Consider the following 288,358-nt stretch of genomic DNA (forward strand, 5'->3'; position numbering starts at 1 on the left):
AAATGGTGATTTTTTTTATGATGATAAATAATTTACAGACTGAGAATTTAAACTCAAATGATTCTCATGTTGAAGTGGCACAGTCTGAAAATTCACTATCACCAGAAAAAGGGGAAGAAAATGAGATTGTAACTAATCCCAGAAGACAGTGTATTTTTGAGTTAGATGACTCTGACAGCAGTAGTTCTGTTGATCCTTCCGATGTCACTTACATTCCAGGTGAATCGACACTTGAAGATGCGATGGATACATCGGAATATGACAGTGCGTGTACTGCAATGCTGACCTGCATTGGAGATGAACCAGAGACAGTTCAAGAAGCTCTAGGAGGGGCTGAAGCTGTTCACTGGAAGAAAGCAATGGCTGATGAGTATCAATCATTTATTAAAAATAAATGTTGGACATTAACTGATCCACCTAAAGATCAAAAACCGATTAAGTGCAAGTGGGTTTTTAAGAAAAAGAAAGATCTTGATGGAAATCTAAAGCAGTATAAAGCCAGATTGGTAGCTAAAGGTTTTACACAGCGCTATGGAATTGATTACGAGGAAACTTTTTCTCCAGTGGTTCGATATTCCACTATTCGCATATTATTGGCTTTAGCAGCTGAAAAGCAGATGGATATCGATCATTTGGATGTAAGAACTGCTTTTCTAAATGGAGATTTGCAAGAAAAAGTTTTCATGGAACAACCGGAAGGTTATAAAGTAAAAGGCTGTGAGCATAAAGTATATAAATTGCATAAAGCAATTTATGGCCTAAAGCAAGCTTCGAAGTCTTGGTATGAAAAGATAAACCATGTGTTGGTTACAAAACTTTGTTTCAGAAGACTGTCCTCAGAGCCCTGCGTGTATTTTAAATCAAATGGTGAAGAATTAGTCATCATTGGGTTGTATGTGGACGATATATTATTATTTTCAACCAGAAATTCACAAATGAAAGTTGAAATAAAGAAGAAACTCATGCAAGAATTCGAAATGAAGGATTTAGGGCCAGCCAGCCATATACTTGGTATGCGCATCACAAGAAACCAAGATAATATCTATCTTGATCAGTCTAGTTACATAAAGAATGTTTTAGACCGTTTTCATATGACTGACTGTAAGCCAGCTCAAACTCCAATGGAATCGGGATTGAAACTTGTAAAGGCTGATAAAAAGGAGGAGAATTTGGAATATAGAAATTTAATTGGTTGTTTAAATTATATTTCAGTTAGCTCCAGGCCAGACATCGCGCACGCGGTAAGCATGCTGAGCCAGTATAATGATTGTTATGATCAGCGTCATTGGAAGGCCGCGAAACGCGTACTACGGTATTTAAAGGGTACTGTAAACTACAAACTTGTTTTTAGTAGAAGTGGTCTAGACATCAATGGGTATATTGATGCTGACTGGGCTTCGTGTGAGGTCGATCGTAGGTCGTACACTGGGTTTGTGTTTCAAATTGGGAACTGTTCTGTATCGTGGGAAAGTAGAAAACAGCGAACAGTCGCTCTTTCTAGCACAGAAGCAGAATATATGGCTCTATCAGATTCTTGTAAAGAAGCGTTATTCATAAGAACTCTGTTGTATGAATTGTTAGGTAGGCATTGTTCTGTTACGATTTTTAATGATAACCAATCAGCACAAAAATTGTGTAAGAATCCTATGTATCATGCTCGTACGAAACATATAGATGTGCGGCATCATTTTATAAGAGAAGTTGTAAAAGATAATATTGTTAATCTAAATTATTTGTGTACTTCTGAAATGACTGCCGATATTTTAACAAAACCACTTACTAAAGAAAAGCATTATAAGTTTGTAACGTGTTTAGGTTTACAATAAATTTGTTAAATTCTTAAATTGTAAAAAACTAAACTTGTTTAATGTTGTACAATAGTTATGTATCTACACATTTGTTTAAGGGCCAGTGTTGGTGAAAAGAGTTTGTATAAACAAATGTGTATGTCAAATACCTATGTGTCATCTTATAATTTCTCTCTTCCGTCTTTACCCTTCGTACTACGCGCATCGTCTAATAAAGAATCTTAAGTTTATTTAACAATCTTTGCTTTTTCCTGCCCAAAACCCATCATACCTAATACCATTAATAGAATTAATAGTATTATTCCTAGATATTAACAATTCGCTTCAAAAATGTTATGAAATTCTTTTTCGAAGTCATGAAAATATAAGGTCGACAAATCATTAACTATAATTATTATTTTGTTATGCGGGTTATCCTTTGAAAACGGGGGCGAAGTCGCGGGCGGAAAGCTAGTCGAACATATAAATGAAGCTAATAATAGCGTTAAAGAGTGTCTGGATGTAAATGATAGAATGACGCAGTGAAGTTTTCAGCTTTGTATTATTTATACTAAACAAACTTTCCACCCGCAGCTTCGCCCGCGCAGTCAAAGAAAAACCCGCATAGTTCCCGTTCTTGTGGGATTTCCGGAATAAAACCTATCCTATGTCCCGGGGTAAAAAGTAGCCTATGTCCTTTCTCGGGTATCAAAATATCTCTATAACAAATTTCATGCAAATTGGTTCAGTAGTTAAGGCGTGATTGGGTAACAGACAGACAGACAGAGTTACTTTCGCATTTATAATATTAGTATGGATTGCATCGAGGCACGTGTCAATAAATATTTCGATATGAAAGGTGAAAGTGCGCCGTTTACGCGAAAACAGCGTACGAGCTATTTCATTTTCACAACGCAATAAATAAATAAAATAAAATTTCTTTAAATCCGACGCAAGCAATATACCTATAATTTCATTCAGATAAGATTTCTTATGAAAAAGTACTTAATTGTTTATCCTGGGAAATAAGAAATCAAGTTTTAAAGTTTATAGAACATAGTTGAGCTTATAAATACCAGCTTATCAACAGGTTGTCGGCCCGGGATCGACCGACGACGACCCGTGCGTTCCTGTGGGAGGTGTATTTTATAGTTCAAACTTCAAAAATGGATTTAAATCTTCAGACGTTCCGAGGGAGTTACTTATAAAATGTTGTATTGATTTTAAAGCCCCGTTCGCTATTTATCAGGATAATTCGAAAAATAGTGCCGCCCCCCTTCCTCTCCTCCTCCCTTCCAATACCTTACGTAACTAATGGACGCTCTCTTAGCAATGAAATTATAACCACGAGAAATATTTAAAAAAGGGAATATTATAGTTTCGAGTAAACAACATGTTGTGATCAATTAGTAGGTACCTAGTTACGGCCTCAAAGATAAGTTCGCGACTCGCACACACAACAAAATTGTTTAATGTACCTACTTAAATTGTTCTTTTCTTAACGAAATTACTCTTTATAATTTTTGTAAAAGGTAGTAATAATCCAACAAAAACTACGTACCTACCTACTTTATTTTCAAAGAATTTATTAAATCAGGAATACATAATACTTATACTATACAATTATTTAAAAAAAATGTGTGCGTGTACTAGAGTACACACGTAAGAAGTGAAACTTAGGGATAAGAAAAAGTTGGCGCGTAACGCAAAAATGTCACGCCTACGGCGTAACGCAAAAATGTCACGCCTACAGCGTAACGCAAAAATGTTACACTAAATTTTTGTCCAACCCCGATAAAGAAGTTTCACTTCAAAAATTTTATGCTATTGATGGTGAGTGACAGAGTGACATCGGCCATGTTCATCTACTAAACTCTAAAGTTTTAACAAAGTCAAAGTTAAAAAAAAAGAATGAAAGTTTATTTTGTAAAGGTATAAATATTATTATCAACGTACTACATATATTAATCGCCGCCGCTTAATACCTTTTGGCGGCTGCATTCTTCTAGTTCCTATATAAAATAGATAATAATATCAAGTATCAAGATTTTATAAAATTTAAGACTGAAATCAATGTGTGCGTGAGCCGCGTTGCGACTTGCGAAAATATCTCAATTTGAGTTAGGCAAAAATGTAACAGCGTCAAGTACATATATTTATATCAGCGGTCCGCCCCGGCTTCGCCCGTGGTACATGTTTACGTTTTCTCTCCATAAGAACCATTCTCGTACTTCAAGGAATATTATAAAAAAATAATTAACGAAATCTGTTCAGCCTTTTTATATTATAAAGACAGATAGACTAGCAACTAGTGACCGTGTATATCTAATATATAAAAATCAATGCCACTTTTCGTTGTAATTCCATAACTCGAGAACGGCTGAACCGATTTCGATAATTCTTTTTTTATTATATTCCTTGAAGTACGAGGATGGTTCTTATGTAGAGAAAACGTGAATATGTACCACGGGCGAAGCCGGGGCGGACCGCTAGTATTTCATATATTTGTTTACAAACTTAACATATCATTCTTATTGAACTCAATCTAAGAAAACAAAACTACAATAAAATATAACTAACAAAAAGAAGTCGCAACATTGTTACAACACGGGTCCAAATGATCACGCCGCACGCGTGCCGAAACCAAAGTAAATAAACATTTTTTTTGAGCCTATTAGTGTCGCAATTTTCTTCAGTGCTTCCTGAAATTGGCCAATGAAACCAAAAAATGATTGATACAAACAAACTCTTACCTGAGTTTATTTTCAAGGTTTTGAATTGTTTATGGCATCTTCCACGGGTTTGTACACTTATTTTTTCCTTTACATTTACGAAAGTATTGACTTTTAACGAAGTAAGTAATAATGTTTGTAAACAATTTTTAATTACGGATCTCAATTACAGGTGTATTTACTAAACCACCCCTGCTAATTAATTATTTAAAAATGCGATTTCAATAACTATTTCACCATTGAAAGAACTGTATTGTATGAATGTATGATCATTATTTGTTTGAACCTGATTGCAAATATATTTCATATTCAATAATTATTAGTGTGAAGATATATACTTGTCTCGTGGTTACTGGTGGTAAATCTTATTATAATAAAAAATATATATACCTATTATTTATAATTAAATATAAAAAATAAACATAAACAAAACCTATAAATTATACTTTTACTATTAAAATACATAATTTATATACTTAGTAAAAACAAAGTGCAAAAATAAAACTAATTTTATATCTCATGAAAATAGCATATCTTTACCAAGAACACAAGCCGTCGTTGGGGTAGTCTGAAATTATGTTTATAAAAATTACCGCCCATTTTTTTGTTTTCTTGTTGTATTCTATTTGTGTTAACAAACTACTTACTACGTACAACGTTAAGCGAGCAAACATGTTTTATTAAATTTTATTATTATTTCTCTGGTGATTCAAATGTAATCTTTTTGAGAAATAAATGTCTTAAACCGTAAATCTGTCCGTTTTAAATGGGTCAAAGTCGAGTCTAAACATGCAGGTGAAGCTTATAAGACACACATTATTTCTTACATAGTATTTATTGTTTATACTAGTATGATAAAATGTGAATTTGAAACGTGGAATAATTAGTGATTGTAACAATTAGAGTTCAGTCGTTGTTAGTGCTGAGAGTGATTCCGAGTAGGTACTTCGGTAATCCACAAATCTAGATATTAATTAATAATTGAATCACCCGGTTGACGTGCGTGAATAATTAATTTCACGGCATCGTGTGTATTAGCGGTCAAGCCAAGTTTAAAATCAAGTCAATATTATAGGCACAATAATATTGTAATACTGTGATTATAGGTAACTCAAAATACTAAAGGAAACTTACAATTTTATTTCGAAATACCACAGATAATGCTATAGGTAGAACTATACAAGTAACAAGGCAACATTAAGAGTAATTTCTCGTGTAAGATCTAATTTATCATGAAAATATGTTCCGCCATTTTGACGAAGAAATGGAACATGAAGGAATAGGTAGTGACCTTTCTCCATCTACTATTATTCTCTACGAGTAATTTGAAGACCGATTTACCTCTAAAATGATTTAAAACGGAATGCTTTTTTCTTATTTCTTGCAACGTTAAAGGGCGGATGATTAGTAAAGTCTTAAACGAAGGGGATATTTTTATCCACGGTTAATGATCAGATTACCTGCAGGATAAAGAATTAAAAAGCCAGCGCTACACGGAAGTACCTTCAACCTAGTTATTATTCTGTGCTGCAACTAAGTATGAAAATTTCACCTGCAATAAAAATAAGAGTTACAAGGGTTTATGGATTTATTTATCGATAACCGGTAATCCACCCCCGCTTCGGTCAGTTAATTGAAGAAAAATTAGTTTTGAAATAGAACCAGCTTTGATAGAACTCCCCCTGTGGGGAGCCGCTTCCGCCTCGCAGGCCAAAGCTATCGGTTGATCCAGATTTAGATTCTCATCTATGTACATGAATGCAAAAAAGATAGAATTAATTAATCCTGTTCGAGGCCGCTAGTTGGCGAAGGTAATAATATCTATATTTTTTAATTTATATTTTCAATTTCACTTTATACTTTTGTTATAAAGTTTATGGGGTGGTATTTGTGTGGTATCGTTAGATAGACCTTTTAAATTTGCATTGAGATTTCATATAAGATTTCTGTGTTATTTCCGAAAAATCGACAATTTAATTACGATACCTACCTGTGCTTATGCTGTGTACATATTTAAAGTACATTACAATTTCTTTTTAACCGACTTCAAAAAAGGAGGAGGTTATCAATTCGACCGGTATGTTTTTTTTATGTATGTACACCGATTACTCCGAGGTTTCTGAACCGATTTACGTGATTCTTTTTTGTTCGATGCGGGATGGTGTCAAATTGGTCCCATAAAAATTTTATTCGGATAGGCCCAGTAGTTTTTATTTTATGAGCATTTTTGTCTGTAATTGTAAATGTTGCAAGTGCAAGTTTGAAGTCGGTTGTTTTAAACGCAGTTATCACTTGTTATAAAATAATTAGTATAACCCCGATTCTACAATACTTATAGTGACGTCACATGTAGGATCCAGTATTCTTTTAACCTTGTAAGAAAATAAACGTGAATGATACCTATTTGTTGCAAGATTTTCATTACTATAGCATCCTTGTTAGCATCATACAAATTTAAACTACCTCCTTAACTTTTTTCTCATCTGTGCTCGAAGTTCTTCCTTTGCGACAAAAGATTGTGATGATACATACAATACGGTATTAATTTAATTATTTTATATTTGTTACCAAATAATTTATACTATGCATTAGGTAGATGCCTACGAAAAATCTCGTTGCTTTGAGGAAATCAAAACAGATAATTATTTTTGTGAAAACAAAAAAAAAGTATTACGTTCCGAAAGAGTAAACAAACTGTTGTTAGGTACCTTTGTACTCTTTGAGCTATTCTAGGGTCTAGGGTTGTTTAAATTTAAATGCAGCTAGATATGTAATATATATAGTAGCCCGGAAGTCCACAAAGCCTAGCATATTATATGTAATCTCCTTTCATGTCTTGTCGTACTAATATACGTCAATCCGATTACACTATGTGTACTATATACATGCACATGTTTGATGCTCTTTCACGTAGTGCATTGGTTTTATTGATAGTTGATATTCAGATTGGTAATATGCATGTAATATGTATATATTATATTAGAAGCGGGTAAACACGATTATCTATAACCCGCTTGAGACTCGGCTGAAGTGCGACATATTATGCGATAAGTATATTAGTTGACTGTAGCTCCTTAATAATATTACTATCTACCTAAACTCAAACTCAAACTCAAATATATAATAAATGTTTGAGTTGGAAAAAAAAAAAAAAAAAAACTATCTAAGTACCTAATTAAGTAAATCTGGTACTTACTAAGTTTGAATTACATTCCATCACCTATTTTATTTATTTTGGAAAGGGAGGTACCTATAGGTAATATTACATTGAAAATAACGTCATCGGCTCAGGTCTCAAGTTAATTCGTACGGGTTGTATGTTCGTATATAGTCGACTCCTTTAGACACGAATTTGACCCACTTTTAAAGGACAGATTTCATTCAAGAATCGGCGACAATACAATAATTTGATGAGATAAATGTTGTTTTTTTTTTCTTTAATTGATTCTATCGTCAAAACGTTTTTTTTTAATTATATTTATTATTTTAAGGTACAATAACACACGTAAAACCGCAAATTAAAACATGCATGATTAAATATCCTGAAGACGATTAGGTACGACAATTAGTATTAGGTATTTATTATCAACGAATACGCTGATCACTCAATTTTTTCGATATAATAATATCATTGTAAATAATTTCTGATTTTTAGATAATTTTTATGTTTCTTCAACACACAAAACACAATTATAAATATATATTATTATCTGCTACACTTACAGTTAACACCGTTTTTAGTCCGCGTGAAATTTGCAAAAAAACAAGTCCGTGGTAATTATATTTCCGAAATGAAGCTTTAAATGTTTCATAAAAGTTAAAATATCTGTAGTCCATTGAAATGTTACATTTTTTAGGCCTAATCTTGCGTTTTTTAGAGGACACAATTTTATTTTTTTGATATGTAGGGGGGGTCAGCGTGAAGCTAAAACCAAGATTGTGGGGTCGCCACTCGCCACCCTGGTCATATAAGAGATATGTTATATTTTCAAGATGGCAGCCGTGGGAAAAGGGTAGCGACCCTACAAATTAACTTGGTGATAGCATAACACTGACCCCCCCCCCCACTACACATCAAAAAAATAAAATTGCGTCCTCTAAAAAAAGCAACCCCAATTTCAATGGACTACTGGTAATGTAGGAACTTTTACTGCCTGAAATATCATGCACTTAAACTTTTTGTCAGCTTCACCTGTATGTTTGTATGTGACTAACGACTCGACTGTAGTAGACTCGATTTTGACCCACTTTAAACGGACCGATTTAATTCAAACTTTATATTATAAAAGATTGATAACGATACAGTAATTTGACAAGTTTATCTTTTCTAAGCATGTTTTTAGTTGTTTTTTAGGATTCCTAACCAGAAGATGAAAAAATAGAACACTTACTTTGTCGTCCGTCTGTCTGTCTGTCTGTCAAGAGTCAAGACCCTTTTTCTCAGGAATACGTGGAGGTATAAAGCTGAAATTTATATAGAAAACTCAAATCTACGGAGCTGTGAAAAAATCTAACTTATAAGGGTTAACTTATACCTAAGTTAGATTTTTTCAAAAAAAAATTGGAAACCCATTTCAAAAAATCAGCACTCAAAACATACAGCCGTTTTAGGTGCAAACTGTCGCAAATTTCCACATTCGTAACGGAATCAAAACCTACAGGGTAAGATTCTGTGCTAACCTACCGTTAACACAGAATCTTGAAAAAAACGAAACGTCTTGAAGTAGGTAAAGAAATATTCCTAAAATAAAAGCATAAATTTTAAGTTACAACATATATATAATAAAAATAGGTTTATTCGGAACCCTCGGTAATTTTTTTTAACTACCTACATATTATTTATAAAAGGCTATCACCGCGCTTGGCTCCTCCCAAGACCCACGTCTAAATGAGTCTAGGTCATTACCTACCTACTCATATTAAGATTCTTATTGATTTTTATTTTTTGAAATGAAATATTTTCATTTACGGCTCAGACGCTTCGAAGTAAACGTGTTACTTCGAACGTGTCGTCTATCGCGTAGATTTGTTTGAATTTTCGTATCCCATAGAATATCTAGTAGGTATTCTTAGTATGTATTTACATGTTGTGGTATTTAAACTATGTATTAATTCCTGGAATTCAATATGTTGCGTACTTATAAAGTTGTGTGACGTATTTGTATCTACTTGTATAAGTTGACGCGGTAGATTGTGTCGCGGTTTCGATACGGGAGCGTCTATTTATATTAATGACACTATAGAAAACGTTGAGAAAATAGTATTGTGAGTTTTATGCCTGACTCCTGAGGTAGGTAGGTAATTGATGCAGAACTAACATTTTCTTTCAAGTAAACACGTGGGTTTCGATTGCAGCATTTTATCGGAATAAATATTTTATGTTTAACCAGGATGGATCTGTAAATAATCTGTGATCGGTTTTATAGGTGGATTTATTTTAAATAGATATGTTTTCGATATTTTTAATTAAGTTTGTATGTGCGTATGTCTGTGTGTGTCAGCGTGTGTGTGTCCGCGTGTGTGTGTCCGCGTGTGTGTGTGTGCCCGTCTGAGCGTGTATGTTGCGTATGTGCATATATGTGTGTCATGCACAGAAGGATTGTTATACAGTGTAGAAGAAAAATTAGGTTTTGTTAATTAAAAGATTTTTCATTTTGTTGGTAGTCCGAGTAAAAAAGTGATATTCTTAAATAAAAGGACTGAATAGCGTGCCACCTTGAGTATTGTATGTATTGAGATCTATGCGGCATGCTGCCGGGAATATGATTGGAAACGACACCCAGGTTTGACCCGCTGACTGCCAATCAGCTCAACCGTAGTTCTAATCGTCATTACATAGGTAGTACCTATATCGTTTCCCACGTCTGTATAATATGTATGTGTGTATGATTAGATCTTCCAAACACAGAGATGCAAGATCAAGAGGAATGTTTTAGTAGGTAGTAGGTACCATAATTTATTAGTTTTTAGAAAAAGCGAACGAAGTCGCGGGCGGAAAACTAGTTTAATATATTCGTATCGTTTGCTTATTTTGACGTTCGTTGAAGTTATTTGCCTTCAAAGTTACTGTGCATTTTAAACTAGCGGTCCGCCCCGGCTTCGCCCGTGGTACATGTTTATGTTTTCTCTTCATAAAAACCAACCTCGTACCTACTAGGAATATTGTAAAAAAAATAAGTAATTAACGAAATCGATTCAGCGTTCTCAAGTTTTGCGCTAACCAACACATTTGAGATTCATTTTTATTATAAAACAACAGTATAATATCATAATTAAAAAAAATAAATGTACTAGGTAAAAAACATCTTCAATGGAATAAAACAATACTATTATATTCATCTCTAATACTACTTGCAACTTGCAAGTCTCGAGTCGCATAAATATTTGAACTCTATCACCCCGTGAGCCGTGACCAGGGGGGGCACACTCAAAACTGTCATGTAAGTGTAAACGCATAGACGACAGCGACGCGGGCGGTGAGTGGTATAACTAAAATTAAAAAAAAGCCGCCATCTTGTAATGATGTGCGACTGTCATTGTCAACCATAGTTTTCAACTTTCGGACGGACGTTGATGCGATTTCGAGGTTATCTCATTTGTTTTTGTTAAACTTAGTTGTTAAATATATCTGGTTATCTTTTAAGTTTTTGTTTTGTTTAAGTTTTGTTTTGTTATTTTGTTACTTGTTTTATTGTTGTTAACTGTTGTGAACGTTGTGATCATGAGTTTTCAACGGAGGAGAAAACACGCTAGAAGCTTAGAACTTTTTAAAAACTTGAGAATCCTGCCTCTTGCATGTATTTATATCAAAGAAATTTGTATTTTCATAAAAAAACATCCTCAATATTTTAAAACTAATAAAGAAATTGGAAAATTAACAAGATATCCAAACAATTTGTTTTTACCGAGGCCTAAATTAACTTTGTACAAAAAAAATGTTCCTTATATAGGTATTCAGATATTTAATAAAATCCCAAAAGACTTGCAAGGGGTTCCTCTTCCAGGATTTAAAAATAAATTAAATAAATACTTATTAGAGAATTGTTTTTACAACCTAAATGAATTTCTGTATGATATGAAAAATGTCTAAATAATATAAAATAATGATATTGATATTAATTGATTGACTGTATGACTAATAATTTATGTATAACCTAATTTTAAGTGACAATACTCCTGACTCGTATTTTTACTATAAATATCATTGAGATAATATTAATATGGAGCAGACACCACGAACAAAATCTGTGCGCCAAGCGCGGCGGCGCGGGGCGCGCGAATGACGGCTAGACAGTCATAGATTATGCGATGTCACCGACTCACCGCTATAGAGGCGACACTTTGTTTCATTCTGTCTATTTTATTGGGTGCCACTCCTTACATGCACGTTGACTTGAAATTTTCTTTGTACTTACTTAATATTTATTTTAGGTATAAACTGACTTTACTACGCGGGGCTAACAATATCTGGCATATAATAATATAGGATGATGTAAATAGTGACGTCATATGGAATAATTTAATTTTTTTCGTGTTTTAGGTTCAGTCAGGGCTATGGGAAGTTTTATTCCTTACAAATTGAGCCTTTTTTAGAAAAAAAAATAATTTTTCCCATTCTTCACGGCCCAGACATGGAAACCTTGAATAGAAAAAATATTAATTACTTATCTCTGAACTAGCGGTCCGCCCCGGCTTCGCCCGTGCACATATTTCGCAATAAAAAGTAGCCTATGTTCTTTCTCAGGGTCTTAAGATTGTCTGTGAAAAAGGAGAATGCCCATGAAAGTATGGACCACAGTACAGTGTTGCGTCAATGCCAGAGTGGTTTTGGAGGGTTCTTCGAAATTCAAAAGATTTTTACCAATTGATTTTTTTGTGATAAAAACAGGGGTTTTCAAGATATTGAGAAAAATGTGAAATAACCTCAAAACTTAAATAACCCCGATTTAGTTAGGTTTATGTGTGATTTAGGTAACATTTTATCGTCCAAAGGTTATTTTTCGATTAACATATTTAATCTATGCGTAGAGCTTATGCTTTCAGACAAAGTCTATCTGTTCATCGGCTAGTGTAGGTAGGCACCAGAAATCTTCCGGGACGGATTTCAAGAAAACCTAAATATATACTTAAAAAATTCCAATTGAGTTTTTATTCGGTTTACATGTTGTTGTTGTTGTTGTTTGAATCATTTTTTCACTACATATTCGAAGAAAGAAACAAATAAGAAATAACTGGTTACCTACCAAGCTATGTCATAATAATATTTTTTTTATATACATATACATATTTATATTATTTTACTTCACTATCTTTGTTAAAACAACCTACAGTGTATAAACAATACCTTAAAGAGTGATTTTATGTTAATTGATTTTTTTTGTAATTCAATGAAAACAATAATCGATATTAATACATTTAGCTATTTACCATAGTAAATGTAATAAGTTACCGCTTGGTTACCGTGGTAACCGGTAATGGACACTAAATCTATAATTACGGATCTAAACAATTACATGTCTTATTAGATTTTACAAAACATTCCCTGTTCAAAATATATTTTCCGATGGTAAGAAGGCCTCTAAATTGCCGAGATTTTTTTTAATAGTATTGTTGTCTTGATGCATGAGAAAAACCAGTACCAAAAATGGGCATTCTCCTTTCATCAAAATCGGTCCAGTAGTTTATGAGCCTATTAATTACAATCAAACAAACAAACAAAGTTTTCCTCTTTATTATATTAGTGCAGATAAATAAATAATAATTCAATTAAACGTTCAAGTCAGTAGCTTATACAATATCAATTAAAAACTTGATTAAAATCAATTAACAAAAAAAAATTGGTGATTGAGTAATTGATTTTCATATTTCATGATTTCACCTTTTTTCAATTAACAACCAGTCTATGCTTTTCTAAATATGTAAAATTATTATTTTATACTATAAAAATATACGCCAGCAAATATTACTAACAACACTTATTTCATGCCCAATGTCATATCTTAAATTTTTAATCTATGACAAAATGTCGCCCGCCAAAAATTTTGCTCTAACTAAGTTTTAAAAATTATTATCTAGTTACTTACTGATGAAAAGTTATTCCTTTGCACTTTTCGGTATTCTTTGTATTATTTGTGCAATATCGTAACACACACGTAGGCATATTTGATGCGTTTCACTTTAAAACAAATAAAAAATGAGCGTGACGTTCGCGCCAATGAGCGAGCAAGCGACTGAGTGCAGTTACGCCACATGACGTATGTTGAGTGGAACATAAGTGATGTAGGCGGTATCGTCTCCATATTAATATTATCTCAATGATAAATATCTAATCATTTTCATTCATTATGTCAATTAATAATAATTATTGTATGCTATGTAGTTATAGTAAAAACATGAATGTTCCTTAATTCTGATCTTAATATCTTTGTATGTACCATGTTTTTATGCAATAAATGATTTATTTATTTATTTATTTAGAACAAAAGCTTTAGTTATTTCAGTGACTGCACTGAAATAACTAAAGCTTTTGGTTTTAGCAGATTTTAGAAGTTTTAGCAATTGTATAGTATATAAATCTCAATTTCAATTTAATAAACGTGAATACTGCTAAAGAAATTGTTTTTTATTCTCACCCCTGGTTGCCCTCATTACTTATTTATTATTTACTCAACTTACAAGGCAACTTATGGAGTGAGAGTATGTTTACAAAAATATTACTAACGCCACAAAAAGAGTGTTGTCACGAAAACGACGCTTTTCTTGGTGTTAGTAATATTTTTGTAAATATACTTTCGCTCCATATCTGGTGCTAAATGTCGATATGCATACTGCATAGCTATATATATATATATACCCCTTTAAAGCATTAGTTATCCTACAAAGTTGCAGATGGCAGCACGTTCCATACATGCACTTATTACCACAGAGTAGCCACTCTATCTCAGTTAAACATCCTTCCTCTATGGCCGTGACCCGGCTTTTGGACTTTCGTTCAGTTTTGACGTTTGTTATGAGTTATGACATGACAAATACAAGTTGACAGATCTTACAAAAATCTAGTGATGTATAATCGAAAGTTTCGATTCGCGTCATAATCGATGTCCGCTTCAATACAAAGCAAATCGATTTTATAATTAAATTATCAGAGTCCAGTCAAAATAAAAATTTGATTCAGACAAAAATTCGTACAAAACAGATAGAATTGGCATAGACATTAAATATAATTATTGTTTAAAATAAAATATTAAGACTCCTCTTTAATCCCACATTTACAAAATAATATCCAAGTTCAAAAGTGCGTAACCACGCATAAGTTTGGTTTTTGATTTTTCACATATAAGTTGATAATCTGGAAAATAGGTACAACAAAAGTTATTATAGATACAATACAATTCTCTACAGATTTGGTAACATTTATTTTGTAAATTATTAATTTCTAAATATTTTTTTTGTTTTAAACAGATGTTATGTTTTAATTGAATCAGAAGAAACCTACTAAAGTCGAGCCAATTTAATAGGCAACATTTGACGTCTATCAATTTTATCTTCGAAGAGAGGTTACCTGCTTAAAAACATCGATTAAAGTGAATTAATCAATACGGATTTGAAACATTTGTCAATCGAATTTATTAATTTATGATGATTTTTATTCACAAGTAATCAATGCATTCGATTCTAGATGTCAGATTTCGATTTTTAGAGTAACGTCTCTGGTATTTAAAAAGAATAAAGGTTTATTGACACAAAATTGTAGCGACGTCAGTTCTTCAATTCAGAAATTGTTTATTATGTTTAGTATGGTTTATCAGTAAAATGAAATCTTAAAATTACTTGTATCGGTCATTATTATTATAAATATGTAATCATAATTGAAAAAAGTTAAGCAAATGTGCAGTTCTAACAAAACGAAATATCATGTTATTCTATGTCGTCGTTACTAGGTTACGTTGTTGAATTTTGTTGAACTGTCAAATGTTGCCTATTAAAATGGCTCTACTATAGTACTCAGTAATTTAGGTTAATAACTATATATTTTCATCTGTATCCCGGTTCAATCAGGGTGGAGTGACCAAGCCAAGGAGTCACTGATTCTATTAGAACTTGCAGAATATAATATTATGTACCTATTTGTAGATTTCTATAATATAGAAAGTGAATACACTTTTCGATATTTCTCACATTTTGTATACTGAAATGGAAGAATTTATTACTTTTAGAATAAGTCTTTAATGTGTAAGAAATACATACTTGCATTAACAAATTAATTACCCGACTACGGCAAAGCAAAAGGAGGGTTATGATTTTGACAGGCTATGTATGTATGTATGTATGTATGTATGTATGTTCATCTGTTCCCTCGTAACGTCTAAACTACTTATCAGAATTTGACAAATGACATATCATTAGAAGCGTCTTAATTGTCCGCTGGTTATAGGCTATATGGGGTTTCACAAAATCTAATGTGGCGTCCTCTATCGGACAAAACATACAGAGTAAAAAAATTAAGTTAAGATAAATATCCCGTGTTTGGTATCATTTGAAAGCGCTTTCCTTGTACATTTTGAATATATATATATATATTACTAGCATTTGCTCGTGACTTTACCTGTATTCATGGGCTGATTGCATATAATTCACATCTTTTCGTCCATAGCTTCTTTATTAGTTCATCAGTTTAACTTTTGTTAATATTATGCCCCCAAATACACTTATGCCCCCAAATACACTAAAGTACAAATAATATAAAGTGAAAAAACTAAAACCCAACTACGACAATAACCGGCGCTGAAAAAGTATAAAACAAGATTTCAGAATACTGAACTGAACAAAGTTGCTAATGTAGTTGCAAGTAAATGGACACAGTAGACTCTACCAAGATGCCTTCGTTGTAAATTGACAATAATGTCATACAATACTATTCTGAAGTATGCAATATTCCACTATGTAAAGATAAATTTTCATGTTTGGAAAGGCGTAGTCACACGTTACATAATATACCTATCTACCGTAGCACTTCAACAACGTGTGACTACGCCTTTCCAAACATGAAAATGTGTCCATTTACTTGCAACTACATTAGCAACTTTGTTCAGTTCAGTATTCTGAAATCTTGTTTTATACTTTTTCAGCGCTGGTTATTGTCGTAGTTGGGTTTTAGTTTTTTCACTTTATATTATTTTAATTATCCGTCTACTATTATTTAGATATTGAAATACATATAAACATCACACCATAGTAAAATTATTAATCAACGAACTTTACAAAGTTACGATACATTGATATATTTTTTTTATTTCTTGGTATGGCATATTATTAATCATCTGTAAAAACCACAAATTATAGACCAGTTACATAGCCATAGACGCTAAATAAAGTTGACATGCATTTAACATAAAGCATTGCATGCGTGACGTGATACGTGAACGATCGAATGACAGGTTCAAAGATTTTAAAAAATATATTCTGATATTTATTGTTGGAGATACATATTTTTACATTTTTTATTCTTATTTTATAGTAACAAACCACAGCAATAATTATACAGTTAAGTGAAAAAATAGTAACGCTAGTATAACCGCGACAAGACCGTTTGTTTATTGGTTAACATCCGCCATTTTGTACTTTCGTTTGTTTAGTGACTGGGTCGTTCAGTAGTGATGCTATATATTTAAACACCGAATATATATCGTGTTGCTGCATGTGGAGTACAATGTTTTTGCTGGAAACTTTGCTGACGAAGGGTCTCAATTGAAACGAGCAAGCTGTCACTCTGACATCAAGTTAAGGTCTGCGTATTGCCGGATGTGTCCTAGAATCAGTTAGGGCTGAATAGCGTGCCACCTCGAGTGGTGTACGTATTGCGAGACCTATGCTGCCGAGAATATGAGTGGAAACGGCAACCAGGTGCCGCTGACGGCCCCTCAGCGCGGGCCCGGCCCGTATCCTTTTTTCATAAACCGTCCCTTTTATATATTTACGTAATGTAGACACTTCAACATCTGTTAGTGCCGCATTTGCGAAAATAGTGATTGTGTGGCTTTGCTTATTTTCACGTTCGTGTAAGGTTATTTCTCTTTGAGTGATAGCTGTGCTCCCCTCTACTCATGTAAGTTGATATGTGACCCAGGATACTGGTGATCATACATTCCCATTTACTTTTAAGTTGTTGTAAGTTAATATAAGTACGTATATTGTTATTATTATTCAATGTATGCAAAAGTAAGAGATTTATCACAAAACTATATATTGATATTTACTCTTGCTTTTCTATGTAAAATTATGTATAATATATTTTGTATATCTTTCAGCCAAAACAGCATTGTTTTATTAATTTAAAAATAAAATTGTCACAAAGTTGAACAAAAAATTTAAAGAATGATTGAAATTGTAAATAATTAATGATTACATGAAAAATAAACATGTTTTCTCCAACTGCAATGAGTAAATATGAAGAATGATAAACATTTATTAATCAGCATGGCGACTTTTCTATATGCAAGCGAATATTATTTTCACTTAGGCATAAACTTGTTTCATATATATTATATGAATTATTTTAATTTAAAGTAATAAGTGAATGTTTTCATTTGAGCAAATAATTATAAATTAATATATTAACATTTAAATTTAAATAACCAATAAAACACAAAACTTTTTATTAATATTAAATGCATTATTTATATTTTATATGCTAATAACTCTAACTCTTTATTTAATTTTAACTCTACATCTGTTGATCCTGAAGGTATGTGTATAATAGTGTGTAGTGTGTAAAATAGTATATGTAAATGTATTTACTATTTAATATATTTTTTTTAATATACTTAAAAATACTTAATTTAATTTTATTTATTTTTAATATACTTAAAAATACTTAATTTAATATGAGTTTTGTCAGTTATACTCCATTTATATTATATGTAATACATAATAAGATTGTTTACCAAATACTAACACATTTGTGTAGTTTACTATAATAAATATTTTGTTTATTATTTTTAGCTTACATTTCATATTATTATTATACTTTTTTGTTATATAACCCAAATTCAAAGTTTAAGAAATAACCTGAAATGAGCATTGAGTGTATGAGAATTATTTTGTAACTTTCATGAGTTTAAATCTTTGACAAAAGTTCTTGCTAGCAAAGTAAAGCCAATAAATGGGCAAAGCTATTTCAATATAAATCGCTGTCATCTATATAATGCATTGATAAAATTTATGCCAATTTGAAACTTGATAAGATCCTTATCAATATATAATAATAAGTATTCACTCATCAAACATTTTGGGACCTTCATCGCTGAAGTGATATCAAATCAAGCTAGCCCACATTTAGAGACAAACTGTCAGGTGAGTTTTTGCAATTATCATGTCTTGTTGCTGTAGAGCATGTGTCTCCGTGCCCAAGGCAGAGGGTTCCGTAGAACTGTATCTTGGCTATTTTCAGGCTCTTTGAAACAAAAGCATTATTATATGTCTGTGTAAATAAGGACATGACAATTATAAAACAGCCCACGAAACAAAAATCTCTTTAAAACAATTGGACATTGGACATATTTCTAGTTTTATAATTAATTGTCTATACTTAATGTTCGCTTATTGTCGCTTGACTAACGAAGTTGTACAATTGTTGCATTTTATTGTTACCACTTGTATTTATTTTTTCTATCGTGTCTCGGAAACTTTGAATTTGGTTGTTATTATTAATGTTAGCTTATGTTGTAGAAATGAAGAAATACAATCAATATGTAAAGTATATACTTGTGTCGGATGAAATGTGTTTTGCGATTGATGTAAGGCAGTGTAACTATTCTATGTCTGTATATGTTTTAGATTCAAAAGGTATAGAGTTAATATTGCGCTTATGTCATTTATTTCATATGACGCTGAATGAAAAATAATGCTTGTAAGTAGATAGTTTGAATGTAATTTATTAATGTAAAGTAAACCAAATTAATATTTTATTATACAAAAGAAAAAATAAAACATTAGATATCCCTTATTTGGTTGGCATGCTATGTTTTAGCTGAAATTATACAAAGTATGTTGGATTATTATTTATCAAGTTCAGTTTTTAGTTTATTTTTTTATGATATAACTAATTTGTTTTCCTCGCAGGTGGTTAAGTTTTGATCAAGGCATGTCCAATTGCAGGATTTTTATGAAATGCAAGTGGCTGAAAATTGCATTATTGTTTTTGTACTGTTGTGTAAAATTCCTGTTATTGGTTCCATTTCAGAATAAAAACGTTTACATACAATCAAAATCCAATCATTTGCTAGGAAAACAAATTAGTTTTGAAAGTATCGTCTTGCCTTACCATAAAATATGAACAATATAACAAATTTTGCTTAAAATTTACAATTAAGAAATGCACAACCACAAATAAGAGTATTGTAATAGCGGGAAAAGAACTTGTAATTAAGACTATAAAGCCGCTCAAAGAAAATTACACATATATTTATGTTTTTAAAGATTGTTTTCCAAACATTGATCACTTGTTTTAACAACCTTTTAAGCCAGCAAAGAATAGTACTTATCAAAGAAATTGTTACACAATTATTGTATCAACAATAGATAAATCTTAAACATGGTCAGAAGTGAGAACAATGTAGATAGGTATATGCAAGTTTTATATTATTCATTACATATTCTTATCACAAATGTGAAATATAATCCCAGAAACAATATAAAATACATTGTAGAAAATAAGTAAAATAAAAAACTTGCAACTGTTTAATATTTCGCTGAACTGTGTCCATTGTTGTTAATAATTAATGACACATTAATATCATAGTTCTGTACGAGAATAAATATTTTTGTTTTCAAGATAACAATACAATGGTATGCAAATAATGCATTAACATGTTGTTAGACAGTTTTGTTGTTATGGAATGCAATATTTATATAATTTTTATATTGGTACAAAAATGGAAGTTGTGAGCTCGATAGAATTACCTATTTTCGAACTATGATCAGTTATATTATTTAAAGTGAGTGTGCATTTCTTAAAAAATTAAGGCACAATGAAGCAAAAAATAATAATAAAAAAACAATAGAGAGTAAAATGCTACGTAGTATATAAAATATGTACATAAGCTGTACGAAATAACAACAATAACTGTACGCAAATACAGTAGAATATGTTGTAATGATCGATTTTATGAAAGCGAAAGTAATTGTTGTTATTTGTTTCCTCCATTCATGAACTTGTAAAAACTTGTGTAAAAACATGTCTAGCTTTACGCAGCTTTAATCTGAAAAGCCTGTTTGTAAACAGTGTTATGAAAGTTGTTGATGTTATTTAAAGTTAAACGCCGACTACATGCCGGCGCAAATAGCTGATACGTTGCGAATTTGCGGATGCGTTGGAATATGACGAACAACATTTCACTATATTGTTACCTTTATTGATAAGGCACTCGGTTATCGGACGCAATTGCATTAGGCTAGCCACACTAAGACAATACGGGTGACCTGGTATGCCGGCCGTGCGAGAATGGCTCATATGAACGGAGATATTGAATACCGACCGCCTGGAATATAATGAGGAAATGGAAATGAACAATTTCTTTACTTTATTATGGTTTGTGTTTGGTAATTATTTATCTTACTTATAAGGACTGTGGTATTGTCGAATAATCGATGTTAAATGTTACTACATATCTTCATTCTTCGTCGTTATCTATAATATAAAAATGAATCGCAAAATGTGTTGGTAAGCGCATAACTCGAGAACGGCTGAACCGATTTCGATAATTCTTTTTTTATTATATTCGTTGAAGTATGGTTCTTATGTAGAGAAAACGTAAATATGTACCACGGGCGAAGCCGGGACGGACCGCTAGTAACAAATAAAACTCAAGTTCAATACCATCAATGTATTTTCGTCATAGACTAAATTTAATAAAACTATTTTCGAGCTCGTTTCAATATTGTGAAAGTTAATTTTGTCATTGTATTGTAAGCTATTTATAATTCCTCAATTTTATTAATAAATATCAAATATAATGAATAACCAATCACGATGAATGTGTTTAATCGTGTATAGTTGAAATATCAATTATAGGTAATTAGTGCATTGTTCGGACAATATGCTAGTTAAGTGAACAATGAACGTATGTAGTTAATTAAGTACCTTAATAGTTAATGCGTTCTCGTTTTCAGTACATACCTAGCCGACTATAATTACAAAATGACAATTGATCTGTAAATTCATTTGAATAAATCCGATTTATTCAGAGCGCATTCGAAAACGTTACGAGCATTTGTCGCACGTTAGAAAATTAAAGTGGACACGGTGTTAAAATATATAGAGAGGCTTTACTTTGCTTTTTTTTTAAATTCTGTATCCAATAAATGTGTGACAGACTGACAGTCGCTTAGTCGGAGTCGCAAATAATGAGATTAATAATGAGTCAATCGATATATTTTATATTTATTCCAAGGTTTTTATTTTTCATAACATGTCCACAAAGATGAATAGGATTAATTATTTTTTGATACACTTTCTTTGTACCTACTTATCGTATATGGGTGGTATTTAAAATAATCTGTTTTATATAACAGAACATAAAAAATACTTAAAATGCCTTTTAAGTTTCGATAGTGTTTTAACTTTATAATCTGTCTTTTCGGGGGGCCACATTGTAATTTCCAACAACGTATTGAATTTTTTTGCCTTGCCTCCATTTTCATACTCATATAAATTCAGTACTGCGTGCACATATATGGTTAAATAATAAAAACTTGATTAACTGACGTCACGGCTTGCAGTTAATGATGTTGCATAGTTTGGTACATTCAATGATAAAAACACTATTTTTTTATTAACGCATCGCATACGTTAATTAAAAAAAAAAATACCTCGTCCCTTATTTTTCAAAGACACCAATGTGGTTGACCCTCCAACCTCTCAGATGTATTGTAATGTGTAGTTACGTACATAGAAGATCGAGTACGAGTTATCATTTAGATTTTTGTACTTTAAAAATCATTATGAAAAGGATAAATGCCACGTAATATTAATGCCAGATAATATTATTTGTAAGTACATAATGTTATTTTGAAATCCGTTGTGTATTGCAATATGAAATATGTATATTCATTTAGAGTTCCTTCTTTCAACATAAAATACGTTAAATGAGTAGATTTTAAAAAGGTGTATTGATAGGAACGAAGCAGAACTGCAGCGGTAGATTTCATGATAATTATTTAAGTAAATAAATGATTATCGACGCGGACGGTACCTACGCTTATGAAATATGATAAAGTTTGTTACGCGTTCCTAGTGAGAGTTATTTGCGGACGAGAACATTCAAAGAATTCCATACAATGGGTATTATTTACCTTCGTGCGGGCTTAGCGTAACTTGTTAAAGAAGTCCGTTAAATGTATTGTTATATAGTGGAGGCACGTGGAAATGTACATATTCAGTTTGCATGGGGATTCTTCCATTATTTGAACCAGTGACCAAAAACCATCTTAATGGCCATTTTAAGAGTTTTTGTCGTCAATGCGAAGTTCTGTTTTTTTTTACTACATATTTTATTTTGCATGTGAGTTGTGACTAGTTGCTAGCCACCGACCCTTTCTTATTTTGTTTACGTCCATTATCAAACAAACAACCAATCAAATTATAACTTGTTTTTCTCATTACCGTTATTATTTGGCAATTATTGAAAGATAAAGTAACATGTGGCATCAACAAACATTTATAATATTCAATTGATAGTTAAATGTTTAAATTTATTAAGATGTAATTATTATTAGTAATTAATAAATTAGCATGTCAAAGTTTATTTTCCTCACTTGTCCAATACCATGCCATTATAAATATGATATGAAAGATTTTAATTATTTATCCATGGGGCAACATAATACGGAGTCTTGAGGATGATAAGGAAAGGAGGGAAATAAAATCACTATCCATGTCGTTCTCAATGGCACCACGGATTGCCATTCGGTGCAGCGTGGCGAAGGCTTCCGCGGCGTAGCTTGCGCTCGGCGGGCGGGCTGCGGGCGCGGCGCCGCAGGCAGCGCGCAATGTATCGCATGCAGGGCTTTCTCTCGGCACGTTTCCCCTCGCGCGACCTCTTTCAGGGGCGGCCGACGACACGCGAAACGCCCCCGCTGGCGTCGGCTCGTTGCCTCTCTCTCTAGCGCCTCTAACCCTCGCTCCCACAATGTAGCGTAATGGATCGTGGGGTGCACACCGATCGGCCGAATTTTATACATTTTCTAAGTATTATGCGTAAAATTTAGTTTTTATAAATCGATTCGCGGATTTTTCTACTGGAAAGTGACGTAGTTTAAGCTGTAGAATAACGGCGGACACGCGGGTGATAATATTTTGATCGCGCGCGAACGGAGACCGATGTAGCGCGCCGTTTCCGTATCGATTTTCTCGTATGCTGCATTATATTACTTTTTAAATCGTGAATGCGGACTGCAAATATATCGACACCATGCGTTTGACGCTCGCGAGTTTCGTAACCGAATCTAGATAATTAAGTGTTATTCCGTAGTCGCAACGCTAGAATTTATTATAAGTCAACGCCGTACAATGCAAAGATGAGCAATAATGTAGTTTTAAGAAGTTAGATAATAATTATTCGATAGAGCAGCGATCGCCTCGCCAATGGTCGTGTCTCCTCTGTTCTGGGAATGGTTCAACGTTTGGCTCATTCAATTTTTGAAAAATCTGTATCATGAAATTAAGATGGTAGCGTTAAGAGGTGGGAACAGTTCGTACAGTAGCGTGCCGCACGGCTGCGGCTACCATGGCGGACAGCATGCCACCATCGAGGTGTCGCCGAGCCTGCAGCCCGCGCTCGGCGTGCCGCACGCGCCCGTGGGCCACCTGCTGCCGGGGCCCAACCACGTGGCGCACCTGGGCCACGCTCCGCACGCCGCCCACGCGCCACTCGCTCACGCCAACCACCTGGGCCACGTCCCCCACGGCGCGCACCCCGACCACCTCGCACAGAAGCCCCTGGGCGCCGCCTCGCACACCACCCACGGCAATCACGCCAAGTCGATGGGCCTCGGGCACGCCAACCACGCCAGCCACGCCAATCACGCCAGCCACGCCAATCACGCCAGCCACGCCAACCACGCCAGCCACGTCAACCACGCTAACCACGCCAACCACCCCAACCACGCTAACCATGCCAACCACGCCACGCACGGCCAGGCGAGCGGACAGAGCCATAATGGGCACGCGAGCAACGGCACGAGCCACGGAGGGCACGCGGCGCACGGCGGGCACGCAGGCCACGCGCTGCACGGGCACGGGCCGCACGGCGCGCAGCTGAGCCACAAGGCCCCGCAGTTCATGCAGGCGGCGCCCGCCAAGCCCGAGCCCACGTCGCGCCACTCCACCGCCAGCCGCTGCTCGCAGTACAGGCCGTCTCAATCTAGTAAGTCGAGCCGCACACTCACTATATTATATTTACTTTTGAAAGCGTGCATATGTTTCACGTTAGTGATAAGGCATTCTGAGCCGCGACGTAATTTTTAATTTGTACACAGTGGCGATGCGACACAGCGTGAAGTGGCCTGCATAGTATCGGTGCGATTATATTAATTCTCTGTTTATTTCCTTAATACAGCTGTTCAGTTATCCACGGGCTTCAACACCACACAGTGAGTTGGACTTGTTGCTTCGCAGAAGAAACCTTTTTTATATTAACAAAATTATACGTTCTTACAGTATTGGTCTGCAACGTCGAAACAAAAGTATAAATGCAATAACAGCCGTGTTCATTGAATTATAATCGGAACCTTGTTCTGTTATCGACTTTCTTTCTCGATACGATTTTATGATGCATAAAAGACGTTTTAATATTTATCGCATTTCTACCTGTTTTGATTTATATTTAAAGTAATTTAGTCTTATTTTTAAGTATCACTGGAAATATTTGCCGGATAAGAATAATTTAATTTATCTAAGCAAGCATATTATGTTTGCTTCATTCGATTCGTATGACGTTGATCGCAAGAGATTCGTCTCGTGTTACTTGTTTATCCTTCGGCATTGAAGCTTATTCTACGAACTACGAAGTATTATCTTCTGTAAATATTTCAGTCGTATGTGCTTTCGCTATACTTAGACAAAAGATTTCGTTATGTAAGTGCCGAGATTCAGTATAAAAGCCGTCCTTGTCCTGCTTCTTTAAGCTTCAATCCCTTGGACGCCAACAGTTTAAGGGCAAATTTTTCATCAAAATTAGTTTAATCATTAAATCGTGACTATTTTTACGTCGTAATTTATGCCTGTGTGTATTTGGACATATTTTAACTAGTATTTCTCCTTAAACAAAAAATAAACGAGTAAATAAATTGCTTCCTATATGAAAGTACTTGAATGAAACGTTGATAATCTTAAAGTAGGTAGTTTTCGCTGAATGAGCAATCTCGCAAATTATATTGAACAGGTGAATAAATTATCATTATTAATTTACGTCATGTATATTTCACAAAGCTACGGCTACGGCAGGCTAGAATTAAATAATTATGAGTATATAGGTATGGTATAGGTATACAAGCGGTACAGTTCCAAAACAATAATATTTTTATGATTTAATTTGTATGTGATAAAGTAGTCTTAGACGCAGGAAGTGCTTATTCTAAGCAGTTGTTTATGAAAATTACAAGTTCAATGGAAAATTTGCGTACAAAGTCATATTGTTATATAAAAAAAAGATGGGGGTGGATAAGGAAAATTGCCCAATCCGCTCCAAAACGATCAATTAAATAAATCTCAATTTAACGGAGTTCTTTCGAGCGGAAAACTCCATATTATTTTCTTCACACAATTTATAATGTCTTTTTACTTCGAATCTTTTAGCTCGTTGGATCGTAATAGGTACATAATTTATTTAACAGCCATTAAAAAAGCTGTTCATGAAAAAACTAAAAACCCGTACTGAGACACCCGTATATCTGATATAGCATTGTAAGGAAAATCTAATTCTTGCTTTGATTTGAAATCTAGGATGCGTGATTAATCTAGCTCGATTTGCCTTGTGGTCTTAGTGCAGTAGTACGACTCTATCTTATTTTTATTCCACTTAATACTGTATAAATTATAATGCTTTTAACTTATTAACGATTCTTCTTTTATAAATACAAAACTTTTTATTGACATAGCGACTATCCGTTGAGTAAGTTTTATTAGGAAGGAAATCGTGAGCATATTTCGCCTAAACGAAACTATAAATTCGTGACCCCGGTTGTAGACGTTACATGCACGTGTTTCCATATTATGTATTATATATGTATGTGTTCGATTATTAATATACTAGTACTAGTACTCGATTTAAATTGTATACCGAGGCAAATACAGTGTAGTATATGTTCGGGGTTAGAATCATTCATGTCCTGTTTATAGTAGGTAGCCTGCATATACTAGATCAAGGTCATACGTCACGACAGGTACTAAAAGGTATGTTGGCGTAAGAGGATTAGGGCGAGACGATAGATATCAAAGCTTTATTGATTACTATCTCGTGCACACACGAGACGGCAGCGTATGTTGGCTAAAGACAAATTAATCGAATGTATTTATTGAAAGCGGTCTTTTATTTTGCCCAGTTCGAAAGTAAAATCGCTTTAAATTATTATGTTATGAAAACATTCGAACGATTCGACCTGTTATGTTGTTTAATATAATGAAATGGCGTTTCAAATCCGTTATAAAAAAGTCGAAATGCGTAAAAATAAGTACAAGAACATATAAATAATGTGAGGAAATCCATTCGCACCGTAACAATGGATTTATTTTCGTTCGATGCACAGTCGGGTGTGCGCTCGAGTTCGCCACAGCTTGCGCGCGCGTGTCAGACGTGACCGCGTGCTAGGCGGCTACGACCACGAGTGTGTGGTCATCGCGCCTCCCGTGCGGGCACAGGTTGCGTCTAGTTGACACCTTTAGTGGCGCGTGCAATGCACGTGGGCTTTCGGCGAATTGCACAGAGCCGGCCGCATCGTTCGTAGCGATCACCACTCGTGTCGTAGCCGCCTAGTTACCGTTCGCGAAGCCTCGGCGAGCTCGCGGTTGGCGTGTGACGAGTAATACAATCTGCAGTGCCGATCCCAGGAGCGGGGGCGGAGTGCTATCACCCCGCGGGCGCGGCCCCGTACATGGCGGGCTCCGGGCAGAACCAGGCGATGAGGACCCAGGCGGCGCCGCAGCCCTCCGCACCACCACCGCCCGAAATGTCCAAGAATAACATGGTGGGTATTATTTCTACTCGTAAATGTAATTAATAATTATCATCAAGGCTTCAACTTTATTTAATTTGAAACTAGTTTCAGTAATTTATTTGGATTTATTTTTATTCAATGTAAGACTTATACTATTGGTATTAAGTTATTAAGCGCATATATCAAAGAAGCCAATATATTAAAAGAGTTAATAAATAGCTTAAGCTTTAAACGTTAATTATCACAACAATAGGAAAAATACCAAGGTTTTATACAAAGAGTTCTAAAGAATGAAACCCGTCAATTTTCCATACTATGCACTTTGCAATTAAGAGAATGAGTTACCGGCGGTCAGATAGTCTTTACAGTATATAATATATTATACGTATCGGTATATACAGACTGCAGTCACACATGTGCGGCTCCCACGGTCCAATTAAACACGACTCAATTCATGTCCAAGTTTTCATTGCATTACTTCATTAAATTTTATTCGAGAAGAAAAAGAGAATGAACATTTCAATTTTCACGTGTCGGTACTAACGTGTGCGTATGTTTGTATACGATTATACCTATATGTGGGTGTTTTATTCGAATTATTGATAAACCATTTTAAAGGTTTCATTGCTATTAAATTTAACGAAAAACAATGGAGCTCAATTAATGTTAAAATTGTAATTTACATTATGTATAGCTTATTACCACAATATTGGCTTTAATACATTTTGTGTTAATGATAATTTAAATCCAATATAGTACAAACAGGTTTTAACCGCATGCCCACCTGTTTAAAATGGAGCTGTGGTCTATGTATATGTTTTATGCCTGAATTGTTCATTTCCATCTTGTTTTATATTATTTTATATTAAAACGATGAAATAATTAATCAATGGCTTATTTTAAACTGCGTAATTATAAAACGGCATCATATCACATATTTATTGTTAAATGTCCAGATTTTTAATGTATAAAAAATTTAATTCAATACATATTAAAAAACTAAATAGGTATAATATTACATCAATAGATCCATAAAGTACGCAATTTCCTGGGTAAAGCTAACTATATCTAAGTTGAACTGGGATATAACTGATAGAGGTACTTGAACAAGTTTGCACATAATCCTCGACTTCAATAGAATCGTTTACACAGTTTATAACTTTCAACTATGGTACAGCTTTAACGATTTCATTGAAAACAATACGTTTAAAAAGGATCCATAACGAGGAGTAAAATCACGCAATAATTATTATGAAAAAAATACTTGGTTCAAGTCATTAACATCAGTATACATGAGAAAATATAATCTTCATGACCTTATTTAACTTTATCGATTTCTGTTATTCAATATTGATATGCTTAATTGTAATATAATAGGATGATTTCAGAGCGGTTCCAATAGAAGTGTCGTTTATTTAATAGTTAATAATAGTTAAATGTCGATTGTTTAATATTGGATTCAGTGGAGCATATTCAGTAACACATGGTGGACTTGGACCTATTCCATAACAAAATACTCAATTTAATAAAAAAAAAATTATAACCATTAGATGCCTTTTTAAACAATAATTTTGTTGTGAGTAGGTAATTAAGCCTTTATTATTTTATATCTTTGCTATGTGAGTACAATGAAAAAATGGTTAAGAGTTAAACCTATGTCCAACAGTGGACAACAAAAGGCTTCAGATGATGAGTAAAATGAAGTTACATGAGGACATTTGGTTTGCAGGGCGGGCACAACTACGTGTCGCCACCGAACGCGACGCCGCCAACGAGGCCGCAGTACCCCAACTTCCAGTATAGGCCGACTGCCCAGCACTCCACCCGGCCTAGCACGCATGCAAGGTAACTATAATACTAGCGGTCCAACCCCACTTCGCTGGGGTTTTTTCCCTATAAGAACGATCCTCATACTTCAAGGAATATCATAAAAAAATGATTAACGAAATCGGTGCAGCTGTTCTTGAGTTTTGCGCTTAGCAACCTTTGGCGATTCATTTTATTATATAGAAGATTTACTATGTACAATTGTACACTACATGGCGATAATTTAACGGGTATTAAGTATGGGAAGGTAGTCAAGTCATGGATGAATTCTGACCATTAGCCGCGGTCCCATTTTTTAAGGCACGCTGGTAAACAGGAAAGGTCGGTAAAAAGACAGTAGTTACTAACTGCACTTTGAAGTTAGTACGTTATGTGGTATCAGAAACTGTCAATATTTAAAAAATCGTTTCACCGTTGGATATGTATGAGACTGGGCCGGCCGCTGGTGCCGACCGCTAGTATACAATGCACTGACTAACCGCATAGAAGGCGAGTGACATAACCTAACTATCTAAATTTGAAAATGATTGTCATATGGTCGACCTGCACAGAAGTTGGGTTGGTTCGAATTGATCATCTCATATCGCGTAAATTAGGCGCTAAAAAAGAAGAATAAATATACGCCTGTTATTTTTTTGAGGTATCAAGAACTCCGTAATGTCCAAGTGCAGGATAATTTTGCAATGTTCATGAACATACAGGTTCCCTAACATCGTTTTCCTTCACTGATGGTAAAATTCATGCATATTCAATTAGAGATTATTACCAGAAGAAACATACTGGGTCCTCTTGATGATTTATTTTATAGACAACCCATATAGGATTGCAATATTTTAGGGATTTCTATGGAAGTGTTTACCCAGCTGCAGCCTGATTATGACTGACTGTAAGAAGTCTGCAATATAACACTATTCGAGATATGAAGAATATCTTATGGCAGATGGTTACTCGGCCTACTATATGGGTCCTCAGAATGCACCGCAGAAAAGATGCTATTGTTATCACTACTACACTACATAGTATAAAACAGAGTCGCTTTTTCTGTCCCTATATCCCTTTGCATGCTTAAATCTTGAACACTACACTATGGATTTTGATGTGGTTTTGGTTCTCGAGGAACGGTTTTGTATATACTTTATTAGGATTTAGACAAAGCGGGAGATGCCGCGGACGGAAAGCTAGTGATATAATAATTTGGTTTGGTTTTACAGACAACAGCAGCCGTACATCCCTGGTGCGGGCGCCGGCGCCGGCGGGCCGGTCATGTACCACCCCACGCTGCTGTTCCAGCCGGCGCACATGGCCATCCCGCAGAGCTACCAGCCGCCGCGCTCCACCGCGCCTGGGTGAGTGCCCAGCGTGGGCCAGCGACGGCCAGCGTGGCCCAGCGTGGACCAGTGGCCCTACTGGTGGCCCCTAGTGGTTTGGTGAAATAGTGGATTTGTGACCGACTTGACTTGCCAGTCCTTGGGTACGAAAGTTACACGGCCGTTTAGCGATAGGGTGTTTCTTAGCTGTCTGCGATCGCAGAGACTAGGTGTGCAAAAAAAAAACGCGTGACCTGTCTCGACAAAAACGTTTGTTAAAAGAAAAGTATAGCTCAGATTAAGAAAAAAAAAATATGCAAGATAGGTAATCAAGTAAGTAATCAGTTAATGAAAAAATATATACTTCGAACTTACAATTTAATATAATTAAAAAAAATGATAATACATAATTGTACGTTTTTTGACCGATTTTCTTTTATTTCTATTACGACAAATTTATGCCCTCGACTTCACTGTTACTAACTCATTTTGAAACTAGACTATACGTCCTTTAAAATAATAGCTTAATATAAACAAATGATACTTGATAAATCTATAATATAAACAAATAAAAATGACTCGGCACAACGCGATCTTTGTTTACGTTGGCCACCTTGGTCCGATAAATGCTTAATCTGCTTAAATATAAGCCTCTAGATAGGTCTATTCTATTATTTTACTTAATGTACACAGTTTCTGTATTTAAATAACGTATTCTTTTCTAAAAATCTAATTACAATAATCCGTAATACAACAACAAAACCGGCCGTGTTTACTCACCCCCAGTAGTTGGCTATTAGTTAAAATTATGAATTTTGGCGATTGAAACACTATGATATTTATACATCACTGTAAAGAGCACATAATCTAGTAAACAATAACACATCACTGCACATCAAACATAAAGAATTACGTATCAAAAAGGAAAATAAGCAGCAACTGTTGCTCACGCGCGCGAAAGAATTACGTCACTTTTGTGATAGGTGTAACGGTAAACTTTGTCATTACATTGAAGAAAAGTTTATTTTAACACCATTACAATATTACGTGCTACAGCTGCGGTAATCTGTAGTATCTGTAGGTACGCAATCTATCTACACTAATATTATAAAGAGGAAAACTTTGTTTGTTTGTTTGTTTGATTGTAATGAATATGCTCATAAACTACTGGACCGATTTTAAAAATTCTTTCACCATTCGAAAGCTACATTATCCACGAGTAACATAGGCTAGGTTTTATCCTGGAAAACCCACAAGAACGGGAACTATGCGGGTTTTTCTTTGAAAACGCGGGCGAAGCCGCAGGTGGAAAGCTAGTTTTAAATAAACAGGTTTCTTGTCGCGTTTCAAAGGTTTTGACTATATAAATCTAAATAATAAGACACCAGAACTGCTATAATGTCATAATTAGTATGAAAACCACTGTTGCCAAAATCAACACATTTAAGCCGATAGCTAAACAGTACACACAAGTAAAATTATAGTAAAATTATAGTTCAAAATACCTTTTATTGTACAGCTTGAGTGAAAACTAACTTAAATATTAAATTCAGCTTTTAAATATTATGTATCCTAACGCACGATCTTACGGTTTATTTAAGAAAAGCATCCCTAGGTATATGAGAGGTATTGTTTCTTTTTGCCCCAATACGAAAACAATACGGCTTTTCTACAACAAAGGGCGTTAACTTCAATAGATATTATTTTGAACCTAAACACATACAAATAAGGTTGAAATTTGTGTTAAACGTGATAATAAGAACGGTCGACAGCGTCATTCATTGTTATGCCTTTATTAGTATAATTACAACTTGTGGAAGAATTTCCGCAATGGGAAATGCTGAAAGAGTGCAACTAAACATTGACGATCGCACTGGTGGCTTGGAAGTCACCTGAGTGGCGACAAGGTTACGCGCTTGCGACTTCTAGTGTCTTGTTATTTAGAAATCTATGGTTTTGACATTCTTAATGGCAATGTGGATAGAAGAAGTAGTTTTTATTATTATCACGGCTTGTTCAGTGAGGGGTCAATGAACCCGATAAAAAGGTTATGAGAAACGAGGGTTAGTTGGAGGTCTTTATAGAAGTAGTTCCTGATTGATGGCTTTATAGATAGACTAGCTTTAGATCAGTATTCTAATATTTTGATGGGCTGGGTTGCTTGTTGTTATTAAGAATACACAAGTGATAACTGCGTTAAAAACAACCGACTTCAAACTTGCACTTGCAAAATTTACAAATACCTACAGACAAAAATGCTCATAAAATAAAAACTACAGGTCCTATTCGAATAAAATTTTTATGGGACCAATTCGACACCATCCCGCATCGAACAAAAAAAGAATCACGTAAATCGGTTCAGAAACCTCGGAGTAATCGGTGTACATACATAAAAAAAAAAAAAAAAATATACCGGCCGAATTGATAACCTCCTCCTTTTTTTTGAAGTCGGTTAAAAATAGTGTTGTTATATAGTTTAAGTTTGGCATTGTTCGATAGGTGTAGGAATATAATGAATGAAAATGAATAACAGAATCCGTTTATCTTAATTTATTGTTCTGCAATTAAACTAATTAAAGAAACACTAGAAATTAAAAAAATATATTACTTATACTACTTTACTTATAAAAATACTTATCAAGACAGAATAATCATTTTTAGTAATGTATAAACTAGACCGCCACAATAACAATATTATGTTATATTCAAAATACTAACAATTTCTTTGCATATGCAAAATCTATTGATGATACAAAAAGCAAATGTTTTATTACATAAAAAGAAGCATATTCTCATGCCATACTATCAAGTTTTTCACTGCAATTCCGTTCTCTATATCATTCCACTCGATTTTCATATCACAAAAATATTTAACACCGATTGGCGCGAAAATTAGAAAGCGAAGATAAAAATGACAGATTCCAAATTCAAATTCATTATTTTTTTTATTATAACAATATTAATGGCCGGACTAAGTATTTATTGAATAAATGAGTGTTGCAACGGGCTGGTTCCTAAAATCGTAGTATGTTCAAGGGAACATAACAAAGATAGTTTATAATCGGATTATAGGTATATTCACAGACGCAGACAAAGTCAATTACGTCAAAATATGCGGAGTAATGCCTCAAACCATACAAAGATTAAATAAAATCCTATCTACAGAAGACATTCACCATACGCGGTGTTTTCCTATTTGAAAGTGTTTTTTTTTAAGATATTTCTCACCAGAGAAGTTATCTCAAAGCTAAAAACAGTGTAACATTTATGGCTATTAAAATATATAATAAAATACCGGACAATTTCAAGGAACTACCAGTAAATCTTTTCAAAAATAAACTGACGAACTGGTTAATGGTAAAACAATTTTATGACATTGAAGAATTTATGACTTTGAAGTAGTGTAAACTGAATTGTGTGTGATAAGTGAAGTGTGTAGTGATATAATCGTGTAAATCGTAGTGCGTTCGCGTAATTGTGAAAATTGAATTGTGTGTACATTTAAATAATTAAACTAATCAACTTTCTTTTTTAATATTTGCACACCCAATAAATGGGTAGAATGTATTAGCCACATAATATTGTAATGAAAACATCTATAATTTGTAACTACATTCTTGCAAATAAATATAATTTGAATTTGAATTTGAATTTGAATATGTGAATATATTATGTAGAAGGTAAACAATACAATATTTGATAGATTGTTGAATTTTTTAAATAGAGTGTAGAGTAATTGGGCAATTATAAAAAAGCTATTTCATCACAGTCTCGAATCATTCGTTAATTCATAGATTACCTCATATTTATATATCCGATTTTATGATTATAAAAGTAGCCTAATTTTTATAGATTTTTTTATTATAATGTATCCTATTCGTTACAATAGTAAATTAAAGGCCTACCGATTGCCCTGTAGTATTTAACATAAGTTTTGTATTATATAGTACGGAATTTGAAGTACATTTTATTATGTATTTAGATGAAATGTGCTTTAAATTCTTTAATAGATACTAGAAGAAACTATTTTGTAGTATTATATTTTTAACTCTCAAGCAGTGGTAATAATTGGTGTAAAATGTTCGAAAAGCGCTTGTTTTGTAAAAAAAGAAAAATAATTTAATATATTCTATCACTTTCGGCATTTACATCAACCACTTCATGTATGCACCCTCAACCTCAACCCCCAACACTTAAATATTTATAAATAGTAATCCATCCAAAGATATTCACCAAAATACCCTAAAATTATGTAAATCATTTCCTAGACCATTTCTATATATAGTTTAAAAGCACTATAACTTTACACCCCATCTGAATGCATTGGTCTCAAGTAGACAAATATACAGAAGTATTTTTGTGTGTTGATTGCTTATCTACATCAAATTTATAAATTATATCACTATTTTGACAATACACTCAAAAATACTACTGAATTTTTTTTCCAAACGGTATGTAATTATATTTTTATTATAATATACAAAGTAAATCATGAAGGGTTTTTTGAATATGTTGTTAAAGGTTTGTAAAAATTGAATTTAAGTTCTATGTCCCAAAAGAGGTTGTGTTTTATTACCCCACACTGCACATGCATGATTTTTAACTATATATTTATTGATATTGATTATAATCATGGTAGTAGAATGATTGATAGCTTCTTTAAACACCCACATCATAATTCACGTTGTATACAACACACAGAATACACAAAATATTAGCTATTTGTTATATTTTATGCATCACTACATAATATAAAACAAAGTCGCTTTCTCTGTCCCTATGTCCCTTTGTACGCTCTAATCTTTAAAACCACGCAACGGATTTTGAAGAGTTTTTTTTTTGAATAGATAGTGATTCAAGAGGAAGTTGAGTTTTAGACAAAGCGGGCGAAGCCGCGGGCGGTAAGCTAGTAAATTATATAAAGCAAGCGAACTCTTCAAATGCACTATTTTCACAATCCATAAAAGCACTGTATTTAATATCATGTTGTCATGTCGCATATGCGAATGCCATGCAATATACATTTATATCAAAAATAAAACGGCAAATGAAATCATGAAAATGACAGCGGAATTAAAATTTTGTTGGCAATTTCAGGTATCATCTACCTAATGTCCTTTTTTCTAAGTTACACATATCGGATCTGTTTTTTAATTATTATCACGTATTATATTACAATTAATGTAGATACACCAAGATTTTAAAAAACTAAATACATGTATAATACATACTTTAAAAAGAGCTTCCGTTGATACAAACGTAGTATGAATGCTTCCTACATGTATTGTTCACTATTCTATACGTAACTAACGGTTAAAAATGTTTTTTTTTTTATCTGATACACTACACCTTGTTACACGATTATAAAAAGAACAAGCTAATGAATATATGCTAATAATACGGGTCCGTTTCACTTCACAATGTTTCATCATGCTCACTGCTCACAGCACTGTATATAAAGTTATTAAAGTCCTGTTTACGAAATTCGACTCCACAATACTTAAGCAAGCACTCGATCACTTCCGCGGTAAAAGGCGATGGAGACAATGCCCTTATTTCGATACGAACTTTAAACGTATTTTCTTTACTTATGTTAGACCCTGAATACATTTTTTCATTGCAATATTATTTTGAGGCCCTAACAATACCATCTATCCACACAAAAATCGTGAAAATCTTCTTTTTTTCAAGATATTTCACATTTTGTTTTGACAACATCGAAGCACATGTTGCTGCATGTAACAAAACTAGTGCATCCTACATTAATCAATAATAGTATATGGAACTAGGTCACGTCACGGCCGTTATCCTGTCTTCGAGCAAAAACAGGACACGCGGGAATTTTAAATAGTCAGATTTGAAATTTTCACTGCAACATACTTAGTGCATGTATACTAGTCTAATCTATGATTGATACCTTAGTATATCTATATTTTGTAGTAAGTTTAATGAATATGACTTTTATTGTGGAAAATAGAAATTTTGCAGAAGTTTATTTTATATAATAAACTTAAATAAAATTTGGACGATATAATTATTGCTGGAAATGCCTCACTTATGATTTGAGTGATTCGAGTCATGTCTCTGCATTGATGCTGATGATGTAAATAATGAGATTGTTTTCTGAAATATTCGGAAATATTTACTTAAGAAATTAGAATTTAAGTAGTAAGATACTACTTAGTATTAAATTTTATCAATATTCACAGGTACTACCCCTATATGCCCTTCATCAGCTATTCAACACCAACGGGTCACACACCGCAATGTGAGTATTTGTTGATTATATTAGTATTTGTTGTATGATATATTAACAATAATTAAGTAAAATATCTAATTGGTTAGTGAAATGTTGTTTATTGTTCTTAAGTGAGTATAAATATGTTGTTGGGTATGCAGATAGCTTAATCTGTTTTTGTATGTGTATAATCATCAATTTTCTTATCATTATAAAGGGGTTTGGTTAAAGTTGGCGTCGTAATGAACTTTCTCGGACAGTGATGAAACTTAGATATTATAAAAGAGCAATAATATATTGTGTGAAAAAGTTATTATGGACATACATTTCGAAACGTATTAGAAACAGAGATATTTGATTTTGTATTATTCATTTACCTCTCCTTTATTTATTTGAGAATTCTAATCAAAACGTTGTATATGAACGCATATCCAAGTTTCATTACTGTCCGCTAAATGTCATTACGACGCCACTAGCCCACACAAAAGTACCCAAACCGTACGATGAGTTGTTATAATATTATGTAAAATGATGAATTTCCACCAGACTACTACCCGAACGGGCAGAGCGTGGCGGGGGCGGGCGCGGGGCGGGGGAGCGCGCCGCTCGTGCCGCCGGCCACCGCCGCGCCCGCGCTGCCGCACCAACCGGCGCCGCACATGCCGATACCTGGTAAACATTGTACTAACACACACACATTATCATAACATAGTACAAACACACAGATAATCATAACATAGTACAAACACACACATAATCATAATATAGTACAAACACACACAATCATAATATAGTACAAACACACAGATAATCATAACATAGTACAAACACACACAATCATAATATAGTACAAACACACAGATAATCATAACATAGTACAAACACACACAATCATAATATAGTACAAACACACAGATAATCATAACATAGTACAAACACATAACACACGGGCTCTCGTCAAACGTCAATCGCTTGCAGCTAGCCGTCAACGCAAACTGCAAGCGTCGCAACCTGTCGACGGCAGCCGTCGACGTATTGACTGCTGCCGCCGACGCGTCGACGACTGCCGTCGACAGGTAGCGACGGCTGAAGTAGCCACCACCGTTTATATCTTGCCGTTAGTCTGTAAGAACTAAAGCATACGCAATCATATAACACTCGCACAAGTACGGATGTGTGCATGTATAGTAGAGCCATTTTAATAGGCAACATTTGACAGTTCAACAAAATTCAACAACGTAACCAAGTAACGACGACATAGAATAACATGATATTTCGTTTTGTTAGAACTGCACATTTGCTTAACTTATTTCAATTACGATTACATATTTATAATAATAATGACCGATAGACAATAGATACAAGTAATTTTAAGATTTCATTTTACTGATAAACCATCCTAAACATAATAATCAATTTCTGAATTGAAGAACTGACGTCGCTACAATTTTGTGTCAATAAACCTTTTTTCTTTTTAAATACTAGAGACGTTACTCTAAAAATCGAAATCTGACATCTAGAATCGAATGCATTGATTACTTGTGAATAAAAATCATCATAAATTAATAAATTCGATTGACAAATGTTTCAAATCCGTATCGATTAATACACTTTAATCGATGTTTTTAAGCAGGTTACCTCTCTTCGAAGATAAAATTGATAGACGTCAAATGTTGCCTATTAAATTGGCTCGACTATAAAAATATACATGATCTTAAAGTACACGCACGTGTAACACACACAACCATGTAGTATACACACATAGCACACACAGATATACCACACATAATCATATAGTAAACGCAAATAAGCCACACACAGACATAATATAGTACTCGCACATAAACCACACACGACCATATTATACCATATGTATAGAATACGCGCATATACCACACACAATCGTGTAGTACACGCACATATACCTCACACAACCATATAACACGTACACGCACACTTCCCAAGAATTTGTACCTACGCAATACGCAAACGAATTACGCAAAAGACACCGACACAATTTCTACTGCATCACACAGAGATTCAATATTATTTATTGAACAAATAAACACAATATCGTGTTGTTGTTTATATGTGAGAGCATACATATACATTGTTGCAGGTATCCGACAAGGCCCAGCGAAACGTACGTCCCACAGGCTGCCTATTATTAACCCAGTCACTAGTGAGTAATATTATAGCAATAATTACTATACTAAATATAGCATTATTACTATTTTTATCAAAAATATCATGAACGGTGTCACTTATCATCAGGTGACCTACCAGCTAAGTCTTTAATAAAATAAATAAAACTAACCCATGATTCGTACCTCCGCCTCTCAATATAGAACTACACTAGAACAATATCTTAGCTCGATATGGCACTCACGACTTTAAACTTATAATTATGTAAAGGTAAAGGTATGATAAATCCAATATTTTCTCTTTGCATTCTCTATTAGGTATACATAATATATTTAATTTTTAACATTGTATGTACGGTTACAATTTACTATGTTTCTATGCATGTGGCATTTTTTTTAATGACTCTTTATTTAAAAATTTCGTAGTGGGCAAATTTATTAAAATTACTATTCTGTTATTTGTATATCCTTTTGGTCTTTTAATATATAGTTTTACTGTTATTTGGGATCAATTAAAAGTTATAATCGACATAATTTATTGATAGGATAAAATACACAGGTATTGTATGTAGTTTTTAATATCTTAAGTTTGTTCATAAATACGAGTATTAATTTTAATATTATTTATTTAAGTGTATGTCTGTTAAAAGCAACATAATATTTCATCATAAAACATTGTTCACAGGACAAGATATATTTACGGAGTTATATTCTAATGATAGTCAAAATGTGAGCGGAGAGTCCAGTGAGAGGCAAACGCCGCAACCGGTAAGATGTTCATCTCATTTTACTGTAAAGTGTTCACTTTAGTGTAAAGTGCACTTTAGTGTATACACTTTGAGTAACGGAAGACACTTTAAGCACTGTTGTTGGCAAACAAGTATTATACGTATTTTGATATTAGTTTGTTGTATTAGAATGTATTTAAGTATTGAATTTATTGTATTGTTGTTTAAGTACTTCATATGAACGAAAATTGTTGATGATATACTTTTTTTATAGCATATTGACCCTTTTTTAATCAGTCGCTGATATATTTAAGCAGAGCTTCGTCTCTTTCGCCTTCCAGTTATTTGATTCTTAAAAGGGAGAAGAAAATATGTGTTTTAACAATGAATAGTTGAGTTAATAGAAGTTATAGTATTTGTTGGTCTCAAATAGCAGATATTTGGTAGATTTTCTTCAGTGGAAGCCTGGATTCTTTTCTTTTAAGTGCTGAAACTTCTTAATTTTGTGAATACAAAATCTGTAAATATTTTTAAATAAAACATTAAAATAAACCGCTTAGACTGAATATACCGAATAACCTAATGACTACTTGTATCATCACCATATCAACAAATCACAAAAAACATAACCCTACATGGATCAGTCGTGTAAAAGGGAAATTCTTCTCTTTGCTTTACATAAAAGGGCAATTTACTACATTTCTCACTCATAGAAGTTTAGTCCCAGTTCTGTTTTTTTTTTATTTTCAATTCTTTTGCCTTTATTATCTATGCATATTATACCTTTTTAATATCAAAATTGTAGTTTTATACTGCTGCTACTCTATTTACTTATTTATAAAATATCCATCCCCAATATTACTTTCCAGGTGCAGATTTAGAATGTAATTTTATCATAAAAAATTATTTCATTAGAAAATACACAAACTAAATATTTATGGGAAAATGTATCGCAAATGTTTCTTGGATTGGTTGTCATTCCAATTGTAATTATTGAGAATATTATATTTATAATTAACATATTATTAATATTATATTGTATATTATATTATATGGTAATCTTTGTATTTAATATGAATAATTATTATTTAGAAAATACATTTTTATAAACCTCTATTTGACTTCGTAGTTTGTGAATAAAATAAGTTTAATTAAAAATTAACTTATTTAAGATTATTATAAGTACGACAGTATACTATTACGACAGATTAATGTGTCTTTCGCTCTGTTTTGTTTTGTATAATAACCAAAAATAATTGTGCTATATAATTATCACTGTCGTAGAAAACCATTTTGTATATAAAGTACCAATTCCTTGTACGCAAAAATAAATCAATGTGTGTGTGTAAAAATTAAAAAAAACATAACCTATCTTTCCATTTTCTAAATTCTATAGTAAAAAGTAAAGTGATGAGTAAGGTGAGTGACATAAATGTCTGAAGTAGCAGTGTTTGCACACAGCAGGAGAACTCGCAGAGCATCGTGGAGGAGTTCACCCGGATGGTGAGCGAAGCCGCCAACCAGCCAACGAACTGCGAGGCCGCTGCCAAATCGAACTTTGTACCTAAAAGTAACGAAGTGCCTGCTACAACCGCAAGCCCGACGCAACCTCAAGCGAATGCAATAAATTCTATTAATAATAATATAGTAAAGTCTGATATATTAAATGATAATAAGAATATAGGACCCGAAGCGGAAGTGGAGACGCCGGTCGTGTCGGCGATCTCCGACAGTCCTGTTATAGTGCCTAAAATGACAAACGTTAAACACCAAAAGAGTAGTGAAACTCAGTCTATAGCCGTAGATAGTAAAACGCAGAAACCGAAACAAAAGAAACCGAACGTGCCTCAGAATGAAACTCAAAAGCAATCAGAAGAAGCGACGCAAGCGGAAGCGCCGGAGCGTACCTCGCCCGCGGGCTCGCCCGCACCCCCCGCCCCGGCCGCCGACCCCGCGCCGGCCCCCGCGCCAGCCCCGGCCCCCGCGCCCTCCCTGGCCCCCGCGCCCTCCCCGGCCCCCGCGCCCGCCCCGGCCCCCGCGCCCGCGCCACAGCCGCAGCGCGTGCGGGAGCCGCGCGAGCGCGCGCGCCCCGAAGAGCCCGCGCGCGAGGCCCCCGGGCCCACGCCCAACGGGCCCACCGCTGTTGGTAAGTACCACCCCTCCAGATAAATAAGCGCCATTTGACGGTTTGTAGCCACCTCCAATGTACTTTCCGCAAAAAAATAAAATTGAATTATTACAATAATTATTATTATTATAATTACCTATCATATTTCCGACGAATGTTTTAAGGCTTATTTATACATAAGTGTATGTATTTTAATTTTATTAGTGAATCGAATTTTTTTAACAACCAAACATACCTTTTTGGAAATACTTTACTTTTGAAGTGAAACTAAGTGGCCCTTATTTTTACACGAGCACAATATAGCATGAAATTTTCATTTACGAAAGTATTCCCACGAAACTGCATTATTGTCAGTATATTGTGTACACAGATTATTTTCCATTTTTTTTCTTAATGGTAAGTACGATTTAATTATTGTGATGTCGTTGATGCACCATTTTGGTAATTTTGAGCATTGTGAGAATAAATTTTACAGTTTCTTTACTAATCACTTAATGAAAAATAAACTGCCTTTGACTATTCTTTGTACAAACAAACTCCGGCGTGACGTATCTAATTTGAAAAAAAAAAGAACTAAATACCTACAGTGACAAACATACATAAAAGCAAAATAATTTTGCACATTACATACCTATATACCTACTTTATTTTACGATATATCCTATCCGTCATCAAAAAAATCTATAAAATAGCTGTAGGTAAATCTATAAAAATTAATTGTTAAATAAAAATCAGTTGAGCATATAATATAATATTATTATATGCTAAACTGATTATATTACTATAGCTTTCCACCCGCAGCTTCGCACGCGCAGTTAAAGAAAAACCCGCATAGTACGCGTTCCCGTGGGATTTCCGGGATAAAACCTATCCTTTTTCCCGGCGTAAAAAGTAGCCTATGTCCTTTCTCAATATAACTCTATACCAAATTTCATGCAAATTGGTTCAGTGGTTAAGGCGTGATTGAATAACAGACAGACAGACAGAGTTACTTTCGCATTTATAATATTAATAGTACCTACCTAAAATAGTATATAGTATAATATAGTATATATAGTATGGATTAACAAAAAATAAATTTTGCTTAAAAGTTATCGTCAGAGAAATAATTTATAACTTTTAATCAAGCATAATATACTTATATATTAAACTGTAATTAAAATCATATTTTTATTAGCGTATAATAAAAAATATTCGAATTTTTTTTTTATCTTAATAAGTATATTCGAAAATAATTACTCAAGTAACTAAATTATTGTAAATTATTTCATTGCTTTCGGTAATACGTGTACGATAGATCCGGTTTTATTTTTATCTTGGTGACATTTCCAAAACGAGTCAAATGTCATCGTTACTAAGCCACATCATCGATTCCGAGTCAGAATCGATTTTCCGAGAACTTACATTTTTTTTAAATAATATCAAATATAGAGTCATTTTAAAAGTAAATTAAATAGCGAATAAATAAAATCTAATACTTGTACGAAGTATAATATATCTACGTTTGAATTATTTATTAATTCTAAGAAATGAGGGCGAGCATAACCGGATCAATTCCGTACCTGCGCACAACACTAGGTCATCTGTCCGCATGGAACAATTCAACATGGCGGATTTTACTTCAGTCACGGCGAGCATGGCTGCGTTTTAATTATTTAAATCATTGTTATATTTAAAATTTTAAAATAATAAAATATATTGTAACGTTTTTATTTTATACATTTTTTATTTAAGTTATGAAATAAGTGATCGCAGTGAAACGAGTGCTTAACAGTAAAAGCCATTCTAGATCCTTGAGTGACCTTTTGTTGGACTTTCTTTTACCATATTGCCGTTTTTCGTTGTACCGGGGATCGTTCGAAACTCAATAAAATTGGATATCGGAAACATTCTAGTGATCAGTGCCACGCAATTATTATAGTCTGACAATCAGGTTGGTACAGTGAGATAGAGCTGAAAACTCCCACGTGGAAATTATACCGCACGTCTCTATTTATAGACTTCAAACTTGGTTCACAAAAAGTGATTGGTACGATCGAAAAATCGTCACTTGGATGTGCAAGCGGTGCATTATGTTAATTTAGTTCGCTGTAGTTAATTACTGTCAAGTTGAAATCTCCTGCAATATTGCAACTTCGGTTGCGCTCTAGCCTGCCATTTTTGTCGATAGTCAGTATATTCCATCAAAAATTGCTTTCGTCCCAAGATATTTCTGACCGCCAGCCAATCTTCATTTACCTATTCAATATAACAATGGTGGTTTCGACAAGTTTCGAGACATGGCTTTTCGTGGTATGCATATAATATCCATAACTAAACGAGATTAGGTGAAGTTACGACAGTATATTCGAGACTTTATGCAATCATTTTAACAAATTCTATCGTAATTATGGCTTTGAGAATCTTTTTATAGTCTACAACGATTTTGTGTCGAATAGTCTGTCCACTGTGCTTACAAAGTTCCTCAGTGATCAATCATATGTATTCCATTGTGATTTGCCAATCAATATTAAGGCCAAATGGAATATAATTCATTTTAAAAGATTATTATATAGTTTATATATTATGTACTCACTCTTTACACCATGGTGTTTTAATCTATGTTATTTCTTTTTTTTTATTGCATTACAGAAAAACATTAATTATCATCTCAAATATGAAAAGTTTAACCTCTAGTGTTATCATAACTTGAAACATGTGCCTTCTTTGTTAACTTTGATTCACTATTGTGATTATGTATGCAACATCTATATGCACATCATAGTGGGAGCATGCATATTTTATCCTAGACAACAAAAGAACTGAATGTATTGTTAACCAAATATATAATTTTCAGTGATTAGTTCGGCTGATAGTACACCGGAATCTATCAACCCACCAACTAGTCAAAACAGTCAAGTTAACGTAACTGAGACTAAACAAAAGGGAGTTGTAGAAACTCCAACTTTAGAGACTGAGCCTGAAGCCGACGTGAAGGCGGAGGTTGTAGAAAATAGTGAGACATTCCCTGAATCCCAAACTCCTACTGCCACCCAACTGTTGTCGAGTATTGAGAAGGTTGCCAAAGAGCAATCACCCCTGCCAGAGCCGCCCACTGAAGAGGAGCAGAGTGCCAGCCAGGCTCAAGCTAAACTCACTCAGAGTATAGTTAGTGCTGCTCGAAACAATCCTGAATTTAAAATGAAAGATATTAATCTCAATAATACAACTCCAGGTACATTTCCTCTTTGATTTATATTTGATGTGATAAGTATTCTAACATATTTTAATATAATTTTTCTTGCATTTAATGCCTCAGCCTCCGGAATCACAGACACAATAGAAAATCTATTGTGTCTATTCCCGATCGGGCTGCTCGGTGGTCAATGGGTTAAAATATATAATAAAATAATTTATTGTTTCTATTTGTAACATAACAAGTAAATGTAACCACTCATCTCCAATCAAATTTTAAGATCCCGACACTGCCAATGGAAACACGACTGAAGTAGCCGAAACAGTGAAAGATGTGAACAAAAATGAGAAGTCAATAAAGAATACAAAGAATAATAGTAAGAAAAATAAAAACGCTAGCACCGAGTCTAGCACTAAGGAAGAAACATATGAAAATGGTAAAGATGAGACTGACAGAGTTAGTAATGTAGAGCCTGAGCAAGTGGAGAAGGATGAGGAGCTCTCGGACAAAGGGGAGGCTCCTGCTGCCGCTCCTTTTGTTCCTAAACACAAGTATAGTGATGGTGAGTACGCAGCTAATTATATCTCATTGCTCATAGTTCACTTTGAGTAGGTGTTTCAGGTGTGTGTGGAGCCGATTATAAATACATCTATAATAATACTCATGTCCCTTGTGATACTTAGGTTTACAATTTAAACTTTTATATTTTACTAGCTGTTGTCCGCAGCTTCGCCTGCGTGGAAAAGATAAATAAACATGATACATATTTTATCCCCTTGGGGGTAGAATTGATCAAAATCCTTTCTTAGGGGACGCCTTCGTCCTAACATCTACCTGCATGCCAAATTTCAGCCCGATCCACTGGACTGGTTTGGGCTGTGCGTTGATAGATCACTATATCAGTCACCTTTGAGTTTTATATATATTGATTTGTGAGTGAGTGATTTTATTCAACAAAATATACTTGCACTGACCTACAAAGAAATCTTATATTTGACTAATGATTTACAATATCAGTTAATTGTGACACAGCAAAAGTAGGATTAGATTGTGTTAGTCATAAGTGAAAGTATCACACTCATTCAAGCTTTTCTGTCTGCCAGACCACCAATATCTATCTACTGGGTATATTTATTAGTACATGCAATTTCGTATTATGTAATTGGGAAGCTGTATGTTGGAATATTTCATAAAACTGTTGTGTGCTTCTAAATACTAGTCTGTTATGGAAATTTTTTTGTTATTTTTTAAAAGTACTATTCACATCGTACTTAATGAGTTTTAGATTTCATTAGCATTCATAAAGAAATGATAATGTATGCAAATTTCAATAAGGGCTTCAAACATTAGATTGTATAATATAAACTTCTATTTTCTTTGATGATAATATGCTAGGAGTTTAATATTTACTATACAAGTATATTATTAATTACCACTTTAAATTAATATTTTATTTAACACATTTACTATAATACTAGATTATATCCTTACTAAACTTAGCAGATTTTTTAATTCACATACACAGTAGCTAACATATTCTCTTTGTTAATTGTTACAATTACTACCAATGTCAAATGCAATCAAAAGTGATATAGTTTAGTTATGCCTTTAACCAAAAAACCCATGACGCATTCTAGAGTGCTGTTGTCATTTCATTTTGTTGTGCAAGTTATTACTTTCCACCTTGGTACACCTCGTAAATGGCGTTCATATTTTAGATCAATGGTCCCCAATGAACCCCGCTGGCAAGAAGACTTACGACATCAGACTGCTGATGCAGATCAAAGATGATCCCCTCTGCCGAAATAAGCCCAACGCGCCCCTGCTTGAAGCTTGCAACATATTGAGGGTATGTATAAACATTGTTTACATTCTACTACACTCTTGTTTGTTTATTTTGCAATATAAGTATGACCTGATGAGGGTTCTTCAATATAATAAATTGAAAAACATTGCACATTTTAGTTGTATAATTCAATACAATATTTCTCTGCTTTTACGGGTCGGCAATTCCAACGGCGCAGATGCGAGTGGGCGATGTTTCGCTAGATACAATAATATTTCTATTTTGATATTTCTATCAACAAAGGCTTATTTCGAGTGTATCGATTTTTACTTGGGCGCCTCGGGTATGTTTTGACGATGCGATGGTTTACAGACTATGCAGCTTCAGGACTCCGTGATGTCGTTCAACCAGATCTCGAGACCTGTGAACGACTCCCTGTTCCCCAACTTCCTCAAAAACACCAGCTCCAACATGCGTAGCACGCTCCCGCGTGATACCAAGAAGGACGGTAGAAATGCTGTTCCTACTGGTGAGTAATGAGTTAAATGTCACTAATTTGCTGGGAAATTATAGAGTAGAGAACAACAGAGTCTCAACAGTGTTTTATAATTATTATTAGTAATTACTTTACATTGAATGTGTGCTGTCCACAGTTGGAAGTTCCCATACTGTTAGGGAAACACAGTGATTAATACATAATGTATGAAATATCCGTGACCCTGGAGTAAATTGATCAGACAATTGTTGTTTGTTGCTGTGATTTCGTAATTCTGTATTAATGATTGTTTGATTCAATTTTCGAAACGCAATCTGATAAAATAAAATTTGCGATAGTTTTGAATAACATTAATAATTTCATCATCATCATCATCATCAAGTAGTAAATTGCTTTTGTTAGATTTGTTTTTCCATCACAAAACCCACATAAGTCCAAAAGCAAATTTAGTTATATTGACATATTACGTATTTTCTTATCATCTACAAAATACCATCTTTATACAGGTAAAGGAAGCATGAAATTGAGTTCTTCGTCCAGCGCCAGCGGCGGGCGGAACATATTCATCTCGTTGCGCGAGGAGGTGAAGCTCAACGAGACCAAGGACGCCTGGAAGCCGGCCAGGCTCAAGAAGGAGAACCTCAGCAAGGACGAGCTGAAGACACAGGTTTGTTATATATCTATACCAATTATTTGTATGAAATCTTTCAAATAAATAATAGTAAACAGATTTGAACTTATGAAGTGAAACATTAGGCGCGTTGAGAGTAAAATTTCAAGGTCGCGTCATAGCAATAGCTTCACATCATGGAGTAAGGCGACGATTTCGGTATCATTGAATCTTGCCAAAGAAGTTACACTTCTGACACGTGTCTCACACGCTCTTTTCTTATCTATTCCCTTATTTGTATTATACAGGAACTGTACAAGAAGTTCCGCGGTATCCTGAACAAGCTGACGCCGCAGAAGTTCGACACGCTGCTGGATAAGGTGAAGTCGCTGGAGATCGACACGCAGACGCGGCTCGAGGGCGTCATCGATCTCGTGTTCGAGAAGGCGATCGACGAGCCCAACTTCTCGGAGGCCTACGCGGCCATGTGCAACAAGCTGTCCACGCTCAAGGTATGTAACCTAACTATATGGGGAAAATATTAGATATTTAATAGGCATGTTACAAATAGATACGAAAAGAATACTTATGCTAAATAAAGTGGGTTAAAATCAAGTTGAAAGGACTTACATACAAATATACAGGTTAAAAAAGACGCAGCACTGATGGTGTCCTTATCACCTATGAGTACATTGTGTATGTGAAAGTGTTGAAACTAAAAGAAAAATAGGGCAATTTCTATCAATTCAAAGAAAAGAAAAAAAGTGCAAAAATAGGTTTTTAAACACTTCAAAATATATATTAGTAATAGTGTCTGCCTTTTATTTCTTCTAAAACACGTAACAATAATTGTGAATATGTTGTTCAGGTGCCGGCCGCGAACTCACCGGACCAGTGCGTGAACTTCCGCGCCCTGATCATCAGTAGGTGTCAGAACCAGTTCATCACTGCGAAGGCTGACGAGAACGTGATGAAGCTGCAGAAGGAGATCGCCGAGTGCACTGACTCCGTAAGTACATATTTAATTTAAACTATACCATCTTAGACCACATCATCCTGCATCAGGCGAGATTGTGGTCAACCACTTCCCTATCTACAAAAAGAAAAAAAAACTAGAATATTCTTTATGAAGATAGGATTACTACATAGTATAAAACTAAGTCGCTATCCACGTCTGCCCTAATGTCTGTATGTGTAGATATTAGGGTCTGATGTGTAGGTATTAGATACACGTTGGGTTTGATGCAGTCTTTTTAATAGAGTGATTCAAGAGAAAGTTTTAGTATAAAATTTGTTAGGTTTTAGACAAACAGTCTAAGCCGCGGGCGGAAAGCTATTTAAGCTCTAACTATATGTTGGAATGGCATTAATGTTATATTTTAGAGAGACATGTGCAATTAATTAATTGTTTTGAATAATGCAGGCCAAGAAGAAGGAGCTATCCGCCCAGCTTGAGGAGATAAACCGGCGCGTGCGCATGCGTTCCGTCGGCAACGTTAGATTTATCGGTAAGCATATTGTTATTAATATTGAAGTGGAATCATACACATTTCCTATATTTTTAGAACATTGGCTGTGTAATTTTCATCTGATTTTGTTATAATATTTTCCATCTTTGAACATCAATAACTAATCCGATTCGTGTTTTATATTTATTTTATACAATGACTTGCTTGCTAGCGATTTTATAAACCCATGTTTTAAAGTAATGATGTGATCATGAGACTGACTGAATTTGGAGAGATATTAACAACTTCACTAAGGGCTGATTTTTCAATCCTCAGTTAAAACTTATTCGTCGAATAATGTATTAAACTACCATTTCAAAATGTATTCTTATTGCATGCAATTGACAGTTTACAAGTGACATTTTAATAATATTGTGTCCTACTTTATTGAACGGGTTAGTTTTAACCAGGGATTGAAAAATCGGCCCTAAGAATCTCAATTTAAATGAAATTAATAATCTAACTAATAAATGAATTAATTCATGTGGAGTCGTCAATGGAAAAAATATCTAAACTTGTACTAAATTAAGTCTCAGTCAGATGAAAGTGGCGATAATAATTGGCCCAGTAGCAAAACTTTCGAACTGCGCTTTGTTAATTCCTTACTCATTTAGTTGCAATTCTGTTTTAATTCCTCACTTTGCACCTTTAGTTTTGTGCCTTATGCCAATGGGTGACCAAAAATGTATTCAAATATACTGCGAAATTATATTGGATGATTGGTATTTTAATATGTGCAAAACAAAAACATGCTCTGCGGAAAATGTATATCTCTCAATTGTATTTGCTATTTTTTGTGTTTTGCTGCATTTGCGAACTTTTATTTGTTGCCTTTTCTAGCTAATTGTTTTTTTGCTATTTATTTGCATTAGAATGTGTCATTTTTTGTTTTAGTAATATTCACGTAAAAGTTTTCATATCTATTTCCACTTAACATAATTACAATAAATTAAAATCAAACTATACACCATTTTTAATGATAGATACTTGAAGTTATTAAGTCAATTGGCCTAGTATCAGTTCTATGAAAAATAAAGTTATTGATAGAAAGTAGGTTGTACTGAAGCTTGGGCGAGTGGTGGCAAGCCGTTGCAACAACCTTGAATCAAGTTACAACGACATTTTTACTTTCATACATTTCAAATGGACATTGAGAAACATCAATCTTTTTACCTTATCAACGATAAAGATAAAGAGATTATAGATATCCAATATTGTATTAATATAATACATTGATTAGAATTTGGTTATTTAAATATGAACGTAAATTCTATCCTCTTTGTCTTCCGAGTTAAAAATTGTAAAAATGCGTAGTAAAACACGAGCCATGAAGGTGAGACGGTGACAGCTCATAATTTATTAGCACTCCTGATAATGACGTCATAGCTTACATAACGCTATATTAATCTCCTCGGTTTATTATCACATGGGGCAACGAGATTATTGCTATGTATAGTTTCTTATATGCTTACGATTTCTTTTAAGTTGCACTGTATGAATAGAAAATTTGCATCAAAGAATTGAGTTGCACTCGTCACGATATTTGACACGTACATAATTTTAAATATATAAATATTGTAATGCGAATTTTCTTGCGAACGAATGGTTTATTGTTATGTTAACGTGCGTCTTTTGAATGTATTTTTGTTTCTTTTATTGATAAATGTATTGTCGAATCGGTCCCGGCGGAGCGAAATAAACAAGTATCGCGATGACCTTGAACTTGACGACCTCACGTTTTTTGCGTGCGAGCGGCCATCTGGGCCGGAGTAAACCGATTTCAGGATTCTACGAACGCCGTCCATAAGCATATGCGAAATAACCGAATTGTGAACATTGGTTAAAAACAGACGCATGTAAAATGCATCGGTTTTCAACTTTAACGAAATTGGAGTAATTACTTTCGATATCGTTAACACAATTTATTTCATTACACATCTTCATTTTACGCCATTAATTGTTGCGCTCGCGATTTGTAACTATATAATTGCCATTTAATGTGTTGGCGAAATGACGAAAACGATAACCCATAAACAACATACCTACAACAATCGTTGTTTGTTGCAGGCGAGCTGTACAAGCTGAAGATGTTGACCGCGAAGATCATGGTGTTCTGTATGAACCACCTGATCGAGAATCTCGAGGAGGAGAAGCTGGAGTGCCTCTGCAAGCTGCTGACCACCATCGGGCAGCAGGTGGAGAGCGAAGTGAAGGAGCAGCTGGAGCAGATCTTCAAGATGATGCAGGACATCATCGCGGACAGGAAGGCGAACAAGATCAGCAGCCGAGTGCGCTTCATGATACAGGACGTGATCGAGCTGCGCAGGAGGAAGTGGGTCGCCAAGAACGTGATCGACTCACAGCCCAAGATGATGGACCAGATCCAGAAGGAGGCTGAGCAGCAGCAACGCCATATTGAGGTTTGTGTTTGAAATAAACTTTACATTACGTTAATTTGATACATTTGTAATATGTGTACTTTACTGTAGTTGGGTTTGCCAGCTTTTAAATCTTTAAAACTACTAACGGACTTTGATGAGGTTTTTCTAATAGACAGAGTGGTTCTTGTGGAGGGTTACATTATATGATATTTGTTAAGTTTTCTAATGGTGCATCCACACACGGCCGGCGGCACGGCAATAACTTATAGGATATTAAAGTAATTTAGTCCTACTAATATGTGTGAGGATGGAGAAACTTTTTTTTTACTTTCATGTAAAAACTACTAAAATTTGGTATGCAGGTAGCTGAATACCCAGAATAAGACACTGCTACAGGAACAATGCGGGTTTTTCTTTAAAAACGTGGTCGGTAATCTAGTCTAGTGGTATATAAAGGAGTTTGTTTCGTGCAGCTGATGAACTCGTCGCCGATGGGCGGCGGCGGCGGCGGCGGGTTCCGGCGCGAGGAGGGCAGCGGCCGCAAGCGCGGCGAGGGCCGGCGCGGACAGGGCGGGAACAACTTCAACGAGACGCCGTGGAAGCCCACGCCGCGCGCCAACTTCACCGTCGACACCAACAAGCTCAAGATAACCTCGCAGAAGGTATGCCACACACACCAGGTGACTCGTCTCCTCGTTTGACTACAGTTAAACGTTGACATAAAAATTCCCTTCCATGTTCATTCCTTTATTGCTCATGTGGAAATATTAATTTATTTGTAGAATCGTAAGGTCTGAAAATGTTAATGATATGGTAGCGATTACAATCAGACGATCTACCAGCTCCTTTGAAGAATGACTCAAATAGACTGTTACTAATTTATTTTTAAATATTTGTAAACAGTTAAAAATGACTATGATCCTGAAATGCATCAACTATTATTAAATATGAATTTATTTAGGACAACTGAATGTAATTAGAAGGAGTTGTGTATAAACATAATATACACATTCACTTTTTTTTTATCTGTTATCTACCACTGGACACCAATGTTTCAATGGTGCAACTTCACTTATTCTATAATGGATCCTGTGACAAATTAGAAATAGAAATAGAAATCGTTTTATTTGCCACCATGTAACTCTTAGTAATTAATACACAAAACAGAAAAAAAAAAGATAGTAATGGAGGCAAAAAGGACTCCCCGTCAGCAAAGCAGCAACCATTATTTAAAATGTGTTGCTGCACTGATTTTCAGAGGAGACCACGTGACTGTACAGATGCAATGATTCAGTATTAAATGATACATATAATTATGAAAGTGTGTTTATGTAGCATAGGTAAAGTAAAAATATAATGTGCACCTTAATTTTATTTTGCGAACAGTGGGAGAGTGTTAGATATTATATAAATGCACAATAAAATACCTTAAAATGATCAATGGCTCAAATATGTGGCGACGGGCCGAACTCCTATCGGTAATTGCTTCTGATGCTGGAGCAACAAAAACCTCAGACGTTTTTTAAAACATGGCACTGAAGAAAGATTTCGTAAAGGGGGAGGTAAATTATTCCAGCACTTTGAAGCAGTATAACGGAAATTAGGAAACATTATCCTATTAGAGGGACACGCCGCCCATAATCATTCATTTGAGTTTTCGAATTAAACGAAATTGTCACACTATTCCATAGGATACAATGGATGTTAATAATGTTTTTCCATGGCAGAACCTGAACACCACGAGGCTGGGGCCACCGACCACCGCGTGGAACCAGGGCTCCGGCGCGAAGAACACGTCGTTGGCCAGCAACTCGAGCATCAGTCTGAACAAGAACAAGTACAGCATTCTGGAGGTCATGCAGGCCGATCCCACCTCCATCAGAGGTGAGCGCTTGCCCCCTTTCGTGGAGTGGTTTTCATTTATTCGTCAATTATGATCACTGCATGGTTTTATTTTTTTTACTTATTTGAAATCAATATAACACTATTTTTCAGCAATGTTTTGTTAATTTTACTATGCATTGAAAGACTGACGAGTACCGAATGTTTTTGTTTTAATTTATATCTGCAAACTCATTGACTTAAGCAAACAGTAGTGAGCTGAGATAAATATCTCGGATTTCATAGATCTTTTAAAGATATACACGCTCAACTATGTATGTGGTCGGGAGCTAGTTTCAATATATCAATGTGTTTGCAGCAAACAAAGATTTGTCGCCGGCTGGATATCAACACTCGAAATCGATCGAGATGGCCACGTTCAATTCGCGCGGTGACTTCAGTAAGTATTAGTTTTCGTTTTGCAACGCACTAAGATTAATTTCATCATTGGGCATCAAGCACGAAATAAATGCATAATTGTTCACTTATTAAACAAACCATTTCTGTCGCTCAGCCGGCCAGGAGAGTGAGTGATTTTATCTATTAACAAGTTTGTATTTATAGCTATTTTATGACTGTTTGATTCGCTTCCTCTTCCCTATCTCTTTTCGTTTTTGGTTCCCGGCTCTGCATGCGATGTTATGTTGACGCATTTCTGCCGACCGATATTATTGAGTATTGTGTGTGTGTGTCGTGCGTTGTGTACTGAGCGTGTTGTGTGCGCAGACGCGGGCGGGCGGTCCGGGTCGTCGGGCGGCGGGCGCTCGAGGTCGGGCTCGCGCGCGCCGGCCGCCGCGCCGCCGCCGGAGCCAGCGCCCGCGCCGGCGCCGGTCGCGCAGGAGCCGCTGCCGGACGGCGTGCGCAAGCGCGTCAAGCAGATGGTCGACCTGTGCCTCATGAACCCCGACGACGACGAGATGGTCGAGGAGATCAAGCTGCTGCCGCCGCAGCACCACGCCGCCATCATCACTGAGATGATCGAGGTGGCGCTCGAGAAGTGAGTGTTGTATATTGGACTATTGGCTTGTTGTACATTTTGTAAAGTAACTATAAAGATATTTAAATGCAATATGTACATGTACAGTTTTGTGTAGTCTACTAGTTTAACCCATTGAGCCCCAAGCGGCCCGAGCGGTCCACGACACGTCATTGTGTCTGTGATTCCGGAGCCTGACTCCTGAGTTATTAAATTGATTTATATGTTATATTTGATTGATAGTTCAAATATAAAATAGGGTTTTGAAATTTTTTGTTTATATAAAGGGTAATAATATTGTAAAAACTAATAATACACAATGACGTCCTGAGTATTGTATAAATATAGTTCTTGTATGAATAACATACAAGACAAGATAATTAGGTATTTCAATGAATATTTCTACAATCACTGAAAGTCAATAACACAATAGTTTGTTAGCAACATGCACACCTCGCTCACTATAACACAACTGAACCAGGAACGCGAAGGAGATCACGCAGCTGTCGAAGTCGATAGTGCACGTGGTGAGCACGGGCACGATCTCCGCGGAGCTGCTGCTGGCCGGGCTGGCGGACATATTCGACGCGGCGCCCGACCTGTACATCGACGTGCCGATGCTGTACGACTACCTCGCCAAGTTCCTCGCGCCGCTCATTGAGAAGAAGGTGAGGGGATCATCGATATTAATATTAGAAGAGAGGTTTCTAGAATTAGTATTAATCTTTCGTTTTTGAGCAGATCCCTAATCTGCAATCCTTCGATATTGATAAGGTCCTCTTATAAGATACTTAGGAAGATCAATCTATAGTTGTGATTCTTGGAAAGGATTGATTAACATCGGGAAGGAAGAGATGACGGAAAAATTGTGGGCGGTATTGGTGACGTGATGATGAAATGTAGAGGAAGATTATGTTTAACAATCAAAAGTATTTACTTTAATGTTTTGTTTTGTTAATAATTAAAATTTGATGATGTTAAATGCTTTTGGTAGTAAACAATGGTCGTATTTAATGAAAATAAAGCTTAAGTTGATACGGAACGAAAGAAGATTTATAAGTAAAATTGTTACACCAGTATTGAAATAAGTTAAAATTTACCATTCATCCCCATAGCACATTACCTTCGAGCAAGTGCATCGAGCGTGCGAGACGATCATCTCGTCGAAGCATGGCCACCTTCTTCTGCGGGCCATCTTCAAAGAGCTCAAGGAATCGATGGGCCCCACCTTCACTAAGACCAAGTGGCAGGAGTCGGGCTTGCAGTTCAAGCAATGGATGAATGAGGATCAGGTAAGATCCATTAAGCTAAGCCCTTGCTTATTTAGATTAATAATATTATATAATTGGGTGGAAATTTTAGTGTATATGTTTGCGATACTAATCGGAAAGCGAAACATATATTTACTTTGAAATAATGTTACAGGCTGCTCGCTCTCTTAACTGTTATTATTACTTAATACTTTGTTTCAAAGAAAATTGCCATGGGAATGAGATGTAACATTGTGGTAATATGAAGCTTGCTGTCTAGTTATCTATCTCCAGATAAAAATATAAAATTATAAAATCGCTCTGTTGTAACGTGGAAGAGAGACAAACTCACTTTCATACTCTTTATATTATTTGTGAGATTTATCCTATGTGAACAAGATTATGAAATATTAGTTTTCCCCATATTTATCGCGTGTTATTTGTCATATAGGTGTCGAAGTGGATTGAGGACAACCGGCTGCAGTACGTGGAGGGCGGCGAGCCGTGCGGCGGCGAGAGGATCGTGACGCCCGCCGAGACGCAGGACAAGCTGCTGCAGCTGATGAACGCGGACGAGAGCTGCGACTGTCTGCGCGGATGGGTGCAGGTACGTGCACACGGATAGATGGACAGACAGACTGACACACATACGGACTGATGGACAGACGGACAAACATGCACAGACACGGACTGATGGACAGCCTGACACACAGACTGATGGACAGACGGACACACATGAACACACACTGACAGACACACAGACTGACACTTGGATAGAAGTGTACACAGTGGACTGACAGACAGACGGACGGACAGAGAGACAGTGTACACACACAGACATATGTGTAAGTAGCATACCGCACATACATAATAATAGAGAGCAGTGTACACAAACATTGTAAAATATAACTGTATACAGCAGACAAACATAAATGTACTTTATATGCATATACACACACGTCTAGATATTTTTGTAAATGTACTTTGTCTGTGTGTAGATTTTTGACAAAACCCCACCAGAAAAGTGCCATTATTGATATAATAAGCAAAACAGGTAGTTTGTTGAAAAATATACTATTGGGAATATTTACGAATCTTGTTTTAAAAGACACGTAATCCAATATAAAAAACAGCAACGTAAACGTGTCAGAAGTGAAACCAAAATCGTCGCCTTACTCCATGACGTGACGGTATTGCCAAGACGCGTCACGCCTTGAAAATTTACTCTCAACGCGCCTAAAGAAGCTTCACTTCAAAAACGCTTTATCATTACCCATAATATTATGTAGGTAGCTTTTATAAATTAAAGATATAAAATAAAATTAAAGATAACAACCTAGACCTACAAAATAGCATATTTTCGTCAGCCGAATATATTTTCCATTTTTATATTTATACGGATTTCAAATTTATAACGTATCATCTATTCTCATGTCCGACATCTAACAAAGGAATATCTAGAAATAGAATTTAATCTAGAAACTGGAACATGTCAGATTTCAATTTCCATTTCAATTCCAATCGCTTCCGTCCGAGCGAACCTAGATTAATATCTCTACATGTCAATCGCACACATGATATGTACATTCATCCCTACAAGCAGAGCGTGGTCCAATTTGCCGGTTCATCGTATGACCTAGAATGTATGGAATCAATACGAGCGTCTGGCCACCTAGCTACCTATAACTCGCTCCCAGGACTATTGATTTTGCCTTACCGCTCCATTCAGACCGTCGTACTATCGTTTGTTTACTATGCGCATTATATTTGTATATTTTATTCCTTTTTGAACGAATCCTCGCTAATTGAAATAACATTTATCGTACGCGTAACGAGATTGTACACAAATAATGTATGTTTTGCTCGATTGTTTACCAATATTCGTTTTGATCTCGGCAATTAGTCTACGCGAGTGTTTACGAGGGATCTATATTTAATTAACTTTTTGTTTTGTTACATTCATATTAGTTTTCAATTTCAAGGATTAAAATGTTAGTTTATTTTAGAATGAACAAACAATGAATAGGATAAAGGGGTTGAAGTGTGTTTTATATTTTTATTGATATGAATGGAAAGTTGGATTTATTCTTCGTTTGTAGAAATTATAATCGCTGTTTTATTGCGACGTAACTTTATGACTTTTTAAGTTATAACCGCTTTGAGATATATTTCCTCGAGATGACTTTATGTACAAGTATGTAATTATGCTCACGTTTGCAGCACAATGTAGGTCACGTTGAGTGGGAATAATGGGAAACGATTTCCTTTGTGTTTAAAGTTATGTGAGACTTTGTTGCATTCGAAATTTTATGGTTGTATGGCAAAGGTCGTCGGTTTCAGTCACAGGTATATTGTTATCGGTTCAGACATTTAAAAAATTATCAATTAGAATCAAATGTCATGATGTTTTCAGAGATAATTCATGTAGAACAGTGCTATGCATATAGTTATGTATTTTGCTAAGGGCATTATAACAAATAGATGTTCCAGAAGTATTCTTACGTAGTACGTACGTGACCTTGGTACACAGCTTTTATAACAGTGTAATGATATAATTATGTGACACGTATATAAGGTGTACAATGTTGTGCAGGACAACATCGGCGCGTCGAGCGGGTCGGAGTGGTTCCTGCGCGCGCTGACGACGGCCGCGGTGACGCACGCGCTGGGCGGGCGCGCGGGCCCGCTGGCCGGCGAGCGGCTCGGCAAGTACGCGCCGCTCGTCGGCGAGTACGCGGCCGGCCAGCTGCCGCGCGAGGTGGCCTGCCTGCTCGCCGTGCAGCGCCTCGTGCACCGCCTCGAGCACCCGCAAGGTACATGCACGCACGCACACACGCACGCATACACGCGCACTTTGACTCACGTACGCACACACACATACACGTGCACACACGCACAAAAACGCACATACGGACACGCACATACATTATACACGAGCTGGTGAATGTGAAATAAATCGATTTTTCAGTTTATCTAAGCATGTTAATACATCACCGCTCTGCACTGATCGAATGGGTAAAGGAAAACACCGTAAGGAAACCGACATGTCGAAGAGTTATGTTGTACTTACACCAAGTCTTGTGTCCAACTCTAGTCACTAAAATTGATTAAAATCATCTGATCAACCATCATTTAATATATAACAAGAGTGACAGAATTACTATGTAATGGTGTATTTTATTTATTGTGTACGATTTATTTTCAGATGTTTCATTTAGTATATTTTTGTTTCAGGGTTAACATTAGATATATTCCAATATTTACACGAGCAGTACATAATTTCGGTGGAGGGATTCATAGCGTGGGAGCTCTCGGAAAATGAACCAGAAGGGAAAGGTATGTTTTATGCGATATTCTCTTAATTTCTTCCAAATATTTTAATATACATTTACTGATTTTTTATTCAAAGCCTCGATTGTTTTATTAAATTGTGAACTAGTATGCACATTCTGATTAATTACTATTTTTGCATTCAATTTATGAAATCAATTTATAGACTACATTTAAATTTATAAAATTTCAACTCCCCACTCATAATGTTGTTGTAAATATGTCAGTTGTTGCGAATACAAAGTGTGGTTGTGGTGTTTGCAGCGGTGATGCTGAAGGCGCTGACGTCGTTCTTCACGAACATCCGGGAGGCGGACATCGAGGACTCGTGCAGCGAGGCCTGACGCGGGCGCTTCGCCCTCGAGGCGCTGCCCTTCCTCCACGCGAGCCACCTATACCACATCTACATTCACTAGCTCCGCCCCGGGACGCTCTAGTTCCGCCACCAGACAGCCTACTGCCTTCAGTATCGACCGATGTACCCCAAATGTACCTTATTTACACTATATTATTACTTGCGTCGAACATATTATATTTAGTGTTTACTAGGAACGAATCGAAGAAATACAGAGCTTTGCGACTTATATATTTATCTTTATATACTAGCTCATTGTTTAGATATATTCGTGGTTTTATATAGTTTTTGTACACGTTATAGATTAGTGAGTAACTCGCGACGAGCGGCTTCCAGCGGGGAGCGTCGCGTGCGAGAGCGCTGCTTTACATGCCAAGTATCCGCCGGTACTAACACAAAGCGACGCTTCTCTTTGCGACTATCAAATTCGAACGATTTCTTCCAGTACCGCTTTGTTTATGTGATAATACTAAAAATAACTGTGTTATTTTTAAATGTTACATGCCTTTTATAAATTTTATATTTATAAGAAAGTATAATATCCAAAAATTTGCCGAGTAGCGTTAAAGAAATTTACAAAGGTAGAGTAGAGAAGGGCGGACTAGGGGTCCCGCGGCGATTGTTATACACTTTCATAGGTTTGGGGCGCTTTCCTACAGAACTAATGTTGTTGATCACTTTATCGCGGAACTGTTCGCGCCGTGGCTCGCCCGCCGACTGTTGTATCATATTCCCTAGCAATAATGGTGTTAGTTATTTATACAGACTTCTTTGAACACGTACTAGTTCGCATTAGTGGCGTTCTACTTTGTCGGATTCGCTAAACCATATATCAATCACGTATCTGTCTCATTTATACAGTAGCGAAAATCATGCGATATATCGAAAGTGATTTATTGATAAAATTTTGTGGTACTTTGATTATATTGATAAATTTTATAATTTTATCGAGCCGGATTCTAGTCGTGTTTGCGAATTGACTTTCGTTTATTCTGTACATTTGTTGGTATTTACACGGCCTTCGCCTTAACGCTGTTGACGCCTTGAAAGCATTCGTTTTACAACAGTAATTATTCTAATGAAATTTACAATATAATGAAAGTGAGAAATTTTTAATTTTATTTATATACACTTAAAATAGTTAGGCAGGATTATCTCTGAAATAAAGAGAATATTTATAAAATATATAAATTACAGAACGTTAGGAACAATATAAAACATCAGTCATTTTATATACTGAATGCCCGAAAGGGATAATAAGATTTTAAAAATATTATATTATATTATTGCTATATTTAATATATTATAATGGTATATTATCTGTTTCGATTTTAGTAATCGAAAATATGATAAAATTAAATAATGATAAAATGTAAAAAAAAAAATATAGATTCATTTACGTCTTGAATGTTCGTTAGTACCATAATATTAGTAGTAATTGAGAATATTTTATTACGAGAGGTTCATTGCTTTTATACATACGTGTAAAAAGAATGTTAACGGTTGTTTGTAAAGTTGTTTATCGAGCGTTGACTGCGGCCGCCCGGTGTTGTTGGTCGGTCGCGGCGTGGCACGCGGCCCGTGGCACGCGCCCGTGACACGCGCCCGTGACACGCGCCCGTGGCACGCGCCCGTGGCACGCGCCCGTGACACGCGCCCGTGGCACGCGGCTCGTGGCCCGACCCGGCGGCGCCGCAAATTGAAACCTTAATATAACATAAGCAATTAAATATCTGTTCATGATTTGAATTGTATATAAAGTATATCGTAGTGAAATTGTATTTTAATATTATGCGAACGTTGCGTTATTTTTGTAACATTTTAATGGTAAATTCGCGTTACACAGGATATTATACAGCGTGCACTGTTAGAGATGTAGTTTTATCTTATTTTATTTTTTATTTTAATATTTTATGAGTTTGATAATGTTGACAGCGCTAGTTTTTATGTCTCAAACCTGGCGAGCGCTCTCGCCTCCCTTCGCATGTTCATGCTGGCGCTGATTTTATTTTTATTATTTAGCTATTCGTAATAATTAAATGTACGTTATGTAAATAAAACTTTTTATGTCAACTAATTGTAGTTTTTATTTTAACGCCTTCTTATTTAACAAGTTGAATTTAATAAAAACACACACTATTATAGAAAATAAAATGTTTATTTTATCGACGACATGGCTCTGAGAATGCATTAGTTTTTATAAATTTGCAAGCAAAGTTTGATATCGAACAAGGCCATGATATCCTTGTACTTGTCGCGCAGAGAACGCAGAGCGTCCGCCCAGCCGGCGCGTGTGTTCTCTTCGTCTTGCACTTGTATGTGGAGCTGCTTCAGTTCTGAGTGATAGAAAAAACTTGATAAATAAGGTTATTTTTAAAACGTTTTGGTATAAAAATCATTAGTGGGTGCCAAGTATAAAGTTTAAACCAATAACAAATTACTTCAATAATAGTTTATACTGTCTTACTATCACAATTAAGATTAGAAGAATGAAATGCCTATCTTGTAATCTACTAGGTAACTCACAAAAATCCTTAGATTAGAATTTAGAAGCATTGTTGTGACACAAAAAAAATACAAATTGTAGGGCAAGTATCGATAACTGTATACTAATTTCTTGGATAAATGATATATTTACACAATCTACAGATAACATTTTACTAATTTTATCGACAACTTTCTATTGAACAGTAATAATTCCCAAACATGAACACCCTGCATAGGACAATAGGATCATCTTCAAACAATATGACACACTAATACCCTACCTCTTCATAGTGTACACTAAAGTAACTCACTCCTAGCCACTCCACAAGCCACCACAGCCAGGGTATCGTCTAGATCCCTCTCCTCCACCAGGCCGGTGTACAGCAGCCGCACCAACGCCGGCAGCAGCTCCACGATGCGGCGCAGCGGGAACAACGCGCCGCGCCATTCGTGGATGCTTAGCGTTACTGAATAATTATAAGTATGAGAATTTATTAACGTCCTAAATAGCTGTTAAATTTGAGCACTTTTAATAACAAAAAACGGGAACTTTTTGTCACTCATCAGACGACCAAAAAAAAACTGCTGGATATTATTGAATATTTGAATACAAATAAACGATAATTATGTTTTCATGGTCTTAAGTACTGAAAAACTGATTAACGATAAGATACATTTCTACACATACTTATTGAATTAATTAAAAGAAGTCTAGTCAGAGAGAGGTCTATAGTTCATAGGTTCTATAGGTCTATGATCAGTTCTCACCTAAAGTATCACCATATCTATACGCAACGTGCCGCACAAAGCAACTGAGGTCGCTAGCGGGCCCCGCGCGGCGCAGCTCGAGCCCGCGCTGCAGGTGCGCTTCGCGGAGCGGCGCGCTCGGCGACAAGAAACGACGCACGTTGTCGTACTCGCGGATACGGACTATTTTTAAGTGTGTGTGGTTGATTGATTGTTTGGTTGGGTACCTATTTTGTATTGCTTATAGTATTTTGATCCCATCTCAAGTTGTAACCTCAAACTCCAACATTTATTTATTCAGATGAAATGAAAATTTATTTGTTCAATTAGACTTCTTATAAAAGCCCTTTTAAATCGTCATAACATTTTTCAACATTTACCACCGATTCGGAAAGCCCACGGAAAGCCTCACTATTTAGATTTAACAGGAAATAGAGCTGTCTATAGGTTGTAATGATAATTATTAGCTGAATATATCTTTAGGCTCTTTATATTTCTCTCTTTTTTTTTATATTTCTTAAATAAGAACAATATAGATATAAGGTAGCTCTTGTGTTACCACACATTAAACAAATTAAAATATAAGCATATTCGCAACCTACTCTTCAACATGAACCTGATTATCCCATTGAGCCCCAAGCGGCCCGATCGGTCCCAAACACAATAGATTTTCACATTTAGATATTTTTGTGGTTCCGGGGCCTGAGTAAGCATGATAAGCGTGATATGAACAATAATATGAGTAATCGGCTAAAAATAAGGCATAAGGAGACTAACAAAAAGCCATAAGCAGATACAAGTCAGGGCAGGCGATGCTGACCCGGCGCCACACAGTGTCTGGCACGCCGAGCCCGCCCGCGCCGCGCGCCGTGTCCGCTCGACCCGGGATCTGGTCCTCGCGGCATATTAACTGAATAGCACAATTTACATCAGTGATTTGATTATACATCCACTGCAGCCTGTTCTTTTACTGATTTAGGAAGTAATTGAACATTTAATTTATATAAGTATAATTAAGTAATATAAATTATAAATTTATTTTATAAAAAAATGTCTGAAGTGTTACTTGTTCCCACAAGTAACACCCGATTGGGACGAAGTTGCCTTCGTTTTGAAATAAGTTTTATTGAAGGTACCATTAGATAATTTAACAAAATAAATGATAAATGAAATAAGTGAAGGAATGCTAATGAATTTCGTGAGGATTTTTCATTATGCTCGCCTAGCCCCATTAGCCAAATTAAATGAAACATTATTATCGCCATGTTAACAAGTTAGCAAATAATAATCAAGCTAAGCTTCTCTGGAGCCGTATTATGACAGCTTATTTCCAGACAGATTTCACCGTGAATTGAACTGACGGGCAAATTCATATTATGATTGAAATAACCATGCCTGGTTGTTGCGATCATAATATGAATTTGCCCGTCAGTTCAATTCACGCTGAAATCTGTCTGGAAATAAGCTGTCATAATACAGCCCCTGATCTCTTTCTAGATATATTATAGGACGTAGCCGTATTTCTAAAATTCAAGTAAAACGATCAACAAATACTGTCCGCTGCAATCTCTACTACCCATAACCTATCGCTTTATAATCTACCTGTAATCTAAAGTGCGGGCGCCGCAAGACGGGCAGCAGCGCCATCAGCGCGTAGCCCGTCCCGTCCGCGACGTGCGCGTACTCCAGCGCGAGCAGCCGCAGGTTGCGCAGCTCGGCCAGGCTGCGCAGGAAGCAGCGGCGTGTGTCCGGCCGCGGGATGTGCTTGCCGCTACCTGTGTATTGGTGGAGACCCATATGCCGAAGGAGCCGTTTAGATAAAGCTACAGCCAGTATTTCCGAATAGGTCATGAGAGGCTTGTCGTTAAAAACAAAAATGTTTAATTTATTTTATTAAAGAAGCGATTTATATTTTATAATATACTAGCTTACCGCCCGCGGCTTCGCCCGCTTTCTCTAAAACGATTTGAGATTTAAACTATCCTATCTCTCAAGTTGGATCGAACTGCACATGGTGTGCGAATTTTATTATAATCGGTTAAGTGGTTTAGGAGTCCATTGAGGACAAACATTGTGACACGAGATTTATATATATTAAGATTATGTGTAAAGATAATTTGTAAGTAACTAGTGTTTCCCTAATATTCTAGGAGGTAGCAACGTTGACAAGTGAGCATTTTAGTATAGTTGGTTCTTTGATATGCTGTTCCTCTTGCTATTTCGGTTAGAGTCCGGGCTGTCTGGCTGGCCGCAGTGGTTGCGTTTATTAGTGCGCATCTTATCTGCACAGGAAAATATCCTTAATTTAAAGTCATTTTTTAACGCGTAATTTTTAATCGTTTGCCTTTAGATAGATCCATTAGACATACATTTTTTATTGCAAGACGTTTTTTTCGTTGTTAAATAGGTGCCAGACGCAATTTTTATTTCAAAATAATTAAAATATCATCGAAATAAGTGAAATTCCATCAACATGAGTCCCAGTGAAGGATAAGTAATCACTGTGTTACTTATACTATATATAATATTCATTTTACTATTTACAGTTTTTTTGCAACAATCTACCATATCGCCTCCTTTTTCCCAACGAACCTCAAATAGGACGTTAATGTAAACTTGATAAAAACCAAATATCATCAAGAAATTAAAGACTTTTTAACGGATTTTAAACGCGATTTTTTTTTTTTTTTTTTTATGTTAATAGCAGGCAAACGAGCAGACGGGTCACCTGATGTTAAGTGAACATCGTCGCCCACTTGCACCCACAATACCAGGGGTATGGCGAGTGTGTTGCCGGCCACGCGATTTATTCATTGTATTATTTTCTCAAGTCTTTAATTTCAAAATGTATAATACTCGCGTAAAATCAAACACTAGAAAATACAAATATCATCAAATTCATATTTATACCCAAAAGTGTAATTAATATGAAACCATCTATTAAAAATATTAGTTTACTAATTATTCAATATAAGTATTAAAAAATGATAATATAATATAAATAATAAAGTTATTACTTACCTTTTAAGCGGACTCATGTTGATGTAATTTCACTTATTTCGATGACATTTTAGTTATTTTGAAATAAATATTGCGTATGGCACCTATTTTACAACGAAAAAAACGTCTTGCAATAAAAAAATTATGTCTGATGGATCTATCTAAAGGCAAAAGATTAAAAATTACGCGTTAAAAAATGACTTTAAATTAAGGATATTTTCCTGTGCAGATAAGATGCGCACTAATAAACGCAACCACTGCGGCCAGCCAGACAGCCCGGACTGTAACCGAAATAGCAAGAGAAACAGTATATCAAAAACCCAACTATACTAAAATGACTTTTTTTTAAACGTTGCTAGCTCCCGTACTATAATGTCTAACTGAAAGCGTAACGCGCTTGCAACATTTCAAGTAAGTTTGTTTTAAAATGACACATCCATTCTATCTCACGAAACCAATATTTCTTTACATATATTGTAAATACTATGAAATACCTTAGGAATTAAGAAAGAAAACGGCAACATACCGAAAAATCTTTTATTGTAAAACCACAAAATAAAATTTCATATCTCAACAACTTCTTCCAAAATCAACGGCACTTCATCTGAATTACTTTGTGTTTGAAGTTGCGACGATTTTCCATGAGCGGTCGGCATTATATCAGTTGCTGTGCTGTTTTGTATCTTTTTGTATTGAAAATTGGGTAGATTTCGCCTCGCTTCATCCACCGTTTCCCGGAGACGGTCAGCTCCGACCGGGGGACTGTTTATGGTCTCCTCCTGACATTCCCGTACAAGGTCCCTCATCTCGTTGTCTCCGATGGGAGCTATGGCTTGAGAAGCCTTCTCAAGGTGTCTCTTCAAATCATTGTCGATTCGCAGTAACTTTTCTTTGCTGCACTGGGTTCGCCAGGGTCGTTTCGGATCAGGGACGGTTATCACTAAACTTTCCGCTATTTCTTTTTTTGCTCTGAAACATTGATGTACAAAATATTTAGTACACAAAATTTATGGTTATTTAGGTTCTATGCTTGTTATAAGTCATAAAAATCACAATATTAATAATAAATCGATTGTGACAGTATATTTGCAATTGCTCATAACTAATTATTCATGGTCAATTGAACATAATAAAAAATGTTAGGTATACTCAAGTTAGTCATTACTAAATACAAGTATGCAAGTATCTAAGGCAAGTACCTATATTCATTTAGTATTTAAACAACTAAATAAATAATTCACCGTTTGCTCTCCGCCAACAGTTCCTTCAATTTCCTTTCGTTGTCCTCGAGAAGCTTTTTATCCACCGCATAAGGATTTTCATAGACTTGCTCCTCCAAAACTTCAGATTCCACTTCTGCACCATATTTCTGTTCAAACTCCTTGACCAGACCGGAACATCGCTCTGGTATTCTCATTTCAGGCACTTCTAAATCGTGGAGTAGTTTAGCTAGCTTGGTTTTGTCCTCGTCGGTCGCCATAACTGGCCATAACATAAATACTTGTTGTCATAGCAACTTACTACAAGAATAGCTTTTGCGATCGTCTGTAACAACGTTGTTCTGTTTTCCATGGTTCAAATCAAGTTCAAAATATATAAATAATACAATTTTTTGCTGTTAATTGTTATATCTTGTTATTGTTATAGAGAAACGGTTGAAATTCATACTGTAATAAATATTTTATTTAACACACGAGATGACCACCGCATATTATAAAAAAGTAATAAATACTAAGTAACTTTACTAAGTTACCAAGATTCTATTAAGCAGATAATGTAAAGCACCGACACAGGCACCGAAGTAAATAATCAGCATCTATACATACAGTGTGTCCCCGGACATGACATACCGATATTTGAAGGGGCTATTCTCCAGGTATTTTTATCGACAATTCAACCCCTCTACAGTCCCCTACCTCACCCCCCTCAAAATGGCCGCCATTTTAATCTTTACCTATCAATTCGGATAGTGAATTGAAAATTGTAATAACTTCGAAAGTGAGTGTCACAAAATACTAAATTTGGTTTTATTTGAACAATAACAAGTTATTCTAGGGACCACTAAACAAATTTAATTGATAAGAGTGATGAAACATACTTTAAAAAATACGAAAACCGCAAAAAAACATAAAAAATTCCGGTGAGGTAGGGGACTGTAGAGGGGTTGAATTGTTGATAAAAATACCTGGAGAATAGCCCCTTCAAATATCGGTATGTCATGTCCGGACACACTGTATAATAAATCTGTAGAAGGGTCAATTCTGTACATTGAAAATATTGAAAAAATAAATACCAGGGGGTGTTACTGGATCGATACCAAACCCAAATATGTGATTAAAAAAATTTTTGTCTGTCTGTCTGTCTGTCTGTCTGTCTGTCTGTCTGTCTGTCTGTATGTGAAGGCATCACGTGAAAACTAGCGGTTCGATTTCGATGAAACTTAGTATAATTATACCTTATTATCCTGGGCGTAAAATAGGATACTTTTTATCCTGGAAAAATACGTAGCAAAAAATTAATCTTAATTTTTCAGTTTTATCCATAGACGTTGTTCCGTAGAACCGCGAACACACGTTGCGTATTATTATAGGCCTAACCGTATTTGGGAATTGGGTCCAATCGATATTTATAAGATGTTATTGTCAGAGGTCTCAAAATGGAGAAATAAACCATCCACGCGAAGACCGACATCCGCGCGGACGGAGTCGCGGGCGGAAGCTAGTCGTAAATAAAATCAGTAGTTAATATAATAGTAAAAATCAGGTTTTTTTTTAATACAATAAAAAAAGAAAATAAATGAAACAATTTCTCCTTTAAACTAAAGTGTATTTAAATAAAGTAACTTTCATAATTCTTAAATTAGAAATTTCAACATAACACTAAGCAGTTCCTTCTTGAATATGTACATAAAAAAACATTGCTTCTTCATCATTTTAACTTTTTACCCAATTCACTTCTAATTTAGAGCGGCGTATTATTCAAAATGGTATTCACACTGAGGGTGGTCACATTTGTAAAGTGTGAGACCATCCCGCCAAAGTACACCCCCAGGGTACCCAGGAGCGCTGCGCAGGGCAACACAATGCAGAACAATTTGGCACAAGGCAGCATTAACAGTAACAGTGGTCCACACAGTATCATTGTATTTTTTTATTTCTTTATTTATTTTGCGTATTTTTATTTTACTTTCAAATTTTGAAGTGACGCTGTCATGAATTGAACATTTTGTGAGAAAATAAGGCGAAGTTTTTATATAAATAACCGTTGTTAGTATATTTATTTTTATTGAGGCGATTTTTTATTTTATAAGAAAAAATTCTACAATTATAGTGTGTACCTTTGTAGCTTTTAGTTTATGTATACCTTTTTATGCTAAATTTGAACTATGTGCTAAATTTCATTTACTTACCATATTATTTACGGGTTGCAAACAAGCGTAAAACATTGAAAACTAACAACACACCCGTGATATAGCTATAGTTGATCAACAGCGGGTTCTCATTGGGCAGCACGAACCGCCAGAGGAACAGGTACTTCAGGGAGTGGGAGGTGAAGCAGGCGAGCTGCTGGATCAAACGCACGCCCTCCAGCCTGCTGCAGCAGAGGTTCTCCAGGGAAACTAGCTCAAGATCGTCTTGGAAACTGGGTGGATTATATGCTAATATATATGTGAATTTTAGTGTCATATGGCATTACTTGTAGATAATTAATAAAAATTTTTACTTCTAAAATCGTTGTTTAATTTTTGTAATATTTCTTGGTTTGTACCGTAGACTACAGTAATCATGAGAAAATGTTATATAAGATTAAATAAACGTATTAACGAATAATTCTTTGAATTGATCTGATGATAACAAACCAAAGCTTATTTGAGTACCACAGACGAATTAGAGAATCACTGGAAAACTATTGTTATCTATTATACCTGATAATATTCCCAACAAGTCTGAAAAACGTTTGCCTCTTGAAGCAATCTAGGCGATCTATTTTGATCAGCTGATCGCACAAAATGAGTTTGTCTATTTGTACTTGTTCGGCTTCTAATTTCTAAAACATTGAAAAGAGAATTTACAAAATAATTTAGTTTCTTATTTAGAAAATTAAATACATATTTTCGAATCATGGTAGATAAATATATTCTCCTAACATTGCCCTAAAGTCAGACGTATAAACTTTACATTAGTTTCTGGTATGATTGTGGGTAAACGATTCTAGCAATAAAAGTATCATTTCATACTTTAAGCGTAGTTTCCAAAGACCTATGCAGTTCCCGCATATAGAGAGCTGGTGGCAGTTTCAGAGCAGTATTGGCTTTCCACAAATAACTTCCGAAGCGCGTGGGCATTCTTATGTTTGGGTACTGGTAGGTGAAGAGGACTTTCTCGCAGTGCAGCTCGCCAACGAAGTAGCGCTGGACATCATGGATTGACCAGTAACGGGTGTCTGTAGACCTACAGATGATTTGGTAAATTATCTTTTAAATATAGGCTGTGAACGATAATGTTCTATTCTTACATAAATAAAATTTGGAAGGCTGTTGTTGTGTACTGACGAAATGAATTTGTACGGCTAAAACATACATACCTACTTATTACATAACCTAAACTGTATTTATAGGATTTAGTTATGTAGTTAGATACTAGATAATATTTAATTACTCATTCTTGAATGTCTTCATCAATTCTCGTATATAACGACCATAACGATGTACACAATATGTTACTGTTATTTATGTTAAAGGACACTTGATCCATATCTTTATCTCTACATGCTGACCCCGAACGGAACTGGTTTTGTAAAATAATGTCGTAATTTTTATTTTGAAATTGTCGTAATTTTTATTAAATTTGCGATGCTGCGCAATTTTTCACACAACAGTTACCTATATTAACTATGTAGTTGGAATAAAAATATTATATACGTCGTATACTTTATAGTTTATACAATAGGTAACTTAAGTTACCGTCTGTCTTTTACTATGCTTCAATATGTTTATAGAAAACCAAGATAGCACCTTAATATATCATCATCAGGTAAGATACCGTCCGCGCTCTCCACATAATGCAGCCATATATGCTGGTTGTTGGTCCAATCGTCAATGGCCAATACCCCCGGGCTAGGCTGGTAGTCCCGGGGCCAAAGGTGCCAACGCACCGCCTCCAAGTGACCGATGATCTTTATACATTTACACTCCTCTAGAAGGAGTAATTTTGTATTATTATTTTTTAAAGTAAGTATATTATATTTTTAAAGTGATTGGATGGATACTAAATAAATATGTAGAACAGTTGTTCTTATTAAAGTAGTATTGAAGTAATGAAATTGTTAGTTTCTCGTGTAGTCCTGTCCTATGAGCGGCGTTTGTAGCTTACCTACCTTCCAAACAGTTGTTGATTTTTCTATCTTAACATTATATTAAATGCTGCTTTGTTTTATTTTGTTTGAGGTTGTGTTTTTACAAGCCAAATTGGTATATTTACACGTTACATAATGTAATTTAATAAATTACCTTCTGTCATTCTAGTTTATTTTATGAATTCTCATACAATCATTATATTATTTTTGGAATTATTATTGTAAAATACTTCTAAAACCAATACCGCTGATAAGCGCGGTATGATAATAATTTATTGTTGATCTAACTGACAGTAATTGTCATTAATGATTTTTTTTTCAAACCAATTGTCAATGCACTTTGTCTCGTAGAATTGTGGAATTTTTGGTGGTACCTATTATTTATTACCACAGTTTATTATGTGGTTTATTACTATCTATTACCACAACTATTACTAATTATTACACAAGAATAAACATACTTTACTGTATTGTGGTTGGGTGTTACTTTGTTTTAAAATGACAATAGTGTAGGCAGGATGGTAAATAAAAAGCAATATTTAATCGGAATTTCGTTATATTTGAAAAAATATACAAAGAATATTATAATTAATTTGTTCTGTACAATTTAACATAATTAAACATACTAATAAATGCGTTACGCGATTATTAAACAATATTTACGCGGTAAAAGGACACACGGAGTAAACTCGAGTACATTTTAGTTAAATTATTATAAAATGAAATAGAATATTTACATAATATTATATTACCACATTACAATTTGACTCCCGTTCATCTCCAAAACGTTTATACAATATCGATTTAATTACAATAATTAAATATTAAATTGTTTTACATTGTGCTCAGCACGATATACGACGTAGGTAATATATATTTTTGAAAATTGTGACTTACGTTGCGCGATCTTAAGTTAAAATAAAACAATAAAATATAGTTAGTTATTCGTGGTTTACTTCGTGTGTATAATAGATGCCAAAACTGGAAACAAATGTAACCCGTAAATTGGAGATATGAATTTATCGGTTTATATACATACAAGTAAACATTCATAGCTTACTTTAAAGTCCCCTGGGACTGGACACAGATACTAACAGCTGGACACTACGTACATTTAGTATTAATTGCCCTTTACATCAATACAAACCCGAGTAATGTATCGAACATGTGTAGAATGTATGTCGAATTTGTATTGACGGTATAGGTAAAGTGCATCACATTTAGTCGTAATTATGATTATAATATAGACACAGTTCGCAACCAAATTGCAAGCAACGTACGATAACACATCAAAGTACAATATCTACAGGCCGTCAACTAGGAGTGGTCATCAAGAGTGTATTTGCCGTCATGATTGTTTATTATTTCCTAAATATTATGGCACCCAGTTGACGAACCGTCAGATATTCGACCTAATCTATGTATATATGGGGACATAAACCTGAATCACAAAAATACAATCCTAAAACTATCGTATTATTGATACAGGCGTAAAGTCATGCACATACACTCAAGATGGAAACTCTCACACCTACACGGGTCGTATTTGAGCAATATGTATGAAAATCTTTGTAGTAGTCTAGACGAAAATGCCGCATGACAAGTAGGCATGTCATGCAGAATTACCGTCTACACTCATAAGAGTCTGTTTACTAATGGTTTTATTTAATCAATTCCTTATGGCTAAGTTAAGAGTAAACATAAATATACAGCGTGGTATTTATACAATAAATTAGGCTTTCTTTAAGTTTGTATATAGAAGTGGTTTGGTTGAAGTAAGTCCGTGTAGGAACCTCTTTGATACGATTCGTTGTTGCTATAATAAAAATACAAAAGTAAATACGAAAAATGCGTAATTCATCAGTGCCAGTACAAGTAGCATGCACTTGATTCAAAATGCAAAAATAATTTGACAGTAAGTCATAATAATTGCCCCTTATAAAAATAAATTTATAAAAAAATCAGTTTTCTGTCTCTTTCATAATCAAGCTGGATAAGAAGGAAAGAAACAAAATAGTGATTAATATAGATTAGAAGAGTTAATAAGTAAGGGGCTAAGTTGTATAAAAAGTCCTTAAAGTAAAAAATAAATTTCAAAAATTGGATGGCCTTCATCTTAAGTCAATATCGAAACCGCTACGTTTGAGGAATTTGGACGCAATTTTATTGTCAACAATCGGAACATTATTCATTCAGTCTTCCGTCCCAAATAATAAATGGATGGTTCACTTTAACACTACCGAAACACAACGGGGCCACTCGTGCTATGAATTCCATTATGTTACTAAATAAAAAAGTATATAAAATGATTCGTCCATGGAATGCTCGAAGGAAAAGCAGATTAAGTGAAACGTCAGGGCGCAGTCACTCGAGGTCGACCCACATTCAATATTTATCTAAAACGACTAAATTTCATCTAAAACGATTATAATATACTCCTACGACACTGATATATAAACTACGTGTACTATTTGCAAATGAACTCGTTAACAGTCACGAAATTCCGTTTTAAATTATAAACATTTCCCATAAAATTTCATCTACGAGTTGCAAAATTTGTATTTAAGTATGTATATTTTTATTAAACGATTATCGAATAATTTTCTACAAAGCCTCACTTCTACGAAATAAACGTGTCACAAACGAAATTCATACGGATATTCGAATAAAGTTAAAACCTGTTAAAACTAGTCAGGTCACTTACTCTAACTAAACAGCCTTACTATTTGTTTTGTAGTCTTCACGTCAGCTCTCGATCACTTTTGGCGGTAAAATGGGCTAACTATTTGTTATCTGTGCCGAGCTCTGTGCTTTTTGGTGAACTTACAATTCACCTCATTGTAAATTTTTACTATTCTTGTTGACTTCTCTAAAGTATAAAAGGTAAAAATCTATCATAACAAATATGCGTGATAAAAAATTAATTTATATTTGCCGCCAAAAAATTAAAAATGGATGCGTCACAGCCCAGAACAAAAATCGGAGTGAGATCAGCGCATTGGAGTTCCGCCCGAAATAATAATTTCATATTTTAAACAATACTCGTGGCCGGCACGGGTTTTTTTATCTGTAGCGCAACCTATGCCATGAAAAAAGTTAAAATTGGCGCGAAAACACGATCATGATTACGCTATATACAACGTCGAATATGTTTCCGCGTACACAGGTCAATAATTTAGAACTGCATGCGAACCTCTTTGGCGGAGAAATTTCTACTAGGAACATAACAGTTGAAATTTGAACTCCAATAAATATAACTCGAATTACTCGTAACCTCTACTGAGAAGCGTTAAAGCGATACGTGTATATTTGGTAAACGTGGGTTACAAGACAATTCACCTACATTAGTATACTTTTCACAATAGCACCGTCATTCAATTTATCCAATATCCTAACAATCCCTTACCATTGGTCGCTCCCTTCCTCTGTACAGTCAGCTGCAACTACTATACCCTGATCAATTTGCTAAGCCGTTTGTGATTATCACCAGTTTAAACAGCAGCTACCGTGTATCAAAGGCTTAATTATATATTTTTTATATTTTTATCCCAGTTCCATTGATTGATCAAAGTATAGTTTAAATAGTGTGAGCTATGTGCTCAAAACAATGTTAAATTTGCCACTTTCCGAACCGTCCACATTGTAGTCGACTGTACCCGTCCACTCAAATTGAATGATAATGCGTGTACCGGAGAGCACTACACTACACTACACAGTCACTTTTCCGCTCACTCCGCGCACTAAAAGTCAGTGATGTCGCGGTTGCGCTTCCAGCAGCAAGCGAGCGAAAAGTTGAGGTAATTTCAAGCGGCCGGCTGGATCTGGTGCGGGGGGGCCGGGGGGTGCACGGGGACCCCGGGGAGGGTGGGGGCCGGGGGGTGCGCGGGGGCCCCGGGGTGTGCGGGGACCACAGGGAGTGTGGGGACCACGGGGGGGTGCACGGGGACCGCGGGGTGCGGGGGGTGCGGGGTCAGCAGCGGCTGGGTCGTGAGGTGCGTGGAGTCACTGCGCTTGGGGGGCGCGGGCGGGGGGCGCTTCTTGATGGGCTTGGGCTCCTCCCGGCGCGGGGCTGTGTCTCTGCCGAACACGTTCTCGTAGAACGGGTCCTCCGCCCCCGAGCCCGCGCCGTAGTGCTCCTGCACCCACATGGACACGCTGGTCTCCTTGTAGTCCTCCGACAGCGGGTACTCGCGGAAGCCGAGCACTTCGTGCGGGGTCGTGGTCGGCTCCAGTTTGCACTTCTGCGCCACTTGCCACTTCTTGCGCATCACCCGCTGCAGGTCCTTCAGGAAGTCTTTGGGCGGGTTGCTGTTGGAATCTGCCAGCTTCTTGGGTGATGTGAGTCTGGTGCTCTCGTTTCGCTTTGGAGGTAGCGGTTTGCGCGGCGATGGCGGTGCGTCTGTGAGATTGAAGGTTATCTTTTTGTTCTTCTTGTCGGAACATGTCGGGAGATCGTCCGCGAAGTTCACTTTCTTCATGGAGCTCGTGCGTTCCTTGCCTGGCTCCATGGGCTTCTTCTGTATGGAGGGGCTGCCGTTGCTTAACTTCTTTGTCTGAAGCTCGACTAGACACGCTCCGTAGGCCACATTCTGACCGTAGATGCTCTTATCGGAGTGTAAGGATGAGGTTTTGGAGGCTTCAGAGTGGACGCTGTCCAAGGAGGGCTGTCGCGGGAAGGTCTTGCTCTGTTCCGTTCTGGTTGCTGACCTCTGTCCCGCTCTAGCGGTCTGTTCGATCTGCTGAGCTGTGAGATGGCTGACGATGTCTTGTACTCGTCCTGGGTTGGCTTCTATGGTGTGTTCTGGTGGTGGAGGAGGCAGACTGAGCTGGGTCCAGCTGATGTCTTCGATGGGCTCGATGGGGGGCGGTGGGGGTGGTAGAGAATCTAGACTGAGTCTGGAACTGAACATGGCATCTGTCGTGTCTGTTTCTGGGGGCGGTGGGAGGGGCAGGTCCTCCACTGGCTCTTGAGTTTTATCGTAAATGGTGTAGCCGTACAGGGAGGACGCGGTGTCGACGCTGCTGCGGTAGGTGTCCTGTGTGAGCGTGTCGTAGTGCCCGTAGGAAGGTGACTCGCGTACGGGGCTGGATGACTTGATGCTGCCCGTGCTGTATACTGGCGCTTCTTGGGGTTCTGGAAATATAAGTTAGTGGTTATTTTGTATGTTTGTAAAACAGCAGATTATGTTATGACTCTTTTACTATAAATTTTTGTTTGTAGGAATGTTAGCATCGTCATCACAATAACTCATACAAATACACACTCTTCATTCACCAGCCAAAACTTTTTAAGAAATTATATTCTGAAAGCCTACAGAGTTGTTATCGGCTCAATGGAAGCAGTCCTTAGTACTTAGTCAATGATTTTATACAATTATTATATTATAAGTAGAGAAGGTGATAACTGAAATAAAGTGTGGCTAATTAGCCACATTTTGACCGCTACTATCCTATCTACAGGCGCGGTCCCAGGGGGGTGGTCACGGGGGACATGACCCCCCCCAAAATCGTACTCGATAAAATAGAAAAAAATTCTTATACTGTACAATATAATATAAAAAAATGGTGCAAATCGGAGTCACTCGCACATCTAAAGTTCTGTTTAAACCTGTTTTTAATCCCTTGCAAATGTTGAAATTTGCGAAAATTTGCAGCTAACGGCTTCCGACTCGCACTTGGCCGGTTTTTTTATAATATATTGTACATACTGTATGTACAGTGTAAGAATTTTTTTTCTATTTTATCGAGTACGATTTTCTCAAGTTTTTGCTTATCACTTCTTCTTCACGTGAATACGATATTTGGCGAGTACGGTTGGGGGGAGGGGATTCCATACCTTTCCAGCTGCGTGCCCCCCCCAAAATGTCAGGCTGGGACCGCGCCTGCCTATCTACTTCTTTTTATTAAGCATCTTTAAAACATTATTGTAAGCAGTAATAAATCATGTCCATATGACCATTCTAAACCACTTCCCACAGCCAGTATGGTGTACCGTGTACCTCATTATATATAAAACAACCCCTAAAACTAGTTTAACTCATTTTACATTTATAAGTCCAACTATAGTCTGGTATATTAAAAATTAGTTAATGTAACCTTATTGTCTATTCATTAGCATGTAAGATATTGTGAAAAGAGAAATAAAGGCTTTATTGATTTATTTATTTATTATGGTGTACCCACCGACATGTCGTTTCGCGTCGTTTCGCGGTCGCCTCGTGAGCGTGCCGCAGTCGGTCGGTTCGGAGTCGTCCTTCTCCGCCATTTCCTTCAGCTGCCGCGTCATCCATGTTAGCGGGATGTTGGGCTTCATAGATGGCTTGCGTTTTATCGTGCCTGTAGATAATAATGGTTAGATATAATTCTCCATTTTGTCAGGGTCGTATGACACACCTTAATAAATACAATTAATTTATCATTCTATTTTTATTAACGTGTTTTTTATGTTATTAATTTAAGTGTTTGCCTCTTTTGTTGTGGCGTTTCTTACTTAACTTTTACGGTTTTATGTTTTATGCCTATGTATGTGTGTGTGTGTGTTGTGCTGTCCCTGATAAATAAATGTTTCTTTCTTTCTAATTCGGAGAAATTACTCTCGATTTTTTAGCATTTCGGTATCATGAGAGTAAGTTACACTACACTACACAGCAAATTATTTTATTAAAGACTTTTTATTTACTAGCTTTCCGTCCACGGCTTCGCCCGCGCATTAAAAAAACCCGCATAGTTCCCGTTCCCGTGGGATTTCCGTGATAAAACCTATCCTATGTCCCGGGGTAAAAAGTAGCCTATGTCCTTTCTCGGGTATCAAAATATCTCTATACCAAATTTCGTGCAAATTGGTTCAGTAGTTAAGGCGTGATTGAGTAACAGACAGACAGAGTTACTTTCACATTTATAATATTAGTATAGATGTGGTCTGATTATTCATATTAATTGCACAATAAAAATTAAACCGATTATAATGGAGGACCAATTTATTTCTCTCACTTCAAACAAGCCTTCACTTATTAATTTTTATGAATTACTCAAGATTTTTAAGCTATTGCATAGCTTCTATCGCGGGCCTTGAGCACGGGGACCGAATCGAGAAATTCCGTAACGAAAAAACCTCACGCTCCCCACTCCAACGGGCAAGGAGGTGTGGCCTGAAGGCATAACATGCAATAGCTTTACCGGGGCAGCCCCGAGTGCCATACGTCTTTTTTTTTGTTCATTAGTCTATTAATAAAATAATAAATAATAAAAATTCTTTATTTCAGAACAATTTAGATGCATACAATTTTAAGAAGAGGGAGATTAAGGAGAGGCGTTTGTTTGAACCCGCTAATCTTGGGAACTATTAGCCCTCAAAAATACATCATCGGATGTATGTAATCTTCATGTGCTATATTATTATGTACCACGAGCAAAGCCGGGATCGATCACTAGTGAACTTACCCATAGGAAACTCGCAGTCAAACGCGCTCTCTGACGCAGTGCCGCCATCTGACAGACAACCGCTTGAACTAGATGACGATGCGCGGGAGTGTCTGTGGACAAAATATGGATAATTTAACATAATTATATAAAAATATCAATAAGTAATAAAATAGGCTCTTCTCTGTTCGATCTCTCTTTAATTATGTACGTAGAGAGGAAAAGAGATAAGAAGAATTGAGAATAGAGAAGAATTTGTACTATAAGTAAGGGTATTTTCCATGTAAATATCCTTTTTTGCATAAAAAAGTGTGTATATGCATTAAATCTTGAATTACAACTAATTCACTAGTTTGGGACTTTGAATGTGATAATATTATGTCTAATTCATAATACATATTATGAATCATGTGACACAAAAAAATACTTAAAGGGTCATTATGATAACCCAGCTAAAGATGTTCAAGGATTTACAATTGATATTGTGTTAGAATTACTCAATGAGTGCTACTTTAAAGACCTGTAATAATTGTTAAATATATTTTCCATTGTAATATTATTACGAAAATTGCTTGAGAAAAAATTTGGTCTTTTTGTAGAAAATATCAAGATTAGTTTAAAGATATATTTAGATTAGTTCATTGGACGAGTGAGAGATATGCATTTGATTATTATAAACCGTGGAAATAAATTTTAAAATTTCGCTGAAGTACCACAGCCAAACATAAATAATTATGTTGGCATCGGATCAATAATACCTACTTAAACATATAAATAAACACTGTTTTCTCTTATTCTGGCTGAAGTATTCAATTTTGCACGTCGATTCCATAATTTACTAATTATAAGCCAAATAGGGCAAAGAATACATCTATATATTTTATTATTCTTAAAACACTTCTAAAGTCATATTATGACAAAAACACATATTTTAATAATCATCGCATAGCAATAAAACACATTTGTATATACAATCGCATCAAACACAATAAAAAACATTATTTTTATATAAACAAAAATTCGCAATTGTAATTTAAAACTTGGCAATACCAACCTTCCACTACTAGTGTCGGAGTTGGCAACACTAACATTGCTGGAGGGGGGTGGCACGGGGTTGCTCACCACGGGGGGGTTGTTCGTCTTTGTTGGGATTGATGTTATCTGTAAAAAAATATTTCATGAGAATAATGAGATATAATAAGAAATTAAATATACCGAAGAAAAGGTTGGGGAAACAATTAATGTTATTAATTATGTAGTTTATTTATAAATATTATTAAAATAATTGTGTCAGTTTTTGTTGTTCAAAAAACAAACTGATTCTGAATGTGGTTAAAGGAAGGAAAAACAGCATTAATAAATAAATAATGAACCGTTCAAACATGTAACTTACTGAAATTAGTTTATATCTAGTAACAACTACAACGGTAATAAATGGAAGTAATAACATTAAAACAATCTTATTAACATTATAACATAATAACATTTTGTCAATTTTATAGTTTTTTTATTTTTTTATTACAGCGACATCTATTGCCACGTGCGTACATTAGAATGAAACTGAAACTCACATTAGATACAAACCATAGAAAGATTAATTCATAGGCATATCATGTATGGAAATTAGTTAAAAATTCTGAACATAGATGTCGATAGGATTGCAGAATATTTTTGATAAGAATTCGCGGGAAATATTTAAAAGTAAGGTTAAAAGTTTTTCATTTAGTAAGTAAGTTACTGTTTAAGGTCTTTTTAACGGATTTTCAACACTACATATTTATACAAATTTTACAATGACTTTCTAAATCCTTGTCCCTAACTTTTATAACACCATTTTAAAAATTCACTTCCTTTATGCTTTTTAGTTCATAGTAAAAGGAATGCAATATCTTACGGAGCAAGATCGTGCGTGGGCCAAGTGGTCCAGATCTTCTTGTGTGAGCTCTTCCACAAGCGAACGGTAATTCTCGAGAAGTTGCCGGCCATGCTACAAAATAACAATTATTATAATTAATTATTAAAAAAAACCATAAGTAAACCAAATTGTCCGAACTAGAAAAAGAAAATAAGAGAACAAAGCGGAGGGCTTTCAAATAAAAAAATAATAAAAACTGGTTAATTGACAAATGCTATTATAATTTAAATGAATTTTTTGATGCAAATATGTAATAATTTATTATAATTTATTTTAATTTGATTTGAATCTCTGTCATCATCGCTAATAAAATGTTTATAATTTATATTAAAATTTAAAATTTAACAAGCACTGTAAAATTTAGTTAATGTAACTATTCGCATGCCAGCTGAGACTGGCGAATTGTGTAGAACATGTTCTCTCATAACACCAATGTATTACCACTTTTCTTGCGAATAAATTCATTTCATTTCATTTCAAAAAATAATTAGAATTGGATCACCCAGTCGAAAGTTGTAAGGTAACAACCAAAAAAATGAAAGGAAAAAAATATACAGTCGAATTGAAAACTTCCTCTTTTTTGACATAGTTGAAAATACATATGAAAAATACGTTTTTTGAGTTTTTGAATTATCCAAATAATAAATGTTCAATGTTATATGTTAGGTAAAGATAAATGATCCGATTTCCATAAAAAGTAGTCAGACCGAAACTTGGAGTACCCTGAAGTGCAATCTGGTAAAACTCACCTTGGCTATCCTCATAGCTGTGATCCACCTATCCAGGGTCTGCTGATCATCAGCACAGAGGAACTTGATGAACTTGACACTCTTTGGCTGCTGGAGCCTTGGATGCTTGATCGCGAAGCAGAAGTCAGTTGGGGACTTGTACTTCTTCCGCCAGTTGATGCCGGTGTAAACTTCGTTGTTGTCGAAGGTGGTCAGGCAGACCAGCTCCTTGAGGGTCTTCACCTTGTCCTTGGGCACGTAGTACAGACCTAAGGGAGATAGAACTTAGTTGGTACGAATGGGGTTGGCGATTTTTTATGATGAACAGTTGTCTGTTTGTTTAGGATAATGAACCAATTTTGTCGGGATTTTGGCGTATTATATCTTGGTGATTGTATAGAGGTTTGACAATGTATAAGGAAGTATTTGTATGTCTGTTTGTTCCGGACGAAGCAGCAGATTTTCGAAACTTTTATTGGTAAATATCTTAAGGCAATCAAAGTCATTAACTGATAGACTATCAACGTCACAAGTTGTTGTCTGTTAATGGTATGATAAAATTAACTCTTTTATATGTTTGTCCACATATATTTAATAATTGGAAGGACCAGATTTTTGACGTAAAAACTTCTATAGACAGCATATTTATAGGCAACTAGCGGTCCGCCCCGGCTTCGCCCGTGATACATATTTCGCAATAAAAGATAGCCTATGTTCTTTCTCAGGATCTAAAGATTGTCTGTGCCAAATTTCATCAAAATCGGTTGAGAGGTTTAAGCGAGAAAGCGTAACAGACAGACAGACAGAGTTACTTTCGCATTTATAATATTAGTAGGGATTAAATAAGCAAACCTTGATTAAAATAATACTAGTTTGCATTCAAATCGGTTAACGTTTGATGTTCATTAAAAATTAGCATCAATAATGAGATTCTGACCGCGGACATGGGTAGCGGCCGCGGTCGCATTAGCGCAAACTCCATTCGTGTTTCATTAGTATCACATATTTTAGTTATTTTTAAACAGAGATAAACAAATAAATATCAGTTAAGAAAAAATTCCAGGAAGATTGATAGAGCTGTTTTAAGTCCATAAGATGGCGTCTATAGAAAGTCCTCAGTAATTTCCTAAAAATCTCTAAAAACAACATTCGCATAGCACAGCAAAATTCGCAAGGGCACAGGCATTTTGTCATCATTTTTTATCTTAATTTACAATTCATGTAAAAACTCGAATGCGTCAATCCACCTACAAAAAAAAAAATCTTCCCCCAAAAAAAATCGTTTTAATTTTTTGTATTTTTCACTTACCAGAAGGTCGTAACACGAAGTAGTACTTCTTCCAGCCCTTCTTGGCGTCGCTCTTGAGGTAGAGGAAGCCCTCCATGGGAGGCACCAGGTGCCCGGAGACTGAGGGTGTGGAGGTGCTGGCGCCGAAGAACTCCTCTATGATAACTTGGCGGAGGTGCTCGTCGTCAGATGACCAGCCTGATATTGATATTATCCAGGAAGGTTAAAGGTTAGTTCCGAAACTTGGAAACTTGGCATATTTAAAAAAATTACACGACGAAATAAAAAAAAAATAATAAAGAATGTTCTATCTTTTTTCCTATTTTAAGTCGGTTGATTAGTTTTAACTTTAGTTATTAATGTTTCTATACGGTGCTATATCAAATGACTCATATGAATGAAAAATATTTCACGAAAAAAAAATCAGTCTTTTAAAAAGCTATAAATTAACTTTATAAAAGTAACAAATGTATATAAATTTTTGTGATGATGAATCATTTAAGTTTTTTCCTTTTTTCAAATACATATACGGTCTCAAAAAGAACACCCACGAACCTCTATCATCCTCGCTCAGCAGGAACTTCTCTGGAGTATGGAAGAGGGAGTTCTTCTCCGGCCTCTCAGTGAAGAGGATCTTGTTCTTGGACTCTCGGGTCCACAGCATCAGGTTGTCGACTAGCATCTCGTGGTCTTCGTACACGCGCTCTGGGATATCATATTAAATTGTAAAGTAATTATTTTGACCAAAAAAAAGGTCTGAAATAGACCAAATTTAAATAGACCAAAGACCAAATTATTATCAAAACAAATTAAAATAAGACAAGAAAGGCACCCTCAAAAATAATCAAAGCTTCACTCAGTCAAAACTTTTGAGGTAACAAACGCAAAATACAGTTAATTTGAGAACATCTTTTTCGTTAAGTCGATTAAAATATAACTTCTTACAAAAACGTAAGTTACCATGACAATTGACAACCATAAAAGATTAAAATATGTATGAGATTTCATATTTGGTATTTCGCAAGTCCCTTCTAAATAATAAATATCGAATATAAAGGGGTAGGTGCGTAGGAGGTAAAATTTTCCGTTCTCCTTGTTATTGCGAATATATAAAGGGCTGTAGGAGGTAAAATTTTCCATAGAAACTTGTTACTGGGCCGAATGATTTTTGAATTGATAAGGTTTCTGTTTTGTTCACTTTAACAAACAACTTGTAAATAGGTCAGATGATTTGTGAATTGATTCTGTTGTGTGATTTATTACGGAAGTACTTTGGAGAAAACTTTGTAAGGGTTTTAAAATATAAAAAACTAAACAATTGTTAAACCTTCAAAACTTGAAAATTCCACTTAATAGGCATGTTACATATTTAACGTTTAAATTTTGTTATTGTAACAAGCACATCATTTTAATTGATACTTATCTAATGCTTTGAAACAGAGATCCTAGACTAGATTTTTTTATCTTAAGGTCTTTTATAAACCCGTTTGACCAGTAATTTAATCACCATTAAGCGTAAAATCTGTTACAAATCGTAATATTTCCCAACCAATTTAGCCCTAAATCATTGTTATTTGCGATACTAGGTGCTAGTAATTGCACACTGATTGGTTCGTTTCAATCCACTTCCGTAACTTTTCCGGGGAAATGGGAATGGATGGTTTTGTCCTAATTTTGTGTAAATTGTCAGTTCATTTTGTAATAATAAGGATTTAATGGCTTTTGTTAAAATGTTTGGACTTATTGGAATTAGGACTTATTGGAGATAAGAAAATACAAAGATTAGCCAAAATCCATTCCAAGTTATCAAGATTATATGATTAAGATATATATTATAATTATTAGTTATTTTGTGAAGTTCTCACGCTTTATCTGTGAAGATTTATTTTTATTACTTTTATTCTTTCTATTTAGTACATAGGTAAAGATTTATTTACATGACTTATTTTTTCTATTTATTTAGTAGTTATGTATTCCGTTATTATGAGAGAGCAGTTAACACCTTATAAAATCGAAACTAGTCATTTTTACAAAATGGGTCTAAAATAAAAGAGTCCTAGCATTAACTTCTATATTAATTACGTAGATATTGTGGTAATGATAAAGACGAGTAAAGCCATATAACTCAAAATGGATGTAATTTACAAGATCGAGGATTATTATAAGCCGGCTGTGAGATAACTAATGTATTTCCCTGAATATTAATGTTTGATTGTCAAGAGTCGAGGTGCTCTAAGCTGTTGTAAGGTAAGGCATTTCAGGTAAATATTAATTAATATTAATGCTCTTGGTCATTTCATATATCTATCAGGCATATAAACTTGAACTATGGAAACTTGGGAAATTAATATTGATTTAGATACTTATATATATTTGATGATATATTATTTTGTAGTTAGTACCTGCATGTGGATAAGTAGTTTATTATAATTTAATTTTTTGCCAATTTTATTAACCATCCATTAAAGTTCCTAAAATTTATTTTTGTTTTATTTGATTTTAAGATATCTTATTTCTAGATTTGTCCAGCATCTGCCTACGAGATTTCCTAATGATCGGTCGAGTAGTTAAGGCGTGAAAGCGTGACATACAAACAAATTCATCTTCGCACTTACAGTTGTATGTAGGTCAGTTTTATTTACAACAAGCGGCAGTGTCTTAAATTATGTATTATTTATTATATTTATAATTGAGGTAATTATTTTAATAATTGTCTGTGTTACGCAATTCTATTATAAATAATGTTTATTTTTACGAATGAAATCTCTACTAATTTTCTACTCCTATCGTTATAGTTATAGGATATATATACCAATAATATTCTGTACCAACATTTCAATTTGTAAATTAGTGTCCCAAAGTGGAATATAGAATTGAAATTGATATCGAGAACTGTACCTTAACTCAATCTAAAACTGCGTTTGATACGACGATGCGAATTGGACGCGAGCGAAGCGAACGGGAAGCTATTGCATAATCAATATTATTGAATTAACGTATATAGTTCAGTTTCACATTTAAGCTATCCAATATTGGAGTCGACCTCACAGTTGATATGCCAATACGATAGCCGCACCCGATATACAATATGCCCGATATACTGGTACTGGTAAATAAAAAATAATATCTCAAGATACACATAATATGTCCGAAATAAGGTCCGAAATCATCAAATTGGCTATTAGCAAACGTTGAAACTTGAAACCTAAACACTACACAGGCACAAACTTTGTCTTCTTGAAAAGCATATTTTTTTCAAGTTTAACTGGCGTAGATTCTACCCTTCAACCCCTCTTATTTATTATAACAAATTTTCAAATCAACTCACCCATATGCAAGTCGGGTAAATGCTCCACAATGGCCCACTTCGGTTCCATAGTCACGTGGTTCTTATCCGCCAATAACCTGGTTACATAACCACAAGACATCTTCTCATCAACCAGCAGGCTTTTGGAAGAACCGTCAGTGGAAAACGCTTTGATGAAGAGCTTCTTGACGTTAGCTTCGCGCATCCGTTCTAGCGCGAGCTTTATTTTGTCGGCCTTCTGTTGGTAAAGTGAGTCCTGTAAGATTAAAGAGCTAGCTTGTCTACAGGCAAATAAAAATTATATGGGCAAATGATAAAAATGATGCGAAAAAAGCTTCCGAATTTTCGGAAACATTGGTTGGAAAAAAAAAAATAAAATAGAAAGGGCTTTTACCCTAGTTTCTTATAAAATATTTGAAATCTTTAAGGTAGAAAACATAATTTACGTCATACAAGACTTGTACTGCGGTCATGTAGCAGTTTTATTATTAAAAGCCAATACGAAGCGATTTACATGGAAATAAATTAAGAATGAAAAATTAAATTAAATTTTTAAGCTGACGAAATTAATTGCATGGAGTACAGTTAGCAACAAAAAGACGATATCATTGTAAAACAGCTTTGTGTTTCAAAATTATTGAACAGGAATACTGAAGATTCAACCACCAATAATTTTGCCTTTTTATAAATATTTTTCATGCCATTATCTTGGTGCTATTTTAATTAGAAATAACACATATTATCTAATTAAATTCAAATAATTGTTCAGATTTTGTTGCTGACGGTACTAACATAAAAACTTAAAAGTTACCTTTTGATTGGGATGAATAGTGAGTTTCATTTGTTTGCATTTGGAGCTGGCACTGCTAGAGGCTGACGATTCACTCGATAACATCGATACCTGTGGAAATAAATAATTATTATTTTTTTTTTTGCTGACTCTACATACGTTGTATTAATAAAACGAAATCTGTTTCCAAAAGATTATAAAGTGTGTTAAAATTAAAAAGTTTATGCATATAAATGAATAAATACATTACGTTTTTGCGCACCATTTTTTTTTTGTTGACTCTGTTTTGATATTCCTACGTAAATTAAAATTTATTGAATAGTGACGTATAATTAAATATTGTTTAAAATGGTAAGAAATTGTCGTTTATAGTTTTATAAATAACACTTATGTGATAACTAGTTATGCCCATAGGTTTAATATGATAGTAGCATACTTTATTCATAGGTTTAATTATAGTATGTAACATTATTCTTGGATTATAACCTTATACAGCAAATACTATGTTTTTAATTATTTCCTTTATTAATTCTAACGTACATAACGGTACATTCCTAGGTTATTACCTATCGTTGGATAATATGGTTAGTTTTTGTTTGAAGGGCTGTGACATTTAGTTTTAATCCATACTAATATTATAAATGCGCAAGTAACTCTGTTTGTCTGTCTGTCAATCACGCCTAAACTACTGAATCAATTTGCATGAAATTTGGTATGGAGATATTTTGATACCCGAGAAAGGACATAGGCTACCTTTTATTGCGAAATATGTACCACAGGCGAAGCCGGGGCGGACCACTACTTATAGATAATTATAGAAGTACTAGATTGTACTCACTAGTATATGTTTAATGCAGTAAAATTGATAAATAATCCCTTTAATTAACGTACTTGAAAATATTATTATGTAAGTTATTTACTTATTTGAGTAAAAAAAAAAATATGTGCTGATCCAATTAATTCGGAAAATCAAGGAACAGAAATATTAAATAATTGATTAATAATGCTTTATATCGGTGTATAATATTCAAATTTCATACGCCAGCTATCTACATTATTGCTTCAATGGAACCTTATTTTAGTTTCCATTTCGAGACAACATTATGGAAGAGTTAAAAAAATATCCAAATACAAAATAACTAGTTATACATAGGAAATCATCTATTTTTTCTGAAACTAGCTTACCGCCCGCGGCTTCGCCCGCTTTGTCTAAAACCTAATAAATTATATACTAAAATCTTCCTCTTGAATCACTCTATCTATTAAAAAAACGGCATCAAAATCCGTTGCGTAGTTTTAAAGATTTAAGCATACCTACATAGGGACAGAAAAAGCGACTTAGTTTTATACTATGTAGTGATATAGACATAAATAAAAACTTACAGTATCACTAAAAGCGGAATCGTTGTCTGGCGAGTCGGTGCGAGCGATGCTGGAAGCTCCATCCTCTTTGGTGTCCTGCCGCGGAGGGACTTCGCCCTCCGAACGCTCTTTTGATGTTGTTGAGAAATCTGTAGGAAATATATGATACATATCTAATAATAATTAAGTAATCAAAGATCAATTACTCTCTGGATTGAGAATACAAAGCTTTTTTAACAAAAAAATATGGTTAAAACCTAGGCAGTTCTGAAGCGTGTAATCTGTAGAATCTTAATCCTACTAATATTATAAATGCGAAAGTTTGTATGTATGTATGGATGTTTGTTACTCTTTCACGTAAAAACTACTGAACCGATTACAATGAAATTTAGCACACATATAGAGGGTAACTTGGATTAACACATAGGATAGTTTTTATCCCGGAAATCCCACGGGAACGGGAACTATGCTTGTTTTCCTTTGCAAACGCGGGCGAAGCCGCGGGCGGACTTCTAGTTTGTAATATTAATGTAAATACTATATTCTTAATTCAGTGTGTAACCGTATTGGGTTTGGACAAGTATAAAAATATCATAGTATTCTCAATAAAAATAAATATGTGTGTGTGTTTTTTAAGCATGTATAATGACACCAAGAGTCCCTATATTGTTTCCTATGTACTGGCATCCAATATTACAAATTAAAATTAAAGCTTTTTCTTTAAGAGTATTTTAAAGTCATTAACAAGTCTTGACTACCGTGCTTCAAAATTTTTGACGAAAACATTCAAAGTTCAAACGTTCTTTGTCTTAGCAGTAGCTATCGGTAACTCTTGTAGAATGTTGACTTCGCTGAATTTCAAAGGTTGTTTCAAAATTCTTTGAAGGTATTTTTTGGTGTCACTTATCATACCTGCAAAGTGTTGGCAAAAAACGCTTGAAACCTTAGAAATAACTTTTCAAAGCTAAAACGTTGGCTTAACAAAGTAAAGGTAACTGTTTCAAAGTAACGGTTTGTATGTGACTGTGTTGGACACTTAAAACACGAGTTTTTAACCTTTCCCAAAGCAGCTTTTGTTTAGTGTCGGTGTTTTCGTAATTCGTTTCTTTCGTCGCAGGTATAATTGATTTGTTATACCTATATTTGTTGAGTTAGCTATTGTTACTGCTATTCAATAGGAACCTTGGCATCACATTTAGTATTACAAAATAAAAATTGTAAATACAGATATGTAAATAATATAAAATGAATATTCGATATATAAAAAAAGGTTACAAATCCTTTTTAAATCTAATATTCACTATAACTAGTTGAGATTAAAATGTATTCATAAATGAAGTATTTCCTTAGTTTAACACCCATTTTATAATACGGCTAAATTTAAAGCTTTTCCATATTCTCATTTCATAAACATATTTTCGTCTGAATAAAAGTGAACTAGTTAACGCGTTGTATAGTTAAAAATTAAAATGTTCACTTTTGTGATGTTTATAAGCTTTTTTAATTCATTTGCGCTGCATTTCATGTTAAAAATAAATTCATTTTTAAGTTTACAGATTTTTTTTTATAATGAAGGTGATGATTTCTATTTATTTATAATGCTGTTCTCAAAAAATATATTTGTTTTCTGACCGAAAGTTATTTTATAAGAATCGAATTCTATGTAGATATTTTATTTCTTGCAGAAAGGTGCAGTTTAAAGATTCACCTATACTTAACTATTACAGTCAACCTTCTCATACAAATCACCAAATACATAGACTTTTTACAAGAAAATAAAAATTTTAGGCTCTAATATTATGCTTCCATATTTATATTATATTTATTAGTAACTTGAAGAGTATTGGATAATCGGAAGTTAAAAGAAAGGGTTCTCTGCTCCCTATAAAAACTTCCCTTCTATAACCCCCATTAATTACTATTATTGATGGTTGCGTGTGTAGACGATATTTTTATAATTAAACCAGCTGTCGTATATATTACGTACGATGCTTGTATAATATGTATATTTTTAGAAAACGTCAACAAATTGTTATATGACACACGCCACATTGAATTATCTATAGAAGAGCTTTACCCTAAGCTTGCTATACTACAAGGATGATATAAACCTTCAATATTTATTTATTAAACAAGACTTATGTAGTTAATTCACATAAAAAATAGCGACCGGAAAGCAGAGAAAAGCCGGCAAGAAACTGAATTTTTATGATACCTATAGGATATTTTTAAGATGGAATTTTTGTGTATTCAAACTCAAACATTCGTCATGACATAGTTTTAACATAACCACCGATTCGGAAAGCAGTTTCTACGGAGAAGAACCAGCAAGATAGTAGTTGCTCTATCAAGGATTTGTGGATTATAAGATTAGTCCTAAAGATTGATTATACATTTTTACTAACCTGTAGAAACCCTGGATAGTTCTTCATCGTACTCCGAATCAAGTGCGCATAATTCCCCCAGTATGGCGTCCAGGTCAGCATCCTGGGTCTCTTCCAAGTTAGCCATGGAGAAGCGGTACGTGTCTATCCGGGGCGCGACGATCTCTAGCGGCCGCATGGACGCGTCCGTGGATGAATTGAGACCCTGGAAGATGGAGTGGATTAGTGTGGTAGTGACCCTATATTCTGTAAATAATGCGGGCTTTAGGATGCCGGGTAAATGGTAAGAGAAGGCCGTAAGTCTATATTGTTATATAAGTTAGGTTTATGTGGTCTATTCTTAATGAGTTGATGCCCTGGAAGATGGCGTGGATTAGTATGGTAACGTTGATCTTAAAGTAATCGTATATTCTGTATCTAATATGGGCTTCAGTATGGGTAGGTAAATGGCAGAACGTCGTAACCTAACCCTTTGTCCTATATCCTGTATCCTAGGTCCTATATATAAGTTACCCGATACCCTAGTATCCTTTCCTTCTTTTTTGGCCCTTTTGGTTTAAGGAATATAGTTTTCAATAAAAACTTAATGTTAAGCCCAGTGCCACAGGGTGAGATCTACAGTGTTTTCTACAGCATTAATCCTACAAATATCATCTTCAACCTTGAAAATATGCATAAACTTTGATTACAACTATGACTAGTCACAGCAAAAGTACGAATCAAAAGGCACCGTTTCGAAATTGGCAGAACCAATCGGAAAACGCAACCCGGCACCGCAGACGTGACCGCAAGACCATTCCAACTTGGCAGGATTCACTACGAACATTGCTCAACGTTTTTTAGCCTTTTATTTTTTACTGTTTGCTCTGTGGGGAAACGTTGAAATATCTCTAATGATAATCCTAAAGGTATAGCTCTGATTTATAGCTCTTTTAAAAACTATTATCCCGTGTTACACAAAGGTAAGGCTAATGAGCATTACTATAAATAAAGTTAATACCTTATTTTAAAGAATGAGATAAATATATTTTTGATTGATATCTTCTCAGTTTGTTATGTTGAAACACATTCAATGCGTGAAATGCATTTCATAATGGTTCGTCGAGTTAAATATTTGATAACAACTCGTATACAAGTCACAATAATTATATTTGGACAATGATATTGATAAACAATTAAATAGATCAATGATCGGAAGTTAATATTTGTTATGGCTGATATTTCTCTATAATTGATGGTAATTAAAACGTTTATTTCCACGTTATGTATAATAATAGAGATATCGAATGATACATGGAAAATGTATAACGATAATGTTAAGAAGGAACGAAGCAATATCTATCAGTTGTTGGTAGAGTTCGTATCTTCGAGGACGCGAAATTCTGAAAGCTTTCTTTTGTGTCGACTAGGATGTAAATAAAATTTAGGATTTGAGAGAGTTCTGTTGAAAAACACAACAACGAAGCGCAGCTCTAGGTATTGTTTACGGTTAAATGGGAGCAATTCGTGTGAACTACAAAACTAGGGGATATTAGCCATCAGGACAGGGAAGTTTTTCTGCCTTGCTGAACATTGGGCCCTTTCATTTATAATAATGAATATCGATTCTTATTTCATCGAAACTTTTAAGCATTGGAACTATATTTTTTGGATTACAACAGCTATCCTAGTGTGTTTTTTTAAATATTATCTCATATTCCGATAAGCGTGAAACCGTCAAAATATAACCGAATTGAATTAAATATGAGCGGAAACTGTAAACAACGTTTATCATTTACCACACACTTTGCTCACGTTTAGATAGGATTGTATAAGCGTCCGGGAATTTGATTTTAGTTAAATATCAATAACTAGCTGCGCCCAGCGGTTTCACCCGCGTGGCTTCGCTCATGTTGGTCTTAGCGTGATGATATATAGCCTATAGTCTTCCTGGATAAATGGGCTACCTAAAAACTTTTTTAATTTGGACCAGTAGTTCCTGAGATTAGCGCGTTCAAACAAACAAACTCTTCAGCTTTATAATATTAGTAAGTAAATCCATTGTAGAGCTTTATTTATGAAGCTATTGTAACTTATTGTAGAACTCTTTTTATTAATTCGGTTAAACTTTTGATTGATAATAAATTATGTAAAACGCATAAATCATTTTTAATAAGGTAGGTAATTTATATGATGATTAATTTTCATTCCAGATGCGAATTCCGCATATGCGAATTTCCAATAACAAGTAGGTATTAATTATCTGTGAACTGTAAACGGGATTCGATTGCGGTGTCGTTTTCAATGCTTTGCCGGTTTAACCGCGTGTTTCCTTTATTGAATCTTATTGAGTTGCAGACTTGCAGTGTTATAGTGTCACGGATGTTTATTAATAGAAATATTGTCACACTTGAATGGAGGATAAATAATATTGCTAATTCATTGATGCTTTGTATTTGTTTGTTATGGCGCCCGTTAAGTAATTCGGTGTTACCACGCAATGGTGATAATTAGCCCAAAATGTGGCAAATTTAAAAACAGGCAGTTAGACGTACTTTTAGCTTCTTTTAAGGACATCTTTCATTCCTTTAAAAGGTATTGTACGAGTTAAGATAACTTAAAAAATAGAATCGAGAAATGTGTCCGACCCGCAGAACTGCAACAATAACGAAGATTAAATGTAGCGATAAGTTTTTATTGTACACACGACATACATGGAACATGTCACAGCGTCTATTATTACACGCATATACCTAATTAAAGTGGACTTGTTTACAGCCCAAGATCCCAGCAGAGCCCCTGGAATTAATCCTACACCATAAATATGAATATAAATGTCGCACACACTCATCCGCTTAATGCGTGAAGAATTAATTAACTCACACATGTCAACATCCCAAAACATGGGCAGGAACGCATTGTCTTTAGAACAATGACCCTTGTCTAATTATGCAAAGAATATATACAATACGACGCTTATAGTTATCTAGTCAGGAAATTTATCTAACCCTATGTTCTAAAAATACTCGGCTTTCACTACGAGTTAAGTAGAGAGAGTAATATAGGATGGCTGGGAGATATGGCGCCAGGCGGGCGCCGATACGTACCGTAGGCATGTCCGACTCGATAGATTTGTTTTCTAACTGTGTATTGACTCTCTTGAGGCGGAAACTTCCTTTAATCGCGGAGAGGAGTCCTCCACGCCGTTTGGTTTCACTCACGTCCATCATTTCGTTCACATTGCACCGAATGAGTCACACACAGGCATGCCGAAATGCCGCGCTCCGTTATTCTTTCACGTTTTTCATAAATCACCAAGGAACTCCGCGGGCCGGGAGCGGGACGTCGCGCGGTGGACGCGAGCACTAGTCGACCTCGCCACTGCAGTGTCAATATTTGCAAAACTTTCGTTTTCACAATCGATTTAAGTGTAGCAGAACAAAAGGGCGCCGGGGAATCGAACGTGGAGCGTACGCAGCGTCTCGGTTACAACTAAAGTTGCATTAGTGAAGTGCGGCACGGTGGAGGACGGGGGGGAAGCGGTCCCGCAAGCCGCAACTGGCAACTCGCAAGTTGGGCGAGGGAAGTCGGCGTGCGACGCGCGCGTTCCCTACACGTGTCCTTACTCCTTTGTTGATCCTGGCGACGTCGCAGCTCGTAGGGACTTGCCACCCGAGTCCACGATCTCCCCAAAGCTTTCAATGAATCTCATTCAATGCCCACACAGATGTAAACAACTTCAAAAATAATAACAATGTTCGTTTATTAGTTTAGAACTGTTGTAAGTGTGATGCGGCACGCATATCACAGAAATAGAACATGTAGTATCTTCGGAAGTGAACTGTCTACTAAATTTGAGAAAGTACAATAGTTTATTTTTTAAAAGCAATAACTATAACGCATACGTTCATTAATCAACCGAGCGAATCATCTATCATCAGAAAGTTATAAGTTATGCAGTCATTATTAAATAGAGGGGAAATGAAATACCTAACTACTATGTTTTAGGAACGTTCCACAAAAGAAAACTGGATATTCTGAATCTCTCTATCTTACTCTACATTCTTTATTCCATATATTTTACTTATATTTAAAATATGTTTACCTTTTTTTTGTAATTTCCTTAATTTTAAAGAACAAGAATTGCCTATTTTTTCGTAAAACTGTTACATATGGCTACACCACACTGCGGAGGCGGGTGCGTGCCCCGCAGTACCCCTCCCCCGCCACTCCCGAAATTCTGTCGTATTATTTAGGGTGGCAATCCGCAATAAAGATCCTGGGCCCGTTTATGGATGTTCTATTCGTTTAAATTTACCATTTAAAGTAATTAAAGGAAGAAGGATAGAAGTTAAGAAATGGAACTTCATTATGTACCGTGTCCTGTATTTAATCCTAAGTCACATACGATGTTCAAGTTACAGTTAATTAATAAATTGTAGAGACATCTGAAAACTTCCCCTTAAATTTTTTATAATAATTGTTGATTACATAATATAAATAAGGAATTATACTTTGGTGAAACATTGACGTCAATATGCAACACGTAACGCAAATTTAAAAAAGCCCTCCAAAAGAAAAACAATATTTCGACATTCGCAACAAAATTTCTTAATGCTGGGATACTTATACAATACAGAAGGTTAAAAATAAAACGCTTAACAAAAAACCTCCCCGCTTACTAACACTTGAAGGGACAAATATTTTTAACTTGCCGCTCCGGTTTCACCATGTCAAAGGTATAAAAAGTATCCTATATTAATCCAAGTCTTAATCTCCCCGTGGGCAAAATTTCATTCATATCCGTTTAACCGTTATAAGTATACACATCTAGTTAAATAAAAATCATGTGTATAAAATATGATTGGTATATCTATGGACTACAAATAAAGTTTAAAATGCTCATTTCTTGAAATGCATTTCTATGCATTTGCTTCATGGAGCACTCCTAATCACTGCTTGCAGAGGTACATATCAATTAGGACCAGGTTCGAAATAAATGCAAAACATTGTAAGACTTTTTCTCGTATCCGTAGCGTATTCCAGAGTGATATTTAAGTTTTTTTTACGCTATCCGGTTGGAATATAGTCTATACACGGTGCCCTGAGTATGATACAGTACTAAAATCAATGAAAAACCCGTATTATATTCCATTGTCACGATGCACCATGAACAGGATACGCTATACAGTATATAGTTATTCAGACATTGTTAATAAAGTTCATATATAGATAATAATGGGAATAAGGGAACAAAAGGGCTAAATTTGTTGATTTAATTGGTTCACCAGTTCCCAGCAAGCCCTACTACAGCTACGTACTCACAATAATGTATGAAATGTTGCTCTATGCTCTTAATTAAAATGGCCCGCATTCAATTTTGAGATAACCTTGTACGCCATTCTCAATTTCCTTATTAGTTACACTTTTTTGTACCGAAATAAACGGCTAAGAGTGTGGTAATAAAATAAATCACTGTTAACCGTTTGTTGTTATAATTTAATATAAAAAATATAAATGTCATGTAACACCAGCAGTTATGGTTAATAGTTTATGGAATAATTAATTGAGTATGAGTTTAAAAATTCATCATTTTACATAACTGCCATCTTCTAAGAAAGAAGTCTTCTTATAATATAGTAACACCAGAAAAATCCGCAAAAATAGTGAGAGGCCTAATTAAACAAAATAAAACACATAAGCATACATCATAATTAATTATTATTATAGTCATTTGCATTTTGTACTATTAATTATTATACAGCAGAATAATAATAATCTTAAAAAAAGAAACCGTCGCCGTCGCCGCGTCGTTACCACAACGCAATCACGTTCAAGGGATGTGTTTCAACATTTAATTGCGTGAAAAGCGCTTGAAAAGCCCTCATGGTGTAATTATTATCTTCAAAATTTCGTATTTCGCAAAATAAATGGAAAACGTATGTGTTTGACTTCATTTAATTATAGCTATGAATTAAAATCATTTACTTTGTGTAACGTGTATACAAACAAAATTTTATTAATGCCATTATTTTGATTATGAATGGCATTAATATGAACGCTTTAGTGTTTTATTGGTTGGGATTAAATTAATAATAAATATAATGGTTAATGCTATTAAAATTATTCGTATGAAGCTTTTTACTTCCTGACAAAAGTTTTTGTGGATGTGAATTGTGAAGATCGTTCGTGAATACAAAAACCTCTGAAAGTACTGAACTGACTTGACTTAAATTTTATATCAGTTTGATAACAGCTATTGTATGAGTTTGCAGCTATAACTTTTGGGCTCTAGGCTCTATCTCTACATTTGTAGACATTGAGTATTTAGTACTTATAAAAAAAAAACGATTTTATGACAAGACATTATTTTAAATTAAAAGAACAAGTAAAAAGCTCGCACATTATAAATTTGAATAAATTTTACAATAATTAATTTACTGAGATTATTTTTCCGACCCAAATATCGATCGATAGAATTGCACCCAATATAAGCTTCTTGATTGCACCATTCGACGTCACGTGGTATTATACTGATAATTTTTTGAAAATTTTCTCTGGTCGTTGACGTCAAACTGACAGGTTGAATTCAATTGTGAAATTATATTGGCCGACATTTGGGACGGAAAAATAATCTCCCGAATACCACACGAGCTTCAAAATTATCTGGCATTTCCCTCAAGGTTCCCTGCAAACAAATAAAGTCGTCAAGTTTTTCAGGAAAAATCACTCGCGCTTCGCGCTCGTGATTTTTTAACCTTGACTAAAAACTTGACTCCTTCATTTGTTTGCAACGAACCTATCGGAAAATACCCGATAATTTTGAAGCTCTTGTGGTATTTATTATAAGTGAATATTAATGATTCTTTTATATTCAGTATTGGACTAATTCCTAATGACTATAAATATTGTGAATAGCTTTCATATTAATAACTGATAAATAAAACTAACAGCTACATATTATATCGATAAAATTAACACTCCATAGAAGGCAGCTGTTAGCTCTACGGGCACAATAAGATTATAATGTCTAATGTAATTTATGTTGCATACGTTTAATATTAATATGCATTTAACGTTCTTCATTTTTTGGCATTTTTTATATGTATGTATAATTTTTTTTAACATTATTTTTAGAAGAAAGACTAATCTGGTAGAGTCGTGAAATAATTATTACAATGTTTGGTTAAGTTTAACAATTTTATCAAATTTTTAGTAATTTTTTTGCAACACATACACTTCTATCCACGCATGTGTTCAAGATCAAACTTAAAAACAAACACAAACCAAAAACCAAAAAGAAAAAAAAATAATTATATTAATCACACAATTATTATCTAGGTATACATATTTATTCCGGATAAAACCAACCTGGGATTTACTTCTCTACACCTAAACCCAAAGGGCTATTTCATCTACAATACACTAGATGTATTTGCATCCCACGTCTGGGGGTCCATCTGCCGAGCAGGTGTCTCCACCACCTGTCAATACTGCATTCTGACCCGTATTCGCTTACCGGAAGCGAACGATACAGCTTGTGAATATGTGCACTGTTTTGTTTATCTGTACGCTTATTTTATTTAAATATGTAGTATAATTAAAGTTATAATCACCACGAGTATAATACTACGGTTTTACTACAGTGTTTTCTTGCTGTTTTGAATAAAATGAATGACTCTACATTATTATCAATTTATACGCATTTTGACAATCTCTACAAATATATTGATAAATAATTCCCCAATTAATGTTAATATACAAAAAAAAACTGTGACTTCGATTTATGAAATATTTACTAAGTTCATGTTAGTACATATTTAAATACCAAAGACATAAAGGAAGTTAGATGTGCAAGCACATTTGCAATAGCTCAAAGCCGGGGCGTTCCGCTAGTATAGGCAGGTACAGATTACATCGCAGCTTCAGGCAGGTGCACAGTTATCTCGAATGCACCAAAACTCGCGTTTATTCGTAAGAATATTCAACAGCCAGATGTCGTATTTATTGGGTCCGAACGCACACCTGTCCACTTCACCTGTAGCTACCGATCCAATGTTTTTATTATCACATAAAAAATATATTTGCATATATTCATCGTTTGTTTATTATTACGCGTGCAATTGCAATTCTGATAACGATGTATCCTTTGTTGCATTACAAATAATATTTTCTAAGATTCACCAATTAAAGATTTAGTGGAAATTGAAACGTATGTGCTTGGATAACGGTTTCAATTCGCTTGCAAGTCCACATTACTCGCGTTGAAAATCACAGACAGTTGCTAAAGCCGTGAAAGCAATATTCTTGATATTTCAAAGGGATAAATATGGCTTATAAATCGAATTCGTTTGACGAACAATTAGGGGTGAAATACCTCTTGTTTTTGATTGTGAAGTATTGTTTATGTGTTCTCTTTAGAAACTTTTGTTTTGTGTTTTTTATTATACGTAGTTGCTAAAGGTTTAATTGGTCAAGGCCTTTGAGTTAATTTAATGACTGTCACCAGAGGCCGACTTCTTTTAACGTGTCCTCCAAGGTGCCTCCAGATTACTAGTGAAGTATCCGTTAGTTTTATTCACAAAATATTATATGTAAAAGAAAAGAAACAAAGATCCAAAGAACAATATACAAAAACGATAATTTATTCCGTAAAATGTGTGAAATGCATAACAAACGAGTATTCAGGGCGGTATGCTAATAAATTAATAACAACCTTATTTAAATATTCATAACGCTTCCAGTAATAAAATAATCAGTTTATTTACATTTTTTACCATCTGTATTGACATGCAACACATAAAGTCTAAACAAAAAGATGCAGTAAAAATGTGGCTTAACCTAAAAAATCACCGGAACACCGAACATTCAATACACTGCTGTTTTTACGGCAATATATTTGAATTTAAAATACAATGGCGTCGTTTTCGAAGGCTAATTTAATTTTTAAACTTTTTAATTTTATATTGTAATAAAAATAACTGCGTTAAAAACAACCGACTTCAAAAACGGAAAAGTAAGAAATAAAAAAGATTTGATATTATTAATTACTACATATTATTTTTATGTGCTATTTACTAAAAAGGTTTGATGTCGGTGCATGGGCTTAATACTAAGTGCTTAGTGTTTGGCACCGACTTCAAACCTATTTAATAAATAGCACATAAAAATAATATGTAGTAATTAATAATATCAAATCTTTTTTATTTCTTACTTTTCCGTTTTTGAAGTCGGTTGTTTTTAACGCAGTTATTTTTATTTAATACTTTTTAGTGTATTTTTCAACACGAATCAAACGAGCCCAAACTCGATAAAGTTGAGTCAATATATTATTACTGAGTTCCTATGGCCACCTTCCGATTCCATCATCAGATCAGCTCCATGTCATGATAATGTTTCATCGCTATCCAATTTACATTCGTATACAAAATTTCAGCTCAATCGGTTACCGGGAAGTGAATCAAAGTTACTTGCTACATTGAAATTAAGTCATCGAGTATAGACAAAAATGCTCATAAAATAAAAACTACTAGGCCTAGCCGAATAAAATTTTTATGGGACCAATTCGACACCATCCCGCATCGAACAAAAAAAGAATCACGTAAATCGGTTCAGAAACCTCGGAGTAATCGGTGTACATACATAAAAAAAAAAAAAAAAAAAAAAAATATACCGGCCGAATTGATAACCTCCTCCTTTTTTTTGAAGTCGGTTAAAGAGTTCCATTATTGAATGTATATGGAAGAAATAGATTTGATAGTTAAAAGATTTGGTAATAGTTGCTTGTTTGTAAGCATCACTTATAGAGGGGTGTAGCTAGATAACATGCTATGTAGAGAAGTCATTTATCGTATATAATTCAATTGATGATGAATGAAATTTTTATTTTTTGTGACTATTAACTGCATTATGTTATAAATATTATAGATATTTAAAATTATTTTTTGGGTATCTCAAAAATACAGCATGTTGGATAAAAAAAGTTACACTGTTATGTGCTATCTGTGCTATCTGTTTATAATTTGCACTCTGTGACTCTAATGTTTCCGATGACCATAATGTATTGAGTATTTTTACAAGATAATATACACAATCTTCCATAAACAAATGTTACACAAAGTAACAAGTTTATCGGATAATTAGGTAATTCTTATTTCGTATAGGTAAGCAACGCGACCTACTCGGAAGAATGACCATATAATTTGTATTCTTTAAGAGTATCAGATAAATGGCGGTCATTTGAAACTTAACTAATTGATTTTTTTGTATATTTCGTAAGAGATTTTTGTGTATAGTACTGTGGATTGGTGAAAGTTTAAATAGTTATATGTTATTTATTAGATGAATAATAGATAAAAAAGCTATAGGCTCTTAAAAATCTGTGGACGTTGATGTATTTTGATGGTATGTAAGTTTAGAAATTAATTGATATTTATTATGACGATAAATTAAATATTATCGACTGATTCAAAGTTCTTGGAGAGTAATTAAAGTTAGGGAAACATAGTAATAAAGACTTTTACGTAAAGAAGAACGGAAGATTAAATTGGGAACATATTTGAATTAAAAATGCAGTTCTAACGCCTAAAGCTGTTTTTTTTTGTCTCAAGAGGCAGCAGCTGTCTAACAGCGGATGGAGATGAAAAAATGGATGCGCACGCTCCATAGTAATGCGGTAAAAATAGAAAAAAAAACCGGCCAGGTGCGAGTCGGACTCGCGCACTAAAGGTTCTGTATCTATAATAGAAAATCACGTTTGTTGTAGGTAGGTATACCTACTAATTTTTTTTATTGATCAAAAAATACGAAAAAAAACAATGTTTTTTTGTATGTGGATCCTCCTTAATATTTTAATTTTTAGAATTTGTTGTTATAGCGGCAGCGGAATTACATCATTTGTGAAAATTTCAGGTTTCTTGTAATCACGGTTTATGAGGTACAGTCGGGAAACAGACGGACAGACAGCGGAGGCTTAGTAATAGGGTCCCGTTTTGCCCTTTGGGTACGGAACCCTAAAAAAGGTTTCTGAGCGTTATGTTTAATAGTACTTTAAGTTTCTTCTTGAGTAGATGTTATTGGCATCGTTTGTTATTATTGATTGTGACGTAAAAGGAAATGCAATTGAATATATTGTTACACATGTATTATACCTAATAAGGAATTTGAGATCTTTTAACAAGTTTTTGAAACAGCGATAAAATCTCTGAAAGCAGATGAGCTTGTAAGTTTTATGAGTGAGATTTTTACTGCGATCATCATAATATCCTTTTTTGAAATGCGTCCCAAAAACAACGTAGTAAGTAAAAATAACCGACAAAAATACAAGTAGGTACACTTGTATTTTTGTCGTTTTTTTCATCAAACTGCTTTTATAGCAGTTAAATTAATTGCGTACTAACTATTTTATATACAAATTAAAGACGCATAATTTCTTTCAAAAGCTTCAAATAAAACCCTGTCAACAGTTACCCAAAAAGGCACGTTTCGTTCCACAATACAATAAATCTTTTCACAAAAAATATAAGTATGGTATCGCAAAATCATAGGCATAATACCAGTATGGGTGCACCTGCGCACCGGCTGCTCTGAACACGTGTCCCGATACAGCTTTCTTTTATTTGTTTAATTAATTATGCTATATTTATCTGTGTATTTATAATCTGTGGCCGGCGCCCGTGTAACGGTGTAACTCTTTCTTTTATATAAAATGATAAAACAGAAAACTAAACTGCCTTAAAACGGTTGGATATAATTTAATCGGCACTGGAAGGTAGTAACTTTAAAATAATAAAAGAATTATCAAAATTGGTCCCCTCAGTCCTAACTCGAATGTTCTGGTGGACTGGAGATAAAAAATCCAAAAAACAGTCGAATTACCTCCTCCTTTTTTTGAAAACTAACTCATTCCACCCAATTCCTCCAGCCGGCAAAATCAAGAGCTTATGTGTTTTCTACATCTACTAACACAAGCTACATTACTGCCAAGTATATGATCAAAATCTGTCAAGTCGATTTAGAAGAGGAACATATACAAACAAACATACATCCATCCTCACAAACTTTCACATTTATATTTGTAACCCTAAAAGGTTGTTATACAAGGATTTTATTAAATATTTTTCTGACAGAAGCTATGCCATTCCTGCGTCTGCTTGTCTTGTAGACACTTGAAATGCATTGTGAAAAGTATTCTGCTGATATTTTGCGAAGTTCATACCAGAAATATAAATACGTCTGTCATATTCTACAAAGGGTCAGACCCATTCATAATACATTACATGTACATAAAATACATGATCACTACGTGATATAAAACACAGTCTCTCTCTCTGTCCCTATATATTCATATGTATGCTAACTTATATGTTTAAAACTAGGCAACAGATTTTGATGCAGTTTTTTAATAGATAGAGTAATTCAAGAGGAAGCTTTTAGTAAAGCTATTTGTAGATATAAATTCAGAATTATATTCTGTCACAGTATATAAATGGAACAGTGGAATTTGATTTACTATAATAATTAATTAGCGTGTCTATATTCATTGATGCAATATTCATTGATTAACAAGCTTGAGCGCCCAGTGCGGAATTGGCAATTAATTTGAGATTTGTGGTCAGCCGTGTTTGGTTTATCTACTGTTGGTTTAGGAAGGGTTTTCTAGGATTATTAAAAATGTATGTTGTTTAACTAGGTGTACCCCGCAGTTTTACGAGCATTGTTCGCTCCTATTGGTCTTAGCGTGATGATATAATATAGCCTGGGCTATCTAACTGTGAAATTTATTAGATTAGTGCGTTCAAGCGTTAAAGCACAGTTATCACCGCGCAGTTATCTCTACCAGTAACCAGGTAACCACATATACAAGAACTTACCGCAGTCAAGACAGTGAGCTCTCCCAGCCACTCGTTGAGCAGAGCCTCCGGGTCCTCGCCCCCCGTGCCCGCAGCGGAGTCTTCGACCAGCGCCATCTGTGCCAAAAATATATTAACTAATGAAAAATCAGAGTAAGATCGAATGGAAAACAAGTTTATATCGCGCTGTGGATTCAAATCCCAACGCGAATGTGAAAATTATTAAATTAAAACTACTAGCATTACTCAAAAGCAAACTTGAAAATTTTTATTCCAGTACCTATATTACTTCTGTTATTTAGCAAGAGAAAGAGTAGCCCATCGGTGTCGAACTATTAGGTACTTATAACGTTTTTATTTATTCCAATCATAATAATTATTTAAAATAACTGAATAATTTTTCACAGCAAACATCCAGGTTTCGGGGCAAATGTGAAAAGCAAACAACAAAACAAATATTGGAAAGCGAAAAAAATTTAAATTACATTACGCGCCAATTTTGTCACAAAGCGACAGATAATACAAGAACGAACAGCTTTTAATGTAATCTGTGGAAAAATCGACGCTTATTCGAATTACAAAAGAGCTATGACAAAAGGCATCGTAGACACAGATCTCGAAGACGCCCGAGTTAAAGGTTATAAGTGCGATGTAATGTCAGGCTATTTTGAGCCGTATTTAAAAAATAAAGAGATTTTGCGTTCGAATTTTAAAATGTTTCATGCGTTGTCGTGATCGCGTCATTTTTTTAACAGCGCCACGTGGACATTTATTGTTTAGAGTGCTAATACAAAATGATCTTTAATACTTTGGGTTAGGGGTTGAATTATATTAAATTGATTTTAATGATAGCTTGCCACGTGCGTTATTTGAGTTTTGAAAACGTGGTAATTATTTTGAAGGCGTATTTGACCATATGTTCGTGAACGCCGAACGGAAATTAAGGAACACTATTATTATGCTATTTGTCGTCCATTGTTGCTGCCGCGTTGGGATTTACGCATTCATTTGTACAAAATGTCCATAACGAGTTAATATGACGTTGAAGTTGTGACTTATTCGGTTTGTTTTTTAACAGACGTTCTTTATAACTGTGTGTTAAAATGGAGAAAAATGAACATGATTTTTATATTTTTTTAATGGCGTTCGACAATAACATCTTATAAACAATAAGATGTCATTGTCAGAGTTACTCAAAATGGAGAAATAAACCATCCAGTCGAAGACCGACATGCGCGCGGACGAAGTCGCGGGCGGAAGCAAGTAATAAATATAATTTGATTCCTAAAAAAACATTTTTGTGTGTGAAATTGATAATGCAGATTAAACTTTTCTTAAATAATACTTTACGCAAGATTGTTCACGAAAAAGTAATTTCTAAGCATTACGATAACTCTTTTATGTTTGTATCACGATATATAACGGCCCGCTAAACAAAAAGTGATAGTTATGAAATCCTGTTAACTTTTGTTGTGGATTATGAATAGTTTTTGTTAAAAATTACTGTTATGTAAGTTGGTTTTATGGTGTGGATTTACTTTTATGGTAGAGGTTTTATATGTGTATTTGTAGTTAAAAGCACAGGTTAAAAGTCAATTTTTAACACACAATTAAAAAAATTCACTTAAGTGTTTGCTTTTTCAATAGAAAATCACAAAAAATGTCAACTTCCATAATATATAGATACCTACATTATTACATTTATAACACAATATCAATGAATATAATATTTATGTAATTATAATAAACTATAATCCAATCTCATTACCAACAATTATTCATAATTCATAGCAAGATATTAACGTTTATTTGAAAACTGAATGCTTGCAATTTGCTAGCAGACAAGAACGCCGGAGACTCGTTAAGTGAACAGCGATCCGATTAAAGCCACTTCACACTAAAAGCGTGTAGACGCCGCAGCCGGTAAAACGTCGCTTCATTTACCAGTACCTAGCGTGAAATAGTATTTGATTTTAAATGAAATGAACGGAATTATGTATTATACTGTCAAGTTTCTGTGAAATGTCTTATTGGCTTCTCAGCGTGTATGGTATAGCGTGAAATAGTTGGAGATTGAAATTATTTTAAATTAAATAACGACGGAATTATGTACATTGTTAGGTTTCTGTGAAATGTCTTACTGGCAACTGAAAGCAACTGAATCGTTGGTAACTGAAATGATTGTAAATGAAATAAAGATGGAATTATGTATTTAGTTAGGGAGGGAATTAGGTCCTGAGACTGGCTCTCATAATTAGTAGTTTAGAAGGAATTGATGGTAGAGCACGAATTACACCTTTATCTATTAACTCCACAAGTACCTTGAAATAAATATACATGGTCTGTGTATTAACTTGATAATTACAATAATATTTTCATTTACATTATGTTTTGGTATGATTTTTTAATTAAATTTGTCTTTAAGTTTCTACACTGTTTTATGAATTTGGGCTCTTCAGGCAAAAAAAAAATTAATTCTCAATCGGGATCAAGCAGTCTGTACAAGTAGGTGTGAGAAAATTTAAAAGTGTCTGCAGGTATGTTAGAACAAGAACGTAAAAACTTAATGCTCTCTAATGTGTGTCTCGACATTCTAAAGAGCGAAAAAAAGAAACGTGAAGTGTTACTAGCACGCACTATTCGTCACTACATTCTACGTCATTACCTTAATACACGCCCTTTTTTTCAAGGTGTTTCGCAGGAAATCTCCTAGGCACTATTAGCACCTAGACATCGCCAAGGGTCTCTAGCTTTAGCTTTTTTCATATCTAGGCCATTGTAGTGAAGCTAGCCTCAACATCTCAACGTGTGATGGTTTAACTCGCGAACCTCTCTCGTGTGAAGCACCCTTAGACCTCTTAACTTTTGTCCTTTGAATTTACAATTGTTTTCTTGGAATTCACTAGTATTCCTAGGTAATGAAGAGTTTAAGTTTTAACTTATGTATTAATAGCCGTTTTAATTTCTTTAAGTGAGTGGAAAATTTTCTTATTTGTAAAGAAAAAGCCGAAAGTGTTTACGTTTTTATATCGTTTTCTTTTACTAGATATAAAACTTAACTATATAGATATTCGCTCGTGGCTTTGCTCGTTTGTTGATAAGAGATAATTCATGGTCCAATCACATTAATTCCAATTAGAAATTATCTAACATGGTATCCAGTAATATTTCTCTTATTTTCAAATTAGAATTGTCATATGCAAATTTTAAATACGAATTATATTAGAACTATTTTGTAACATGGCGTGGAATACGACTACACACACACACACATGTTATACATACACACGCACACATGTTATACATACACACGCACACATGTTATACCTACACACGCACACATGCTCCTACCCGCATTTCCATCAATCAAGCATCAAACTACAATGAGCAGCCCACACTGTAATAATCTATTTATTATTGTGAAAGTTCAAATAAATAATAAACTGAGATGTTACCGATGCATCCAGTATGTATGGGATGTGATATATTATAATTTATGCAAGAGGCGAAACATTATATGCATATATACTGGGCATACTAATTTGGTAGATCGTCACTTTGATACGTAAAGCTGTATGTGAAATGCGCTCATACCCTTTTCTCTACATATAAAATTAACTGCGTTAAAAACAACCGACTTCAAAAACGGAAAAGTAAAAAATAAAAAAGATTTGATATTATTAATTGCTACATATTATTTAGATGTGCTATTTATTAAATAGGTTTGATGTCGGTGCACGGGCTTAATACTAAGTGCTTAGTGTTTGGCACCGACTTCAAACCTATTTAATAAATAGCACATCTAAATAATATGTAGCAATTAATAATATCAAATCTTTTTTATTTTTTACTTTTCCGTTTTTGAAGTCGGTTGTTTTTAACGCAGTTAATTTTATTTAATACTTTTTAGTGTAATTTTCAACACGAATCAAACGAGCCCAAACTCGATAAAGTTGAGTCAATATATTACTGAGTTCCTATGGCCACCTTCCGATTCCATCATCAAATCAGCTCTATGTCATGATAATGTTTCATCGCTATCCAATTTACACACTTATACAAAATTTCAGCTCAATCGGTTACCGGGAAGTGAATCAAAGTTACTTGCTACATTCCAATTAAGTCATCGAGTACAGACAAAAATGCTCATAAAATAAAAACTACTGGGCCTAGCCGAATAAAATTTTTATGGGACCAATTCGACACCATCCTGCATCGAACAAAAAAAGAATCACGTAAATCGGTTCAGAAACCTCGGAGTAATCGGTGTACATACATAAAAAAAAAAAAAAAAAATATACCGGCCGAATTGATAACCTCCTCCTTTTTTTTGAAGTCGGTTAAAAATACACACATAAGTAGGACTTCACTCTAAATGTAAGCTCCAGTATTAAAAATTGCCAACCATCCTATATAAAATATTTCATTTTATTCAACAAAGTAACAGAAAACACCTGATGTAATTGTCTGCAAAGCAGTTTAAAAATCGAGCGTTTCCCCGCAAATTGACTCGAAAACAATGCTATTAAGAAAAAAATAAATTACCCGACCAATATTATAATTTCGCAAAAAATAAACGGCTTTCGCTAAACGCTTCGTGCATAAAAACTTAAAACAGACGCTACAAGAGAAATAATACGAAAAATACTAACTTCCGATATTTTGTTAAAAAAGTGGCAGATGTTCGTTTTGTGGCGAGGCGTGTGTTATAATTATTAGGTGTGAGGTGATAAGGGTTCATACACACGAGCGATTCTTCCGCGGCGGTTTTCAGTTGTGATTTATGTTTTTTCTTTAATGGTTGACAATTTTATGTTTGTTATTGGACTGAGTTGGAAGCTAAGTGGACATTTTTCCGAAATGATATAAGTACTTACTGAAACTAATGACTTTTGGAATTTTAAATATATTTTTTTTATTGATTCTATTTACCCTATCAATTTGAAAGGATTTTCTTTATTTTCTTACTTCTTCATAATAAAATAATCTTTTAATGTATTTCTTATACAATATTTCTTATAGGAATATTATTACAGAAGAGGGGTACTTAATTTTAGTATTTGCAATTGAATAATGAATTAATATATGTTTTATACGGTTAGCTAAAGTAATTAAAAATGAATACAAGATAAGATACACAGTCATGCTGCAATAACGATTAGATTCAGATATATATAAGGTTTGTAGGTCGGATTTAATATAAAACAACATTAGATCATATTAATTATAAACATGTAATGTCATACTTCCAATTTCAGTGAAGAGCTTGATAAACAAAGATCATAGCATTATTATACTTAGAATTATCAATTGTTTTTCGATACCTTACCGTGCATTTTTATCAAACGAGCGTATTCTCATTCTAACCCCACTATGTAAAATTGCTTTAGTGAAAACAGGCGTAGAGACTAGAGCATTCTTTCGTTGATCTAAGTGTTTTAGAAAAGATTCTATCCCACCAAAAACATTTTCATGTAAAATGTTGCCAAGACGAGCCCATATGACTCGCACTGTCAAAAAGTTATCAGATCTCATGTAGAGCCAAGCTTCTAACACTACACGCCCTAACTCTACAAGGCCTAACTTCACAAACTCTACACCTTAGTCAAAATATGTGGCTTGGCCATTCGTTACTACAAGAACTATTGTATAACACAAAAGTAATGAACAGTGAATTAATTAATTTTTCACATTATGCCGATGTGAATGTAGCGAAATGGCCAAGCCACATATTTTGACTAAGGTGTAGAGTTTGTGAAGTTAGGCCTTGTAGAGTTAGGGCGTGTAGTGTTAGAAGCTTGGCTCTACATGAGATCTGATAACTTTTTGACAGTGCGAGTCATATGGGCTCGTCTTGGCAACATTTTACATGAAAATGTTTTTGGTGGGATGCATATATCTTGCATTGCTATAGTTAAGTACCAAATGATAGATCTTCATCTCTACTTCCGATAATTTACGTCAATAACTCCACATTTTGTACGAGCGAAGACGCTTATCTAAACTAGTAAATTCTCGTTCATATCCTGTAAAGAAATAAGTGGGGAACGCATTAGTAGCGTCTGGGGTAATTTTCCGCTATTTACACCGAAATCAACGCAGCCATAAGCGTGTAATGTCCTCATACTAAGAAACGCTAAGAGCACTAAGGCTTGGCTAATTTATGCGTCAGAATAGCTGGAAGATGAAACAGTAATTCCTAGGATAATTGCAGTCTATCATCTTTTGATGTGGATTGCGAATTGATCAATAGGCACAATGAATTGACCCTTATAGCTGTTTGCCCAAAATATTTGAACTTTAGGGAAGGTAATTTACTGTAATTTGGGCACATTAGTAAAAACCCGTAGAAAAGCAGCTAATGTTGCATGAATATAAGAATGTGAAATTAGGGTAAATACACAATGTGTGCCTGATTAACGCTATACTTACTATTGGTCGATATTCGACAATAACTAGAAAGAAAAGAGTATACCTATGCGTGTATGAGTCACATGCTTGGGTGCATGAAATGTTTTTTTGATTCACGTATTAATATCCTAGCAGCCTATCTAATACAGATCTTTAGGCATATGTGAATGAACTTAAAATCTACCATACGTATCCATAGCATCCTACAAATCGTATTTGTCGAGCAATTTTCCGCCATTTGAGACCAACTTGAAGCCAGTCTGAATCACAAGCAATTGGTTGTAAAAAACGAGCGTATAATGTCCCGTGGCGTTACGCGAGAATGGCAAACGATTCGATGTGCACTGTCAGTGAGGTCTGCTTGTTTTGTAATAGACGGTTTATTCGATAGTTAGCTTCTATAATCGATTATTATCTATACATCTATAGGCACTATGTATGTACATTGTACATCTGGTCGTTATGTGAAAAACAGTCAGCTTATTCGATTAGTAGATTGCTTCTATAATTAATTAGCTGTAGACCTATCTATATATGTATATAAAACTCAAAGGTGACTGATATCGTGATCTATCAATGCACAGCCCAAACCACTGGACGTATCGGGCTGAAATTTGGCATGCAGGTAGATGTCATAAAATAGGCGTCCCCTAAGAAAGGATTTCCCGAAATTCTTGCGGGAACGGGGAAAAACGGGCATGCACGTACAAAGTCGTGGGCGGAAGCTGGTTAATAATATGTTTGTCCATCTCTTTGGCAATAGTCAGTTTATTCGATAGATTGATCCCATAATATCGATTCCCTCGTAGGTACACTTACATGTAAAACTCAGCATAAAATAAGAAGTGCAACATGTAGACAAAGTACCTATCATTAATAGAATTAATTGTTACATCGAATAGTAGTAGCTTTGTGAATAATAAATCCCACCAAAAACATTTTCATGTAAAATGTTACCAAGACGAGCCCATATGACTCGCACGGTGAAAAAGTTATCAGATCTCATGTAGAGCCAAGCTTCTAACACTACACGCCCTAACTCTATAAGGCCTAACTTCACAAACTCTACACCTTAGTCAAAATATGTGGCTTGGCCGTTCGTTACTACAAGAACTATTGTATAACACAAAAGTAATGAACAGTGAATTAATTTTTCACCTTACGTCGATGTGAATGTAGCGAAATGGCCAAGCCACATATTTTGACTAAGGTGTAGAGTTTGTGAAGTTAGGCCTTGTAGAGTTAGGGCGTGTAGTGTTAGAAGCTTGGCTCTACATGAGATCTGATAACTTTTTCACCGTGCGAGTCATATGGGCTCGTCTTGGTAACATTTTACATGAAAATGTTTTTGGTGGGATATATATATCTAGGGGAACCAAGTTTTAGATTATTAGATTAGACCTCTAGCGTCATCAAAATTTAATTTAAAATTACAGGTCTCATACAAACTCCCATCCCCTAGTTTAAGGGGTTGGGGGATGAAAGTTACAAATTTTATAATTTTTTTGTTGTTTGTGTGCTAATACTAGCTTACATACAAAATTTCAGCTTTCTAGGACATTAGGAAATACCTTAAGAATTTTGATGATCATCAGTGAGTCAGTGACGAAATTAGCGTTTTTTAGATATAAATAAAATCTGAAGTATAAAAGCTAATGTAATTAAAACTTAATATTTTCAATAAGTCCGCTATTGGCAATATATCCTGAAAATTTTGTTGATCTAGCATAATCCAAACCCAAGTTATGAGGGTTCAAAAAAACGTCGAAGCGCTTCGAGAAAAGGTAGGTAGTGCCCGTGCGCTTCGCTTGTTCGCTTGGCTCGTCTTGGCGGGGGCACTACCGTGCCCCCAGATGCAATGTTTTAATACTGAACAACACTGAATACAAGTTTTAGTTTGGACTATACGATCACGTAAGAATGCTCTTAATCTAGCTCTAGCTCTATGTTCGTTTGATGTAAATCACCATAAGACTTCGACAATCAATATTGCTAGGCGTTAAACTCGGGCAGCTAGTCTTCTCTAATATATATAAATCTCGTGTCACAATGTTTGTCCTCAATGGACTCCTAAACCACTTAACCGATTATAATAAAATTCGCACACCATGTGCACTTCGATCCAACTTGAGAGATAGGATAGTTTAAATCTCAAATCGTTTTAGAGAAAGCGGGCGAAGCCGCTGGCGGTAAGCTAGTAGCAATATAAATATCTACAAGCAAAATACGAAATATTCAACATTAGTTACAATAGCGATAACCGACTACCGCCTCCTTGGTACAGTTGACGTTGGTTGACGCGTGAGCGTAGCACCGAGGAATCCTGGGTTCGATTCCCGGTTGAGACGAAGAAAAAACAATGTCTCGGTATGGTAGGACACAGAAGGCTGATCACCTACTTGTCCCTAAAGAAAATCGATCAGTGAAATAGACGAATAATGCATCTGCCCCTTACCCCACTAGGAGACATGGGACTTCACTACAATAGCGAAAAGCATAAAATTTTCAGCATTGTAATGTTATTAAAATACGCTTATTTAATACAGAGAGTACCTAGTAACAATATGGTTTACACAGTGGTTACAAGCTTTACCAAACTGACACCTTTAAACCGCCGGTTCGAATCCTGCGTGAATGAGATTTTTCAATTCATTTATAGTTAAAAATGTTAACGAATTGCTTTTCTATACATATTCCTTTTATTTCATTGTGATTCATCACTTAATAAATATTATGATGAAACTTATTGTGTGTTTGGCAGGATTTAAGATTGTTGTAGGTTCGCAATGCAAAAACGTTTTTTTTACTTCTAATAAATCTTATAAATCTATATGTACATGCAAATGAATGTTTGTCTGTATGTACTTAATAGAATCATAAACTATGCATTTGATCATTCGATGATCTACAGCAGTGTTGTGCCTGTGTTCACGAAGTTTTCTGAGTCGGTACGGCCAATCTTCGACAGTTTACCACAGGCGAAGCCAGGGTGCACAGATATTATAAATAAGTTAGCTGGTAAATAAATACAGAAGTAAATAATACAATTAGTAACCACTAGCTTTCCACCCGCGGCATCGCCCGCGCAGTCAAAGAAAAACCCGCATAGTTCCCGTTCCCGTGGGATTTCGCGGATAAAACCTATCCTATGTCCTTTCTTGGGTATCAAAATATCTCTATACCAAATTTCATGCAAATTGGTTCAGTAGTTAAGGCGTGATTGAGGAACAGACAGACAGACAGAGTTACTTTCGCATTTATAATATTAGTATGGATTAAAGTGAGATAACATAAATCTTAGGAGGATGTGAATGCAGCCAAGGTTTCTTGAATGTCAGCGACGTGATGTGGATCACGCAAGCATTGGAATTTACTCGGATTGACGCCATTTTGATTTGATGACGTCAGAGGGTCTAGGGCCTGTAGGGCACAAGGACTGGACCCACAAGCCCTATAGCCTAAAGGTAAGCGGGTAAGGGATTGTGTGCCTCCAGAGGTACGGTAAGGGAATTTGCTGCATTTGTTTTACGTTTTTTTCGAATGCTAGTCTGTCGATAGTGGCCTTAGCAATGGTTGGTTAAAAAAGAAGTAGCCGTTTCAAAGATAATAAAGTCATATTGACATTAGCGCTAGGATCTCAGCAATAACGTAGGGATTCGAAATTATGTTCTCATATTAGCGTTGTCTCTACTACGATCTCTACTCACGATTGTATAATAGTCTTATACTTATCTTCTTTATACTGAATTCACAATACACATAGAATTAACAAGTGATAACTGCGTTAAAAACAACCGACTTCTAACTTGCACTTGCAAAATTTACAAATACCTACAGACAAAAATGCTCATAAAATAAAAACTACTAGGCCTATCCGAATAAAATTTTTATGGGACCAATTCGACACCATCCCGCATCGAACAAAAAAAGAATCACGTAAATCGGTTGAGAAACCTCGGAGTAATCGGTGTACATACATAAAAATAAAAAAAAAAATATATACCGGCCGAATTGATAACCTCCTCCTTTTTTTTGAAGTCGGTTAAAAAGAAAACAATTTATTTAATACTCGAACTCCTCAAATGTAATAAATATTAAGAAGTTAAAAGATTTTAAACATAAAACTTACAACGCTAAGCGGCTTACATGTTGTTTCTCGAGAAAGTATTTCACAGAGAATCAATTGAATAAAATCCCCAAATACGAAAGGAACTTGTAAGAAGCTTTCTGCAAATATTGTACAAAATAAACTGAAAACACCTGTCTTGAAACAGTTTAAATTATAACTTTATTTATTGTAATAGAAAATCTCTAAAGTTCCCGTCGAAATAACTTAGACAAATACACACAAAAGCAAAAATAAAAAGATTTTTTTAACCATTCATTTGTGAAACCCTATGAAATGCTAGCTGAGCCCCGCGGTTTCACCCGCGTGGCTCAGCTACTGTTTGTCTAGCGTGATGATATATAGCCTAAAGCCTTCCTCGATAAATGAGCTATCTAACACCGAAAGAATTTTTCAAATCGGACCAGTAGTTCCCGAGATTAGCGCGTTCAAACAAACAAACTCTTCAGCTTTATAATATTAGTATAGATTAAAAATAATAAAACATATTCACCTCTGAACCTTCTTTACTTGATTAATTTAAAATTTACCACACAAAAAATGTGTTACCTTGCCTTGCCTTGAAAAAATGATATTTTTAATTTTTATATACATAAATGAATGTTTAATATATTCAAATGATATAACTAGTGTAGGTGTGCATGATTTCCAGTTAATTTGTATGATAATAAAAACAAACAGCTAATAAACGATGACGTGATGCTGTGACTCATTATGTAGGTACTAATCCTAATGTTTGACACAATTATAGATATGTTTTATCATGAGCTCTTATGGGAGACAATAAAATAAATCATACAGTATATATATTGTTTTAATACCTATACTGTGTCTTATCTATACTAGAAATTTATTATATGTATAGATAAAGGAGATTGCCCAAGTGACTATGGCACTTGGTATCGCAATCAAACTTATTGTGTCAAGATGAAATATAGCTCAATTTAACGCTTGATGTTAGTACTTTTAGAAACGATTAAAGTTTTTATATAAATAAGCCGCAGTTCGCTACAATAAAAATAAAACAATAGTTTTATTCAACACTTCAAAAAATACTTTATCGAGTTTAAACTAACGATGAACGTTAAGTTTTACATTTATTACATAGGTAATATTTTAATTTACAAGACAAATGTGAAAAGAATCGTAATAAACATTACCTATTTCAAAATAAATTACGTCGAACATTGCGTCGAACACATTCATTCAAGATTTATTTCAAATAGAAACTATGACGACGCAGGACGCTTGCAAGAGAGATAGATATATGTGTCAAAACAAAAACTTTTACTTTTATTTCTATTTATGTGGTATAATTACGACTTAATAGTGATAAATATGATCATTATAAATACAAATAGGAATTAACAATATCACGAACACGTGACACAATTAGTATTTTACCGATTCCATACGTGGTCATACATGTTTCAAAACACAAACTTTTAATATTATTTCAATTTAACCGGTATAATTAAGACTTAATAGTGATACATATGATCATTACAAATACAAATAGGAATTAACAATATCACGAATACGTGGCACAACTCAAATTTTACCGATACCACCCGTGGTCATCCTTTAATTGTCGGGTCTGTAATTTATCAAAAATTGTTTCTGTAATGTAAACGAAATTATGTATTGTAAACAACACATTTTAACAAGGTTATTATGTATTGTAAATAAAACACTTCAGCACTTATTAAGAATTTCAATAGTAACTAATTACATAGGTAGGGACATAAATTGAATATCTCTTACGCTTAACCACCGTACCGTCTATGAGTGTGCTATTGGACACTAATTCATTGAAATTGCACTAAATAATGTTACTCAAAAAACAACACAATCTACAATATATCTAAAATATTTCAAAAGTTGTAAATGACAATGGTTTAGCAAATGATTTATCCACCATTATCCCATCCCGGTCTCTCAACGCGAGAATTAACTCGTATTAGGACTTAAATTCCTAAACCGGGATAATAGCATTGTTAGCGGCCAGTCAACGAGATTTAGATGTACTAAGTATTTAGGTATTTAGGGCTGATGATAGGGACACTAATATTATTAACCAGCTAAACGTCCTTGTTTTAATAGGAGTGAAATCTGTGGTTGTAGTTCGAAAATTGAGTTGAATAGGTATGTTAGGAGTAAGAGAATTATTCCTAGATTAAGATTTGAAATGTTTTCGTGTTATGGATATTGTGAAGTAACTTGTTGTTTAGTTGATTTAGTAAATACCTAGGTATTGGGATCTATAATTAGGTACAAGCCTTTGGAAAAGCGAGCTTAAAGCTTAAATGGTAGAGTTTATATTATTGCTCTTCTCTCTTTAATGCAATAAGTAGAAGCATTTTTAAATCTTGAATAAGTATAGCCTTGGTTTCTTTACTAAAGTAAACTTCTGAACTAGTTGTCATAATATGACCTATGACTATGACCGGCGTTTTATATGAAGTGCGGAGGTTTAGAAAAATCTGTATTTGAATTGAATTGGAAAATTATAATTTGTAATAATAGTAGGAGATCCTTAGACGGTTTCTTATTTGATTGATAAAAATGTAATTGTGTATTTTTATTTAATTTTATTAAGCTCATAAAAAAGCTCTTTACCTTGTTTATAAACTCTCACACTTCACACCCATTATTCCACAAAAAATCACAAAACAGACAAACTATTGTCAAAAAAACGTTCGCAATCACGTCTTTAATCACGATTTTCACAAGGCTATATTACACTTCAATAATTATTTTCTCTATTATCTATATATCCATTCGATATAATAGTTCGGACTAGACCGGTAAGTCACCACCGTCCTATGACGCGGCCGGCGGCGGAATGGCTTCGTGACGTAGTGAGATAACATCGTGTGGAGATGATTCATCTAATGATATTAAAATCGCAGAATCTGACGAGGTATTTAGTCCTTTTTAATAGTTTATATTAGCTTCACCTGTATGTTTGTAACCTACTTCTTCTTCTTCTAGTCTCAATTCTCTTCATCTGTTTAAAAGGATAGAGTATTAAATATTAATAGTCCTTATTAACACGCACATATTTTTTCTGTAGGTCCTTAAGCTTCACCTGTATGTTTGTAGGTAACCGATAGACTCGATTTTGACCCACTTTTAACGGATTTAATTCAAAATTTGTAAACTTATAAAGGATCTGTGATAATACAATAATTTTCCCGAGTTTATCAATAGGGTACAGGTGGTAGTGAGAAGAGTTTCCTTTATTCAATCATATAATAGTGTTATATATAGTAACGTTAGGGAATACGCTGCAAGGAATAAAGCTTCGCATAAAGTTATTGATAATAATGTGATTCTTCAAACTAAAGCATCTATTTATTAAATTAGACTTCTTATAATAGCACTTTTAAATCGTCATATTTTTAACATTTACCACCGATTCGGAAAGCAGTAGCTTCAGCCCGCTACTCTTTTACAGTATATCAGTCCTAAGTTTAACATTTTTTATGTAATCCGTGCTTTTACCTGTCTCTACTTTAATCTAGATCTTACGTGATTGGGTCCCCCTTGATTCTGACAATCCATACTAATATTATAAATGCGAAAGTAACTCTGTCTGTCTGTCTGTTACTCAATCATACCTAAACTACTGAACCAAATTGCATGAAATTTGGTATAGAGATATTTTGATACCCGAGAAAGGACATAGGCTAAATTTTACCCCGGGACATAGGATAGGTTTTATACCAGAAATCCCACGGGAACGGGAACTATGCGGGTTTTTCTTTGACTGCGCGGACGAAGCCGCGGGTGGAAAGCTAGTAACATATATCATTTTTGAATTATACACAATCTAGTACCAACGTTATGATCCTATTCAACCTGTAATTGAACACATGACGTCGTCTATCTAGATCTGGATCTAGACATTGAAGGGTTGATTGCTCTGTTTCATTACGCATGCATTGTGACGTCACAGCATGTGGAGCAGTGACTCAGTGGTGAACGGGTGGCAGAAATAGTTTACGTGGTTGAAGAGGTATAGAATTTGTAGGACTGGGTTTATGTTTATATGGTATGTATACAATACAAATGTTTTATTTGTTGTGTTTTTCTGGTGTCAATTTTTTGTACTGACAATGATCTAATAAAAATTAGATGTAAGTTTAATAAAAATAATAACTTATAAGTTTGTTTAAAAAATGCCTATCCATAACACAAATGAAAAACCTTTGTAAATACATCACAAGAAAAATACTTATAAGTTGCTAAGTTACCTATAACCGATGCAAACATAATGAAAGTCTGCGTTGTTACTTCCCCTCTTGTGAAACAAGCCATCGAGTTCCGGTCTCTAATAATTAAATTAAAATCCAATTTACTTCTCACTTGGCCAGATAATTGACAAAAGTTATTTTTTACTTACCTAATTGTGTTTATTGTGAACAAAGAGTTTGTTTCACAGACAAAATCAGTGCTGCACGCTGAAGCTTTTAACAGCGTAACTAAATAACGATTTTTATATGATCCCAATAATTGTATTAGTTTTCAGACAGACGGCAATTGCATTATGTTATTTTTTGGTATAGGTATCGCGTATTATCGCTTTGTATGGAAATCTGTGACATACTCAAACATGATTCATTATTTATTATTAAACAGGAAATATTTTAGAGCTTGTATGTTTATTTATTCAAATTTATAATACAACTCTTTGACTATTTTTGTATGATATGAAGTAAAGTGTTCGAACTAATTTTTATCTAATTTAAAAAAAATTTGTAAAACATAATAAAATGCATGCAAATTTTAATACGCTTTTGCCACATAACCACTTTTTAAATATAAATAAATTGTGATTGACGAACATATTGGGCAATTGTAGAAGGTTTCGGGCAACCTTTATCACGGACAAATTTTGAAAGGGATAAAATAATTTTTAGATCTGAAACGGCTCGCTCGGGGTCACAGCGCAGTGAAGTTAGTTAAAAAAAAGACAGCTAGATACTAGATAGTGTTCGTTGCACCGGCTATCCTAGTATCCCATAATTATCTCAGGTTAACCGTGAGCCAATCAATACGCTTACCCGGGTATCCGGCATTCCGGCTTACCCGGGCAACATAACCGGGTTATTAGCTTGTTATAACTGCCGAGATGGGGTGGAATGTTAAATTTCCGACGGCACGGGTGTTCGTTGGAGATTGGAGAAACTTCTGGAAAAATCTATCTATGCACTTTTGTGCTTACAAGAGCAATTGCGTTGCATGTTTCACAATGTGATGTTGTTCTACCGGCTGTATTGATTGTGTGTGTCTTGTTATCGCCTGATAACGTTCCCTTTTAAATGTAATCCCCTAATATAATCACACCTTTTGTTTAACTAGAACTAAATTTAACTTTATTAAATCACTACATAGTATAAAACAAAGTCGCTTTCTCTGTCCCTATGTATGCTTAAATCTTTAAAGTAACGCAACGGATTTTAATGCGGTTTTTTTTAATAGATAGAGTGATTCAAGAAGGAGGTTTTAGTACATAATTTATTAGGTTGTAAACAAAGCGTGCGATGCCGCGGGCGGAAAGCTAGTATTTAATAAATTATGCCCATGTATAATGTACTTCTCTTTCGTGTTGAATAGATTCTATTTTAGTTTCCACTAACCAAAAATGCATGTTAGTTTATATTCAAAAGTTAAATGCATATAAAAAGCGTAACTACGCGCATTCCACGAACTTTAGTTCAGAAACTGCATTAAGAGCCGTTTAGAAATAGGTACGCCACTTCCGCTGCACAAAAATAGCGATTGTAATGTTTACTTGAACGTCTTTTAACGACGGTTTACCGAATTTAACTTTAACTTTCATAAGGGCTAATTTTTCAATCCTTGGTTAAAACTTATTCGTCGAATAACGTATGAAATTACCATTTCAAAATGTATTCTTATTGCCCGCAATTGACAATTTACAGGTGACATTTTATATCGTGTAATAGATACTTTATTGGACGGTAAGTTTTAACCAGGGATTGAAAAATCGGCCCTAAATTGAAAAATTGAAATTATTTAAACAGAGTTCGATAGGAATGTCGAAGTAACTTTTTGATAGGAGTATTAAAATCAGAGTGTTTAAAATAGTTAAACTTTTTATGAGTCATTTTCATCTCCTGCCTTTGCATACAGGTGTATTCATTCTTAATATTTATATTCATAAAAATTTTCATGTGTTTTTGAACCTAATTGTTTTTTCCCCACTCGTAGTTATCAAGAAGACAAGAAGTAGCTTGTGTGAGTGTAGTAATTTCCTTTTATAATATTAGTAGGTATATCAGTTTTTTGCTATTAGATTCTTTCATGAAATACCTAATTGACCTTTTAAAATAAATACTGTTTGAAAAAAAAAAAAAAAAAAAAACGACGAGGCAGAAGCGAAATGAAATTATTTCGAGCAATGTTTCCGTTTCGCAAACATTTTGTGTGCAGAAATAGGAATTGGATTTACTTCATTTATCGAGTTATTGAATTGGAATGAATAAATCTAAAACTCAGATTCATTATTGATGCTTTCGTTATGATTCTGAAACGACTAATTTTAATTTAATATAGGTAGGTACCTAATATTTCTAAGTCTCTTGTATGTACAGCTTATAACTTTGTGACCTGGTGGTAAATATTAAATAATGTATTTTTTACGATTCAAAAGCGCTTCTTAAGAAAGTCTAGTTTAATGAATAAATATTTAAGTTTATTCTGTAATCTACAGCTAAAATATTCGTATTAATTACAAACCATTTAATCTAAAAATAATCGTTACCTTCTATCGTGCTGTGCTAAATTTGATGTAATAATACATAATTATAAACCACAATGAGCACTTGGAACAAAACCGGATGTAATTATTATGAGATAACCATTTGATAAAAACAGATCATTATATTATTTGAAAGAACCAATTTGTTGTCTGTCTGTCTGTGACATTTAATAAGTAAGGCTATATTTATATAAGTCTATCGCTCAGGCATAAAATATTTATTATTGTAAAAGCTTTATTCAACGTAAATATACATTGACTTCATGGATCTCTAATTAGACAATTAACCACTTTTTATATTTTATTTTTTCACTAGTGGAAATGTATGCTTGCTTCGCCCGTTGTATATATTTATGTTTTCTCTCCATAAGAACCGTCCTCATACTTCAAGGAATATAATAAAAAATAAAAAAATTATCGAAATCGGTCCACCCGTTCACGCGTGATGCCGTGACGTAAGTATGGATGTATGGATGTTTGTTACTCTTTCACGTAAAAACTACTAAACCGATTACAATGAAATTTAGCACACATATAGAGGGTAACTTGGATTAACACATAGGATAGTTTTTATCCCGGAAATCGCACGGAAACGGGAACTATGCGGGTTTTCCTTTGCATAAGCGGGCGAAGCCGCGGGCGGAAATCTAGTATTTATATATTTAGATTTATCTTATTTGCTAATATAAATTCCATTCCATATTCATCGCATTGACATAAATATTTGCATTTCCACCGGCGATTACTATACTCCTCTTGCCGGTACTACAGGCAGGCAATTAATTAGTGCACTCAAATGTCTGTCCCATCAAACGCTTTACATACCGAACGGCGAAACAGAAATCAATGTAACATCAATACCAGTCGGCTTCCGCGAGCCTCCGTATTATAATATTGACAAAAGCACCCGTTAACCAATATGAAATTCCTGACGAAATTGATCACACATTTCGAATTGCCAGGGTCGGTGGTAGGGCGCCGGTTGGGACGCCAAATTTGATCGGGCGCCGCGGTATGGGTGCTGTGAAATTTCTGTTAAAATTGATCACGCATTTAATAAATAGACGGGGTGAGTGTTAGATCGGTGGCTGCGGTATCAAATACGTGGGTGTTTCGAGCTTTGGCTGACATGAAATTATGTCGAAATTAAAATGGATCAAACGTTTGAAATAGCCAGGGCAGGTTTGGATAGTAACTGTGTTGCTTACCGCGAAATAAAACTTTATGGGGTTAAATGTTAAAACATAAGTCACTACAGAAAACTAGTACAAAACATCCCAACTCTTTTGAATTTTTATACTAAATTTGTTATGATAATAAACTTAAGTTTGTACAGAATAATTAATGCCCCGCCCCGCGCGCGCAACCGTGTACCTTTGCACTCCGTATTCTAAATTCGATATCTGCGAATATGTCTCACAAAAGCTTAGAAATCTGTGTTCGCGAGTTGAATAACACTGTAATTCTTCTACAGAACAAAGTGAACTCATTGGAATTGCTGATATTCGAACAAAATAACTTATTGAAAAATCTCCTTCAAACTCATCAAGATGTCAATACGAAGGTACTTCTCGGATCAGTTGGTCAAATGTGCGAGCCTGATGCGGGTACAACGAAGCAGCGTCCAGTGCGTCAGACGAGACTTCGTGCTGTTTCTTCTGTCCCCGCAAGCAAGCCTAAGGTGCGAACAGCGAGGAACATGTCGCCCATCTCAGCGCCTGCCCCACCGCCACTGCATGCGATACCGAGTGACGTCGAGCCAGCCCCTACTACAGGTACGGCGTACGACTCGAAATTCGTCTCGCAAGCGACCGATGCCTCCGATACAAATGCAAGCATCGGTACTAACAGTGAATGGGTAACAGTGAGACGCAAGCGAGTTTCTAATTCGTCGAAGAATGTAGCTCGTGGTACGGCCGCGCCTGGGACGACTTCACTCGAGGCTGCGGAACGTAAAAGCTATCTGCACGTTTATTATTTAAAATCTGGTACAACTGTTGAACAAGTTATCAATCATCTGCTCGTTATCTGCCCCAATGATAGCTGCTTCGTCGAACAGTTAAAACCCCGTGGAGACTACGCTTCCTTCAAGTTAACTGTCCCGACTAAACATTTTTTTTTTTTTTTTTTTTTTTTTTTTATGTCAGAGCAAGCAAAGGAGCAGGTGGGCCACCTGATGTTAAGTGGTCACCACCGCCCATAAACACTTGTAACACAAGTAGTGTTACAGGTGCTTTGCCGGCCTTTAATGGACAAATACGCTCTTTTCTTGAAGGCCCCAATGTCGTAGTTGTTCGGGAACACCGCAGGTGGCAGATCGTTCCACAGTTTCACCGTACGCGGAAGGAAGTTGCGGGTGAAGCGGACAGTGGTGGAGCGCCAACCATCCAGATGGTGCGGATGGAACTGGTTTTTACGGCGTGAGGTCCGGTGGTGGAACTGTGCGGCTGGTAAAAGGTGGAACAATTCCTCAGAGCACTCCCCATAGTAGATTCTGTACAGTATACAGAGAGACGCAACGTCTCTCCGCACTGACAGTGGATCGAGCCTATCGGAAAGCCTACGGTCATCGACAATTCGAGCTGCTCGACGTTGGATGCGGTCAAGAGGAAGGAGTTGATACTGTGGGGCTCCGGCCCAGAGATGAGAACAGTACTCCATATGCGGTCGCACCTGAGCCTTGTACAGCTGAAGTCGGTGGGCCGGCTTGAAGTACTGTCTCGATCTACTGAGCACACCAAGTTTTTTCGAGGCTAATTTAGCCTTCGCTTCCAAATGACTGCGGAATTGAACGTCACTCGAGATTTCAACTCCGAGGATTCCGATTTTCGGCGATATACTAAGGGGAGTACTCTTAAACCGAGGTTCTACGACAAATGGGGTCTTTTTAGCGGTGAACGCGCAAACCTGTGTCTTTACGGGATTGAACTCGACAAGATTAAGTTCGCCCCAATCCGAGACTTCTTGGAGAGAAGACTCGACTTCAGACACAAGTTTGTTTCGACTCTCATTGAGGCTTTCCTTTGAGGTGTTTGCACGGCCGGGATAAAGAGCATCCCCCGTACTGTCGTCTGCATAGCAATGAATGTTACTGATTTGTAACAAATCATTGATATGCAGAAGAAACAGTGTAGGAGATAGCACGCAGCCTTGTGGGACACCAGCGTTCACATGAAGAGGCTTAGAGCAAGAACCGTCGATAACGACCTTAATGCTCCTCTCTTCCAGGAAGCTGGCAACCCAATCGCATAACCTCGCAGGAAGTCCGAAAGATGGTAATTTCGCTAGAAGTGCCTTGTGCCAGACCCGATCGAAGGCTTTCGCTACATCCAAACTTACAGCCAATGCCTCCCCTTTACTCTCAACCGCCTCCGCCCATCTGTGAGTGAGGTACACCAAAAGATCACCAGTCGAGCGACCACTACGGAAACCGTATTGCCGGTCGCTTAACAACTGGTTCTCCTCCAGATACCTCATGAGCTGGCTGTTAATAATGGATTCCATTATTTTGGAGAGTAAGGAAGTGATGGCGATCGGTCTGTAGTTAGACGGATTTGAGCGATCGCCTTTTTTAGGGATTGGGTGGACAAGAGCAGTCTTCCACGAATTCGGAACAATGCCTTTGGCGTAAGAGAGCCGAAAAAGACGCGTTACAACCGGTGCCAACTCAGGAGCACATGTCCTAAGCACAATAGGGGAGACTCCATCCGGCCCTGTCGACTTATGGATGTCAAGGGAAAAGAGAGCGTTTCGAACGGCACGTTGTGTGAAACGTATATCCGCCATTGAATGGTTGCACCGCGGGATGGTCGGCGGTGTCTTTCCCCTGTCATCAAGCGTCGAGTTCCTAGCAAAGAGAGCGCCCAAGAGTTCGGCTTTCTCTTTAGCGGAATGGGCCAGAGAGTCTTCGTCCTTGTGCAAAGGTGGAAAGGATGAACGACAGAAGTTACCTTGGATGGCCTTGGCGAGGGACCAAAACGCCCTTGTTCCCGAAGGAAGTCGCGTTAGTCTATCGCCAAGTGCACCAATATAACTAGATTTAGCCCTAGCGATTTCTCTTTTGTAGGATCTGGAGGCAAAGTTGTACTTCTTCCTGATGAGACCAACGCTTGGATCGCGACACGCCGTTGCTGCAACCCAGGCTTGAAAAAGTTCCTGTTTCTGGCGAGACGCCATGTTACAGGAACGTCCAAACCAAGGCTTGGATTTGCCACCGACGGGCACAACAGAGTATGGCACAAATAGTTCCATACCCTGCAGTACCACGTCAGTGATAGACTCAGCACAAGCGTTGGGATCCTCCGAGGAGAAGCAAACAGGCCCCCATGGGTAGGAAGCGAAAAAACCACGCATTCCGTCCCAGTCTGCCGACTTGTAGTGCCACACACGGCGTCGAGCTGCAGGTGTCTGCTGTTTCGAACCCGTAAGTGGCACCATACTCCGTATCAGGCAATGGTCTGATGACCCCAGTGGGGCCACGACGGAGACCTGATAGTTCTCGGGATGTGTGGTCAGCAGAAGATCCAGAAGAGAGGGAGTATGGCCCTCCACATCCGGTATTCGCGTAGGCGATGAGACCAGCTGTGTTAGGCCATAGGCTAGAGCGAAATCGTGCACAGTTCGTCCCGCGTGGTCAGTTGTACGCGACCCAAGCCATTCAACGTGGTGGGCATTGAAATCGCCTAAAACCACAAGCTCCGCAGAAGGGAACTGTACAAGCAAAGTGTCGATCATCTCTTGGATGTGCTCAAATAAACGGTCGGTACCAGTATTCCCGCTGTGGGATCTGTACAGGCAAGCATAGACGCGAGGGTGGTCGCCGCAGTCAATATGCAGCCAGATAATGGACAGATCCTCACCTTCAAGGGTGCCAAGACGTCGACAACAGATATCTTCCCTAACGTATGCGCATACCCCGGCACGCGGTGCAAAAGTATGCTCCAGCTTAAAGCCAGGGTATGTGAGATAAGATACGTCGGCCGGAGTTGATATCTGAGTCTCAGTCAGGAAGAGCAAGGCCGGCTTAGCCGTCTCAAGATGGTAGTGGACGGCGTTTAAATTAGTGTGCAGCCCCCGGATGTTACAAAAGTCCACCGTGAGAGTGGAGGGGGGTGATTTTCTTCGCTTGCTCTGCGAACCCCTTGGCACATGACCGAGCGGAATTATGCCCGCCCCAGAATACGACGGGCTGCCGCAGCGCAGGCGCTGCGGGAGGGATTCTCCTGCACCGTAGGTGCCGGTACCCTCCTGGGGTATTCTGCCTGATAATACCGCGTTCATATTTGGGGGTTGTTTTTGGGTCTCCGGACCCCTCACTCACCGTACGAAACACGGTAGCATACTGTTAATATGCCACCATTTCACGCCGGTTTTCTGTGAGGGTGTGGTAACTTCCCCGGTGCGAGCTTGACCCAGCACATGTAGATATTTATTTGTCACCATCTCACTGGGCCGAGGATGTGCATATAAAGCCATGGCGTAGTGGATTTCGCAAAGAAAAGGACACCCAAAAGCCGTAAATTTAAATCTCTCACTATGTTCTACCAAAACGTAAGAGGTTTACGTTCAAAGTTAGACAAATGTAAAATATCGGTATTAAGTGAACGTTTTGATGTATACGCTTTGACTGAAACTTTTCTTAACAGTGGTGTTAGTGATTCGGAAGTATTTCCCGCCGGATACTCCTTGTTTAGAAAAGACAGAGCTGACGATTCTGGATGGGGTGGAGTTTTATTAGCCTTTCGTGACTGCTACAACGTCAAAAACATTAGAATAAATAGCGGTGATATAAATTGTTTAGAGATTTTAGCTTTATCCGTTAAAATTAAGTTTACGAATTTTGTTTTTTGTGTTTTGTACATACGACCTAGTTCCAGTGATGAAATCTACTGTAAATATTTTGAAATTTTAGAAGACTTGTGTATTCGATTTTCGCAGCATAAAATCATTATTTTTGGCGATTTTAACTTAAACTCTGCAAGTAGAAACGTACTTACTCACTATAAAAACATGTTAGCTTTGTGCAAGTTTAGTCAAATTAATACTGTTCCTAATGTAACCGGTAGTATGCTAGATTTAATATTGTGTAATTTTAATACTGATTTACAATTGATCGATGACCCGCTACCGCTTGTACCCAAGGATAATTATCACCCCCCGCTTTTAGTAAAATTACGTTATTTGAGCCAACCACAGAAATACAAAACTCCGTCTGTGTGTAGTCAATTTATCTTGCAGTCTAATGAGTGGAATTTTCGTAAGGCGGATTTGAACAAACTATATTCGCGTCTCGAATTATTAGATTGGCGTGATATTTATGAATATGGTAATGTAGATGATGCGATTGAATTATTTTATAAAAAAATTTACGAGTGTATTAATGAATGTGTTCCCACAAAACGTAACCCCACATTTAATTCAAGATTTAACTACCCAGTATGGTTTACATCAGACGTAATTAGTAACATTAAAACTAAACATTTTCATCTAAAAAAGTATAAAGAAAATGGTACACAATTTAATAGGGAAATGTTTAGATATTATAGAATAAAGGTTAAAAACTTAATACATATTGCTTATTCTACCTACACGAATCAATTAGAATTTAACATAAAGAATGATCCATCAAATTTTTGGAATTTTATTAAACAACAGCGCTCGTCCCACTCTCAGCGTACTGAATATGAATATAACGGGAACCTTGTCTCAGGTGTCGACGCTGCTAATGCTTTTGCTACTTACTTTCAGTCGGTCTTTTTGAAAGATAAACCACAACTTAGTCCGAATAACATCTGCCCACATCCCGATAATGATTCCTCGCGTGTATCTATTAGCTACATCTCCAAGTCTGAAATACAAAATGCTGTTCGACGTCTTAAACCACGCTCATCTGCAGGACCCGATGGCATTCCTCCTTATCTCATTAAGGATTGCATATCTGTTTTTTTACAGCCACTTCACTTCTTATTCAACATGTCGCTTTCGTCCGACACATATCCCAATGAATGGAAAAAGTCGCGCATTACACCAATACCTAAAAGTGGCTGTAAGTCTCAAATTAATAACTATCGCCCTATAGCTGTAGCTTCTTGTTTTGGAAAATTATTAGAGATAATTTTAAATAATAATTTGACGAATCAGATTCGATCACTCTTGTGCGATCCTCAGCATGGATTCCGGTCGAAACGTTCTACGACAACAAATCTCATCAATTTTGTCGATTATACTGCAAAAGCACTCGATAAAAAAAGACAGGTTGATGTAGCTTATTTTGATTTTAAAAAGGCTTTCGATCGCGTAAATAATGATGTTCTTTTATCGAAATTTTCTAAATTTGGTTTTACACCCAAGTTGATAAAATACTTCGCTAACTATTTTGATGGTCGCGTCCAATACGTCCAACTCGGACGTCTACGTTCCGATCCTTATTCCGTGCATTCTGGCGTAAGTCAGGGCAGCACTTTAGGACCTACTCATTTCTTGGTCATGGTAAATGACCTTCCTAATGTACTAAGATCAGCCCAATGTCTCATGTTCGCCGATGACTTAAAACTATTCTTAACTATCGAATCTCATTCCGATTGTTAATCTTTACAAAATGACATAATAAATTTGACTTCTTGGTGCCACGAAAATCAATTAGAATTTAATATTTCAAAATGCAACATAATGACATACACTCGCTCGCGTTCACCTATTGTATATCCATACAGCTTAGAAGGCACAACGCTGCGCAGAGTCGACCACATCCGCGATTTAGGAATACTTTTTGATAAAACTTTAACGTTTAATGAACATATTGAGGCTCTGTGTCAAAAAGCGTACAAATCCCTCGGCTTTATCGTACGGCAATCGGCGAGGTTTCAGGATAGAAAAACTGTCGTCGTATTGTACTCGGCCTACGTACGCAGTATATTGGAATACAACGCAATAATATGGAGCCCTCACGAAAAGAAATACACACTACTGCTCGAGAGGGTTCAAAGAAAGTTTGCTCGTTATTTGTATTTAAAACTTTACGGATATTATCCTTACATGTATCCATCTCTTTTTGTAATAGGCATGGTTGGCTTAAATACACTTGAATTGAGACGAAAACTTGCTCTCATAATTCACTATTACTTATTATTAAATAATCGCGTCGACAATCCTGTCGCTTTGGGTATGTGCGGGTTGTGGGCGCCGCCTCCCGGCGTGTCGCTGCGCCGCCGGCCGCTGTTCGCGGAGGCCTGTGTGCGGACGCAGGCGGCCGGCACCGCTCCGACACACTCGGCCCTTCATCTGTTAAATCGTGTGCTGGCCTCCGATGCCACAATTGACATTTTTGCTAGTAGTATAAATACTGTCCTAGACCTCTGTATCAGGTACTTGGATGCACATTGAATGTAACTCCATTTTGTTTGTATTTTTGTTAACATATTGTTACTAAATTCTATGTATGCTTTGGTATTATTACTGTAAGTACAAAGAATGATTCTGTGTCAATAAATAAATAAATAAATAAATAAGGCCCTGGACTAGTTTGTATTAGAATACATGCATTTTATATTTTACACTGGTATAGCTGTAGACGCGGTAAATGAATGGGAAACGCGCATTCGTTCTGAATAGTGAACAGGCCACTTAACAGGATCATTATAACGTTGCGTACGAAGTATGAAGTGAAAGTACGTGCACTAGGTACGCTGGATTTAGGTATACGTTCATAGTAAAAGTTTTTTGCGTATTAGCTTTCAATAGTCGTGCTATCGTGTTTGTAAAGGGGTAAAATTCAGTATAGTTACTACAGAACCGTAATTTTTTAACTTGAAAGATTTAAGTGGAAACGTATTAATTTATTGAAAAAGTGTAGATATAATACAAATTATTTATTTTATAGATTTTTATCTCTCTGATCTTTCTAACTTTCACTGATAGATAAACTTATCTACTGACCTTACAGTAAAATCTAAGACTTGACAATTGTATCCACTTTCCATCTACCAATGAACAGACAAACAAAATTGATTTCTAATTGTAATACAGGCGTTACCATCGGGTTCGTGCCCCATGCATGCACCATGCACGCCCGAAGTCGTGCCTGTGCATATATTATGGTCGGCGTCGTTTGTGCGATATGCCCTGACGATATAGCCTAAACATGTTATGTCTAGGTTTTACTGGACATGTTTTGGTTTTTGGGACAATGGAATATTTTTAACAATTGTAATATGAGTTAGTTTAAATTTGGGTGCAATTCTTACATACCTTACGTGTCCTGCATACACGAATAATTGCATCCATACTAATATTAAAAATGCGAAAGTAACTCTGTCTGTCTGTCTGTTACTCAATCACGCCTTAACTACTGAACCAATTTGCATGAAATTTGGTATAGAGATATTTTGATACCCAAGGAAGGACATAGGCTACTTTTTACCCCGGGACATAGGATAGGTTTTATCCCGGAAATACCACGGGAACGGGAACTATGCGGGTTTTTCTTTGACTGCGCAGGCGAAGCCGTGGGCGGAGACCTAGTAGTTACCGATAAATCTGTAGTAAAACACTTAGAACCTCTTAATTAGTGAATTAAATTAAAACGTTTAAACATTATCTCAAGCCTGATTAAAACGCGAAATGATTCCAAATTAATTGATAAACCCATCGTGAACGTTGGAAGTTTAACCAATCAAATTAAAGAGGAATTTGTATCGTATCGAGGTATAATTAGATTACTTTCATACGTGGTCGTTTAATCAGGGTTGTAAAAGCACATGTAATGGCATGTGGTATTTATCCATTATATTACATTGAATTTGTGGTAAAAATCCATATTGTTTATACATATTAAAGTGTTTATTATTATTGAGTTCGATGAACTGTTGATAAAGGGTTGTGTTGTGTTTTATTGATACTATCTACTGGTCCTTTTTGTCTCGGCTGAGACGAGATTGTATTTAAATAATTACTTTTCAATATTCTTAATGAAATGTGTTTTTTGGAAATATGGAGAAGGATTCAAAAATTTACGCTACTCTTCAAATTTCCTTAAAACTATCCTTATCTGATCTTGTTATTTTCATTTTAAAATAAATATCTACACAGATAGGTATTACGCAGGATTTCATGAATATCAATTTTGGTATATCTGAAAAAAACATATTTAAGAAAAAAAAAACATCTCTATTAAAATCATAATTTACTAGAAAAAATGCAGTTTAGAGAAAGGATCATTATTTTGACGAGGCGATGCGTTAATTCCGAAATTTCCGTAAGATGGCGTTCGAAGTGCGTTTAGTTGAAAAAACATGGCGATTTTCTTTTTAACTTATTCTCATTTTTAAGTGAAACTTCTTTATCGGGATTGGAAAAAAATTTAGTGTAATTTTGCCGTTACACGCCATCTTTTTCTATCCCTACCACGCGTGATTCGACGTATTTCTGTAAAGTTGTATATATTATAGTAAATTATTTTTTGAAAAATAAGGTCATAAAGAAGTTTCACTTCTTACGTGTGTTAGTGTACACGCACACATTTTTTTTCATTACAATAAGAATTCCTATTTAAATATTCAACAATTTAATAAAACCTTAAATATGAATCTATACGTCATATAATAAATCTGTAGAAGGGTCAATTCTGTACATTGAAAATATTGAAAAAATAACTAGCAGGGGGTGTTACTGGATCGATACCAAACCCAAATATGTGATTTAAAAAATTTTTGTCTGTCTGTCTGTCTGTCTGTCTGTCTGTCTGTATGTGAAGACATCACGTGAAAACTACCGGTTCGATTTCGATGAAACTTGGTATAATTATACCTTATTATCCTGGGCGTAAAATAGGATACTTTTTATCCTGGAAAATACGTAGAAAAAAAATTAATCTCAATTTTTCAGTTATCCATAGACGTTGTTCTGTAGTAGGTACCGCGAACACACGTTGCGTATTATTATAGACCTAGCCGTATTTGGGTCCAATAGATATTTATAAGATGTCATTGTCCGAGTTACTCAAAATGGAGAAATAAACCATCCACGCAAAGACCGACATACGCGCGGACGGAGTCGCGGGCGGAAGCTAGTTGTCAATAATAATGATCATCAGGAAAAAAAAAGTCTACAAAGTTTATGGCACCAACTTTAGTTAAATGAATAATATAATATGTATGAAAAATACACAAAATACACGACTACATCAACGTTGACAAATATTTACGTAACCATAAAAAATAAATGATTTACAAGTAAAGCTGCGATACAGTTGATTAAAAGTTAAAACATGCCATTAAGTTTTTGCGTGACTTGCAACTTATGTCAGAGATTCAATTAACTTGCCAAAAAGCACTAACCTATTGACATATTTATGATACGTTGAATTAAACTAGCTGCTCGCCCCGGCTTCATCTGAGTACAAATTATAGGAAGTAATAATTTCTCCTAATTTGATTTAATAGACACACATCCCTATATTGTAGCAAAAATATCGATTTCAATTATTATTTCGTACAAATTTGTCCCGTACTTTATTTTTCTGTTTCTTTTACTAGATACTTAAAATTTCTTTATTTCGGATTTTGAAAATGACGATAAAAAGGTTTCATATTTTCTAGGGTCCCTTATTTTCGTTTAGATAAGGAATAGTGAAGATTCATCAATATCGATTAAACATGACATAAAATGTAAATACTAATACATTATATTAAAAACTTAGTTGTATTTATGTAACCCTTATATCTTTTTATTTCATTCGCTTCTTAAAGCTTAAAGTTTCAAAGTTAGACGGTTCCGATAATGACCTGACAATGTTGTTACAGAATGCCTTGTAGCAAAATACAATAAAATCACGAAACGAACATGTTCTTTTAAATTAAATTGAAAAATTAATAACAATTTTATATCAATAAGCTAATAACTGTTTAGAAAATGTTAATGTTTATTTTATATGAAAGCAAATAATTCTTTTAATTAAATCATTCTTATACAGTTTATAATATAAAATGTATTAACTAAGTGCCATTAATTGATTATATTATATTTATATAGTAGTGCGAATGTGTCAGTTTTTGCTCAACTATTTGAAATTTACTTTTATTCTCTACACGGACAGTGTTGAAACGTACTATGTTCATCGAAATCAATTGCGCGCAAAACAAAATTCAGCAATCACGTAGCTTATAGTTAGAAATAATTGTGATTGGCATCCCAGGTTGAGTTGCATTTCGCAGAACCACGGTCGGAGGAAAGTAGCTGTTATAGATAAGAAATAAATAATAAATGATGCTTACACGGGGATCTAGTTTCAAATTTTGTATAGTTATGGCTTAACTATAAAATAGAACATTTACCATGTAATCATTCGTCACTTTTTTCGAAGAAGATTCGAAACTATTTACCTACTAAATACTTGAAGTTACAAAAGATCACATCGCAATTATTAGAGGTATAATATAGATAGTGTTGTTACTATAGTATATCTTGGATCAAGACAGATATAATATTCATATATAATGTGTTTGATGATGGGCATATTTGTTGTGCATTATAAATTCATCACGAGCGAACTGACACATCGGTACGTGATCACGCTCGCTGAATTAAGTGTTTGAAATAATACAAAAATATCTGTATGAATTTTCAAATGAAAATAGTTTCATATATAATTGGTAACGTGCTAAACGCGTTGCACAATTCCAATAACATGCATGCATTTTGAAGTGCAAAAGAAACGCGTGCTCACAATAATTGGAAGATAAATCGTCAAAGGGCCGACTACACGATGTAAATGGTTATTTAATTGGTCGGAATGTGCTGTAGTAATAAGACAAGCTTTGAGTTTCAGTAATAAAGCCGCGTCTACACAGAACCACGATGCAGAAAGTAGACAGGTCAAAATAAAAGGAGTGATAACAAAGCGATCCTACTTAGATATAGAAACCCATAACGAAGAGCATAAATCGCATACTTTAAAGTATCGTTTAGATTACTCGCATTATGTACTGTATTAATCCATATTGTGTACTTGTAATTGTATAACTTGGTGTGGTACATTTATTTGTAAAATAAATTAGCAATTAGTTTTAATTGTCAGACTAAGCACCCATAAAATTAAATTGAATTGGCCGACTTAAGGAAGTTAGTGTAAATGAGTTTTCACTAAATATTCTTCACTAGGTCAGCCCCACGGTTTTACTCGCATTGTTCCGTTTCTTTAGGTCTTAGCATGATGATATTAGCTTTTGGTTGGGACAACATTATATAGCTTATAATGTTGTCCCAACCTGTTAGTTATATTCATGTAAAATTTCAAGTATATTCCTTCCTCGATACAGTGCAGTAATTTTTATAATATGTATTAGTATAGATAAGGAAGGTATACCTAGTAATTACAGTCCTCAGAGATGTATGCCTGTCGGTCATGGCTAGTTCCCTCTCCGGGAGTATCAGATTTCTGTCCCCTCGGACTTTGTGAAGCAACGGTACTCTACAGCCAGCAATTAACATAAATTAATTTGTGTAAATATGACGTGTGAATAAGAGCCGTGTAATGCGAAAATGCCTTTTCAGTATGTTGCAAATGAATTACGTATTTTGAGGAGGATTTTGATTTATAATTCAAACCGACATGATAATTAATAAAATGCTATTCATATTTATTATTGTCATTTGGCTAGGATTCGAAAAATATTTTTATGTTTTATATTCGGGGGCTTTATTATATATATACATGATAATATAAATTTCAAAAAATTTATTAACACTAGGTGATATAAATTAATGCAAAAATTATTGATCTGGTCCCTTAGTACCTGATATAATCTACTTTCTATATGATTAAATGTTTATTGTAACTTGTAACAATTATTGATATTGGCCCTAATACTTTAGGTACGATAAAAGTACGTACCACTAGAGAAGTTTAAAAATAAATAATTTTTAGGTCAAATCTTTAGCCCCCTCAGACGTGAGGTGTGAAGTGACATTTTCACACTTTATTATCACGTTTTGTGAAGGGTCCAATACCTCACCCTTTTCCGACCCTGTAATTAAACACGGATTAAAAACTTCCTTTATTACTGAATAATACCCGAAAGTTATTGTATTTTTATTGAGATTATCTAAGTAAGCAGTATGGAACTTTGTTTCTTGTTGTAAGACGATAAAAAAATGAACTTATATTATTATATAAAGTAGTATATTATTCAAATCATATTTTGGTCTCTATCATTTGAAAAATGAAACCTTAATTAAATGTATATTAAAATAAATACATTTCTATATTTGTAACAAAAAAGATGCAATGAAGACTATAACAACAATAAAAATTAGTAAATAACTAAAAACTGAATTAAATAATGATTTACGTATGAAAAACTGCATTCAAATTGATTCATTAGTATTTGAACTACAGTTTATCCACATACGTTTATTTTATAATACCCGTAGTCCTGAAGGAAAATTAAAAAAGGTATCCAAATATGATGTAAACCTCGTCCGTCTGAAATCTCTTTACGTCTTTTGACGTTTAGTAGACTACTAAGTAGATCTAAGTTAGTGCTTAGCCAGACTAACTTATGCAAGTTGCTTGAAAGCGACTCGCAACTTATTGTTGATATTAGTCTCAGTTATGAGCTAAGCGGATTATTTTTATTTTTACAAGTTTGTCTGTTTTTGCCTCCGGTATTGTTGGAAAAATACCTTTGTGGTTTTGCTCGCGGATGTTTCGCAATTGGATTAAAATATCTATATAGTATAACAGCTATAGGAAAGATTACTTTTTCATTTGTTTACAGTATCGAATTAAAATGCTTATATACAACTTTATGTAGTTCGAGTCGTTTGGTCTGGATGTGCATGGGTAAAAGGTTGACCCTTTGAAAGCCAGATCTAATCTAGCTTTGTTTTATAAAATAATTTTCATTAAAATAATCTAATCAATCTTTACCACCCCGTTAAAATTATAAAATAAAACTTCCAAGAAAATCTATTGATCACAAGAAAATTCAACCCTAAAAAGAACTTCCGATACAGAAAATATAAAGTTAAAATACCAAGCCTGTCCATCAACACGTTCTTATAAAAAAGTTAACACATCAAGTGCGCGGTTAAAAGTTATATGGTAAAAACCAAAGCAGGGTATAAGGGGCCCGCAGAAATCGGCGTTTTATTTGTACGGAGGACGGGGGGGAACGGGAAGGGTATTGATCAAGCCTGCAACATCTGACAATGCAACGTGCTTCTATGCTAAATCTTATTAAAGGGTTAATCCATGGTGCAAATTGTATCATGTTAAGGTCACGGGTATTATGTGAAGCGTGGACGGTTTAAATTTTATTCTTGTTTTGTTTTTCAGGTGGGTGTAAGGAATTTGGATTGTTTTGTGTTTTGCTTTTATTATAAACTATATACAGGTAAAGGACATTGTAAGAAGAAATATTATTTTTGAGGTATACCTAATAACTACATGAATATTTAACGTTTATTCGGGTAATGGCTAAATGCTTCAGTATTGGAGGGTTAAAATATTAAAAGGTCATATTGCTAATAGCTTGAATGGTGATTACGGGTTTTAATAATTATTATAAAGTAGACTAAAGAATGTTTAAATTTTTTTTTACCTTTAAGTCCATTTTAATAACGATAAAAATGTATATCGGATAATGATGGCTTTCGTTTCCTTTTATTTTTATAAAAGATTTTTTTTTATAAATATTAAACTCTTTTATTAATTAAAGCATTAATATGAATTTGTTTGGTACTATACCTTTCATGACAATGTTAAAATATTACCTTATCAATCCTTTGATTTTCCATTTTAGTGGGAACTATCAAAATAAAATTCTCGATTTTTACACGAACTATGAAATACCATTTCACGCATAGTTTCTCGCCACTTTTTATATTCTTTTGATTTGATCCGATCCAGGAATAAAAACGATAGAGGATATATAGTTTTTATTCCTCTTTTCGAAATCCTATAACGGTATAAAAACCTCAATATTTCTGTCAATTAAGTTCTTGTTAGGAAATGATATAAGAAAAATCTAATATTCAAACTCACTCTTCCCAAAATATATTCTTAAAATCTTATCTACATTATTTAAAAGAATTTTAGAAATTGTGGACAGAATTAATTTTATAATTATAGATCCAGTTGCTAAATTGCAATACTCAACATTTCATTAAGTCATTGTGAAAATAGGTAAATCGTAATTTTAATCCATTAGTCGTACTTAAGAAGTCACAAGACAGCACGTACTTTGTTGGGAAACTATTTAATTTTCAAACGAGACAAGTTAGCGCTCGAGACTAACTTTACCTTAATAAATGTTTGCGTTCGCTTCTCGGTAAGCTTGAAAAATACAGTCGTATGAATATATTAAAAGACTTTATAACTTTAAACGTAACAAGTATACAAATGTACTATTATTATAAGCTATTTTAAACTCTGCTATCAATTTTGGACGGATTCTGACATCCGATTGAAGTCACATCACATTTGTGTATAACATTAATTAATTATTAATATTTATTTATTTACTTGGAGCACCAACAGCTTACATACAAACAATATATATGTAGCAGTTCGGATAAATTCATAAAGCCAATTCATATATTCAACTATTGCCAGAGAATTAATAAAATTATAATCATTTGGCAAAAGGATAAATATAATTCGGCTTGAGCATAACATCCCAGGATTGTACGGAACGCACTTTAGGATTTCAAGCTTCTGCTTCAACAATAGGTACATAACATGAAAATCCTTCGAATTATTTGCTTCAGAGTTATCTCTGAAGACCTGATGGGTTGTAATGCACCCTGATGGGTTGTAATGCAACAGTCAAAGGGATTATGTAAGTGAATGCAGGCAAGCGTCTGCGTTCACAATGGATGCAGGGTTTAGTTTTAGTGGTCAGTGCCAGGTGTTTCCAAGATTCTGCTGATCAATATGTAGTGAAATTCGAATTCTGCTCTACATTGAGAGATAATCTTTATTACAATTTAAAAGCAGTTCTGTCTTCCTAGAAAGAAACATATTGGGTCAAGATAGACAGTGCCTTTCCAGAAAATATAGGCCCGGAATATTCATAGAAAATAACTATGGAATGAAATACGTTACATTCCTGTAAAGTTCACACCTATAGGGCAATCTAAGATGCAGAACTTTGAACCTAGAGAGTGACCCAAATACGCTAAGTATTCTCGACTCCAATTAGCAGTTAGTTAAAAGTTTGCCAAAACATGACCAAACGGCATAATTTAACATGAGTGGAATAACCGTTAGATCCTATGCAACCCTCGAACGGAAAGTAGGTTAAGCCGGTAACCGTGATGGAACGAAGGTCACTGCTATTTACTATCATTACGTCACCGGTCGACGAACCGAGTTTACTACGTGTTATACTATCAGCTCGTAAGGTTCTTTAATCGACAGATTATCATGGATTATTAACCCATTGAGCCCCGAGCGGCCCGATCGGGCCACGACACAATAGATTTTATATTGTGTCTGTGATTCCAGGGGTGTAAAAGCCAATATTTCTGCTAAGACCGGGAGGCTTGTAAGACTGGGTTCTAGCTTGATTCTCTTTTCTGTTTTGTTGGATATTTCATTCAATTACCTCTAGTGATTGCGCGGACATGACATGACGTTTAACAGAAGTTTTTTATCAACCCCCAAAGGTAGGTGAAAACGTGAGTATAAATAATTTTAACCGTATATCTGTCTGTGGCATCGTTTTTCCCAAATGAAAAGAATCCGATACAGTTTTTATCGGAGGACGTGTCTGCTTTCAAGTTCATCTTTAGCAATATTTGGATTAAAAAGAAACAGCCGTCTCGAAGATATTATTCATCTATTGTAAGAACTATAGCACCTGGAATTTTCATGAATTTATTTAGACTTCAAAAAGGTTTCGTTTATAATCAGTCTCAATATTTCCTATACCACTAATTGCCAGGTATTTATTTAATTTCTTATTCATAAAACGCCTTTTGATCATTTCTTTGATGCTGAACATCCATAGAAATGTACCCGTTTAAATTATGAAATAGGAATGGCAAGGAGGTATATCTAGATAGAGATCCGTCGTAGGATTTCTCGGACCGGCACTTAACATTTGCAAATTCGATGCGATGTCTTATTGCAGATCGAGAATATGATATTTCTATTATCCTTTGCTGCGTTTCTTTGACTTCCTCTGAATGGCATCTAGAGATTTCTTAGCGATTTAGATTATTTTTAGCAAATATCTTTTGCTATATCTGCGGAATGTAATCGCTTTAAAGCGATAAGGCCGCCAATTTGTACGGTGAAGATTCATTTTGTTTATCGTTGTATTTTTATATCTGTGCATTGTACAATAAAGTGTTTTTATTTATTTATTTATGTAATAGAAGCCAAGCTTTTTCAGTTATTCAAGCATTATTAAAAACACCTCATTATTTACAGTAACTGCTTAGCCCAGACATTCATAAATTACCCGCCATTCCTAGTAATTTTCCATAGCGATTCTACCAGACTGAAATAGATTCAGACAGAGACAATTTCAATATCTCTATAGACGTGCTATAATACAATAATTGTATAGATAAATTATCAGTTTCTCAACTTATCGAACAAACTGCCAACAGTTGGCTGACAACCGCTCCCGCTCCACGCACACAAACTTAATTACAACGACATGACAAGTGAATGACAACGCTGTCACGCACACAAAGGTATGAAAACTGGCTTTTTTATTTAGAAATAACAGTTATTATACGGTCACTTGGTCAACATATAAAAGTTTAATAATAAGCAACCATATTAATAATAAAGCTGCAATAACCGAGCAGAAACTTTTAGTTCAACTGGTACATTTCTCGCTAAACGTTCCTTCTTATTAAATGCCTTGCGCTAATAAAATTTTTCAATTAAACAAGACGAAACGCTTCCCAGCACTACATTTCACAAATATCTCCCTCGTCCAAGTTTCGAAGCATAACTGGGTATTACGAATTTGAGTTTTATTAAAGTTGGTAATGAAATTTATATTAAAGTTGTTACACGAGTATTATTAAGGGGTTGTAAAGGAAATAATATACAAGAAAATGTTCTTTGAAGATGTTTAAAAGAACTAAATCAAACTATGTAATCCTAGGTTTCGTGGGGAATAGAGAGAAACTAGTTTGAGTATATAGTTGCTCTTAAGTCATTGATCATTTACCTAACTGCCAGAAAACTATCTAGTCGTGATCCATCATATTGTCGTCTTTTTAGACGGCGTAACACAGTTCTGCACTAAGAGTATTCAAGATGAATCAAAGTGAAAGATATCGAACATGCATCCTCTGTTAGTCATACACATGCACTAGATCTAGACATAATGGATCTAGGACAGATCTTTCTAGATAAAAGGCAGATGGTTTTGTAATCAACATCCTTGTTGTTGCGCTTTTAAAATAAACGCGGTTTCGTGTAAACTCATAAAATGAAAATAACTTTGGAGCATTTTATACCGAAGTGGAAGATTTTTGTGAAGTTAATAGTTGTGCTCTATGATTTAAAGATGTAAATTCAAATTAGTTATTTACTTAATTATTGATTTGCACCGAAGATACTAACAACTTTTGTTGCATACATATGAATATAATTGCTATACGAATACGTACAGAAGCTTTGTTAGATAAAATCCATAATTCAATACACTTATTTACAAGCAGAAAGGAGAAAAATCACAAACTAAATCATATTCGACGAAACTCAATAGCGCGGGTAGCGAGGCAATCGCGACATATCCACAAGAAGACGAACCAATCACCGAGCCAATTTATGTTGGCTCAATGTTTCTACAAGTTGATTTATACAATTTTCCACCAACTTCCCCATCATTTCCTTTCCTGTCGAGTTATGAAAAACCTAGCAAGGAATTTTTATTTTTCAAAATTAGTTTAGACGCTTTCTTCCGGCTCCGACAAGTGAGGATGAATAAATTGACGTCAAAATACTGCGTAATTGAATAACTTAGAAAACTTGGAAACGCATTGTTTGTGTTGAAATTTTACGATTCTGTATGTGAGTAGCAAAGACTAATTTTTCTTCAAAAACATTGTAAGAAAAATAAACAATATTATATTATGTGCTGCTTCTCTTCTTATCTCTACATCTTTTTCGGTATACGTAGAAAATAAATAATTAATACACTGTATTTTAAATATTATATCCTTGCTAATATAATTACTTTTACTATACTTTCATCACTCAGATAACGCCGCGGGCGGAAAGCTAGCATGAAATAAAACTTTATAAATTTACAAATAACTGTATCATTAATACGTAAATAAAATCATAAACACAACTGTAATACCATTGAATGTTCAGCAGTATAGAATATTAAGCTGCTAATATTTCTATAACATGGGCTACACCGTTGGGCTACACCGGGCTGTACATCTAACGACGTTATGTGTGCATCTCTGACTACACTTTCAGGAAATAGGCGCGTCATGTGTCCTGATAGTGTGTGAAAATGATTCGATTTTGTTCGCATTTCACTCGATATTCTAGAACCTACTTATGGTAAATATGGAATATTGTGAATGCATGTTTGTTACTCTTTTAAGCGTATATACTGAGCGATAGTGGATTTCAACTTTACAGAAATACGTCGGTCGAATCACGCGTGGTAGGGATAAGAAAAAGATGGCGCGTAACGGAAAAATGTCACGCGTCAAAAAAATGTTACACTAAATTTTTTTCCAACCCAGATAAAGAAGTTTCACTTCAAAAATTTTTTTTTCACTAAAATGGTAAAATATCTTACCGAAGTAAAATTAAGTAATAAAAATAATTAGTTTGCTATCAATTTTAGTACTTAATATATAATGTGATAATATTATAACAATCACCATTGTTGATATTATAATAAAAGGTATGATGTGTCACATTACTTAGTACATAGGTACAACTAGTCTGAGTTACATCGTGAGATCATCAGGCACATACTTAGCTATTCGGCGAAAGTTATCGCTATCTTTGAAAGAAGTGTTGTTTTCACAGTACTTATTATTGTTTTAATTCGGTAACAAAGGACAAATTTAAGCTAAAGAATATATTATGCCGGTAAGCCGTTTTAAATACGACTCTTTATTTGTTGATTATTCAAGTCTTAATGAAATAGGATAAATAAGTGCTATACGATATGAATGCTGTCTACAGTATCTTTTATCAATATTCCATTGATTAATCGCGGACAAAATACAGTGATACAAAATACACATTTACGTCAGTCATTCATCCTTTTATTTGACGTAAATTCAGTATATATCGATAAATGTCAGTTTATCCGCTGTAACACATCAAAACGACCACATAAAGAACACAAAAAGCCTGTCCAGCTTGCGACGAGTTTTAATATCCTTTTGAAGTCATTAAAAACACTGATTGCATAAATCCTGAATGCACATGAGAATTAAACGCTTCCAACATGGAGCCTATTAACACATCAAGCCAGAATTTAAAATCACCGGTATTGTCTTGTGCGTTGTATAATTCAGCTGGACTAGTGTAACCCGCGGCCGCGCCTGCACAAGGGGTCGGAATTGGGTCACCAAATAATGAGGTTTGCATAGGTCCCTTTGCGTTTGTAATCGGAGATGTAGGTCAACGCTCCCTTTCAGTATTTTGGAGTGGAGTTTTAAGATTGTTCCGGATATTTCATAATCGATCTGTCCAGAGTTATTGTGTAGGATACATAGCTTATTTCAAATAGATATAAACAGTTTTGACTAATTTGTGCTGGAGAAAGGACTGCCGCTCTAATTGTAGTTTTAAACATGCAATATTTTTATCTCTCAGTCTGTTTATCCTATGTCAATAAGTGTGGAAACTGGAACAATAAATAACTATTAACAAAAACTGACAGGGTAAATTCGGAATGCTTATTTCATGAAAACAAATAAATTCATAGATCTGAAGCGATTATAATTTATTTAAAGAAATGCGGTCATTATATTTCCTTAGAATTCAGATGATTAAAAGATTACGTCTCTTTCGGTTATGAAAATACTTTCGGCTTTTCACCGGTTCGGCTGCGAACCACAATTTATATAAGGGATTACTCAGGAAACGAATTTTATCGTCCAATCTTTATTTCCATGAAATTGTCATTTATTCAAAGCAATCCCTTTGGCACTATAATCTGAATTTCTGACGGGCGATATATTTCCACGACGTGTGACTAATCTAGTACTATAATTTTCACGCTGAGCATTTACACCATTTACGTCATTGTAGAATATGAATTTCTCTTTTATTGTGTCGTGGTCGTGTTCCGCATTTAATTTTTTTGAAAATTCAAAGGAGGTGAGGTGAGGACTCTTAAATTAAAATGGGTCACGTTCGCACTCAGGTCGCCACACTGGAGGAATGACGTTCAATTGTAAGTATATTTACAAGTTTGTAGGTGGGTCGGTAAACGTAGTTCCGATAAGGCGATAAGGTAAGCAACGTAACGCGCGGTCAATTTATTGATTACTTGTTGGCTTTCTTTATCAGTCTTTAATGAAGACATTTTTAAATTTCCTGGCAAACTTTAAATGATTTTAAATATCATCATAATATGATATTTGCATAACATACAATCTAAAATTCTTATATCATCTGTTTGGATTTATTATTTGTAAAATGGTTGTGCAAAATACTCCATTATTTAGCGTAAGCGTAGTTAGTGGATCTTTGTGTGCTTTGAGATTCACAAACCGTTTCTCCGTTTGTCTTACAGCACCATAAAAACATTGGACGTGGCATTATCATGGAACTTTCGCAATATCTGCAGCGTCAGTTTAATCTGGAAAGTTCTTCTAGACAATCAGGCACCGAGGTCCCATTCTATTCACTTAACTTTCCCTGGAAAGCTAGTCAGTCCCCTGACGTACTTTGGAAATTCGATCACATATTGATTGCTTTTGAAGCGTATTACGTATATTGCATCGAAGACTAATATGACAGCAAAATTTTAGAGGGTATTTTGAGAAGAAAATGAGTTTCGGAATATAGGCTAGACGTACGTATAATATAATTTAAGGGTACACGCAAAGTTTGTTTCAAATTGTATATGGTAAGCAACCAAAATTATTGGAAACATATCAAAAAGGAATGTGCTCACATAGAAATTGTTTGCGAAAAGAGAACGGAAAATTGTTTCAGTCTTCGCAAACTTTTATAACTCGCGGTAGATTCCCGCAAGTAATATGAAAATGCTCGTAAAATCCATTCAGTTTGAAGAATTGACAACTTGAGTTTACTACGTAGGGGGTAGGGGGGTGGCGCGAGTGAGGGAAGGGGAGGGGGAGGTCAATGGCTGCGGTTCGGGTTCACGGTGATAGGAAGTAGATCAATGTTAGGTAACTGTAGGTCATTATAGGTCTCGCTGAATTCAGTCTAGATAGAAGGATTTGGTTGAAGTTTGTGTGGGGATGGTCCCTGTCATTGTAAGTGGTGTTCATGTTTGGTGGAAATAAATCAAAATGCTTAAGTTCAGTATTCCTACAAAAAGGGGTAATATTCATTACTAGGCGTCTCCGCGGTTTTACCCGCAGTGCTCCGGTCCTGTTGGTCTTAGCGAGATAATTTTATATATAGCCTTCCTCTATATATATATGCTATCTAATACCGAAATAATTTTTGAAATCGGACCAGTAGCTCCTGAGATTAGCGCGTTCAAACAAACAAACTAAAGCTTTATAATATTAGTATATATTAGGCATGCTATTGATGTGTTATTCATTTGACTTGTTTAGACAAAAAAAACCTAATTATCAAGGAACAGAAGTAAGGACAATATCGCATAATTAATAGTTTCAGATTTATATTACAGTAACCATTATTTGAAAGTTTAATACAGCCAATTAAGAGTCATATTGTTATTATGAATAATATTATATTCCTTATAAAGTCTAGATTTCCACGAACTCTAAAACGTTTCGATTCAATAAATAAGTTACAGTCCCTTGGTAATCTCTAAGTGTACATTACGAGGTTATCAAATCTTCGTGTTATAACTTTCCTTTCATTTCTTGTTTTAATCTTTCTAAAATACTATTTGTAACGTTATTAAATAACACACAAATCAAAGTTATATTTCTTTATACAAGTTAAAAGGGAACTGTAATTTACCAAAATAGGAGTATCCTAAAGCATGAAACGCAGTTTTAAGTGACACAAGCCTTTAAAAATATTTTTGTACTAATTTAAAAGTTAAAAAAAAAACCAAAGTGATCCGTTTTTTCTCCTGAACGGAACCCTAAACATTAAAATTAAATGAAATTTGATTCCGCAAAGCTCATCTTTCTCTCATCCAATACAAATATCGGCACTTATTATAATAATAATTACCGTCCGCTTTATCGTAATACTAATATAGAAAATGCAATAAATAAATAATCCACTTGATTTAAGCGCTATTTATATTTCCACATTATCCTTAATGAATTTAATTTAACTACAGACTGAAACATTGTCGACAAGTATCTGGCAGCGAGGCTCGATTTCCTTCCTTACTTAACTTTGTTTTTATATTAAATATTATATAAATTTTCTGTTATATAAATCCAGAATATAATCCATTATTATCTGATGAATAAACTTTGATACCTTTATAGTATAAAGACGAAAGGTTAGAAACTATGTTTAGATAATTTAATAAGGCTTTTTATCGAGAAGAAAAGAAATATGATACTGTTCAACATCATTTTTGCAAAAATTAATACTAAAAAATTATAGGGATAAAGAGCAAACAAGAAAAAATTCTAAAGCTAATTTTACAATTTTCTGATTCTCTTTTGTTGGTGTCGTAGAAAAGAAACGTACTCGCACAGAAAGCGATCCGCAAAACGTAGTGCAAATCATTCGCAGCAAAAGAACGACGAAATAAGCAAACCCATACAAAATATGTCGCTTCCAAAATGTATTTTTACCTAGTAATTAGGGTTGTACGTACGTCACATGGTATCTCCTAATGAGCAGGCTTCATTAGCGAAGCTTCCAAAGCCAGGTTTCATTTCTGCGAGACTGAACTTGTCAGCGAATTGTTACGATTTGTCGGCAATGTGGTTACTGCTGCTGACAGCTTGGAATAAAACTGTACCGATATAGTTCAAAGTATTTGTTTACTGTTATGGAGTTTGAAAATATAAGGAATAAAAAAACGAACGTTGTGTTTGTTCAGTGTAAGTTTTCTATTGTTTCGAACCATAAGCTAGGAACACGGAATATACCTATAATTATGAAAAAACTTAAAATGTTGAACGGTTAGAGCAGATTTCATAAGAATTTCATAATAATTTTTCTAACTAGCTGAACGCAGAAATGTTTCCTTTATTTTCCTCTCCTTTCATTCCATTAATTAAACTACGGATCAATGTTAGAGATAATTAATAAACTGTTTATCAGATCTTGTTAGCACGTAAGCAAGATTGTGGAAAAAATGCGGTATAGAAAGAACTAAATATGTATAGAATGGGTGGAAAATTAAGTTATTAGTGGTTAACATGATGCCTTACAGCAGTATTATTGTGATATATCAGTCTTATACCAGTAATCAGTATGGGAGGGTGATGGCACTAGATTACCTATATAGGGGTGTCATACTTCGACACAGGAAATAATTCTGCTTTAACACCTCGTGGTATAGTGGCAGATAAACCGAGCAATCAAACAAGTGTGTATCGAAATTAAATTCTGCCCAGAGCGTCAAATCACATCCTAACCCTCTCGATGCTAATTTTCCCGTATGCGGATGTAATATTCCCGTACTGCGGACCCTTGTTGATTTAGAGGACACCGGTTAAACGTGCTAAGCTCAGATTATATTGATTTTATAGGCCTGTATACGCCGAAGCGTTTACGGCAAATGCTACACTTTATACAACGGAAAAGCTGTAGTAAAAGAAACGATGTCGTATTAGGGGATTTATTTGCATACATATAGAAAAATTGGATGGTTAATATGCTTTAATGCTTTAACTACCTACTTGTTTGGACTGAGATAACGTCAAACTAATAGAGCTCGATTGTTGGTAAGTTAATCTAAACTGAATTAGAGCGTGTTTCAAGTTTAAACTTTACGCTATACCTCTAATGCCTTGGTTTCAAGATATTGCATTAGATTCTCGGTTTAATCCAGTTAAGTGTTAATCCTGCCCAGAGCTTTCTGAGAAAAACTCTTACAATTTTCTAAATGAAAGGTCACACATGTTGGGTCCTAATAAATTAAACTTCTATAGACATTTCGGAAATATACTAAATAAGTAGAATACGAACTTTTTGTGTTAAATCACATATATCCCATTACTGTTGTGTTCAATATTATGAACTTATAGCATAACGTTTGATGAATTGCTACAAGGTAATTAAAAATGTTATTATATTCTCATGAAATAGTAACAAGAGTTTGCCGGTTCTTCTCAGTAAAAACTGCATTCTCAAAGGCTGGCATCTAATTGCTATATAATCGGACGATTCATAAGCGTTTTAAAAATAAATCTTGTTGAATAATTAAATGCTTGAGTTGGTTTTTTAATATTGCGTCCTGAACTAGGAATTCTATGGATAAATGTTATGATTAAGATTCAATTTCAGGATTTTATTATCAAAATGGAAATTAAAGCTTCTAAAGAAAAATGAAGAATGACTAGTATAAACAAACGATAAATCGATCGAGCTAGTTCTGCCACACAGAACTAGCTCGAAATATAAGTCTTCACCCAAAATCGACCCCAAAGCTGCATAAACTTCTGAAGAGGTGGTCTAATAGTAAACAAATAATGGTCGGAAACTGTTGATCTTCCTGCTCCTTTTCGTATTCAAAGTTAGCTACCAGAGCTATTATTTGCATCTCATTAAGTGAGTTATAGCTTAATCAATAGCTTAAGAGCCCCAGAACTATATCTTGCATTCATTGCAATCTTCAGCCAAGCGAGTTGTCTACAGTGCGATTCTCGAGACTTCTTGCCGAGAAGCAAAATGTATCCTTCACATAGCCAAACATCAATTTATTTTTAGATATATGTCAAAAACTCCCCGGTAGAGCAAGGTCTGGGTCGACGCCCTCCCCCTACTTATATTTAGAACGGATGGCAGACCGCTGGTCCCTACAGACAACCAAATTGAATTTGCGAGATGACTGGCCACGCTTCGCGCTAATCTTGATTAAACGCTTGGAGATGTTGTCAATCGAAGTAATTGTTAAAGTTTATTGATTATGATTTAATTAAGGGGATGAAAGTGTCAGGTACATACTACATAGTAGTTTTAACTTAAAAGGCTCTCTAATCGCTATAGTAACATTATTTTGTAAACCCGAAACGGTTAGGCCCATTTGACAAAACTTTAAAAGAACATCGAAGCTTAAATACATTCGCAATGAGTTATATTTTCACTTTGATCATATTTTCACAAAAATAAAAAATTATTGTATTGAATATAAAAAGGTGTACTTTATACTTTATAAACTGAATTTTAAATAATACATTGCTTATAATTCGCAACAGGAAATGGTGTGGATTAAACTTGCAACTCCAAAACTTCTTCCAATATTAACGTGGCAGAAATATTAAGCAGATATATTTTTTTTGTCAAAGTGAATTTTGATAAAACTGATGGAAATTATATCTGAATATAAACCGAAACAGAATAAAGAATCTCATATTTTGTACAATAAAGAATCATTAATAAAATAAAGAACGAGCCAATTTTAAATGTATGAACACAGACATTGCATCGCAGAATAAAATATAATATAATATTAAGAATATTTAAGGCAAAGTGGACTTGATGATATCAATGGAGCTTTTTAAACTCTAGAATTTTATATGTGCGAAATGGTTTGAGATTTATTATAATATATTCGTATGGCTTAGTTTTTATATAAGGAGCTTTTATTAGCTTAGCTTTGTATTTAATCGACTTCTTTAGACTTTTATTTTTATCCACTTTGAATGAACGGATTCAATTAAAACTTTGTACGCTTATCGCGGATCGGTGAACATACAATAATTTCATGTATAAAACAATCGCTTTTTCTGTCGTTATGTCCATGTTTAAATCTTTAAAACTACGCAACGGATTTTGATGCAGTTTTTTTAATAGATAGAATGATTCAAGAGGAAGGTTATAATTTATTAGGTTTTACACAAAGCCGACGAAACCGCGGGCGGTAAGCTCGTATAAATCTTTTTTTTTCAGTTTTTAAATACGATAATAATTACTTATTTATTTTACTGTTACTCCAATAAAACTAAGAACATAATCGAAATAAAGAAATATTACTTTGTTACAAAGTCACATTCTGACCATCTCTTACATAGAATTCAGTTTTCAGTCAATAGTTTCACTAGAAAGTGCAAGTTTTTCTAACCGACGATGATATATAAAAATAAAAAGGAGATAACGTTTTTATCACGTCCGAATATTCGAATACATTTCTATTTTAGGAGGTAACAGTTTTAGTTCGTTCAAAATACAGCGCCTAAAGCTTCAGTTGTATCAATACACTGAAAATTGTTATTGGATTTGAGGCTAAGCTGAACTAACTGGGTGGTTTATTAAATTACTTACACTATTGGTATTATTTAAAAGAAGTATATTTAAATTTAATTAAATAAATGCAATCTTTATTAGGCATATGAATCACAAAATACTTAATTTCTGGTGTATAAAATAATTATTTTCCTCTGTACTGTATGTGTCTCTACTTCTTTTGTGTGTGCAATAAATAGTAAAATAATAAATAATAATAAAATAAATAAATATATTTTCTGGATTTAATGTTCTTTTCAGATTTCATTTCTAAGAAAAAGAAATTCTATCAGTAGTATTTAACACATAACTATTAACTGAAAACTTTCACGAAACATTCCCTCCAGGACAATAAAGACTAATCACTCGTTAATTTACTAAGAAGTATTGTCTTCCAACTAGTAACTAATTGTTCAACGAACAAACGACGCTACAAACTAGTGAAAATTTAGAAACTTTCAATGCAGTGCTGAAGAATTAAAATGTCCGTTAAAAGTTCCGTTGGGACGTAGTTTTTCAAGTTGTACTGTACCCGTTAGATTAGTGCTCTTTTAATTAATTGCTGTCTACTAAAATTCTTCGAAGTTAGAGTGTATCGATTTTACATTAATTTTCTGTTCATAATGAGGATCTCCATTAATTTCAGGTAGCGTTGCAAAATTATAATTTCGTATGTGGATATTGGAAAATTACAATGTTAGTGCAGTGAGCTTTCACGGATTTATGTTTCCAAATTACAGCGTTTAAATATCTGCTCTTTAATTTATACCGAGTACAAATAAATGAAATTCAAATGTTTTTTTATGCTACAATTTTTTTTAATTACTTACATCTGAATACACGTACGCTGGTTGTATAAAAATATAAGTAGCAAATAAAAAGTTTCTGACCGCCTCCTTAGTATACAGTGTTTGACGCGTGAGCGTAGAACCGAGGGAGCCTGGGTTCGATTCCCGGTGGAGACGAAGAAATAAAAATGTCTCGGTCTGGTAGGACGCAGAAAGCTGATCACCTACATGTCCCAAAAAAAAAATCAATGAGTGAAAGAGATGTATAACCTTAACCCACTTGGGGCCATGGACTTCACACAAATGCAAAAGTTGCCCCCAAATTTTCATCAATAATCCGGAATACCGATACTATTAGCTAAGCGGATTTAACTGGTATCCGAGCAAACATTGATGCTTCAAAATTCAAAACCAAATCATAAAGTGAGCAAACAGCATAACGTAGCCCTTTGATGCGTTATCCGACGGGTCAGCCCTGAGCCCTTTGGTATTTGTGTTATGCCGATATTGGACAAAGAGGAAGAACAAATATGAGCACTTCACTGATCGGATCGCAAATCGTCCACGATCCTCTTGACGGTATCATACTCGAGAGAACAGCGCAACTTTTATGGAAGTGCTGCTTTTTCGATACTTGTTGCCTTACGACCGGTTTCTTTTCCTATTATTGTGCAATTATTGAGCATTTTTTGCACTTAATACTAGGTCATACAGCTAGGAAGAACCTGGCCTCATGAATTTTGATAATCTTCAAATATGTTACGGAGATGTGGTGCTATCTTATCGGCAAGTTCTAAGACGGAACACTATTAATCTAGTGGCCTAAACCACAAACTTAACCCAATATTCGAGGAAATTTAATCTGAAAACTAATCAAACTTGCTTCAGCTCTGCAGGTGCATTGAAAGCCGGATATCTGCAAGATTTCCTATTTCTAGCTCATATGAAAAATTCTTATTACCTTGCTCTATTGGAATACGATTTCAATCAATCTCCCCAGGACTTCGTATAGAAATATATTTTATTACTTGAATATTTTCATAACATTTTCATATTTTGCATGTAATCTTATTTAGATGGCAAGAATCATATTAGGATATTAAAAATGTTCTTGACAAAATTTGATTATTGTGTCCGAGAGATTTTTATTACATTTTATGTTCAAATTCCAGTACGGGGAATTTTGATACTGAAAATATTTCGTTATAATTTAATCAAAATAATCTCATTTCATTTTCCAATGATTAAATTATACCTCCTAAGGTCTACCTAGGTCTGAGTTACGAATTTATCAGCAAATATTTCTTGAAACTAGAATTTATTAGTTCATAAGCTTAAAAGACGAGAACGTATAACGTTATACAAACTGCTTTTGTTTCGTTAACAAATGGAATAAAATGATTACTAATCAAGTACAAATAAGGGGTACAATTTATTTTCCAAAGATGGTGCGACATGGCAGTCACACCTATATAATATAATAGACTATAATACGTATGAATAGAATGTCCTTGTGTTGGAACAATCCGACGCGCCGGCGCCACTAAACAATAAGTATATTATGAACTAATGGAACCTTTTTGATTGGATAGGGTTATAATAGCGTCTAGATACTTAGTCTAGATATCTTATAGAGACAAAGTAACATGTTGACAGGTTGTCGCTTGGCCATTTTTTAAAGCCTTTGTGATAATGTCATGTGGGTTTGTCGCAAATTTGGGATGGTAGGTGGCACCTTAAAATAACCTGGTATTTAAAGCAAAATACCAATCTTCTATTAGATGATACGTGTAATATTCACTTATAATACCACAAGAGCTTCAAAATTATCGGGTATTTTCCGATAGGTTCGTTGCAAACAAATGAAGGAGTCAAGTTTTTAACTTTTTAGTCAAGGCTAAAAACTTGACGACTTTATTTGTTTGCAGGGAACCTTGAGGGAAATGCCAGATAATTTTGAAGCTCGTGTGGTATTCGGGAGATTATTTTTCCGTCCCAAATGTCGGCCAATAATTTCACAATTGAATTAAACCTGTCAGTTGGACGTCAACGACCAGAGAAAATTTTCAAAAAAATTATCAGTATAATACCATGTAGGTTGTACCACGTGACGTCGAATGGTGCAATTCTATTGGTCGATATTTGGGTCGGAAAAAAAAACTAGATAGATCTAAAAAATAATATTTTCGAGGATTCTGTTTGATCAAAAACATCGTTATTTTTTTCTTCTTATTCTGTCATCTTTGAAATATTAATTATAGATGCCACGTTTGTTGTTCTGTACCTTATGCCTCCTCCACACTACTCGCGAAGTTCCTCGGCGAAGTACTCGGGCGAAGTTGACTGAAGTCCGCGGTGCTACACTACACACTCGTTCAACTTCGCGAGGAATGCATACGTTCATATTCAGAACGAACTTCAGGTAACTTCGTGCCCTTTGACTCGGGCGCAAAAACCGACAACAAACGGAAGTCGGCCGAGGCGAGGTAAAGTTGGACGAAGTAAGCCGAAGTGCCTCTCTACACTATTCTATTCGTCTAACCTCGTTCAACTTCGCGAGTAGTGTGGAGGAGGCATTATAGATAGAATGTAGTAAAAAAGAACTTATTTTTAATATAGACTGTGACTGAAATAGTATTGCAAATATTGAATCAATAGATAAACTTAGTAATAATCAATGTAGCTTTTAAATATAATCCCTAATTTGAATTTGAAAAGTAAAACATAATTCCCATAGAACTTCGGAATAGAAATTCTTCGAACTAGTCCAATCTTAAGGTGATTTATGTGTTTCAAGGTTCATCAAAGAAACAATATTCTCGTACTGAGAGATTTCTACGAACACTAACAGACAGCCGGCTAAGGGTCTTTAAGTAAGAAAAGCACGTGATTTGAATCCTTACACTATACTTAATACTAGTTATGTCGTGCGGTTTCACCCGCGGGAAAAAATTATATATGTTATGTCCTACACTGCCAAGTGTCATCTAAATACGTTCAGAGGTTTTCGCGTCAAAGAAAGTGATAACATAAAACTCCTTACAATTTTTTACTTTATATTAGGAATTACTAGTTTCTCGTCTGCTGCTTCACCTGACTTAGACTCTGACTCTCTATCTATTAAAAAACTGCATTAAATCTCTTGCGTAGGTAGATAGTTTTAAAGATCTAAGGATGTACCCATTGGGACGGACAGGCATAGGTAAACAACTTTGTTTTATACCATATTATGATTAGTAATATTGGTCTTCCTGTAAGCGAGAAAGAGAGGTCGTGAGAGAGACAAATATAGTATTCTTTTACTTGTATATTGAATGCGACAATTAGCGTGACTATAATGGATACGGAAATGCGGTCGTTACTCTTCATATGATTCTCGTATATAGCCTGTTTGACCTGGCGATTTTTAGAGCTTACGATACGAAATCGTGTCGTTTGTAGTGCGAGGGAATCATGTTGAATATAAAGTTTTATTTTATACAATGGTAATATCTTTATAATCATGCTAATAAAAATCAAATGTTGCTATTAATATGTCTGTAATGAAACAAACCTTTCTCCATGTTTAATTATAGATTACTAGCTTACCGCCCGCGGCTTCGCCCGCTTTGTCTAAAACCTAATAAATTATATGGTACTAAAACCTTCCTCTTGAATCACTCTATCTATTTAAAAAAACCGCATCAAAATCCGTTGCGTAGTTTTAAAGATTTATGCATACAAAGGGACATAGGGACAGAGAAAACTTTGTGTTATACAATGTAGTGATACAATTGACTTAAATTATTTTTTAACAATCGACAAATACATTTTTTCCTAATACATACCTAGTTGTTGAAAGTTAATCAGATTGAAATCATATTCATTAATTAGCAATAGCTAAAATTAATTTATTTCTGTCCGGCAGATGAGAGTGTGCAAAGCTCCACATAATACGCCAAATCATTATCATACCATACGACGCATCGTATCGTCGCCCCAATAATTATCGTATACACTAAAAACGACATCACGTAACAACGGACTCCCCAAAAGGCATTACCGTTGTACAATGAAGCAAGCAAACGAATATCTAACGAAGTAACATGACTCCACGAGGCTGGGTCAGCGCTTTTGTACCTTCTGAGAAGGTAATAATATATTTAACTAGCTGTGCCCCGCGGTTTTGCCCACATTGCTCCGCTCCTCCGTCTTAGATGTGATGATATATAAGCCTATATTTTGCCTTACCCATTAGTAATATTCAAGCAATAATTTGAAGTAAATTCATGGAGTACTTTTTGAGCTCAGCTCGGACATACCAACATGCAGACAAACTGACAAAAAAATATGTTAAGTCTATATTTTGGCTTCAATCGATTGTAGATCATGCCCCAAGTATTCTTTATCAAAAATTAATGTACAGTTTTGACTTGAAAAAGAATTCAATGTACGATTTTATTATACCTATGTATAGATATTACCGTGGATTTTTTATTTACTTGCAGTAATGTGCAAGTCGTTCTCTACTTCTCATTTACATGTTTCCATGTAAGTTTGTTTGATGAGTATGGTTTTAGTACATTCTTTACGTAGGTAAAAGTTAAGTGTGAGTCAAACTTTTAACCAACCATTATTATTTATTTTAATAGAAAACATATTTTTCTTTTCATGATTCAATCATTCAATCTAATTTGTTTGCAAAAGTTTGACACTACCTATATCTTTTCTTCTCCTATACTAATTTCCTATCTTAAATAAATCAAAAACAGATGTTAGATAATGTGTAATTGAACAGTATAATATGGGATTATGGGATTATGAAGCTAATATTAAAGATACTAAAACAATTTTAAAAACGTGCTATAAAATAAATAAACAGAATAAACCAACAGAGGAGAACAATTTCTAAAGGTATCGAGGTGAAAGATTCAAAATTGACAGTGTGAAAAACGGTTAAAACGAAGGAATTGGTAATCATTCAATCTACATAACCGCATAGCTTACTGAATGTCAATATTTGCTACCGAATGAGAAGCGTCTGGTCATGGCCCCTAGCGGAGCGATAAGCGGGGGCGGGGATCTTTTGACTTTACATTACTAAGTAGTTCTCATTATAATAACACGCTTTGAATATTATATTCACCTTTTCAGTTACAAGAAAACTTCACTTTTTTGTTACAAAAATATTCTTTTATGCTGGATCAATACACGGACCTAATTGGCTATAATTAACGTAGTATTATCAACGCTTAATTGAAACACAAATTCAATCACAAACTGATATATAACACCTGATTTCCTAGATGGATATTTTTAGCCTCTTCTTTTAGAATTTAAAACAATTACACCCGATCTTTTATTATTGTATTCCAGTTCTTCGCATCAATGTGATTCTGGCTTTTTCTTCGCATCAATGTGATTTTTTACGGCTGGTTTCTGAATTGAGTATTTGACGACTCAAACCATGCTTACAAGCTGCTTTAATATTTTCTTGTATGTGACATAAGCGTTCTTAAAACTAAATCAAATCAATTCTCAATTCATAAACCGACCTATTCTCAATCGCTCTACGCTCCGCCTATCACCAACCACAGTTTACCGGTTTAGGGACTTTCAAGTACCGCCAATGTGTTTTAGATGGAATTCAGAGTCGCCCACTTAAACTAAAGCTATATTTAAATGCACCAGCCGTATGTTTAGTGTGAAGTGCAGTAACCTAGTTTATTAATTATGAAATATTTGCTGAGCTGTAGGTACGTATAGATTGGAAAGTACTAGCTTGTTAGAGTAGTTTGGTGTTATATGGAAATGTGATGTTGAAGTTATTGAGTATAATATTGATATCCTTATAATATAATATGGATACGTATTGTTCCTTTTTAAGTACAGAAGATGTGGACATTTTGTCAACTTTTAATGTAGGTAAATGATATTCTTATTTCAGATAACATTCATTGCATTTTAAAGTATCCAATAACAATTTTACACACAAAAACATTATTATTAGGCATAGGCATATTTTAATTATTAGACTTATTGGAAAAATTGTATGATTTATGGAAACTTCGATAATTTGCTGTATAAATACATTATTAAAACTTTTGAGGTTTTCTCTTTTTCAATCGACTCTATTTAAACTCTATAAATATTAAGTATAATTTTTATAATTCTGTTCTAAAAGTTCTTAAAACTATTAACTACGTGTTCGTCCTGAAATTACAATTAGGTACAGATTAAATTGCAAATAAATAATGAGTTTAATCGCTCGACAGAAATCTAATACATATTATAAAGGCGAAAGTTTGTATGGATGTATGGATATGGATGTTTGTTACTTTTTCACGTAAAAACTACTGAACCGATTACAATCAAATTTAGCACACATATAGAGGGTAACTTGTATTAACACATAGTTTTTATCCCGGAAATCCCACGGGAACGGGAACTATGCGGGTTTTCCTTTGCAAACGCGGGCGAAGCCGCGGGCGGAAATCTAGTGATATTATAAAGGTTGACTTGTTCTAGATCTAGACTAAACAATAGAGGTTTATGTTATGACTGCTCAAAATTAAATGCCTTGTTAGTCTATACCTGCATTATAAAAAGTAAAATCATTATTGCAGTTAAAATGGCGATTCAAAAATATTCTCGTCAATTTAATCTAATGCTGTTTATTATGATTTATAAGATCTGTGCATGTGTTAAGTGAAACTTCTAGGTATAGGCGCGTTGAGAGTAAAATTTCAAGGTCGCGTCATGGCAATACTGTCACGTCATGAAGTAAGGCGACGATTTTAGCATCTTTGAATTTTGCCAAAGAAGGTTCACTTCTGGCACGGGTGCTAGGCAAGTGCTAGACACACGCTCTTTTCACTTTCAACTAATTGGACATAAGCAAGAAAGGAAATATATCGAGTGACGTGGATTTTGGCGCCAATTTTACCTCGTTGTCATCCTTTGAACTGCTAAATTGACATTTTGCGTCGTACAGCCAGCGTACTGTACGCTTTTATCGTACCGTCCCTTTGTGTTGCGTAGGAAATAAAAAGTGTTAGAAATAGTGCTCCTGTGCAATCAATCTCAGTAGATTAGCCATCAGCGCAGGAGATATTATAAAGGCCGCGTCGTCTGTCTGTCTATTCTTGAAAAACTGAAAAAAAAAAACTATTGCACATGTTTTTAATTCAGTTTTCATCAAAACAGGTAGTGGTTTACGAGGAACATTATAGTACTTAGGTATACCTATATACCTACAAATGATATTTCATTTGTTAAGTTATAGTAGACGCCGGCCGGCCCCGTAAGTAGACGCCGGCGAAGCCACGGGTGTATGTTAGTATATTGTAATATTCATCATAAAAGATCAGTCACAGGACAGCTTCTCGGTCCCGTGTGAAATTTATAAAAATTCAGTAAGTATCTATCAACATTTATTAAAAATTCACATAATATGATGAATCTCAAACCCAGGATCAATCGGAGCGTATTCTTTCACGCTTATCAATCCATAGGGGTCGTTATAATCCATTATTCCATTTCAATCCATTATCCGTGGTATACACGGTACATCTGTGGTATAATACTATATAGTATACTAGCTTCCCTCCCGCGGCTTCACCCGCGTTTTCAAAGAAAAACCCGCATAGTTTCCGTTCCCGTGGGATTTCCGGGATAAAACCTATCCTATGTCCCGGGGTAAAAAGTAGCCTATGTCCTTTCTCGGGTATCAAAATATCTCTATACCAAATTTCATGCAAATTGGTTCAGTAGTTAAGGCGTGATTGAGTAACAGACAGACAGACAGAGTTACTTTCGCATTTATAATATTAGTATGGATTAGTATAATCAGCTTGTTGCTATATGAATCTTCAAGGGTCGTAATGTAATTTTACACTTCTATTGTGATTTCAAGGCGATCGGGTTCCCAATGTCAACTGGTTGCACTTTCAATCATTTAATTGTAATGTACTTTCTGTTTTATTGTATTCAAAGAGACTTGAAAAATATATAATTGTTTTGAATAATATGTTATATACATCTTATTTATATTTAAGTCATCCTATATTATAAATAATAAACTTTGAATAAGTTATGGTCTAGGTATATTCATTAAAATTTTAAGCGATCCAACTTCACGTCGTGAGCTGAATTTTATTTATACATAGGAATATTTGCATGATTCTTGTTTTAGAGCTTATGAAAATAAAACTTTTCAGTTAGATTAAATACCATTTTGTGATTGCAAAGATTTTGAGTGCAGTCATAACATGCATTAGATTTAATCCATGTCAAGCGAGAAAACCTAATGGTTTTTATCGTGAAATATTAATATTGCTTTATGCTACGCGGGAAACAAACATATGTATAAAAATAAAACTATAAAAAATCGAATAATTAGAATTTATGGAGTTATCATTTCGCTATCGCCGATATAGAAATAAACATTGTTATATTATATAATATAACATTGTTATATGAAGCTAGCCTTGCACCAGCTTCGCTTGTGAATTTGTGATACACTGTCGAAGATTGGTCGTACCAGCTCAGAAACCTTCGTTGGCTCTTTCACAAGACTTTGCTGAACCTTATCACATGATTATATGCATAGTTTACGGTTCTCTAAAGGACGTCGAAACAAACATTCATTTTTATATATTATATGTAATACTTACTAGCTTTCCACCCGCGGCATCGCCCGCGCAGTACCCGTGGGATTTCCGGAATAAAACCTATCCCATGTCCCGGGGTAAAAAGTAGCCTATGTCCTTTCTCGGGTATCAAAATATCTCTATACCAAATTTCATGCAAATTGGTTCAGTAGTTAAGGCGTGATTGAGTAACATTCAGACAGACAGAGTTACTTTCGCATTTATAATATAGGATAAGGGTAAGGATAATTTATAGATTTCAAATACTAACCTTGTTTATCTGAACAGCATTTCAGATCTGAAACAAAAAACATTACTCATTATTTAATTATACTCACACAACTATTAATGCGAAATATTCATTGGCTTAGGTAATAATAGATATATTTTCTTAGCAAACAAGTACTATTTGCTACAGCGTTAAATATTACAACACATAAATAAATGCAAGTACAGAAACAGATAATAAAAGTTGTACAGATAAAAAATGGATCGATTAAAATTATCGATCGTTGTTCTGTCGACAAGTTGGGCTAAGAGCTGCTGGTTGATTTTTATGTTTTTTTAATAATTATTTAAGTACTGCTTATACAAACAATAAACAATTGCTTATTTTAAACAAATTGTTTTTCATATCTAGTGTAACGATATCGTATAGGTACCAAAAGATCTGGGTTGAATTTGATCTGTAATCTGCGAGAACTTAGCTACAAGTAAAACTATAAACTTGATTCAATCAATTATTTCATAGAATTATTATAGTTTTCGAAGTTGTCTGAAAGGTTTTTAAAGTTCTGATACATACTGCAAAACGTTCATACATAAGCTTTAAAAATGTATATTTCCAATAATTAATTAATGCTTTGTGTTGGAAGCACGTGAGATATGTAAACATCAATATTAATGTCCGATTAAAATTCACACCAATTTGTGTAAAGAGATGTTGAATTTCCCTTGACAGTTGTCGATTAAATTAACCTACATGATGTTTTTCCAATAGTCCTGTAGAAATTAAACATTCATTATCACATTAATTTTACATTTAAATTAATGTAGTTAAATGTGTTTTGCTATGTAAAATAAATTCTTCATCTATGAACGTATTTTGTTTAATTACTTTACGAATTTTAAAAAGGCCTGTTTAAAACATAATTTAATAACTTTCAAATGCGATTCGATTCAAAGTGCAGTCACGGGCTATCTGCTCGAAGCACTGATATGTCGCTGGTTATTGTAAAATTAGAAAATACCGCAGGAAAATGTTTACCGCGTTGCTACTAAAGTTTAATATTGCGAGTGATGTGTGTGACATCGAGGGCGCTGTTTGCCCACCTATTTCTGTTGGTTTATCGTTTGGTTACACTTTAACAAAATGCAAACAAATATAAACATGCCAACTGAAACACTAACAAATCGACACACCTTGTGGAAATGGCGCAAACATGTAAGACACACTCACTATCGAAGCTATAGTTAATTTTTGTCATTTACCTACCCATCGGTTGCCTGGGAGAAATTGCTTATAGCCTTGGCTGCCAATTGAACACAACATCTTTTGAACAAACTTGATTTTATATATTGCTTTCTGCATACAATGAAGAGTAAAACAGAAAAACAAACAAACAAACAAAAATGTTCGCCGTATCTCGGTCTAGTTGCATGGGTTTATTATAGTGGTCGTAATATGGCAAGACCGGAGGCCAATCTTGGAAGCGGTCCGGTCGCTCCGAGCAACTTTATTGCGTTTTAAAATAGTTGCTATAGAAATTTCATGTGAACTTTGATTAGGGTTTTAGGTGTACTGCGAATTGAACCTGGATTTTTCTGTTGGTTTAGAGTTAAAATATACGTATGTGGGCCTTTAAAATACCATAAGTAAAACTCACTTGATATCGTCCGAGCAAGCTAAATTGATTAAGATTAATATCGACGGATCTTTTTTATTATATTTTATTAAGTAAGTAGAAACTGTTAATATCTCCCTTCCTGTATCATGTACCTATAGCTAAAGTATTTTTAAGACGTTGTGTTCCAACGCTATTAGTTATAAGTACTTATAACATACCTGTTTCGGCGAGGATGCGAAATACACAAAATATTAGTCGTCGTTTTGTTATCTATTTTCTATACTAATAATTGAAAGTGTAAAAACTAATTTATTTCACCGACATGTTTAATTAAACTTTGTTGAATTGAAATGTGGGAAATACGGAAATGTCAAACCAACTTTTGTATTTGCTGTTTTTTACGAAGTTTTTAAATTTTGGAGTTTATTAAGGGTTGAAAACTTCGCCCATACTTTGACTTATTTTTTGAAAGACGTGTCGACATCAACTTCTACTTTAGACATCAAGATACCAATCGGATTAATAATTTTTTCTATACATAAGATTGAAGCTTGGCTCATTTATAAAAGAAAAATTGTGTAGTATTAAAAAAACTGCGAATTGTCTCACCTTTTTAAATTTCAGTGAAGTGTTAAACAAGGTATATTACGATTAGCAGGTTACAAATTCCAGTCTGAAACCAAGTATTTTTGAGCACAGCTCGTCTGTAGTCCTGGATTCCAGGATTAAAATCGACAAAGCTTTGACTACGATTTCGCCGCTATAGAGTGTATAACAAAAGACACCCTTGCGTGTTAAGGTTTTCAGACGGTTTTTATTTGATGCTCATTATGATATTCTCGCTATTTCAATTATGAATTATATCTGGAATAGTCTGTCTAGACGTTATACGTGGTTATAATTAGCTGTGGACCATTATTTAATCAGCTCTTCGCGGTGTGTCGCTGCATTTGTTTGCAACAAAATAGGATATGTTCAATGCATAATGGAGCTAAAGTGAGATAATTATTTCGTCGTTTCAAGTGTAAATGTTTTTGGGGAGGGCGTTTTCTTGGATTTTGAATCGTAATATTTATCCTAGTGTTTTGGATACTAATTTCGGAATTACTATTAATTAATTATAGTAAGATTGTAGGTGTTATGAATATTGGCGTTTTCTTATAAATACATACATAATACAGGATTACCCGCGTATCTCCGTCTATATATTTAAAACCTAAGTCTCTAGTCCTGGTATGTCATAATTATCATATATCTAGGCGAGTATTACGCAGAACGGAAATAGTCAGCCCACACTCAGTTAATAATCCTGCATTGCGTAGTGTACGCCTGTTAAAGGTATGACAAAATATATTCGCGAATACATTTTGATTCAAGATATTTCGTATTAACAGTGGGTCGTCTTCGTGTAGGTATTTTAGTTGAAAATAATTTGATTTTACATATCACTACATAGTAGGTATAAAACAAAGTCACTTTCCAATGTTGTACGCTTTGCTTTTCTATGTCCCTATGTATATTTAAATCTTTAAAACTGCGCAACGGATTTTGGTGCAGTTTTTTAATAGAAAGAGCCATTCACGAGGAAGGTTTAGTATATTATTTCTAATGAAAGCTCGTTTTCATATATGTATAGCGGATCGTCTAAAAGTTTAGAGGACGAAGACGTCGTCTTCACGTAGGTATTTAGTCGTTCCATAAGAGCTTCGTATCACAATGCAGATTTATGGATTCTATGCGTCATAGCGATAGGTGCAGACGTGGTCGTTAGGACCGGTCGAATTTCGACCAGACCATTAATTAATGCATAACGCCAGCATCAATATGGCTGACGAGGTACTGATATTTCAGTATACCTTGCTCCTTCCTGGAGATTGGAATATGGGATTATTGTTCTGTTGATCGATTTATTTTGTATTATGATCTGGCAATACCTAGATGATGCCTTATGGCAAAGGTGCATTAGCAGAGTTTAACTAATTACATAGGTGATCTGATTTCTATGTCTTGTCAGACAGAGTCAATTTTTATTGTGATCTATTAGTCCCCTTTACCCACTCGCGTCAACAGCAGTTAACGAGAGTGTACTAGTGTCTAGTTGTAACAACAGTAGTTGTGAGGATGCAGATACAATACTACAATAGGTAGACAAAATATTTATCTATCATGTGGGATTTGTGTTTTGGATGCGGCATCTACTAACTACACTAATAGTGTTTCTTTCTTCTGAATTCGGGTGATATTTTTTGCTAATTAATCATACTAAGTATTAGTATAAATGCTAACAAAATCTAAGGCATATATAAAATCAGTTGCAAAAACAGAGGATGTGGCTATCGTGAAATGAGAGGAAACGTTTTGTGAACTTCAATCATACGAGTCTGACCTTCGGATAGCGGTAATCAGTTAATTGTATGAAATTATTATTTTGGTGGTGTTGAATATGTACCCCTTCCGCTTTACCTATATTATGCTTTTACGATTAGAACTTTTACATAATTGGGGATAAAATGGCAAATTATTTTAATAATTCTGTTAAAAAAATAACTAAATCGCCGTCAAATGGGCAGAACTGTACAAAATCATCGAAATCGGTTCACCCAGCCGAAATACTGTAAAACAGATCAATCAGGACCTTCTTTTTTGAAGTCGGTTATACTATGGTTTTGAACCTGTTACTAGCAAGGTGGTCAAGGAACCTACACCGCCTACGTAAGGGTAACATGCCGATAGTTAAGTGATCCCACGCGTCAGAGGTGTTACAATTTATGTGTTTGCCTGTCTACACCTACATACCGAATAGTACTTAAGTGATGGAATTAACTTTTATTATCGTTATGTTTGCCTTTTTATTATGAATAGATCGTTATTTTGGAATACCGTTATTATGTTTGTTAAAGCTCTATGGTACAGTGGTTATTGCAGGACGCATTATAGTTAAGCATCCTGGGATAAAAGGTACAGAAAGTTCATCTATACAAAATGTTTCAGTAAGTCGTATTGTGTTAGGAATTTAGGATATAATACAAAGAATGCGTTTCCTTTATTAAGTTGATTCACAAATTAAAAATGGTTGTATAAAATATAAATTATGACAAAACCCCGTTAACGCTGAACATAGGGTTGTCAACTCACAAAAAAATCACATGAAAATATTTTTAAATACAATATGATGTATTTTCTAGGGTTTGATTTTACGCGAGTATTATACATTTAGAAATTAAAGACTTTTTAACGGATTTTAAACGCGATTTAATCATTATATTATTTTCCCGACGTTTCGAACACTTTACAGCGAGCGTGGTCTCCCCGTGACCACGCTCGCTGTAAAGTGTTCGAAACGTCGGGAAAATAATATAATGATTAAATCGCGTTTAAAATCCGTTAAAAAGTCTTTAATTTCTAAATACAATATGATGTACTGTTTTATGATAATAAAAACAAGAATTAATTATGTAATATCAACGTTAAATAAGATGATTACAAAATGAAAATTTAAAACTGTGGAAGGGCGTACTTACTACGAATTCACCGCCATAACGGCAAAAATAATGAAATTTCCTTAATAAATTTGGCATAGAGATACATTACACCTCAGCTACGGGCTGAGGCTATACTAAAAATACATAAAGACATTTTAAGTTTCAAAAATCAGATGTTTTGCGCGAAGTGACAGTAGTACCCACCTCAACGCTTCGCTTATGAGGCGTGCAATTAACTTGGCTTTGATAGTATCGGAAAATCACAAATAGCGTATTGAAATCACGCATTCACTTCTATAAACCCTAAACATGATGAACTGCCACTACCAGAAAACAGTTCGCTGTTTAAAAATACTGGAAAAATCTAGAAATAACCGGCGCACACTAGACTGAGCCCTCGTTCCCGCTGGAGTACAATTCGCGTTATTTAGTTCAATTACCCCTGAGTCGCGTTTACGCCACTTTGGCTATTTTGAGCGAAAATTCCATTGGTCCAACTCATAATGTGCGTTCAAATCATAATTTTTGTTCGGCTATAATAACTGCTGTTAAAGTTAACTTCTTCTCGTTAATAAAACCTCCGTTAAATGCGTTCATTAGAAAATTGCGATTACTACTGTACAAACTGAATAACAACTTTGAAGTCAGTTTAAACCGTCCAATATTACAGACACAGAACACTTAATATAAACAACACATGTAATTAATGATAAATAATGGTAAAGATAAACAGTCCTTGGAGGAACGAGACGTGAATACGCAAATGCTAGATGCGGTTGAGAACTCCATGCGGCATGCATTGCGGATTCTATTAGAAGATAATAAGGTTGATAGGAGACAATGGAGCAATGAAAGTTGCGATGGCGATAAGTACGGAATATAATATGATGGTATGCTGGGACAATACTGGTCGCCAGTGCATTGTTATTGTCTCACGAACATTAGAAAGTGACATCATGTAGAAACAGGTTTCTGTATGATAAGGGAGGGCATGTATGAAACGCCCATAAATATTGCTAGCTGATACTTGCGATAGATACTGGGTTTAAACTTAGCGCCAATAGAATTATTCAAGAGGTTTGAGATTTCTATTCAATGTTAAACGAAAGGTATACAATAAATGGTACATTTAAAAGGTAAAATAATACTTGAACTGAAGAAAACTTAAATATAGAATTTATAACTATGTATAATTTAGTTGGTAAAATAGGTTGAGTTTCTTTCATGAAACTATTTTTAGACATGGCCAAAATCCATACAAATGCCAAATCCAAACCATACCAAAACTTTGTAGAATTAGTACTCAAATTTATTCATCCCTTTGGGAGTGACCTTTAAAATAAAACAAACATGAAAATCCCCAAAGTGTAAAAGAACTAAACTTTAGCCAAACGCCAAAGTTTGTTCCAGTATAACTGATGAGATTTAAGAACTTTTATATATCATAGAGAATCTTCAAGGAAATTGACAGTAGTAGAACCAAATCAGGTCAATTATTGCCTCTAATGAATCCAAGGCCGGCGCTAATTGTTAAATAACTCTGCGTATATTTAAATTAGTTTTATTGGGCGTGATGAAATATTCCGAGAAAACTCATCTAGGAATATAACCTTTAAATAAAGGCTTGATAGAGCTTCTGGAAACCAGTGCAGTGTAGGCTAAGATGCCCTTGATATTTGAAATTCCTCGTTTGGAGCAGTTCTTTTTTAATAAGTACAGTTTTTCTTCATGGTAGAGCAAGGATCAATAATTTAAGTCAGCTGCATGCTGCTCACAACATTTTATTCATTGTTGGATATTGTTTTAATATAAGTCTAAAAAATCCGATCTCTCTTGATCCCTAAACATTTCTCTCCTATATGATATTTGACTAGGAATGTTAGTTATCTTCTATCATACAACCGAAACTGTTATCCAAAATTGATATTCCATATTACCGGTAAGCATCCGTGGAGAAATATTAATACTTGGACGCGGAAGTCACGCCGGGCGGCACAACATGTATGTAATATTCGTGTCACATGGTCGCATCCTTCCGCCGGCGATGGCACGTGACTCGACTGTAATCGAACTTGGTACAAGCGCACTGGGTTCAGTGCAGGTTAATGGTTACATGGTGTACTTAACGGAATTATGTATAAAGTACTTAACCAAAGCTGTTAATAAATAAATAATTATTAAGTATTAATTAGTTTTCTTTCTTTAATAAAATACCATAAAAGTTATAGTTAAATACATTCTAGAAATAATAAAAAATCTGTGAGTAAAACAGACGTAACGTTTAAAAGAGATTTAAAATTTATTTTCGTCTATTTGATAGATATCACTTCTAGGAGTATCGCTATCGATGTTTGTGAAACAATTCAACATAATAAATTTAAATTACATTGTTTATTTAATTATTTATGCAGATAAGATAAAGAGACGATGAACATTGAATAGATATAAGCACAATGCATTTATGGTCAGGGGCCCTAAGTGATACTCCGGCCATTTTGTGCCAAGTTTAGATAATGAGTTATTCGCGATTCGCAAGTTGTCTTAACAAAAACGGTCTGCCTGTCTGTCCATATACTGATAACAATCAGACAATTTAACGTCGGCTTATGCAATACTTAACTGTTCTATACATTTATGCAGACTTTGTGAGTGAAAGGATAACAGTTCCTGTAATTTATACCATTTTATTTGTATGGGATTATTGGAGATTTCTATCTACAAGGAGACCTGTATATATAAAAATTTATTTTAGTCTCCGAAACTTTTCGTTTGTTTTATTACAGAGTTTTAGGTAGGTAGCAAACATTTTAGATATTTGGTGCTATGCTTAATTGTTAATTACAATAAAAATGCACATTTCCATAAAGTAAATCGAGTAACAACCATAATTGTTCCGAAATACATAGAGCACCTTACTTTTAAAAAACTTCAACGTTTCCCTGGGCTACCTTTGTGGCACAAAGTTTCCCCGGGATATAAACTTTAGAACTGACCTACTTCAATAAGCTGATCAGATAGATTCGTTGGTAGTTAATATAGGGCTTACATAATACTGTCACTAACGTTGGACGGAAACTCGTTTCCTGCCTGCAAACACGTATTAGGAAGCTCTCTAAATCCAACCAAATTAATTACTCTATTTATATTAAGGTGTATTAGTAGTTAATAGTGGGAGTGTGGTGGCTCAGTCACTCTTTCTACTCATGTGGCTCAGTGGCCGAAGCCTGAGATTGAGTTCGACACTAGGCAATATGGCGAAATTACAACAGTAGAAATATTGACAGTTGAGTTATCACTAGGTACATGGTATAACACAATGTCGATTTCTCCGTCCCTATGTCTCTATGACCCTATGTCCCTATGTATACTACATCTTTAAAACTACGAATCGGATTTTGTTTTTTTTAATAGATAGAATGATTCAAGAGGAAGGTTTTAGTATATAATTTATTAGGTTTTAGACAAAGTGGGCGAAGCCGCGGGCGGAAAGCTAGTTAAATCATAAGATTCGCGTAATCGTAAACTGCTTTCAATCCTTCTCTTGAGCCTTTGTAATAACGTCATACCCCGAGAATTCCCAGCTTTTAGTGGCTAGACAAAGCTAGATTTAGATGCTTTCTACCCCCTACCCCTAATCGTATCACAAACTCCACTTTGGCTCATTTATAATTCCATATACAGAATCTTCACTATTCATGCGAGTGAAGTTATACCATATACTTATGTCACAACATTGGTAAATTATTTTAAATATAAATATTACATTGAATTATTGCGGTTGAACGTTCATTAAATATTGGAATAACTACAAAATGAGGATGGAATGAGTCCGATGGAGAATTTCGGAGAAATATGCGCATGCGAGAAATTAAAATAATTCAACACATATTATTATCTTTATTTAAGTATTAAATATATCCGCCGCGAAAATATTTTCTTCCTTCCTATATATAATACTATCCTTTTTAACCGACTTTAAAAAAAGGAGGACGTTATCAATGCGGCCGGTATATATGTATTTTTTTATGTATGTACACCGATTACTCCGAGGTTTCTGAACCGATTTACGTGATTATTTTTTTAAATATTATGATGAACGAGTGTATGGAGAATATTTGACTTCTGACAAAAGCAGTTGATTTGATGAAATTTCTCTTGATAGTCTCAGATATAGTTTTGTTTTGATTAGCATACCAAGCCCTACGCGAGTGAAGCCGTTGAATACTTATAGTATATAAGTATATATGTATAAGATACCTATATTTAAAACTCGAACGAACTAACAAAAAGTTCAGTGACTCCTGTTAAAAATAAGTCTTTCTATATTTAACATCTGATCAAATTAGGTGCGTTATATATAAACATTCCTCGGTTGCAATTTATATAAACATGTTTTATTTATCTTCCATTAATGAGAGAAATTAAACTCACAGAAAAATATGTTGTCTTTTCGCGAATTATAAGTAAAGATGATAAAGATGTTGACAGTTGACATTTTAAATAAATATATAAGTAAAATGAATGAATGGTACATTTGGGACGTACTTGAAACATTGTACAAAATTAATAAGATACTTACGTGATTTTAGGAACAAAATATGAAAAAACTTGTTTAAAAAGTTATTTTCAGTAAAGTGTTCTTTAAATGTAATGGATTATTTTTTTCGAGATAAGCTTTTAAAATACTCTATTTATGGTCTGTGTTAGAGCTATGATGTCATAGTATATTATATATTATTATTAAATCTATACTAATATTATAAAGCTGAAGAGTTTGTTTGTTTGTTTGAACGCGCTAATCTCGGGAACTACTAGTCCGATTTGAAAAATTCTTTCGGTGTTAGATAGCCCATTTATCGAGGAAGGTGCTATATATCATCACGCTACGACCAACAAGAGTGGAGCCACGAGGGTGAAACCGCGCGGAGCAGCTAGTAAAAGATAATAATAGTTAAGCTAGACTATAATATCTTTAACAACGAATATATTATCTTAGCGCTTTTGTAGTCAATGGTTCGCCTTTTGAAATACCTGCAGTAGTAAACATAAAACAATGCCGTATTCAAATTATTTGTTAAAACTAAAAAACAAAAGATATAAAGGACAACAATAAAAGCAGTAGTTTTTGTCTGTGATAATTACCTATTCGGACAAAAAGCACGAATAAAACTATTCTTATTAAGGAATCTTTGTGACATAAAATAAAAAAAGTGGACTGAAAAATCACGATCTAAATACTAAGAAATATTTATTTTCTTTTGTGTGCAGGAACTATTCAATATTTATTGTTTACTAGCTGCTCCGCGCGGTTTCAACCCCGTGGCTCCACTCCTGTTAGCCGTAGCGTGATGATATATAATATAGCCTAAAGCCTTCCTCGTTAAATGACCTATCTAACACCGAAATAATTTTTCAAATCGGAAGAGTAGTTTCCGAGATTAGCGCAAACAAACAAACAAACTCTTCAGCTTTATAATATTAGAATAGATTGTATAAACATCAAGTTAAATGTATTTCAATTTTCAATCTATTCAATACATTTCAGTGATTTATTTTTCATGCTGGGAATTTAAAAGGTGTATTTGTATGTATGTAAATGTATACACATTTAACCCTTAACTTTGCACACCGAAATTAGAATTAAAAAAATCTTTAAAAAATATTATGTAAGAAAATTTTGGAGAGAACATAATATGACATTATCTCGCCTTGAAAATATATTATTTTATACGCTATCAAACATATAATATAATGATGAACTTACGTATATTTTTACTCGTACCTTGGACCATGGAGTTTATCTTAATATTATGTTGGAACTGTCTGGAAATGACTGTACTTAATGATAGAATCTTAATTTTATTATTCCAAGTCCGTATGTTACAAGGATAAAATAATCCTTATTATTTAAATAAAGACAATTTACTTCGGATACGTGTGCAAAAATTCACAAACTAAATGATTGCTCGTGGCGTCTGCTCATTTAGGTCTTACTTAATCAAAGGTCTATTGGTTTTTTTGTTTATTTATTGGAAAATTGGGAGAGTAAATAAGTTGTAAGTAATAGTAAGCAATTAATACAAACACTAATTGATAGGAGACTCTCAAATAAGACATCGGGAAAATTGTTGACAAATTACGAAAGTTCGGCTTTTGATAAACATTACATACTTAGAAAAAGATCAGTATTATTTTTCGATAGATGGGTATTACATAGTACATACGTATCTTATGAAATACTTTGTCTGTTACTATATTACAAACTTAAAATTTATTTTAAAATATTTAACTAAATCCTATAAATCCTCCTCCTACTCATGAAATGGAAAGTTTGTCTACATGTTTGTTTAAAACGCCTAAACAGCTAGACATATTTGGTAGAAGTGTCATAAACATAAATCAATATTGAGACGAAGTCTTTTAAGTATTCCATAACCAACGCCGCGTGCAAAAAAATTAGCAAACAATAAAAACATCGGTTTCGCAAACAAACAAAACAGAACTGCTAAGGATTCTTTAAATTTCAAAGTTAAATTGAAATTAAATTTGTTTGGTTTCTTTAAAACTCATTGCGTCCTCAAATAGCATGATGAAATAAACGACACTTCAAAACGCTTTAAGCGTGTCCCAGACAAACGCGGCCTGCGGTGGCGGTGGCGGTGGCGGTCAGTTGGATGACTTGAAAGTTCTAGGAACGACATAGACAGACGCGGCCTGGACGCGGTCACAGCGCGGCTTACCGCGGCCGCAAGACCCGCCCTCTCCGCCACCGCTTCTGTGTGAATGAGCGCGCGGACATGAGGCGGTCATTACGCGATCAGTTGTAAATTTTTGCAACAGGCCGCGTGTACCGCGTGAAATTATGCCTATAAACACTGAGTTGTTTATTCAAACAGTGCAAAAGTACCCAGTTTTGTATGATACATCACATAAAGACTTACTACTCTTACGTACTCTTAAGAAATAGCTCTGTATAATTGGCGCATGCTGTGTTAACCTCTATGTTATATAATAATTATATTAAAGAATCATTGTAAACAAATGTTGGTTGACCAAATAAATAAATAAATAAATACTAAAAAAACAACAGAATTAAAAACAAAATATGGGCAATAAAAGCAATAAAACTTCGTACGATTGGCCATTACTAACGTCCACTTGCAGGTGAGACTCGAGAGCTAATGTGCCGCTGTAGGTTAGAATGACCGCCACCGCGGCCGCGGCAGTATATTGTTATCACGGTCAAGCAAGAAGGCAACAGCAGATCGCTACCGCAGGCCGCGTCTGTCTGGGACAGGCTTTATATAAGTAGTCGCTCAATAAAAGTACAATAAAGGGAAGCAAAGTTATCGTTCAATCTTCAGTATGACCCAGAAATCAGAGCGCGTCAAACAGACCAATAAGAATCTCTGATAGTCAGGGAGCGCACCGAGCAATTATTATTTTTGTATTTTTTAAGCCAGCGAGAGTATTGAAGGGTTGGAAATTTCATACTGTAAAAAGTATACGTATAGGTATCAATTCTAAAATCACTTGTTTTGCCTTTAACTTGATGAAATTTATATTTTACAAAAAAACATCATCGTATAAAATTCAATAAAATTTAGCATTTAATTAAAAAATACCTAAACCAATTCAGTATTTTATTTTATTATTAAGGCATAGCAACAATATTTAAATATTTTGATCAATTTAATATGTGAAAAATTTGAAAAATTTAATTAAATGCTTTTATAAATCAGTTTTAGCGAATTCATAGATCAAATACCAGCAACCAATTTTGTAAATTAAATAGAGATTTAAATTCGATTCCATTGCGCCCGGATTATCTGGATCATAGCAGTTTGATGTAAAAACAAAAATAAATTTAATTTATCAAACAGATTCAATTCAAAAGCATCACAAAATGCACTCACATTCCGAAGTGCTTTGTTGCGCTTTGCTTTCTATTGCATCAATTCGAAATTTATGAGAATATTTGCTTATTGTTTGTTGAAACAGTGCTTTATTTGCGAAAACAACGGATGGACTGGAATCTAACTTGCGCAAAATTGAACTGGGCTTCTTTGTGGAAACAAAGAGGATTGAAAATATTTATAGCAAAAACGAAAGCAAGAAACAACGCGGGATTATATAGGGAAGTTGCAGGCTCTCGGGATTATCGTCAAATGTTTAAATTGTTTCTTGTATAGGTGAATTTTTGAAAACCCAAATATTTATTTCCTTATGCTTTTAATTTCCAGCCACAATACTAACTTTATACATTTGCACAGCTAACAAAGCTACATCAGCCTTTCACATCGAATAAAATCGATTAAAATTACGATTATTAAAAATATAGAAATCAGAAGTTGCTAATCATTTATCAGCGGTCTCTCAGACTATGAATCTTTAATATTCTATCCCAGCAAACGTAATGGTGTCACTGACGAACTCGATACCGATCGACGGGATCCATTACCTTTACCCAACTTATTGCCAGTTGTCATAACATTGTGGCCGTGGGTGTGACAATCTATAATAATATGAAATATGCAACCGTATATGTATCGAGTATGTTATTGCGTCTGAACTAAATAATATAACATCATATTGATGTCGGTGTCAACTAGTTGAATCTGCTTTTTGATTGAATGACTAGCGCGTTCATTGAGAGACGACATTCAATTTAATGACTAAAGGACATCTCGTCTATCTGTTTAATGTAGCATAGTGGTTGGTTTTAGCCAAGAAGCTTTGCAACTTGCCTAATGTTTTAGCCATTAAATTAAATAGCAGATTCAACTAGATGACTGCGACACTTATAATTATTATATTATAATGCGAAAGTGTCTTTGTTTCTTTGATGACTCCACACGGCGATTTTTTGATGTGATTTATGTGTCTAGAGATAGTTAGGCTACAGAGTGACATAGGTTACATTTTACCGCGTCGTAACATCGAATTTCCATGGGAATTTCCTTCAACCACGTGAACAAAGCCGCGGGTAATCTAGTAGTACCATTGTAAAGGAACATCGTTTTACGTGATAATGTAATCAATGCTTATAAGGTAACTAGGTTTCCGCCCGCGGCTTCGCCCGCGCAGTCAAAGAAAAACCCGCGTAGTTCCCGTTCCCGTGGGATATCCGGGATTGCGTCATTTTCCCGGGATAAAAAGCATCCTATGTCCTTTCTCGGGTATCAAAATATCTCCATACCAAATTTCATGAAAATTGGTTCAGTAGTTTAGGCGTGATTGAGTAACAGACAGACAGACAGAGTTACTTTCGCATTTATAATATTAGTATGGATTTAAATAGATACAATGCGAAATTGTTCCGATGAATTAATTACGAGCTGTCTTCAAGTCGCTTTGTAGTATAATTGCCTGTTTATTAAATCAAACATAATCATAGATCTAATCTTAATCTGATAATTGAACTAGGAAATTTCCACACACATTATAAAGACATAAATTTTGGTAGAATATAACATAGGTACTTATTATTATTTTTTACCGCAGCAGGAATCAAACCCTGTGGGCGTAGTTTACATAATAAAACCTCGTTCCGCCAGCGACTTTTGAATATTTTGCAATAACACGATAATCACTTTATGAATACACTACATATAAATGTCATATGTGGAGACGTGAGTTCGAATCCTACACAAGAGATTTTTAACCAATTGCACTAAGAATGTTTTATTCGAGTGTATGTTTTTTGGAAGGCTCTTTATGTTAAGCGGTTTCATAGATTACTTAATAAGAGATGTTTCGTCATATTCTTCGAAACGATTATAATAATTATATTAACTTACTAATAAATCGATACTCTAACAGCAGACGAAATTTACAATGTTTAAAATGAACTTACATTTACGCTTTTCCATCTCTCTCTTTCCAAATCAAGCATTACGCTCCCTTTTCCATCCCTCGCTTTCCAAATCAAGCACTATTCTTGTCAACTATACATGTCAAATTATCCAGGGCTAACCCATTTTACACGTAAGTGACCAACAATGCAACGCAACTACTGTTCCTACATACCTCCACTGCAATTACCATTTCAATGCACGCCCTGCACCCTCTCAGGTTACATTCGCAGTACATGTTAACATACATCTTCATTGGCATCATATTTTGTTTAAAAGGGAATTTCCATTAAAATCCGCAATTAATTAAATAAAAATAGTAATGACAATTTGTATAATAACAAGCTGACCCGTGCCAAATTCCCTGAGCGTAAAACAATTTATCGATTTAACATCAAAACGGACTGAGTAATTAGTTGAAGTTAGTTGACTTACCATTTTTCGCGCATTTCTAAAACTCTTTCTTAGTGCTTCATAAGGAAAATATTGCAAAATGCTAATTTGAAAATCAAAGTCTTTGGACATGGCTTTTTGTAGAGCGAATTTCCAAAACCTTTTCTCAATGCTTAAGTGAGTGTATGGTTATATAAAAATAACTGCGTTAAAAACAACCGACTTCAAAAACGGAAAAGTAAGAAATAAAAAAGATTTGATATTATTAATTACTACATATTATTTTTATGTGCTATTTACTAAAAAGGTTTGATGTCGGTGCATGGGCTTAATACTAAGTGCTTAGTGTTTGGCACCGACTTCAAACCTATTTAATAAATAGCACATAAAAATAATATGTAGTAATTAATAATATCAAATCTTTTTTATTTCTTACTTTTCCGTTTTTGAAGTCGGTTGTTTTTAACGCAGTTATTTTTATTTAATACTTTTTAGTGTATTTTTCAACACGAATCAAACGAGCCCAAACTCGATAAAGTTGAGTCAATATATTATTACTGAGTTCCTATGGCCACCTTCCGATTCCATCATCAGATCAGCTCCATGTCATGATAATGTTTCATCGCTATCCAATTTACATTCGTATACAAAATTTCAGCTCAATCGGTTACCGGGAAGTGAATCAAAGTTACTTGCTACATTGAAATTAAGTCATCGAGTATAGACAAAAATGCTCATAAAATAAAAACTACTAGGCCTAGCCGAATAAAATTTTTATGGGACCAATTCGACACCATCCCGCATCGAACAAAAAAAGAATCACGTAAATCGGTTCAGAAACCTCGGAGTAATCGGTGTACATACATAAAAAAAAAAAAAAAAAAAAAATATACCGGCCGAATTGATAACCTCCTCCTTTTTTTTGAAGTCGGTTAAAAACGAAGGACAATTATTATATGTTTCTGGATAAATGATCATTCTTAAATGTAATTCTTATGCAATGAAGGTTATTACAAGTTTTTATTTCCTTTATATAATATTTAAGTTTCACCCGCATTGCTCCGCTCCTGTTGGTCTTAGCATGATGATATAATATAATAGCCTAGCCTTCCTCAATAAATGGGCTATCTAACACCGAAATAATTTTTCAAAACGACCGATCATTTCATTCAGTTTCTGATATTAGCGCGATTAAACAAACAAACAAACTCTTCAGATTTATAATATAAGTATAGATTAATAATGTGTCTAATCACTAATGTAATATGATCTCGCAAAGGGCACAGAGATAGAGCAGTGTTACCAACACCACGTGATATTGAAGGTCGTTAGCGGTTGCATCGCATTCCTATCTAATTGATTTCTATTGGCTGGTTAAAGAGGAATTTATTGCTAATAAAGTTTTAATAAAGACGAAGAATTAACTAGTATTAAAAGTAATGAATGTAAAAGCGGAAAATGAAGGTTTTCGTCCAGTTAAAGATAGATACCGATATAGAACAAAGAAACCTTTATACATATTAACAACTTATACATATTATGCTACATGACCTTTTGATGACATCTTTAACGAAATTTGTAAATATTCGCCATCAAATTTCAAGAGCACAACAATTTAAATCAATTATGTATATCTAAATAGATTATGCTGACACGCTAAATTGACGGCTTTGTGGCTCACATCAAAACAATACAAATTGTTGGAAACCTAAATTCAATTTCAGTTTAATAATTAAAAGTCGCGCTAGCAGCACATCACAACAATTTCTTATTTATTCAACCAGAATGGAAAACCCATATATATCTACGTATATGTATTCTAGGGGTCGAGCCCTGCTTTGTACACTTTTCAATGGTCGCGTTAACAACAAAATGTGACAACGTTTTTTGCCAGACACCAGCGGCCAGCCACATTTCAAAAATACTGGCAGGATTGGTCGAATTTGTTTTTTATTTTTCAGGATTTGAGGATTTGCGTTCCATCAATTATATAATTTATAAGCAATTTCTACCTCAATAATTATTAGCCAAACTATAATAAAGCGCTAGAATATTAGACGCTGAAAAAATATTAAGAAAATTTTTATCCAGAAATGTCTAAAAACATCACCAAGACACCATTATTCCTAGCATAACTTCATTACCACGTTGAAGCACACAAAATTAATTTTAATTTCAGGTTTTAGCGTTAAAACATTAGCTAATATAATAAAAGCATATAACGTCTAAAGCCGCGGTAACACTGTTAATGTGCCACTTAACGAGGGTATCATGCCCTGAGCCGGTCTAACCCAATTTGTACGAAACTAGATAGAATCTCGGATCATTATATGATGGACTGGATTCAATTGGGTTTTCTATTTCTATAGCTTGAGAAAACTTTGAACAATCAACAAAGCCTCTTCTATTCCATTCTTCTTCTGAAGTCTACAGAGAACTGGCTCTGGACCTATTATAGGCATTCTTTTTCGTAGATTCCATCACTACTTACCACCAGGAGAGATCGTGATCATATGCCAATGTAGTATACTAAATCCATGTGGGACGGCCTTCAACGAGATGGACAGATGATCTGATCAAAGTGGCGGGGAGCCGCTGGAGTCAGGCCGCTGGTGATCGGTCGTATTTATTATTTATGTCTTATATTTTGGAAATAAAGTTATTGTTTGTTTGTTTGTTTGTTTGTTTTCGAAATCTTTGGGGGAGGCCTATGTCCTGCAGTGGACGTCTTGAAAGGCGGGAATGGATGGATGGATTGGGATGGATAGATATTGGTTGATTATTTACGTACTCTCATTCTGATAGAGATATTTCTGTTGAAACCGATCAATTTATTATTTAAAATATGTATGCGATACCTATGCTAAGGGAGGGGTTGTCCATAACAGTTTCACATAGCATAAAAGAACATTAACAGTAGATCAATATCACAAACTTTAAAAATATAAACAAACAAAAATTCTTATAGCAATCTACTGAGTTAAAAGTGAATTACAGAAAAAATGTTACCGTAAAACTGCACTATAATGAATTCGCAAACCATGTAAATTGCTCAAAAGGTGCAAAAACGGACGGAATGGTCCGTAAAATGCGACAAAATCAAGCTTAGCTAGAACCTTGATCGGATTACGCGCGTTTCATCCTATTACATGATCGTTCATGTGTATCCGATACCCTCCTGTCCCTGCGAAGCTAAATTCTATCCCATATGAATAACACGTAACAGCCCTTTGGGTTGTAAACTTTTTAAATTAACGCCCGAATTTTGGGCGGGAAATTCGTGCGACTCCCGCCTCCGTGTTTGTTAATTAATGAGTCGTTTTCGGTAGGCTTTTGAGTTACCAATGCGACTTATATTTCAATCTGTTATTGAGGCAAACTGAATTGTGTTAATCACAGTAGGTTTTTTACGATATTTAATTAGTGTAATCCCTCATGACCCTAATAAAATGGTCACTGGGCAGTTCATATAAAATGTATGTGAAAAAAACTGCATTTAACCGCAACTATGTTGCAATATCTAGGATGATACACACACCTATTAAAACTGGTTCATATTTAGAATTTACTAGCTGTGCTCCTCGGTTTTACACGCAGTTCTCTGCTCCAACAATCTTAACGAGTTGATATATCCTTCCTCGATGAATGGGCATTGGGCTATCTAACACCGAAAGAATTTTTCAAATCGGACCAGTGGTTCCCGAGATTAGCGCTTTCAAACTAACAAACAAACTCTTCAGCTTTACAATGTATAGATTTGCTACTAACTTCATGGGACAAGATATAACCTAAAGTCTAAACAGATTTAACAGTTTCTAACTTTCTAGCTCTACATATGTAGATGTATATGTATTATGTATATGTACACGTAATGTTAATTCGATGCTGAAAACGAGTAAATTATATAGGAAATAGACACGAGTGAATACTAAAACGACATCTAGCGCTTCCAAGAGCGTAGATTATTGTCTCAGACAAGTTTCAGCCTTGTGTCATAGGTTGGGTACAGCCGGTAGCGATGCAATAAAAGCCTAAGGCTGTGTACACACTGAGCTTTGACTGAGAAAATGAAAATGTCTTGGAAGTGAACGGTTTAATAAACGTACGCAATAGCATTTAGAAATTAAAGATTAACGGATTTTAAACGCGATTTATTCATTATTTTTTTATCCCGATGTTTCGAACACTTTCGGGTGCTAAAATTAGTGTAGTTGTAGAAGCGTTTAGCTATCTACTATTATGTATTCTGTGGTTGTAGTTAAAAATTAGTGAGTTTCACCTATTCGCAATTTTTTTTTATATTCTCAACTTATATACTATATCTATAGCTTATAATATAATACATATAGTATGTAAAAAATAATTTCAACATGAAAGCTATAAATTTAAATTTAAATCATATTATAACAATACGTATATTAAACGTTACTATTTGAAGGTGGTGGACAATCATCACTTAGTGAACAAGCCGCCTAAATCTTTAAGTACTATATTATGTAATGCAAATCAAATGGAGCTATTCAATTTCTATATGTTAAGTAGAAATCGATAATATATAGCGCATTCATGTATATTGTATGTATATTCTATGTAAAAAAGGATAACTAATCTAACTTTATAGATCTAAAGAATAATTAGTCTATAATTTATCACGAATCCTACATCATACTACATAGTATATCATCACTACATAGTATAAAACAAAGTCGCTTTCTCTGTCCCTATGTCCTTTTGTATGCTTAAATCTTTAAAACTACGCAATGGATTTTGATGCGGCAGTATGATGATAGAGTGATTCAAGAGGAGGGTATATAATTTATTAGGTTTTAGACAAAGCGGGCGAAGCCGCAGTATATTATAAATGCGAAAGTTTGTGAGGATGTGTATGTGTGTGTTTGTTAGGTACTCTTTCACGCAAATACTACTGAACCAATTACAATGAAATTTAGCACACATATAGAGGGTAATTTGGATTAACACATAGCAGGTTTTATACCGGAAATCCCACGGGAACGGGAACTATGCGGGGTTTTCTTTGAAAACGCAAGCGAAGCCGCGGGCGGAAAGCTAGTATTAAAATAATTAAAACAATTAAGACAGATGTGACCTGATGAAATATTATTTTAGAAAATTGCCCTTTCTTCACTACAATGGAATAAAGTATTAATCTATATTCATAAAGAGATAAAAAGAAAAGAAATAGGCTACTTTCAATCCTTTTTACTTTATCTCAGAACTTCTTGCAGTAATATAAGGTTTAAAAGCTCTTATAAAAGAAAACTAATAAATGAACGTTTTAAATTAAGACCAAGCAAACGAAGTCACGGGATCAAGCTAGTATAGACTAGCTTGAACCGGTGGCTTCGCGAAATTTAATATCTATATTTACACAAAAATAAAATATTTTTGTTATTCACTCGATATCAAAGCTTTTTATTTACCAATTTTATTCATGTTTTTATTTATTCGGCAAATTGATTTTTCGGTTATCAAAACGTAGAGAAATTACTTTTACGATATTTTATTTCCATACAAACCGTCAACAAAGAGCTTTATTACATTTTTAACAAGGTGTTAAATAAATACAATTGATGTGTCAGTTTGTTATATCATAATTCATATCCATGTTTTAATTAATGAAAATGTCATATATTTTTCGCACACAAATTTTAAAAAAGAACCGCTAGACCGATATTTTACAGATATTAATAATTATTTATCTGTATGATTTGTTGTCTGGTTTAAGATAGCAGTTTATAGAATCATTATAACCTTATTAAAACTTGGTTAAAACCATTGCAATATTTGTATTGGCAAAATGGCGACGGTATACAACGTGTATTAATTTTATATAGTAACATATTAATTTTAAGGTGGTATTGGTATTGGTATACACAGTTGCCATGGAAACAGAAAATCTATTTTCTGATTCAAAGGCGATATTGAAGTTGGGTTGTATTAGTTACCTACAAAGGTATTATAAAACATATTGGGTATAATAGTATATCTGTGATATCTTCATAATGTTATGAAAGCAATGCATGACGTCCAACCAATCTTCTATGAATTGTTTTCACTTCGACGTAAAGGACATTATCAATTCGACACATATGTATATGCTATGTAGTGTTATTAGAATTGCAATACATAGGATATTCTGTGAGGGCTGCCAAGTATTGATATCTGTAGATTAAAAGACAGCAGTCTATTATATGTATGTTTTTGACGTATTTCTATGTATGTGTTTACATTTTGTTAAACATTTAACACACATTAACATTTTATTTGCTTAAATTAAATTAGACGGGGAGTTCAAAATATTTAATATTAAGTAATTTGATATTTCATTCTCATAAAAAATTTATGCCGTTTACATCACTTAGCACAGTTGCACCAATAAAAAGTAACATAAAACAAAAACGTTTTTTTGACGTCCACGTCGTTAGTAATATATTTTAATACGTTACGACTAGTGTAACTCCAACGTAAGTAACTCTTAAACTAAGGTAACAACCGTGTATGAGCAGTGCCCATTGCCAACAATCTACATTTCCGTAATTCCAAGCAATTGCCTCCAATCGTGCTAAATGAAAAGCGCAGTTGCGTAAGATCTAGTTAGATCTATTGCACTATCGCGTAAAAGCATGACCCATATTTTTTAATACCACTTCAATTTCCCCAGAGTCCCCGCTTTATTGGCTATTAAAGGCTTCTTATGGAACGAGATGAAATATCAATTTCTTTTAAGGTTCCGTGTTAAACGGATTAACCTAGGGAAATAATTAAGTCTGACTGTCAGTGTGAAAAAGAGCTAACAAAAATTGGAATTCGAAAAATGTGAGTTTAAATTAATTAGTGATTATAGAAACCTACACGATATAAAATTGACTTCAAAAAGTAAGTCAAGTCAAAATCTATGATTCTTATTAAATGTTTTAACTTTATTTTGTTGTTTCTCTCGTTTCAAAACAACACGATTAGAACCTACCGTTGGCAATGTTGTAAAGGCAATAACAACATTTTCTCTGTAAGTAGGTACATAGAATATTGCAAAATATTTTAGAAATGAAACTTCTTTATCGGGATTGGAAAAAAATTTAGTGCAACATTTTTTCGTTACGCGTGACATTTTTCCGTTACGCGCCATCTTTTTCTTATCCCTACCAAGCGTGATTCAACGTATTTCTGTAAAGTTGCATAAAGTAAATTATTTTTTGAAAAATAAGGTCATTAAGAAGTTTTACTTCTTACGTGTATTTCCGGTAACATATACACTAGTACACGCACACTTTTTTTTCTAGTGAAAATCGAACGCCTTTAGAGCAATCACCTTGCAGCCACTATCCTAAACCACTGCGCCAAAGTTATAAAGTTGTACAATGTACGGAACATTCCTAATACAAGTCCGACTCAAACTTAGCCAATATTAAATTTCATTGGATTTATGTCTATTAAATGCGCACAATCTTTAGAATGATTCGGATCGAATTGGGTCACTTTGTACGAGGAAATTGGACTTTGACAGAAGTTAGAAGTTATTCGAGTTTCAGCGGCTTTCGTATGAGAAAAGGGATTTTCTTTAATTAATCTTGTCAATCATTTAAGGGCTGATAATTTGTTCAATTGTTAAAATAATTATTGAGTAACGTCAGCTGCAGCTACTATCGTGGCTTGAGCAGTGGTGACCTTCAAAATAATCATATTTTTTTCAGTGATTTCCTGCGGCTTGTGCATCTTGAAGAAATGAAAGTCAGCTGTCAAAGTTTAATTTGTTCAGGATTAGTGAGAGAAATCATTCTGATAAAAATTTTCAAACGACAGGATTTTCAAAGAATAATGGGGTAGTGTGACTTAAATCCATACTAATATTATAAATGCGAAAGAAACTCTGTCTGTCTGTTACTCAATCATACCTAAACTACTGAACCAATTTTCATGAAATTTGGTATGGAGATATTTTGATACCCGAGAAAGGATATGAGCTACTTTTTATCCCGGGAAAATGACGCAATCTCGGAAACGGGAACTAAGACTGCGCGGGCGAAGCCGCGGGTGGAAACCTAGTTTTTAATAAAAATAGAGTAGTGTGACTTAAATTTTTAACTTAATATTAAAAAGCGTTTATTTAATTGTTTGTTCGCATTGTTGTTTAATTACATTAACTTGGTTCAGATTTAAAAATTGTTTTTGTGCATTTCTTGAAGATGGCTATAACATATTCTACGTGAATCAAGACGCGGGGCACAGCCTAGTGTTTTATAATTTAATGTTTACAAAGAATCTACTTGTGAAATAAGTCTCTTTGATTGAATTAACGTTTGTGTTTTGATTTAATTATTGCTTATTATTCGTACAAAGCCAATTTGAACTAAATATAATATCGATATACAAATGAATTTATTGGACTATTCAATCAAATTCGCGCGAACGATTTAACAGGCTTTTGTTCTCTTCTCTTTATTCGTGTTAAATTTTGGTGCGAAATTAATTTTGAAGCAATCGCCGCCAATTTGTCTCGTATTTTGAATTATTAAAATGAGTGTGTTACTGTTATATTATTAAAAGTACAGTTATAAGTCCCTGAAATGAATAATATAGTACTAGTATATAATTTAAAAATCTCACTTACAGTATTGCTTATTAGCATGATGAGTTTAATGAAGTTCTCATATCTTCTAGAAGCTTCTAGCTTTAATTTCTAAAAAATCGCTTAGAACTGTTGTCGTTTTAATATAGGTTCATCAGTTCGGGATCGTAAACATACTTACACATGCTTAGTTAAAACGACTAAATAATAACTAAATCAAATGTGCATTTCCTAATATTGTTATTCAAATGCAATAACAAAGGAATCAAATACCTGAACACGGTCGTTGGAATCACAATGGCCCGTTAATGGGGTATAAAATTAGTTTGAATGCACACAATTATGTCAATTATGTTATGTGTGTATGTACCCTTTGGCGAACCGTGTCAAATAACATGATACACTAATAAGTTGATAGCATCAGTGATAAATAGATAGGTTGAAGGTTGCTTTTTTAATACGTAGTTCACGCACGTTAGTCATTTAATAGCTTGAAATTAGAGTTAAAAAAGGGAGACTTTTCGGTAATATTTTGCTACTCATAATATTTTCTAAATAGTTAGTTCTTTTTTTCCTTAATACAATTAAGTGAATTTTAAAATGCAAGTGATATTCTGGCGGGAATAAATCCAGGTTTTGTTACGGTTTAAAATCGTGACTGCCCGATGTGTACATGAGTGCGTGCGGTGTTTCAAAGGCGGCAAAAGGGCCGTCTGATCGATGCCGGTGACGCCGCAGCGACGGTGGAGCGGAGCGGTGAGCGAAGCGGGGCGGGAGCGAAGCGAAAAATTAGAAATTCATGTATGTACCTACTAATTTCATAGAAGGTTTTAAGAAGAGATGTGGAAATTTTTAGTTTTGTGTGAGAAGTTATTTCTCCTCTTCCTATCCTCTGCTGGATCTTCTTTGATACATCAGTTTAATATAAATGGTGTACCTATGCACAATAGCTTTTTGCTGAGTAGGTAATATTTTATTGTGTAACGCGGTAAGTTAATAGCTGCAAGAAAATATGGGGCCAAAGTGTTCGCTTGGCTAAAGCTAGGCTAGTTTTGAAAAAGTTTTGTTTCTATATTTTAGTACATATCTCCAGAATGTCTCTTAACATAAGGAGATTCTTTTTGCAGCTTGTATAAAGTACTTACATCATAGATAATTCTGTACCCTATCACATCTGATACATTATCACATCTGATACATGCAGTTTATTGCTCACGCGTACACAAGACGGGCAGTCTGTCATAATTTTAGCTCTACATAACACCAGTACTAAACTCCGCTATCGCTTCTGCCGGGCTACAAACACTGGCCTTACACCACGGGCCCTAAGACCATAGTGCAGACGCATTTAGGGCTGCCGGCTGCCCATAGAAACGATATAAATAGCCAGCTTTTAATAGATTTATACAGCACGTGTCTTAAAGTGAGTGCAACGCAGTTAGCAGCACTTTGACTTAATTTCATCATAGTTTACTTTGCTATTGTTTGTTTTATCGATTTGGGCTCATTAAATAAGTAGGTACTGAGTCATATAATTACTTATCGTATTTAAAAAGTTAAGCAATAAGTTGTTTTGTTTTTTTATGGATGTTTTTCATGTGATTATAATGGTACAGGTGTAACTTATATGTTCTATTTAAGTAATTAAACAGATTGAAGAAAAATTAAATATCAAACATATTAATAAAAATATGTAATGACGTTTCAAAACTGCTTCTAGAAGAAGTCTAATTGAATAAATAAATGTTTGAGTTTGAGTTTATTTTTAATGCTACAAACTATAAACTTTGGTCTCTATTCATTACATAGTATACAAATAATTATGAGTTAAAAAACTACATGTTAATTAAGATTGACTAGACGGTGCATGTTTAACAAACATTTTAACACATGTGGCAGCCCTATAAAATAGTATGCAAAAAACCGTCTAAGTATGAAATGCAAATTTAAAGTAAGACTTGTCGGTATCGATTTTAGCGTCTTCATTGGGTTCACCGATTAAATTCAAATTGTAAAAACTTTTCGACTTTATCGTATTTCAATACAATAAACTGAATTTATTTTGAGATAGATTCACTTTTATATCAAGGTAAATTCCTAAGTTTTCTTTTTACTTATTCATTGTTATTGCATAACTTTTTTGGTACCTATATTATTTAGAAAATTGTTTGAGTACAAATTCGAAACATTTCGCTTCATGTAAATACTTAGTAAGCAACTATATGGAACTCGGAGGTGACAACTGGAGACAAATACCTCGCTACGTTATAAAATTAGTTTATTTCGTGTTACATTCCAAAATGCTAACGAAAAGTTTCTGTTTAAAGCTCTGACAATATAAAAGCACATAAAACCTTGCAAATGACATCCTAATTCCTATCCTATACTACTTATTATTGTAAATGCGAAAGTTCGTGAGTTATGTATGTTTGTTACTCTTTCATCCGAAAACCGCCAAACGTTTTTTGATGATACTCAACAGTGATGTAGCTTACAGAACACATGAGCTATAAAATTATTGAAGCCGTAAAATTAAAATTTCCAAATAAAAAATTTTAATTATAAAACCCGTAACGTACAAACCATTGGCAATTCACTGGTTCGTTAAGTTAAAAATAGGGCACATCCGCACAGGATGAAAAATTCAATAGCATCACTCGAATTGAAAAATGCTACAAGCGAATTTCACACTTATTTTGTTTCTAGACAAAAGGCTAGATTTAAATGCACTGTTTGTTGGTCGTGAAACTTCTAACGAGACACCGCAGCATCAGCTGATTGGTTGCGTGTATGAGAATAGAATTTTATAGCTAGCTGCGACTTGCGGTTTTACTCGCTGTTTGAATCTAATAAAATGCTAATGCGATACAATTACTAATAAAAATGCGATGTGTAAAAAATAATTTGTAAGCTTTAGAAAGTGTACAATGTATGATTATAATTATAATTTATATATTATATATACATCTAGATAGGAGTACGATATTCACGATTCTATATCATGTGTAAAACAAACATTAACACTATATATAGATATTATGATTGATAATCAATTTATATACAAAATAATTTAAAATAAATATCTTTAAGAAGATAATCTTCTTATCATATTATGAAATAAATACCCAAGCACCTTTATAGAAAAACAAAATACTTGTTTATGAGTGGAGTATTTTGTAAACAAATTCAACCCTTAATAATACGAAAATACAATTTGTAAACAACTTAATACCTTTATTGAATCAGCTTAAATTGTGTATTGAATCTGAGTACAATATTACCTTACGTAAACAAGAATATACAAATTATCAAAAACAAATTCCCTTTATAATACTATACGTAGATAGTCCGTCTCGTTCTCACCCTTTATTTGTCATAAGGAAGAAAGAGACAAGCGCTTTATGATATTACGCGTTTTAATTTTGACAATATGGGGTGCATGAACCTTAGACCCAGTGACGTAGTAGGTCAAATGACCCACCGGTCCGCCTACACCACCCACGGTAACTTTCATAGTGTCACATAATGGTATAACCCACGCGGTTTAACTTGAAGTTGGAGTTCATTTCATTTATGAGTACTTGTAAAATTGTAACTTTTTGTATCGCATAGCACAACTAGTACATAATGTATCTTATACCTTAGGACTGTATGTACATTAGGTACATGTACAGTACCTGCATACGTAATATATACGCTGTTGCGTTTTATCAATATAAGTAATATGTAAAATTTGTGTAAGAAATATAAAGAAATCTATAGTTACTGAAATTCAGCTCAATATGTTAGAAACTAATTAATACAAATATTTCGTATTGTTTGCACCCAAAATTGGAAAATTGAAGAAGTTAATTTCATTCTCCATAAAATTTTCCCCAACTTCCTATGTCAATGTACATATTCAAAAGTCGTTATAACTTATTAAAATATATTATTCTGCACAAGTTCTGAAACCTTAACTTTACCGTATACACCGAACGACGTTGGCTTTGCTAAAATAACACAGAAACAAAAGTAAAGCCAAGTTTAAAGTTTAAAGTAAAGACGAGTGCACATTGTCAACAAAATTGTTGTACCAGAAACCAAACTTGGAACTTCTTAGCACTTCACACATTAAACTATGCATGTGTTTATTAATTCGCATCCAAATGCAGTCATTTAGAGATATTTTTTACAAGTTGACGCATGATAAAGCTAATGTTTATACAAGGATCCTTTATAAACACCCTATGTATATGAATACAGTTTATTTGTATTACAGATCTAAATAAACTTTTAACACTAACTAAAAAAAGTCCTTAAGCAAACCCTACAATATAATAATTATGTATTACGTACCTGAATCTATTGTCATAATACGAATAAACCAACGCTTAGTAAAACGAAATTACTACAACAATACAATTAAAGGACTGAAATAAAGACTAAAGAGAAGTCTAATCCCAATATTAGCTTTGTCTGAATGAAAATTCCATGCATATTTATTCTAACACCGATATTCAGACAAATTCATGTTCAAATGAGTGAAACGACGAGTGTAATGTTAGCTCGGAACACCGGACCTAGCTCAAAGGGACAATACTAGTCTAGCCCAGATTGGTCTGGATGGTTGAGAGATGCTCGACCGTGAATAACATCGCAGCCGCTTTGTTTATTTCTCTTTAGTATTTGAGTCCTTACGGTGTTAATGAAATTCATACAAACGTTCGGCTTGTTTAGAATAGATTACAGAAAGGAAATAAGGCTAAACTTTTGTGTTTAATTTTTATGATTAAATTGTTTTAATGATGATATTTACCGTCGCTGTGCAATATTTCCCAAATAAGTGCTTTTTCAATATTTGTTATTTATTAAACTAAGTTTATTATTAACCATTATATTACCATAATATAATGATATTTAAATAAAAAAATATGAAAGTTAAAACATATAACAATTTATATATATACTGTACATAAACTGTATCTAGTATATGAATAATTATCTAGTCTATGATTACCACTATGTATCTAGTAAGCGACAAAGTATGAAATAGACGGGAAATACGAAACTTGTGGTATGGTTTGGCCACAGGTATGGCTATTTCGCCACGCGCTCTATCTACCTGCATCGATCGTTCTAGTCTTTGTTACTCTGCCAATATTTTGTACGATGTGTACCTTGGAAGGTTCGCGAGGAAATTAGAAAATTCCTTACCTTTTTTAGTATATTGTATGATACAGGTATACGAAGATTTAATTAAAGTTGTGCGGAATGTGATTTTGTAAGATGTTGGTTGAAGCAATTGTTAAACAGTATTGATTGGTTGGCGATGACGACATATTATTGAAAAGAATACTCTACTACATAGATAGGGAGGCGAGGTAGCTAAATGGCGTAATTCAACGGCGTCGTCGAGACTTATCAAAATCGAAAGAGAAAATAATTTCGAAAAGAAAAGCTTCTATGGTAAAAACCATTTTAGCGGTGGGTTTGGCGTGTACGGATTTTCAAAAATGTAAAAAAAAACAGTTACTTGGGCATTCTCGAGCGCGTCAGATATTCATACTACGTATGCCCCAAGTGCCTCTGATAACAACGGTATACTAATCTGCCGGTTTGCGTGGTGGGGCTAGGCATATAAATTCGTCAAAAATGCACAAAAAAAAAATTTACTCGAGCGCGTCAGATTTTCGGAAGGGGTGTTAAGTAGGCCCCAAGGAAGCTCCCCTTAAAAAAACTGACGATTACGGCATGACGATAAGTTACGATGAATTTTTGAAAACGCAGAAAAAAAAAGTCCTTTTGAAATACTCGAGCGCGTCAGATTTTCATAGGGGAGGTTTTTCTCGGTATCCTGAAAGCATATTTTCTTAATCTGACAAAAATGTTGGTGGGTTCTCTTAATCTGACCGAAAAAGGTTTGTGGGTTTCTTTTTTTTTATCACTGTTATTTCATATAATTTTTTCTTAACACCCTCAGTTTTCGAGATATACTCAAAAAACCGGGAGTTTGAGTTTTTATGATGCTTCAAGTAAAAAAAGGTTTAAATTTGGAAAAAAATGAAAAGAGCCCTTTTTTTGTAAAATAAAATTACCTTTTTTGTTTATTTTTTGGAAAAAGTAAAGTTCGCGACATATATGCTGCAACGCGTTTTTCGGAAGACGAAATGGCTCCTCCAGACTTCCGGTCATGCGGAAACCGGCAGATTTTGTATTTTTAGTAAGTTTTAGATTATATTCTTCAAAATAAAAATAAAAACAATCGCGCTCGAGAATGCCGGATTAACGTTTTTTTTTTACAAGTTCGCGACCCTATAACTCGGCGGCGTCAAGGACTTATGGTCAGATTAGTTAAATTTAGTCTTAAAACACTAAAATCAACCCCCAATATCTTAATCTGACGCGCTCGAGTATTTCAGACTATCGATTTTTTTTTACTAATCTGATCGTCTATCCTAGGCGCGCGTCACTACATATAAAGCTAAATAGTTAACAAGGTTGTTCTATTAGGTCTAAGGTATCTCTCATATCTTAAACTGCCACGCTCGAGTATTACAGAAAATTCCCCTCTTCGCCTCCCTATCTAACAGATTTGTTCTTAATACGAATATCATAGATAATAATATACATAGTTTTATTAAGCTGCACTTGCACTGAAACGAAGCAAAGAATTGGCAGCATCCCTAGATAGTATAAAGCAAAGTCGCTTTCTCTGTCCCTATGTCTCTTTGTATGCTTAAATCTTTAAAACTACGGAACGGATTTTGATGCGGTTTTTTTTAATAGATAGAATGTTTCAAGATGAAGGTATTAATAGTATATCATTTATTAGGTTTTAGACAGAGCCGCGGGTGGTAAGCTAGTGTCTTATATTCTTATAGTTGCTTAAGTTTGTGTGATTGAGGGATAGAAGACGTATAAAACTAAATATTAAACTATACAATCAATTCTAAAACCTTGTAATGTGCGTAAATAATGGAAATACACACGGATTCTCACGAACACTATCGAAGCGGGCAATGTCCTATATTTACTCAATAAATACTCAACTTCCTAATCTGATAAGGGCCGGGAAGTTATCGATAAAGGTAAGTTAAGTGTACCAAATAATTAACTGTTTAAAATATATTGTATGTTTTAACATTTTATGTTTAACGATGCGAACATACATACAATTCAAATTGAAAAAAATATTCCTATCTTAGATTTGGGACCACGAAAAACGTACCTAATGAAAACAAGAGTCAATAAGCATACAAGATAATATATATCTAAAACTCTATAATACCGTATTATGATAATTATAGTAAATATTTAGTAATCTATTACAAAACTCTTATTATGTATATGTAAAAAACTACAAAAACCCAACTCGAGAACACACGTTAATGTCGATTGAATTCGCAATCCGATTAATAAACGCGTGTAACGACCTTAATTGGTGTTGTGGTCGCAATCGAGTTAGCGTTCCTGTTATAATCGACTTGATTAACAAGCGATGGTCTAACATTGGTAGGGGTTTCAGACATCCTGTCTCCGACGTATTGTCACAGATTGAATTGTTACTAATGTCGTGAAATGTTTCATGTACCTAAGCGCTGATTGAAATTGATAATACATAAGTGGTTAATGTGATAATCGGTTTAGATAAGAATAGATAGGTAGTTAGACTTTGAGTTTTAATGCATTTAAATAACATAAACAGAGCGCATCGATCGAAGGGTGTTAAACTTTCAACTGTTATCGTTTATACTGCATAAACCTTTAAAATGCTAATGCTAAACTATAATGTGTCTGGATATTTAACGAAATGTGAAGTTCCTAGTCAAGTACTTGTATTATGTAAACTCGGTAAAATCGGTCATTGATAAGTGTGTCCAATTTTATACTCGAACCTTCTTTTTTCTTCTTCTATATTCTACCATTTACGTATATTTAAACCTTTAAAGTGAACAAAAGTCACGTTCTACGATTCTGCTGCACATACCAAGGTAATAAAAGCGTGTTAACAAATTAGGTGAGAGGTGTATATCTACATTTTACTCTTACAGGACATTATAAATTATAATATTAGATCTTAATCCTAAACTACACTCTACAGACAAGGATCCCTTATTTATTTAATTAAGAACAACGTTACTATATACATTTTTCATACACCTTTTATCAACAGATTTCGTATCATAGTACAATATGGAAACGCAGGATTTAACAGTCAAATAAATACCAGCTAGGTGTGATGTGGATTCGATTTCCATTTGCCATGCTACGGATATGGGGTAATCCTGTATGGGATGCAGGTTACCGATGCGATTTGCCTTTAGGCATGCGATCTGTCAAAATAGTAGTCCCATATTCAAAGGTTTTATTGATATGGGATCGTTTTTATAGATAGAGGAATATTGATATTGTTTTATTGGTATGTTTTTGTGGATATGACTTATATTAATGTGGGTTTTATTTATTTGTTCAAATTAAATAATTTTATTAATCTTTACTAATATTATAAAGCTGAAGAGTTTGTTTGTTTGTTTGAACGCGCTAATCTCGGGAACTACCGGTCCGATTTGCAAAATTATGTCGGTGTTAGATAGCTCATTTATCGAGGAAGGCTATACTGGCTTATAGGTTATATTATATCATCACGCTAAGACCAACAGGAGCGAAGCCACGCGGGTGAAACGCGTAGCAGCTAGTAACATGATAAAGTACTTGTGTATCTGTAATATTTAGGAACTTTTCATATAATATTAAACTTTTCCTTTATTTATTATTACAGGTAAACTTAAGTCACATTTGTTCTCATTTTGGCCTATTCAAGCGTAGGAAGTATGATTTTCTTTTATGTACAGACAAATAAAATGGGTGCGTCTTGTTGTTGACTAGAAATGAAAATGTCAAATTCGTTATAATTAGCTTTGGCTAACGCCATGGCCTCACCTAACAATGCTCTACTTCTACAAAATTATGATCAGGGGAGTAACCAGCAGTATTATTAATTTTGGAGTACTGTACCTAGGTGATCAGCTTTCTATGCCCTACCAGACAGAGACATTTTTTTTCTTTGGCTCCGGAGAGAGAAGCAAATTCTATAAAAGTATTAAAATTTTAACAGCTGTCATATAAAACGGCGTCATTCAAACAATGACCTTTGTTTCCTACGATATCAAGTTTATTTCAGTAACTCTGTCTGTCTGTCTGTTACTCAATCACGCCTAAACTACTGAACCAATTTGCATGAAATTTGGTATGGAGATATTTTGATACCCGAGAAAGGACATAGGCTACCTTTTATTGCGAAATATGTACCACGGGCGAAGCCTGGGCGGACCTCTAGTTCAGTATAATTAGTAATTACACTGTATCGTCAATGCATCGATCAATAAGAAAACGTCAGTGCGGCGCCGTGTTGTATCAATTATTGACATTTATGATGACATTATTGTTTATGAGTTTATGTCTGTGCTTAATGACAGGTCCCAAGTGTTGTCTTGGGGCATATGCAATATGCAATATGCTAAGGCAATATAATATGTTTTATTGAAAACTTGATTAAGATTAAGGATTACATAGTATACAAGTGATAACTGCGTTAAAAACAACCGACTTCAAACTTGCACTTGCAAAATTTACAAATACCTACAGACAAAAATGCTCATAAAATAAAAACTACTGGGCCTATCCGAATAAAATTTTTATGGGACCAATTCGACACCATCCTGCATCGAACTAAAAAAGAATCACGTAAATCGGTTCAGAAACCTCGGAGTAATCGGTGTACATACATAAAAAAAAAAAAATATACCGGCCGAATTGATAACCTCCTCCTTTTTTTTGAAGTCGGTTAAAAACAAAGTCACTTTCTCTGTCCCTATGTCCCTTTGTATGCTTAAATCTTTAAAACTACGCCATGGATTTTTAATGCGGTTTTTTAAATCGATAGAGTGATTCAAGACGAAGGTTTTAGTATATAATTTATTAGGTTTTAGACAAAGCGGGCGAAGCCGCGGGCGGTAAGCTAGTATATTTTATTTATTAGTGGGTGCAATGGGTGTAATTATGACATTATTTTTTGGTTTTTGTTTCTATAGCAGGGACACAGATCACTTAGAGTTTTTGGCTTAGTGCACACTGGAGAAGTCCGATTTAGTGAATAATAAATAGTATAGAAAACTTATCAAATATATCATATAGATTTTAAAATACACAATGCAGTCAGTTCAATCAGTAAAATTCATAATTTTATCATGAACTTCTTTTTTCTTAATAGTCTCAAAGAATATAAACAGTGCAATGATAAAATGGGAAGTCTCACATCAGACAACGTCACAGGCTGTAGCTATAGCATTAATTCGCATGACGGAAGTTGCGTCAATCGATCACGGCTGACACATAATGTGCCGCTTCCGGTGGGTCACGGGTTCAATCCCGATATCTTGGCGCCATTTACACCTGAGTAACTTAACTGTATTTTTATTATGTTTGTTTTTATAAAACTATAAATAACTACTTTTCCGCCGTTAACTACATTCCAACAAAAAGCGGCTGCTGCTGGCGGCTTTATTGCTAAATAGCAATTTCTTCCAAGCAACCAGTACCAAGCATAAAGTTTACAGTTGCAATTTGAGAAGATAGTGTACACATAAAAAGCAAAATGTACCCTATTTCTGACTGAAAATCCCTAGCCTCCTCACTATTTCCAGTCCCAAATAACAATGCAATAGAACCACTCCATTCCAACCTGAAATTAAGACAAACAAACAAACACACTTCCGCATTTATACTTATCACTTATCACTAAGTATTTGGTCGATCAGCTTTAATGACCGCTCTAGATGTACTATTGCTCTCTAATCTAATAAAAGTAAAGAGTTCCAAGGCTAATGCAATAATAAAATACTAATTGAATTTGTAATTTATTTGTCTCTGTAGTCTCTGTATTACTTACACACTTTACAACATTCTGATAGGACTGGTATTTTATAGAATTAAACACTATAAAAAATGTATGTAGAAAAATACCGAAAGCGACACAACTATCTCTATAAATTTTTGTCATTATTTTATTTTTCTCTTTTTGTTGATCCTAGTCGAGTTGGTCCTACGTAATCTAAATGTAAGTAGAACTAAGCGGTTACTTACGACAGAACATATAAAAGAGGTTTATACCCTGGTAGGGATAAAACACGTCATGATGGTGCAATTGCAGATGTCTACATAGAAAATTCGACCAGAGAAACAGATGTAAGTAAATGCTACCACGTACCCCACAAGATAACACGAAACTTCTCCGTCACAATTGCAAATTCTGTCCACTAAAGACTTTTAAGAAAGTCCGTCGTAAACTAAACAGTCTTCCTATACTTATACATTGGTTACATAATAAATTTACCGTCTAAATACCCTTATATTCTCCCCCCGGTTTGTCACGCGATGTCGCGTCTTATCAACTGAAAAACATCCTTATACTTCACAATACATTGAAGGTATTTTAATGTAATTTTGAGTCAATTTGTAACGGTTTTCAAGTCTTTAAATTGCTTGTTCTACATTGTTGTTATAATGGTAATAGAAATAACAAGCAATAAGGTTATTGTACTTGTTACTTGATGTTTCGAGGAGTTATGAAGACAACCACAGTTACTTAAAAGTTATAAGTTATTGCATCTATACTTATTATTATAAAGCTGAAGAGTATGTTTGTTTGTTTGAACGCGCCAATCTCAGGAATTACTGGTCCGATTTGAAGAATTCTTTCGGTGTTAGATAGTTCATTTATCGCGGTTTCACCCACATTTCTCCGCTCATGTTGGTCTTAGCGTAATGATATATAGTCTATAGCCTGCTTCGATAAATGGGCTATCAAAAACCGAAAGAATTTTTCAAATCGGACCAGTAGTTCCTGAGATTAGCGCGTTCAAACAAACACACTCTTCAGGGCGGAGTTCCTAGCTAGATATTGTTAGTTTTCCAAAATCATGTATGACATTTTGATTACTTAATTAATGTTACAAATTATCGCATCGTCTCTACCTTACACCAACATTTCCACTTCTTTTGCTATAATCTATCTGATATTTCTAAACAACCATATTTATCTTACAATAACATATTAGTAATCTGCCAAAATACAGTTTCCATTCAGCTTATTACCTACTTATGCTACTCCATACTTTAACCTAGTACAGTATTATATTATCCTTATGATCATTGATGACAACTGAGCAGCGCGGTCACATAAGTGTAAGTCAACGTGTCTAATGCCATTTGAACGTCTGGAAGTCCCTCAAATATCCAAATTAGATTATTCAATGCAGGGAGAGGTTCGCGTGTCCCTCCCGTATATGAAATGGTGACTCACCGAGGGCGCGGTAGGGCTGCCACTACGAAGTTAATTAATATAAATATTTCCCGCTTTTCGAGTTTATTGTTTGAACAATTGATTTGGTAAACTTAGCTAAATTGTTATTGTTCTCGGTAAGAGATCTTTTGTGTTTATAATTGTTTTAAGTCAAAGTCAATAACGGGAGAATAAATAGAACAATGAGGAATATAAATGGTAATTGGGATGTAAATTATTTATATAATATTTGGAATATGTATTGTATTTGTTACTTATAAAATCAACTCAGTTATTACGTATTATTTATAACTTATATTTTATATTTAAATGACTTTTGATGCAGCAACCCTATGCTGGGAACCCTCCGAATGCCATAAGCCCTATGAAACGAATGTTTGGTTTGACGAGACAGCCTTAGTTTTCGGGCACGCTAAAAATTGAATAAATATTGATAGAATATGAAATTACAAGTTATAACAACACTTTAAGAGTAGATTTTATAGTAATTTCTGTACATAATACATATTATAGTTATTTAAAAAAAAAAACTATTTCATTAGATCATAATATAATACTGAACTACCACATCTAAAACATAAACACTATCATGAGCAATTTTCTTATTATAGAACTATTTTTTGTTTTAATAAAAATAAACATGGCGGCTCTATGCGTGAAATGTCAATTTGACAGTTGCATATTATGTGAGAATATCATTGACGTGTCTGAATCGAATAAAAATTATCGATGTAGGTACATGGAATGAATGAATGAAATGATTACATATATTCGTGTTTTTTTACTGTATTTTAGATTTTATTACTTACTAGCTAGCACTCTATCTATTAAAAAAACCGCATCAAAATCCGTTGCGTAGTTTAAAGATTTAAGCAAACAAAGGGACATAGGGACAGAGAAAGCGACTTTGTTTTATACTATGTAGTGATAAAGTAGTAACTTTTCAACATTTTAACCAACATGAGCAAAAAATAAAACGTTACAAAAGTTACTTAATAGTTTGGTTTAAAAACGTCATCTATCAACATAGAGTATTATGTAAGACACAACTTGATGTACCTAAGTGAAATACAAACAGGGGATCTTATAAATAACAGAATTATAGCATATTTGCGTGACAACAATCATTTTTCAAGTAGCGTAATCGATTTTACAATGATGACATGCATTAGTGATTAACCGACTTCAATAGGAAAAGTTCAGTTCGATTGTCTGTTTCTTTACATTTCAATTATTTAAAAACCGATGTGTTTTGTTTTCTACAAGGTTTTTTCTTTATGTAATAATTGATATAACAACTAGAGACTGTTTATTACTGATTCATGAACCTTTTGATTCCAGTTAATTTCTTAACTTCTTAAATTATTAATTAATTTTCCCCAAAAGGTTTAATTTCATTAATTACTTATTCCAGGAAACCTTTATTATTTACTATAAATATTATAAAGCTGAACAGTCTGTTTGTTTGTTTGAACGCGCTCATCTCGGAAACTACTGGTCCGATTTGAAAAATTATTTTTTTGTTAGATAGCTTATTTATAGAGGAAGGCTATATAGGCTATATATCTTCACGCTTAGACCAACAGGAGCGGAACAATGCGGGTGAAACCGCGGGGTAGAGCTAGTTTACTATAAACTTTCATAAATCATACCTACATACTTACAAAATATTAAAATTTCCATCAATTGTCGGAACTTCTCTACAAAGAATAATGGACACTTAACTCCATAATTCCTTTTAAAACCTTTATCTTGGAACTGTATCGTGTATTAGTATTGTTCTTAAGAATTGAATCGATCGACGATAAGTATCACATACAAATTCGAATGACCGACCCCTATCTCCAAGATAAATATATCAGCTACAAATTCGCACATATAACAGGATGGGTCGACCCCTATCTTCAAGATAAGTAACAATTTAGTAGGTGAGGAGGATGCGGGGTCATTCAACTCTTCAATGATTTCGGATGTTGGGATGCGGCCATGTTAGTGAAGGAATCATTTTATAGGCCAGGATTGGTTGACCCCTAGGTTGTACGGATGGATATATAGGGGTCTTGATATAATTTTTAATACTGAATTGGTGATATTTTTTACTAAATTATTTTATTAAACTTGGAAGGACAGTATAAATTATAAATTGAAGTAGTAAAATCTGGACTCTGTACACTAGAAATGTAGAGTCAATTCTGTTTTCTATTGTTTATATTTTTAATTAGCAACGTATCTACTACTATCAACCTACATTTCATTGTGTTTTATAAAATTACTTTTCTTTTAAATAGATATGAAAATTTCATGAGGGAAAAACAGTAAAAAAGACTAACAAAAAGAGGATTAAATGTTAAATTAACAAAAATTAATTTTTACACATAATTTATTATGATTAATTATCTTCTCTAGTGCATTTGACTTTAAATGAATTAAATTACATTAGAATAAACACAATCAGTTATACGTGTCCAATATGAGCGAGCCCTTATCTAGGGAGCTGCGAGTGCATTGCTGCAACTATTTTATTAGCGCTTGTATCTATAAGGATTGTTTTCCAGTGATAAGTGTAAGTAGAGAGCAGTGGTGGCTCAGTGGTGAGACCTCGGACTTCGAATCGATAAGTCCGTGGTTCGAGACCAGGCGAGCGCGCAGGAAATAAATTGATTTTTCAATTTATCTGCGCATGTTGTAACATCACCACTGCTCGAACGGTGAAGGAAAACATCGTGAGGAAACCGACATGTCGAAGAATTAAAAAGTTCGACGACATGTGTCATCCGCCAACCCGCACTTGGCCAGCGTGGTGGATTATGGCCTATACCCTCATAGGAGGCCCGTGTCCCAGCAGTGGGAACGTATATGGGCTGATGATGATGATGATGATGATAAGTGTAAGCTATACTATAGCTATACAAATATATTATTTTAGTTTTAAATGTGAGTTGAATCTTTTATACATTATTTAATAAGAGAGATAAAAATTAAGACTGTAGAGCCTAATGTTAAAGGTTTTTAGAGTGAAAATTACGACTCTTAGAAAATAAAAGATATTTAATGTACTTTATATCCAATATCCTGATAGTTTTCAAGCACTTGTAATGGATTTAATTTTAGGTTTATCTTCTTGTGAAATGATATTTTTTCTTTTAAAGGTAGATATGATTACTATATGAATTATAAGTAAATTGTTAGCACATGAAAATGCTTACGACCTCTTAACACACGCTACATTTTTTTACATGACTTTTCTCATTGATCAAACATAGCTCGTCATAGCATGTTGTGTAGCACAAGCTTTATGTCAATTGATCATTTAGGGTCCACATCACTTCCTCCATTGATTTGTAGCGCTATCTCTGCTTGTCCATCTGTTTCATGTCACATATCGATACATGTACTTATTGTAAGAAGTTGTTTTTATGTTTGAATGTATTAACCTCTGGAATTGGTGGATTTTTGAAAACATGTTATGCACTCGTAGATAAGCTTTTATTTTGAATTGGATGGCAAATATACGAGCATGTACTTCACAATTACAAAATTACTGTCTAAGAATCTATTTTTTAGCAAGATTTTATTCAGCATCAGTTGCCCTTAATACTAAACCTTTACTATCCCATAATTCATAATTTATATTGTACATATAACTATACATTTATTTGAATATAATAAATGTTAATATGTAATTGAAGGGAAAGTTATAAATAAATACGTTTATCATTATTAATTACTTATTGATACCAGTTATTTTCCAGACACTACAAATGTATGAAGAAATATAAATATTACGAAATAAAACCATCTCTACGCTGTTACTCTTGTTAGCTAACTTTATAATCTGGTTTCGCTTTCGTGGTTTAAGACACTTTTTAATGTATATAATACATAATAGAATTTGACATAAGAATTTTTTAGAGAAAATTTTCATGAATGGTAACGTTTATCTAATCTTATCTTATCTTAATCTTATCTTATAATAATATATATAAATCTCGTGTCACAATGTTTGTCCTCAATGGACTCCTAAACCACTTAACCGATTATAATAAAATTCGCACACCATGTGCAGTTCGATCCAACTTGATAGGATAGTTTAAACATGTAGGTACCACGGGCGAAGCCGGGGCGAACCACTAGTAATGTATAATTTTTTTCCATTTTTTTTCAACTGTCACCGAAATTTATATTTAATATTATAATTTATATAAGGTATATAGATTTTTATGTTAATATTATATTCTTTAAGAATATAAAAAATTCAATCACGATTCGAGATTTGAACCCGCGTCTTCTGAAGCATAAAATCTCATCCATACTCCATACTAATATTATAAATGCGAAAGTAACTCCGTCTGTCTGTCTGTTACTCAATCACGCCTAAACTACTGAACCAATTTGCATGAAATTTGGTATGGAGATATTTTGATACCCGAGAAAGGACATAGGCTACTTTTTATTGCGAAATATAAACCACGGGCGAAGCCGGGGAAGACCGCTAGTATTTCATAAATTCTCAATTTTTACCGACACATTATTTAAAATTTCAATGATAAATCTTATCCTTAGCCGAAACAAAATGTCACCACATGTGTAGTTTTATTTATACATTTGCTAGTGTACACACGTGTCGTGAATCTAGTTTAAATTAATAGGACGTGAGACCTATTTAAGGTCTTTGTACTGAAAGAAACCATGTGTCCAAATGTTTCCAAGTGTGTCCAATTGTGTCCAAGAGATAAGACAACGAATTTTAATAAGTATAATTTTTTAAAGTTTTCTAATCGTTGACTGTCTGTTGATAATTTAATGCATAACTATGAAATTGAGAATAATTTTAATATGTATAATCACTAGTCACTACATAGTATAAACTATAAAACAAAGTCGCTTTCTCTGTCCCTATGTCCCTATGTATGCTTAAATCTTTAAAACTACGCAACCGATTTTGATGCTTTTTTTTAAATAGATGGAGTGATTCAAGAGGAAGGTTTTATCATATAATAAATAATTTATTAGGTTTTAGACAAAGCGGGCGAAGCCGTGGACGGAAAGCTAGTAAAGTATAAACAGAATATCAAAGTATCTAAGAAGTAAGTCTTTATGAGAATGTTACTAAAACTAAATGCCTGTAATAATTATGCAGTTTAACATTTCATGAATTGGCTGAGATCTTAACAAAAGTTGATTGAGAGATGTGTACAAATAAAAAAATATAAATAAGTAGGTATGTAGTTAGAAAGACATAATTCGCTTTGCAATGGCGTATAAAATAATCTAACATACATAAATGAAATAGCCGAATACATGGCTTCCTTCTTTTCGAAATCTCTTGAAAATTTTACGTTTTGATAACAGAAAGGGAAGACGATTCATTAAAACTTTGGTAAATCGAGTTATTAATTTAACTTCTTCATGTAAAATAAAACAACATTTCTTGTTCGATGTAAAGTCGTATTGTGAATTTCGCAAAGCGTTTTGATATAACAAAACTACGTGAGAACAATAAGGGATTCACGGTTAAAATGAAAAGAATGTTATGAAAACATCGTTTTTTCACATCCACATATTCTTACGTGTATAATTTTCAAACATTTGTTAAACACATATATTCATGTAAACGTGTACCTACTTAATGTAGTGTTAAATAGGCTATCAATCACTATAAAACTAAAATGTAAAGAGGAAAGGTTTGTAATTATGAATGTATGTATGATTGTATGGGTTTCACGCATAAACTACTGGACCGATTTCAAAAATTCTTTCACCATTAGAAAGCTGCATCTTCACTGAGCAACATAGGCTAGGTTTTACCCGGAAATCCCACGGGAACGGGAACTATGCGGGTTTTTCTTTGAAAACGCGGGCGAAGCCGCAGGCGGAAAGCTAGTTTTTGTAATAAAAGGGGACTCTTACTATATCTCTCTCATCTACTATATTATGATTATATTAGTGTTCTATGTTCATGGTCCTAGAAAAAGGTACCTAGGTATATTGAGTATAATATTTTCTTGCAATCCCTAAATCGTAACTTTTACTAATCACAGCTTGAAGAAGTTCTTACCAATATTGTCCTGAGTGGAAAAAGCTTCTTATTTATAAAGGAGTTCAATCGGAGAGTCAATATTCAGTACTTTTTCATTAGACTGGAAGTCAGGATCGCTTTATGAATTATTGTTTGTATGAACTTGATATTTGTTATAATAAAATTAGGTTGAAATTTTCTTATGAAAGAATTAATAAATTGTTGAAATCTCAATTTGCTTTTGCATCCAAATATTTCAAAAGACATGCAATTCATGGCATCATCTTCTTCGAAGCCTGTAGAGTGTCTGGTGTCATGGCCGTGGAAAGTGTTTACGTCATTATATTTTGGCCAAAACTCGCCCTGGATGTGGACATGAATATAAACAATGTAACTGTACTAAGAAAGGAGGATATTTTTATTTCTGACGATATTCATATGAAAAAAAAACTGCATAGACTAGAAAATCCGATATTGTAAATTTTCCATTTTATTATTTATTTATACAAACAACGCTGCGTGTATCAACTAGTAAGGACGATAAGAAAAACAGATTATTAGCGCTACACAGCTTTCATCCCCTTCATATCAGATAAAACACATTTAATCGGCCTACGGAGCGTGTAGGTGTCACCCCCCGGCTAGGGTACCTAGAATTAGTCCAGCTTGCGGTTGGGACCTGAGTTAAGCCTAGACTTTGGATCGATCGATTTTTAAGTCCCCATAACGCCTAGGGGCTTGCACCGGCATGGGGAAATGTGCTAGAATTTAAAAATCGCATTCTGCATTCCGCCATGTTTGCTTGTCTCGTGTGAAGTCGTGTGTGGATGCGCAAAAATTAATGCAATTTTTTGCTATAATAATTTATGTAGCGCAATTTTGCTAGACTCTAGATTTGCAATTGTATGTAGAGTTCCAATGCATGTTCTTTAAAAAAGCGTATCCTTAAATAAATAGATTTCTTTTCAAATTCGCTATTAATCATGAAATATAATATTTAAAATTTCGCTCCAATTAATTTAATTATTTACCTATTGATATAAATTAAACAAATTAATTACTCTAAACAATAAATAATATTACACAAGTTCGTCCAATATCAACCGCTTCTGATATTAAATAAAAGTTCGACAAACTTTACACAGTGGACGATTAGGCAGTTAATAACACATCGTTATCCAGAAGACCATTTATATAAATGCGAACGAATTAATAACAAACATGCACTTACAGTACGTGCCGGCGATGTTAGATCCAAGTCCTTGTGAATGAAACACAAAATGAAACTTAGTTTATGTCAAGTTTTTCACACTGCACAATATATGTTAGTTATAAATTTTCGATACACATTCCTATAACATATCGCACGATTCGGTATCACCCGCACTCCATGCGGCACCAGACCGGAATAGCTAAACTTGTGTAATGTGTAGGCGGAAGCATAATGTCCTGTGATTGCGCATTGCTTGGCATGTACTGGAGCGCCATCTAGTTGTGCTAAGCGAAGATCAAATTTTAGTTACAGCGCCATCTAGTGGCTACTCGAAGTTCGTGAAAATACTTATAAGTATAAAATATGCGTTCTCTTATTTATAATGCAATGTATCTTTATATTTTACTTTTCTTTATTTAGTTAGGTTATGTATTAAAAATAAAATTAACTAATTTATGGCAGAATCCCTATTAAATAAAGAAAAAAATCCATTCAAGAATCTGTTAATGTAATTGTTTATAGTGCCATCTATTCGGTTTGCTTGGAACTTGTTCAAATTTTGTATGCATAGATTTGAAAACAGGAACTAGTTCTCATTAGGAATACAGATGGCACCTAATTCGTTTAATGTAGAGTCCTTAAGATGTCTAGCTCTACATAATAAAAAATCCTCAAGTAGGGTACGGTCTACAAAAAAATTATGTGAATATTTTTATTAAATACTATAACTCTTGTTAATTAGCTTTATTGGTTCTTTTACAAGAGAAATTACCCGATGATAGTTTTAAATTATAAACTTTACGAACGTTTTTTTCAATCCGTTTATTTAATTACCAAAGAATAACGAGAAAAATTTAATTACATATAAAATATTACAATGCAAAAGTAAATTAAATTTGTGATGGGTTTTGCGACTCACAACTTCTAAGTACGGCATTGAGATATACATATGGAGACGACACCGCCTACATCACTTATGTTCCGCTCAACATACGCCATATGGCGTAACTGCACGCTCACTTTTTATTTGTTTTAAAGTGAAACGCATCAAATATGCCTTCGTGTGTGTTACGATACTGCACAAATAATACAAATAATACGGAAAAGTGCAAAGGAATTACTTTCATCGGTAAGTACCTCCTAACTAGATAATAATTTTAAAACTTAGTTAGAGCAAAAAAATGGCGCACAGATTTTGTTCGTGGTGTCTCCTCCATACGTAGTACTATTATTTCAATGAAGTACGGAGATGTATATAATATTCAAGAGGATGTTTGGACAATTACATATAAAATATTACAATGCAAAATTAAATTAAATTTGTATGGGTTTTGCGACTCACAACTTCTAAGTACGGAAATGTTGTAATATTCAAGAGGATGTTTGGACATTACTCCAATGAGTATGAAACAAAACTTCCTGGGTATTAAATTATATTATCTATCTTTACTTCTACAATGTTAACAGTTAGTTTATGCTGTGTCTACACGGTGTAATTGCTTGACAATTGACTTGACTAAAATATAATTGTGATGATGCAAAAATTGCAAATGTGTAGAAAATATTTTCATTTGTTAATTTCAAAATAAGCTAGTTATGCTATACATAGCTAAATTGATTTTGATAATATTGAAGAGTGATGACTGCATAATTTACAGCATTTTTTTTAAAGGTCTAATAATAGATACTGTATTAATATTATAGTCTTGTAAGTTATGCAGCAAAGCTTTTTTAAATTTGTCACAATACAGAGATATAAGAAATAATCCATGTAAAGCGGATAAAGCCAAAAAATACAGATTTTTATAATCCATTGTACAATATGTTTTTGCGTCCAAATTTTAGATCCTTTTTTTTATAATAGGATAATAATAGGATAAATAAATAAATAATAAAGCCAATACCTGAAAAACATGTTGAAAGGTTTGTAGAAAATTTCACATTTCACAGGAAACTCAATTTTTTCTTTATAATATTATTGTTCTGTATGCGTCTCTTTAATGGATATGCTAGGTACCAAAGTCGTGTGTGATTATATTTTTTTTTAAGTTACTTATACTTCTTTTGGCACGATGGAGAAAAATGATGAGAGTGAATTTTTACGATGCGCGCGCACACCGACACCTAAATTTAACAGCATGGAGCTAGGTGCTATGAAAATTGATAACTAAGTATGTTCAAGTTGTATATTCTAGTATTTTTTTCCATACACCAAAGAAGTATAACTTCTAACGCGTGTGAGTACATAAGTACACACACACTTTTTTTTATTCTAGATAGGGAAGCGCTTGACCACAAACTCGCCTGATGGAAAGCTAAGATGCGTCAAAGATGGTACGCACTTCCCTAGTAGGTACCGGTTCACTCTTTGCTTGAAGACCTCCATATTGTACTCGTGATCGGTGATATTGTACCATATTCACTATCAGATTATTGTCAACATGTGTATTTTGTAACTTTCGACGGTATCATGACTGTGTCGTTTCTATGTTGATGCTACATTGTAGTATCGCTTTAACATCGCTACGACATCGCAACTGTATCGCTTTCGTCCATTTGTTTTTATTATTAACTAGGTTTCCGCCCGCGGCTTCACCCGCGCATTCAAAGAAAAACCCGCATAGTTCCCGTTCCCTTGGGATTTCCGGGATTGCGTCATTTTCCCGGGATAAAAAGTAGCCTATGTCCTTTCTCGGGTATCAAAATATCTCCATACCAAATTTCATGAAAATTGGTTCAGTAGTTTAGGCGTGATTGAGTAACAGACAGACAGACATGGATTGCTTTTCAACGCGGCAATGAAAATGACGAAAATTAAAAAAACATGTATAATTGTATATATTTTGTATATTATGATAAATTATCTTTTTTTATTACCTACATGATTAAAAACGTGTGTAATGTTTTTTAAAAGTATATTATTCTGATCTTATTGTCTTGTAGAAATAAATATAATTAGGTATTATTTATAGTGTTCCATGTTTTTATAAATTAAGTAGCCTACCTAAAAAAAATGTTTTTTTATTATTTATATTATTCCTTTAGAGAGTTGTCCGATACAAACAGATAAATAAATAAAAACATTGGCTTGTTATCTAGGAAGCGATATTTGTATTCTAGGCATTGTTGCTAAGACAATGTAAATTTACGAGTTGATTAAAATAATATATCATAGGAAATTGTTTACTATATTTATACATAAGAAGTTTATTGACGTGTAACATACTCATTAACCTGCTTAAAATATCGACATTTCAATGGTTTCTTCTATCATAAAATATATTCGGAAATATTATTTCAACTACAGATACATATTAAACAAGTAGTTTCAACTTAAAGCTGTGCACAACTCCCGCAATACAGTAAAATGATGTACATATTATATAAACTTACCTTTTAATTATCAATTTAGAATACAATTTCAAAGAAAAATATTATGTATCATAAATAAATCTAGACGCATTTTCAATGTTTCCGACAGACTATTTTTTATCAAACCTCACCAGGAATCAATTCCATTTCACGCCCACACTTCTATCTATTGTTATATTATGTACTTGCATTGTATGGAACAGCCCAGTGGATTATCAAGTAGACAGTTTATTATATGTATTTGTGTGTGATGTCTGTCTATCGCTTTGTAGCTACCCAACGGATAAATCAATTTAGATTGTTTTGTTTGTTTCAATTCGATAGACGAGAGTGATGACGTAGTTACGATAAAAATTGGTGAAAGATAGGTACCGCCATAAAATTTGGGCGGAGTCGTTTTAATTTTAGTAATTTAATTATTTGTCAAGAAAACAGGACAAGAGGACAGGAGGTATCCGACATGTCGAAGAAACAAAAGTTCGATGACACAACATACGCCAACCCGCACTTGGCCAGCGTGGTGGATTATGGCCTGTACCCTGATTGGAGGCCCGTGTCCCAGCAGTGGGAACATAATGGACTGATGATGATGATTTTAATTGTTGTTATAGTTGTGATGAAAGCACTATCATCAAATACATCCAATCATGGTGTTAACAGCCATGAATATACATAACAAACAAATATTATGCAGATATTCAATGTCTAGCGGTAAATTGAATAAATTTCAATATTTAGCGCCTCTCGGCTAATAATTATTATTCAGTAAAACATCAACAATGCGTGTGCTATTGACAGCCAGTTCTATGTCCATCGATTTTAATTGTTTACCCGTAGATTTGTTTGTTTTTTTTTCGTTTATGTCCAACGAGAAAATTCTAGAAACTTAATGGCTTTTGAGGGATAGAAGTAAGATACGGTTGATATCAATGGTGGAATATAAAAATAATAAGAACATATAAGTGGTTCAAATATTCCAATCATCGTTTTTTTTATATTTTGTAATTGAGGTTGTGAAATAAAGATATTTTTTTTTCAATTGAAAAATCATCTTACGGCCAGACTGAAAATCAGCGCTGTAGTACTCTCGAGTCAAACAGCATAGCTGAGCCTTTTGCCACAAAAATTTCTTTTTTTCAATTTTGTTATTAGGTTAAGTAGATTTTAAGTTTTTTGTATCCAAATTATTGTGGCAATAAATACATTCATTTCATTTCATATATTCGCACATTCAGCATGTCAATAAGAGCGAAAATCATCAAAAAGATCATAACTTCTAAACTATGAAAACTGGAATTAAAAATATGGGTTCCCGCTTGTCTTTTCTGTTATACTCTACAGGGTATATACATCCTAATAAACAAAACATCATTTATAGGATATCGGGTACTTTACGTGTGATATTAAATTATGTATCATTGTTCAACAGTGCTATGTTTATACAGAACATATAGCTATATGTATTATGTATGTTACACTCGTTAACCAACTTACATATTTTATGTACATTCAAAAGGTGTTCTTGATGCTTATATTATGTCTTTGGGTTGAAGCTCCCGTAATACTTATTCAAAAATTAATAAACTTAATCGTTATTATTAAAGGATATAAAAAAAGGCTAAAGAAAGGCTTTTATAGATATATTGTAGAGCTCAAGCTCTATATAGAATTTTTATGAATTTTAAATTTTTATTTTATTTTTTATTTATTAGAGCCACATCACAGAATAGCGAAAATATATTTAAAAAGTGATACTATGAATTTTAATGTTTAGATGAATTAACTAAGTTTTATTAAGTATGATTGATTACATTGCATTTTTATATATTGCAAAAATCGCATCATTCTTATCATTCGCCCAGTGTAGAGGTACCATGGCACATACATTCGTATTGTCACAGTTTCTTGACCCTATGGTGGTATATGTGCCATTGACCGAAGTTTATTTACATTTTTTAAGCTCTGCATAATGTTATGCTAATGCCAACGCCGAATCTAGAGTCATGCTAATTTTGAGCTGACAAAATATTTTCTTCTATTAATTTTTGATAACAATGCTTTGGGATTATATAGTATGTATTAAATAAGATACATATGGTGCTATACTAGCTTTTCACATGTATATACCTACTGTTCTCTATTTGATAAATGTATAAAGGGTACTTGTATGGACTTGGTGAACTTTCGCGGCCAGTGTAGAAACATAGATATTTTAAAACGGCAATATATTGTGAGAAAAAGTCACAAATCTCTAAACGATTATGGAACGGATATATTTTGTTTCTATCGCATAGATCAAGTTTTGTTTCCTCATTTAGCCTAAGTTCTTGATAAAAATTATTTTACAATATGATAAAGTTGAATTATATATAAAAAATCTATATTTTATGATCGTAATCTCGTGTCGGATTTCGCAATCCGTCACTGTAAAGTTCTCATATGCTAAAAAAAGTATTTACTCGTATACGCAGTCACATAATTATGTGATAAAACGAAAATGCAATAACAATAACAAAGTAAACAATATTATTTTAAATGCTTTACTTGTTTTTATTAGTAATAACTAATAATTTAATAATAATTGCTGACACGCGCGATATATTGGAAGATTCGTTTGGTTCACAATTGTTAATTAGTTTGCTTGTTTGTTTGTATACATGATTACTACTCATAAATTAATATAAAAATTAATCTTCATACTTATGTTCCACTATGAGTTAATGTTTGTCAATATGAAGATATATGAAGCACGCTGGATTCATATTAGGGATATTTTTTAAGTCTCCCGTGTAGTAATAAGTGCATTCATATAATTATAATAAGTATATTCATATTTTAAAAATACAACGTAGATTATGAAAGATTACAAACAAGTCACCAAAAATTTAATTTGAACTTGATAAATATAAACTGCATGTACATACCAGGTAATACTGTGCCAGTAGGTAATAATAAGTAGGGTAATAGTAATGAAGCATAGGGTATTTCCTTTTTTCTATTATTTACTATAATAATTAAATATAATACTAATATGTCTATTGTCTAAGTTTTCAATAACTATTCATAGATTTTCTTTTATTTTATAATAAATTATTGTAATATTAATTTATAGTCAACTTCCTACTTTCTATTTGAAATATACCTATGTTTATGTCCACTAGTATAAGTTACAATGTTGCATTTGTCTCCTGAGGATTTTCTATCCTTGCATTTTATGCTACTAATATACATTTTGAAATTAAAAAGCATTTATAATAAAAACTATTTAGTGGGTAGATATCATTGAAATATTATCACGCTATGCATCATTATAACTGTACTTGAAACATTGTATTCAATTAACGAATTGCTGAAGTAAATTATAAAATAATTAGTTGTAGTTTAAAGTAAGTACATATATAAATAATATGTATTATGTAACGTGAAAATAATTCTCGAGATTTTAAACAACATATTTGAAGAAGTTCTAGGGCCGTATTATGACCTCTTATTTCCAGACAGTTTACGCCGTGAATTGAACTGACTGGCAAATTGATATTATTGCGTTCATAATATGAATTTGCCAGAAACGCGAAAACTGCCTGGAGGTCATAATACGACCCCTGTACTGCATACGCTACACAGCACAGTAAAATGCTTTATACTGAGAATTCTTATACGTGTTTACGGACAATAGTTGATTTTTTTATCAGTTATTGGGTGAATCTCACGATGTTGCTAAGATTTGTTCATCCGTTCTGAAAGAAATGGGAGGTGAATATGTACCTACTTAGTAGGTAAATTGTACGATTTCCTCCGTTTACAAACGGTCCCTCAATATAACATTCGCTCGGTATATTGTAACAGGCTGATGGGTCACTTTTTCCAAACATCCGTCAAGATCCGCCCCGCTAACGGGGCTCCTATTTGTGTATATGAAAGAAATGAATGAAAATAAATAAATATTACAGGACAATTTTCACACACGGCACAATCTGATCCCATACCACAGAATATATCCATACTAAGCCTTCGCTTGTGTAATGGAAACCAGATGGCTGATAAACGTACATTTATAATTTTCAATAAACACTTATATATAGATAACTAGCTTTCTACCCGCAGCTTCGCCCGCGCAGTCAAAGAAAAACTCGCATAGTTTCCGTTCCCGTGGGATTTCCGGGATAAAACCTATCCTATTTGCCGGGGTAAAAAGTAGCCTATGTACTTTCTCGGGTGTCAAAATATCTCTAAACCAAATTTCATGCAAATTGATTCAGTAGTTAAGGCGTGATTGAGTAACAGACAGACAGACAGAGTTACTTTCGCATTTATAATATTAGTATAGAATGGATTAACACCTAGACAGAGCCATACGTTTATCACAGAAATATTTGTCCTGGGTGGGAATCGAACCCACGACCTGGCTCGGGAGGCAGGGTCACTACCAACAAAGCGAACCCGGTCTGTCAAATTACTTTATTGCTTTGAAAATAAATACATAAAATACAGACAAGACCCAAAAAATCAAATTACGAATTCCCGACATATTACAAAATGTTTCTAAACGGCGAAATAATACAACTTGCGACAAATTCATAGGTAATTAAATTTAATTAAAATAAACTTTGGTATTTATATATCGCGTATGAAATAGGACACTATGAGAAAATGTAAAATAGTATTTTTTTAACAAGTGTAGGTATAATATGTTTTTTCATGTCTTTATATACATTGTAATAATATGTCTTTTCATACATTGTTTCGAGCCTATTAATGGTATTGTGATTGTAGTTTTTTCCTCTATCAATTTCAAACAATCAGATCAAATACATGTATGTACTTTGTATACCTAGTAATTATGTTTTATACAAAGAAGGTTCGTATTTATGTATATTGATTTTGTTTAAACAATAAATCATCACCATAAAGTTGACTAGCGCTGATCGATTTATTTCTATAACATTTGAACTAACAATGACTCGTTTTATTTAATTTTAACTTTAAACCTCAATTACTCATATAAAACAATAGATTTACTGTGTAAGGTGCTATGAGTGTTTTTACAAAGTTATTTACTTACCCCACTTAGAGCGAGCGGTAACAAAATAGTCAGGGGCTGTAAACATTGTTTATATTGATAGCTTTAGATGTTTTTAAAATACTTTATCTACACTAATATTATAAAAAGGAAAACTTTGTTTTTTTGTTTGATTGATTGTAATGAATAGGCTCATAAACTACTTGACCGATTTTAAAAATTATTTCACCATTCGAAAGCTACATTATCCACGAGTAATATAGGCTATACTAGCTGTTGCCCGCGACTTCGTCCGCGATTAGGTCGTTTTTCGTCATTCGTCGTTTAAAAAAAATACGTGAAACTTTATTTTAAAATTTTCTTAATTACCTATTGTCTCTTATAAAATTTAACTACATTAAAATTGAACACTCTGATAAGAAAATCTTAAAATCTGAAGAAAACATGAATGTGGTTTAAATTCTACATTACTTAGTATCAAATAATAATCTACTTAAATTAAATGTAGATTAACAGTTTGAGCACACCATTATAGAATATGTACCTAAGTATTAAATTACGTTAGTTTACATAGTAACTAACGTAATTTAAAAAAAAACACGATGACTATCTTTCGCGCTCGATACCACAAACTAAGCATGTTTGTGGTACGTGGCCCGCGTCACTTGACCCCCCGCGAGTTCCCCTCCGTTGCTATGCGAAAATACATTCGTCGCCCTACTGTAGGAAAAATTGTGATACTGTGGCCTGGGCGTTATAACACGTCCAGGGAGTTCCTGAGTGCCGATATCACCATCTTGAGGAAAAGCTTCTAATGTCGATTTAAAACTGCATACATACGAATTAACCTGTTCTAAAATTGTGAAATGAGTTCAGTTTTAAATTTGAGAAATATTGATTTCTTGTATTCCACTATTCGTTGTAGTCGAATACAAAATATATTTAAACAAACTTAGGTTGGCCTTCAGGCAAAAGGGATCCTATCAAATGGTAAACTTGACCTTGTATCTTAAAAGTAAGCATGAACGGATCTTCTGATAATTATTGAGCACCAAAGGATCATTTGAAACGCACTACTATAAGAGCGAATATTGTCTTATAACAGTTTACATTGCACCACAGAATACATAATAGTAGCTAAACGCTAATTGCACAGTATGTTCCTCTAAAAGTAGTGATTTCAAAGGTTCCGGTGTATCTTCAAACGAAAGCCGACTCGCCTTACTACACTTTAAAGCATTACAAAAAGATCATACTACGTTAATATCGTCTATACAGAAGATGATCTGTAATCAATTGTGAGGTTATAAGCAAACCCACTTTTATATTTGTCAGACCACACCACCGAATTCGTAGATTGTTTACCTCAAGACATTAAGACTATGACGAAATCTGTCTGCAGTAAGACGGGCTATTCGTACGTTTCCAGAGACCGAATAGTTTCAATTCTTAATCTTTCATTAAACAAACTTATTAATCGTTCTTGTCTCATATAATTGTAATATTCGCGTCCCTACTCTAGTCATTGCTTATGCTCATGTTCATCTTATTATGATGCACCCTATCATTTGTCAAACGGTCTTCATATTGAGTAAGTAAAGTTTTTAATTGTGAAAAAATGTATTATGATTTACACTACATATTAACACTCTTTTATCATTTAACATAAAATATAAGTCTGTGAGTGTGTAAAAATAAATCCAGCTAATTACACATTAAACTTATGTTTATAATTTGGTATACGACATGAAAATATATTAATTGTCAAGCAATAATAATACAGATAAATACTGAACATAAGTATAATAGATATTAAGTAGTTAAAATATACTTTGACTACTTTGACTGTAAGTTAAAGTTTATTTTTACTAACAACATGTAAATGAAGAAGAAATAATAATTACCAACGTACTAACCTTTTCTATAATACTTAACACGGCACATTTTTCAAATTATCTTGCTCAACTCTACTAAAAAATTTGAGGGTTTTGTTGGAACTTTAATATGTAAAAACTATGATATATCTAAACTACGATACAACTTGTATGCGGAAATGCTCATTACAATTGTGAATCTAAAGAATAACTAACAACATACTGTTCAATTTTATTGAGCTGATGAATATCTTTTGCCTGGAAGAAATCACCGTCGCCTAACAAATATAATGTGTTTTCTTATAAAACCGTTACATAATTTATTTTATCTACTTAAATAATGAAAATGATATATTTATAAAATATAAAACATATTATGTAAAATGATTAAAAATAAATAAATGAAGCAACTACGATTCAAAGAAAACATCTTTTTCAGTGTGAAAATGCTCTAAGCAATCCTGGATGATGAACTGTATATCATGTACCTACTCTGATCCCAGTACGGTCGGTACGTCGATAGCCATAACGATAAATATTATAATCAGATAACCGCAAAGTCAAAATAAAAATAAAATTTTGACTTTGCGGTTATCTGATAACTTAAAACATTACTTGTAAAGTTGTGAATGCAAAATTTACGTTTCATTTGGCAATAACATTTTTTTCGGTACTAAAACGTTACTACGTCAAACTACTGTTTAATATGTGGTTGGCTGCCCCTCCTCTCCTTCCTGAAAAATATCCTCCAAAATTTCCCGAGATACTTCCAATGATTGAACCATTGGACGTTGGACATTAACTTCAGTCAAAAATTGACGAAGCGGATGATTACTAATTTCCACTTAATCCTCGCTGCTACTGTCTTTATCATCAAATCATCAATTTTCAAGTGGTGTAGTAAAAATATCAGCAGAAATCGTCTTCCAAAGGCGATATAATTTTATTAGCATTGAATCTGTAAATAAAAAAATCAAAAGTTAACTCTATAAAAAAAGCTACTTACAAATAAAATTTTATCAAAAACTTCTGTTCCCAATGCACCTCAAAATAATAAAAGAATCATTCATTTCATTTCATTTAACAACTTACCAACAAACAACAACAACTTACCTTTTGTGGGAACGCATGATGGTGAAAATTCACAAAACACGAAGATTGCATTTGTTATTTTTTGTTTTATGGCATTCAATTGCTTTATAAATATCACTACATAGTATAAAAAAAGTCGCTTTCTGTGTTCCTATGTCCCTTTGTATGCTTAAATCTTTAAAACTTCGCAACAGATTTTGATGCGGTTTTTTTAATAGATAGACTAATTCAAGAGGAAGGTTTTAGTACATAATTTATTAGGTTTTAGACAAAGCGGACGAAGCCGCGGGCGGTAAGCTAGTAAATTTATAAAACACGAAGATTTTTAAAATTGTAACTAATGAACACAACAATATATTATTATACTCTTTGGAACACAATCATTAGATTAACTGTAGATAATGGTGTCTATTTTTACTTAAAATAATAAACATCTACCCTCACTTTAAAAAAAATGTAGTTCATTATTTACACGAAATATATCTTATACGGAACGGAAGATATGGGTTAAAGAGTTAAATAAATAAATAACATAATTATATTTAAATTATTAATTTTTAACATTGTGTTCAGTAGTGTTAACATGTAAATTGATTTGATTTTTACGAAATCTCATAGATGGCGCTGTTACAAAATTAACATTATACAACTTACATTCTTTAAGCTATGTTTCTCTGCCCAAGTTACTTATATGGCATAATTTTTTATAGTGTCAATCTAGATATTGTCAAACAACATTTATATATGCGTCATTTGATTATTAATTTCCAATAGTTAACGTGTAAATTGATTTGATTTTTATAACATTTAATAGATGGCGCTGTTTCTAATTTGTCTTTATACTACTAAATTCATTAAACTGTTTCTCTGCCCAAATTACTTAAATGACATAGTTCTTATTTTGTAAAGCTAGATAATAGCATGGCTTACTCGAAACCAACATTTAAACATGAGTCTTTAGATTGTACGCTGTCGTAATACACGGAATACGTAAGAAAAATAAAGGTTCACAGCTCCTCCCCCGTAGGTGATAGCTTAATAATATGTAGCCTATAGCCTCACCCGTCCTGTTAGTAATATTCATGCAAAATTTGAAGTAAATCTATGCAGTACTTTTCGAGATTAGCTCGGACAAACATACAGACAAACAGACAAACAGACAAACAGACAAACAGACAAACAGACAAAAATTCTAAAAACTATGTTTTTGGCTTCTATATCGATTATAGATCACGGCCCAGGTATTCTTTTAAAAAAATATTCAATGTACAGTTTTGACTTTCCTACGATTTTATTATATGTATAGATAATATTATCACGCTAAGACCAACAGGAGCGGAGCCACGCGGGTGAAACCAAGCGGCACAGCTAGTATGATATATTGATGGTAAATAAATAAATGTTGATTAAGGTTCGGCTGGAAATCTAGAGATATAATTTAATCATTGAGGTTTATAAACTACTTCTTTAAGAAATATTAAAATGAGCTATTTTTGGTAAATGATGTGATATTTCCATCCTCCTAATTTGAGCTTTAGAAATTTTATTTTTTTTTTTTTTTTTTTTTTTTTTTTTTTATTCAAGATTAGGCAAGCATTTGACCATCGCTTCGCCTGATGGAAAGCGATAAGCATGGTCTAGGATGGAACATGCTGACCTAATAGATGCCTATTCACTTTTCTTTTGAATAAGTCCAGATTATAATTATCAGGAAACACGCAGGCCGGAAGATTGTTCCATTCCCTACTGGTACGCACGAGAAAGGAAGAAGCGTAACGCTTAGTGCGTATAGGTGGAATGTCGATGACATAGGGGTGGAGACCAGCACCGCGTCGACTCGACCGGTGGTAAAAAGGAGAAGCAGGTATCAGGTTATGCAGTTCTTCAGCACATTCACCATGATAGATCCTGTAGAAGACTGCCAAACTAGCCACTTTTCGACGATGTTCCAAGCTGTGTAATTTCGAGGTGGTGAGGGCCTCATTCCCGATAAGCCTTATCGCTCGTTTTTCAATCGAGTCCAAGGCGCTAAGTTGGTATTTTGCTGCACCAGCCCAAAGGTGAGAACAATACTCCACACCCGACCGAACTTGAGCCTTATAAAGGTTTAGGAGCTGTTCCGGTGTGAAGAATTCCGCCACTTTGGAGAGAATTCCCAGCTTCTTGGCGGCAACTTGCACCTTGGACTCAATGAAGGTTTTAAAGTTGAGGTTAGAGGAGAGCTTTAGGCCAAGAAGCTCCAGTTCATTGGACAATTCCAAGGACACATCCTGAAAACTAGGTGTTAAATTTAAGTCGGTGCGTTTAGCTGTAAACAGGCAGGCCTGTGTTTTCGAAGAGTTTACGAAACATACGCAACAATACTTCCTGATACCTTAATTTCTACGAAAACATGGGAAAATTTTGCAGATAATGTTACAATTGTAAAGAAATTACATATTTAGTGTGTGTGTGTTATTCATTATTGGGTATTCAATACTTGTTAAGGAAAAACTGAAAATACTCTTATGAACGTGTGGTATAGGCCGATATAGATTTGCGTGGGCACTCATCCCAGGGGACCGTAGCCTATCAGACTCGCTGAAGTAACGAGATTTGAATATGAGACTTTAGACAAATCAAGGTTAGCAATTTATATTTACTTGTTCCCTTTGCAAAAGCATGTGATGAATCGATCTTCTTTTATAAGCAATGTTTAGTCCCTTGTGGCACTTTCATCTTCATAGATACACTCGTGGTCTAACAAATTACGTTTTATTACTTTGAATTTTATTTTTCATATTTTATTGTATAAAATAATAAATAAATAATAGTAAAAGTAAGTAAGAAAACATTTTCAAATTAGTTACGTATAAAGTTTACGTTTGTGAAAACAAAATGTTAATTTTGTGGAATCTAGCTGTAATACTGAAATATATATTTTTATATCGAAAAATTTAAGCAGTGGGCAGCGGAACTAACATCAAACCCTTTCTTTTTCTTTTACGTAACCTATATATTATGATATAAAGGTATAGTTACTAACTAAAACCTTGCTGTGTCCCATAAAGTGCTGAGAACGCGGGGTCTTTTACAAACGAAAGGTATCCTAAACGTGTTTAATTATACTTCGTCAATATAACAAGGTTCTTGCAGAATAATTATCCTTAAATGCCCTGAGAATTCCATACTACATACTAGTTAATTGACTTTCTCCTTTATTCGCTATTCCCGTAAAGGAAATAAGGGATTCATGTGAATCTTGTTATTTTCCATCTGACAACTAGTTGCGTACCATTACCATAATATATATTGACAAGTAAGTCGTTCACACCAACATCCAGCCCACGTTGAATGAGGAACGGGAGCAACAATATTTTGCTCTCATAGCTGTTCACATGTCTCTCAGGCCGTTGGACAATCACAAAATAACAATAGTGACGGCCTTAATTGTTTTTGAGATTATTGGAATAGAAATCTTGTCGGAATAATTATTTTAATGTTATCTATTTTTGTTTTGTTTATCACACAAAAGCACTGGATCGTATAGGCTCTTTATAGACTTTATCTTCTATCAGCCAGTGAGCGCAGCTAGGTTGAGCGGCTAGTATGTATGCAATAAAGGAAAACCAATTCTAAAAAATAAATGATTTTGTATAATATTGGATTATTTTTCTCACTTAAATTGATCTGATTTCAAGAATTTGTTTACGTCATTATTAAGTGATACAGTATTAAGAGCGATTAATGACGTCACAAGTAAAGTTAAAGGAAATACCCGTCGCGGAGAATCAAGGAAATACCAAAATGGCGAATCTAAATAATATAATTTGTCAGGGGCTACCTAGGTTAAGTTTCAAAAATATCCCTTGCTTATCCCTTGTATTAGTGTAGAATCTAGTTGATAAGTATCGCTAAGCTAATTTTATACGTTTTTGGAGGAGGTACCTACTTTGATACATTCGTTTTCCTTCTTTATTACAATGTGAAGTGGAAATAGACATTTAAAATTGTCATTTCTATTTTTTTCAAAGCAAATAACGAGCTCTGAGATATTTCTAGGACCTTTACCTGAAGTCAAACGGAAGCGTTGATTGACCTGATTCGCTTTTAACCGGGAATCGTTATTTAATTACAATTTATATTCGATTTGCGTACTACGAACGAAAATTTATATTTTTATAGCTTTTTTTTAGCTTACTAGTCTGTTGTTCAGTTGAGTTGTGAATCAAGAATAGAGAGTAAATGGAGTTTAAGAAACTTTTTGTAACATTTTTATGAGAAACATATTTAACAATTTTGTTAAAAAATTGTAGAGAAAAGGCGCTATCTTCATTTCCATCGTTTCTTTTTTGTTTGTAATTAATCTTCATTCTTCCTTTGTGTGAAGTTATGCCTTCAAGTTAAATAAATGAATTTATAGTTTACTTCTCAATAAAAAATCACTTTATATTGTTTTTAATTCAATATTTCTATTCCTTAAAATCGCATTTATAAAGCATTTGGAATGGTTTGAAACTAAGTTTTAAATTTATTTAAATGTATCAGTTATAAAAATCTGTCCTTAATTGCGTATAAAATAAATATTTGTTATAAGTGCACCAAAGGTTTGTCCCCCCTGTATTGGTGACACAGTATAACAATCAAATTATTGTTTGTCGGTATATTCGCTACACGAATCCGGATATTCTGAAATAGTGTCTATTGTTTTAATTTCTTGTGTTCATTATTTTTGGAATCCTTGATATAATTGCCTAGTTTGAGGCTGCGGGTCTAGGTTCGATACCCAGTTGGGATGTGTGCACATATAGGATTAACAGAAGGTACTTGAGATTTTAAAGCTGTTCTCTCTTCACAACGTTTTTTTTCGTTTTTTTATGACAATAAAGTTATTTACCTACATTTTCCCCAAGACGAGTTATGAAAATCTAATAAAGTAAAAACATAGAAACGTTAAAGAGAAATATAGTTCACCTGGATTTTATTACTAACTAGCTGCTCCGCGCGGTTTCACCCCCGTGGCTCCACTCTTGTTGGTCGTAGCGTGATGATACATAGCCGATAACCTTCCTCGATAAATGAGCTATCTAACAGTGAAAGAATTTTTCAAATCGGACCAGTAGTTCCCGAGATTAGCGCGTTCAAACAAACATACAAACTCTTCAGCTTTATAATATTAGTATAGATATTACGAGTGTATTAAAACTCTAATAGGTTAAAAAAAATCCAAAATGATTTTTATAACAAACATCTCTATGCGTTTTTAGTTTAATGCGAGGAAAGTAGCATCGTTTTTTAGTACTTTCGCACATCTCTGGTGTAAACGCGGCTTTAATAAACAGTAATAAGGAGCATTCGATATACATACCTACTTAAAAATGAAGTAAGTACCTATATGACGCGATGCATCTTCAAGTCGATATCTATAATAATTCAATGCAAATAAGAGATTTTATAGACATAGAGCATAGTCATTCAAATTTAGTTATTAAAATGGAGATAAAAATAGAAACAATGTGTTTTTAGTTCTGCTGGATTATAAACAATTCCTACATTTTATAAAAAGATCGCTTGTGCATCTATTCCTTGGCAATACAAGCATAAAAAATACAACACAAATAAATAATCCTATTATTATTATAAATGCGAAAGTTTGTTGATGGATGTTTGTTAATTTTTCACAAAAATACTGCTGAAGACCCAGAATTGGACATAGGGTTTTTATCCCGGAAATCCCATAGAAACGGCAACTTTGCAGGTTTTTCTTTGAAAACGCGGAAATCTAGTAACCACATAAAGTTTCCTCTACAAATGATTGCAGGTAAAGCCGCGGGCTCAGTTATCTATTATTATATGTAACTATCTACTCGTAAATAGAGAGAAGGGATTTTCAAATAGGTCAAACAATTTACTTAATACATAATAATTAGGATACACTTAGTGAGAATTACTAAATTACTTAAAATTAATTAAATATTTGTCTGTAATTAAACGTTTGTCTAAAGGCCGGAGATCGCGTCTTCTTAGAAATGATTAGGGATGTCGTCGCGACGGTTGAGTGGACGATTCTCCGTAATCACTTCCTTACATATCATAACTATTGCAACAAAGTGGACACATTATTGCAAGTATTAATATTTAGGTGAACTACTAAAATATGGATTCAGCGGATGTTGGATGGATAACTCCTCCCTCCGTAAGTTCGAGATTATCCTCATGGGGTTGGGGATGATTTCGAACATTCCTATTTCTAATTACATTTTTATACAATATCTTATAAACTATTAATACAAGACAAATATATATTTTTAATGTATTAGCGGGCAAACGAGCTTATAACAAGACAAATAATTAAAATTATAACTGTTAAAACAAATTTTTTTCTATACTTATACTCTTAAAAGCTAAAGCACTGTTTCCACTATTTTCACTAATTGCCTTTTCACTTATCACTTCACTTTTCTTCAGTAATAGGTTTAAAAGCTGAATATCGGTGAGGTCAATTTCCTTTAAATTTAACGGTTTTCTTTCACCGTTTAATGCTATTTTCCATATATGCGGTAAGTTAATAATTGGTATACTGGCGGAAACAATGTTCTTTCTTTGAGATTGTTTCTTTCTCAAAGTGTGGTCCTGTATTCTAACATAAAAATAATCATTTACAGTAATCAGGTAAGTACCTCGGAGTTTTTCATGGCTTACCTCATTATAACAAAATTTTGACATAATAGTTTCAGTTCTGGTGTAAACGAGCCATCGATTGAGTTGTAAACGTTCAATCTTTAAATATCCAATAATAATGGGTAATTCGGTAATTAACGGCATGTACTTATGTTTGATGAAAAATTAATAAGTTCTGTAATACATTCGCTCTGCAGCAAGGATGTGGTTTCCATTTCAGGACATAAGAAACGTGCTTCGTCGAGTGCTAAACAGGCCTGCGTGAGCATACTTACTTTCAACCCTTTCACTAGGATATAAGGATATTTAGGAAGGATAATGGAAGTTTGATTATCAACATCACAATGGACAGGTAACGGTAATAATTTATAATAATTGTAAATTTCGTTATTATTAAAGGTTTATGCATGGTGAATTTAATCTAATTTTGTTTTACATAAGCTTTAAGCTCAATACTTTGCTCTATTTTAACACTTTTTTTTAAGTTTACAGGATAGATACTACTACTACTAACTTATTTGTAATTTCTATTTCTGGATATACATAAGTTCAGCGGTATCATTAATTGACTGATTCAAAAGTTTAATTTTTGCAAAAGCTAATGCGGTTTCAATCTCAATCAGTTTAGTATAAATTATTTGAAAATTGTGTAAAAATATTATAAAAATGAATTATCGACTTATATATTTAATAATAATGTTTCTGTCTTATTTAAATTCGTATTAATTTAATTAAGTTTTTCTTTAATTTGAATGAAATTGCTTCCTATAACATTTCAAAATATTTTTTTTTTATAAAATCGGCTAACAAGTTGTAATAAAACACACAACAACGCTACATTTTTTTAAAGGCACCCGTCATCAGATGGTGTTCGCGCCACCTCTGTAGCTTTTTGTTTACCTAAAATAATGGAAGTTCTTATTTATGTAGAAACCTTTTTACAACTATGTTAATACGGAGTCGGCTCTACAAGAACAATATAGTTCGAAATCTACTTATGTATTATTCAAAATAGTTCGAAAATCGTGTAGCAGATAACCGTAAATATTCTTGCTTCAGCTTCCCTTCATAATCATTCAAAAGCAATACAACATTAAAGTCGTAGTTATGGTCGATTTCTTATTTCAGCACAGTATCAATCGCTCATAAAATCCTAACTAGGTAGTGCGACAAAAAACTCAACAGTGTAACTCGAATGTAATAGATTTTCAGAGCGCGTTAACAATAAATCATTTGCAAACATTTTCTCAACTACATTATATAAATCTCAATGACCTAACTCACGAACCTACGGACTAATTCTTACATCATTCCATTTCGCGGGCGAGTGTCAATCGTATTGGAAAGTATCAGGACGGCAGGGTTCACGGGAGACGGGATAGGGTTGTCAAGGGAAATTCGCAGTAGGGGTAATGTTATAAAAGTGTTGTAACAGTGGGCGCGCGAATCAGTCGTGCCGCGATCGTCGTCTTTAGCGGTCGGCGATACTTTGCTGCCACTCTCGTCCGCTCGTCGCGGTCGTTCTGCCAAACGGACAACAACACTCGCCTCAATGAGGTAAGACAAACCATATTTACGCTACAGCCGCAACGCGAATGCAAACCAAAAATATTTATTTATTATATCAATGATTTTTGCATTTAAAACACGTTAACAGCACGTGATATAATGCCGGTGAAAGTTTCATGCAACAAGTCCGTCGGCGTTTAGTTTAATTTATGTTTATATGCTAGGATGGGAATTGTTTCCGAAACTAAAGTTCCTTTCTTAACACTAAGTAGGGCGTTCCTTGACCTAAAACTATGAGATGTTATCGTTTATCATTATTGAGAGAACGTTGCGAATATGTTGAAAAATTGACATTATATTTTCGACAAAATACGAGTCCTTTTGTGATAACGAATAAAACAAATAAAGCGAGTAGCGTTCCACATAAATATGTGCTAACAACCCAAATAGCTAACGTGATGAATTTATATGTATTTTATGTTTAAATGATCAACTCTAACGCAATTTATTTTTATGTTTCGTTGACTTTTATCAAACGTTCTGTCGTGGTTTACGTACATGTTGATAATCAAAACAAATGCTGCTCTATCTAGATAATCTTCTTGAATACATTATTTATTTTTAATATTTTATTTGAAATTAATATGCTAGTTTTCTGTCTATTAAAAAAGTTTTAAAGCATTTATAATTTAACGTAATATAACGTAGATAAGTTGATGATTTATTATATTTAAACTCTTACTTGGATTTATCTTTCAAATCTAATGCCTTTTAAGCGATTGTCCTTTAAGAAATTATTTTGTAAGTGTATCTACATATTGGAACAAATATGTTAATTTTCCCAATTGTTTAAATATATGCTCGGTAAAATGAGAGAATTATAGAAAAACCCGTACATATAAAGAATAGATTTAAATTATATTAAAAGAATATTGAACTCTATCTAGATGCGAAACTCATCTTATAATTTATATTTTTCTTCAAATTCGTAAGACCGGTCATGTAAAACAGACAAAACTAGATTTCAATAAAAACAAATACTTAATACAAAAAAAAGTTTGTGTAAAAAATATTAAAATCACGTTTAAATAACCAACGTAGAATAATGTTTTGTTTACCACTTTTGACCTTTTTCAAATTTAATTTGATATTTATTACCATTTTTTTTCCTTTTTTTATTCGAGTCAATTATTAATAATTATTATGCTATATAATACATTGTATTTTGTGAAAATCACGTAAATCGAATATATTTAGCATATTTTTATGGTTTTCTTTAAATTAAATGGTAAATACATCTTTAAAGATTTACTTACACTTGGAATCTAAACTGAATACCTAATGTCATGACGATAATATTTGTTTAAACACTTCTCAAATTATACCATCGTGTATGTATGTGTGTAAAACCTCGTAAATTAATAAATGCCATATTGAATGAACTTACATACTTTAATTATTATAATATTCATATTATTTTTTCTCTTAGAAATACATATTATTAATAAAAATTGTAGACATTTTATTAAAATAATAAACCAATAAATATAATTGAACTCTATGTTCTATATTTTGATGAATTAACTCTGATCGGAAAATGTAATAATTAAAACTTCTTTTTAAAAGAGAATAAAGTTTTAACAAAGAATTCGCATTAACATTTATGTACTTAGTTATTATTAAAAAATAACTGCGTTAAAAACAACCGACTTCAAAAACGGAAAAGTAAGAAATAAAAAAGATTTGATATTATTAATTACTACATATTATTTTTATGTGCTATTTACTAAAAAGGTTTGATGTCGGTGCATGGGCTTAATACTAAGTGCTTAGTGTTTGGCACCGACTTCAAACCTATTTAATAAATGTTATTTTTATTTAATACTTTTTAGTGTATTTTTCAACACGAATCAAACGAGCCCAAACTCGATAAAGTTGAGTCAATATATTACTGAGTTCCTATGGCCACCTTCCGATTCCATCATCAGATCAGCTCCATGTCATGATAATGTTTCATCGCTATCCAATTTACATTCGTATACAAAATTTCAGCTCAATCGGTTACCGGGAAGTGAATCAAAGTTACTTGCTACATTGAAATTAAGTCATCGAGTACAGACAAAAATGCTCATAAAATAAAAACTACTAGGCCTAGCCGAATAAAATTTTTATGGGACCAATTCGACACCATTCCGCATCGAACAAAAAAAGAATCACGTAAATCGGTTCAGAAACCTCGGAGTAATCGGTGTACATACATAAAAAAAAAAAAAAAAAAAAAAAAATATACCGGCCGAATTGATAACCTCCTCCTTTTTTTTGAAGTCGGTTAAAAAGGAAGTGCGATTATTAAAAATATTAGTCCTATGTATAATAAAGTATTTTTTTATTGTTAATAAAGTTTATTTTTATTATTTATAGGGTTTTTTTTATTATTATATAATAAAGTATTTTTCGTTTTAGGCTTTAGCAAGTTTATATTTATAAGCTAAAACGTTTTAAAAGAATTGTTACATTTAATGAGCTTTCTCAAGGAGGAAAGTGTCTTGGAAGTTTTTTTATGATCAACAAACTTGGTTATTACATTTATATATATTTTCCTTAATGTTTTACATATTTTTGTGTAAGGCTTTTGGGTTTTACAATGACAATGAAACTTGATATTAAATATGAGATATTTGTAATCTGTAGGTGAAGGTACATGGTATGATTATCTATATATTATGTATATAAAAATGAGACCCGTTTCGCGTTGTCACGTCACGGCATCACGTGTGTACGGCTGAACCGATTTCGATATTTTTTATTATTATTATATTGATTGAAGTACGAGGATGGTTCTTATGTAGAGAAAACGTAAATATGTACCACGGGCGAAGCCGGGGCGGACCGCTAGTAATACATATAAATTTATTCTGGCTATTTTATTTCTAATGGAGAGAATCAATAGGTTATTATTATGATGTGGATTTATCGTTTACTATAGAAATTATTTGATTGTTTTAACTATGTAACAAAAAAAAAGTTGATCCAATCCGATAAAATTCTCCACAAATTCTCGCAATACATTTAAATTTTAAATATTATGAATTCTTAAATAATACAGTACTTTTACTTTTATTTCTCCAATACCATCGTATATGATACAATGTTAAACATTTACTTACTATGCGAGTCTAGTTTTCAAAAACTGCAGTAACACCATACAATGTTTATGTCAAAAAACAAACAATATCTAAAAGCTTCATCTGTTTAAAATTACTTTCTTTTTCATTATGATTGGTAATTATAGGTATTCAATGTAGAGTTGTAATTTTATAGAAACTCTCTTTTACCAAAAATGTATGGAGCAATTTATGGTGTAACTAGCTTACCGCCCGCGGCTTCGCCCGCTTTATCTGAAATCTAATAAATTATATAATAAACTTCTTGAATCACTCTATCTATTAAAAAAAACCACATCAAAATCCGTTGCTTAGTTTTAAAGATTTAAGCATACAAAGGGACATAGGGACAGAGAAAGCGACTTTGTTTTATACTATGTAGTGATGGATGGATGGATAGAGAATAATTTGAATAAGACATAGGTTGCTTTATTCGAGCACTTTACACGCATATAAGGCTAATGTTACAATATCGATTCTTAAAACAATCCTTAATTTTGAGAAACATGTTCAATTTATAAACTAATCATTGGATTCGGTTCTCATAACAGTCATCGTTATGATATCTGTTATCATTCGTTAAATAAATATTATTATAGAATCAGGTCAATAGACAAATGTTGATCTTATTGGACCAGCATCGCACGTTGTCATGGCAACGGAATTATTAAATAAGGCGATCACACACGAACGTGATTGTAGTTGCACTCCACTAGAGTGTAGACGAAGCATTATTCAAAATCATGATAGAATTAACTCAACAAGTTAATTATTAACATATTTTTAATAAAAAATATTAAATATCGTTGAATTTTCAAAATTTTCATGAAAATATATTAGGCTTTTTTAACGCAGACATTTAATTTAATAAGTTTATTAAGAAAATAATTTAAATATTACTCAAATCAATGCGTCGTATTTTACATATTATGTATTTAATTTATAATTAACTAGCTTACCGCCCGCGGCTTCGCCCGCTTTGACGAATTATACCTATACTAAAACCTTCCTCTTGAATCACTCTATCTATTAAAAAAATCCGTTGCGTAGTTTGAAAGATTTAAGCATACAAAGGGACATAGGGACAGAGAAAGTGACTTTGTTTTATACTAATTAGTGATTATATTCTTATAAATATGTGGCATTTATTGTTTGAGTTTCGGAGAGTCAAATTACTATTTCTATGTGTATATTACAAAGAAAGAGATTGTATATATAATATTATATTATATTGTATTTTATTATATATTACAATTGTGTATTACATATATTATATTGTATATTATTATTATTATTTTACTTTAAAACAATTATATGTTACGTGACTCATATATTTTGCATTGCTAATTAAGTAATGCAAGTTTGAATGTATTTTAAGACACAAATAATTGAAAATAAGGTCGTTCTAATATTCTTACTCCATTTGGTGAAATTATATAAATTATAATAATTCTATCGTCTCTCGATCGTACTAATATAATAAATGCGAAAGTTTGTGAGGATGTGTGTGTCTTTCACGCAAATTCTATTGAACCGATTTCAATTAAATTTAGCACATATATAAAGGGTAACTTGGATTAACACATAGGAAAGGTTTTATCCCGGAAATCCCACGGGAACGGGAACTATGCGGGTTTTCCTTTGAAAACGCGGGCAAAGCCGCGGGTGGAAATCTAGTTTATAATAATTCTATTAGATATTTGATTTAAAATTAATTTACTTATTTAATTCAGTATTATCAGATCAATTCTCGTTTAGTTTTAGCCCGATTGTGACCGAAAAGGTTACAAAATATTATTGCTTTGCCATTTAAACTTTCGGTATTTCTACATTATTTTTTTTTTTGTAAAATTTACTATCTTTATAAATGTTGAAAGCTGTCTATTCTGCGCGTGATCGTATAAACCTTGTGACACAGAACTCAAAGTCAAATATTGAGTTAATATCATCAATACATAAATAGTTTACAATGTGTTCACTGAACTTTTATCCTTTTTTGCGTTTATCGTATTAGCGCCCTATATTATTTGGACCGTAGAGCTGCCGCTTTTATTGTTCAAACGTCGGCTCTATAATATGACAGTTAACAAACATCTGGTATAAATTATAGTCGTTTTATATTATAATATTATATAATTTGTGATAAAAGTATAATCTCTTGTAAATATATATTTGTTCCTTTTTAGTTATTCTACGCAGTTGGCCAAATTGTGCCCGACCGCTTTAGCGAAATTCGGTCGACATAATATTATTATTATCAAATACGACTCTATCTCTATTTTTAACCAACGTTTCCGAAATCGGAGGATCTCAATTTTAATAACTAATTTCTTATTATCTTTTTTGCTACTTGATAACACCGTTGTTTCTTAAGTGTATGACGTGATTTTTTTTTTCATTTCGTCTCATATGAGAAACTAGACTGTTTTTTTTGTTAATAATAGAGATACATAATAGGAAAGAATTACTTTTCTAAATATGCTCAAAGCTGAAGTTTTCTTGGTACACTTTATTAATTAGGCTTTTCTTAGTATGACGAAGCGAAGCGAAAGCGATGCGTTTGATATTTATATTCCTAACCAATTGTGAGGAAGTGACCGCCATTTTCAAGGAAATACATAAGAAGGATAAATCTCTTTGACCCTATTTTCCTTAGATTCAATGCTATCTAACATGAATTCCATTGTTCCATAAACTGCATACATTATCTTTGTATTACATATAGAATCTGAGTTTTCCTGAATTTCGCAAAATTTACTGTGTATGTGTGTGTAATCTGGTTTTGATTTAGTTCTCAATAAATAAAATAACATAGGTGATGTTTAAAAATAATTTTTAACCGACTTCAAAAAAAAGGAGGAGGTTATCAATTCGGCCGGTATATTTTTTTTTTTTTTTTTTTTTTTTTTATGTATGTACACCGATTACTCCGAGGTTTCTGAACCGATTTACGTGATTCTTTTTTTGTTCGATGCAGGATGGTGTCGAATTGGTCCCATAAAAATTTTATTCGGCTAGGCCCAGTAGTATTTATTTTATGAGCATTTTTGTCTGTACTCGATGACTTAATTGGAATGTAGCAAGTAACTTTGATTCACTTCCCGGTAACCGATTGAGCTGAAATTTTGTATAAGTGTGTAAATTGGATAGCGATGAAACATTATCATGACATAGAGCTGATTTGATGATGGAATCGGAAGGTGGCCATAGGAACTCAGTAATATATTGACTCAACTTTATCGAGTTTGGGCTCGTTTGATTCGTGTTGAAAATTACACTAAAAAGTATTAAATAAAATTAACTGCGTTAAAAACAACCGACTTCAAAAACGGAAAAGTAAAAAATAAAAAAGATTTGATATTATTAATTACTACATATTATTTAGATGTGCTATTTATTAAATAGGTTTGAAGTCGGTGCCAAACACTAAGCACTTAGTATTAAGCCCGTGCACCGACTTCAAACCTATTTAATAAATAGCACATCTAAATAATATGTAGTAATTAATAATATCAAATCTTTTTTATTTTTTACTTTTCCGTTTTTGAAGTCGGTTGTTTTTAACGCAGTTAATTTTATACTTCTTATAATATTTCTGAAAAATAAAAAATAATTGAATAGAAAATCTTAATCGATAGTGCGGAAAACTGCGGTGCAGTAAATCCTCATTAGTAAAAATATATCTATCTCTAGATCGCATCCATTAGAAAAACCAATAGAAGAATAGGAAGAACACACAAAAAAGATGCAATTAAAACTCTATATTAGAAACAAATAAAGAAAAACAACTATTTCCCTTTACATATTACGAATAGTATCTAAAGAATATACAGTGTCTGTTTACATTTGAAATTGAAGAAAAAGCCAATAATTTGGGCGGTAAACCGAGCGAAATTTAAGTGGGATTTTTCTTGCCGGCTCTTCATCTATTTAAGCTGTTAATGTAGCAGGGCTCGCCAACCTAATGGTCCGTGGTTTGCACAGTTAATAGTGTTTACGCAGTGTTTAATTTTAATATACGCGATGTAAGAAAATTAACGGACTCGTAATCTTTGTGAAAACACTCGATGGAGTAGAAAAGATCCCAAATGTGTTTGTGAGCGGTGAAATGTATTTGTTTAATCAATTTTATTTCAGTCTTTTTATTGGGATTAGGAAATGATAATAGTATTTATACATTTTAAATTAAAGTGTTTTTTAGCATTATCTTATAATTGATTGCTTACTGAACGAATTATATTCGATTGATATAATCAAATGGATTAGGTACAATTATTTTTCACATTGTAATAATCTTTTTCTTCGTCGATCGGGTATAATCGCGAAATAAACCTCTATGGTCAGAAGCAGAGTTTATTGTTTAAAGTGCGTTCAGCGTTTTAATTGTTATAAACACATTTTTTTATGTAATTATTTGTAATAGGGTGGCAAATAGCTCGCTCTGAAAAGTGTTCCTAACGCCATGTAAGATAATTGAGCATGCTTTTAAAAAAAGGAGAAGGTTCTGAATTCGAATAATTTTTTTTTCTGTAACTTTTGACTGGGTGAACCAATTTTGATGATTCTTTCTTTTTATTTGAAAACTGATGCTTTCCGATTGGCCTATAAAATAAAATTTTTGTGTAGTTCTGACAATTTAAAGGCAGTTTTTAGGGTTCCGTAGCCAAAATGGCAAAAACGGAACCCTTATAGTTTCGTCATGTCCGTCTGTCCGTCTGTCCGTCTGTCCGTCTGTCACAGCCGATTTACTCGGAAACTATAAGTACTACAGTGATGAAATTTGATGGGAATATGTGTTGTATGAACCGCTACAAAAATATGACACTAAATAGTAAAAAAAAGAATTGGGGGTGGGGCCCCCCATACATGTAACTGAGGGATGAAATTTTTTTTTTCGATGTACATACCCGTGTGGGGTATCAATGGAAAGGTCTTTTAAAATGATATAAAGTTTTCTAAAAAACATTTTTCTTAAAGTGAACGGTTTTTGAGATATCAGCTCTCAAAGTCGTAAAAAGTATGTCCCCCCCCCTCTATTTTTATAACTACGGGGTATAAAATTCTAAAAAAAATAGAGGTGATGCATGCTAATTAACTCTTTCAACGATTTTTGGTTTGATCAAAGTATCTCTTATAGTTTTTGAGATAGGTTGATTTAACTGTAATTTATTATATTTGCTGCTACGGAACCCTTTGTGCGCGAGCCCGACTCGCACTTGGCCGGTTTTTATTCTTTTCATAATCATTTTAAATGCATGAAAGTACATATGTTAATAAGACATTCTACATTTTCATAAAATATGTTGATAACTCCTGAATTGTATTGTGTCGACGAGACAATAAAATGTCATCCCACGCGCACCAGACCGCACAGGTGGACGGACTGTATAATGTATATAAATACATCATTTACTATTTCTACCATACGATATTATTATATCTCAAAATTTTACGACTAACGTGTCGAATTTATGGCCATTGTCGGTGTTTTCGGTGTAATATTTCTGGATTTGTCTATATATCTTTTGACTTTTAAAAGTCACAATGTTAAAAACCTAGTTTACGGGGAAAGATATAAAGTACGTTAATTATATCCGAAAGAATGATGATTTGCTTCGCTCTAAGCTTTAATTTATTTTTAATTGAATATAATTGATTAATTTGCATTGTATGATCGTTAAATTTAAATTGCATTTTCAATTTTTTACAGCAGCCTGTTAACTAAAAATTGGTATCAAATGCTCATTTAACGCAAAAACAACGTTGATTTTTTGCCCATTAGTTATATTCTTATAAACAATAGCTTCATTAGTTTAAAAACAAGAAATGAGTACAATACAATGTTTTTTTTTACTTAAACAATTATAGAATAATAATTGTCTCCTATTTAATAATTAATCAATTGTACAATGTTAAGACTGGTCATAATTAATTAATAAATATAATATACAAATTATTATTAGAATAGTTTCTTCGCCAAATTACACTTTTTAAAAGCCTATAGCCTTATTATGTAAACGTTATATAAATTTGCTTTTGAAATAAAACTTGTTTGTATTTCTTGGATCATAATACAAAAGCATTGTACATTAGAACTAGCTATCCAACCGCGGCTTCGCTTTCGTTTTCTAAGCAATTTCCCATGAGACTGAGATGTTTCAGCGCGTTTATGTTAAGTACCCTATATCCTTCTCCTTATCGACGCGATTGAAGGACAAACAAACATAACTATCGCATTTCTAATATTACAAAGAAAGGATAGATGATACTTGTGTACCTATAATAATATAAAATTTATGAATTTACTTTATTTTGAAGAGAAACTTCGGATTTTCGTTTCTTTTAATCTTGCCAAAGAAGTTTCACTTCTGACATGTGTCCTCGGCACACACGCTTTTTTTAAGTACTTTTAAATACTAATGGCCGCTGCACACGGGTAGAGTAAACGATAGAGTAAACGATAGAGTAGAGCGGTTGAGTACTAATTATACCTACTAATGTAGACAACATTAGAGATTGGACACTATAGAGTAGAGTAAAATTTCTACTAGAACTGGTAGAGTACGGAGAACTGGTAGAGTAGTATGCTAGTTAACTCTACACAGCAGCTATATAAGCGGCTCTACGAAAACAGTAGAGTCACTATTACAATAGGAAATGTTGTTATACTTTGGTAGAGTTTAGTCGACAGTCCACTGCGCTTTGACCAGTGGCCCGACATTCCCCTGGTCATGAGTTAACGCATTTTCCATGAAAAAAAGCTTTCAAACAAACACTTTCAAATTTAATCATAGGGTTTTTGGTATCCGAATTAACCTTCAATGTGGAAATGCATTTGTTGTTAATAACATAGTATATAATTAATGCTGACATGCATGTGTTATTTTGTTTGCAAATTGTGTTTTTTGAAGTGAAACTTCTTTATCGGGGTTGGAAAAAAATTTTGTGTAACAATTTCCGTTACGCGCCATTTTTTTCTTATCCCTACCACGCGTGATTCGACGTATTTCTGTAAAGTTGCATATACATACTTAGTAAATTATTTTTTGAAAATTAAGGTCATAAAGAAATTTCACTTCTTACGTGTGTATACTAGTACACGCACACTTTTATTTACGTTGATAGGATTGATAGGCAAACATACCTATAATCTTGTATTATTCATTGTATAATTATTTTATGATATATCATCATTATTAATAATTATTATTTAATATTCTTAATCGAATAACAAGAATATTATAATTCTAACACGTTTTGTGGTGCAATATAAATATAATACAAAAATAAGTCTACGAAGAAATTGTTTAATTGGTAGAGAAAATACAATTGTTACTTAAATCAAAAAAGCTTAGCTTTGCAACGTGGTTTTCCCTGCATTTTCCAAGCTAATACTAATGTATTAGCTAATATTATTGAAGGAAATATATAGTAGAAAATATATATGAAAATATTATGTGAAGATATTTAATATTTATGTCGTAACTAAGTATTGGAATTGAGTATGCATTGACGCCGTTCTCTGCTAATAATTTCGTTAATTAAATGTAACTTTAATGGATACCACGAGTAATAAAGACGTAAATCTGTGCACATGTTTCCAGTGAATATTAATAAGGGTGACGATTAGAATGCGTTTGTTAAATCAGTTTAGATTATTGCGTTGCTTTTTTAATTGAATAGGTGTTTACACGTGGTGTTGGTATTTTTGTATATAGTTGTTTGTTGCGGTTGAGACATAGAATACATACGCTAAGTTAGGCGAAGTATTTTGCATTGATTTTATAAATATTTTATTTTTAAATAAAGTGTGATTAGTTAGTTACTTGGCTGGTTTTGGCTTAATCTGTTTAAAAATGTAAGTAAAAAGAATGTTACTCAAATATATTTTATTGAAAATGCTTTGAAAACTAAGAAAATGACAGTTATATAAATACCTTGTACCTGGCTTGTAGTATGAATTAGGAAAACTGAATCATACAATGTACACACTTACATCTAAGCTTACATCATAATGCATTATATAAGTTTTAAAATAAATAAATAATTATAATAATTAATATCAAAAACAAAAATAACCTTCATTTAACCGTAATTTTATCAAAATCATACATCGATTTGGTCAACAGCAAACAGGTGCATTTATATTATTATTATTAGCACTACATTATATTATCTGGGTGTAATAATAGTGATGTTGAAATATAATAAAAAGAAACATCTATAGAATACAAGATTGAAACTAAAATAAATTTATTGCACAAAATAAGTATTAATAGTAGTTGGACGTGATCGCTTACGTAAAGACAATCGTCTTTATTGCAATTTGCCTTATTCGTATATGCTAATAGTGTACTTGGGACTTAGAATAATCCCTACATAGTATAAAACAAAGTCACTTTCTCTGTCCCTATGTTCCTTTGTATGCTTAAAAGTTAAATCTTTCAAACTACGCAACGGACTTTGATGCGGTTTTTTTAATAGATATATGTAGAGTGATTCAAGAGGAAGGTTTTAGTATATATATATAGGTATTATAATTCATTAGGTTTAAGTCAAAGCGGGCGAAGCCGCGGGCGGTAAGCTAGTAGTGAATAAAAAAGAATAAGGTTTTGGTGAACAGGTTACAATAATCATAACTACATTACAATTTTTATTAGAACATAAAAACAGACGCATAGAGTTCGCTGCCTTTCATTAAATGGGATTATGATCATAAATTATATATAATATATAATATTTCTTACTCAAACAATCATAAACAATTCCAATGTTGTTTTTATTTCAATTTTTTTTTAATTAATTAGCTCTTTAAGTCTAAGAAATGTGCCTGATAGATTATTGGTCACTTTTTGACGAAAATTTCTTTATTTTTCTTAACTACTATTTCTAATTATACAAACATGACAAATGTGTAAATCTATTATACGTATTTCTACTACCTACATACTAGATGTGCATGCCGTCTTCGCCTGCGGTGTATCGTTGAAACCATTCAGAAGTTTACGATTCTCTAAAGGACATACAGAAAAACATTTAAATAAATACATTTCATTCAACAGCCAATGTCTGGAGTATCCATCCTTTTAGCTAGACGACGGCTATATCTATTTTAATTCAATTTTTGCAATACGATCACGATTCGATTTGGCACAAGACGTTTTATCCGCATGCGTCATCTAACACCATTTGATCATAAAAATAACCATAATAATAAAAAGAGTAACAATAAAAGCAATGCATTAGAAGAATGACATGAAATATAATTGTAATGGATACGTTTTATGTGTTTTATTAAGTGGATCTGGTTTCGTACCTGTCTATAGCATTTTTCACTCAAAAATGTTTTCAAAAATTAAGTAAAATAGGTCTATAATCGTTTGTGTGCAATTTTATATATAAATAAATAACCGGTATGGAGGTAAAAAACGTGTTATGAGATGTATTGAATGTGCGATAAAAAATAACAATTTTAGGAGATTTAATACTGAACATAAGTTTCTTAGTTTAACCGAAGAACCGAAAATGAGCGCTGTCTGACTATTTATACTTACGCACATACTTATTTTTTTTTTAATTATCCGTAAGTTTTTGATGAAAATACTGTTCTGTTTCAACTGTACGCAATAATTAATGCTTTTAAGTACAACGATTATGCTCAATCAGCAGGGACAAAGTTTGTCGGAGTGGAAATGCCATATTAAAACCTTTTATAAAAGAAAAGTCGCGCAATTGATCGGATGATAGCTTCCATACCAACATCAAACAATTAATCAACAAAAAACAATTCTAAATATGTTAATAAAATGAGATGTGATTAATCGAAATAGCCAGCAGTTAAAAGGCAATTTAAATACTTCGTTTCGAAGTGAAAAGTAATTGGTTTTTACAATTTCCTTTTAACCATTTAGTCCTTCAGAATGACCTAAATACGTAATATAGAAGCAATAAATATCAGCATCACTTGAACAGTGATCAAACCCATCATATTGATTTATATCTTCGATTCATTCAGAGGCCACTGTTTTATTGCAAGAGCATATTACAGCTTATATAATATTATATCGTGTACTAGCGGTCCGCCCCGGCTTCCCCCGTGGTACATTACGTTTTGTCCACATAAGAACCATCCTCGTACTTCAAGGAATATAATAAAAAAAGAATTATCGAAATCGGTCCATCCGTTCATGCGTGATGCCGTGACAACGCGAAACGGGTTCATTTTTATATACGTGATATGTCTAATATTATATACAGGGTATAGTATTTTTGGATTGTAAGGAATAAAGTTAAATCTACGAGACTGATTTCAAGAGCTCTTTATGTGGTGCTCTTTGTATGGTGCAAGCGATACTTTTTTTTTGTTTTTATGTCGTGTAATCTCGAGAAAAGCCGGGATAAAATGCTAGCTTTTAACTTTTACCTACCTATTAATTAAACATTTTTAGTTTATAACTAGCTTTTCGCGATGTTTTCAAAGGAAAACCCGCAAACCGCGTTTCCGTGGGATTTCCGGGATAAAACCTATCCTATGTGTTTATCCAAGTTACCCTCTGAATGTGAGCTAAATTTCATTATAATCGGTTCAGTAGTTTATACGTGAAAACCATACATACATACATACATACATACAAACATACAAACCTTTCCTCTTTATAATATTAGTATAGATTAAGTTATTCATGGTTATTCAATAAGTTTTACTCAGTGAATGACACAATAAACATTTATGAGCAGTTTTTTTAGTTCAATTTTTACAGTAGGTACCTACCTATTTCCGTCAGAAAATATTTTAGTTCGATTCCGTCGTTTTGTATAACATACAGACAAACATTACATGAATATTGTGCATGTTATATTATAAGTTATAACACATGCCTTTGAGGTCATAGTCGTGCATATAATCAATTCAATGGTTATTATGTAGTTTTTACATACATAATAATTCATATGATGAGGTCTGCGGTTAGCATACACAAATAATAATTATCGATTGAATATAATAATAAAATATAAATAATAAAATAATCAATTCGGACATATGGAATGATTAAGCTTCAAAAAACATAAATAGCGTTAATTCTGATTATTTCATTAAACAATTTAGAAAAACATGAGCAACTCAGTGTTAGGCAATTTACTTAAAATAAGACGATTTTCAGTTTTCTCCTGTTTTATGTTTCATAAGTGTAACTCCTGTTACAAATGACCCGAAATTTTGTGTCAGTGTTTCGGGTCATTTGTAACAGGATAGCGGTTCTACAGGGGTCTTAGTACGCAATGACAAAAAGAAAAATGATGGTCAGAACGCTGATACCGGATACCTTAAGATACTGTAATATTTTATATTAGAGAATCTTAACATAAAATAATATAGTATCTTCACCGTGTGTGACGCGCTTTAGTGTCGTCAAAAATTAAGTAATATATTAGGTATACAATCATAATAAAAAAAAAAAAACATAAGAGACAACGCTGGATGTTCATTTTAAATGTTATTTAGGTAAATAGAATATCAGACGGTAGAGAAACAATGGAGAAACACCTATTCACGTTAAATTTTACGCATAACGCAAGCCAATCGAATCATGTACATGAAACATTGAAAGAACTCGGTAATTTCGATTTGCTTGGCTTCTTGTATAAGTCTAGTATTGGCCTACTGACTAGTGTTTAAGTTTCTCTTAACCAGCAAGTCAGGTAACCTAGACGGGCAATTGAAGCTATAATGCTTCGTCCACGCCGTGTTATCAAGCCGTAAGAATGAATGTGTGTTGGCCTTTAATTGACGTATCAAGGATGTTGTTTAAATCCAAAAAAAATAAAAACATCTTTACCGGTCTGTTAATTTTTTTACGACTGTTTTCTTATGGATTTTTGACATGGCACAAATGGAAAAGGTCACGTAGCCTTTTTTGATAAAACAAATGCTTATATGCGAGGCAATAAAGTTTAAAATGAAAGATAACCTAAACCTGGCTTCAAATATTTATTTATCATTATAATTATTATAAATGCGAAATTAACTCTGTCTGTCTGTCTGTTACTCAATCACGCCTTAACTACTGAACCAATTTGCATGAAATTTGGTATAGAGATATTTTGATACCCGAGAAAGGACATAGGATAGGTTTTGTCCCGGAAATCCTACGGGAACAGGTTTCACTTTGAAAACGCGGGCAAAGCCGCGGGCGGAAAGCTAGTATTCTATAAAGTCTACAGTATGAATGAATGGCATTAAAAATATTTTTAATTATTATTAGTGCCAATATAACGTGATAACTAATAGGTAATGCCCAGCTCGGTGTGGACGTAACATAAAAGTAATTGCCATCTATGATTATCGAGAAAGTAGACCTGGAAAGGAAAACTAGTCTATAGATACTTACAGCTATATTATGCTAATTTAAATCATTATATTGTAAGAAAGAAAATATTGTGATTACGGAAAATATTATGTACTTATCGCTCGTCCTGGCTACGCCTACATTGATCCGGGATAAAAACAAAATAAAGTATAGCCTAGTATAATTATAGTATAGCTTTCCAACCACGGCTTTGTCTGTGCAAAACCACAGAATATATTATAATAGTAGGTATTACGTAAAACTCACAAAATTAGATACTATATTACCTTCCCGGAGAATCAAGCCAATATTCACACAAAAAAAACAAGTAATACCATTAATATAAATAAAGGATTTTCGACTAGAAGATATTTATAGGAAATATCAAAGTTCAAAATTCTAAACTCTTAGGCATGTCCTTCACTGTGGTTCTTGAGATGCTAATTTTTTATACTTTTTTTACTAAATTCTGCTCTTCAACAGGTTTTCTTATATTGAAGAATGTTGACCTATGAGAAGCTTGAATAACTATTTTTTATTCATTATCTAATAAAAAGTTATTGTTAATTTAGCTCAACATAAAAATATCTAATTTCTTTCATGTATTTGAACAGTTTTGCAAAGTGCAATCAAATTAGGTGGACAATTCCGAATGAGCAAATAAGTTTAGATTAGAATAAATAATTTTTTCATGATCATACTCTCATAATTTTAATTATAATTACTATTTTAGTTATATATTTAATTATAAATTTATTTTTTGATAAGTATTCAACATTTTTAGGGATATTAATTTTATAGGATTTTTTCTTATTTATTGTCTTCGTTAATTAATTGAATATTTAAATACTTTTAGTATTTATTTTTCTATGTATTAGATGTAATTATGGACAAGCGTTTTTTATTTTATTTTGTTATTTGTAATTTTAGGAAGAAAATTTTATAACAGATAAAAAATAATAAATAAAATTATAAATTTCTTAGTGAAATTTTTATTTTCGTAGAAATGTTCTCTTACTTAATGTATAAAAACAAGCGTAATTACGAATGTTTGATTATAATATTATGTAACTAGATTTTCGCCCGCGGCTTTGCCTGCATAATTTGTGTGAAGTGGTTTAATAGGATCGAGTTCCTCTGAGCGACACATGATCTAAGATAAAATAGCATTTCCGCGGAAACTTAAGTAGGAAATGGCTTGTTATGTTTGTATGTCATATGCAGTCACTGATATTATCCTTGCAAAAAATAGCACATTATTAAGCCCTACATTACTTGTCTAAGAAACACTGAACCCTAATTTTTTTCTTAGAAATGATAGGACCGGGCTATATTTTTCGATTAATCTAAGAAAGGATACTAAAACATCACAATTAATTTAAAAAATGCTTAGATTATGAACAAAACGCAACACGTACAGTTTGTCAATATGCATCACTACATAGTATAAAACAAAGTCGCTTTCTCTGTCCCTATGTCCCTTTGTATCCAAGCTTTGTGTGCTTAAATCTTTAAAATTACGCAACGGATTTTGATGCGGTTTTTTTAATAGATAGAGTGATTCAAGAGGAAGGTTTTAATATATAATTTATTAGGTTTGAGACAAAGCGGGCAAAGCCGCGGGCGGTTAGCTAGTATTATAATATAAAAATATAATATGGAATATTTTGCATTTCTAATATTTTTCTTTTTAAAATAATGTATTAATTATATACTTTTTTAAGCGCGAATACAAAGGGATTGAACCCAAGACCTCTCGGTTTAATGTACTACCTTATAAATAAAAACTGTGTCAATAGTATTGTCTTTTTGAGCGGAAAAGCGTAGTACAAGCAATATCCGGTCTTTCGGCCAATAGAACTCAAGGATCATCGGCGGCAATATCCGTTTTAATTTATATTTGTTTATTGTTCGCTTTAATTAAAATGTCTAGCTCAATAAAGATGCGAATTTAACAATGTTTATCGTGAGTAAGGCTTTGTCTTAGTTTAAAATTGTGCATTATTAAATTTAAACTGGAATAACTACTTATTGTTCAAGCTTAGATAACTTATAAAATAATAATTTTAAGAGAATCATAGCAAATTTAAGTATTTAGGTATTCCAGGCTTCTTCACCACCATTAAAAAAGAGGAGTAGGTTTTACTATAGTAGTTTCATCTATTAAGATAAATTTATGTGGTTTTTTTTTTGTTGCAGTAGTGACGGTGAATATTCATCCACCGGCTACAATATGAGTAACAGTAGAAAGTAAGTAATTAATTAAGTTTTTAAAAATTAAGTATTTATTAAATGTATAAAATAGTTTCAAAATCGCTACAGTCGTTCAACAACAGATGTGCCAATTGGGATGGTTTTCCAAATACTTGCTAAAAAATCTTCATAAACTTCCCTTTTTCAATCGAGTTAAAAAAAATGAGGATTTTTTTTATATGTTTTTCTTTGGTTAGTTGCTTCCGATTTTTATCCTATTTTAATTTTTTCCAATTTTGACCATTTGAAGACGGTTCCGATTTTTGGTAAAAAATATTATTTAAATGAATATTGAATAACTAATCCAACCAGATAGATAATATGTAAATGTATTTTATTAACCGACTTCAAAAAAAAAGGAGGAGGTTATCAATTCGGCCGGTATATTTTTTTTTTTTTATGTATGTACACCGATTACTCCGAGGTTTCTGAACCGATTTACGTGATTCTTTTTTTGTTCGATGCGGGATGGTGTCGAATTGGTCCCATAAAAATTTTATTCGGATAGGCCCAGTAGTTTTTATTTTATGAGCATTTTTGTCTGTAGGTATTTGTAAATTTTGCAAGTGCAAGTTTGAAGTCGGTTGTTTTTAACGCAGTTATCACTTGTCGTGATTCACCTACTACTTATTAAAATCTAAAGATGTACCTAGTTAATGAGTTACAAGTGTTCAATTACGTGCCCATTTAGTTTAGAACGTGCATATATGTAAATAACTTTATCTATGATATGAGCTGTCAGTTATACAGTATGTTAAAATATAGATATATATACATATAATAAAAATGAATCGCCACACGTTGCTAAGCATAATACTTGAGAACGGCTCGACTAATTCGGCTAATTTGTTTTTAACGTTTTGGATGAGGCCCTATGAATTTTCTTATGACAAGAAAACACGAAAAAATTGGGCAGAGTAAAGTCTAGAGCAGTGTAATAACTAGTCTAATATAATAACACAACCACAGCACAACAGATAATTATCATCTAGCTTTTAAATAGCGAATGGCAGCATCTTAGTTCGCTTAGGGCCGATTTTTCAATCCTTAGTTAGAACTTATTTATCGAATATCGTATTAAACAACCATTTTAAAAATGTGTACTTGCCCACTGTTTGACAGTTTTTACACAGGTTTTTAGGTGACATTTGTATATTATTGTGTAATACTTTATTGGACGGATAAGATTTAACCAAGGATTGAAACATCAGCCCTTAGAAAAATAGCATTTATTTAATCTTATTTTTATAACGTCCACTAGAAGATAATATATTGTATTGTAACTAACATTTGCTGTGTGAAGTCTCTCGGAAGCAGCCGCATGAAATATAAGGAAATCATAAGCTTTAAAAATTATGTTTTCAGAGAAACTATGAGACCCATATACCCATATAGTGAGTGATTTCCCTCTAACACTATAAAACATATTTTATCAAAGTACTTATTGTTTTTCTCTGAATAAATACTGCTTCTTGAAATTATATGTTTATTGAAATGCAAAGGTAAACTAGCTGTTCTGGCAAACGTAGTTCTGCCAAACTCTTGTCACTTATTAGGGGTATGAAAAATCGTCGGGTCCGATTCTTAGACTTACCCGATGTATACAGAAAATTTTATTAGAATAGGTCAAGCCGTTTCCGAGGAGTTTAACTTCAAACAACACATGAGAATTCGATATTATATTAGAATAGCTGTTCCGGCAAAGGTTGTTCTGCTTTACTATAATCACTTAGGGGAATGACAAATAGATGTGGTCCTCTTACTCGATTTACACAGAAAATTTTGTGGGAATAGGTCAAGCCGTTTCCGAGGAGTTTAACTTCAAATACCGCGATATGAGAATTCTATATTATATTAGACTAGCTGTTCCGGAAAACGTAGATCTGCCTTATTCTTATCAGTTAGGGTTATGAAAAATCGTTGTGGTCCGATTCTTAGACCTATCTGATATATACAGAAAATTTTATGAGAATAGGTCAAGCAGTTTCCGAGGACTAGCTGACTAGCTTTCCGCCTTTCTCTTGAATCACTCTATCTATGAAAAAACCGCATCTAAATCCGTTGCGTAGTTTTAAAGAGTTAATAAAATTATAGGCCCCTATATTAACAAAATTAGGGACAGAGAAAGCGACTTTGTTTTATACTATGTGAAGCCCCGTGTCCCCTAGTGGGGTAAGGGGCAGATGCATTATTCATACATAAGTTTTACTGATCTATACTGATATTATAAAGCTGAAGAGTTTGTTTGCTTGAACGCGCTAATCTAAGGAACTACTGGTCCGATTTGAAAAATTCTTTCGGTGTCAGATTGTCCATTCATCGAGGAAGGCTCTAGGCTATATATCATCACGCTAAGACCAACAGCAGCGGACCCACGCGGGTGAAACTGCGGAGCGCAGCTAGTCTATTATATATCTATCTGCCCCCCTAGCCAAGTGGCTTTCTGTTAGCGTAGCGTTCAATAGAATAGTCAATAGACTACGAATGTATGAGAATGACGTAAGCTGTAGATAAACGTATCTACAGCTGATATAATGTAGTGCGTGAGAAACAATTTCCACACTGGCTCTAGTATACATTCACTATTATATGTATATTCACTATTATATGCTAAAAGCGGTGTGTTTGATAAACATTGGCAATCGAACACCGACGTGTCGCCTGTGACCGCGAATGTTATTGTATTCAATAAACAGATTTAATTATGTATTTCTATTTGAATTATCGTCATTTCTCAGTGTGTAAATATGTATGATATTGGTCGTGAAATTATTGATGTGGTTATAATGTTGGATTCTCAGTGAATAGAAACAAGTGTACTATAAAAACAAATGATTAATTTCAATTAGAAATTAAAGATTTTAAACGCGATTTATTCATTTAAAACAATTCATTATTTTTCTGATGTTTCACACAATATGTTTATTTCTCCGGAGACAAACACTAGAAATTACTATTTTCAGATGAAGTACAAAGTGGTCGTGTTAATAAATTATTAGGTACTTAAATGTTAAAAAACCTTTTTAAGTGTTGAACTAAAAAACACTATCATTTAAAAATTTATCTCGCACTTGACTCGGTCGACCAGTTAACTACCTACCTAATGCTTTTAATATAATTTTAAGCGTTGACGTAATTTTTCTAACATTTAACATTTATTTCATGCGATTTAAATTTTATCTAATTATCTTACTAAACCAGTTTTATTTTCTTTGCAACAAAGGATCTGCCGGACAGTCTCGAACATGTATACAAACACCAAACACAATGGTGTCTTATCTGTATAAATATTTTAACATCCAAATAATTGTGTTTCTTAGTTAGGTGACGTGTTTTTTGCACATTCAGTCATATTTACACATTTTATTAATGATCAAGTCGAAGTTCTTTACTGGAACCCGCTAGTCCCTGGAATTAAATATATTATAACATAGTTTTATAGTCGTAACTAGCTGCGCTCCGCGGTTTTACCCGCAGTGCTCCGCTCCTATTGGTCTTAGCGAGATGATATATAACCTATAGCCTTTCTGAATCAATGGGCTATCTAACACCGAAAGAATTTTTCAAATCGCACCAGTAGTTCCCGAGATTAGCGCGTTCAAACAAACAAACTCTTCAGCTTTATAATATTAGTATAGTATAGTATAGATAAGGAAAATACCCAGCTTTCAATGACGCTCTGTTGAATTGTCTCATTACACCCATTACCGAGTTGACAATTCATTTGGACAATAACGATGCACGCTTAATTTAACACACACATTGTTATGGGTAAACAATCTAACTGGAAGTAAACATGAACACCCTAACTAAATCATTTAATTGTAAATAGACAGTTTATGTTATTATTGTTATAACTATCTTTATTTTTTTTTTATTTTCATATTACAGTATACATTGTACGGCTTATTCAATGATCAGATGAGATACATCCATACTTACTAATATTATAAATACGAAAGTAACTCTGTTTGTATGTCTGTTAAACTTAATCACGCCTTAACCAATTTGGATGAAATTTTGGTATAGAGATATTTTGATACCCGAGAAAGGACATAGGGTAGGTTTTATCCCGGAAATCCTACGGGAACGGGAACTATGCGGGTTTTTCTTTCTTCTGCGCGGACGATGCCGCGGGTGGAAAGCTAGTCTTATATAATATACTAGCGGTCCGCCCCGGCTTCGCCCGTGGTACATATTCACGTTTTCTCTACATAAGAACCATCCTCGTACTTCAAGGAATATAATAAAAAAAGAATTATCGAAATCGGTTCAGCCGTTCTCGAGTTATGGAATTACAACGAAAAGTGGCAATATTTATAAATTGAGCACAGGTTACAGATACGAGTGTTTGCTTTATCAAATTCGTTTTATTATGATAAGAAGCCAACGAATGATGTCTTGTTATTATTGTAAGGAGGAAGGCTTTACGATCGTAATGACTCAGCAGTCAATCAACATATTTCTATAAAAGATATTAATTATGGGAATTTTTATCTTAAATATTCTTTGAAATTTCAATAGCGATTAATTTTCTATACGTCATTATTGATGTTTTCCCATTTTTTGTTGACGTTGCGGTTTTGCGAAACATTCGAGGAAAAAAAAATACTATGAGTCGTTCGATAAATTAATTTAATAACGTGATTTTTTCATCGCACATAAAAAAAAAACTTATGAATATTTATTAACTACACTAAAATCATAAAAACGGCACCTTTCCAAGTTATATTTTAAAATGAATTAAAATGAGCGGAGTCATAAAATAATTAACGTTGTAAAATTAAATGAGTTTTATAAAACAAATTGTTTTAGTAGAGCCACAATTTGGCCCGTCTCAGCTTCAGGAATATATCAAAAAAAAAATCGAAACTACAGCGTCAGTATAAAAACTTAACGTTATTAACAAAAAACCCCGAAAAAAGTCAGTTTTGAACTGGGAACACGAGCATAATTATTATCACGACGTAAACCGTAAAATCAACACTTAACAGTATTTCTGTATAACAATATGTTAAGTATCTTCAAGTGTAGTAAGATTTACGACAAACATGATGGAAAAAAATGTTATCAAACTCTTATAACAAAAAACAACAGTGCTTGACGTCTTATTTGTGAAATAATCGATAACTATTAAACATAATGAAAATGGCCCGATTTTTTTGGCGACCAGTGTATTTATAGAAGCTGCTTTTAGAACCAACAATTTCTTATGTACTGCTTAATATTAATAAACAGCATGGAAATAGCATTTAGAAACTAATAATATGAATAAGGAAAACATTGGTTTGTCTTGATACGTTATTGTCAGGAAATTCCGTGTGGTCAACAGATATCACGCCCCATCGATGACTTCTTATACCTAAACTTCTAAAAAGAAAGAAAACTTCTAAAAAGTTAAAAACGTTTTTTTTATTTACACTTTAACACTCTGGTTTCAAAAAACGTTCTATATAATATATTCACGTCAAATCAAACAGAATGTGTAAAAAATTACATAATTATTATTATGTGAGATAAATAGTTGCCCGCCTCCTTGGTACATTGGTTGACGCGTGAGCGTAGCACCGAGAGGTTATGGGTTCGATTCCCGGTGGAGACGAAGAAAAAAAATGTCTCGGTCTGGTAGGACACAGAAGGCTGATCACCTACTTGTCCCTAAAGTAAATCGATCAGTGAAACAGATGTATAATGCATCTGCCCCTGGGGACACGGGACTTCACACTACTTTTTTGAGATTAATAGTGGATTCTCTAAAGACTCAAATAATATTTAGACTCAATAGTTACAAACATAAAAAAAAACTAATAAGAGGTAACCTTTGGGAAGTTGTAGAGTAATCTCTAGATATGAACAGAATTTATTAAATTATTTTACCAATATCCCGACAACAATCTTATTGCACAATAAAAAAGCAGTATACTTATTAGCTATTACATGCCTGACACGTTCATTGCTCATTAAAACCTTCCGCGGGTAATGGCTGATTGTGCACGGATGGCTTGCTTCACTAACATCATGTCATTAGAAAAATCAGGAAAAATCACAGCTCTAACGCGTTAAAAATTACTTTAAAAACACCATATTTTATAGTGCAATTTAAATCACAGCATATACTTAGTTCAATTTTTTAAAGAAACACACAATTCACTAGTCCTTTTTTAATGTAGTTTATAGGTATTTCGATTTAACTTGCAATAAAAAATAAAAATAACTTTTTAAACGAAATATAATTGAGTGTTTCTTTAAAAATCTGAACTATTAAATGCAGTTCCATGATGAGGTAAAAACACATTTGGTTAAGAGTATAAATTAAATCGTATTCATATATCCAAGTTATCCAGTGAAATTAGCATGTTACAAATCCCTTTATTTATTTTCAAAACAAATGATTCGTACCAAGGTTCAACCGTTTTTGCGACTCATAAGGAAAACGCCAAGGTTGGTCGCGCCTTCTAAATTTGCGGTTAAGTTACATTTGGTACTTTAGATTTATTACATATATGATATATTATCTGGATATTACTGTTCACTTGAGTGCCTTATTTGTTAAGTACTTATGTGTGGAATGGTTTGTATTGATTCAGTGTGGTATGCCACTTACGATTTGATATTACTAATTTCAAAGGTCTTAAATGTGTTTCAGGGGGTAGAAAAATGAGTAATTTACTTAAAAAAAAATATTATCTATATTGTGTTAAGCCGCTGTGATGTAAATTTTAGAACAATGTATGTAAATTATGTCAACTATATTATCGTGTATCGTATAAACGACCCGGTACAATGTAAATAGGCTTTTATTTACTAAATTATTTGTATAATTTATATTTCCAATTATTAAAAAAATAAGTTTTTTTTTCACTATAAAGTTCTTTTTTTCTATATTTACTGTACCGCGTAGAGGAGTAACCACCAGAAAAAGTAAAACAAGTTCATAAGTACTACGTTTGCTTTCTCAAACTCAACGAGTTGAGTTAACAATTCTACATATTGTATTGTGACGTAACCACGTGACAAACACACAACATTGCGTGTTATTTGCATACAATTTCTAGGTGTTGACATTGACTTTAATATCATTGAACGAATGCATTGTAATAATACGGTTACGTTCATTTTAAATACGTGAAAAATTTTATGCGTTCCCTTTATATAGAAATATATTAAGTAGCTACGTTTCTTGCGTTAATATTATGCTTCTTAATGTGGTTGTTGTGTATTGGTAAATAAGGTATATTTTGTAAGTTTTTGAAGATAACATTACTAGAAGTACTGAAGCAATTTTCAATAATAAGACGTGTTTATTATGTTTACTTTTGATCGTTTGAACATGTCATCAGTTCGGTTCACTGAATAAAGTAAAGGAAAGCAGTGGGTAGACTATAAAATCGTCATATGTAAATTCGATAATGACCTCGATTGTATTGTAAACAACAACAACTGAAAATGTGTTAATATTCCATGTACAAGACACGAACACATCAACATTATGTATGCCATGGAACTCGAATACTTTTTATTTAGACTATCAAACGGCACTTTGTATTTAAATTTAAATGTTATTTTTATTTAAATTCTGGATAAGATTCTAAACGCCATAAAATAACAGAAAATTTACCTTTAAATAGTTTCCCTGCATTAGAGTGTAATATTTATATTCTCAATTCTATGTCTGCAGTAAACAGTCTAAACTACCATTACGCATCTTCAAAATAATTCGCGGATGCATATTTTTAAACCTATTAACCTTTACCCTACTGTAAAATCTAGTATTAGCTATTTCCTATCATTATTATATTTATTTCAAGACTAGTTTGATGTGCTAGGAGGTAATATTATAGTAATGAAATAAACATGAGATCCGAGTATCCTTTACATCTGAGTCCATAATATAGTTCTATGGGTTTCGGACTTTTCCTTATAGCATATTGGTGAATGTACTTTTATAACGTTATTTATTACGAAAGCTATTTCTACAGTTCGTGGGTTTATCGTCGGAACATACGGATGTGTGTTAAGAAACATTATAATATACTGGTTTCTTAGTTATCGAATAGATTTGCATAATTGTTTACTATGAGGTCAGTAACCTTTCATAACGGTTGCCGGGACTCGGTGTCCTATACCGTTCGCGTTATTGCGTTAACGTTATTTTAACAATCTATTGTTATAAATAACTGTTATGAATTTGACGTGAATGTCATTAGTAGCCTTGGATCAGATGGAAGCGATCAGCTGACTGTTTATATGTGTGTTTTGTTAGAAGTTGTATTGTTTTTGGATGAAACAGTTTGCGTAATTTTTAATTTATGTTATCTTGCGTTATTTCATAGGTACGTGACTTCTTGAATAAAATATAATTATGCGTCATTTGCTAGAATGTCTAAAATCAACACGCAAACGAAGTCTCGGGCGGAAGCTAGTGTTATGTAATCAAATTAGGCCTGACATTGGCGAATATTCGAGTTATCCGTTTAGCGGCGCCAAGTTATGTAAAAAAATGACCGCCTTTTTTGCTTCGATTGTAAATACGCGCGTACTCAATGTGTTACACAATAATTGAATAAGTTATCTGTGAAAGTTGCTTTCATTTGTTTTGGTGTGTTTATTTCCGGTGTATTTAGTTATATTCAATAATTTAATAGTGTCAAATGTTAATCTTTAATCTATATACCTCCTTAAGAGATTAAAATTTTGTATAATATCGTTTATTAGTAGGTATATTACAGTCATTTATTTAGAGTGTTGACGTTAAATTTTTAATGTCAAATAAAATTTCTTAAAATGTAATTGATAAAACTCGTATAAATATATCCCTAACTGTAACAAAATACTACAATATTATTATAATTATGTGCACTCGCCTTATAAAAATAAACAAATAAATAAATTAGGATACGTTATATGTATGGTAATCTTTGTAACTGTTACATTGATGCGATCCGTACTAACGATACCTTTATATTAATATACCTGAGCCCTAAGTACTAAGAACTGACCTGAGCATACAGTCAAAAGTAAGAGTCCCATGACGTATACAATACGGTCAAGTGGGGTTGTTGACCCTGGTGACGATGAACCTGAACCGGTTGGCTCTAAAAAATGCTAACCAACGAGACGCTGTAATGCACATCTAGTCGGTTATGCAACTGGCATAAATAGAGACACTACTATTTTATATAGGTATCTGTTACCTAGAACAGTGGTGGTTCAGTGGTGAGAACCTCGGAGTTCAATAAGGCGGGGGTTCGACACCAGGCGAGCGTGTAGGAAATAAAATGATTTTTCAATTTATTCCGCATCACTCGAACGGTGAAGGAAAACATTGTGAGGAAACTGACATGTCGAAGAATCTAAAAAGTTCGACGTCATAATTATGAGCTGCGCCAACCCGCACTTGCCCAACGTGGTTGATCTGAACCTACATAGGAGGCTCGTATCCCAATAGTGGGAAAGTATATGCGCTCATGATCGGGATGCAGGTATCTATTACCAAATTGACATTTGACCGCCTCCTTGGTTCAGTGGTTAACGCGTGAGCATAGAACCGGAAGGTCCTGGGTTTGTACCCGGTGGACACGAAAAAAATATCTATTTGGCAGGACAGCAGGCTGATGAAAATTGCCCCTAAAGAAAATTGATCAATGAAACAGATGAATGCATCTGATAGCCCACTAGGGGCACAATTGCCAATCAAATACATATCGACTGATTACCAGCACTTACAAATCAAATGGTTGCACAATTAAGTTCTATGAATACTTAGAAACATATGTTTTATGAACACAATGAATGCAATACGCAAATAAGTAGCTTACAAAATATGTTGGTGCAAGTTAAAGCGGCACGTGTAAACAAAATTGATTCCACGCAAGTATGTGCAATGTATGGTTTACTATCTAGTTGTAATACACATGGGTAATGAATAATATTGTTTAGTTAGCTAGGATTTAAAGCTTCAATGTAGGAAGCTGGAAGATAATATTTAAGGTCTCAGCACACATATGGGATCGGAAAGGGATCGTAACCGTAACGCCTTTCGCCTCGCTGTCAACCAGGCGTCAACCTACCGTATGCACGTGACGAAAGCGTATCAGCAGCGCCTGCACGTCAACTCGGCTACGGCTAGGCGACACCGGCGTTACGCCTAAAAACGGTAACTACGGCAAGTCGTAGCAGGCAGACACGTAAGCGCGTGGACGGAGAGACGTAAGCGCGGGACGGAGAGACGTAAGCGCGGGGACGATGAGCCGTTAGCGCTGGAATTGCAAGTTCGGAGCCTGTTCCGAGGCGAGGCGATTACGTTACTATTCCGATTAGTGTGCGTTGCAGTAGGGAGTTTAATACAAACCATTCTGAACGGCTCGAGGCGATATACGGTTACGATCCCTTTCCGATCCCATATGTGTGCCGAGACCCTTACGCGTCTTAAATGGTTGTCATTTATAGGGTTAATCGTTTTTACTGTATTTTTTAGAAGAGATTTTTTATAATTCAAGGCGTCACTACAGCTCAATTAGCCGTAGGTAACTAAAAAAATAAAGACTACTGTTACTGTTCGCTTATTACCTACTATGAGTACAAAATATATAATAGTGCTATAACTACAAATATATTCAAATAAAACAATTGTAAATTCTTAGCTTCACTACTGGCTGCGATAATAGCAGACAAACAATCAAATCCAAATCTATGTTCGAGACAACTGTACCTATCTATGAACCCGTATATATACCCGTATAAATCCTCAAAAAAATCCATTAAAACAACTTTATGTTAATCATTTTAAAGCAACACATATACGAGTTTAAAGTGACTCCCCTGCGCAGTTCCCTCCGAGGGTTGAAAAGCACTCTAAACAACATAAAGTTATGGAGGTCGAGGGTTCAAGATCAGGTATGCGTGAGGATTTAATGAAATTATGACCAGAACCCGTGACTACGCGACACGTGCTTCGTAAAAACCAATTTATCGACAGGGTTGTTTACGTTAGATTTACATGTTATTTACACAGATATTTCAGCACTATAGGTACACACTACACATTTTAATTTTGTTTAAAGTCGTCTTATAAATTGAGTGATAACATTTTCTGTTGTTTTAATAATGCTTTAAGCGTTTTACAATTTGAACATTAGCTGATAATCTTTCGAGATTATGTGAGACTTTAGAGGTCATAGGATACAAATACAAAAAATTCGGTAATAAGACAAGACCGTTCTTATTGCCCATAAGGAAAAATGCTGTGTTAAAAAATGAAGAATCGACATCTTTATTTGGTAACAAATCTTCCAGTTTTATGTCTTTGATTGTATTTAACCGGCATCGAAACGTTACATCACCGTTTACTGATCGAATAAAGAGATAAAGTTATTAAATTTATATTTTTGAAGTCATCAGAGCCTGATGAAATCGTGCATATTATAGAAACATAACATATAAGATACCGCCAACGGCATCGGCCGCTTTGTCTTCAAGCCAATAAATTATATACTATAACCTTCCTCTTGAATCACTCTATCTATTAAAAAAAACCGCATCAAAATCCGTTGCGTAGTTTTAAAGATTTAAGCATACATAGGTACATAGGCACAGAGAAAGTGACTTTGTTTTATACTATGTAGTGATTACAGCTTTTGATTATTAATATTAACAGAAGTAGATTCAGAATTGCTTTAAAATAACAAGTGATAACTGCGTTAAAAACAACCGACTTCAAACTTGCACTTGCAAAATTTACAAATACCTACAGACAAAAATGCTCATAAAATAAAAACTACTGGGCCTATCCGAATAAAATTTTTATGGGACCAATTCGACACCATCCCGCATCGAAAAAAAAAAGAATCACGTAAATCTGTTCAGAAACCTCGGAGTAATCGGTGTACATACATAAAAAAACATACCAGCCGAATTGATAACCTCCTCCTTTTTTTTGAAGTCGGTTAAAAAGATTTTAAAGTCAAACATTTAGCCCTGGCTTCAATATATTTTATTTTGTAGATTAGTTTGCGTTTGTAGAGGTAATGTCCACTTTTATCACAGAATGGACATAAAAATGGCACATTACATCACGCAATGCTGCATTTTTCAGGTTTTTTTTTTAATTTAATAAACTATGAATAAACTAGAATAACCGTTTGGTACCTTTTACATTTTACACGTGCACGACTTCTAAATCCTTGACTTCAAAAATATGTGTGAATGACGTCAGGCTTTGTTCATGTTTTCATTGGATTAAAATCTATTTTGTTTTAATTAATAAACTATGCAGATTAACAATGTCGTGTATATTTAAAAAGCCGCGCTTTTTGCTCTTTATTTTAAGAATAAACCATCAAGCACATATTATAATCTCTTATTAGAAAGAAATAAAATACGTTTATCACGGACACACACATAAAAAAGATAGAATATAGTTATCACCTTCGCCCGCGTTTTAAGAAAAAAAGCCGCATAGTTTCCTTTCCCGTGGGATTTCCGGCATAAAACCTACGTGTTAATCCAAGTTACCCTCTATATGTGTGCTAAATTTAATTGTAATCAGTTCAGTAGTATTTGCGTGAAAGAGGAACAAACACACACATACACATCCTGTGAGGATGTGTATGGTTATAATATTATAGTAGGATGGACACATAAAAAATAGTTCATAGTTATTTATTAATTATTGGTATTTAACAAAACACTCTTATCACGTACATTCAGAGCCCTGCAGCTGTATGATACGGGGATTCAATTAGCAGAGGATTATATTTTAATAGCCCTTAGACCTTTAAGTGTATCGACGCGAATTAATTACGTAACTAAGCCGGTGCAAAGCTTTGTCACATTGTTTATTTGTTATGCAACTTTTTCTATATCTTGTTATAAATTTCTGAAGCTTTTGTTGTTATTGATTGGTTATGTATCAAATAGTATACAGTAAGTATTTTAGTTGTTTGTGATTGGAGATCTCTCATCATATTGGGTTTCTAATTAAATTTTTATGTTATGTTTATAGATAATTGAATATATCATCTTTATTCTATAACAATAATCCTATAATTCCTTCTTAATTAAATCCGTAATTGTTATAAAACCGTTAGGTACCCATTTTAGTTTAATTTCCATTGCTATGCTTAAACTAGCTTACTGCCCGCGGCTTCGCCCGCTTTATCTTAAACCTAATAAATTAGGTATATACTAAAACCTTCCTTTTGAATCACTCTATCTATTAAAAAAACCGCATCAAAATCCGTTGCGTAGTTTTAAAGATTTAAGCATACAAAGGGACATAGGGATTAGGGACAGAGAAAGCGACTTTGTTTTATACTATGTAGTGATTTTCAATGAATAAACCAGACCGGTAAATCAACATAACACAGGTAGGTAAATTAGGAAAAAACACTATCGATCGAATATAACATTATTATTTATTATATATAACATTATTATTTATTATAATGCAATATGATAGAAATTTACATTACTTAGCGATAAGAAGGCCGTGAAATAAATTCCTATACAAATGACATTTTGTTAAAACAATATTATAATATACGTATTTATTTTACTACATTCGTCACGTGTTTGATTTCAAATAAATTGACAACATGTCAAAATTTTACGATATATGTAGGTAATTATTTTTTATTTTAATCAAAACTACTTAGATCTTTAAGATGCCTACAGATCAACTACAGACTAACCTACCTAATACCTATATTTTTGTTTTTTTCTAGTAAGTATAGTTAGTCATTTTAATTGGCAACATTTGACAGCTCAACAAAATTTAACAACGCGGATGTCATCACATCATTTTTTGTTTTCATTTTAAATCCCAATAATGGGAAAAAAGAATATTTTTCTGTAAACGAAATTGCAAAATAAAGAAACAGTTTTTTTTATTTCGTGGGCTTATAAAAAATGAAATGTCAATAATGTTAATAATTATCATCTATAATTACTACAAATTTATAAAAAAAAATCACGGCTAAAACAAGGATAAAACGTAAGGTAGGTACGCATAGCAATACAAAAGCGGCTTCTAGTTATACTACCTCTTGTTACTAATACCACAGAATACATAATAGTAGCTAAACGCTACAGAACGGACACTCTCCGCCTCCCGCCAAAATTAAACACTTACCTCACCCCGCACGATCAGACATGTTATGGTACCCATTTCCCCGCAAGGACGATACCAACGCAACGAAGATTGACAACATTAATCAAATTGACTTAAAGCAATTTTATTATTTTGGATTTGTGATTATCGTTTTTCGTAGAAAATGGTTAGATATTGTGCTGTTTACGGATGTATTTCATCAGAAAAACGCGAATTTTTTTTTACGCTAGTCACAAATGTGCCAACCATAAAGAGTTTACACACACATTTGCAGTCTCTACAGTGTGACTGTCAAAACTATAATTTTGTATGGAGTGTCCGGGGTGTGCTAATACTATACAAAACATACTGATAATGTTGCCACCTAGATTTTCTAAAAAGGGCTGGTCAGCATTCTGAAAAGGGCTAGAAAGCCTACAACTTCTTCAAAGCGGTGTAACCGCCAGAACGCTTAAAAGTGATATTTGTTATTGTTCAATTACAATTTTGTATTATAATTATTTACAAAATTCATTATTCATTATTCGAATTCGAGTAGGTATATTGATTGGTTGACTAAACTTTATTAGCTAATCACAACGCGCAGCTCGAAAAAAGTCCTCTTTTGGCATGATAAATTTATTATTAGCAAAATATTACAAAATCGGCCCAAATTGTGAGCCATGCCTATTTGTGAATTCCCGAAAAAGGGCTAGATTTAGCCCAAAAAGGGACAACATTGATTAGGACTGATAGCAAAGCAACACAATAACTCAGGGGTGAGCAAATAATGGTAGAAGAAGAATTTAGTCACATATAAACTTACATTTTTAGTTGCCATAACAATTAATGGTAATTACTTATAAATATTTTATCTTTATTACCCATAACTAAAGCATAAAACTAATATTAACTACGGTGATTTTAAGGTTATTGAACCTAGAACAACTTCCATGTAAAATATATTTAACTTGAGAAAAATATTTTAATTTTATAAAAAAACCTTAAAAACCTCGGCAAAATATATTCTCTATTTAATCTATTTAAGTTCAAAAGTATCGCCGGTTCTTGAATGTAGGTAATAAAACGCAAATAAAATAACCCAAATAAAAAAAATATATATCGAAGTTTAAACCCTTTGCAAACATTTGTTAAAATTAAAAAAAAGTATTCGAATATGGAATGTCCTAACATTCGAATTTCTTTCTTGCAACAGATAAAAAAGCAACAACGTTCAAACAAAAAAAGAATATTATTTTCTTTAAACATTCATTTCCGCTCTGATCCCTTCAAACGGGAAAGCAGCTTAAAAAATTATAAATAATAAAACTTGACTGCGGGCTGCGATAGCGGGATTTACATTTTGGAGGGATAATAGACCCTTTTGAATTGATTCAAGAAAAACTTGAATGACTATGATGTCCCAGCGGGATTTTGTGAACGCGCCTAATTCTGTATTCCATTTTCAAACTTGTGGCGGGAAAACTATAATTACCTATTGTCATTACCTACCGCATGGCGCATTTGTTGAAGTGAAAGCGAGAAAGAAGGGTGAAGTTTGAAGTTGTGTAGATTTTGAATAAAAATGCGTCTAGAAGTTGTTGTTACTAGTAGTCTTCAAGAAATTTGTATTGTGTATGTGTTTTGTGTGAAATGGTTTGGAAATATGGGCAATATTATCTCACTTCCTACATCAATAACTACATTGCAGCGATATCACAATAGGTAAGAGATTTGTAGTTAGGTAGTAGTTAGGTATATCATTATTATTCTTTAACAATAATCAGATATAAGAACTAGCACTCAGATGTTTTTTATTTTATACATAATTTTCAATCTAAAACGTTAAATTTTGTATCTAATTAACAATGAATGAAAAAAAAAATGAAAAATGCGCGGCAACGACGCGACGCGACAGAGTGGCGCCAAAATGTTTTAACTTTTAAAGTCGAAGTAAATACTAAATAGTTTTAATTCGCTGTGTTAGTGTAGGTATTACCTATTTCTATTTTGATTACAGAAGAAAGGATGCTTTGATGTGTTTCTTTAATTATTTATAACGTACATTCTTGACATTTTTACAATCTTTACGGGCGAGACCCCACCAAGACAGAATAGCTTGGTTCTTCTAAATTCTAGGTATATCTGAATGTTTGATAATATGAAGACTATATTTTTTTGGTCTAAATATTATTTTATGACATTTAGAATATAAATATTGAAGTAGGTAGGTAGTTAATTATAGTCATATAACTCAGCCCCCGGAATCAGAGACACAATAGAAAATCTATTGTGACGTGGCCCGATCGGGCCGCTCGTGGCTCAATGGGTTAACGAAATTTCTTTGTTCGCAGGCCTTCGTTCTGGGGGCAGCGGACGAAGCTGGAGAAGCGGCTGATGCTGGCCGTGGCGGTGGTGGCCGTGCTGGCTGTGGCCTTCCTCGCGGCCTTCATCACCACGGTCATGCTGAAGAAGTCTACCAATATTAATGGTAAGTTTTATGGATAAGTAACTTATGACGCGCGGTTTCGTTCGTAATTGTGTTTTTGATTTTTTTAATGTTCCCGTGGGAATAGTATTGAAATGAATAGTTTTTTTAAGAGATATTTTTTTAGTTGCCTTTGTATACCTACGTCCTACATATTTAAGCTTTTTAATATTCTCGTTAGCTTGCCGCAGCTTTGCGTTTATACATATAAGTAAAACACAGAAATATACCTTCCTTTAAATCTTTTCCTTACAATAATAGTACAGTTTCTTACCATACAATATCGCATTACTATCTATATCTAGCTAAATATATTTTGATAAGGTATATTCACGTAGGTAGCACAACAGCCTGTGTATAAAGGACCGGTTAATAGTAAACTATAGGAGATATATCCAATATTATTATCTCAATTTACAATAGAGCCAGTCGTGCCAAATCTTATACAAACCGTCGCCATGTTGTCACTTCAGTCTGTAACGTGATAATAATACGTGATATTACTAAGTGATTGTTTACACAATATAAACCTTATGCCTTTGGTAATACGATGTTTTGTGTAGACGGGTTTTGGCTCCTTGAAGGAATATGTAATGAGAGAAATTGTTTTACTTGTTGCTCCATGTCAAGGTTACGAAAAACTGTGTGAACATTTATTTCAATTAGATTTGTAAGTTCTGTTTGAATAAGAATAATAGTTTCAATAGAAAATGTTATATCGACCAGTATAACTAGACCTCTCACTGTAATACAGTCACAAAGTAAATTGAGACGGAGTCAGTGACATTTTATTTTACATAGGTGAAAAAGGTGAATAAATATAAAAAAAATATATTTTACTAAGAATCTATTTATTGTCTTACACCTAAAATAATACATATATTTTACATGTACATGATACTTTAAACACGTATTTCTCTAGAGAAAAAATAGCAACCAACACAACAATTATAATTAGGTACCTATCACCTATCACAACACGAAACTACGATACGATTTTCTTAAACTTGTAACGTTATCACTATTACATTATTGTAACGTTATTACAAAACTATCGACCTTGCTACACTCCGTCACGGAGTCATGAACTCAGAACAATTCGGTGACAAAATTCAGCACATGATTCAATAAAGATCACGAAATATTTTGCAAGGTACTATTGCTAGTGGAGAATATAATTATCCACACCTTATTGTTAGCATGAAGGCATTATTATATGGATACTTTAAGTGTCATTGTTAATTTTATTTTATCAACTACTGCGCTCCGCGGTTTCAACCGCGTGGCTCCGCTCCTGTTGGTCTTAGCGTGATGATATATATAGCCTATAACCTTCCTTGATGAATGGGCTATTTAACACCGAAACAATTTTTCAAATCGGACCAGTAGTTCCTGAGATTAGCGCGTTCAAACAAACAAACAAATTCTTCAGCTTTATAATATTAGTATAGATTAAACAACCTTAAGAAAATATTTATGGTAGCTGAAATATAGATACATAGCACATAATTATACAAAGTCTGTATCAGAATTAGTTTATTTGTTTGTATTTACTTTTTCCTTTAATTATGTCACAGAAATTGATGACCCAAACTGATTTGAATGTCTATCATTGTTTGGGTCGTGTTTGTACACAGTGCATAGTATTGACATACCTACTTTGTAATTGTTTTTAGATAAGCACCTTCCATGTTTATTACCCATGAAGTATAATCAGATTACTATCTCTTCCATCCACCTGAAAACTTTATTTACAGAAATGGTTTAATGATATGTTTGTACACAATGCCATTGTTGACATACCTACCACCCTTTTTTAAATCTTTGGGCTTCGATCATCCATGAACTATAATAATCAGATAATTATGTACTATCTCTTTATTTCACATCGAAAAAAACTACTCGTATAAACAACATCTACACTAATATTATAAAGAGGATAACTTTGTTTGTTTGTTTGATTGTAATGAATAGACTCCTAAACTACTGGACCGATTTTAAAAATTCTTTCACCATTCGAATGCTACATTATCCACGAGTAATATTAAGGCTATATTATATTATCACGCTAAGACAGGAGCGGAGCCACGCGGGTGAAACTGCGCGGCACAGCTAGTTATCAATAAATATCAAATAACATTTGCTCTTGAAAATTAAATTTTATAGGATTTAATCAAGCTTATCCAGTCGGAAAATTGATACCGCTAGGAGGCAAGTAGCCCTTCAATATTTCCATCACTGATTGAAATGGAATATAATAGCTTCTTCTATATATAGCTTCTTCAAATTCGATACATTATTATAATCTTAATATAATATACAAGCTGCTCCGCGCGGTTTCACCTCCGTGGCTCCACTCCTGTTGCCCGTAGCGTGATGAAATAAGAATGAAAGAAGAATAACCGGCTATCTAACACCGAAAGAATTTTTCAAATCGGACCAGTAGTTCCCGAGATTAGTGTGTTCAAACAAACAAACAAACAAACTCTTCAGCTTTATAATATTAGTATAGATAATAAATCTCGTGTCACAATGTTTGTCCTCAATGGACTCCTAAACCACTTAACCTATTATAATAAAATTCGCACACCATGTGCAGTTCGATCCAACTTGAGAGATAGGATAGTTTAAATCTCAAATCGTTGTAGAGAAAGCAGGCGAAGCCGCTGGCGGTAAGCTAGTAGGAATATAATTCATAGTAAATTTAGCTGTTGATACTAAGGGTTCTTTCGATTTTGGACAAGTTTTTTAAGCTTTTATCCAAATGTTGCCAAGTTTGGTGACATTCGTGTTATTTATTTCGAATGTTAAGAAATCACTGAATCGAGGGAATTTAACAACATATATATTAATCCATTTACTACTAAGTTATATCACAGATATATTATATAAAAGTTTAAGCTTTGCAAAATTTATTCTTCGTTATTTTCTTCGTCGTCGTTCTCTGACATGTTACTCAGATCCTATTGAAAACGTATTAGACGCCAATTAAATGTAAATGTGTGTGTTGCTAACTCGCACAATTAAACTTCTACCAATATATTTCTCTCCATCAAGTGATAGAAACTATCTTTAAGTTCCGTAAAAACATAGAATCAAAGACAGGTACAGTATAAATAAATCATTATAACTGTATCACTAGTAGAGTGTCGTCCCACTTTTTGCTAAATGTTTCCATTGATTGAATTTCCAGTAAGAAATTAACTAACCGTTAGACTTAAGTATGCATTTTCTATTTAACGACGGCGATCAAAGTGTAATTTACAAGATTGACTACTGGCTTAGGACCTGTATGTACTTTCAAGCACCTTAGAGGAGTATTTCGTAATTGCACTAGCTGTATTCATGATTTCCATAGTTAATTTATGAACATAAACAAAATTATATTTTATTACATAGAGTTATGATTAAGTATATCATTAAAATATAATTTTTACTTAACTCTGATATCATGACAACTTTGTCAATAAATCAAAGCTCTTTTTTAGCGTTGTATTAGTTGACTAGGTACTTGATTCAAATAAGGTTCTAGGTGCGGGTTTTAAAAATTAGTCTTATAGCCATTGAAGATTACTAGCAAATAATATTAGGCTTAACATTACATGGTTATCAATTTTCCCTTATATTGACCAGTCTAGTAATATTTCCTAGTAGGAAAGTAAAAAAAAACTTTTAGTTTTCTAAAAGTGTTTACCTTTAGCCATATAAACCGCGAAGGCCTCAGGATGTTAAGTTCAAATTGTATTGCGGTCAATACCGCCCACTGGTTGTACATCGTCAATACATATGTGACCTTTAATATTAAAGGTACAAGATGATCTGCTGAATTGATGGGGATATGGAAATTTTGCGAGCCGAACTTTAATGCATCGTAATATGTCCTAATATTAAAACGGGTTTTGTTCTTTAATACTATAGATACGATATATATATGTTATCAATCGGGAAAATCTGTGAGTTATAAACACACAAGTACATTGGTATGTTCGCCCTCGCATTTTTAAAAAGAAAGATGCTTAAAGAATTAGAGGAAATATTCATCATTCGTCATTGCATTGTTGTAATACTGTGTGGTCACGCTAGTTACATTTTCTATTAACAGTCTTACATAGTGTTGGAGTCTGGAGAACTATAATAGTATAGTCTGACACATATATTTCTTATTTATATTTCTTACTGATAAGGTAATGAAAGCGCTAAAATCTTTGAAACTTATTTAAAATAACTGTGTCCACGGAGAATATAGAAAGCTTACTTTCCTTCGTACTCAATTTAGGCGCTTTGGGTACATTCAGTTCGATATAACAATTAAATATTACCATAATAATCCCGTTTATTTGTCTATCGCCTATCAAGTAACAATAATTAACCTATATTTTGTAACTTAATCAGAACTAAACAAGTTACTTCCTCGGTTGTCTCAATTAGTGTTTGAAGCCTTGTCTTGTTCCGAATTAGATCATGTCAAATTTTCGCTAGAACTGGCATATTATTCTTGGATAATATTGACAGTACACTGTCTGAGATCACGCTGTAGAACTAGGTGAAAATACATCATTGATTTATATCTCAGAATCATGGAAAGTGAATAGAAATTGTTAATTGATTCTGTAAATTACTAAGATGATTGAGATCTTGACAACTTTAATGATTTCAGTTTATTTCGCAAATAGATTATTGTATCCTCTTAGGTACATCTAGCACGATTGACCAAGATATCTAATTTGTTGGATGAGACTATTGTATTGTGAATTTACCGTAGCTGTTTGAAGGTGATTTCAAATAAAATGTCATCAGACATGTCGTATTATTAAAACTGGAAGTTAAGCAAGCAACCAATTAAATATATTCAATTACCTACCTAGTGTGTGATTAAATCTCATTGTTTATGATTCGTACTCAGTAATAATCGTGTATTCTTGGTCACAACAATATAACAAGCCATTGTACTATACCTGACGGTCCTCATCCAATTAAACTTAAAGTTAAAATCGATTTAACAGTAATTCGAGTTATCATACAAATCGGTTGTTGTTTATGATTTATATGCAAATGTGATTTTTATACATCGAAACACACGACGCATGATCGAATATGAATTTTTATTGAGATTATATTATGAAGGATATAATATTATAGTCCTTCGGTGTAAATAACACTTTCGTTTGAAAAGTGTACCAGGCCATGAGCTACTATCGGCATTGCATTGTTAACAAAGCAAAACAGGTCGATGAATAAAATTTAGATTTTATTTTCCTTGCCGATAACTCCGTCGGCCTCTGTTTGTTAGCAACAAAGGTTTTATTTGTTTGCATTTAAACTTCTTAACTTCGAGATTCCTTTTAAAAACAAATTGAAGATGTCTTAGTGTAAGTAAGTATTTGTTTAAACGTCGATGAAGATTTTGATTATTTTGGAATTAGAGATTTATTTATTATCAGAATTGCCTTTTCACTAAACTGACTGCAGAATGATTGGAACACCAAAATGACTGCATAAATGATTGGAAATCTTAAAATATAGGTAACTAGGTATCCGCCCGCGGCTTCGCCCGCGCAGTCAAAGAAAAACCCGCATAGTTCCCGTTCCGTCATTTTTCCGGGATTAAAAGTAGCCTATGTCCTTTCTCGGGTATCAAAATATCACCATACCAAATTGAAAAAATTGGTTCAGTAGTTTAGGCGTGATTGAGTAACAGACAGACAGACAGAGTTACTTTCGCATTTATAATATTACTAGCGGTCCGCCCCGGCTTCGCCCGTGGTACATATTAACGTTTTCTCTACATAAGAACCATCCTCGTACTTCAAGGAATATAATAAAAAAAGAATTATCGAAATCGGTTCAGCCGTTCTCGAGTTATGGAATTACAACGAAAAGTGGCATTGATTTTTATATATTAGATCAATATTATCACACTTGAAATGTAAGGGTAAAAACGCAGATAATAATATGTAAATAGAACCTGTTAAAAATACACACGATCTTAGTTAATAGTAAAAATACCTTTTTTTTTTTTTTTTTTTTTTTTAAGTGGGGAAATCTTGCATAGATACCCACGGCGTCCGGGGAAAGGGCCGCGGGTTATGTCGGATTCCTACCGACCAAAACCCCACTGTGTTCCGTCAAGCCACATAAACGACGGGGCCACGGGTATAGGTAGAATTCTTCCGTGACCAAAATACCTAGGCTTTATATATTACTTTGTCCACAGACGTGCCCCAAACGAGCGAGCTCCGGGTCTCCGAGAGCCTCCCCCCGTCTGTGATTGCCAAAAGCGATGAGATTGAAGTCTGCAAGGATCCTGACTGCGTTCATACTGGTAAGTTTCTAAAAGGTAAACTAATTAATTAATTAGGTATTTTGTTGGGATTTAAATGAGAATAGAGAAAAACATTATTATCTAAGGGTCAATCTAGAAATGGCACAATGTTTGAAAAAAGCCTTTACCTACCAGGTATTATTCAAAAAGGTTCATTAGTATTATATCCATAGACATACACTATACGAATGAATATTAAGTGCGCCTTAACCTCAAAAGGCTATCGATGAGGAAATAAAACATCACATTTTATTAAACGTTATTTCAATAAAGTTCAAATTTAATACACGCAAGCCTGGAGGTCATAAGTCGTGTTCAACACGCAGATAATTTAGCAGATACAACGAATAATAGCTAACAATTGCATAACGTGTGCAGTTTCCCATACAAACAATGTGCCGTCACATATAATTACATGTAACTATTAGATGTGAGCAAACGAAAGTGGGTCAAAACTGTGGATACAATGGGTATGCTGAATGGGAGACAAATCGCGATTGTCGAGAAGTGCCTTGGTGACATGCCTGTTTAAGGTGTTTTGACTTATTCGGCGTAACTAGGTGACGTTCTCAGATATTTTTACTAGTTATTGGAGAATTTGAGAGGAAATAGCAGCTGAATCGCGTGTTATTTAGGAATTAAGGATGCATTAGAAATGAGAGGTGTTAAGGACGTAATTGACCTTATACCAGTGTATCTTAGTTGGACTATGTCATAAATAGAGGAAATTAACGTATTGTGCATTATCCTTTGAAGGAAGTCGTCAAAGGGATAATGCCTAGAATACTAAACAATTGTTTACTTCACAATGTTATCTTAAAGCACGCATATTGTCGTATAATTCTTATGTTAAGGTTGATACATGGAAAACTAATTTATGATATTATTAACCTAAATTGTATCTTTTGGATTGCTAAAATTGGGTACTATTAATTGTAAAATTAACGATTTATTTCCACTACATAACTAGAGAAAAAAATATATTTATGTATCCCAAATTTTGCCTTAACAAATTTTACCCAACCAAACTTTCGCAGCATCAAAGCTCCTGCTCAACATGGACGAATCCGTGGATCCATGCGACGACTTCTACGACTTTGCTTGCGGATCCTTCGTGAAGAACACCAGGATCCCTGATGATAAGACATCGGTGAACACTTTCTCCATCATCACCGACCAGCTCCAGGAACAGATTCGGTCACTACTGGATGATCCTATCAGCAGTGATGAGCCAAAGCCGTTTGTGCTTGCCAAGACGCTGTACCAGGCTTGCATGAATAGAAGTAAGTTGATCTTTATGTATGATTTTTTAGGTATGTAAGTTGTTTTTATTTGGGAATGTATGTCTGTATGTTTTGTTTAATCGGGTTTGTTGTGTGAGTACTGAGTATAGTGTACTCTTTCTTGATACTTAGTACGATAAAATATGGTGATATGAGAATACTTTTCTTTATTTTTACATCTAGAAGTTTTTAATGCAATAAGTACTTAAGTATGTAAAATCTAGGAATTTCGTTACTCATTTTGTTCCAAAAAATTAGTACAACTCGTAGCAATTTTCTGAATTACGCATTGCATCGATTATGAAATTTATATAACATTGCATGTTTCCTGTCGCTAATATAACCGCGATTTCTCTAGAATATAATAACAGTGATGTTAGATAATTGTGATATTGGTTTCATGATAAATGAGCATAAAATTAAAATTTCACGTGATCTCGTCCGAAAGCATCACATAACTATTCTTTATAAAAACACGTGAATGTATGTAATTGTGACATAGTGACAATTAAGATTATTTCTTCTTACTAGATACGCTGCCCTAAATACCTACGCTTACCCGGAAAATTGTAAAAGTTAATGCTATGAGAATAATCTTGTTTCTTACATAAGAATAACATACACGAATATGATAAACACTTCAAACATTTTACTGGGCAATATATGAATTTTATTATTTAATAACGGGTAACTACAAACAATAGGTATCATTAATATTAATGTCTTTTTGATGTACGAACTACGAAATAATAAGTTCAGTCGCAATCGAATATTATTTATCTCTTCGGATATTCCAAGACGATGTTGTAATGTAGGTAAATCATAAAATATTACCTACATTATAATTTTCTATTCCTTGTTTTTTCTACTATTATCAATTTATATTATTCCTAGTTAAGTACTTAGTCAGAGAAAATGTTTTATGACGCTTCGTGCACAGATTTGACATATTTTCATTTGATTATGATATTATTTATAGGTATTTAAATTGTCTACAATATTATAAGAGATTTAAAACTTATTTGACTTGATTTTGATTTATTATGTACATAATATTGTACACCACAGATCCATCACCATCTTGTTAACAAAAATAAGTTGGTCAAAATCCAATTCGTGCTTGGATTTATAAATTACTTTCTGTTCTTCTTTCAATAAATCCCTTTCACAATAAACAGGACTAACTTGTGCAATATGCGAGTCTATCAGGCACTATTTGAATTACAATGACTCTTTGCTCTCATTTATTGCGTTTTCGGCCATATTATAATAATTAATAGTAATAGCGGTAATGGGTATACGTATTTACCTACTTCTGAAATTTTACTGAACTAATGGCGTATCTACATTTTCATGCAAGGACCTACATTTAATGATGTTTAGTTAAAAATGTTAACATGAATTGTTCAATATTTTAAAGAAAAAAAAATCATAAGTAAGGCAAAACCAAAGGAAAATAGGGTCAGATATATTCAATTTTTCCATACCAGAAAGGAATTATATTCGATAGGGACTATAGTAAACCAAAACTTATTTTCATATAGCTCTATTAAAACACAAAATTTTAACCTTATCAAAATGTCGATCAACAAAAAAGCAGTGAAAGCAATAAAGTCAAAAGTCACAGTATAGTTAACAAGTGCAGTTAAGTGAAAGTCACTTCCGCGTTTGCAACACTCCATGTAATGATACGCAAGGATATACCACTGCTCTGAATCATGTAACCAATATTATGTGGTCTATTAGTTCTCGATTATTCTACACTTCTAGAGTATAGGAGATATTGGTCTGTTATATATTTTTGCTGCTGTGTATAACTTTTAGTATCTTTGTTTCTGTATACTTATCTGCCTCGGAGACTTCAAAAGCTGTCGGTCCTGCCTCTAATTACTTTTCAATGACGGTTGTTTTCCATCATCATAATATCATGAGAAGCAAAGTGTAATTATTTGGACAAATACTACATACCTACTACTACTACTACTACTACTAATTAAAATAATATCATCGAAATATGTATATAGGTTCGAATCGCGCTTCATGATAGTTTCATCTATTAGGTATAAATGTGAAAGTTTCCATGTAGGTATGGATGAATGTATCATGCGTGGATGTTTGTTACTCTTAAGTTATATCTACTGGACGGATTTGGATGAAATTTTACAGACTGTATATATATTTATATATAGGTATATATATATTTCGTGATCATTTAGATCATTTCTATCCTCTTGGGTAATCATTTCACATAATTTTCATACTGTCACTATTGACCCCCAGTACTGTCACAACCGCCCCTGGGATGTGGTCGATTGTGACAATCTTACTTTGTTTAAATAAATATTTTTCATAATTTAACTATTTGATTTAGGCCTAAAGTTTTAACATTAATACGTCAACCAATGAGTAAACTACATTATAACACAGTTTTTGTTCACATTATTAGCATAATTTAAAAAATATAGGCGGACAAACTAAAATTGTCACTACTGTACCCAGTCTACCCTACATGTCCCGCAGCCGGAGGCCCCAAAAGAAAACTCAGATGTACTTAGAAACTACATTTTTAATGACTAAAATGAGACTTTATACCCATGTCCGCACGATGCAGACCGGAGTCAAAGAATGAATTTATACATTTTAATAATTATAAAGACGTAAGCTTGGATGCTAACTAAGGGAAATCGCACCCACATTCTATTCCCGTGTGAACGGCGTATTCAGCAGTTTTGTATGAAGGCAAGGCCGTAACTCGTGCATATTGTTTCAATTTAAATTAAAAACAGTGTTGAAATTAAATTAAATTACAATTAATTGGCATATCATCCCATTATAATTACTAAAATATTTTAAGGTATACACACAATTATAATAATTAACATTAACAGTTAAAAAAATTGGCTGTATATTTGTGGCCATTTCAATACTATAACAAAAAAAAAAACAATTTTACCCTTTTAAAACGAAATTCTCCTCTAGCGGCCATCGAAGCCCGCGGTATCCAGCCACTTCTGGACATGCTCCGCAACCTGGGAGGTTGGCCAGTTCTGGACGGGGACAACTGGGATGAACGCTCCTTCTCGTGGACGGACGCGGTATACAAGTTCAGGCACGCGGGTTACTCTGTGGACTACTTCTTGGACTTCTCGATTAGTGTGGATGTGAAGAACTCCACTAACAGGATTATTGATGTGAGTTTATTATGTTTAAGTTGTTTGATTATAAGCTTATTACGTTAACGGATATCCTGATTTATGTTATTATATGAAGCTAATGTTTACCTGTTTAATTGATACCTAATATCAATGTTGCCAAAGTATGAACGTAAGGAAGTATGACATAGAATGATTGGAATTGTTAACTATATATAAAGATAATAAAAATATAGAGAAATGCCATTGCACATGTCTGATTTGGGTTAGTTAATTATGTTGCCGCTCAGTGAGGGCCAGATTTGGATAAGGGTTAAAAACGAAAAAAAAACCTATGTAAGAATAACGTTAATAAGGTACTTTTAGTTGGTGAATGGGATTCAGTTCAATAGTTTTTTGTAATATTAGCTATAATCTAAGTTAGTTTTGGTTTTATCTTAATAATGGTTTTACTGATGCATTCACTTTCACGGAACAATTAGAAAAATTTCTAAAAATTAACTTAATTTTTTTAATTTCACATTTCACTTATCAAGATGCAATCGGCTAATCAAAATTTTAAACCCTATATTTTAATAGCTATTTAATATTTATCTTTTACTACAATATTATTGTATACAACTCATTACGTTATAATTAAACACAAAAAATCTACAAAAATGAGCGAGAAAAAGTTATTTAGAATAAATAAGGCGTTCTGAGCGTCCTTCGCAAACTTAAATGAAATTCGGCATCCGCAGGGAACCCAATGTGTTATTACACTTTCGTATTTGTTTCGACTCCATAGATTATGCGACGTGACTTGCCGCCAAAATAATATCCAAGAAAAAAAAATATTCAAGGTTATTCCTAACTTTCTCGCGCTTTTAGTGCGCAAAATATAACTTGTTCGTTAGAAAATAATCTTTATTACACTTTGACGGAGTTTTTAAACTAATATTAAAAAAAAAACAGTAATACTAGAATTTATTTTTATTTAATTTTTTCTTGGATTAAGAAAAAAACAACAGACTTTTTACTAGGATTTTTTTATATGTAATTATTTTTTTCTTTCTCGTAATAAGTTGCATATTAACACATTATAAATAATTATACTTTGACTATGCACTCTGATATAACTAATATTATGCATATGCGTGGTTTAAATGTAATAGGAAGTAAAATTAGACGTTAGTTAATTATGTAGAAAAAATTGAATATTATTATAACAGCATTTATGTAATTTTTTATTACATGAACAGACTTTAAAATAAAATATAAAAAGAGATAAAGTCTTAATATTTTATTGTGATTTTTTATTTATTTATCTAAACTAAAACAAATCATACCTACTTTTTAATCTTTGTTGTGGTAGGATAATAAATATTAAATAATTGGATTTGCTATATTTTGGTAGATACGTAATCAAAACCGGTCACTAGGGGGTTCAGTGTTCATAACCAAATAATTATTCGACTAGGCTTATTAATGTTGTTTTCGTCACATTTTTTAATAAGAAACAGTTTGTATGATTTTAAAGACCGTTATATTGTAATTTAATTCGCGAGAATGCAAACTATCGCATAACCTTATAAACCCATCACGGGTTGCACTTCGATAGAATAATTTATCAAAAAATAATGCGTTATTAAGCAGTATTGATCCGCATATTTGCGTTAGTGTGCCGGTGCGAACGTTTTTAACATAGCTTTCATACTGTTCCTATTATATTTTTTACTGTGATACAACGAAAATTTACAAACATACGGGTCCAATAGCGTCTCTCGGGCTCACGATATATGAACAATAAATTATGGATTCTCGGTTCGAACGTTTTTACAAAGTTTTACCTTATTATTCTAATGATATAAATCGAATGTAGGTAGTTTCCCTACTGTTCCAATTCGTTTTCGTACTGTCCTATTATGTTACCTGTGACATAACGAAAGTTACATAAATATTAACTGTGACATATTGTTAAATCTACATAGAATAGAATAGAATAAGAATTTATTCGCAGTAAAAATCAAACACATAAACAAAAAAAATACACAAGAAAAATAACAGTTTACTACGAAAAGGCTATGGACTCAGCATATGGTGGAAACAATGACAAAGGCCAGTGCATTCACCGCTGTTTTTCAGCCATAGCCTGTTGTAGCCACAATTTTCACACGAGTTGATACAACAAAAATTGTGTAATTATAATTAAAGTATTTATTTTTGGTTTTATGGCATTCAAATGCTTTATAAATATAAATTTATAAAGAATAGAAAAAATTCGATCACGAGGCGGGACTCGAACCCGCATCCTTTCGCGCCATTCCGGGGCGGATGCCTAACCAACTCAGCCACTCGTGACCCGCCTGAGCAATCGAATTTATTCTATTCTTTCAGTTTTATGTGTCTTAATGGACACACCGCGCACCATCTATTAAGATGATTAACAACCATTTCATTCATTATTCTATTCTTTATTTTATATAATTAAAGTATACAAACTAACATAAATGCTTCTCTAGCTGGACCAAGCGTCTCTCGGTCTCAGCCGTGAGTACCTGAACCGCGGCTTCAAGGACAAGCTGGTGCAAGCGTACTACGAGTACATGGTCGACATCGCGGCGTTGCTCGGCGCGGACCGAGCGCGGGCCGAGCTCGAGCTTAAGGACTCGCTGCAGTTCGAGATCAAGCTGGCCAATGTGAGTATACGGGGTTTTTGGGACATTTTGGCTGGTCTTTGAACCCCTTCTGAATAGGCGTTTTAGGGTATTTTAAGGATAATTGTCCCCTTTGTGCCCTTTCTGAATAGGAGAAAAACCGTTTATGCCTGGTGGACATAATGACGGAAACTTTTTTTGTTGGGAAATCGCAATGATCATTATTAAGTATCTTAGTTATAATCGCGTGATTGCCACAATAATTATGATATTGCAATTTGCAACAAATGTTTCATTTTTATATAGATCTAGATACTCATAACCGTTTACCTATTTAACATTAGAAGAAAGTTGCATCCATTCAATATTTTTCTCCATATTCATGACACTACAATAGACATCGGTCATCAAGACGTTGCGGAAACATTTCCAAATTTACAAATAAAATTAAACCATTAATAAAAACCATAACACTTTACCAAAAAACCTCAAAATAGCATTCACGGACGTGTTTAATAATATCCAACGTGTCCGAAGCTAGAACAAATGGTGAATAGAAAATATTTTATTTTGAAAACAATAAAACGCCTAATCCGGGCGTCACGAACATTTAATGAGGCCACAAACAAGTTAATTTATGACTCTTGACTTTTATTTTTTAAATAGCTTTTGTATGTAGTTACGTAAGGTGCGTCTGTGTTGGATTCTCTGGTAAAATAGTAAACATTGTAAATTATAAAAAAAACATTAAAATCTAATTTTTGTATGATTCTTCAAAAGTTCAAAAAATGTTGTTGTTCGCTATGAATAGTTGATATTTGAATACTGCCTAATAATGTACCTATTGTTACATTTTTTATTGGATATTTTATGTATTTAGTTGATGAAGTATCAGCTTAATTTGGCATGAATTAAACAAATGGATTCAGTTTAAATAATGCGCTATACAAACGTCTTTCGTCTTTCATAGAACAATAAATATTCCATGAACTGAAGTAACTGATTGTAAAAAATATGCGTGTTTTGGTTATAGTAGTAACAAACCTAGCCTAGAAAACTGCATTCGCTCGCTGGAAATTTTTTAAAAATTGAAAAATAGCCTCATTGAAAGATTCGATCCTTTTTGACCATTCAGTGATCTGAAACTGAGAGTTTATTAATGACCACATATTATGTTAGCCCAACAATAGCTTGCTAACATAATGTTAGCAAGCTATATATTATGCTCTTCTAGAGATGTTTCCACTAACACAATATTGAAAGATTGGACCAATATTTATTTTGTCTTGACTGTCAATATAATATGTGTCGGAGTCATCGTCTTTCATATTATAATACAGGGTGGCTCTGAAATACGTTGACAACTTATTTTACGATTTATTTTATTTTTCATTTACACAGTATATCGGTGACTACTTTATAATAAAAATACAGTATTATTTTAATGTAAATATCTATTTATTTTCAAAATAACCACCTTTAGCTTTAATACAAAGACTTAAACGTTTTCTGAAGTTTTCGACGATTTTCCGTACCTCCTCTTCAGATATTTTGTCCCACTCACGAGTAAGTGTTGCCTTCAGCGCGTCTACACCTCTGTGTGATGTTGCACAGGCCTTCGCCTCTAGAATTGACCATACGCTGCAATCCATTCGATTAAGGTCTGATGAAAATGGAGGCCATTCCTTGGAACTTATGAACTCTGGGAAATGGCCCATACATCACTACTGCACATTTGAGGCCCTGTGAGATGCAGCAGAGTCATGTTGAAAAGTCCACGGTTGGTCACCGAAGTGCTACTGGTTCCAAGGAAGAACTACACTCTCTAAAATATCGCGTCGGTATATTTCTTGATTCATTTTCACACCTTTTTTTACGAAAACGAGAGGAGTTTTGCCTGTTGAGCAAATGCCACGCCAAACCATGACTGAATCCGGTCTTTTCCGATGGGGGATAATTGCTGTGGCTCCAGGGCGACTAGAAGAGTAAACTTTATCGTTTTGGCGGTTATGAGACCGTTCAATCTGAAAAATTTTTTCATCGGTGAAAAAAATATTTTTCCACGCTTCACCAGCGGAGCGCGCTTTCAGTAAGCGACATCTTTCAAGGCGTATTTTTTTATCTTTATCATCCAACCGCTGCGCTTTTCGAAGCTTGTATGCTGTTGACTTGAGCTCATTTTTAACAACTCGTTGTAACGTTGAATGACTTACACCTAAATCTCGAGCCATTTTTCTTACCTTGGCTTGTGAATTGCGGGTCTATCTTTGTTTGGCGATATGTCGAAGCCTAGGCGTCTTTACAGTTCTTTTTCTGCCTCTTCCCAGACAGTCACCAAGATGGCCAAGCACATCGTAGCGTTTAATAGCAGAAGAAACTAACTGCCGACTAATACTGAGAAGTCACACTATCGCGCACTGCCGCTTACCAGCCTCATATAAGGATATTATTGCACCTCGTTGAGCAGACATAGTAAAAAATGACTAATTTTTAATTTATTCTCTTCACAAATAACGTTAAGTTGGCGCCAAAACATGTGAAAATAATAATTAAAAAACAAAAGCAACGCAGCATGTCCCATTTTTTAAATTTATTATTTTGAAAGGAGAATGGCGAAACTGGGCCTAACATAAATAAGGCCTTACAGAAATGATACTAAATTTAAAATTTATTATGTTATTTTTAATAATTCTTGGTAAAATATTGACTTCTGATTCTATGGGAAAACAAATGTTTGAAAAAAAAGATAATATGTTCACTAACGGCATTGTTATTTAGATTTCTATGACTACCGGTCTTATCAAGCAGAGATTGTCAGTGCTGTCAGGAGTTAAATAGTCGATATATCGATTTAAACGAATGAATATTTATTTTCATTTTTAGTTTTATACAAAATTCAAATGCTTTATGAATCAGAAATATAAGTTGACTGCGTTACATATTTTATTTTTAACTTTTTAGCACTATTTATTTAGGTAATCCGTAATTCTATACATTTTTACTCATGGCGGCCGCACTTTGTAAGAATATTTCTGAAATGTAGCTGGCCGCTTCAATTTTAATTACAATGTCATGTTTGTCGTTTGACTTTTGACATTTGATTGAGGTTTTTCGTTACGTTACATTCGACTTTGTGCTTGTGGTTAACTTATTCTCTTCATCTTTATCGACTTTCACTACGTATTACGGACACTGACGATCTCTGTTATTACTACCAACCAACGCTTGCACACCGGACTTTGATTACCTGCCTTTACGACTCACTACTGCTACCCTACCTGGACACCGACTTTGCATCCAATTTTTCATTTACAATTAATATGAACTGCATCAACTGTGGTATTAATGCTAATCGTAACAATGCTATACGTATGCATTTGTTACAAGATAACACAATATTATCAATTATACAACGGTGGGCTGCTCCTCTAACGGTTAGTGGATTAGTATTATCTAAGGTATTTAGTACCTACTAGCTATTGAAATCAAACAAAAATGTAAACACACATTGTTTTATATATATATCTATACTAGCGGTCCACCCCGGCTTCGCCCGTGGTACCTACATGTTTAAACTATCCTATCTCTCAAGTTGGATCGAACTCCACAAGTTGTGCGAATTTTATTAAAATCGGTTAAGTGGTTTAGGAGTCCATTGAGGACAAACATTGTGACACGAGATTTATATATATTCACTTTCTTTTGTCCAATTGTAATATTAATTCTTTATTTGTAGATCACTCACTCTGATCACATATTATTTGATGCATTCTGGAAACTTGCAAATGATTCTTTGAGGATTGAAAATCATGAAGATGACAATGCAGTTGGTTTCCTTAGGTTCATATCAAATTAAGCAAGCAAGGTCCTATTATGGTGAGCACATAAGAAACGATGGCAAATATGTTATAGAAGTGTGCCGTGAATCAGACAGCGACATACAGAGAGCACTGTCAACATCAAGTACTACATGGCTTTTAAGAGGTCGCATTCAATCCAGGCATAGAAGTAGTAAAACTTATTTTACTTATATTTTAGTCGACAGTGCTCTCATAGGAAGGGAAGCAATAACAGTCTATTATTGTAATTGTTTAGTAGGAAGAAGAACTGTAGGTTGCTGCTGTCACGTTATGTCCATAATATGGTACCTTAGCTGGGCAAGGTATCAACCAGATTTAATGCCGCCAGCACAGTTTCTGGATGATGTGTTAATTGTTTATGATGATAATGATGAATAAACGATTTATGAAAAAACGTGTTTTATTTTATATACTTATAAGTACCTACGATGTTTTGGTAGGTACTCTAAAAGAATAAAAGTTCGATCCAATATCTCTATTACCTAACTGTTCTTCTGTTACACTCTATCTAAATAATATATATTAAGTATAGGATATAAACTTACCTCTACTTAGAAAGAAACAAAGCTATTCATTGAACTCGAGCAAACCTAACCTCAATTTTAGTGACGTTACATGCTCAATATCTCTGCTATCCCATAGAACAGATCTTTAATTGTTATATTTATAGAATCTGTTTATTTTTATCTATTTAACCCCACATAAATCATCAGTGTAACGATCAGGCCCAAAGTCCTATGGGAGTTCGCCATTCTCCAAACGTAATTTAGAACCACTCTGTATGTTCTCTATCTACTTTTAACTGATTTCAAAAAAAAGAAGATATCTTCTTCTCTGTATATTTTCTTTTTCACAATATAATGAATATTTTAAGAGACTACAATAAAATTTCAGATCTCTTTGCCATTGGAGAAACGTCGTAACGCAACTAGCCTGTACAACCCGATGACCATCGCTGAACTGCAAGAAAAGTACCCCAAGTATGTACAATACTTAGAATTGAATTTTTTTTCAGAATTAATATAATTTTTATATGCATGAAGTAGGTATAACATATTTATAAGATTTTTTTGTGGTGTTGATAATATTATAGATATTATGAAAAAAGTAACACCATTAAAAAGTAACAGGTTCTTAACACTAGCTTTTCGCCCTCAGCTTCACACGCGTAGTCAACTCGAAAAGTACCCGTCCCCCTAGCATTTTCGGCATTAAAACTAACCAGTGTGTTAACCCAAGTGACCGTCTATGTGTGTGCGAAATTTCATTAAAATCGGTTCATCAGTTTTTGTGTGCAGAAGTAACAAACAAACATACAAACTTTAGCATTTATAATTTTAATGGCATTTGCCGTGTCAAAATTTATTTATTTTTAATATTAAGTGGCAAAAAAATTATTATAATCAAACAGGATCCCGTGGCTGTCGTACGTGAACCGTCTCCTGGCTCCTCACATCGAGGTCGGTCTGGATGAGATCGTCATCGTCGATGTGCCCAAATACTTCTCCGATCTTGAGGTAAATAATTAAATTTTCTACATTTTTTAATTTATATTTCATAAATATTATATTTCAGGACAATTTTCACACACGGCACGATCTAATCCCATACTAAGCTTTCGCTTGTATTATGGAAACCAGATGGCTGATAAACATACATACATAATTTTAATTAAATACGATAATTAACACCCAGACACAGAGCAAACATCTATGTTCATCACACAAATATTTGCCCCGGGTGGGAATCGAACCCACGACCTCTGGCTTGGAAGGCAGGCCCACTACCAACCAAGCCAACCGGTCAGTAAAAACTAAAAATTATTTCCTTATTTTTCATAAAGCAATGTTTTCGAATTTTCTTAATGATATTGTTTTTCTTTTAACATATTTATAGCACATTGTTTTGGAACATTCCGCTCTTAAAATTTCGTTTTCCTCTTAATTAAAATAATTATAGGAATCTCTTTAAAAACCTTCCAATAAAGTAATTCAAAAATAGAATTAATTATTGGGCAACGTATTTATTTTTGCTTTTCTCTTAATGAATTTGCCCTCTGGCAAAAGTAAACAATTATTTTTATCTTTCCCTAAAACAAAACAGTACGTCATCAATGCCCACTTACCTCACCCACCAGGTTCTATTGAAAACCTCTAAATTGTTCCAAAACATTGCTTAAATTAAAAGATTTTGTTATTACCATTCAATGTTTGTTCCTTTTTGTTTTTTTCTCCTAATGGGTTTGCCCTCTGGCAAAAGTAACCAATTATTTTTCTTTTTAAACAAAACAGTAAGTCATCAATGCCAATTTAATTACTTCACCCACCAGGTGCTACTTAAAAACACAAAAAAGAAATTGTAAAAACATTCCTTAAATTAAAGGGTATATTTTTAGTATTGGCAATGTTTCTTATACTAATGGATTTGCCTTTTGGCAAAAGTAAACATTTTTGTATTTCCTTAAAAGAAAACAGTAATCAAAGCCCACTTACTTCACCTACCAGGTGCTCCTACAGAAAACATCCAAACTTTTTTATCTTTATTTTCATATTCTCAACCTTTTCCAACCTGCTAAAAACTCCTCAATTACTTTAACACAGCATATCTTAAACCCTCATCCGTCAGTTTTTCTGTCTTTTCGCATGAACACCTTTATTTCAATATTCCTATAAACAAATTGGTTTACATAAATCTTAAATAATATATATTATAAGTATACTAAGATCATCAAAATACCCATAAACCACCAGATCCTCCTAGAGAAGACGCCCAAGCGAGTACAAGCGAACTATGTAATGTGGCGAGTAGCTGGCGCCAGTGTATCGTACCTTACTGAGGAGTTACGCAGACGTCAACTGGCTTACGTCACTGCACTGTCTGGGAAGACTGAACGAGAGAGCAGGTGGAAGGAGTGCGCTGATACTACTAGTGCTAGGTAAGAGACATACATACACATAAACACATGAACACATACTATAATTTTTTGAATATTTAGCTTAATATTTATCTCCTTTATCTGTTTATTTAAGTTTATTTTAGTTTTCTGTCCTCAAGAGGCATTGGCAGAATATCAGAATCGGCGTTTTTAACTCTGACATTTATGCTGAGCCAAGGCCTGTTCGTAGAATACTGTGCACATTAACGGTTTTACTATTACACTTTTACTATTTCTGTGTGTGTGTTTTTTCTGTATTGTTTAATTGCTTTTTGTGTTTTGCGTTTTATTGTACCTAAGTGTGATTGTCTTCTATGTATAATCTATCTATCTAACACGTACGAACACTTCAAAACTAGGCTACATACACTATACATTACCACGAATATCTTTATGTACGACCAAACCTTCACGATCAACCATTAATATTATCATCTCAGATATAATATATCCCTATCACCTATCACCTCAGAACAAACGATACAACAAATTCTTTTTTTTTTCTATTTACTAAAGAAATTGATATTTTTGCAGTATGTCCATCGCTGTGGGAGCCCTCTATATCCGAAAATATTTCAACGAAAACTCTAAGGCCAAAGCTTTGGAGATGGTAGATGATATCAGGTAAGGAATTTCCTTATAAAGGTTTAGGAATATTTTAGATTTGATAAAAACTATTTTTATTGAATTATTGTTTTTTTTTCTTCTACAAAACCAATTCATGCAGTATCAATCCGCCATGAAGTCCTGAGGCAGTTCAAATTTTCACATATTTTTGTCAAATTAAGACTTTACCACTGTATATAAAAAAACGTTTTTCTTACTTCCATTCATCAAAATTCTATTCTCAATAATGTGTCTTACCACTTACCTCTAAAACATTAATGATCTATCTACTATTTACCGATTCTTGGAATATTAATGATCTATCTACTTTACAGACAACAATTCAGCAAGACTCTCTCAGAAGTGGAATGGATGGACGCCATGACACGTCAGGCTGCGCTCGACAAAGCACAAGCAATGGCCGCTCACATCGCATACCCTAATGAGCTGCTGGATAACAACAAGCTCACTGAGTTCTATTCCGGGGTGAGTCACAGACAGACACACATACACATAAACATCCTCAACTAAACATAGTTCAGCAACATCCTCTCAGAAGTGGAGTGGATGGACGAACTGTTGGATAATGACAAGCTCACGAGTCCTATTCCGGCGTGAGTTACGGACAAACACATAAACACACAAACATCCTAAACCAAACATAGTTCAGCTCTTTAACTAAAAATAGTTCTAGTTATTGATCCACAATAAGCAAACAACACATTTTAAACTGACTGCAAAAAACAGGAGGAAGCTTCTCATTCGACTGTTACCTATCAGAACTTAGAATAGAGCCTGTGCCTTAACTCCCCCAGTTAAAGTACCTTGATTTTTGCAGTTGAATAGTGAGTTTTTAACAACGTTAGCAGTTCTGGACCATATCCTTATACATTTATATCTATTTTATTAACACTTTAAAAAAAGTTACATATCTAAGAACAAACTTATCTAACAACAAAAAGCTGACACTGAACCTCCTTCTCAGTTGGAGATGTCCACTGACAAGCTGATGGAGTCAGTGCTGAACCTCACGTTGTTCGGCACTGAGTACCTGTTCAGCAAACTGCGCGAACCTGTTAACAAGACTGACTGGGTGACTCACGGCAGACCGGCCATTGTGAATGCGTTCTACTCCTCTATTGAGAACAGCATCCGTAAGTGTTCAACCGTTTCGGAGATTTTTTGTATTGAGAAAAGTAAACAGAAACCATTTTTTATTGTCAGAGATGAAAAATATTTTCTAATTTAAGGAGTTTCCTATTTTTTTGGAAAAAAAATACCGACTTTCTTGTCATTTTTTTACATATTGATACCGACGGTAACTCGTATCCTGTACCTGATAGCCAATTTTCGTAACACGAAAGGTTGCAACTCAAATTGCCAAATTAGGGCTGCCACAAAAACACATAATCAATTAATTAATCTATTTATGTATTAAAATACCGCAGAATTCCCAGCGGGTATCCTCCAAGGCACGTTCTTCTCAGCCAAGCGCCCCGCATACATGAACTACGGAGCTATCGGCTTCGTCATTGGACATGAAATCACTCACGGGTTCGATGACCAGGTAGTGTAAAACAGTAGAAGTTTAAACTGCTTTATATTCTTCGCTTGGTTTTGGGAAATGCACTAGAGAAAAAACGATTTACTAACAAAAAAATGGTGATTTTATGACAAATTCTTAATCAGCACTTTAAAAACTAACAACAAAAAATATGATAGGTGAAATGGCAAATTCTAAAACAGCACTAAATAAAATTATTTCTCTCTTCTAAATGACATAACCAAAGAAATCTATGCTTATAACACTTTCGTACTAACTCTCTCTACTAAAACACTAACCTACTAACAACAGACGGACAGTGAGAACCAATCATGACCGGATAATTCAAATATATTATCTGGTGATGAAGCAGGGTCGGTAGGGAGGGTGATGAACTGATGGTGATGACTAATTGCCTCAGCTGTTGATGACGGATGTTTTCCAGGGTCGCCAATTTGACAAGAACGGTAATCTCGTGGACTGGTGGCAAGAGATGACCAAGCAGAAGTATTTGGAGAAGGCCAAGTGCATCATTGACCAGTACTCCAACTATACTGTGAAGGAAGTTGGCATGAATGTAAGTTTATTTTTATTTATTTTTTGTTGTTTTACTGTGGGAGGATGTAGATGAATGGTTCAAATGTGTATGAAGTTTTGGTATAGAGATATTTTATTGGCTGGATCAGCATTTTGCTCCAGCTCGTTTAATAATAGTTAATTACTGTTTTCCATTACCCCACCTTAAAACCTTACTTTGTTTTACTTGGTTACTTTAGATTTGATATATAAATAAAAGTTTAAATATATACAATTTTCTACTACTTTAACAGGATAGTTAGCAGACAGTGAATTTTAATTCTGTTCTGTACTAGTGATACTAATACATATCTTAAAAAAGGGTAACTATTTTCTGTCTATTGCGGTAATCTGAATTGCTGCTAGTTTATAAATATTTCTAAACTTCTACATAATTTATAAAATAAATCTCAATTTAAAAAAGAGTACCTAGAGTAACGAGTTTCTGTCTGTTCTCTTGATATTCTGAATCGATGAAAAATATACTACAGGATCTCTGGTACTCTTTTAATTATTTGACTCAAATAAGCTGATTTTTCGTGAATAATTATTTTTAAAATAAATAATCTCTAGCTGAACGGTGTGAACACACAAGGCGAGAACATAGCTGACAATGGCGGTATCAAGGAAGCATATTATGCGTATGCGGCTTGGATGCGTCGTCATGGAGACGAGCCTCGTTTGCCGGGATTGGAGAAATATTCGCCTAGACAGGTCAGTAATTAATCCATACTATATAATATTATAAATGCGAAAGTAACTCTGTCTGTCTGTCTGTTACTCAATCACGCCTAAACTACTGAACCAATTTGCATGAAATTTGGTATGGAGATATTTTGATACCCGAGAAAGGACATAGGCTACTTTTTACCCCGGGACATTGGATAAGTTTTATCCCGGAAATCCCACGGGAACGGGAACTATGCGGGTTTTTGACTGCACGGGCGAAGCCGCGGGTGGAAAGCTAGTCTAATATTATATATTCTTCATATTCTGGGTTTTCAGATACCAAACTTGTACGGTTCTGTAGTATTTGCGTGAAAGAGTTACAAACAAACATCTTCACAAACTTCGCTTAATATTAGTAAGATAAGCAAAAGATTAAAAGCGCTCATAAATAAATAACTATATTGTTAGACGAAACTTGATTTAATATTTTTGTGGATGAATAGTACAATGTCTGGAAGAGATCGCTGTCTTAGCGATAAGACCGCCTGTTGTGCTCAACTGTATCTATTTATATTATATATTTACTCTTGTAATTTTTTTTATTTATTGGTGCACAATAAAGTATTTTTGTTTGTTTGTTTGTTTGTTGTATTTTCTGTCAAAACATGTTTAGGTAGCTGTGTAGAATCGCAGTACATCCTTATTACATTTAAAACTAATATTTAACCCGGCCTCGCGTGTTATTTCTTAGAATATAACTACATCTATAACTACACAATACACATGATAACATAAATTCCAGATTTTCTGGCTAACCGCTGTCCGATACCGTAACTATACAATATATATCCAGATAACTGTCAGATTGTTACTATCATAATAATATTTAATCATAATATTTACCTACTTTAATATATAACTATACTTTCTATCTAACCAATATATAACTTCCAGATGTTCTGGCTAAGCATGTCTTTAAATAATAATATGTATACAGGGTTACTTGTAAAACACCGGCAACCTCGCAGGACAAGATAGCTAACATCATAAGTAACAACATTTGTTCTACGACTTTTGATAATTTGTTAGATTTTATTTTCATACAAAAATAAATATTCATTTAATTTTCCGTTTGAATATTATAAACTCTACGCCTCCCAAAAAGCGAACGAGAGGGGGAAGGGGGTGTCGCTTCGTCCATCCGATAATGAATGGAACATAGACTTACAAATGTTAAGAGAGTACAATAAAAGTTTAAAAAATCATTTAAAAATAATTTATTGCGTTATGCCAAATGTCGTAGAACAAATGTTGTTGCTTATGATGTTAGCTATCTTGTCCTGCGAGGTTGCTGGTGTTTTACAAGTAACCCTGTATAATAACTACACAATACATTCCAGATGTTCTGGCTCAGCGCTGCCAACACGTGGTGCTCGGTATACCGCAACGAGTCCATCAAGATGCGCATCACGACCGGCTTCCACGCGCCCGGACGTTTCCGCGTCCAAGGTCCAATGTCCAACATGGACGAGTTCGCTGTGGACTTCAAGTGCCCCCCACACGCGCCCATGAACCCCGCTGCTAAATGCAAGGTCTGGTAAGTTGGGGGGAGAGGGAGGGGGGGGGGGATAGTAGCCTGTACTATTTTGGCTTAGCTAACCCGTAGCCTGTATTATACATGGGCTTAGTTAACCCGAGGGATAAATGCAGTAGGGTGAAACAGTTAAAAGGGGGGGTAGTATAGATTACAGTTAGAAGAGGGGGGAAGTATAGATTAGTAAGTTGACTTGACTTAAACTTAAGATTCTCTTAAGAAGAGAATTTAAAGGAACATTTGTCAAGTGTAAGGGTATAGTGGGAGGGGGATACTAGTGTTGTAAGCAGTTATCACAAGTGAGAAAGTACAGTGTAGAAAAGAAAAGGGGGGGAAAACAATAGCTTGCAAGATTAATAGATAAAGAAATAACGATGATAATGTTTCGTATTTAGTACAAAATACATATTAGATAACCTCCCCCCTCCTCCTTAAGTTTACTGGTTACACCACTAACTGTATATGTACTTATTAATGTACTAAATAGAATTTTTGTTAATAAATTTTTAGTAGTTTTTATTCCTTTAGAATACTTTTTTGTTTTGAAATTTTGTGTTTTTTTTGTGATTAAATGTTAAATTTAACCTCATTCTATATGACTAGTATATTTTATAAATTATCTTTTGGGATAGCGAGTGAAAAAAAATAGTTTTATCACTTTTATAATTATAACATAATGTTTTTCTTATCAATGCTCTTATTTTTGTTACTGATCTGAATTTTGTACTCAGAACTTTTATGATATTGTATTTTTATAAATTAATAATTATTTTTGATACTTTAAATTTATTTTTTATTTAAAGAGTTAAAAAGTTAATTTCATTGTACTCCCGTAGTGAGGAAGGGATGACAATAAATGTGCTGTTTGTTGTAAAGTTCTTAGATTTATTTCATAAATATAATCACCTGTTTGACGTTTGTATGTCTGTCTGTCACATTTAAATTGCTAAAAAAATGAAAAAATGTTAAAAAGGAAATTTAAATCTATTTTCTTTACAACAATACATCGATGGTAAAGGATATAATCATTCTATAAAAATTGATTTTTAAAACCAACTTTGTTTTCAATACATTTTTTTTTATTCATTTATGATTTCATGTTTATATTCTTAGCCAACATAAATGTACCATTCGATACATTTTTGTGTAGTGAAAAAATATTTTATTTTTAATATTGGTAATACAACTTTTCATCTTGAAACAAAAATTTCGCTCTATTTAAATCTAAATAAGCACAAAAACGTGCAAAAAAATTGTATTTTAAATGTACTTGATGTTGTTTTAGATGTTTTTATCTTACGATTGTATCGACTCGGTGAGATTTTAGACTGACGATGGAAATTCGACGGGTATAGTGCTAACACTTGTTATTACAAGTACAAATGAGTTCTTTTCCCTTGTGGATTTATTAACATTTGAAGACTTTTTTTTATTTTTTTGTAACTAACAAGAAGTAATTTTTTGTTTGTTTTTTAATTTTACATAAGTTCTGTTACAAACATTTTGATATCTGGATTCAGTTTTTAAGTTTGTTTGCCAAACATTATTTTTACTTTCACAAAGGAAAAGGACAGTCTCGTTATTTCTCTCAGCAGTCGAATTTTGATGTTACTTAAGCTTAGGGTTAATGTGTATTGTAGTATATATATTCATATATTTATTGTTTAGACTCAAGATCTCTCGCTATACATAAATATATGAATTGTTAGATAGACTAGTAGCTAGGTATTTATTACGATAGGCTGCTAAGAACACTGTTCTAAGATTCGACTATGCTTTCTCGCAATGTGTTTCTTCACAATATACACTATTCAATAAATTTTTATATTTCTGAAGTGTATGGATATTCGATTAAAATTTTGGACATATAGCGCATAACATGACACTATAAAATATTATAGAAGTTATCTGTATTAACTATTGCATTAAATTAACTACATAAATATAATGTCTCAATATAATTTAAATACAAGACGAATATATACATACATTTTCAGAACAATCTCATTGTGAGTTCACTGAGTTTCAAATCTTATCACACGTCACTGTTTGTTTTATGTGTATTTTTAAGAATATATTTAGATGTTTCATAGTTTAATGGTCGTTACTTATTAGCGTTGAACAACAAAACAACGTGTAACATAAGAGAAACGAATTAATGAAATATTCCTAAATTAGCGGATTTGACTGTTAGTCTATCATGCCCCAAGTATTTTAAAGTTAAGTCCTAAGTCTCGAACAAGGGTGTAGCCAAGTTTAGTCCAGAGTTTTGTACATGATGAACATACATACAGCTAAACACCGATCAACACACTATCTGAATTTGATATTTTTGGGTTTACAGCATTCAAATGCTTTATAAATTTATAACACACTATCTTGCAAACATCTATCATCATCTATTATCATCTGTACCTACAAAAAAGCTAAAATTCTGGGCTAACAATGAGTACACTCTACGTTAGGGAATTTCTCTATTCATTGATTAAAACTGTTTTAGGTATCGTTCGCTAAACAATCTTCTTCATATTAAAAGATCCTCGATTTGATCTCTTGTGAAGATTTTCACATTAAAAATGAAGTTGTTTAGCGGGTTGGTACAGAGCCACGGTATTGCCTCACAAGTTAATAACAGTGATATATTAGAACTAGATTAAGCAAATAGCTATAGAACACTTTGTTGTGAAACATGGATACACCGAATACAGTATAAATTTATAATTTTGTGTTTTACTTTTCTCCCTTCCTTTGTCCTTTATTTCCTATGATCCTAAGCTACTCTCTCAATAGATTAACTCTGTGAACACCGACTTTTTAAGTAAAACTGACTATGACTATGTCGGGCTCAAATATCCATACTAATATTATAAATGCGAAAGTAACTCTGTCTGTCTGTCTGTTACTCAATCACGCCTAAACTACTGAACCAATTTTCATGAAATTTGGTATGGAGATATTTTGATACCCGAGAAAGGACATAGGCTACTTTTTATCCCGGTAAAATGACCTAATCCAGGAAATCCTTCTGGAACGGGAACTATGCGGGTTTTTCTTTGACAGCGCGGGCGAAGCCACGGGTGGAAACCTAGTTTATTATACTTATTATGAAACAAATCTAAGTGCAGGCAGCAGGACTAGGTTCGTCTTATAGTAACTGTCCATCAACAGTTTGTATCTGGGAAAACAACGGAAGAGAAAGAACAACTAGTCTCGTAAATAGGTAATAGAAGGTTGTTGTAGTTCTAACTTCTAATACAGATATCATTAGTGTCTCGACGCACTTTGCCGAGAGTACCTACGCACCTGAATTTTGGCATGATTACAATATTATTGCAAACTCAAATTCAAACATTTATTTATTCAATTCGAATTCTTATAAAAGCACTTTTGAATTGTCATTACATTTTTTAACATTTACCACCGATTCGGAAAGCAGTGTATCTATGGAGATGAACCGGCAAGAAACTCCATAGTTGCTCTGCAATGCTAGGTATATAAACAGGGTTACTTATAAAACACCAGCAACCTCTCAGGACAAGATAGCCCACATCATAATTAACAACATATTTTGTTCTACGACTTTTGATAATAATTTGTTAGGTACATTTTATTTTCATACAAGAATAAATATTCATTTAATTTTCCGTTTGAATATTATAAACTCTACGAGCATCCCAAAAATTACGTAAACGAAGCGAACGAGAGGATAATTATATTAATTAAAAGCTTAAAAAATAATTTAAAATTAATTTATTGCGTTATATGCCAATAGTCGTAGATCAAAATATGTTGTTGTAGGTAGGTTGTAGGTACTTCTGATGTTAGCTATCTTGTCCTGCGAGGTTGCTGGTGTTTTACAAGTATCTAACCCTGTATAACATAATGTGCAACTTATTCTATAGAGCACACATTATATGCAACAGAAGTTTCGTTCAATTACCTCTCGATTGATGAGCACTCGAGACACTGAATGGGTATACCTACACATAAAAGTTGCGCAAGTGAATGCGAAACGCCGTTCAGCACTTTTGTGTAGCTATTAGCATGCATGGTGAAAAAAACATTGTTATGAATGTAAATGAGCTTGAGAAATGAATATGAGCTTTTTCAAATAATAATATAATGTAATATTTTTGCAAGTCACACATGACTATAGGAAAGCTTTTGATAAGATTAATCACAGGCGACTACTTGATTACCTATTGTGTGATGACTGCCGCAGTAGTTGTGCGTGTCTTGACTTTCTTTATAAAAAGTAAATTAGCAAGTTTCAAATAATAATAATTCTAGGGAGTTATTCTCATTATCTGTTACAGTTACAGCTGCAGCTGTTACTCTGGCCTTATTGTTTGTGACTTAAAGCAAGGATTTTTGCAACAAATCGTTTAATTTTTTACTATTATAAGCAAATATTTTTATAATGAATTATTACTGAACTTCAAAATGATTTTATCAAATTAGGATTGGTGTGGTCGTAGTTGAGGTAAAATTTTATCCTACATTATAATAGTCAAAAAAGTGGGAAGAGTAATAAATAAAAGACATTCATGAATTTACAATAAATTTATTGTTCCGAAAATATCATTCGCTACACGCTTGTCATCAACATTACGATACATCATGTACACTCGTTGCATCGTACATTATAAGAAGCAAAGCATTTGTAGGAGTAGTATATTGAAGTAGGACAGATGTTGATTTTGGTCCATTTATACAATGCTAATAAGGAACCAATGAACAAGGATCGAAGAGCCTTTAGAATTTAGACGAACCCTTGGACGAACAATCAGTAGTTATACGTGTATTTAACAATTCTAATAGTATGTTTACATCAAAATCTGTCCTAAATCAAAGAAAGAGGATAAAAAAAACACATTCTGTTGATTAATAAATAGACAATTTATATTTCCAGCGAATTCACTTGGCTAGACATTGAAACATGTTACATGGAAACTTGGTAAACACTAAAATAAAAATACATTTTTGGTTTCACAATAATTTCTCATTGCTTTAGCATTTTTTGTGATGAAATTAAATAATGTTTTAAAACACGTAAATAATTAAAGTATTTGTATACATAAATAAATAAGTCTTTTTAGTCGACTTTGTTATAGTATAGTTGTCATTAAAACAGTTTGAAATTTGATATTAAAGATAAAAAATATTTGTTTCGAACACTTTAAGTAGGAGAAAAAATGTATAAAACTATATTTGGTATTTGAAAATATATTGGCAGCAGGTATTATGCGAAGCTAGGTTAGTCTTAAAATGCAGTGCAGCTAAAACCAATGTTTATAAGAACAAGATCCAAACTAGCCAACAATTGGACCAATACACTTCAGACGTCACCAACTACATTGGCTCCCGACTTTGGTAATTTTAAAAAACACTAAACACCTAATTTACAACACATATATTCGTATAAAACAATATTATATACACTTTTAGTAATCTAAGATTAAACAATGACTAAATGTAGCTAAATCGAAAATAAATAATTATGAGAAGCGCAAAGTAACATCAAGCGATGGAAATGTTAAGTCCCATGTAGTGGGGCAAAAGGGGCAAATGTATTATGCAAACATTTGTTTTAACGATCGATTTTTTTTAGAGACAAGTAGGTCATCTTTCTGCGTCCTGCCAGAACGAGATAATTTTTTTATTCGTTTCCACCGGACATCGCACCCATGGAGGCGATCAACCAAAAATTTTGTTCATATAATTTACAAGATTAAGATATATGTACTATGAACATTATAATTTCCGAATGACAATTTTTATTTAATATTTAATAATAAAACAGTCCCATCGCTATGGCGTGTATGCAGGGATCGCAAAGCAACATGTTGTAATTAGTTTTGTAGCATTCGAGTGAAACTATCCGACCTTCGTTGTCAATACTACTACTTGTATTCGACTACTGAACAATATCTACGTGTACTATCTATTGATAACTTCCAATATAATCGTTACATACTGGATATTGGTAACACAACACCAATAACTTATTCCATATTATATAATCCAGTATTTCACAATTACATGCAATTTTAAAATACAAGTGTGATTGAGATTTGAGAGAATAAGTGATACAATGAAAATAGAGCCTCTACGTACATTCAGATAAAATTTTAAAAACTCACGGGAGCGAGCGAACTTTTAGCCGCGTGGTGTAACAATTTGAAATAACGCTATTTAAAATTTTCCAGTGATATTAATAAAATAATATCTAACCAAACAAAAAAAATATTTCCAAACTCTATAATAATCCTTATTTTATTTTTAAATTAAAAATCATTGTGTAAACAAAATTAATCCCCAAAGTAAAGATTGTTACAATATTATAAAATCTGTTTATCAAGGACCACTACGCACAGCTGACTCGCTCCCGCGCAATACACATATACCTAAAATATAGATTCTGTTTAAAATACACATAGCTGTGTAACCCTTAACTGATACGATTGGTATATATTTTACGTTAATACACATCGATAATAATCTATAAATCCCATTCACTATTGATACTAGTTGAAAAAGTTACGTTTGAGAGTAAAAGAGGTTTATCAAGCTGAATATTTTTATGAGTTTTAAAATGGTAAAGGTACATGTATCTTTAAACGGTATGGCATCACATTTTAGTTGACTACTAAATCAAACTCCGTCGGCACGGACCCGCCATTTATATGTACACCTAAATACACATAATATGAGTAACTCGACATTGATATATCTTCTTTATTACACATTAAATATATCTTCTTTATTACATTCGAGCTTGCAAAGTATAAATATCACAGAATCTTCCGCGGTGGCAAAAGACAGG

At 33.8% G+C, this 288,358-nt stretch overlaps 5 protein-coding genes across 8 annotated transcripts; 2 read left to right on the plus strand and 3 right to left on the minus strand.

Annotated features, from left to right (window-relative positions):
* The first annotated feature begins 24,227 nt into the window (after window positions 1–24,227).
* LOC123705356 (eukaryotic translation initiation factor 4 gamma 1-like) lies at window positions 24,228–61,927 on the plus strand. Its single transcript, XM_045654099.1, has 28 exons — window positions 24,228–24,942; window positions 27,612–27,760; window positions 29,460–29,575; window positions 30,769–30,903; window positions 37,074–37,132; window positions 37,649–37,774; window positions 39,222–39,284; window positions 39,932–40,014; window positions 41,439–42,120; window positions 44,939–45,316; window positions 45,558–45,839; window positions 46,996–47,126; window positions 47,436–47,592; window positions 48,066–48,226; window positions 48,478–48,681; window positions 49,038–49,178; window positions 49,593–49,677; window positions 51,745–52,097; window positions 52,532–52,720; window positions 53,786–53,942; window positions 54,259–54,339; window positions 54,666–54,936; window positions 55,397–55,583; window positions 56,031–56,207; window positions 56,617–56,772; window positions 58,759–58,978; window positions 59,400–59,501; window positions 59,760–61,927. The coding sequence occupies exons 1-28, from the start codon at window positions 24,243–24,245 to the stop codon at window positions 59,837–59,839; spliced, it is 5,625 nt and encodes a 1,874-aa protein (XP_045510055.1). The 5' UTR covers window positions 24,228–24,242; the 3' UTR covers window positions 59,840–61,927.
* An 88-nt stretch (window positions 61,928–62,015) lies between these two features.
* Window positions 62,016–71,603, minus strand: LOC123705357. The gene is made up of 10 exons (XM_045654100.1): window positions 71,594–71,603; window positions 71,099–71,294; window positions 70,322–70,535; window positions 70,010–70,131; window positions 69,548–69,726; window positions 64,687–64,859; window positions 63,862–63,994; window positions 63,106–63,267; window positions 62,649–62,804; window positions 62,016–62,186 (listed from the first exon to the last, which is right to left on the minus strand). The coding sequence occupies exons 1-10, from the start codon at window positions 71,601–71,603 to the stop codon at window positions 62,041–62,043; spliced, it is 1,491 nt and encodes a 496-aa protein (XP_045510056.1). The 3' UTR covers window positions 62,016–62,040.
* Window positions 71,604–74,117: 2,514 nt separating this feature from the next.
* Window positions 74,118–202,669, minus strand: LOC123705616 (abnormal cell migration protein 10). Of its 4 annotated transcripts, XM_045654500.1 has the most exons (16): window positions 202,507–202,669; window positions 166,017–166,139; window positions 159,022–159,048; window positions 103,484–103,579; window positions 90,654–90,837; window positions 88,270–88,397; window positions 86,908–86,997; window positions 86,118–86,352; window positions 83,345–83,494; window positions 82,811–82,987; window positions 81,523–81,770; window positions 80,753–80,845; window positions 79,913–80,019; window positions 78,880–78,971; window positions 77,623–77,775; window positions 74,118–76,573 (listed from the first exon to the last, which is right to left on the minus strand). In XM_045654500.1, exons 4-16 carry the CDS (start codon window positions 103,577–103,579, stop codon window positions 75,243–75,245), a joined length of 3,084 nt encoding a protein of 1,027 aa, XP_045510456.1. In that variant the 5' UTR covers window positions 159,022–159,048; window positions 166,017–166,139; window positions 202,507–202,669; the 3' UTR covers window positions 74,118–75,242. The 4 variants fall into 4 exon arrangements, with proteins under 4 accessions (XP_045510456.1, XP_045510455.1, XP_045510454.1 ...); XM_045654499.1 differs by lacking the exon at window positions 166,017–166,139; XM_045654498.1 differs by lacking the exons at window positions 103,484–103,579; window positions 159,022–159,048; window positions 166,017–166,139; window positions 202,507–202,669 and adding an exon at window positions 93,719–94,083 and having other exon boundaries at window positions 86,118–86,334.
* A 12,814-nt stretch (window positions 202,670–215,483) lies between these two features.
* LOC123705358 lies at window positions 215,484–216,509 on the minus strand. The gene is made up of 2 exons (XM_045654102.1): window positions 216,489–216,509; window positions 215,484–216,170 (listed from the first exon to the last, which is right to left on the minus strand). Exons 1-2 carry the CDS (start codon window positions 216,507–216,509, stop codon window positions 215,484–215,486), a joined length of 708 nt encoding a protein of 235 aa, XP_045510058.1.
* A 5,458-nt stretch (window positions 216,510–221,967) lies between these two features.
* Window positions 221,968–281,739, plus strand: LOC123705059 (neprilysin-2). The gene is made up of 17 exons (XM_045653631.1): window positions 221,968–222,063; window positions 239,726–239,776; window positions 256,223–256,359; window positions 262,571–262,678; window positions 263,716–263,961; window positions 266,941–267,152; window positions 269,615–269,791; window positions 274,504–274,589; window positions 275,021–275,126; window positions 276,360–276,544; window positions 277,079–277,168; window positions 277,486–277,636; window positions 278,136–278,304; window positions 278,599–278,717; window positions 279,139–279,270; window positions 279,843–279,983; window positions 281,339–281,739. The coding sequence occupies exons 1-17, from the start codon at window positions 222,059–222,061 to the stop codon at window positions 281,537–281,539; spliced, it is 2,316 nt and encodes a 771-aa protein (XP_045509587.1). The 5' UTR covers window positions 221,968–222,058; the 3' UTR covers window positions 281,540–281,739.
* The last annotated feature ends 6,619 nt before the right edge of the window (window positions 281,740–288,358 follow it).

This window comes from Colias croceus, chromosome Z (genome assembly GCF_905220415.1).
Source record: "Colias croceus chromosome Z, ilColCroc2.1".
NCBI classification, from domain to species: Eukaryota; Metazoa; Arthropoda; class Insecta; order Lepidoptera; family Pieridae; genus Colias; species Colias croceus.

What these genes read in the sequence shown, in the direction of transcription:
- LOC123705059 (XM_045653631.1), top strand. An exon ending in CCACTAACAGGATTATTGAT is followed by an intron (nt 267,153 to 269,614) that starts GTGAGTTTATTA and finishes ATGCTTCTCTAG; the next exon opens with CTGGACCAAGCGTCTCTCGG. An exon ending in GCTGATACTACTAGTGCTAG is followed by an intron (nt 276,545 to 277,078) that starts GTAAGAGACATA and finishes ATATTTTTGCAG; the next exon opens with TATGTCCATCGCTGTGGGAG.
- LOC123705616 (XM_045654497.1), bottom strand. Translation starts at nt 93,841, where the DNA reads ATGATGGACGTGAGTGAAACCAAACGGCGTGGAGGACTCCTCTCCGCG. An exon ending in TTTACCCGACTTGCATATGG is followed by an intron (nt 83,495 to 86,117) that starts GTGAGTTGATTT and finishes ATGATATCCCAG; the next exon opens with AGCGCGTGTACGAAGACCAC. An exon ending in CGACGCGAAACGACATGTCG is followed by an intron (nt 76,574 to 77,622) that starts GTGGGTACACCA and finishes TTATATTTCCAG; the next exon opens with AACCCCAAGAAGCGCCAGTA.
- LOC123705358 (XM_045654102.1), bottom strand. Translation starts at nt 216,509, where the DNA reads ATGCTTTTGCAAAGGGAACAA. An exon ending in TGCTTTTGCAAAGGGAACAA is followed by an intron (nt 216,171 to 216,488) that starts GTAAATATAAAT and finishes TCGAAAACACAG; the next exon opens with GCCTGCCTGTTTACAGCTAA.
- LOC123705356 (XM_045654099.1), top strand. Translation starts at nt 24,243, where the DNA reads ATGGTAGCGTTAAGAGGTGGGAACAGTTCGTACAGTAGCGTGCCGCAC. An exon ending in TATTATTAACCCAGTCACTA is followed by an intron (nt 39,285 to 39,931) that starts GTGAGTAATATT and finishes CATTGTTCACAG; the next exon opens with GACAAGATATATTTACGGAG. An exon ending in TCAAGATAACCTCGCAGAAG is followed by an intron (nt 52,721 to 53,785) that starts GTATGCCACACA and finishes TTTCCATGGCAG; the next exon opens with AACCTGAACACCACGAGGCT.
- LOC123705357 (XM_045654100.1), bottom strand. An exon ending in CCTGATGATGATATATTAAG is followed by an intron (nt 70,536 to 71,098) that starts GTGCTATCTTGG and finishes AATCATCTGTAG; the next exon opens with GTCTACAGACACCCGTTACT. An exon ending in GTATCTGCTTATGGCTTTTT is followed by an intron (nt 63,268 to 63,861) that starts GTTAGTCTCCTT and finishes ACTTAAAAATAG; the next exon opens with TCCGTATCCGCGAGTACGAC.